This window comes from Miniopterus schreibersii, assembly GCF_964146895.1.
Source record: "Miniopterus schreibersii genome assembly, chromosome: X".
NCBI classification, from domain to species: Eukaryota; Metazoa; Chordata; class Mammalia; order Chiroptera; family Miniopteridae; genus Miniopterus; species Miniopterus schreibersii.
In genome coordinates, this window is record NC_138104.1 from 80,694,345 (window position 1) to 80,982,702 (window position 288,358).

General features: G+C 38.9%; 1 protein-coding gene and 2 pseudogenes across 10 annotated transcripts; 2 read left to right on the top strand and 1 right to left on the bottom strand.

The window, feature by feature from the left end:
- The first annotated feature begins 14,858 nt into the window (after positions 1-14,858).
- LOC308551036 (putative ribosome biogenesis protein RLP24 pseudogene) lies at positions 14,859-15,432 on the top strand (annotated as a pseudogene). Its single transcript has one exon. The product of its transcript is annotated as a putative ribosome biogenesis protein RLP24 pseudogene (transcript).
- Positions 15,433-39,275: 23,843 nt separating this feature from the next.
- Positions 39,276-156,552, bottom strand: USP9X (ubiquitin specific peptidase 9 X-linked). Of its 8 annotated transcripts, XM_081125134.1 has the most exons (47): positions 150,295-150,378; positions 149,974-150,100; positions 128,307-128,409; positions 124,614-124,861; positions 120,908-121,053; positions 118,731-118,810; positions 117,135-117,247; positions 115,846-116,064; positions 113,642-113,757; positions 113,193-113,444; positions 112,982-113,120; positions 110,560-110,712; positions 109,565-109,669; positions 106,799-107,005; positions 105,183-105,319; positions 103,350-103,498; positions 94,850-94,937; positions 91,630-91,972; positions 89,492-89,587; positions 88,773-88,984; positions 87,014-87,254; positions 86,516-86,665; positions 85,596-85,716; positions 78,783-78,913; positions 78,315-78,593; positions 76,463-76,588; positions 75,536-75,661; positions 73,995-74,161; positions 69,020-69,128; positions 68,643-68,789; positions 67,899-68,045; positions 67,122-67,344; positions 64,451-64,671; positions 61,720-61,910; positions 58,027-58,200; positions 55,599-55,740; positions 53,589-54,342; positions 53,157-53,280; positions 52,157-52,382; positions 51,567-51,696; positions 48,088-48,273; positions 47,638-47,858; positions 47,464-47,552; positions 43,302-43,458; positions 42,931-43,143; positions 42,446-42,541; positions 39,276-41,159 (listed from the first exon to the last, which is right to left on the bottom strand). In XM_081125134.1, the coding sequence occupies exons 4-47, from the start codon at positions 124,707-124,709 to the stop codon at positions 41,022-41,024; spliced, it is 7,680 nt and encodes a 2,559-aa protein (XP_080981260.1). In that variant the 5' UTR covers positions 124,710-124,861; positions 128,307-128,409; positions 149,974-150,100; positions 150,295-150,378; the 3' UTR covers positions 39,276-41,021. The 8 variants fall into 8 exon arrangements, with proteins under 8 accessions (XP_080981260.1, XP_080981261.1, XP_080981262.1 ...); XM_081125135.1 differs by lacking the exons at positions 149,974-150,100; positions 150,295-150,378 and adding an exon at positions 156,451-156,552; XM_081125136.1 differs by lacking the exon at positions 128,307-128,409.
- A 78,095-nt stretch (positions 156,553-234,647) lies between these two features.
- LOC308551037 (small ribosomal subunit protein eS1 pseudogene) lies at positions 234,648-235,378 on the top strand (annotated as a pseudogene). The gene has a single exon. The product of its transcript is annotated as a small ribosomal subunit protein eS1 pseudogene (transcript).
- Positions 235,379-288,358: the final 52,980 nt, after the last annotated feature.

Genomic DNA, 288,358 nt, shown 5'->3' on the forward strand with positions numbered 1-288,358 from the left:
GAATTTAGTTTTTTGGGGTTTTTTATTTTTATTTTTTAATTTTTTTTAAGTTTTTTTTATTTTAAAATATATCTTTATTGATTCAGAGAGAGGAAAGGAGAGGGAGAGAGAAAGAGAGATAGAAACATCAATGATGAAAGTTATTGATCAGCTGCCTCCTGCATGGCCCAGACTGGGGATTGAGCCCACAACCCGGGCATGTGCCCTGACCGGGAATCGAACCCTGATCGCCTGGATCCTAGGTCGACGCTCAACCGCTGAGCCACGCCCCGGCCAAGGGTTATTATTATTATTTTTTTTTTAGACGAACAAATAAATGTTTAATGTCAAGGAAAAAACAGGTTACAGAGTTTTATAAAGTAAAATATATATGTACATAGGGCATTTTTTAAAAGTAAACAATTATACCCAGAATGTTACAAATGGCTGGATCGGAATAGTGCAATTTGGGGTGGGTTTTTTCTTTTTGAGAGAATTTAGTTTTGACTTCAGAAATAATTTCACTAAGCCAACCAGTGACAACTTAAATTTCATTGAATTTCAGTTACTATCAACATCAATATTTAAGTTTTAAATAATTGTTTGATCTTGATCAATATTTTTCTAAATGAGCACAATTCTTTAAATCAGAAAATTCAGTGTAAAGTATGAAGTGGTGAAGCACTTCTGTTTTTTAAAGAGCTTTATTAAGACATAATTTACAGCCCGGCTGGGCGTGGCTCAGCGGTTAAGCATCAACCTAGGATCCAGGCGATCAGGGTTCGATTCCTGGTCAGGGCACATGCCCAGTTGCAGGCTTGATCAATGAATCTCTCCTCATTGATGTTTCTATCTCTCTCTCCCTCTCCTTTCCTCTCTCTGAAATCAATAAAGATATATTTAAAATTTAATAACCAAAAAAAGGCATAATTTACATACTATACAATTCACTCATTTAAAATGTACAATTCAATGGGTTTTAGTATAGTCACAAGTATGTGCAGCCATCACCACTTTGGGTTCTTTTCATTCTCATAAATTTGTTGAAAATTGGACACTTTAAATAATGTAATGTGACATCTCTGGAAATCAGAGTCTCGCCCATGCCAAGGTTGGTTGTTGCTGTTTATTCTCGTTGTTTGTTCCTGAACTAATTCTGCAAAGTATATTCTTTGTCATGAGTGGCCACTGAAGTCTCTGCTTGTTAGCTTAGTGGTCAGCTAATGAATGGACAGAGATTTCCTTAAGTGTCTGGAACCATTAAGTCTCTGTCATTACGAGGGGGCTCTGTGTATGTGTTGGGGCACACCTTCAACACTCAGCCAGGCAGTTCACAACTCTGCCTTAGCCTTCACTTCCTGCTTGCACAGAACCTCAAGGCCAGCCAGAGCTGAGAGATTAAAGCTTTCTCAGGTCTTTCCTGGGCATGTGCACAAACCTATGCATGCAGGTGGCCTTCTAGATTTTCAGGAATATATTGGAGCTTTTCAAAGCTCCCTGTGGATATCGCCTTTCTCAGCTCCTCCTCTTCCCGTTGCCTCTGTCTCTGTTGACAACATCTCCAGTGAAACTGGGACTTTGTAGGTTGTAGGAAACAGTTACTCTTCTGGGAAGTCAACGGTAGCTCCCATGTGGGACAATTAGGGAGACTGACCTCAGGGCTCATCAGGCCACAAGAGGCAGAAAGAAGCCCAAGCAGCAAGTGATTGAGACCCATCCAGGCCACCCTCTCATGGCATCTCCCCTGCCCCTGGGCAATCTGCTGTCTTCTCTCCCTGATGACCACATCTTTTCTGTTTCCTCATAACCTCTACTTACTCATGGCCTACCAATATCATCACCTTTTAGCTTCTGCTCCCATATTTAACTGATGAGTTCCCCAGTGTGTCCTAGTTTAAACCACCAACTGGGAGTAAATATTGTCTGAGCTCATCTTCTCTTGCAGGCCACCTCATAGAATGCCATTCAGCCTGCTGATTTCTTTGTTTCAGGTCAAGTGCTCACCCTGGTCCAATCAGCTTTTTCCAAGGGGTAGGGTGGAATCAAGTATATCATTATAAAAAAATTGTCCAGGAGCTGTGGATAGGACAATCTCACCCAGAAGGTGCTGAGGATTGGCAGACACCATGAATGACATCTCTAGGACTGTCACATGCTATGTCAGAGTACAGTGATTAAGAGCACAGTGTCTGAAGTTAAACTGCCTTGGTTTGTATCCCAGCTCCTCCACTTACCAGCTATGTGTCCCTGGGCAAGTTAACTTCTTGGGTCCCAGTTTCCTTTTCTGTAAAATGGGGATGATGATAATAACCATATTTACTGCATGGGAGATTAAATGAATTGTGCAGGTGAAGTACTTAGAACAATGTGAGGTATGTAATAAGTGCTCAATAAATGTTAGAAATCATTACCCAGCCACTGAAGGTAGAACATGCAGACTCACCATTTCCTTTCTTCTTTTTGTATCTTTCACTTCCAATGCCACTACATTCCATCAATTCTGTAAACAAAATCCCTTTAAAGGTACCATCTGGACTGCATCACTGTTTCTTTGAGAAAGTGGCAGGCACCTTCCAACTGGCGTCCTTGCTTTTGTGTCTCCCCACTCCAGTTCAATCTCCCCGCTGCCTCCAGAATCATTTTCGTAAAGTGCACATCTGGTCATGTCACTTTCCTTCTTGAGAAATCTCCAGCCCTAGCCGGTTTGGCTCAGTGGTTAGAGCGTTAGCCGGTGGACTGAAGGGTCCCGGGTTCGATTCCAGCGAAGGGCACATACCTCGGTTGCAGGTTCGATCCCTGGCCCGGGTCAGGGCACGTGTAGGAGGCAACCAATTGATGTTTCTTTCTTACATTGATGTTTCTCTCTCTCCCTCCCTTCCACTCTCTCTAAAAAAAATCAATGGAAAAAATATCCTCAGGTGAGGATTAAGAAGGAAGGGAAGGAGGGAGGAAGGAAGGAAGGAAGGAATCTCCAGTAGCTGCCAATGCCTACAGAATCAAGTTTAAGCTCCTTAGCATTCCCAGGTTAACAAGATAGTGTATTGACCTAGTATTGTATTCGTTCTCCAGTATTTTCTCCTCTGGGCAGGGCAGCCCAAGCCTGTGTAGTTCCTCGCCTGGGGTTGGGGTGGGGCTCATGAGGGCCCAAGCTGAGTTCCTCTGGGCAAGTCCTCATTCCAGTCTTCAGGGAAAGGGAAAGCCTGGGCTGACTGAAGCTGGGTGACTGGGAAGGAGCAGGGGAGGAGGGGCATCCCTTAGGGTGGATGGAAGGGAGCAGAGAATCCCAAGGACAGAGGGGGGGTAGAGGTGGGCAGCCCTGCAAGCAGTGGGGGTGCTCTCCTCTGTGGCAGTGCCCTGGGAAGGTGGCCAGACCCAAGAGAGCTGGCTGGCTGGCACACCTGAGGGGTTGGACTCCAGGCTCCAGGACTGCCAGCCCGAAAAGATTCCTAGAGCCTTCCCATCAATCCGAGCACTACAGTGGACTATCCAAAGTTCCCCCAACTGGTATGTAGGCTGGGTGCCACTGTAACCACAGAACCAGCTCAGACTGGCCCTATTCTGTTGCTTACAAGACACTGAGTTGCCTTTCAGAGACAACAGACCAAAACCACCAGTCATGCAGCAGAAGCATGAGCAGAGGAAAGAACTCTGACCTCCTTCTGCACCCAGGCCAAAGGCTCACCCCTCTCACGGAACCAAAGGACCGGGGCATGATGGGAACTTGGACATGGGAACACTTTCAGAAAGGAAGGGTCCAGTGTGCAGGAAGCTCTGTGAAGCCCCTTACCATAAATGGCCAAGCTCCAAAACTCTCCCATCCACACTTGCACCGCCAGTGCTTCCACATAGCAACCTATTCCCCTGCAACCCCTAACTCAAATGTTGCCTTTTAAAACCCTCGGCGGAACAAGCCAGTCACAGAAAGACAAGTATCACATGATCTCACTCATATGTGGAATCTAATGAACAAAATAAACTGACCAACAAAATAGATTCAGAGACATGGACGCGGGCAACAGACTGACGAATCTCAGAGGGAAGGGGAGGGTGCGGGAAGAGATTAACCGAAGAATTTATATGCACATATGCATAACCCATGGTCGCAGACAATAGTGTGGGGAAGGCCTGGGGTGTGGGGCGGGAATGGGGTGGAGAGAGTCAATGGGGGGGTGGAAAGGGAAACATCTATAATACTCTCAGCGATAAAGATAAAATTTTTTAAAGGCCATGGGGAGTTCGGGTTTTAAGTGATAGCTTTCCATTCTCCTTGCTTGGTGCCCTGCAAATAAAACCGCTTTCATTTCTCCGCTGCAAACCTCCATCGAGGGTTCAGTGTTTGGCTTTGCTACATATCATGCGGGGGACCCTCAGTTCAGCTGGGTAACATCACTATATTTACTTAAAGGACATGGCCCTTAATACTGAACATAAATTTACCTAGACCAGAAATATCCATGTTCACCATTGAGAAAAAGGAACCTGGAAGACCAAATTATTTTGTGGGAAGCTCGATTAGCAGAAGTGGTAGACATGCCTAACCAGTCCCCTTCTTCCCTTCCCATTGGGCAACAGCACCCCGATATTATTGGGGGTAGCAATGTGCCAGATAGAAAAGGACATTCCCAGCTTCCCTTGCTGGGAACTCCCTTCTTGGATGCACACTCATATTTCCCTGAAACTATCCTAGTGAACTTGGCTATGGCCCAAGTTCTCAACTGAAACTCAGACCATCATTTCTTGCGCAGGATGGAGGGTGGGGCTGGTTGCACTTGTGTGTCCAGGCCTCCCAGCCCACGTATCCCATTGTCTGCAGGATTAGCTCCACTTCTCAGGCCACACCACCCGGTTAGATAGCAGCCCCCGCTGAGGCTTGTTCTGGAACCTGAGGTAGCCCTGGGAGAGGAAAGCTTGCTGATCAGAAAAGGCCCGTAGCTATACTTCGCCTTCTCCGTAGCATCAATGGTTCTTATCATGAGTTTCTAGGAGCAGCAGCACCTGGGAACTGGTTAAAATGCAAAATCTCCCCTCACCCTAGACCTACTGAAAGAGAAACTCTGGGGGTGGGGCCCGGCACTTGGCGCTTTAATGAGCTCTCCAGGGGATTTTGCTGCAGCTCAAATGTGAGAACTTGCAAAGCTCTTTTAAGTCTTTCCGGGGATTTGATTAGAAAGCGGCCTCCTTCCTCACTAAATCACTCAGCAGGGGTAGTGCTGACCAGAGCATCCTCTGCAGTTCCGGAGCTAGGCTGGCGGGCCCTCTGGGATCTCAGGCCCCGTACATAACCCCGGAGCTCCTGAGGTTGGGGAGGATGTGGGGGTGGGGGTGGGGTCACTGATACCTTAAACCTGGGTAGATGGAGACAGACTTGTAAACACCGCAAAGAATTCAGTTCTGCAGATCACAAGTAGAGATTTCTGCATCGTTCATTTTTCTTCCTCTTTTTTAACCTTAGGTGCAGAGTGTCAAATGTTATTTCAAAATAATATTCCTCTGAAAAAAATAATATTCATCTGTTTACTCGCATATTAACAACGATCCACATAAGGCCTGTGGGGCGTAAGCACGCTTGTATGTGTATTTCATTTTTTCTTTGCTCCCCACTCCCACTCTCCTCCCCCATACGCAGTCATTTTAATGTATATCTTTTCCTTCACAGATGCTCTTGCAAAATCAGAATTGCTGTTTTTCATGAATGCTTTTGTTTCCATGTAAATTGTATAGCCGTGTAACATACATACAGAAGAAACATGCACACATCATAAATGCACAGCTGGATAGTTGCACAAAGTGAACACGCCTGTGTAACTAGCTCCCTGCTCAAGAAAGAGCGTGAACAGTGCTCTAGAAGCGCCCGGCCCCTTGCCTCATTTGAGTCACTCCCTCTCCAAAGGTAATTTGTATCCAGACTTCTAACAGCATAGTTAGGTTTCCTATTTCTGAAATTTAGCTAAATGGCACCTGTATACATATATTTTGTTTTTAGTTTTTAATTTAATTTATTTGATTGATTGATTGACTTTAGAGAGAGAAAGGGAAGGAGAGAGAGAGAGAGAAACATCCAGTTGTTGTCCCACTTACTTATGCATTCATTGGGTGATTCTAGTATGTGCCCTGACCTGGATCGAACCCACAACCTTGGCATATCTGGACGACGATCTGACCAACAGCTACCTGGCCAGGGCTGTATGCATATCTTTTGAATTTACATTAATGGTATTGGGTTGTATAGTTCATTCTATTTCTTACCTTTTTTTCCACTGCACTAAGTTTTTCCGATCCATTCCTGTTACTATGCTTCTAATTACTGCATGATATTCCAAGTGTGCCCCCACCCCACCGAACCATGTCCCCAGGACAGAGACCCAGATTGCCTGGGAGTCCCTGCCACCGCAAACAGAGCTGCAATGAACACCTCCCGAGTATCCCTCTCGGACCCACGCAAGCAGTCCTGTGGGATGGACATCGTGCAAAAAGGGGTTAACACGGCAGGCCTGACTGCTGAAGCTTAGAGAGGCCTGCGTCCCAGGTTGGCCCCTGGCTGGCGTCTGGGAACCTGGATTTCAGGAGGGTTCCCACCATTCCTTACCTGATAAGGGTGGCTGTTGGTGCTTAGACTTCTTCTGCAAATAATGTGGTTTGTGCTGAACTCCTGCTTTCCTTCTGGGAGTCTGGAACTTGGGTACATGCCAGGCAGAAGATACCTATGTGACCAGCCCACAGTAAAAACCCTGGGTGCTGAGTCTCTAACGAGCTTCCCTGGTTGGCAGCATTTCACGTGTGTTGTCACGACTCATTGCTGGGGGAATTAAGTGTATCATGTGTGTCCCCCTACAGGGAGGGGACTCTTGGAAGCTTGTGCCTGGTCTCCCTTGGACTTTACCCCATGTGCCTTTCCCTTTGCTGATTGAGCTTTGTGTCCTTTGACTGTAATAAATCACAGCCACGAGTACAGCTATTTGCTGAGTCCTGTGAGCCCTCCCAGTGAATTATGGAACCGGAACTGGGGTGGTCTTGGAGACCCCTGACATGCAAGCCCAGGAGGGATTTGCTGAGTCAGACAGAACGCACAGACGAAAGCTCACCAAGTCCTGTTCTGCCACCTCTTCTGCTCTCCCCTTCTCTCGCCTTCTTCCCTTCTGTCTTGCCAGCCTCTTACCTATGACTTTCTTTGCTCTCTTCATACATCAACTCTGTAAATCATTTATAGTTTACTTGTTTGTATCAGTGTCCCTGCCCTTACTCTGCCTGAAATGCCATTCTTTCCCTTTGTCACCAGAAATGGACTGGGACTGAGGCAGGTCTGAAATGTGTGGGTTCTTGACTTTGTGGTCTTCTTGCAGGAAAGATTTCATGACACAAGTCCAGGTGATTTTGAAAGCACGTTTTTATTTATTTATTTATTTATTTATTTATTTATTTATTTATTTATTTTAATCCTCACCCAAGGATATTTTTTCCATTGATTTTTAGAGAGAGTGAAAGGGAGGGAGGGATGGGAGAGGAGGGAGAGAGTAAAAAACATCAATGTGAGAAGACACATCAATTGGTTGCCTCCCGCACACACGCCGATGGACCGGGTCTGGGGATTGAATCTGCAACCCAGGTATGTGCCCTTGACTGGGAATCAAACCCTCAACCCTTCGGTGTACGTGGCCCATGCTCTAACCACTGAGCCACACCAGCCAGGGCTTGAGAGTATTTTATTAAAGCTGGAGACAGTGAAATAAGGGAAAGGCTTAAGATTGAAGAGGTAAGATCACAGTAACAGAAGTGAGCCACGCTGGGCTGTGTGGACCCAGGAAACAAGATGCAGAGGCAAAAGGAGGGCTCTTGGAGACAGGTTCAGGGGGTTGGTTACCCTGAGACGAGCTGCCGCTACCCACTGTTCCCCTGGTTGCAAGTCTTGTGGGGACCCTTAGAGCTTAGGAGAAAGAGAGCAAAAGTACATGCCTGAGGAAAGGGGGCAGGGGGCAGGAATGCTCAAGAGGGAGCGACTCTGACATCCTTTGTCCTAAGGGGTTTTCTCTGTTTTGGTGTTTTTTTTTTAAACATATCTTTATTGATTTCAGAGAGAGGAAAGGAGGGGGAGAGAGAGAGAGATAGAAACATCAATGATGAGAGAGGCATTGATCGGCTGCCTCGCCTGCAACCCGGGCATGTGCCCTGACAGGGAATCGAACCCCGATCTCCTGGATCTCCTGGATCCTAGGTCAGTGCTCAACTGCTGAGCCACGCCAGGCCGGGCTATCTGTCTTTTTAAAGGCCGGGCATTTTAGGAGGTTCTCAATAGAATATGCAACAGCTTTCCAGGTCCTTTGATATCCTGATGCATCAAAATGAGCGTACAGGGGAGTTTGGGATCATTCTCTAGTCAGCTTCACTGCTCTACTTTTATCTTGGGTCTGTCTGGCTCTAACTGGTTTTCTTTTTGTTATTTATTCCCTGGCTCCATCTGTCCTTGGTTTTGGCTGGCACTAATGGCACTAACCGGGTCTCTGTTCTCTCTCTTCTTGACCATGGTGATTTAAGCTACTCACTCCCTGGTTGGGGAGGAGAGGTGTAAGCCATCTGCTCCTAGTGTCCCTGGTTAGGGAAGATACGATCTTGTGGTTTGTTAGCAGGCTGTTAGTTGCTCCGCCTTGTTTAACTATGTCTCAGTTTCCCTCATTCCACTTGGCAAGGAAGTTTCCTAGCTTCTTCCTATCCTGCCTCATCTTCACTCACCTTTCTTCTAATCCTAGAGTCACTATTCACTTTTAGAAATTCTCACCGCCTTGAGGAAGTTTCTAAGGGAGCCAGTGGGATGTCACTTCTAAAGTGAAAGGCAAGTTGTAACACCTTGTACCACCTGCCATCCAGGAAGAGGCACAATGTTTGGTATCGCTTTGGATTTTAGAGGCAACACCCCCCCCCCATTCTAGCCAGCTGCTCTGACCCAATTGCCCAGGAACCCGGAGGCGGCCAGGTCTGAGGGGACCCAGAGCAGGTGACAGCTCTGCTGTGATGGAGGCTTCAGTACAAGCCATTCTCCCACTTGGGTCTGCGGTGCTCACAAAGTCTCTGGCAAGTTGAAATGCTGTATGGAACTCCTGGCGAGCCCAGATGACAGGCTCACACAGACGCCCAGGGTTCGAGGCAAGGTTGTGCCCTCTTCTCGTAGCTTCCTACTGGCCATCTGATCATGGGACATCCTCAAAAACTGGGTTCCCCACTTACTTTTAGGAAGCTTTCCATAGGTAACTACACTCTGTGACCTCAATTTTCTTGAACTGAAATTGTGTTTTATTAAACTGGACATGTAGCCATTTGCCTGGCTAAGTGATCCACCTGTGTTGACTTTGTGTCCCAACTAGTGTGATATTGAGCAAGTTCACCAACCTGTTGAAAATGAAAATAACAACACTACCTTGCAGTGTTGGTTTGAAATAAAGTGTGCAAAGGGCTGAGCACAGGGAACCAAAAACTGGTAGCATTTATTACTGCTAAAACTAGGTTGGTTCCTCAAAAAATTAAACATAAAACATACGATCCAGCAATTCCACTTCTGGGTAGACACCCAAAAGAGTTGAAAGCAGGAGCTCAAACAGAAATTTGCACACCCATGTTTATAGCAGCTCTGTTCACAGTAGCCAAAAGGTGGAGGCAACCCAGGTGTCCACTGATGGATGAGCGGATAAACAAAATGCGATACATACGCACAGTGGAATAGTATCCAGCCTTTAAAAAGAAGGAAATTCTGACAGGCCGAAACATGGATGAACCTTAAAGACATTATGCTAAGTGAAAGGACAAATACTGTAATTTTCCACTTGTAGCAGGTGCTTAGAGTAGTCAGATTTATAAAGAAAGAAGGAATTATGGTGGTTGCCAGGGGCTGCAGGAGTGAGAAATGAGAAGTGATTGTTTAATGGGCACAGGTTTTCAATTTGGGATAAAAGAAGTTCTGGAGATGGATGGTGGTGATAGTTGCACAGTGATGTGAATGTACTTAATGCCACCAAATGGTACACAGCTGTGGCTGCGACAGGCCCATGCAATTCATTCCTCTTCTTCCTTCCCTCCCTTTCCTCTCTCTCTCTCTTTCTCTCTCTCTGTCCCCCTCAGCACTCGCACTGGGGGGAGCCTTGTCCTGAGTAGCCCTACAGAAAGGCTCTCTTGGCGAAGAACTGAGGCCTCCAGCAAATAGCCACCTGAATGAACTTAGAAGCAGATTCTCTAGACCCAGTCAAGTCTTGGGAGAGTGTAGCCCTGGCCAATAGCTTGATTGCAGCCTTCCCCACAAGACCCCCCGAGCCAGAACACCCAGATTCCTGACCCTCAGAAACTGTGTGCAGTGATAACTGTCCATTGTTTTAAGCCGCTAAGTTATGGAGTAATTTGCTACACAGCAATATGTAATTAATATCTTCCCCATCACAGTGTAGTCGTGAACTGTTGAACTCTAGAACTACACTGTCTGGCCTCAAATCTTGGTTAGGCTACTTCCAAGCTGTGTGACCTTGAGCATGTAACTTAATTTTTCTGCGCCTCAGCTTCCTCAATTATAAAATGGGCGATACGCCTATTACCTACCTCATAAGGCTGTGAGGATTAAATAAATATATATAAAGTGCTTAGCAAGGTGCCTGGCACATAATTAATGATGTGTCAACTGCTATTGTTGTTGTTATTATGGCTGATGCAAGAATACTGCAGAGACAGTGTGGGGATTAAGTCAGGGAAACACCTACCAATAGCACAATGCTCATGACCTCCAGAGAAATAAGGGGGAAATGAATTTTTGCAGGTGCTCCAAAAACTGGCCCCCATGGTTTTGCCTCCATGCGGAGCATTGCTGGGCTCTTCTTACTTTATTTTTTTTTAAATATGTTTTTGTTGATTTCAGAGAGAGGAAGGGAGGAGAGAGAGAAAATCAATGTGAGAGTGAAACATCTATCTTGCCTCCCCCCCCCCAACTAGGAACAGAGCTTGAAACCTAGGCATGTGCCCTAACCACCAGGAATCGAACCAGGAACCCTCTGGTGCACAGGGTGGACACCCAACCAACTAAGCCACACTGGCCAGGGAAGGCTCTTCTTACTTTTTAGATGGGACCAAGTGGTGGTGGGGGGGGCAGAGATGGGGAGGGAGGCAGCTCTGGAAGATGATGGCAGAGAACAATTTAGACAGGTTGTACTGTGGCTGAAACTGGAGATGCTGGGATTTCTTGTTTCCAATGTTCAGTAAATGTTAGCTCCCCTTTTTCCCAAAGGAAAAACACTTGATTCCAATTTATTTGTAGGCCTGTAATAAGGCTTTCTTTCTTTAATTGGAGGTTATTATGTGCTGTGAACACTAAGAAAGAGAAGGGGTGGGAAAACATAAGCAGGAAACTTTTACCATGAAAGTAAAATGAATTACTAATCAAAAGAACCAATCTGAAAGGGCTACATATTGTATGATACCAACTATATGACATTCTGGAAAAGACAAAACTAGGGAAAGAGTAAAAGGATCAGCAGTTGATGGGAGGGGAGCAGGGAGGGAGGGATGAATAGGTGGAGCACAAAGGATTTTTAAGGCAGTGAAAGTACTCTGTATGATGCGTGTCATTTGTCCAAACCCACAGAATGTACACCACCGGGAATGAGTCCTAAGGTAAACTATGGACTCTGGCTGTTAATGCTGTGTCAGTGTAGGTGTATCAGTTGTAACAAATATTCCATTCTAGCGGGGGGATGCTGCTAGTGGGGGAGGCTGTGCATGTGCAGGGGCAGGGCTATGTGGGAAAACTCTGTACCTGCCTCTCAATTTTGCTGGGAACCTAACGCTACTCTAAAAAAATAAAATCTTTATTTTTTAAAGTAAAATGCGAAAGAAAGCTTTGATTTGAGTACAAATAACAGAAGCTTCAAGCTCACTGAACCTCAGAAGAAGATTATAGGTCATAGGTGTGCCTGGTGAACCAGAAGACCAGATTGTTTTACTCCAGAAGATGGGAGGATGCTACAGGGGGCCTCAGAAAGGTCTGGAAGGTGGCAGGAGCACAGAGGCAGAATTCCTGAGGCCAGCCCCTCTCTGTGCTATCATTCTTTCTCTCTCTCTCTCTCCCTTCCTCCCTCCTTCCCTCCCCCTGCCTCCTCAGGCCAACAGCCTCCCACAGCTCCCCTAGTTACACAGAATGGTCTCTGGCTCTTAATAGACAGTTTTCCCCTTTTCCATTCCAATCCTAAATTCCCGGGCAAGGGGACTGGTGGCCTTAGGACGGGTGTCTGCTCTCTGCCCCAGCAACTCTGACCATGGCTGGTGGTACAAAGGAAGCTGCCTGGAGCCCATCCCTGCAAGGAAGTGGGGTGGAGGATGGGGGGAGGGGGTGGCTAGGAGGTGTGTAGGACTGGTGGCTTTCAGCTGGGCCTAGTTCTGTGACCTGTGCCAGTCGTGCCCCAGAAGCAGGAACATCAGTGAGCTGCTGGTAGAACTCGACCCCACTTTCTGCGCTTTCCATTTTGATTCAAAGCCTTCTGGGGCCGTGATTTGGAGCAGGGACTCTCTCCCGCTAACTAGCCTTAATTCTTCCTTCTTATATAACCAAAGGGCCACTGAGATGATATTACGATTTTGCTTGCTTGCTTTTTTCCCCTCGTTGCAGTAGTTTACTTATTAATGAGTGTGCAAAAAAATAAAAAAATAAAAAGGAATAAAATAACCTTATGTTCTAGTCCGCGTGCTCTGTGTGCTCATTTGCAGGCCGGCGGGGGGTGGGGGTGGGGGTGGGGGTGGGGGTGGGGGTGGGAGGGAACCGCAGCGCTGGCCCGGGAAGGGGGCCGGATCAGGGTGTCAGCATCTTCCGCTGCGGCTGCGACGGGCCAATGTAATTCATTCCTCTTCTTCCCTCCCTCCCTTTCCTGTCTCTTCTCTCCCCCTCCCTCCCTGCCTCCCCAATCCCCACTCCCCCCCTTCCTCCCTCCCTCCCCGCTCCTCCCTCCGCGGGTATTGGGCGTCCTTGGAAGGAAAGAGGGCTTCCTGAGGGAGGCTTTCAGGCCTGAGACCCCGCATCGGTCATTCCAGCCGTCCTGAGGAAGGGGGGACGGGGTCAACAAGGAGGCTGAAGCTCGGGTTCTAGACCACTGAGAGGGGCGTCGCCGCCCGGCCCAAGCCGCGCCCCCCACCTCCCGGCCCAATGGGGGGGGGCCCCCCTCTGGGAACCGCGCTGGCCGCTGCCACTCAGTCCTCGGCGCGGCGCCCCGACTTGGATTCGACAATGCAGGGAGCCCGGGGTGTCGGGGTTCCCCGCTCCCCGGAACGCTAGAGCTCCAGGGCGTCGCGCCTGCCACTTGTCCCCTTACAAAGATAGAGGGGGGGGGGATCGAAGGAAGCCCCCTCGGTCAGAAAGAAGCTTCAGGCTCCACCCCGGATGGTTTGGAGGGGGGCCGAATCCAAGCTCCCGCCGGCAGCCAACGTCCGGCCCCTCCCCACCCCTCCCCTCCCCCACGCGGGGAGGCGGGAGCCCGGAGCCCGCACCGTCGTGGCAGGCGGGCCTGCGGCGGGAGGAAGGAAATGAGGGCCCAGCAGGCTGCCGGGAAGGCTCGGCTTCCTCACCCCCCCCCCCGCCCCCCGCCCTCCAGGCTGGCGGCGGGGGCTCCTGCCCTTTCGGAGCCCCGCCTAGCGTGGGGCGCAAGCTGCCTTTGGAGAGGTTTTTTTGGACGTGGTCAGGCCCGGCTCTTCATCTTTATTCCCCTCTTGTCGCACCCAGAAAACCGATACAACATCACGACATTCGGGGGGAAGTGGAGAGTGTTTGGAGAGTCAAAATGGGGCCCGTTGGGGGAAAAAAATATTTCACTTAACGCGTTATGCAATCATGCCAAGGAAATGAAATATAAACTATTGGAAAAGGTGTTCAATTGCAAGTACAGCTATGCGCCCTGTAACGCCCGCCGCATCCACCGCGGACCACGGGTCTCAGAGGATCACAATGGAGCTGAAAAAGCCCTGTCACCTGCTGGCCTCTAGCTGTTCCACGGTAGCACACACGTCACTCACGTGCTGGTGCCGATGCCGGTATTTACAAAGTCACTGTGCTGCCAGTCGTGTAAAAGTGTAGCACGCGCAATTACAGGAGTAGCAGGCTGGCCATCTAGGTGTAGTGCGCTGAGGTTCCCTGGGTGAAATCGCCTAAGGATGCATTTCTCAGAACACATTCCCATCTTTAAGCCCCGCGCGACTGTGCGTATGCATTGTTCTAATGAATTCTTTCCAACCCTCCTTTTGATTATTTTACTTTTTTTTGGTTTAAGTATATCTTTATTGATTTCAGAGAGAAGAAAGGAGAGGGAGAGAGAGAGAAACAGGAATGAGAGTCACTGATCGGCTGCCTCCTGCACACCCCCAACCAGGGATCAGCGTGCAACCCGGGCATGTGCCCTGATCGGGAATCGAACCCCGATCGCCTGGATCCTAGGTCGACACTCAACTGCTGAGCCACGCCTGGCCGGGCGATTTTTGTACTTTTTACTATGAAAAATGTTAAACATAGCCCCGGCCAGGAAGCTCAGTTGGTTAGAGCACCGGCCTGATGCACCAAGGTTTCGGGTTCGATCCTCAGTCAGGGCACATACAAGAATCAACCAATGAACGCATCGATGGGTGGAACGGCAGGCCAGTGTCTGCCTCCCCCCCAAAAAAAATTTTTTTAAAGAAAAATGTCAAACATACACAAAAATAGATGAGTAGATAATAAATCACCAGCTTCAACAATTATTAAGGTTGCACCAATTTTGTTTCATCTCTACTTCCACCCACTCCCCCCCCCATTACATCTTTTTGTTTTTTAATGATAAATTGAGCTTGTCTTCCTTTCAAGCTCAACGTTTGGGTGGTGGGTCCCCAGGCAGTTCAATATGTTTATCAAGAGGTGTTATTTCTGTTCGGGGCCCATACACCTGGGCCACGGCATGATGTTAGTCTGCAGTGATTGCAAAGTGTTCAGATTCTGTAAATCCAAGTGTGATAAAAACTTTAAAAACAAGCGCATTCCTCACAAGGTCAGGTGGACTAAAGCATTCTGTAGAACAGCTGGTAAAGAGCTTACAGTGGATAATTCCTTTGAATTTGAAGAACGTAGAAATGAATCTGTCAAATACCAGGGAGAGCTGTGGAATAAACCGACTGATGTAATGAAGAGAGTCAAAGAGGTCAAACACGGACGCCAAGCTAAATTTATAATGAACAGGTTGAAGAAAAATAAAGGACTATAGAAAGTCCAGGACATCAAAGAAGTGAAAGAAAACATTTGTCTCCTCCGGGGCCCCTTTTGTATGCAAAGGAAAGCAGCTGGCAAACAAAGTGGTTCAGAAATTACTACAGGGTATGGATGTGGATATGGAAGGTGTTTCTGAAAATCTTACTGTCTGTAGCCATTTCTATCAGTGCACTGGAAAATCTCCTTTAGAGACAGGACGTCTAAATTATTGATTTATTTTTTTACATACGGTGACTCAAATGAAAAAGGTGATTAAAAATACATCTCTTCTATGTTGCTATCTGCAAAACATCAGATATTATGGATGCTAGATTGCATCTCAATGTTAAACCTTCACTGAGAGATGTACTTATGTAAATCATGAAAATTCTGTAAAGAAAGAAATGAATTGTTGACATAAAATGGTCATGTCACTTGGGTAATGGCACTAGGGTAGCATTTATGTAATAATTAATGACAAAAACTCATGGCCAGTTATATATAAAATAAAATTTTCTTTGCAGTAAAAAAAAAAAAAAATGAGCTTTGTGTTTTAGTTAGCCTTTGCTGTGTAACAAGTCACCTTAAAGTGTAGTGCCCCAAAACAATAGTTTATGATTCCTCATGATTGTGGTGGTTGGCTGGGCACTTCCTCTGCAGGTTTTGACTGGACTCACTCAAGAGAGAGGGTCAGAGGGACTGGAAGATCCAAGATGGTCTCATTCACGTGTCTGGCTGCGGACTAGGACAGCTCAGGCTTCCTCTCCTCCGTGTATTCCTTGTATGGCAACCAAAACTTCCAAGAGAATCAAGGCGAACGCTTCAAGCTTTCTGACCAAATTTTGAGAGCCCCAAGTCACTTCTGCTCTCTTCTATCCATCAAAGCAGGTCACAAGGCCAGCCTAAACTCTGGGGCAGGGGTGGGGGTGGGGTGGAGAACTAGACCCATACTGGATGGGAGGAATGAAAGGCAGGGACCCATTGCAAAGTGAATATTAGCATGGGAGGGGTTGTGGAAGTAACCAATCCACCACAGTTTGCTTTCATCAACATAGCTTTTTATATGAGGTCTTGTGCTTGCATGGGCCACACACAATTCCTGATCTAGACTTTATATGATGAACACTTTGAATGCCTGATAGTCATCGTGGAGGAGAAACTTTCGGTAGCACGGGTGAGCAAGTGACATTTTTCTCATCCTTTTAAAATTGTGCAACAGTTGAAATTACATTTCAAGCATCTGGTGGCTCTTCCTCTGGTGGACAGATGATGTATTGAAATTTCTTATCATAATGGACAGATGATATATTTATTGAGATTTCTTATCATAACAGAAATGGGTTTTGAATCCAAATGTATCTTCCTGTCAGGCACTTGAAAATAAAGATGAGGTCTCATTTGTAGGAGGCATGTGCTTTATGACAGCAGCCTACCTGCAGTTGGCTTGGACACCATAAAATTTTGAATCGGCCACAAAAGGAACCAGGTATCGGATAACTGTGGACACTGGTGTTTCAGAGCTCGCGGTAGGGCCCTGCTCTCCCAGCCTCACAGAGCACTGCCAAAGCTGGGTCCGTGACGACCTCTGGTGGGGCAAGAGCAGACATAGCAACGAACTTCAAATTAGGGTCTCCAATTAGTTTTCTTTTAAAAAAAATATATATTGATTTCAGAGAGAGGAAAAGAGAGGGAGAGAGAGATAGAAATATCGATGAGAGAGTCATTGATCGGCTGCCTCCTGTACACCCCCCATTGGGGATCGAGCCCACAACCAGGGCATGTGTCCTGACCAGGAATCGAACCACGATCTCCTGGATCCTAGGTCGATGCTCAACCGCTGAGCCACACCGGCCGATCTTCAGTTAGTTTTCCAAGACGATTTTCAAAGTTGTAGTTACTTTTAGCAGGAATGTCGTAGTACTGAAGAGCTTTCTTTTGATAGAAGAGGATGAATTTTGTCAACTTTGCCCATTGGAGATGTTTCACATCAGCTTACCCTTGAACAACGCGGGTTTGAATGCACGGTTCCACTTATACACGGATTTTTTTATTGACCCTCAAAGTTCAAACCCCAGTTGTTCAAAGGTAAACTGGTGGTTGTGAATTTGCATATGCAAATTTGGGTTTCTGTCTGTGGGGGCAGCCGGTGACCCTAACCCCTCTACTGTTCAAGGGTCAACTGTACTTGTACCCTACCATATCTCTATGCCAGTCAGGCACCCCTTTTCAATGCACAGTAGCTCCCCCCATCAAGAGGGGTAGCCCTTGCCCTGGCCGGTGTGGCTTGGCTGGTTGGTGGTCGGTTCAATTCCCGGTAGGGTCACATGCCCAGGTTGCAGGTTTGATCCCCAGTCGGGGTGCATGCAGTGGGAGGCCCCTCTATGTTTCTCTCTCTCTTCCTTCCTCTTTCTGAAGTCAATAAAATCTTCATTTAAAAAAAAAAGAAAAAAGAGGTGTAGCCCTTGAATCTGGGCTGGTCTTGGGACTTGCTCTGACCAATCAACTACCAAATGTTGTGTCTGGTCGAGGCCTATCTCAAGAAGCTGTGGGTGTTTTCATCATTTCTGCTTACTCTCCTGCGACCCAGGCACCTCCCTATGAACAAACCCAGGCTGGCCTGTTGGGGGAAGCAAAGCCATGTGGAAGAAAGATGATCTGACTAGCCCAGGCCATCCTAGACCAGCTGTCCCCAGCCAACCTGGCAGTGGATATGGCAGACGCAGGCGTGAGCCAAGTGCGTCAGCAGAGTTTGGCCCAGATTGTCAGTCCGCAGAACAGAGAGCTAAATCAAGAGCCGGTGTCTTCAGGCACTGAGCTTTGTGGTGGATTTTTCTGCAGCAAAAGCTAACTGACTCAGAGTAAGGTGATGGAGGTAAATAAAGACTTTCTTGGTGAGGAGCCCAACCCTCTTGGATGCTGGTTTCCTTTAAGCTGGAGAATTTGAGGGACACTGGTTGCTAATGGTTTTGAGAAAACTTTTGGAGATAGCTGTTACCTTCATTGATGCTGAAGAAACCTAGAACTTCTTGGAGGTTAAGGTTCCAGCCTTATGGGTTCTTGGACATCAGAAGCCAATACTAAGGAGAGTGGGTGAGTCAGAGAGCGCCTGGCTGAGGACTTCTGGTGTGATGGTGGTAGGGTGTGGGGATAGGAAGGGAGTGGGGAGCCAAGCTGGCCCTCCAAGAAGTGAGGCCTAGGGCTCTTCCTTGGGTATCCAGGATCCTGGGTGGACAGCCCTGCAACAAGCCGCCCAGGCAGGCTGGTGGACCCACCCTGCTTCCTCCCGTGGGAACTCCAGACAGGCTAAGATTAATGCTAAATGTGGAGATTGTTACTCAGAGCTGGGTTTCACACCTTCTGGCATTCAATACTAGCCTAGTTTTAAATAACAACACTATTTTGGTGCCGTAAACCTATTTTTCACCATCTGGCATACCCTTATGCCTTTTATGTTTCTTCTTCTGACATGAAAGAAAGCCTGAGAGGAAAAAACCATCCTGGGACTAGAAGCTCCCTACAAGGATGAGATCATTGCACGTTCAAATAGGCCACCTCTCTGCAAGTTGCAGCCACTTAACTCTGAGCAACAGACTTTAAAAAACCTCTTTCTACAAATGTCAATAAAACAAAAAGAATGAAGTTTAGCTTCATAAAATACTAAGGTAAAAACGAAAGTTTGATTTTTTTTAATTTTTATTTTGCATAACAGATGATGACAATCTTAAAATATCCAAGAGACTAACAAGGAAGAAAACCCACCCCTTCTGTCTGGGGCAATGGTGAAATCATGGCGCAAAGCTGTTCTCTGCGATTTTTTGGGGGGGTGATACCAAAGGAATGGAAGGCATTGGTGGAACCAACAGAAAAATTAGCTTGATTAATAAAATTAGCTTAATTAGTAAACTTAGCTTATTAGTAAAAAGAATTCTCATTGGGTCTAGCTTTTAATAAATCTGTGGTAATTTTGTGAGTCCGAATTCTCTGGAGTAGAAGTCTGATGTTGGACTTACGTTCACTAGCACCTTTTTACTGATAAAAACAGCTACCCTAGCCCAGCTGGTGAGGCTCAGTGGATTGAGGGTCGCCCCATGTGCCAAGAGGTCACGGTTTGATTCCCAGTCAGGGCACATGCCCGGGTTGTGGGCTCGATCCCCAGTAGGGGGTGTGCAGCCAATCGATGTTTCTATCTCTCTCCCTCTCTCTCTCTCTAAAAAATCAATAGAAACATTTTTTTTTTTTTAAAGACCTACCCTAAAGATATCTCTAGGGAAGGGGTCTTGTATCTATTTTTATTCAGCAAGCCTGAGTTCTTAGTTCTCGTGTATATGAGATGCAAGGGTGCGCTTGGGCATGGGGTGTACATTGTGAGGTGGATTCGGATTTTGTGGGCTTTTTGAAGATTATGATTTTGGGGGGACCCTTAAGAAAAGAACAGAACATTATAAAGAAAGAAAGAGCCCTGGCTGAGTAGCTCAGTTGGTTAGAGCATCATCCGGATACACCAAGGTTGTGGGTTCAGTCCCCAGTCAGGGCCCACACAAGAACCAACCAATTGTTTCTCTCTCTCTCGCAATAAAAATTTTTAAAAAATGAAGACAGAAAAGAATGTTATTTAGAATCAGAAAGGAAATACAACACATAACATTTTAAAAGCTGAGAAATACCTCAAATCTCAAATAATACAGAAAACTGACATAAGGTTTTGTTAACTGCCTGAAAAACCTCAGAACACTTTTTTCCCCTACAGTTTTTGGCTGCACAACAATTTTGTAATATTTTCTAGCAAGAGGATAGAAAGATAACTCATTCTGTTTTTCTTCTAGTATGGTTCGTGGAAATTTGGTTTTAATTATTGATAGTTTAGAAAACTTTCACCTTTACAATTTGTTATTAGCAATGCGGTATACATTTTTAGGATGGTGTAAATTTTAGGGAAACCCTAATCAAGTTTCTTTCATATAAAAGCTGTATATTTTTAGGGCATATCAAGGTTTCGTGTTTAGGGACCAATCTTAAGTGCTCTGAACTCATCAGCCAACTGGACCTCAATGTCTTTTAGAGGTCTATAATGAGAATTATGTTATCTTTGTCAATATCAGGATTTTGGTCAAATCAGCAAGATATTTAAATTTTTTCCCAGTGTGTTCATATCCTTCACTTATTTATTTATTTATTCATTCATTCATTCATTCATTCATTCATTTATTTATTAGAGATAGAGGAAGGGAGAGGGAAAGAGATAGAAACATCGATGTGAGAGGTTTTGTCTTTGACCCCTGGGTCTTAGGGACAGGAGGGGACTCTACGAGACTGTCCAGAGCTCCCTTCCCATCTCTCGGTAGAAGGGGTGGGGTGAGGAGGCAGAAGGATTTAGGTGAGAAAAATCACTCTGATGAATATGAAAATCGTCAGTCCCCACAGCTCTCCTGGGATAGCTTTTTGTGGGTGAAGCCCATGTTTCCTATTGCTTTGTGGCCTAGTACAGTGCTCAGTTTAAACAGCAACTCTCTGCCGGGCCAGCGTGGCTCAGCGGTTGAGCATCGACCTAGGATCCAGGAGATCGTAGTTCGATTCCCGGTCAGGGCACATGCCCGGGTTGTGGGCTTGATCTCCAGTAGGGGGCGTGCAGGAGGCAGCCGATCAATGACTCTCTCATCACTGATGTTTCTATCTCTCCCTCCCTCTCCCTTCCTCTGTCTGAAAATAAAGATATATTTAAAATATACAAATAGCAACTCTAGCCCTGGTCTGGTAGGTCAGTTGGTTAGAACGTCATCCCCATGCCAAGGGTGCGGGTCCATCCCTGGCCAGGGCACATAGAAGAATCAACCAGTGAATGCATAAATAAATGGAACAACAAATCGATGTTTCTCTCTCTCTGTCCCCCTCTCTCTCCTCTCTCTAAAATCAATTTAAAAAAATTTTAAATACAACTCCTCCAGATAGAACCCAGAATTATTTTTATTAATAAAACCATCATTATATGTAATATAGTAGTCGTTATCATATATAATAATCCTATGTAGAAATTACATATTATATTAATAGAAATACTTCAGGTGTAGTGTAGATTAAACAGGTTCTATGGGTTAGCTTAGAAGTTAACCACCATTTACAACATTGATTCTATAGAAAAATATGTTCAGAGTCCCAGACAACCAACTTTTAGCTTCTGAAGGAGACGCATTTATATATTACGGACTGTCTGCATTCTCTGCTTGGTCACCATTTTGACTCCATGCTAGCCAGAAAAGTCTATGTGAGCATTGTTCCTCTGAACTGACCCAAATTAAATTTAAGAGGAAACTCCAGATAGTAATAAATTTTGAGCCTGACAAGCCAGGTAGTCCATGACACATAAGACTGGCCGTGGCTTTTTAAAAATATATCTATGTTTTTATTGATTTCAGAGAGGAAGAGAGAGGGAGAGAGATATAGAAACATCTATGATGAGAGAGAGTCACTGATCGGCTGCCTCCTGCACGCCTCCTACTGAAGATCGGGCCCGCAACCAGGCATGTGCCCTGACTGGGAATGGAACAGTGACCTCCTGGTTCATAGGTCAACACTCAACCACTGAGCCATGCCGACCTGGCTGGCCATGGCTTTGACCCAAAGCCTAGCCTGTCAATATAAACAGGACTATATAAAGATATTTTTAAAACACCAACACAAAATAAAACTCACGCACACAAAATTTTGCCATAAACTAACCCTGGTCTATTTTACAGGCTGTTGCAGTTCGTTTTCTGGCTGTTATTAGCATCTCTCCCAACTTGCTTAGGCATGTGCTTCTATCATCCACCCTCTTCAACCCACCTTGGTAGGTTATAGCTGCGCCCTTAAACACAGAGGCACAAAGCAACTAGACAGATTAGACAGCAAAAGAAGCAGTTTGTTGCTAGTTTGCAGTCAAACATCACGAGGCACATAGAGAGAGAGAACCCACAGAGTTCGGTTACCATTTCTATAGCCAGCACCACTGGGGTTAAATAGGTGGAAGAAAGGGTGGGCCAGTGCAGCCGGTGTGGCTCAGCGGTTGAGCATTGACCTAGGATCCAGGAGATCAGGGTTTGATTCCTGGTCAGGGCACAGGCCTGGGTTTCAGGCTTGATCCCCAGCAGAGGGCATGCAGGAGGCAGCCGATCAATGACTCATCACTGATGTTTCTTTCTCTCTCTTCTCCCTTCCTCTCTCTGAAATCAATAAAGACATATTTAAAAAAGAAAGGGTGGGCCAAACACAGAGGTACAGAAAGGTGTGCACAGAGCTGGTGTGTACCAGGCAGAGGGAGTCTGTGTGTGCGTGAGAGCTCCTTGTAAGCCGCATGCAGGGAGGCACCCAGGCACCCGTATTTTGTTATTGTGGTAAAATAAACATAAGGCGAAGTCACCATTTTAACCATTTTAAAGTGGACAATTCAGCAGCATGTAGTACCTTCCCAATGTTGTGCAACCATTAACATTATCTGGTTCCAAAAAGATTTTTATTATCTCAAAAGGGACCTGCTTCCCATTAGCAGTCACTCCTCACTGCTCCTCGCCTGGTCCCTGGCAACCACTAATTTACTTTCTGTCTCTATGGATTTGTGTGTTCTGAACATTTCACACAGATGAGTCATCCAGTATAAAGATGGACGTTTGCATTTTGAAAGATCCAAAGGTACCTAATGTCATAGGACAGTCTTTTAAATGAGACAAATTCAGTTTGATGAAAATCTTACTATGCTGTCCCGATTTGTCTTATTCTGGCTCATTTTGACCAGACAAATCCTCAGAGTATAAGGTCTGGGAGTCAGCCCAGTGTTCAGAAATCCCTCCTGGTGGCTCCACCAGGGCCCAGGGGAATGTCTCATCTGGTTATCTGGTTTTTCCCTTCTTCAGTTATTCTTCCCAGTTTTTAAACTTTATTGAGAAATAATTGACAAATATAATTGCATATATTTAAAGTGCACAATGCTGCCCAGCCAGCGTGGCTCAGCGGTTGAGCGTTGACCTATGAACCAGAAGGTCACAGTTTGATTCCTGGTCAGGGCACATGCCTGGGTTGTGGGCTCAGTTCCCAGCAGGGGCGTGCAGGAGGCAGCCGATCAATGACTTTCTCATCACTGATGTTTCTCTCTCTCTCTCTCCTTTCCTCTCTTGGAAATCAATAAAAACATATATATATATATATTTTTTAAACTAAAGTGTGCAATGCAATGATTTGATATACATGTACATTGTAGAATGATTACCAAAATCTAGATAATTAATACATCCATCACCTCGCATAGTTAACACAGTTACCTTTTTGTGTGTGTGTGTGTGTGTGTGTGTGTGTGTGTGTGTGGTAAGGCTGTTTAAGATTTACTCTCCCTAACTTTCTGTATACAGTACCGTGTTACCAACTATAGTTACCACGCTGTGCATTAGCTCCTCAGAACTTATTCTTGTAACTGAAAATTTGCAGTCTTTGACCTACATCACCTCATTTCCCTCTTTGGCTAATCAGAAATATTACTGCCCAAATCAGAACCTCTTGAAGCTTCTAGAAATCTATATTAGTGGTGAGCAACCTTTATTTCCCCCCACAAGAGCCAATTTATGGGGGAAAGGATGTTTATGAGCTGCATACATTTGCACTGCAAATGAAAATAGCTTTTTGTCCCGTGTGGGGGAGGGATGCATTTTCTTCCAGGGTAGAATGCCTGTGCAATCAAGTAGATTTATGCTAACGAGAAAATGATGTCACTTTCCAGTTACTAAAATGTTAATATCGGCATAGTTGAGAATTAGTCACATAAGCGGCAGCTCTCTAATTTTTTACCCTGAAATTAGCTGACAGGTTGAAGGTATAGCTAAATAGAAAAGCATAAAACTAATTACCAGCAGCAGGCTTCATTTCTCCTCCTTTAATTAATCAATTAGATTTGTTTTGCTCCATACACAGGAAACCAACTTGTTAAGAATTCTGCTTGTCCTACCTCAAAAAGCAAGACAATTTTTTAGTAAACTCCCTTAACCCTACAACTTAAAAAATTAGAAAGCTCTTCTGTGAGGCCTCCGGACCAGGGCTTTTGTTTGCTTTTTATTTTTTATTACTGCTTCGATTCTTCCTGATTCAGTTTCACATGATTAAGCAGATGCAGGGTGGAGGGGATCAATGGGGGATAAAGAGGGGATGTCTGTAACACTCTCAACAATAAAGATTTAAAAAAAGAATAAAAAATTCTGCCTGTCATTAATACATGGCAAATTGTATATTGCAGTCAGAATCCAGCTGGTTTCTAAGGTGTAGGTATAAAGGCCAGTCAGTGGTCAAAACAGCTGCTGTCCGCAGGTAGCAAGGTCCTCCTAAGAGGTCCTTAAGGGAGCCTAAAGCAAACCTACTGGAATTGCTCTTTGTGATTTTTTTATGTTTTTATTGATTTCAGAGAGAGGAAGGGAGAGGGAGAGAGATAAACATCAATGATGAGACAGAATCATGCATCCTCTGCCTCCTGCACGCCCCGCACTGGGGGATCCAGCCTAAACCGCAGGTGCCCTGACCAGGAATCGAACCATGTGACCTCCTGGTTCCTAGGTCGGTGCTCAGCTACTGAGTCACGCCAGCCGGGCTGGAATTGCTCTTTTTGGAGGCTTTAAAATATATAAGGTGTCCCCCAAAAGCTATACACACACTTTGAATAATTATGAAGGCAGCGTTTATTAAAATGCATTTCATTTTCAAAATTGAGTTATCAGCTGTTAAAGTGTGTATACATTTGGGGGGACACCCTGTATATCCCCAAAAATAAGTGCCTTTTGTGTTATCAGGCAGATTTTTACATGCAGATCGTAACCCGAATTACCGTGCGGTTGAAACATCCACTTACTAAATCAGTCAAGGCGGCCCCAGGTGCCCAAAGCTGGCAGACAAAGAATTTGGTCTGTGAGGCTGAGAGGCCCCGGGGTCAAACTGCCTGGGTTCGAATGCCCGCCAAAGCGCGGGAGCTAATTCAGCTCCCGCTGAGCTCTCTCCCAGGGCAGAGGGCGGGGCTTAGAGAGCGCATGCGCGGAGGGGACGGGCGGGAGCGCGGCGGTAGATCCGGGAACTTAGTGACGTGGCGGAGGAGGGGCAGGCGGCAGGCACCGAAATCGAAGAAATCACGTGATCTAGGAGATGCTTCAAAATTCATTTCCTTTTGCTTGCAGTTTCAGGCGAGAGCGTTGCTTCCCATAAAAAGACAATAGAATTGTCTGCCGGGCCTTAGCTCTCAAATGGGGTTTCATTGTTAAAAAATGATTTTAAAAAATCCCCAGAGTGGAGCCGGCTCGAAGCCGCGGCATCGCAGATCTGGACGATTATTAGAGGCCATTAAAGCCACACAAGTTGCCCTCATCTTGCGCGGTTCCAGTTTGAGGCGGTTTCATTCGATTATCTGCTTTGGGAGTAAATTTAGAAAGCAGAAGACAAAGGATCACATATTTTAAAATGCAACACCTGCTAGATTTTATTCACCGGTATCATCTAGTCATACCTTTAATCCCTGCAGCTCAGCTTTTTCAATGGAAATAGATTTGACGTCTAACATCGTGTACATTTCAAGCTCAATTTTCCCTTTGTTCCCTTTGAAAGATAGCGGAACGCGTTTTGGACAAAAACATCCTCCATATTCTCTCCTCTGGGTCTGTAGCAGTTCCCTCCTGGGGGTAGAATTGATTAACAAATAGTATCCGCACAGCTGTGAAATGCCAGTGATGTCTTCAAAGAAAGAAAAGCACATATTTTTGTCCCCAGTGCCGCAAGCGAAAGATCCCTTTATTAAACGCCGCCCGATCGCACACCGTCAGCGCCGCTCGTCACCCACGGAGTGCATTTGAAATGCCGCCTCCCGTTTGCTTTATTTATTTGACCAATACTTGAAGACAAAGAACCCAATCTCTCCCCCTGCTGAGCAGCCCCAGGAAAGCCGTTGTTGCTCTTGGAGCTGAATTTTTTTATTTTATTATGATTTTTTAAATTCTCACCCGAGGACACGATTTTTTCATTGATTCTAGAGCGAGAAGAAGGGAAAGGGAGAGAAAGAGAAACCGATCGATCGCTGCTTCCCGCACGCGCCCTGATCGGGGATCAAACCCCGAAACCTGGGCATGGGGAACGACCCTCCCACCAACCGAGCCACCCCGGCCAGGCTGAGCTTTATTCATGTGTGAGGTGTGGGGTATTTTACCCACCTCACAGGCTTCTCAGGATTAGGACTGTTCTACTGCTTGCTGAGAACCGAATAATCCAGTCTTCTCATGTAGTCTTATTTTATACAAAAGACGAAATAAATATAATGCTATCTTGTGGTATCATTTAGTGAACAGGAAAAAAATTTGCATAGGAATTTTCCAAAGCAAATCAACAAACAAAATAAAGCTAACCGCCATCCATGAAAATCATCCCCCAAGCATTCATTACCAAGAATCACTAGGGGGAACCAGTCAGGGCAGCCTTTCAGAAGATTCCTCCTAGTGCTAATTTGAGCAACAAAGCTGCATTTACACATAAAAACTCAGCGCCACAGTTGGGACACCTCCACATTTTCTTTGCTTTTTTCTTCAAAAAGCAGAAGTGCCCCAGTAATACCAAGCACAGCGCATGTGTTGCTCTAAAGCAAATCACACCTTACCAAACATCTTGGATAAAAATAAATTACATGTTTCTTTCCGAGATGGAAATTGCTTTTGGCTGCTCACCCAACCATGCTTTGTGCTAAACTCTGGATTTTGTTTTTGCTTTTTATTGAGGCAGGTTTATAAACACCAGAGGCAAAAAGCACCAACTTGAACAGATGGCTTAACGTGCTATTTCATTTGTCATTGTTTGTTCAGGGAACGCTGCGAAGTTGGGCTGCTGGGACTGCAGGTGTAAATCCAGGGGAATTGTCTTGGGCCGAAGCGAAGCCCCTCGTTGCAAAGCTGGGGCTCAGCACTGTCCTTTTCTAAAAAAACTGGACAGACACAGAAACCGTCTTCTTGCTCATGGCACTTGAACCCACAAGTGAGAAAAATCGGATGACTGCAAATCTCGTTTCACAGAGGGTGGGAGGCCGTCACGTTATATTCCACATCCCCGGAGGAAAGCACCATTCGAACCAGGACCCCGTCACCACTTCTGGACAAACACCAGCAATTCCTTTGGACCTTGACACCTTTGCCTAGAAAATACTATGCTATGTGGATTTGCTCACGCAGTCCATTACTGATGTTCCTGGAGTTACCAAATCTTTTTCTACTGTCTTGGGATTCTTTAAGTAAGATCATCCCAGTCCTTCTCTGGAAAAACACGGCTTCCAGGTTTCCCTGTGGAACACCCAGCCTACGCTGCGACATCGTGAAGTGGCCACCCGTCAGCAGCTGTGCCCGAAGGATGCGCACTGAATCACAACCGTGGTGGCTTCTGAAGCAGCAGGGAATGGGGGACACGGGGACTTTACTGTAGTACCCGATTTCTTTACGTGAAAATAACACTTGAAGCAAATATGTCATTCTAGGTCATAGGTACATGGGTGTTATATTTGCCTGTATACTTCTGTATAGTTTTAAAGTTTGGCAAGACCCCCCCCCCCCCGCCTGTTTTTAAGAAAGCAGTACATTATAGAAACGGTTTTCAAACCCGAGTGCATTACATGTGCAACTTTAAAAAAAAAAAAAAAAAGTGAGATTCCTGAGCAGGCCACAGTTATACTCAGTTTCCAGGAGTGGGACCCAGAATTTGGATTTTTAAAAAAGCTCCCAGATGTTCATCACTCAGCCTGTTCAGCACCAGCCCCTGGACCAGCTTTGAAGCACCACCGTCTTGCAAAAGCCATTCTATGTATTCTTGTAATTCATCCTGTTCAATGCCAAAAACCGTGTTAACTCACCTACTTAAAAAACTAGCAGTGTATCTGCATATGGAGATGCAATCCTTTTAATTTAGCATAAATAGTTACTATAACAAGAACAGGAAGGCCTTTAAAAAATAAAAAAGTCTATTTTTATTTTTTTAAATATGTTTTTATTGATTTCAAAGAGAGGAAGGGAGAGGGAGAGATGAAAACATCAATGATGAGAGAGTCATTCGGCAGCTGCCTCCTGCACGCCCCCTACTGGGGATCGAGCCCAAAACCCAGGCATGTACCCTGACCGGGAATCGAACCCTGATCTCCTGGTTCATGGGTCAACACTTAACCACTGAGCCACACCGGCTGGGCTAGTTTATTGATTTTGAGACAGAGAGGAAAGGAGAGGGAGAGAGAGAAATATCGATGTGATCGATTGGCTGCCTCCTGTATGGGATAGAGCTGCAGACTGGGCATGTGCCCTTGACTGGGAATCAAACTACAACCTCTTGGTGCATGGGACGACACCCAACCAACCGAGCTACACCGGCCAGGGCAAGAAGGTCTTTTTAAAACCTCTGTGTGGGAAAACTGGGTCAAAACTCATTTGACAACATATAGACTAGGATCCTCGTGCAGTTTTAAAGCTAAAGTTTTAAATGTTACTAGCTTAGGTTACAACACAATCTGTAAACGGCATTGCAGTCGAAATGGAATTTCCTTCTCAGACAATCTGGAGCTTTAATTCTGCCAGTCTTAGGGCAATCCAGCTGGACAGTAGCATCTTGTTTTGCAGTAGGATTGGATATTATAGAATTATACACAAAATTTTCTTCTGATTGTCCCCATTTTTAGCTTTAAAATTCTTGTCTCATGTCCACTCAAAATGAATTTTTAGCCCTAGCTGGTGTGGCTCAGTACTTTCAACGTCGCCCCGTGCATCCCAAGGTTGCCAGTTTCATTCCTGGTCAGGGCACATGCCCAGGTTGCAGGCTCAACCTCCGGTAGGGGGCGTGCAGGAGGCAACTAATCTATGCTTCACCCTCACATCAAGGTTTCTCTCTCGCTCGCTCTCGCTCTCCCTTTCTCTCTAAAAAGCAATACATTTTTTAAAAATGATGTTTTATGTTTTGTAGGTAATGATTTTTTCAACTGAATATACATATGATTTTATTACAGAAATTATGGAATGCAAGGAACCTCTCCACTGGCTATGATGTATAGTACCTAGCATGTGGTAGGTCTATGATCAATGCCAGAGAGATGATGGATTTTAAAGAGAAGGGGTAAGAGAGCAAGAGATTTGGTTTTTTAATATACATATATTTTTTTTACTAGCTTTTAGCATCTGTTGGTCTGGACATAGAAGACACAGTTAATAAAATGCTTGCCCGGCCGGGCGTGGCTCAGCGGTTGAGCGTCGACCTGGGATCCAGTCGATCAGGGTTCGATTCCCGGTCAGGGCACAAGCCCGGTTGTGGGCTTGATCGATGACTCTCTCATTGATGTTTCTATCTCTCTCTCCTTCTCCTTTCCTCTCTTTGAAATCAATAAAGATATATTAAAGAAAAAATTTTAAAAAATGCTTAACATTGAATAAAATGTTCATAATTTCATAGAAGAAATAAATTTGGTTCAGCCAGTTAATATTCTTTACTTCCCTGGTGTATTTGTGACTCGTTTTTGGTCAACTGGAAGTTCTTTCTGGCATGTTGACTTTAGCTAATCACAGCATAAGGACTGAGCCCAAGAAGGGAAAGGTTCCTAATATAATCGACCGGTCACCAAGCAAAGAAAAAGGTTAATAGGGAGGAAGAGAGAGAGGGAGAGAGAGAAACATGGGCTGCTTCCTGCACGCCCCCTACGGGGATCGGGATCGAGCCTGCAAATCCAACAAGTAACCCCTCCGTGCCCGGGACAATGCCCAACCAGCCATCTGAGCCACACTGGCCAGGGCCTCGCCTCGCCTCCTGTCTTTACAATAATTTCTTTTTTTTTTTTTTTAAATATATCTTCTTTATTGATTTCAGAGAGAGGAAGGGAGAGGGAGAGACAGAGAGAAACATCAATGATGAGAGAGTCATTGATCCATCCCGCAACCCGGGCTTGTGCCCTGACCGGGAATCGAACCCCGATCGCCTGGATCCTAGGTCAATGCTCAACCGCTGAGCCACGCCCGGCCGGGCTACATTAATTTATTTCTTCAGCACCCGGAGCATGTTTGCAGTATTGTTCCTGAGTGATTGTTAGAGCAAAATTAGCTTCTGATGAAAACTCATTTTAACAAAGACCGGAGTGAAATGCAAATGACTAAATTCCTGCCCTGAGGCCACCAGTGCGCGGTTTAAATTCAGATCATTTCAGAAAGCTTTGTAAGGAGAGGCATCTTTAATCCACATTACCGTGGCGAGATTCTAGGTATCGCTCTCTGACGGGGCAAGAACACAGAGCTCACAGGCCCGCTTCTGTTGGGGTGCGCTGTTGGGGTGCCACCCCCGCTCTAAGGCTGCTGAGGAAACCCCAGGGATCGGTGCTGGGCCAGGGGAGAGCCTGCTGTCACTTGAAAACCTGAGTTGCCCTTTTCTTTTCCCCCCGGGCCTGTTTTTTTTTTTTGAAAAACCCATTAGCAGTTTTTCTTCTCATTCCAAGTAGTGGCTACAAGAAACCCCTTGTCTGAGCTACCTTTTATTTATTTATTTTTTAATTAAAAAAAATATATATATATTTTAATATATCTTTATTGATTTCAGAGAGAGGAAAGGAGAGGGAGAGAGAGAGAGAAACATCAATGATGAGAGAGTCATTGATCGAGCCCGCAACCCGGGCATGTGCCCTGACCTGGAATTGAACCCCGATCGCCAGGATCCTAAGTCAATGCTCAACCGCTGAGCCACAGCCAGCTGGGCTATTTCTAATCTTCACTGGAGGATACTTTTTCCATTGCTTTTCAGAGGCAGTGGAAGGGAGAGAGAGAAGCATCGATGTGAGAGAGACACATCAATTGGTTGCCTCCCGCATGGGCCCCGACCGGGGCCGGGGATTGAGCCTACAACCCAGGTATGTGCCCTTGATCAAAATCGAACCCGGGACCCTTCGGTCCGAGGGTCAACACTAACCACTGAGCCAAACCGGCTAGAGCTGAGCTACTTTTCAATGTGCTTATTTTCAAATTGTAGCTAAGGAAAACTAAAGGGCCTATTTCAGTTTTCAGTGTGTGACTCCACATCAAATTCATCACAAAAGCTGTTCCTCAGTTGGAGCTCGCAGTAAATGCGTGGCAAAGAACTACTGCACTGGGTGTGCAGCATAATTTAAAATATGGGATCATATATTATTCTAGGCAGCTGGCTTTCTTCTTTTAATCTAGACACAAAAAGTAACACTACAGCCCTGGCCGGGTAGCTCAGTTGGTTAGAGTGTTATCCCCACAGCCCAAGGCTGTGGGTTTGATCCCCAGTCAGGGCACATACAAGAACCAATCAGTGAGTGCATAAGTAAGTGGAAAAACAAATCGATGTTTCTCTCTCTCTGTCTCTCTATAAAAAAAAGTAACACTATATTTCAGATTTAACATGGACATCTGTAAACAAATTTAGAACACAAAAATAAACCGTATTCAACTTTTTTCTCTCCTCACTTACTGGCCAACTTTAGAAGGCCAAGTTTTGTTTTGTTTTTAAATTTATCTTTATTATTGAAAGTATTACAGCTGTCCCCTTTTTACCCCATTGACCCCCTCTACCCCACATCCAACCCCGCCCCAGGCCTTCACCGCACTATTGTCTGTGTCCAAGGGCTATGCTTATATGCATATAAGTTCTTTGATTAATCTCTCCCACCCACCCCCACCTTCCCACTGAGATCCCTCAGTCTGATCCATGCTTCCACGTCATTGAATCTATCCTGTTCATCAGTTTATTAAGTTCTTTAGATTCCACATATGAGCGAGATCATGTGATGTTTGTCTTTCTCTGCCTGGCTTATTTCGCTTAGCATAATCTCCAGGTCCCTCCATGCTGTCCCAAAGGGTACGAGATCCTTCTTCTTTACAGCTGCGTAGTACTCCATGGTGTGAATGTCCCACAGCTTTTTTATCCACTCATCTACTGATGGGCACTTGGGCTGTTTCCAGATCTTAGCTATTGTAAACTGCGCTGCTATGAACGTAGGGGTGCATCTATTTTTTCTGATTAGTGTTTCAGGATTCTTAGGATATATTCCTAGGAGTGGAATCACTGGGTCAAAAGGCAGTTCCACTTTTAATTTTTGAGGAGCCTCCATACTGTTTTCCACAGTGGCTGCCCCAGTCTGCATTCCCACCAGCAGTGCACCAGGGTTCCCCTTTCTCCACACCCTCGCCAGCACTTGTCATTTCATGATTTGTTGATGGAGCCATTCTGACAGGTGTGAGGTGATACCTCATTGTCATGTTTTTTTGTTTTTCTTTAATGTTTTTATTTATTTCAGACAGAGGAAGGGAGAGGGAGAGAGATAAAAACATCAATGATGAGAGAGAGTCATTGATCGGCTGCCTCCTGCTGGGAATCGAGCTGGAAACCCGGGCATGTGCCCCGACCGGGAATTGAGCCTGGATCTCCTGGATCACACAGGTCAATGCTCAACCGCTGAGCCACGCCCAGCCCGGCCCTTTGCCCAATTTTTAACTGGATCGTTTGTCTCCCTTTTTTAAAGTTGTATGAGGTCCTTATATATTTTGGAAATTAACCCTTTGTCAGATGTGTCGTTGGCAAATATGTTCTCCCATACAGTGGGCTCCCTTTTCATTTTGTTGATGGTTTCCTTTGCTGTGCAGAAGCTTTTTATTTGGATGCACTCCCATTTGTTTATTTTCTCCTTAGTTTCTCTTGCCCTGGGAGATGTATCGGCAAACATATTGCTACGAGAGATGTCTGAGATTTTGCTGCCTATGGTTTCTTCTAGGATTTTTATGGTTTCACGACTTACATTTAAGACTTTTATCCATTTTGAGTTTATTCTTGTGTATGGTGTGAGTTGGTGATCTAGTTTCATTTTCCTGCATGTATCTGTCCAATTTTCCCAACACCATTTATTGAAGAGACTGTCTTTACTCCATTGTATGTTCTTGCCTCCTTTGTCAAATATTAATTGACCACAACGGCGTGGGTCAATTTCTGGGTTCTCTGTCCTGTTCCACTGATCTATATGTCTGTTCTTATGCCAGTATCAGGCTCTTTTGATGACAGTGGCTTTGTAGTATAACTTGGTATCTGGTATAGTGATCCCTCCAACTTTGTAGAAGGCCGAGTTTTAACAACTGCTTTTAAACCAACTTAACAGCAAACTTCAGTATTTAGTGGGAGATTCTGGTACATTATTTATGCCTTCCCTTGGTTCTAGCTTGTTATTTTCAGTTCATTCTTGACTTTAAAGGAAACATTTAATGTTAACATTCTAGCTTTAAATCGGCCTTCCTGTGATCTAAATGATTATTCCTCTTACTTTTTAGCCTCAAACTGATTTAATGACTGTCACACTTGGGCACAGTGGAATGCCAATTAAATGCTTAAATGTGAATTGCATATTGGTAAGTTATTACTGCTGAAAGCACCTGAAAAATATGTTGCTCTTGGTTACTTGGCAGTGTGTCTTTCTAGAAACAAATCGCGATGAGAGGGATAGCCGTAGCCATTTCGACCTTGTGACCAGTGGTAAGGTTTCTTTAACAGCCTGCACTCCTCGCACAACAGTGTCTCTCATTATTTCCCTATGGACTCTGCTCACGTCAGTGTAAGAAGCTTATTTCAAGTACTAAACAATAACCCAACATCCAATTTAGCACTTACTAGCGACAATCACTAAACCCAGCTTCAGTGGCTACTAGAAAGGCAAATGTTCATATTTTACTGCAAATCTGAATTTTTAAAAAATGTCTTTATTGATTTCAGTGAGAGGGAGGGAGAGGGGGAGAGAGAGAAACATCGATGATGAGAGTCATTGATGGGCTGCCTCCTGCACGCCCCCTGCTGGGGATCGAGCCTGCAACCCGGGCATGTGCCCTGACCGGGAATCGAACCAAGATCTCCTGGATCCCAGGTCAATGCTCAACTGCTGAGCCACCGGCCGGGCTGCAAATCTGAAATTTTGGGTTTTGCTTTTTAATTAAAAATCCCAACCCTGGGGCTATAGAGAATGCTAGCAACCAAAGAGCTTGGTACTTAAACGTTAGTACCTTTCGCTTTTAAATTTCTTTAGTACCTACATTCACGTTCTTAGTCTTTGTCAAACTTCCTAAGGAAAACAGGTTACACACAGCCTTTTGGGAATCTCCACAAGGCCAGTTTTGCTAAGAAAGGATTGATGCTAAATGCTTAAGACATCTGAAAGTAGATGGCTGAAAGGACTAATTACTAGTACTACTGATTAGTATTCTCAGTGAGAAGGTGCTCACCCAGTTTAAGCAATCGCCATCTAGATTTCTGATTTTAACCTCAGCTTGAAAAAGCTCTTTCTCCATTCATCCAACAGAACACACAAATGAAGAGCTCTGTCAGGGACACCGCCTGAAGGTGGACGCCTTAGGAAAATGGGTGACTAATGAAGGGCTTTTTCTCAACACCCGCTGAGCCCTAACTGCTGACTTATTTCCCTGCGCCGTGCAAATGCTTCCTCTTGCTCACAGCCATGGTTTAGGCAATATTTAGGCAGGTCCAAAGTGAAGATTCTGACCCCTCATGATGCAAATGCTTCCTTCTCTCTGGTCCCCCCGGAAACAGCAGATTTAAGACCCAAAATGATCTTTACTTCAAAGGTTTACCCAGTGTTTTAATGGGCGGGGAAGAATTAGATGAGAACTTGAGAGAACGGCACGTGACTTAGAGCAATTCTGTAAATTCCTCATGCAAGTGACGCATGGAAATATCTTCCAGGATCCAAAGCTTCCATTTTGAATATATGTGTGTGTATAAAATATATCTTTATTGATTTCAGAGAGAGGAAGGGAGAGGGAGAGATAGGAAACATCAATGATGAGTCATTGATCGGCTGCCTCCTGCACGCCCCCTGCTGGGGATCAAGCCTGCAACCCAGGCATGTGCCCTGACTGGGAATCGAACCCTGATCTGGATCCTAGGTCGATGCTCAACCGCTGAGCCACGCCCGGCCAGCCATTTACAATAATTTTATATCTCTATATTTGAAAAGAAGCAGAAAATGAATACAATTCACATTTTCAAGGTGACCTCACTTTACCTTTGGGGAGAGTAGTGGTGGGAAAGGGAAAGCGAGTTGCGATGTTCCTAATGTATGCTGGGCAAAAAGCCAGGGCAGCTCCATTTTCTGGTGGAGCCAAAGTCTACTTGGTGCCCTAACTATAATGTGAAAAGAAAACTGGAGGCCCGGCCGGTGTGGCTTAGCGGTTGAGCATCAACCCATGAACCAGAAGATTGTGGTTCGATTCCCGGTCAGGGCACACACCTGGATTTCGGGCTCGATCCCCAGCAGGGGGCAACAGAATTATCTCAAGAGGACCACTTAATATAGGGTACTCCATTAATAGTTTGAGGAGTCCTCAAAGGTCCATGTCCATCAAACACTTGCAAACTGGCCAGATTTATAATTACACATAAAAACACATTAATATAGGGTATCTGTATTCCACTAGGTTAATGAAAATATAAGCAATGTGAGAAAAGCCCACAATGAAAAATGCATATTTCAAGATATATATTTTTTAAAAATTTTAAAAAATATGTATCTTTATTGATTTCAGAGAAGGGGAGGGATAGAAACATCAATGATGATTCATTGATCGAGCGCACAACCTGGGCATGTGCCCTGATCGGGAATCGAACCCCGATGGCCTGGATCCTAGGTTGACGTTCAACCGCTGAGCCACTCCCGGCCGGGCTCAAGATATATTTTAAAAAGTATTTGCCATGACATGTATTACCAAATGGGATTCCATTTTAATATCCCTGAGAGCCAGCTGATTTTGCTTAGGGGTGCATCTTACAGATGGCATCTCTGAATTCTAACGTTGATGGAACACAAGATGACTTCGTTTTCAGATGACAGCTAAAATCATTTCCATTTTACTCTTTGGAGTTTCATACATTTAAGTAGAGTGCCTTTAAAGTAATCAACTGAGTTTTATATGGAGGACAGTTTCTTAGCGTGGTTTAAGAACACTTCCCTTGAGACTTTACATGCCTGAAGAAATGAGTTGTTCAAACCTTTCATGTAACCCCAACTTTGTGGTATACAGATATATAGAACTGCCGAACACTAATTAGTCTTCTGATTCTCTATGTGTGTGTATTTTAATATATCTTTATTGATTTCAGAGAGGAAAGGAGAAACATCAATGATGAGAGTCATTGATTGGCTGCCTCCTGCACGCCCCCGACCGGGGATGGAGCCCGCAACCCAGGCATGTTCCCCGACCAGGAATCGAACCCCGATCGCCTGGATCCTAGGCCGACGCTCAACCGCTGAGCCAAGCCCAGCGGGGCCGATTCTGTATTTTTTTTTTTTTTTTTAAATCTATTTGAGAGAGGAATAGAACCATTAATGTCATTGATCAGCGGCCTCCTGCATGCCCCCTACTGGGGATGGAGCCCACAACCCGGGCCATGTGCCCTGACCGGGAATCGAACAGTCACTTCCTGGTTCATGGGTCGAAGCTCAACCACTGAGCCACACCAGCCGGGCTGATTCTACTTCATAAAAATGCATAAAACCTGGGATGGTTTTCTTAAGCAGTAGTCCTTACGGCAACACTTTAGGGAAGCCCCCAAAAGTGTCTCTGAGTCACATTTCTTTAGAACGTGGCAACGATTAGTTTTCGAATACTAAATATCAGAGCAGATGGACTTTGCTAGAGAATTTACTAAATTTTCTCTTTAACTCCCACCAAAACATATGCCCTACTTTACTTCTATTTAAATAAACTTTGAAACACCAAAGTGCTTGCTGAATCTTGGTTTTTGAATGAACAGTTGTCAGCAATTAAATCACAACTCAATTTTTGAACCGCTTAGATGTGGATATGCTTTGAACAAACACGGTAGGGCAGAATTACCCTCCTTGTAAACATTTCTCTTAAAGTTCTGTTCAAATCTGTTCCACTTCTAACTTATCTTCCATTTAGAATTACTTTAAATAAATAAAAGGGAAAGCCGGAATTTAATTTATAAAGTTTTATTTTTGTATATGTGCTAAATCTTAGGAACTGTGGACAATCTTCAGTCAGTCTTGGCTTGTAAAAGGCTGAGAAATGTGTGATTGGGGTGGTGAAATTTCCTTTTGGGAATCTGGATTTCAAAATTAAAAAAATTTCACTTATTTCCAAGTTTAAAACATGATGTACCTTTCCCCCTTTTTCTTACACCTATAAATTTGGAGGAAAAGTGCTACATTTTGCAAACAAATGAATCGTCAGAAATACAATCGGCAGCAAGTTAATACATTTAGCACTTCCGTAGTGAATGATCACACCCAAAAAACTTAATTTTCAAACACTAAACACTCACATAGGTGCAGGACCAATTTCCGTTGAGCCCTACTGTGAAACCAGTACTGAATGGTTTTTTTCAGTAACACAAAAACTGGGGGGGGGGGGGGGGGGGGCGCGCGTTCTACTTGCTGGGCGGTATGTAGGTACCTTCAAACTAGAGACCAAAATCGGGCACTTATAATGAAAAGGCAATTTTCTTATCCAGTTATAATTCTAAATAAGGCAGGATATATCCACCAAATTAACCACAGAATTCAGCAAAGAGGTCATGGGAGAACATAAGCTGGAAAAATACTTAAAAAAACCAAACAAACAAAAAAACTGAAAGGAACTCTTGTGGGGTAGTCATCTGAATATTCAGACTGCTGCTTTCATTTACAAATGTAATTCAAATAAAAAAAGGATCCTCATCTTTTAAACCACTACAAGGATTAAATACTTAAGTTATTATTCACTAATAAAGGTTAATCATGAAAAAATATAAAACATTTTAGTAATTCTAAATTTGTATACATAAGAGCTTAAAAGACACAAGGTCGGGAAATTACTGAGAAAAATCAACGAAAGACAAAACCCACCAATGTATGTTCTTATTTTTGCCTCTACGATGCTGAACATGAAATTTTGGTTGGTGGAGGGCTTAGAAAGAGCAGCAATATGGTTTTTACCGAGTTGTGCACTAAAATACTCAGATCCAACAGGGCAAAGCCCTCGCTCACACAGAGTAACAATGAAAATAGCTTCAGTCTTTATGTTAACAGAGTCTACTGTCTTCTATAAAGCAATCATGCCCTTTAGAATTCTGGGGATACTTCTTTGAAAGGAAGACTAGCGATTCCGCCACAAACATTTAAAGTAGGAAATATATATATGGCTCAAGAAATCAGTTGAGGGATAAATAATCTTTAGGCACTTTGAAGACTTGAAGTTTAAAATGTGCCATTTATGTTCAGAAAAAGACCTCAAAACCACTATGTTGCTCTTACAATAACATGCATTTTAAAATTTCCGGTTATACATTAATGCTTGTTTAAGAGTTAAATATAGAAAATAATTTGCACAAACAAACAAAAATAACTCTCTGTTCACTTTCCCTTGATCCTGGTCACAACACAAATGGAGGGGAAGCTGATTCACAAGCCCTCACCTGGCACAAGGGGACTTGTAAAATGGAAAGCAACCAAGGTGGGACCTCCCTCCAAGGAAAAAAATTCAGACTTTTAAATCGTCAAGTCATCCAAGTTTCTAAATTAAGCACACTACATTTGTTAAGGAGTGGGAAACGCAAAAATCACCTAGGATGGCGAGATGGTGTATTTAATGATAGCAACTTGTCCAAATAATTAACCAATTTTGCTTATTTGTTAAGGAAGCTTGGAATTGAGGAACTTTTAAATTAAAATTACCAATTGGAATTGCACACAGCGTGTCCGACTTTCATTCAAACTTAACAAATTTGGATGTAATATACGTAAGGGGAACCCCCCCCCCCAAACAAAACAAAAACCAGGATCTATCTGGTGTCAAAATTTCCTAGTATTACCGGAAACCTGGCAGCACAGACTGACTCTAGCGTACTGCGAGTAAGACACCCAAGCTTTATCTGAAAGACCTGCCCCCTTTAATCACGAAATAAAGCAATTCTCAATTTTGTTTCTGCTTTTTCAATTCCAACTATAGCCTTTTCGACAAAACACTTCCTGTTAACCGAACTTTAAAAAAAATACAACCAAGCTTGTGCTCATTAAATATACATGTATATAAAAAACATACAAAAAGTACAAGATTGAGTATGTTAGGAAACTTTTACAGTGTCAACATCCTGTTTTCTCTAAATCTTTAGTAAAGGGCCCAAGGTCAAACCTTTCTGTGCATTGAAAACTCAACGTGACGAAACTCCCGGAATCAGCCACATGCCGAGGCATGCTATGCACAGAATTAATTTTAATATGAAATCCTTCCGGGGGAAAAAAAAACACAAAAAAGTAAGCAAAAAACCAAAACAAAAACACACCACAGGACAAAAAGTTCTTAAATCAAATTCTATTTGTGAAATCAGCAAAATAATTTCTATAAAATAAAACAGCAAAATATTTAAATAGAATAGGGTGGACTGTATCTGTTTGCAGGGGTATTTGGTTTTAGACAGGTTCCAAAAAATTACACACATTCAAGTTACCAATTCTCTTTTAAATACAGTATTAACTGATGAGTTCTTAAGTAAATGTTTATTCAGAAATTATGATGCCTCAATTATATGAACTAACCAGTAGTTTCTTTTTTAATTAGACCCTGCTTCAAATGTTAAAACTTTTTGGAATAATGGAAAAGGAGCTAGGATAATTCTTGCTTTCAAGTAAAACTGTGACTGAGCAGAAGCTCAGCCAGACATCTTGGTGCAGTGATACGCCAAGGACTGTGGGATTCTGAGGACTTCCACTTCACTGGGATCCAGCAGAAGGAAAGTTTTAGAAGATTCACCTAATAAGCTCTACCAAAGAAACAAAACAAGCACACCAAATACAGTCTTCTATTAGGCTCCAAGCATCCTGGCATAGCAAAGTTTTGCATATTTGTTTTAAATGTTTTAAAATTCCCATTACAGATACTTAAGTTTTTTTACCCCACCCAGAGGCTGAACTGTCAAACATTAGATGTAAGCAACATATGTGTAACTAACTGAAAACCGCCTGTTCGTCACATTTCTCCCCTTGTTTTTCTATTTTATATTCTAGGTGTAAGAAGGAAAAGCTGAGCAATACAGCTGTCACACGGGGACAGCTGCTGTCATTATGGTAATTTCCCCCTCATTGGCTACACTAACCTGGTGTGAAGCCATGCTAAATGTTACAGCATAACTATAGCTTCAAAATGATTAACCTAATGTCAGAATAAAAAGGCAATGAAAAAGATCTAGAAACAATGTTACATCACCAATTTTCCACATCAACCAAATAATTTAAAGGTTACCAGCCTTACATTGATCATAATAAAACTGACTCCAGTGGCAAAGAATTAACATGAAACTATTGGTGTGGTTGACATGGATGGGCTCTGTTTTGTTGCTGTTGATTTATTTTTTGTTTTTGTAAAGGAGTTGATCCAACTGCCACGAGGCAGGCAACACTGGCTGCAGAGTGCAATGGGTATAACAAGAAAATTAACTTTTGTAGTTTTTGTAGATCTGTGAGTCTCATCAAGAAAAAAGTTTCTTGCTTAAGAATTAACAGTCAAACATTAATATACTATATACACCTTTGCCATTTACACATTAGCATCAGGCCATTTATTACAAAACACTATACACTTTCCACTGCAGGCGGGTTATATATGGACAGCAAATCTCTGCAGATAAGACAGTGAATAAATTCTCCACTCCATGTTGATTAGGAATAGTTTTTTTTTTTAGTTTTAAATATTAGCCAGACACAGAAAAAGGTTGGACTGTAAGGCCTGGGTGCACAGTCTTGATGGAACCAGTTATTATGTGCATTTCACTGATCCTTCGTCTGCGGGGGGGATACTTCTTCACTGCCTTCGTAATTTTCTTGTGCTCGTTGGCCAGTTCTCTGAGGGTTGTTCATGTGATGTGCTGCTGGGCCTGTATATGGCTGTCCATGCACATGGTTATTCTGGGAGAGAAAAGACAGGAATGTTAACATTTTATATATTAACCTTAAACTTTATAATCATGGGATGATGTTTGTGGGAATGTAAACACATCCTTTATCCCTGGGACTTGGGGGGGTGGGGGGGAAGGTCTGAAATAGAAAGGCTAGCGTAACTGCAAACCCAAAAAGCCCCATATAAGAGCAGTGCCGGTCTGTATAAATCTGCGGCCAAAGTGATTTTTATTGTCAAAAATTATTTAGATCCAATTCCAACAAACAAGGGATCAAGTCCATTATTGTTCGTGGTCAAAGCATTCATGAAAAATTATTTGTGAGCCAGAACACATCTATTCTGACTCTTCTAAGCACTTTGAAACTTCCATATGCTAAATCTAATTGATTAATCATGAGATCTGCATGAGCGATCACTGAACACAAAACGATGCTAATGAAAACAAGACAATGTGAAAAAAACTAATGTTTTAACAAGGCATGATTAATACATGAGCTTTCTCAGGGCTGAGGAAAGTAACTTCTCTCTGTATGGATTTGGTTCCTTAACCTTTTAACTCCCGAACCCTCACTTTTCTGTACGTTCCCATCAGCCAAGCCAAGAAGATTTTTAAATTTACTTTCTATATCTATTCAACATGCTTCTATTTCCATCCTGATATATAAGAAAGAATGCCTTAAATAATAGTTCTGCAAGTATGGTTCCTAGACTTGCAGCAGCAACACCTGGGAACTTGTTAAAAGCTGAATCAGAAACTCTGGGTGGGTAGGGCCCCGCACTCGAAAGATCTGAATTAGTCACATTTGGGTTTTAGAAAGAGAAGCTCTCATTTAGAAAGTTTCTTCATCTTAATTTTATTTAGTTATTGATTTTACAGGAAATTTATGGAAAACTGTCAAATCCTTGATTTTTTAAAACAATTTTTACTGTCACTGAAGTCCTGATTAGGCTAAATAACCAAGGAATTCTTACTTTATTGTCATATTTTAATGGCTTTGGAATCCATTTGCAGATTAAGCCTAACAGGAAATGTTGACATGAATTATCACAGTTTTACCAACTTTCACTACTGGTAAAACAGAGGGACCTATCTGACCAGGGAACACCAGAGAGGCAAGTTCAAACGTGCCCGTCAAGACTCCACTCCAACCACTCTTCCTTTGATCATGCCCCCAAAGCTAGTCTAGATAACCCCTCTATTACCTTACAGTCACAATAAAAAATTTAGCCATCTTTTAAATATAGCATAAAAACTGGTTCAAGGGGATAAAAACACAAACTGATCCCCATCTACCTGTTGATATTGAGATCCAGGTGAATGTGGGTATAATGGGGCATCTTCAGGTGGAGGAGACTCATGCTCATCTGGGGCATCTTGGTCATCTGGCTCCTAATTTTAAATGTTTAAAGATAAAGAATTATGTAGGCAAATTCAAGTTTATTTTAAAATTTTTTCCTATTTGAAATAAATTTTTAAGAACCTATAAAACTGACCCACTAACAACTTTTCTTTTATTGCAGATAAACTAGTTAAAGCAATTGAAAAAAATCCTAACATGGGTTCTCTTAGAAACACATTTCAGGCAATTTTACAGAAACTTCTCTAGAAGAAGGCTCTCTCAATTACTTAAGAGCACATGTAATAAACATTAAAGCAAACAAAACATCAACATAATTTTTTTTTACATTATCATTAATACATAAACACTGGCCTACAAAGTAAAGAATTACTTTGCTTTCTTCCATTCCTATCTGCTGCACACTGGTGGCTTTTTTTACCTCCTCTGGACAGAGTTCACAAGCTTTTGCAAGTGTCATCCTAGCACTATGTGATCTCTCCAAGAAATAACCATTTGACGTTTCATTGCTCTGCACCGGAGGAGACCAATTGTTGTAAGTGTATTGAGGATTGCCAGTATATGGTCGTCTTTCAAGTTCATCTCCAAGCCACTCTACTGCCCAGGTCCACTTTCTTTTAAGATCTCCGTTGCCCTTTAAAAGAAAATAGAACTATATATGCAAAAGGTTTCAGAATACTTTTCAAAGTTAACTTAAAACAACAACTCCAAACTCCTGCAATTCTGTTGTTTTCAAACAGATTCCTTAATCCTGATCCAGATTTTTACAAAATTGTAAGAAAAAACCCTCACCTGCAAAATCTGGTAAGCAACGGGACAATTGCTAAAGAGAGCCACCATACATTTTATACATTGGTATGCCCTTTTCTGATAGTGATTCTTAGAGCGCTGGATTGTGTCAAACAACCCATCTCGGTCATCTGGGATTCCTTTAAGTGCATTATGAATTCTGAAAGAGAACCAGATAAAAAATAAAAATTTCTAAAATCAAATAGCAGCTAACATTTATTGAGTGCCTACTATGTGCCACTCAGTATCTTCGATGTAGTCATGTACTCTAATGCTAGACAGTAGGTAGCTATCCAATCCTTGAACAGATGAGAAAATGGGTACAGAGAGGTTAAATAGCTTGTCCAAGGTCATATAGCTGCCTAGCAGTTTGGCTCTTACCAACTTATTACCAACCCAAAATGATATTGCTATGTATGTAATTCAAATACATGATCAAAAGTGATACTAAGAATAATATAAACTTTAAAAATTAAAGTTAACAACTCAGTTTATGTCTGCTATACTTAAGAGTTTGCTTCAAGTCAGTTCCTTTTATAAAACTGCATTTCTGAAGGTTAAGTTACAATCCAGTGACTATGAAACAGTGATATAATTTGGAAGTACTGAATTAACTTGAATTCTAATAATGAGAATACATGGCAGGCAAAACTATTTTCACCAGCAATACTACAATTTGGCTGATTTGCCAAAGATGGATGATTTCATTTTAGCTCCTGCCAAATTACAACAAAATATGTAGTCAATGACTCCCCCCCCCCCCAAGCAATTTAAAAAATGATTGTGGGGCAAAAATGTGCCTTGTTTCTTTTGTGTTCAAAACATCACTGACAGCAAACAAAATGTGGTATATACAGACAGTAGAATATTATTCAGTCTTAAAAAGGAATAAAACTCTGAAACATGCTACATGGATGGGCCCTGAAGACATTAAGTGAAATAAGCCAGAAACAAAAGAATAAGTGTATGATTCCACTTATATGAGGTACTTAGAATAGGCCAAATCAGAGAAAGAATAGTGATTACTAGAGGGTGGGGCAAGAGGGGGATGGAGAGTTATTGTTTAATGGTTATAGAGCTTCAGTGTGGGACGATGAAAGTTTCAGATGTACACTGACGATAACACAACATTGTGAAATGTTCTTAATGCCACCAAACTATACCCTTAAAAATGGTTAAGATTTTGTTATATTTTACAACAAAACAAAACAAACAAACAAACAACACCTTTAAAAAGCCTCAATGTCCATCAAGAGATAATGGATCGCTTCTTGGCCTTTTGGCTAAGATCAAGTGTAGTAACTACGGACAGTGGATAAACCAAATACAGTACATCCACACAGTGGAGTATTATTCAGCCATAAAAAGGAATGAAGCATTGATTTGTGCTCTAACATAGATGAACTTGAAAACATTATGCTAGGGAGGTAAGCCAGTCATAGGACAATTGGATGATTCCATTTATATGAAGTATCCAGGGAAGTCTGGGACATTCTGTCTATGAATAGGTAAATCCATAGAGGCAGAAAGCAAATTAGAGGTTGGGGGGGGGCCGCCAGGGAATAGGGAGTGACTTGCTTAATTGGTATGGGGTTTCCTTTTGGGGTGATGAAAATGTTCTGGAATTAGACAGTGGTAATGGTTGTGCAACACTGTGAATGTACTAAAAGCTATTAAACTGTATACTTTAAAATGATTAAAATGGTGAATTTTATGTTAAGTGAATTTTACCTCAGAAAAGAAACACTACCTGTATAGCCTGTAATTAAAAAAAAAATCCCATGTAGATCATATACTTTAATTAACAGAATGTTCCAAATCAAAATGCAGGTATTTGTTTTTTGTATTACACACATTCATAAAATCTGTTTTGTTTGGAAATCATGACTTCAGCAATTTTGCAAAGCTTAATCATCTCAGACCAAATAATCAACCATGTATAGGCTTCTTGCTGTTTAATCTGAAACACTACAGTATATATCTTTGCCTGCCTTGTTTCCCATTGTCCAGCAGTGCTGGGGATATGGTGGATGCTTCACAAACATTTGAACACTACTTACTGATTGAACTTCAAGCTCACTATGAGAAAATTATTTTCAAGGTTGGGCCAGTGATTCCGAATAACCACACCTTACTAATCTCATTATACAAAGTCAATTTCCCAAGTTAAATTCAGCACGTGTGCCCTTACCATTACCACTTGTTTTAATGAAACAAGAGAGTTAAGATGTGACTAACTGGTTTATAGCTAAAAATGCTTACAATAATTTTAAATGAAAATAGTAAAAATTAGATTCCATTAAAACCAACTCTTAAGAAAAGTTTCAAATCCTTTGATCATATTGAGAAGGGTACCTGATAATGCTCAAAATAAATGGCTATAGCTTTGAAACTACTGAATTTTGTTATTTCATGAAAATTGATTCCAGTAATGCCTTTTTTATAACACTAATTTGACCGTTTGAAATCTATGATGGCAATTTTGGAGATAAATTGAAAATATGAATTAATAAATTCTGGTATTTGCAATCCCCATTAAGACTTAAGATTGTAATTTCTTTTTAAGCATTTTGCTGTTACAGAACCTGTTTTCAAGATTGTTTTAATTATTATATTGACATATGGAGGCAGTCTGTTTTATAGATTTTGAATTATTTCCCAAAAGAAGCCATTAGCTGTTGTCCATGTGGGTAGGAAATTTATAAAATTTGGCAGAGTTGTCAACTAATTGCATAGTTCATCATTATCGTATAACGCTTGGGATTAAAGATGATAAAGTAAGCTTTTAAGGTAAAAAAACCAAGAAGAAAAATTCTGGAGGAAGCTTGATGGACAGTTAAGCTGGATAACAGTTTTATTTTTTTCAATCCTCACCCAAGGATATTTTTTCCATTGCTTTTTGGGTGGGGAGAGGGAAGAAACATCATATGAGAGAGAAACCTTGACCAGGGCCAGGGATGGAGCCTGCAACCGAGGTACATGCCCTTGGCCGGAATTGAACCTGGGACCCCCCTTCAGTCTGTGGGGCGACGCTCTAACCACTGAGCAAACTGGCTAGGGCTGGTTAACAGTTCTTAACAAAACAGAAGTCCTCTAAACCTCTCACATACTGAAAAACTGAGTCGATGCTCACTACTCATGGATTCCATACTGGCAATTTTGCGTACTTACTAAACTTCGTAACAGCTAAGTAAATAAATAAATCAACTAATTAAAAAAAAGACAAAAAAAGATACTCATGGTGCTTCTGCTGTCACAAGTCATCCAACACACATTCCCAGCTGAAGCGGAACAAAGGGGCACTGCCTTGTATTAGCTCACAATGTAAACAAGTGTCCTTTTTGCTATCTAGTGATACCTTTTCCACATTTTTATTGATTTCACTGTTTAAATGGCCCCCAAATGTATAGTGAAGGCTGAAGTGCATTCTAGTGTTCCCAAGCCCAAGAAGACTTTGCAGAGAAAATACATGTGTTAGATAAGGTTTGTTCAGACATAAATTACTGTGAGTTCTATGTTAACAAATAAGCAATATATATTAAATAAGGTGTCTTTGAAGAGAAACACATTTTAAAAAGGTTATGTATTGACTGGTTGACAAAAATGTAACTAGAGGCTCACAGAAACCTAACCCTGTATTTTCCCTAGGAGCAATGCTTTTTTCTTTTCTTTAAATTTTTAAATTTTATTTTTGTTTAGGAGCAATGCTTTAGTAATTGCTCATTTGGGGGTTGGGGTCACTTTTATAAAACGTAACTACCATGAATAATGAGAACTGACTGTACTTACCTATTGACTATTTTCATTTTTTAATCCTCACCTGAGGATATGTTTATTGATTTCTAATCCTAAAATAAGCCTAGGGCATCACTGATAAAATATTTACCAAAAGCCTATGCTAGTTTTCCTTAATTAAGGGGGGGGGGGGGGGGGGGGGAGACAATTGAAAGAAAAAAGTTAGTATATTAAGTATGCAACTTGGGCAATGAAAGAATAAAAAAATGAAATAAAATTGTAAAAGAAGAGGGGAGCTTTTTATTCATTCTTGCCTTAAGTTTTTAAGATAAAACATTTATTAGATTTGAGGTGTAAAAAATTATGTGCTGACTAGCCAGTTCAGTTAGTCTAAAAGTTGGACGGGCAAGTAACAAACAAGGGTACTTACCTGTGAGTCTGCCAGGAGTCCTCAATCAGCAAGATTTGCAAAAGCAGATCCAAATAGGGCCGGAGTTCATAAGTGTAGGAATATGCAACCTAAGAACAGGTAAGACACAGTGAATAACTTAAAGGAATTAACAAATCAAATTATAGAGCTGGATGAACGCGTATTTTCTTTAACCTGCCACAGAAGTTCACTGAGGACAGTAGATGAGAACTGAGGATTCTCCCAGCAGCAAAAACGAAGCAGTTTGACGGTTTCCTCCGAGTTACTGCAATCCTCAATGATTTTCTTCACATAACTTGTTCTCACAAATAAAATGTCTGCCACATTCTGCTGAATTGGCATTATAGGCTGTGATAAATTAGGATCACCAAAAGGATTGGGAAGTGGAGGATTACCTAGAATACAGATTTGCCATCAATGAAAAACTAATAGGCTCCTTCACAATAATACACAGCTTCCAGTATACAAAACGGCTTATGGATTTTTAAATTTTATTTTAGAAAACCAACATAAACCTTCAGAGTCTTTTTATATTTAAACATCTTCAGAATTACTTTTAATCAGGCACTATATATGCCCAGCAGTATTTTGAAACCACTGCAAAGAACGGAGCATTTGACTTACCATTGATTGAAGACTGCATTCTTGACGAGACATTGCAACAGCGGATCAGCTGTGACACTACTGAGTATAACTTGCCTAATTCAGCATACTGATACTTGATTGGAGGACCTGGGCCTTCATCTAAAGACACAAGCATAAATGTGGCAGGTACACTCAATTTCAGAAGCTGTGTCTTCTCTGCCACACCTACAATGAGGAAGAGGGAAGAGAGGGAGACGGATTACATAAGAGGAATTCAGATGACATGAGTTTCATAATCAAGTAGCTATCTAAAGTATTTTTCTACCGTTTTTATGGTCAGAGAATTATTTACCAGAACAGAAAAATCTACTGAGTATTATTGAGTTTAAGTAGCAATAAAATGGTTAAACAGTGACCATAACATCCCAATCACACTGGGCATAAAGAAGATGAACCTTTTCTACGACCTGGAGAGTCTGGGGGACTAGCCTAGACAGCAATCCTCATCGTTAGGTCAGGTGATAAAAACTAATATATTTGTAACCATTTCCTCCATCTTGGATTCTCCTCTCATTTTCTTTCTACTTCTTCTCCTTGGTCTAATTTTGAGTCCTCCTTCACCTGTCTCTTAAAAAAAGTAAAATAAAATGAAATGAAATAAATCGACGCTCCTCAAAGTTCCCACGCCAGGCTATCTTCTCACACTGTATGCCTCCCCCCGAACAATCAAATCCACTCTAATGGCTTCAAGTTCCAGCTATTTTCATTCAGATGATTCCAAAATATTTCCAGACAAATTATCTTACTGTTCTACTGAGCACATCTATTTAGGTGTCATACAGGCTTAAACTCAAGGCCCAAACTGAACTCATCACCATGCTTCCCGTCCATGTTCTTCCTCCTGTGTTTCCCCTTTCAGTATATGGCACCACTACCTGCTCAGTTTGTCAAACTGGAATCCAGGCATCATTTTTTTTAAAAAATAGGTTTTTATTGATTTTTATAAAGAGAGAGGGAGAGAAAGAAGGAGAGAGGGAGAGAGAGATTGACTGGTTGCCTCCCGCATGCACCACTACCAGGGATACAGTTTGCAACCTGGGCATGTGCCCTTCCTGGGAATTGAACTGGCGACCTTTAGGTGCACAGGACCAACTGAGCCACACAGTCCTGGGCCAGGCACCATTCTTTACCTCTTTAATGTGTTCCCTCTCCTGAATATCCAACCACCAAATCCTACCTCAACTAAAAAATCAGAATCTGTCCCCTTGTGTCCCCCTCATTCCCAGTTCCCCAGCACAGGAGACAACAATCTCCTGCTTACAGATCATTTTAGCAATCTTTAGTCTTATTCCCCTGTAAGCCAGTCCACACTGTGGCCAGAGTCATCTTTCTAGAAAGTATATGTCTATTCAAAATTGCAATGGCTCATCAATGCCCTAAAGATAAAGTCCAGAATCCCTCACACAAGGCTTGTCTGATAGCATGACCAGAGAATACTGCCCACCACTCCTGCCATCCCCATCTTACATAAATTTTAGACTTAAATAACTTTCATTTTTTCTAACGAGCCACGCTGAGTTTATTCCAAGTCTTTGCATCAGTTGTTTGCTCTGAATGGAAAACTCAACCAACCAATTCTCACATTAACTTCTCCATTAAGTCCTTCATACTCCCAAAATCTGGTCAAGACACCCCTAGGATATACTTCCATAGCACTTTGTGTTCTCCCTATTGTAGTCATTAACATAAAATTTGGCAATTACTATTTTATTTGTTTCTATGCCCCATTAGGCAACAGACTCTTACTTATTGCCATATTCCAAGCAGTTTATTAAATACAGGTCTACAATCCCTTATCTAAAATCCTAATATTAAATACAAAGTGTCAAAATGTGTTTGGTGGGAAAAATCTGGTGTGAACTGACAAGACGCTATTGACAGTCTTTACTTATCCCCTTCCAGTGTGAATGTCCATGTTTACTGCAGAAATATTAATGTGTATGATTAAGGTGCTGTCTTGGCCGGCCCCTGTTATAGGAATGTTACATAATGCAGGCTATATGCACTGCTGTATCTTTCTTATATCCAAACAATTCAGAACCCCAAAGCATACCTGGTCTTAGGATTTCATATTAAACTTTATATATCTGTATTTATTTTTAGCAGGAAAATTTTAATTAGATTTACATTATGGATCAATAATGTACACTTTGTGAAAAGGCAATACCTAAAAAGGGAGTTAAGCCCTGGCTGGTTTGGCTCAATGGTTAGAGAGTTGGCCTGCGGACTGAAGGGTCCTGGGTTCAATTCTGGCCAAGGGCACGTACCTCGGTTGCAGGCTGGATCCCCAGCCCCGGTTGGAGGCAACCAACTGATGTGTCCCCCCCCCCCCCCTTTAAAAGCAATGGAGGGGGGAAACCGCCCCTCCAAAAACCACCACCACCACCACCCTTGGATGAAGATTAAAAAATAAATAATAAAAATAAAAAAGGAGTTATACAAAATAGGATTTTTGTGAATGCCTAAATTTGGTATTTCTAAGTTTGAAATACAGATTCCACTTATGCTTGTTTGTATTCTCTTCCTTCTTAACTACAAATAACCAAACATCTCCAGTATAAAAGGTAAGAGAAAATATGACAAACTACAGAAACAGGAAGTACAATGTTAAAAGGGCCACATAGCATTTGGTGATTAGTAAGTTTACACACAAAAAACTTAGAATGACAGGAATATTTGGGTATAGAACATAATTTTGGATATGACTGTATTTTCTATTTTTTAAAACTTTGTACTAACACCTGATATATCAAATGACAATGGAAGGCTTTTGGATGATATTCCAAACCACCCATCTATTTCACTCAACAAACATTTACCAAGTGCTACTGCACAAAGTTCTGATCTTTGCAATCTAGTCGGGGAGCAACACAAAAACTTAAACATGTAAGTATAAGACGGTAAAGCATAATTTCACGGCAAATATTATGGAATCACTGAAAGGAAATGAACACGTGATGTTAGAAAGAGGTTACTTTGAGCAGAGTGTCGTTATACAGAGGTAATAACATATAAATAACGGTAATTTAAGTGAATATTTATATTATTCTTAATTTTAAGTTATTTTACTTCAACAAATACTATGTACAAGTAAGTCCTTCACTAAAACTTGGTGAGTACATACAACCATCTATGGATCTTTTGAAAAAGTGGATTCCTTGTGCTAGCTTTGAGAATTCTGATTCAGTTGGTTGGGGTGGGGCCTAGGAATCAGTATTTTAAAAACACAGACACATCTGGCACCACCTCTTTAGGAGATAAAAATATGATTACGACAGAGATTCTGACCTGTGTCTACTGCAGAGGTAAGACAACATGTACGACTGTAAGTTTCAGATGAAATTCATAATAGGTTTTATGGAATATTGTTTCTATTTTAGACCAGGTTATATCTTATCACTTAATTTAAATGACTTCACCATTTAATACATTTAAACAGAATTATGAAAACTTCTTACCTAAATTGGCATACATTACAAACAGGTTGAAATACTGCTGTAAATGACGCCCATGCTCTGAAACTTCCCTTCTCAAGAGATTTAGTACTGCTCTTAGTAAGTGATCGCTCAGGCTTAAGTTGTCATAAGCCTGTAAAGGATAAAATATTAGCTATTTTTCAGGAACAAGATACAAGTATAATTCTATCCACATAAAAATGGGACATATACATATATATGTTGAATACAGGCAGGAAGTTTCTGGAAGGACTGATCACAGAGCCTTCATATTATTCTAATTTTTAAAAAGATAAGTCTATTTTAAAGAAATGTTAAAAAATAATCTATATAACAGTAAGTGTATAATTAAGCCACTGCATGTCAGTGATTCAACAGAGAAAATTCAAGTTTTTAAAGAGTAAATAATCACTATGTATTGCTGTGAAGTATTTTAAATGGAACCGATAGACATCAGATTGTGTGGTGTGTGTGCATGGGTATGTTTGTTACGTAAACATATAAAACAGAGGCACATATATTTGTGACTTCAAGTTCCAGGAAACAGAATTTGTAAACATTTAATCATTAGGAAAAAAAACCTGAGCGATTACCTGACTAGAAGGTCCAGGAGATGCAAAAGGTGAAGGACATGGCCCATCTTGCAAGGAAAAATGTGCAATAAAAACTATAAGTTTCGCAAATGCACCCCTCACTTCTGCACTAGGGCACTCCAAGAGGTATTCAGAGAAGCGATTTGAAACATTAAAAAGGACATTATGAGCAAACCAAAAACGTACATTCTTGCTGTGACGAAGGAGAATACACAATGCATCATACCTAAGATAAAAGGAAACAAAAAAATCTATGAGTATCAATTCAGTAACATGTTTCCTATAGTACAAGGGTGGGTATCTATGAACCAAATGAAAACCAAAAACCTTTTACTATAGGAGGTTGCTTGTAGTACTAATATATTTAATTAAAAAAAATTTTTTATTTTTGTTAAAAATATTACAGATCTAGTACTAATATTAAAATGACAGATGAATACTATACTTGGTCTATTCTCAGGGAGAGAGAAAACAGACAAAATCTTGTATACTTGACCTCTCTATAATCTATTACCATACTCCTCCCTAGGTTCAGCATCAAAACAATACCCCTTCCCTTAAACATCTTACCACTGGATAAGTAAAAATTGTTAAATCAAGGTTTTATAATGGCCTTTACACTTTCACAATTAGAAACATAGGAAACACATTTTAATTCTTTACCCTTTTAATCTAGGGCAGAATTTAATCTAGGAAAGCTAACATGCATTATTTCCTGACAAAATAGTTCAGACTTTTAACTATCATCCTGTAATCTTTCATACAGGGGATGTCAAAGATGATATAAAATAGTAGAAGCAGAATCCTGCTTTTGAATAAAAGGCCATGTTTAATCTAAATAATTATTTTAATAGGATTTCTCTCACTTTTGCTAAGAGTTTTTAATTCTGCATTCCAAATCTGAAACAAGCTTATTATGGTTTGGGAAAAAAAAAAGCAGTATATTAAAGAACCAAACTAAATGCTAGTATAATAGGAATGAAAATACAAAGCAATGTACCAGTCACTGGCAGAGCCACGGACTACTTTCTTGGTATGAAATCCTGTGGTAAAGAGGAACCTAGCAGCAAGTTGAATACTAATCATAGTGATTTCTTCTGCTTCAGGCAACAGGTGATCTTGCCCTATAAATAAAATGCAGATATAAAAAAATCAAACAAATTTCTATGTCCAAAGCCCATTTTCAGACAAGTCTACATTTCCACCAATTTTCAGAAGTCCTAGCTTTTTAAAAAAACCCTCTTAGGCTACTCAAGAAATAATTCTTAGTAGTTCTCTAAAGCACATGCCAAACTAATGCCTGAGTCAAAACCAAATTGTCATAATAAACAAAAGCTCCCATTTTCAAATACGAAACATGTTGATGCCTGCTAAGAAATCCTGTAAGTAAGTTATGCTTTATTATTAAGAAGCTAAATTTTTCGATACTTACCTGGAGGAGGATTTAAGTAAACACCATTACATGTAAGCAGTTTTTTCATGAACTGAAAATATTCCAAACTGTACTGCATTCGGTTATGCATGAATTGCACATTCTGTTTCCGTACACTTCTCTCAATGGCTGACGGCATAATAATCTGATGGGGTCTTGAGGTGACAGCAAGCTCGGAGATGTATCTTATCAACTCATCACCTTGGTCTATTGTGTCCAATCGCTCATAAAAAAGTATGTAAGCATTCCACCACCTTTTCTGGCGCCTATATGACATGCGCTTCATCATGTGATCAAATACTTCTCCCATGTACTCGCCACCAAAACACTGGTTTTTCATTTCTTCATCATCATCCATTTTACATTCTGTTACGTCTCCATCATCAAATTTATACCAGCGATTTCTCTCTCCATCTACACCATTCCTTTGAATGATATAAGAATAATAATGTCCACCACTTGCTTGGCCACTGTGTACAAGCACACCAACAAGCCTGTATTTCGTGCTTCCTGCTGCCTCACTTTCAGACTGCTCATTCTGTTGTATCAGCTGACTCTCTGGGTTTACATTATCTCCTTCCAGCTTTGCAACACCTGCAACTGTGTAAGGTTCCATGTCCAGCTCTCGAGGAAATTCAAAATAATCATTGAACTTGATTGCACACTCTCTTTCCCAATCATAGTCGAATCGTTTCAGTTGAATAGCAAGAACAGGAGGTAATTTTTTAATTAGCAAGCGTTTTACAGTATCAACCTAAAATAAACAGACCAAGTTACTAGATGCTCTCTTATAATCAATCTGCTGCAAAAAACAAACTTTAAAACTGTATCAAATTCTCTCTTTTTAAATTGAATTTACTGGGGTGACTCGTAAATTCTCTTAAAACTAATCTGAAATTGTAAGTGTAAACACATACATGACAAGGAACACAAGGTAATTCTGTCACAGTTGATATTTAAAAAAACATTAACTAAAACTAATATGGAAATAGCTGATGTCATTTATTATAAATTGCAAAAATTAGTAATATAGACATTCCTTGCTGCCTGGTTTTTATATTGTCATTGTTATCTAACCATTATTACTTGTTTGATATTTACTGCTGCTCTAATGAAGGTGTAGTTTTCTGCAAGCAAAATGAAGAAATACAATAATAGCAGCTGATATTTATTGGGTAATTAGATACCAAATAATATGCTAAGTACTGCCCAAGTAATAACATATTTAATCCACACTTAGGCAGGTACGACTGAATCTTAAGGATGAAGGTTAGGATAGCAGAAAGATTAAGTAACCTGCCTCAAGTCTCAAGAGCTGTGGGTGGCAGGCAGTATGGCTTTAAAACTCACCATATCTCAACCCCTAGACTTTAATACCTCTCTAAGTGGTGTGTAACGTAAAAACAAAACAAAACACAGGTGAGTTTGATCTGAGAGGGCTCAGGAACCCAGAAAGATACACATCATTGTATGTATGTATGTGTGAACTCTCTCTCCCAAAAAGATGTTAGTGCCCACAGATAAAAATTAACAGGTGGATCTAAAAATATGATCCAAGTGGTTTGAAGAAATCTTATGTAGCTAAATAAAGTAATTAACGGTTTTAGCAAACTTCTTGGTCTTGACAAGTAATTCTGGACATGAGAGAAGAAACAATAGGTTCTACAACTCTATAGCTTCGAGGATTTCAATAGCAGTTTTGTTGAGTAATGAAAAATGTTTGTGTAACTCAGACAAGACAATGTGATATTAAGCTGTTATGGATTCTAAAATGATTCACTCTCATCTTTCTTACCTGTTTTCCCTAGCCTTCTACTACTTTCTCTCAATCTTCTTTCCCTGACAAACATTTAAATCAGTTACCATCTCAACTGCCCCTCTGCTACCACTATAACAAAGTAGGGTAGGAATTTTGAGTAGGGTGAATTCTGAGGACAAAAAACAAAAAACTTCTTCCAAATCCATTAAATGTAATCATAGTTACTATAAACAAAAATGGACAATTCATACCTTTTTATTGCATTTTTCACAATGATATGCATTTGCACCTTCTAATAAATCTCCTTTGACATACTGTTCCAAAGAATCAAGAAGATTTTGGTGATTTCTAATGTCTACATTCAAGGTCGTAAAAGATTCTTCACACTCGTATCTAAAGATAGCATTTAAAAATGATCAAAAAGGATTTATTCCTTAGTCTTCTAAACATTTAGTTATGGACATCTGCAGTATTTATAACACAACACAAAATCCTTAAGTCACAGAATGTTACCAATAAATGACAATTAACATTTATTGGTCACTTACACTAGGTTCTTTGTCTTCATGACAAATCTGATAGAGAAATAGCACCATCTCTACTTCAGAGATGAGGGAAATAGGACACAGAATGGTTAATTTGGTCAAGATGACTAGACAAAATGGTGTTTTGAAGCCAGGTCTCTCTGGTTTCACAGCTTATACTCTTTATAGTCTACCATGATGCTTTCTTTCACCGTTGTCTGTTTAGAAAGCAATTCATGCCAAAGCATGAATAAACCTTACTAAAGCACAAGTTTAAACACACAAATGAACGGAATAAGCAACCTGAGTAGGAACCAGAATCACACCTTGTGGAAATTCTGTACTAAAGGAATTTTCAGATTTGTGATGAGACATTCATAAATTCAGAACATGGGATATGGAAAACACATTGTGGATCATCAAATTCATTCATTGAACAAATAAATTGAGAGCGCCTTCCAAGTGAAAAGCAGTGTGGGATAGTCGATGTTTAAGACAGTCCCTCATATTTAGGGCTTTTCAATTTTGTTAGGGAAAAAAGACAGGTACATAAATAAAAGGATTTATAAGTGACATGAATGGAACACAAAGTAAGTATTAAGCAAACTGCTACTATAACCAGGGAATAGCCCATAGAGAAGAAAAAAGTTAAATCTTATGACTTCAGTTAAAAAATAAGACGTTCTAAGTTGAGAAGTCAGTGAAATTTTCCTGTAAAAGGCCAGATAGTAAATATTGGGCTGTGAGGTCTCTGAGGTTGAGCATCGACCTAGGATCCAGGAGATTGGGGTTTGATTCCCAGTCAGGGCACATGCCCTGGTTGTGGGCTTGATCCCCAGCAGGGGGCGAGCAGGAGGCAGCCATCATTGATGTTTCTATCTCTCTCCTTTACCCTTCCTTCTCTCGGAAATCAATAAAAATATATTACATATATGTAAAAAAATTAAATCAAGGACTAACTCCTGGCTGGTGTGGCTAAATGGTTAGAGTATTGGCCTGCGCACCAAAGGGTCTCAGGTTCAACTCCTCGCCCCTAGTTGGGGCACGTGCAAGAGGCAACCAGTTGATGTGTCACTCTCACTCCCCCCCCCCCCCAAACAATGAAAAAAAATATCCTCAGGTAAGGATTAACAAAAAAGAGAGACGGGAAAAAAAAAGAACTAACAAGAATAGATGAGTAAGGAGTTGGCTATTTTATCAGCAATTAAAAACAAGAAGTAAAAATGAGAATTTTATTGTCCACCTAATGTAAAACGTCTTTAAAAAACACCAAAAGTTGTCCAGGCTATGTGAACAACTATATGCCCTTGATCTGAATGGTTTAACCTAATGGAAATTTCTCAGTCTTATAGTATTACTCTCCTCCAATCACATCCCTATGTTAAAAAATGAAGCACGCCCCACCTACCATATACACACACAACCAGTGACTACATATAATATTGTCTGGGCTCGTAGAAAACACCATCTTACTGTGACATTTTGGGGGGGAAAATTTCAAGCCAACATTAACTGATAATATACAAGAGAAATTCCAAACCAAAATTTCCATGTAATAAGTATAAACATTATCAGTAATGAACTTTTAATAGTTATTGAACTATTTTCAATAGTCCTGTAGAAAACAAACAAACAACAGGCCCCTAACACACACAAAAAACGCCATTTGTTTAGTCTTTTCCTATGTTTTGTGTGGAAAACATGCCTTAAGGATAATGACAATAATCAATGCTACTTTAAAAGTCACTATTTCATCTGGATAGGAAATAGAGTTCCATGCCTGTCATCTTCTAAAGTTATTCTATTTACAATAGTATAATTATTTTAATTCTAAAATAAAGGGCAAATTTATAAGTAATATCTATATTGGTATGGAAAATGCCATTTTATTTCCTCACAAGTAATCACACATAAAATAATGCAAGAGTATGAAATAGTAAGAGATTAGATGGAGTAAAAAAATACCAAATTATTTGACAAAAACAAACAAAACTCCCAAAGTAGTGAAGTATACACAGTACATAATTCACGCAGTCTCAGGTATTTAGTAATCAGTGGCATACTCCACTTTTATACATAACCAATAAAATCTTTACTTTGTTAGTAAATAAACAGTACAACATGAACTTTAAATAAATATATAATTAGCACTTACCTATGTGGGCAGCCTTGACAAATCTTCTGATCAGCAAAGGAACCTCCTAAAACTTTACTTAGCATAGCGGGATGTCCCAAGGCTTTCAAAGCTTCATCTAAACTATCCACCAAAGAATTAAAAAATTCTAAAGCATCGTGTTGTTCACGCAGATTAACAGGCTCACCCCAAAGCCTAAGAAATAAATGGAATAAAATATGTAATGTGTGATACTCCCAGAACAATGTATGCAATATATTTTTCAGAAAAACAAACAAAAAAACCCCAAACCAAACCAAAAAACAAACCCAATACAACTATAAATGACAGCATATAAACTGAGATTTTATTTCTCAACTAATGTGAGTTAAGGAGAAAGAAGTAAATGCTCTTTACATATCGAGTGCAGTGGGGGAGAAAGTGAGGCTCATAGGAAGAGTGGTAGTCAAATGGAGAAAGAATTAGCATGAAACTACTGGTATGGCGGATGGATAGTACGGCTCCAAGAAAAATAGTTTAAGGTAATATGGTATATGCATGCATTTTTAAGCCAACTAAAGATGCTACTAAAATGGGGTAGTGGATCTCACTCGTAAGTAGATATTATAATTATTCTTTTATTTCTTTGCCTAAATTTCGGGTTACAGATACAGTACAAGGATAATATTTACTCCTTCCCCCCCCTTTAAAAAATATATCTTTATTGACTTCAGAGAGAGGAAAGGAGAGGGGGAGAGAGAGAGATAGAAACATCAATGATGAGTCATTGATCGGCTGCCTCTTGCACGCCCCCTGCTGGGGATCGAGACCGCAACCCAGGCACGTGTCCTGACCTGGAATCAAACCCTGATCTCTTGGATCCTAGGTTGATGCTCAACTGCTGAGCCACGCTGGCCAGGCAATATCTATTTACTTTTAAGTTGATTTTTCCAAACGAAAAGAGAAAGGCTTTACTTATTTTAGAGCTGATCTCTTTTGAGTAATCTGAGGACTTAAGTTAGGCAAATTGACCCAGAACAAACTGTCAATTGTGTGTACCACAAAATGAGAACGGAGACGGCTAAAACAGAGGCACTGTTAGAAACGATCAATGACATCTAATTTTATATTTAGAGTCACACATACAGACAATATAAGTGAATTTGTGCTAAGTGAGAAATATGTTGAATGTATTTTAAATATGCTAGTGGAACTAATTGTCTTCTGATAAATTCTTTTGTAGCACTTTTTCTACATAACAAATACTCTCATTCCCATTATACTTTAGACTTTAAATTTGTATACAGTGATTTAGAATCAAATATCTCATGGAAATGACAGCAATCCATTCTATTTGCTCTCAAATTGCAGTCAACTCCCCATACTTTTAAATATGTAGTCAACTATAATTACAATAGGGAGAAGGTACCTGTATAATGGAGGGGTCTGTTAAGACACCATGAGATCAAAGCTAATATCACCAGTAATCAGAAAAATTGATACCATGGCCTCCCAATGCAATGAGAAGCATAGAATATCACCTACATAGTTTTCTTGCTAAGAAATATTTAACTTAAATCTAATCATGAGAAAATAATCACAAAAATCAAGAAAGTGAGGGACATTCTGCAAGACAACTGGCCTAGACTCTTCAAAACTTTCAGTGCCACAAAGTCATAACAACTTAGGGAGATTATTTTAAATATGACTAAAGAGGTTAACAAACTTTTTGATTCCTTTCAGGATACCAAACTGGGATTAAAAAGAAAAAAGGCATAAAAAGTATTCTGGGAAAATGAGAATACATCCTGATGAATATTAAACATTATTAAACCCATATTAAATTTCCAGGGTGTAATAATTGTATTATATGCAATAGAAAAATGTCCTTATTCTTAGAGGACACATGTTGAAGCATGTAGGGGGGTAAAGTTTGCAAACTGTTATCAACTAGTTTAGAAAAATCCAAACAAAACCCAAAGCCAAGTATACACCCATAAGCAAATAGGGCAAACTGTTAACAATTGGTCAGTCTGGGCAAAGAGTATAATATAAAGGTGATCATTATAGTACTTCTTTACCTTTTCTATTGGTTTGAAAATTTTTAAGCAAAAATTTAGGGGGTAGTGAATATATAAAGAGTATATCGCATGGCTAAAGTGTATATAATCTAAAAGCCTTATGGCTGAGATGGGACAAGCTAGGGGAAGAAAGAGAACAGGAACAGTCAAAGAGGAAGGTGAGGGGTATGCCAGGTGATGGGAGTGAAAGAACAAAAGCAGTCTGGCCAGTGTGGCTCAGTGGTTAAACGCCAACCCATGAACCAGCAAGTCACGGTTTGATTCCTGGCCCGGGGATGTGGGCTCGATCCCCAGTAAGGAGTGTGCAGGAGGCAGCCCATCAATGACTCTCACCACTGATGTTTCTATCTCTCTATCCCTCTCCCTTCCTGTCTCTGAAATCAATAAAAACATATTTAAAAACAAACAAAAAAACCAAAAAAATAAAAAAAGAACAAAGGCAGAGCTGGAAAGGAGGGTGGTACATGCAAGCCAATAGTATGAATTAAGTAGGGGGCCTAGTTAGGCTAATCAGAGGAATCTATATGGTGAGTCATGGGGTTTCAAAAGAAATCTAAGTAGTATCCTTGTAGGGAAAAGAGATGTTGCACTGACTAAAGCACGGAAGGTGGATCAGAATAGCAGCCATCAGGTGACCCTTTGCTTCCCCTGCTATCAGCAGGAGGGAAGATACCTTGAAAGGATTCTAAGGAGTATTTTAAAAACCCACCGTTACAAAGGGTTTGAGTCTTTTTTATATTCATTTTATAGAAAATGATTTTTTAAAAAAAGTCAATGAAACAAGATCAAGGTATCACTGAGGATTAAAAAAAAAAAAAATTAAAGTATTTATCCCACCTTTCCTATAAAACTGTACATCAGGACAGCCAAATACTTGGTATGGGAAAGTGTCCCTTTATAGATCTACTCTAGCTAATAAATGAAACTGACAAAATTGGAACATTGCCATTGTGTAGTCCTGATGAAATCCTGTATTTAGGCAATTATCACCATGACTGCTCTGAGAGGGATATACATTATATCCATTCACTGAGGCAGACATTACCACCTACGAAGCAACCTTGCCTATTCTATTTAAAACAACCAACCAAACAAAAAAACCACCAAAACCTCCTCAATCTGATCAAGCCTCTAGATCTCTCTAATACAGGGGACCGAGGAAAACAAACTACTAAAATTCCACAGGGATCCTATCCTATCAACAATATCGAGATGGTGGGAAAATTTACAAGATAAACTACTCTATTTTTCCCTTCAACAAATAATTGCAAGGGTAAAAAAATTAGAAGAGACTAGAGCCACAACAAAATTTTGGTATATAAACTTAATTTGTATCCTGATTTGGCCATGAGTTGATAACTGTTGAAGGAGGGATCATGCTTCTATAAATATGAAAAGTTTTCCAAACAAAAATAAAAAATTAACATCTTAGAAGACTAAAGAATGCTGCTTCTCCTTACCAGGACACTTTCTATCTCCTCCTTTGAGGACAATGAACAAAAAACCCGAACTAAGGTAAAGTTTGAATATTACGATTGCTTAAATATTAAACATAAAGATGCCTTCCAATATACATTTACAAGTTTAATCTAGTGTATTGAGATGTTCTCAAAGGTTTAAGCAGTATCCCTATTACTACCCACCCATAGTTTACCTGAACTGTTTCCAAAATCCTCTGGGCACATAGTACTGTAGCCGAGAAGCAGCTAAATGACCAAAGATGACCTGAAGGTGTCTTAGAACACCAATATTGTATTCTTTTCTATCTTCTGTTTTACTTAATGCAGGTTTGTCTTCAAATTGTTGAGGATATCCAAATACATCATCTCTGGGATCAACATTGCTCTAGAAACAAGAAAAAATTATCATTAATGAACCAATCTAACTTCAAAGTATAGTACAATGTGTTGAGATAAATGCCAAAGAGTTAGTGAACAAATGGCCCGTATGTCTATTTCTTATTTCCAAAGCCCTTAACTCTAAATTTGTAAATTTTAATTTATAGTAATAGTGTTTATCCCCAACATTTCACAAGAGTTGTTCTAAAAGAATAACCTTGACTACGTATCGGAGAAGTGGACAATACAGGTAATATAACAGAGTGTAGTGATTAACTTAGACTGAACTGGACACAAATGCAGCCTCTGTACTTACAAGCTAGGTAACTTTGTATAAGTAAGCTACTTAACATTCCTAAGCTCCAGTTTCCTCGTATGTAAGTAGGGACAACACATTCTTCATGCAGCTGTTGTGAGGATTATATGAAATAACTTTTGTGAAAGAAACTGGAACCTTTGTACACGGTTGGTGGGAATGTAAAATGGCGTAGCTATTGTGAAAAAGGATTCCTTTAAAAATTAAAAATAGAGCCCTGTCCGGGTGGCTCGGTTAGAACGTCATCCCATATACCAAAAGGTTGCAGGTTCGATCCCTGGTCAGGGTGCCTATGGGAGGCAACCAATCAATGTTTCTCTCACATCAATGTCTGCCTCTCTCCCCCTGCCCCTTCTCTCTCTCTCTCAAAAACAAAAAACACACACAAAAATCAATATCCCCCATTGTCTTGGCTGGTGTGGGCTTGATCCCCAGTAGGGGGCATGCAGGAGGCAGCTGATGGATGTGTAGCTCTCACATCAATATTTCTCTCTCTTGCTTTCTCCCTCTCCGTACTTTCTCTGTAAAAATCAATTAAAAAAAACAACTTTAAAACACATCCTTGGATGAGGATTAAAAATAAAAAATAGAAGCACCACATGATCCAGCAATTCTACTTCTGGGTACATACCCAAAAGAACCGAAAAGTCTCAAAGAAATATTTGTACATTCATGTTCGTAGGAGCATTATTCACAATAGCCAAAAGGTGGAGCAATCCAGATGTCCATTGATACAAATAAAATGTAGTATATCCATACAATGGGATATCATTCAGCCTTAAAAGGGAAAGAAATTGACACATGCTCTGACATGGATAAACCTCGAGGACAGTGTGTTAACTAAAATAAGCCAGTCACAAAAAGACAAATAAGGTACGATTCCAATTATGTGAGGTACCTACAACGATAAAATTCATAGAGACAGAAAGAGACTAGTGGCTGCAGAATTGTGCCTGAGACCTTTAATATAGAAATAGACAACTTCTAGCCCCTGCCCATAAGAAACTTACACTCTAGGGAAAAAACAAGCACACAGACCCCCCCCCCCCCCCCGTAGTGGGGTGCCAAGACAACATAAAGCAGAGGGCACACCTTATTTGAAGAGAACAAAGGTGGGACACCTTATTTGAAATTGTATCATATATTGTCTGCCTCATTTACTTGTTGTTGGCACAATTAGGTATCTGATTGTGCTTAACATCTCAGAGATGTGATAGGCTACAGAACTAGAATCTGAATTTAAATTTTCACTCAGAGCAGTGGTTCTTAACCAGGTATGGGTCTAACTATCTCCTATAAAGCTTTTTTAAAAGGTCAAGATGCTCAGACCCCACTCCCTGGATGATGTGGTTCAGCAGGTCTGGGGAAGAGTCAAGGCAAGTGTATGTTTCAGAAGCCCTGTAAGTAATAAGTATCCCAGAGCAAAGAGTTCTGGTGACTGAAGAGAGGGAACGAGGAAAGAACCACTCAACGTGTTTACTAAATTAGAATACACTCTCTTCAGTTCTCACCAACACTATGAACAGGAAAAGGTAAAATAAAAACATGGAAATACAGGGTAGATACAAACATTACCAGGAGTTAAGTTTTGCCATAGTCTCTTTTTAAAGAGCCATGCCACAGTCATGTCAACTTATCCACCAATACAACCTAACTTTTGTATAGCTTTACTGTGTATTAAATACTCAGTAGGTAGACAACATTTTTTTTACAAGACCATGTAACAGCCCAGCCAGTGTGGCTCAGTGGATCGAGCATTGTCCCATGCACCAAGAGGTTGCTGGTTCCATTAGGTCAGGGCACACGTCCTGGGATTCGGGCGTTATCCCCACTAGGGGGCGTGCAGGAGGTAGCCAATAGATGTTTCTCTCTCCCTCTCTCTAAAAATCAATAAAAACATTAAAAAAACCCCAAACCAAACCCATTAACATTTAAAGTAGAAGTTTGTTGCCTAAGCAAAAAGAACTATGATCTGGGACAAATGTAAAAAAGTAACCTAAAAGCAAGCATGGATAATGAAACTGGTATAGTATACACCTTGGCATTAAGTAATGGAGATACATAACTAAAAATATCAAGTGGCAAAGTGAAATATAACTTAAACTGTTATTAAAAATGAAGATTATCATGAGACAAACTCCAGATTAAACATGTTTCACAAAAAATTTGAGTACATTAATCGCTGCTTTAGAGACACAGAAACTCTTATGTAGACGCTAAATAAAATTTACCTCGTTGTCCTGCTTCTCATCCCCAGACATGTCATCATCTACATCACTACCTGTGCCCTCAATGGCAAGAATACCGTTCCTGATGGAGGGGATCATGTAGAGCTGCTGAATCACAGAATTCATGTAGCAGGTAGCACCAGCATTCTTCAGTCCCACAAATCCTTTAGGGGGGCGTGGTCCAACAGGTGGCAGATATTCCCACTCAGTAAGTGCTTCACAAGCTTAAAGAAGATAAGAGTCTTAGAGTCTGAACACAACCACTTTGTCCACTTTTAGCACTATTAAGCTAACAAATTAACATGAGCAACAATTTCACCATTCCTATAGCCACCTGAAGCGGAGCTCCAAGTTTGCATTTCAACAAACCGAGGATACACAGCAACATGTTATCACTATACAGATTCTTACCCCACCAGCTGTAAACCCGCCTCTTACCTGATGTTGCTTCTAATGGCAGTCTCAGTAGTCTTCAAGATAGTATGATGCTAACTTTACTTTTAGCTTTATAGTTTAGTCATTATGAACTTCCTACTTTCGTATGTTTTTAAAAGTGCCTTCAAAACTCATGTTTCCTTCCTAATAAATGTAGTAATAAAAATAAACTTGCTTTGCCTACAACCAAAATGTTACTTTGAGGAGCAAATGAGAGTGAATTTCAAAGTTCTGTGAGAATTGCAAAGCACCATATATATCCCTCCCTCCACCTAATACAAACCTGGAAATAACATAAATATCACTGTCTATGGGACCAGTAAAATAAACGATAATATACCGAACTGAAAAGTATATAGCCAATAAATGGAAATAGGTAAGTATTTATGTGTTGCTAGGGAACAATCACAGACATATTAAGGGGAAAACGAAGTGAAGAACATTGCTGTGTACTATATGCCAATACAGTTAAAAAACTAAACAAACAAACAAAAAACTTCCGTAAGTGGATTTTGCATGCACAGAGCTGCTGGGAGGGCAAACACAAACTGACCACAATGGTTATAGCTACCAAAGGGGACTGAGCAACTGGAATGGGCAGAAAACATACTTTTTAGTATACACCCTCTTCGGTACTTGAAATTGTTACCATGCAAAGAAACAAGTGACCTATCTCTTTCTGCCACCCTGGAGCAGGGGGGGCACGCTGGGAACAGGACTTCAAAAATGGCAAACACGCCTGGAAAGTTGTGCTCCAAAGCTATTTTTTGCTGGCTATGAGAGGAGTCTTCAGAAACTAGAAGAAGCACAAAGCTTCTCTTCTTAAAATTGATGGTGTTTATGCCCGAGATGAAAGTGAATTCTATTTTGGCAAGAGGTATGCTCATGTGTACAAAGTAAAGAACACAGCGACTCCTGGCAGCTAACTGAACAAAACCAGAAGAATCTGGGAAAAAGTAATTCATGTCCACGTGGTATGGTTTGTGCCAAATTCAAAAGCAACTTTCCTGCTAAGGCCATTAGACGCTGAATCTACATGATGCTGTATCCCTTGAGGGTTTAAACTTATTGGAAACTGAATAAATAAAAGTGAGGATTCGTTTTGAAAAATAAAAACAAAAACTACCTCTTTAAGTTAAAAAACAACAAAAACCCTCAAATAAACCCTGCCTCACTATACACAGATTTGGTAAAATAGCTAAAGGTCTCACCTTTAAAGCAGACAGTTTCATCAGAATCTCCTAAAGTGTTTTTTAAAATGTCCTTATATTCTGCCCGGCTGGTGTGGCCTAGTGGTTGAGGGTCGACCCATGAACTAAGAGGTCATCGGTTTGATTCCCAGCCATTTGGGCTCCATCCCCAGAAGGGGGCATGCAGGAGGCAGCCAATCGATGATGTTTCTCTCTCTCTGTCCCTCTCCCTTCCTCTCTCCTAAAAATCAATAAAAACATATTTAAAATGTCCTTAAAAATTTACTATAATCAATTATATTCTTAAACTTTGTAGATAAACAGCAGTTTTCTCTTAAAAACAAAACAACAGAAACCCCAGTTTCTGTGGTGTTTGATATCTTATTTCTGCTTTTTCGGTCATTTTATATTGCCCTCCTCCGTTTTGAGCTTCAGTTCCATAGCTGTGAGATCTGGAGTCTATTGTCTATTTCACAGGCTTCATGTGATCATTAACTGAAGACAGAAATATTATCTTCTCACAACCCGGGCATGTGCCCTAACTGGGAATCGAACCCCGATCTCCTGGATCCTAGGTTGACGCTCAACCGCTGAACCACGCCTGGCTGGGCTCACATTCTAATCTTTAAAACCAGATTTTCTTAGAGCTCTTATGAAAATAACTTTAAAGAGCTTCTAAGTGAGGGCCTAAAAGATTTCCAATGAATGAAATTTGCGTTTTAAGTTTGAACTCTGGCCTTTATTTTGACTATTTATTACTCTGGAATTTGGGTTTTATTCCAGATTTGACCAAGATGAAATTTATTTTGCTAAATAGTTACACCACATACAGGAAGACACTTAACAAACATTTGAAAACTTACATTAAGGCTCCTTGCTTGTAATGGTCTTAAATTATATATCCATTTGCTAAAAATGTTAAACTAAACTAGTTGCTGAAAGAAAAGCATGAGTTGAAGATGTTTACTAAAAAACAAACAAACAAACAAACCCAGGAAAAAAGAATTTAAATTAACTGTTATCACAACATTATATTTTAAAATACTTACTAGTTATTGCTGTGCCAATGTAATACATTTCAGTCAGGGAATCTACTATCTGTTTGAGATTCCTCACACAGCCAACAGCTAATGCTACAAGCAACTCAAAACCAGCATTAATGGTAGCTGGTGAACTACAGACTGGAATAGCCTGTTCAGCTGGCAGTTCTCCATTTCTCATATACTGTAGGTAAACATTGGATGCAGGGAAGATGAAATCATCAATTAATTCCTATTGCGATTTGGAAAAAAAAAAAAAAGATTATGTATTAGCAATGATATCAACATGTATTTCTAAGGAAAAAAAGGTCATTTAGAATCTTGGAAGGAAATAACATGAAATCATTTGTCAGAACTCAAGATCTCACTACATCTCAGAAAACTTACTTGGATTTTCTAATAAAAAGACCCCACTTTAAAATACTATGTACTACAATTAACAACCATAGCAATTTCTCAATTTAAATATTTTTAAAGTATCAAGAGCAAACTGACTATAGCACTTAACAAAAGTGAAAAATTTAATTAAGTTTATTCCTTTAAGGACATATATACCAAACATTCTGAATAAAAATAAAATTCACTGAAATGATTCATGTTTTTCCCTTGAATTACTGCATACAAGATGCAGTTTAGTTTGACAAAGTGAAAAATTCATAGTTTCTAAATAGAAAAATTAAATAGTGCTTACTTAACTTTATAAAATATATAATACAGAAATTTTATTTATATACAAAATTTAGAAGGCTATGATATCTGCTTTAGGATCAAGACAGCAGAACTTACTTTAATGAGGTTAGCACCTCCCTTTTCACAACCAATATGATACTTTTTCTCAGGGGTTTGAAAGGCCAGTAACTCTTTTGTTACCCCAAGGTGGCCTTCCAAGATTGTCTCTTCAACACCTGTTTCACCTGTTCTCTTAACATCATCCTGCCAGAGAAAAAAAATAAAATGAAGAAGAAAAAAAAATTACTACTAAAAAAAAAAAAAAAAAAAAAATCAAATGTCCAACTTATGAAAGCAAGGAAGGGAAGAACCAGAACAAGAGGGCTGGACGGACATGAGGAAATTCCTCCAAATCTTCCCATTCTAAGCAATCTCTCCTCAGAACTTTCTAGAAATAGACTTTACAAACCACTGAAGGCTAAAAGCTACAAAGCAAAAAATTCCCATACAATTCTAAGTAAAAAGTATCAGGTCTTAAGATCAAGAATTAAATTAAGTGCTAGTCTATCAAATTCACCAAGAATACTTTTTAAAAGATGAAAATTTGTAAAAAGGCCCCAAATTCTAAAGTGAAAAAAAAGGTGAAAATCAGTATACCAAGTCTCAAAGTAAAAGAAAGCATTTTACAGAACTAGTTATGCATTTATTCTGTGATTGAGTTACTAATATCCACTAATGCAGAGCATATTCATTGGTCCTTTTAATTACTCTTTGGTGTTTTTCATTTAATCAAAATGCTAAAAACTATAAACTATTAATAAACTACCCAACTTATTGATATGGTAAACACTGTCAACTTACCCTAATTCTTTTAAGCCAGTCAATTTCATTATTGAGAAGAACTTCAGCATTGGGTATGTTAATATTACTATTGTAAGCATAATTAAGAAGGTGCCTTAACAGAGTGAAGTAGTCATCCGAATGTTTAGCTCTCTCTCTGGCTGTGCTCTGAAACAAAGTAAAATAATATAAATTTACATGTCCACGCTCAGAATTCACTTTTGAAAAACTTGAAGTTAACTAGAGCAGATGACTAATATAGTATCAGAAATTACCAATATTAATTAAATAAATACAGACTGCTCTAAGTTGAATACAATCTAAAAGCATGACTTCCTGAATGCCCCCCCGTTTAAAAGAACCAATCACATTGAAAAGCGAATTAAAAAACATCTCACCCCCAAAACGGTAAAGAGCAGAGTAATGAAGAAAAGTAGAGGCCTGTGTCCCATGCAACATCTGGTGCACATTAAAAAGAACTGCTCCTGTGCCACCTGGCGAACAGTTCTGAAATAAAAACATTTCACATTTAACGTATTATTCTCATGAAAGGGCCAAAAAAAATAAAATAAAAAAAAGATTATAATCCTGGTCTCTCTTGGGTGGATGTGGAATAAGAGGTAGGTAAATTAAAAAGTAAAAATACAAGTATACAAGATAATAGTCCTTTAAACCAGCAACATACATACATGAATTAGGTTGTGTCAAGAACTATAATTGTCAATGAAGAGTTTGAGGGTACATTTTAACACTCCTTTCTTGGAAAAGGCAAGAAATGCTCCTCTAGATACAAGATGTTCTACAGTGAGCCTTATGCAGCTTTCTGACTTTCCACAGAATTTTTATTCAATTGTACTTTGGAACAAACAACTCTAAAAATTCTGTTGCAGTTACAATAAGGATATGACTGTAGATGTCCCTTGTACTAGTAGGTCCCAAAGCATGGCCTCCAAATCAGCAGCTGCTGGGAATTATTAGAGATGCAAATTCTCAGGTTCCATCCCAGACCTGGTGATTGAAAAGTACTGGAGGTGGGCCCAGCAACCCATGTTTCAACAAATCTTGCAAGTAATTCTAATGTGTGCTAAACATTGAGAATCACTGTATTATATAATATTCTATGATGGCTCATGAGAAAAACTTATTTCTGGTCTCAATACTGAGAATTTTCCCTGATCATTATGGATCTTAAAAAACACACACACAAAAACATACTATATAGATCTCACCAGAATAAATGCTCCAAGAGCGCAGAGACATCATCTGTTTAGCCTCCTGTGCCTCAAGAACCTACAATAGTGTCTAGCACATAGTAGGTGCCAAGAACCATTTACCAAATGTATAAATACTGTTTGTTTACAAAATGGTGTTTTGTCTCCATTAGAAAGGAAGTTCTTTCAGGCCAAGGCTTTGCATTGCCAATGTCAGTTTCTGGCACCTAAAACAAAGTCTGACATACGGATCTGCTAAGCACTTGTGTATCTTACAGACATTTACAAACTACCTTTTGTGGATTAACTATCAGCTTTCTATCTTTGTGCGAGCTGATAGAGAGCTTAAAACCAAATTTATAGTTCAATATAAAGAACCTGACAGCACACATTCTGTGTACTAACCTCCCTCCTGGATGCTTTTAGGTTTCTGAAACCCACACACGGTACTATAAATCAGAGAGATTTTAAACACTCTGTGGGTTGAGTTCAGTGGAACCCATGTTAACTGAAGTGAGGAGTACCAATTTTCTGGGGAGGATGTCCACAACTTTTATCAGGTTTTCAAAAGTGTGCCATTCACGCTGCCCTAGTTTATTTTTTAAATAGTTAGGTATGTTGCCCAAATAGAGTGTGTGTGGGTGTGTGTCTAAAGTTGGTGCCTCTCAGTTCCTAATGAAACCTCCCTCACTTCCGCAATGCTTCAAAAAAAACCCCTATCAACAAAATCTGTTGTATCTTCACAACATACTGAAAATTTGATTATTTCTTACCACTTCTACTATTGCCGTACTTCTAGTCCCTGTCACCTTTCATTTGGATTAATGAAAAAGTCTAACTCTTTTCCTGTTACTCTATAACTTATTCTCAACAAAGCAACCAGAATAAACTTAAAATGTTAACTCAGAGCACATCATAGGCTGTTTGTTACCTCTGACACCCCCTACCTGCTCCAACCACGTTGGTCTCCCTGCTGTTCTCTAACACAGCAGGCATGGTTCTGCCCCGTGACATTTACACCTGTTGTTCCTGTGCTTCACACACTTCCCCTCTATCATCTACATGGACCACCACCCTACTCTCTCAGAGCTTCGATTAATGGTCACCTTTTAAGAGAAGCCTTTTTTGAACGATCCTATATAGGCACACCTCAGAGATATTACAGGTTTGGCTCTAGACCATCATAATAAAGCGAGTCATAATATTTTTGCTGGTGGGTCTTGCCTTCCATTTGTAAAAGGACATCCGTGAAGCGCAATGAAGTACAATAAAATGAAGTCTGTGTGTATAAAACGGAACTCCGCCGAACTCCTTATCCCCTTTCCTGCTTTCTCTCCATAGCATTTATCACTATCTAACATACTATATATTTTCCCATATGTCTTCCCTTCTTAGCCCCTATCCTCTTTAGTATATTGACTCCAAGAAGGCTGACATTTTGTGTTTTGTTTACTGCCATTCCAGTAGCTAGAATAGTGGCTGGCTCATAACAGGTGCTTGTTGACATATTATTTACCAATGAGACTGAGTTCCGTGTAAAAATCTAACACTACTTGGATCTCTGCATTAAAGGCCTTCTGTAAAGTGACTCCTCCTAATCTCCTTTACAGTATTATCCTTTATTCGTCTTTCTACACATCAAATCAAACCACTCAGCTCTGCCCTGAAAGCACTATGCCAGGAGTGGCAAACTCAAATGCCTCCATGAATCAGAGAGGTAACATAAAGGAGTTCAATAGGCAGGGTGTAAAGCAACAGGTGCTGGGGAGGGCTGGAAAAACCGTATCTGCCTAAAGGAATTCAAATGCAATTGTGAGTGACTACAATAAAATAAGGTCAGTGTTAGGATATGGAAGCAGACCTCATGTAATGGGAACAGAGGTCTGGGAGAACTTCTGAGCCCAGGGATAAGGAAAACTTAGCAAATGTGGCACTGAAGTTAAAACTTCTGATTAAGTAGAAGCAAGGGCCAAATTGTAGAGTGCTATACACTGAATTTAAATACTCAGACTAAATTAAAAGGCAATAAGAAGACATGGAAAGATTTTAGCAGGAAAACAATATGATCATATTTTGTAAAGATCACAGAGTCTGCAGTGTGGCCAACAGATTAGAGTAACACCTTAGGGGAACAGCATTAGATGTAGAAAGATTAACGATACTGCAATTGTCCTTAGGCAATGGGTGTTGGTTGTTTAAAAGAGGGTAGAAACAGTATGGAGAGGTTGAAAGTGTATGGAGTCCAAAAATACAGGAAGTAAAAACAATTATTAAAGGGAGTGATAGTAAGAGGCAGAGCACCGCCAATGCCCAGCTTCCATTTTTACACATATAAATCTTAACTAAACAGCTCACGTGTTATATTGTGCACAGAACCTTCACTTCTGCTCCTCCTTCCAGGTAAAAAGTAACTGATTCCTCTTCTAATTCCCTAAGCACTTTGCCTTTTATGACTAACTTCTGTTTCAAAGTTCCCTGAGAGCAACAACTATCTTATTTGACTTTGGGCTCTTATTGACAAACACATAGTAGGGACTCACATAATTTGCTGGTGGATTAGAATTATGGAGAGAGAAACAATGTGGCAGAAATAAAGTTGGAACTCAAGAGAACCTTGTCATTTATCTCCAGTCTTATTCCCTCCATCAGCAAAGTCTACTTCTGAGAGTTGTTATAGAATTGAGGGGAAAAAAAAACCTATGTGGGGGAAAAAAGCTGTAAACAAGCTATACTGGTTAGTAATATGGTTCTTCGAGTATAAACTACCTAAAGGATAGACTACTCATGTATGCAGGTCTATAATCCCGTATCTGAAACCCTTGAGGCCAGATGTTTTTGTGGATTCAGATTTTAGAAAGGTAATGCCAACAAATAATGTTCAGGTTGGGTTTGCTGTCAAATTCTTACAAACTGGAAATAAAGTATTTTGAACCTGCAAGAGGTACTCAGATATTTATACAATGATTGAAAACTACAGGGCAGGGTGAATCAGTACTACAGAAGAAATTCGCTACCTCCAGGTTTGACTTCATTAAAACTTTCCTCCCTCCACCCAATGCATTATCAAGTGGAACTAGACTTTCTATTTATCTTTCTTAACATACAGAGTTGTCTAATGATGATCAAGCCTTCCCAAAGAGACAGCAAGCTCAACCTTATCTTGGGGGATCCTGCCAAAGGACTTTCTGAATAGGCTGGATTAGATGTCTTCAAGAACATTACACCAAGGAACTTCTAAAAGAGTAGACCCTTCCACTTGCGACCCTCTAAATCACTTCATAGCATCCTACTTAAATTAAATCATGCACACATTTAAGAAAAAAAAAAAAAGCTTTATTACTAGGCTTCATTTCAGCAAACTGCTTATTCTGATTTTATACTAACTGTTCATCAGTAATTTCTGTCATTGTTGAACGGCATGTGACAGAATAAACAAAATAAACGTTTTGTGTCTTTTTACAAAATGTGTGTAAGACAGATAATTACATACAACAGAGAACTAATTAGAGCTCGAGTTTAACAAATTACTCCAAGAAGGTCAGGGTTAGGCTGACATAAGAGGATGGAAACCAACATTTTCTACAAATCCAACTGACTCACACAAAAGAAGCCCAAAACAAAGTTAATGTCATTGATTAAATGCTCTTGAAATGTAAATGAGGGCTTTATAGTTGGTCTTTATTCTCAGTGTAAAATACAAAAGTTCTTACCATAACCCTGCCTTTTGAGTTTCATACTGAATTAACAATTTCACTTAAAACCAACCAACCAACCAACCAACCAACCAACCAACCAACCAACCAACCAACCAACCAACCAACCAACCTTGTAGCTAGGTATTCAAGATAGGAGGCTAATATCCTATTTAACTTAAAATCCTGTAAACTAGATTTTAAAAACGGGCTAAAATATGTACCTTTTAGGTAAAACTAAATTCTGAAATTAGAGAAAAATTAATTTTACTTTGGGAATGTTGACATTGTGCAGCCTAAAACCAAACAAATCTAGGTCTAAGCAAAACATGGCTAAGTAAAATTTTCCTAAATATTAACATTCTATAGAGACAATAAATTTTTTGAATTCTGGGATTAAACTTTGCCAGCAGAAATTATTTCTGCTTTACAAAAATAAGATGTTTCTTACAATTAAGAGAGATACTTACTTGCTGTGACAGTGCAATAGTAAGTCAATAATGAATGTCTGCCAAGCCTTTTCTTTACTAAGAGCATCTAAGGCTGTTGGAATCAAGGCAAAACATAAGGTCATCACTTCCAATGCTTCACAGCAAACCTGTTCATCTTCCAAGTCCAGCTCATTGCCTGCATTGGACTGTAAAATGACAGGGGTAAATTATCTAGAAATGCATTTAAGAAAAAGTTCATACAACCTCAAGCATGTGCAGAAAATGTACCTACTCAAACCACTTGGACTCAGCCTCTTTATGTGCAGCTCTTGAGGACCCTTGGAATAGTATGGAAATGACTATAACAGACAACAAAGTCTAATTCCCGTATTTTGCTACTTCCCAAGGAGAGCTTAAGAAGCACATGACCATGTATCACCACCTGCTTCTTTGTCCTTCAGGCTCCTAGAGCCTTCTGAGTTGTGTCCTCTTGCACCAACCATCACTCCTTTCTAGAGAACCGCTCTGGCGCTGCAGTTAGGTACTTCTGACTAGTTCCATCATGTAGCTTACCTGTAGTGTCATTTATTCTAAAGCAATTGTCTTAGACAATTTTTAGGGAAGGTTTTACAACCTAAAATATGCTTAGGTAGATAGTTAATAACTTCTAGTCTGACTTTATAAAAACTTGTAATTACAGTACATGCCTGGAAAGGAACGAGCACTCAAAATATTAGCTGAATGAATGCGCAGCAGCGTACCCGACAGAACTGCAGGACTGCAGGACACCAACACACATCCTGGGCAAATCAGGGGCATGCTGGCCATAAAAAGGAAGCTCTACAGAGCTAGAACAGTTCCTATAACTCAATTTCCCCTTCTAAATATGCAGCCCCAGCTGGCTGAGCATCATTCCACATAATAAAAGGTGGTGGGTTCAATCCCTGGTTGGGGGGTGTGTAAGGGAGGCAACTGATTGATGTTGCCTTTCTCTCACTTTCTCCTTCCCAAATAATAATAATAGTAATAAATAACAACAACAACAATACATAAATATGCAGAAGTGGCTATCAGGAACAGGTACATATGACAGAAAAATCAAAGAATCAGACACAGCCTTTCTGCTGTAAATAATTTGCTTAACCTAACGGAGGGTCAGAGATGACACCTCATTGGCAGACACTACTTCTGACCACCTTAGGAGAATGAAAAATACTTAAACGTGGTGATAACATAATTTACAGTTACCTAAACACAAATTTACACAGGACAGAAAGATGATGAAAAAAGAAGAGAGAATGAAAATAATCAAATTCAGTATAAGACAGTTATACCTGACCCCAGTTTGAACTAGAAAAAAGATAGCTTTGTATTAAAACATAAAAATCTGGCAAGATTCTGAAGCACTTTATTTTCAAAGTAATATTTTACTGTATTCTCACCTTAACTATAGCTACTAGTTAATTTTCAATCTATTGAGATGCAAGTCATTGGCTTTTTAAAGATAGAAGACATAGTTCAGCCTCATACAATTAAACAACATTTATTTATAAGAAATATATTTCTGTGATAATTCTTACCTTCTCATAAATTTTAGTGATTTCTTCATTTGGGCTAAATACTAGCTGTAATGCGCCACATCCTGATGCCCAAATAATTTTTTGTATAGCTCTAATGACACAAATATCAGGCATGTATCTTGAAGCCTGCAAGATAATGAGTAATTACAACTGTTGAAAGAGTATTAGAGTGGAATAATCACTAAAAAAGCAAAAATGCTTTTCCTTGTAAAGCAATAGGAATGGCTGTGCAGCAGTACCATCGTCTTCAGGCTCCCAAGTTGCCTTTGTCCCATTTTTTGTTTAACAGCAATACCACAAAGTATAAACTCCAAGTTATTATCTGGCCTTATACTACTTTCAGAAGAATCTTAAAAAGACTACAAAGGTGATCCAACCATTCCAGTCCTAGGTTGTTTTTTTACCCAAGGTATATAAAAACCTGTGCCCACACAAACACTTGTATAGAATGTTCACAGCAGCTTTATTCACGATCAAAAAAGGGAAACAATCCAAATGTCCTTCACCAAGTATATGGAAAAACACAGTGTGAAATATTCACCACGGGATACTACTCAGCAATAAAAAGAAATGGACTAATGGCTCACACAGTACAGACAATTTTCAGTCATTATGCTGAGTGAAAGAAGCCAGACATAAAAGAACAAATAGTTTGATGCCACGTGCATAAAATTCTAGAAAATGAAAACTAGTATATAGTGACAAAAGACTAGTGGCTACCTGGGGCAAGGGGTGGAGGAAAGAATAGACTGCAAAGGGGCACACACAAAGAGTGATGGAAACATTCTGTGTCTTGATTGTGGGGGTGGTTTCAAACATAGGCATTTGTCAAGATTCACTGAATTATAAACTTTAATAGAGGGTGGAAAGTAGGAAAAAAAACACAAACCTTCCAGGATATCAGAGCTTTAAAAGTTTAATACTAACCTCATCAGATATTTGCTGAGCAAGACGAATTGACACATTTCTAAGCATGCATTCAGATGAAGGATTAGGAATGCTCTGAAGGGCACTTTGTAGCACCACTGCTTGATCATGAGTAACTTGGTTGACCTGAAAAAAGGTAACCATTTTACTTGGAGTAAATAATTTATACTTAACCAGACCTAACCATTTGTTCCTCACCCATCGCCACTCCCTCAGGATTACCTCTTTCCACATATATACTACAGACCTGTGGTGACTTACACAAAAAGTACTTCACATTGCCAGCAATTGGGGCTTCCTCTTTTTCTTATGCATTAGAAACCCTCTGTAAACCCCCATTCCAGATCAACCCAACTCATGTCTCTATCTGGGCTCACCATTACTAATAAGGGCAAGCAATAAACTGAACCGACGGGTTGCAACCCTTATCTAGAGACTAGTAAATTACTCCACATCTTTTACATGCATGCTCCTGGGCAGACCCTGCTCCCACTCCTCCTGGTGATCAAATTCTTCTTTGAAAAGGAGAAAAATTAAGAAATATCAGTAACAGAAGTACAAGTGTATGAAATGTACCAGTATTTTACTTAATAGTATAATCAAGTTTTTAAATCCGTAAGAAAAACATTACTTTAAGTAGTTATTACCAGGCAATTCTGTCTTTCAAGTTGTAACTCCCCTTCTCTATACTTTAAGTACAGCTATTATGTACCTTTGTATCCTTAATAGTACATTTTCTGATTAAATTTTGGGGAAAAGTGCAAGAGGGAAATATGTAATTGTTTCCTGTGTACTTCATTAAGCACCTGTGCCAGGGATCATGATAAGGATGTGTTTTATCTGAAAAAGAACCACTTTTTTAATACTAACAAATGCAAGACTTAGGGGATGTAAGACTAATGAAAAATTTCTAAAATATACAAAAGTGGAGAAGAGTATGAAGAACTCCCATTGCCGGGCATCAAAAATTATGAAGAACCAAAATTGTTTCATGTAACCCCATCCCCCCCAGCTTTCTAGCCACTCCCCACCCCAGGATTATTTTGAGACAAATCCTGGATATATAATTTCATCTCTATTTCAGCAATTAATTTAAAAAAAAGGGGTGGTGGTGGTGATGGGAAATTATCCTTTTAAATTTAACCACACCTAAAACAATTTTAAGTGCTATTATCTCCATTACATGTGACATTACAGTATCACATATCTAATCAACACTCCAACCTCCCTGATTAAAACCTAAGCCATTTCTAAAAAAGAATATCTATATTCCTGAAGCTTTTATCTTCTATCAGTAACTTAGTAAATCATCACTTATGATGCCTATAACTCAAATTTTAGTCAGAATTAAATGCATAGTTAGACCTCTAATAAATAGGCATTAAATTCTGGCATGTCTTGAGAACTTCTAGTGGATTGAGGATGCCACCAAGGCCAAGACAGAGTCAGAGTAACCTCAGAACTGGAGGTTAAGACTGTCAAGATAGGAAGAGAAGTTGGCAACAGGTTAAATCAATTACAGCTTTTTATTACCACCTGTGCCTTTAATATATGCTAAATACAAGTTAATAAGAAATTCATATGGAGATCTTTTTATGTTTAAAATAACTGAAAGTCAAACAGGATCAAGGGGGCACAGAAGAACTATCCTCTCAAGGAAGAGTATTTCAGTGAAAAGCATTTGCATTTTTAATACAAATAAAATTTAATAGAAACCCCCTAAAATAACGCATCACTGGAAAGGAACCTGGAACAGTTTCACATTGAACTTTATAGTTGCTGTGAAGTTGAACTTTAAAAATTACCATCTATTATTATTATTATTAAAAGATTTTGTGAAAGTCTGTATTACCGATGTCATAGGATTCACGCCTTCTACACCTGGCTGAAAAGCTTCTGCCACAGCTCGAACGTGGCCATACCCAATGGCAGTCAGCAACAGTTTGGCTATTTTAAGAGCATTGAGGTAGGCACCCCTTCGAGTTTCCATGTCTGCATTTGGTAGGAAGTTATTTCTGGTTAGCATACTCAGGACTAGGGGTAGGCCACCACTTTTCAAGAAGTGAAACTGAAAATCAGAGGAGTCTTCAGCCAGAGGTGCACCAGCAGGCATTAACAAGGCATAGACTACCTGGAGAAAAGGGGAGAAGGGCTACATTAAAAGGTTTTTAAAAGATAACATCTATTTTCCCTATTATCATGGCTAAGAAATTCTTTTGACCATATCAAAAACATTTCATTAGGATGTTATGTTCTCCACATTACCATAAAACAGTCAAATTTAAAGAACATGGAATAAATTCAAAAGGAAAAAACAAACCTCTGTTAGGTATAGCACTTGTGAAGCGGAAGGACCAAAGAAAAGCGAGTCAAGAGATGGACTAAGGCTGCTTTCTCCAAGTTTGGCGTGGTCTAAACAAATAGCTCTCAATTTTTCTATTGTTGTGCTATCTGTAAAAAGAAGAGACAATTTAAGACAAAACATCATTCGTGCATTCAAAATATTTCACTTTTGATATTTTAAAGACCACTTAAGTTGAAGTAACAATTAATTCAGTTAAGTTATAGGCTCCAACTTCACAAGACATAACCAGATCTAGATTGATTAAAAACTAAGTAAGTAGCCCAGCCAGTGTGGCTCAGTGGTTGAGCGCTGACCCAAGAACCGGGAGGTCACAGTTGGATTCCTGAGGTCAGGGCACATGCCTGGATTCCGGGCCCCACCCCCAGATTCTGGGCTCTATTCCCAGTAGGGGGTGTGCAGGAGGCAACCGATCGATGTTTCTCTCCCATCATGGTTTCTATCTCTGTCCTTTCCTCTCTCTAAAATCAGTAAAATACATTTTTAAATAAATACATTTTTAAAAAAAGCTTTAAAAAACTAAGTAAACAGACAACCCAAACACTAGTAATAATAAGGAAGCAGTCTCCTCCTACTCAGACTTCAAACCAACATGCTCTCCCCGCCCCCTTCTCCAGCTACTGGAGACTGGAAAAATAGAATACACTTCAAAAGGAAGTAGTTTTTATTGAAAATAACAAAAAGGAAAAAATGAAAAGCTCTTCCCTCCACTTACTCTATTGTTAGCCTACCTGACACTATGCATTAACCAGTTTGTTTTAGTGAAAGAGGCTTAGTGGTATCCTAGAAACTGAACCTTAAAAAGCAAACATTAAAGGGGGGGAACCATGCCTAATGTTTACATCAAAGTAAGCACAAAAGATGCAAAAAAAAATAAAAAATAAATAAAAAAAATCCCAGGATACATTAAGTACTAGTGACCACTCAAATTTAAGAAGTGAATCTACTTTTAGAAAGTACTTGGATAATAGAATTATTTCCAACATAAATGTTCTATGATTAAAACACCACTTAATAAGATTTATTTTTTAATTTATTTATCTGTTTTGAAGAATAAAGATAAATGAAGATTACTATAACTTCCTTAGAATAAGTTACTTTTTACAGGCCTAGAAATAGCCTGGAAATGTTGTCAAAGAAATCTTCAATTTGTGTTAAATAGTAAGTTTTTCCTCTTCTAAAGACAATGACATAAGATATAATTAAAAGAAAATATTTGTATCTTCTCGGCATTAAATATTCACCCCCCTATATTATTATTAATTTAAAAAAAAGTCTTTATTGATTTCAGAGAGATTAAGGGAGAGGGACAGAGAGAGAAACATCTATGATGAGAGAGAGTCATGGATGGGCTGCCTCCCACACACCCCCTACTGGGGATTGAGCCCAAAACCTGGGCACGTGCCCTGACCAGGTATGGAACCAAGATCTCCTGGATCATAGGTTGATGCTCAACGGCTGAGCCACGCCGGCTGGGCCCCCATATTATTTTTAATTGATGTCTAAAATGACCTTGTTATTTTACCAGTATTATCTCTATTATTGGGCATTTAGGTTTTTTCCTCCCCCCTCCCTTTTTTTTACACACACTAAAGATCCCAGCAGTCAAAAGTTTGTAATTATTTCATCAAGAAAAAAATCCTACAGGCAGAAAAAACTGCAAGTTCCAAGACTTCTGACATATATCAGCAAATTACTCTCTAAAAACAAAGCAATTAATATCCAAGAATGTCTTGCTTGGCTTAAAAATACACTGAGGGGAGGATGGAAGCAAAAGGGAACAGAAGAAAAAAAGGAACAAGAGCTCTAAGAAAATGAAGCAGTGACTTCTAAGAAAATCACCCATAACCTCATAATCCAGGTGTAGTTAAGATTTTAGTTTATTCTTTTCTAGGCTTTTATTAAAAAGATACTTTAAACCTAATCAATTATATGGTTATAGTAACATATTATTAAAAAGGATAGCCCGGCTGGTGTGGCTCAGTGGTTGAGCACTGACCCATGAACCAGGTCACCGGTTTGATTCCCAGCCAGGGCACATGCCGGGGTTGTGGGCTTGATCCCCAGTAGTGGATGTGCAAGAGGCACCCTGTTGATGTTTCCCTCTCATCAATGTTTCTATCTCTCTATCCCTCTCCCTTCCTCTCTCTCTAAAATTAAGAAAAACATATTAAAAATAGTTATTAAAAAAAAAAGTATGTAAAATAATCAGCAGTAACAGGTTAACAGTACAAACTCTGGAGCCCAACCACATGCAATTGAATCATAGAGCTGCAGTTTAGGCAATGTGTCCTTGGTTAAGTAACTAAATCTCTGTGTCCATTTCTCCATCTTTAAAATACAGATGAAAATAGTAGACGTTGTGACATTTAAGTGAGTTAACAAACACAAAGTAATTGTAACAGACTTTGACATATTTTAAAATATATTATATAGTCCAAACTCTTAGGAAAAAGGAAGCACTGAAGAGGTAAAGCAGTATATATTTTAACTACTTGGTATCAAGCAAGAGTCTGTTTTCCTGATGCATATAAGATCACATAAACTCTGGAGTACAGTCTAGATTATAAGAGATTAAATTACCTACAGAAGACTGCAGAAGTTCTAAGTTTAGCAGCTAATCATAATGAAGGCACCTGACTTAAGGCAAAGATGCAGCATGAACAAACAAAGGTAAAGTCAATGACTAGAAAAAAAGCTACTAATTCCATCTTGGTTTCCTTCCCTTTACCTGTACAACACACGCGTGTGCCCAAACACTAAATGATTACCCAAATGTTACACAGCTAGAAAGAATTTTTAACAATTTCCTTTTCATAGAGCCCCTACTTCCTCCCCAGACCCCAGTATCTGTTTATTGCTTTGGGGGGGGCAGGGACGGACGGGACGACGACACACACACACATCAATGACGTGAGAGAGAGTCATTGATCATGCTCCCTATGGGGGATTGAGTCCGCAACCCGGACATGTGCCCTGACCAGGAATTAAACTGTGACCTCCTGGTCATAGGTCGATGCTCAACCAGTGAACCACGCCGGCCAGACCCTGCTTCCTTTCTTAAAGGGTGTGAGTATGCATGTGTGTAGCAATCATAGTGACAGAAAATAAGTTAACATTTATTGAATACTGATTAAATACCAGTCAATAGACTAGGGGTTTCCCCATATATCAAATACTTAAATATTAAGCTCAGTTTCACAGATCAGGATTTGAACTCAAGTCCGGCTGAGTCCACAGTCTCTGATTTAACTACTGTAATACAATCATTACTGGCCTTTTCAAAGTTGGCTATTTCAAATCTAGGTACTATTATACTTTGATTATATAAAATATGAAAGGAGCAGCCTGCCAAGAGCTCACTCTCGCCACCTGGTGGCATTATGATCAAACAACAAGATCAGGAATTCTGGAATCTCTGGTCAAAATTGTAAAGAGACCTGCATCAAGATGGCGGCTGGAGGGTATATTACAATGCTGCAGGATTCAATAAACAGGTTAATGCGAGACCATACAATACATGTGGATGACGATGTAAAAAGAAGCCATAAGAAGGCTTCTTGTGAACCTGTGTAATGACAGGGTGTTTCGCATTAAGCAAGCACTGGACCTGTCCACGAGGCAGCAGATCTTACCGAAAGAGCAGTGAACAAAATATGCGGACAGCCCGGCTGGGCGTGGCTCAGTGGTTGAGCATTGACCTAGGATCCAGGAGATCGGGGTTCGATTCCCAGTCAGGGCAAATATGTCCAGGTTTCGGGCTTAACCCCCAGCAGGGGGTGTGCAGGAGGCAGCCAATCAATTACAACTCTCTCATCATTAATGTTTCTATCTCTCTCTTGCCCTTCTTCTCTCTGAAAGGGTTATTTAAAGGGGAAAAGAGAAGATTGGGCAGAGAAATAATCATTTAATCGAAATCTGTGGATGCACCTGTCTTCAGTACTGCAATGTACAATTTAGAATCACCTGGGTTGCAAATATATTACTTTAAATAAATGTCTATTATAACATTTTTTTTTTTTTTTTGAAAAAAGATCAGAGATTCAGAGAAGGATTTGTTTTAAAATATGTTGTGGCCCTGGCCAGTGTGGCTCAGTTGGTTAGAGCATCATGCCATACACCAAAAGGTAGCAGGTTTGATGTTTCTCTCTCCCTTTCCCCCTTTCCAATCAATACAAAACATTAAACAAAAACAAAACAAAAACTCCAACTTATCAGGTGAGGATTTAAAAAATCTTTTTAAAAAATAAAATATGCCATGAAGGTTTAATCAGCATACATAAAGCAACTGTTACTCAAAGGTCAACATGGTGTTTACTTTAGACAAAAGAGATAATGGAAGTAGAAGATAGTTTTATTTTTTTAAACATATCTTTATTGATTTCAGAGAGAGGAAAGGAGGGTGAGAGAGAGAGATAGAAACGCCAATAATGAGAGAGTCATTGATCGACTGCCTAGCCCGAAACCCGGGCATGTGCCCTGACCGGAAATCGAACCCCAATCTCCTGGATCCTAGGTCGATGCTCAACCGCTGAGCCACACCTGGCTGGGCAAGACAGTTTTAAAAATTATCTGGGCTAATTACTGAACTGTAGATCAACAGCAGATCCACAAACCCCACTAAAAAAAAGAATATAAATACATAAACTCAACAGGACACACAAACAGGGGATGAAGAAGGAACACTAGAGAGATGTCAGGGGATTATTGAAGGTAAGGGGATGGAAGATAGCTGGCTTAGCTGGAACAAGCAGCACTAGAAGAACACTAAAACAATTGGCCGGTGATCTTCAAATGTGTCAAGGTGATTAAGGTCAAAGATAGAATGAGGAACTTTTCCAGAAGGAAACTAAAGGAGATATGTCTACTAAACACAATGTTAAGATTGTGAATTGAACCTTTTTGCTCTAAAGCAGATTATTACAGAACTCTTGAATGGGAACTACAAATATGGTAGAAGTAATGAATCAATGTTAATGTTCTGGTTTAGATGGTTTACTTTGGTTATATAAATTTCCTTGTTTGTTTGGGATACATAAGAAAGTATTTAAGGGTAATGGGACATTAGACCAGCAAATTAACCAGCAATTTACTCTCAAATGGTTCTCAAAAAAGTTCTTGAATTATACTTCTAACTTTTCTGTAAAGTTGTAAATGTTTCGAAATTTAAAAAAAAAATTTTCAAGTTGTATAGGATTGAATGATCTGCCCCAACTCCCTTTTATACCACAAGACCTGTTATTTTTAGTGCATAATTTTGCAAAGCATTAAGTTTTAGAGGAAAACACATACATTAGAGCAGAAACATTGAAATTTGTTAATGAAAAACAAAATCCTGTGGAAAAGGATCACCTGGAGAAAGGCTTTGAACATTTAATACTAGAATACTTGGGGACAAAAAAAATCAACAGAAGAGCTGAAAAAAGTTAAGGAAACGACCCCAAAGCTAAAATAAAATTAATGAAAGGAGAAAGAAAAAGTAAGGAAATCAGATTTACTAGACTGAACACCACAGTCACACATTTCAAAGACACACAAAAAGCAAAATGCGGACAAAAAAATTAGCAAAGAAAGAATACAAATCTCTCAGAAATTAGGAAATCTCCAAGTCCACTGAGTACCCACCATAAAACAGACCAAGGCATCTCCTAACCAAATTTCCAAACTCAATGATAAAACCAGAACTGCCAGAGACAAAGATCACATGGCAAAGGAACATTACTAGCTAGACAGTGAATTTTCAACCTAGAATTCTACACCCAAACTACTAATCAAATGTGAAGCTTTAGCTGCATTCAGCAGCAGAATGAGAGCACCTCAAGAAAGGCCTAAGACAGAAGCCAGTAAATAGGACTATAGGAAAGCTGAAGAAAGAAGTCCCAAAAGGGTAGACAACAACGAGGTGACAGGAGGAAGGGAAGTTCCAGGACAATGGTGTAGCTGACAGATTAGATAACACATAATAATAGAAATTTATTTTGAGGTTATTAGACAATATGTAGGAAGAAGCAATAGATTTATAGAAAATTCAAAATGAAAAGGAGAAAATTATTAAATGCAGGAAAAAAAGAAGTCCATAATCCAGGAAACTACTTTTCACTCCTGAAAACATAAATGCTGACTATGAACTTAAGCAAAAATTGGGAGAATGTTGAAGAGTTAAGTTTTCATGTACATAATAAAGAAATCATTAGATATCTGAAATTGACAAAGTTGTACCAAAAATTATTTACAGATATAATGGTATATACATATACAAAAATACAAGCTACAGATCGAAAGTGGTTGTTTTTAAGAAAGGTAAAATGAACAATGCTATCGATGAGACATAACCCAAAATACAGTCCAGGCCCCTGCAATTTTTTCTGTAAAAGGACAGATACTAAATATTTAAAGCATTGTGGGCCACGTGGTCTCTGCTACAACCACTGAGTTCTGCTGTGTTAAAACAAAAGCAGCCACAGACAGTATATAAATGAATAAGCATGTTTTTACACCAATAAAACTTTGTTTATGGACACCAAAATTTACATTTCATGTAACTTACATGAGTCGCAAAATAGCCTTTATTTCTTTACTATTTAAAAATGTAAAAACCACCCACTGCTGTTAGGATTTGCAAAATCAGGCAGTGGGCTGTAGATTTGCCAACTCCTGTTCTGGCCTATACCATAAGGCATTCCATCTACAAACAGAAGTTGCTAATATATCCTGTTATTGGCCAGTATGTTCTTTATCAACATTATTACTTTTTTTCAAAAAAATTCTTACCTGGTGGCATAAGTTTCATAAGTACTCTTGCTCCATCTCTAAGAGATGGCATATTTAGGCTGCTACCTAAGTCTGCAACTTGCCAAAGGAAAGAGATGTATCTGGGATGCAGTGACATTATCTAGAATACAAAATACACAAAATATTTACCTGTAAATTACACCTCCCCCCAAAAGCCCAATAAATTTGTTTGTTAACTGACACACTTTTGCTTATGTCATTTCTATTCTTTAAAATACTCTGCCTTTCCCTTCTTCCTACCTTTACAAATCCTGCATGATGCAGACTAATAAATACACTATCCAAGCCACCTCCAATAATTGCTGTCTGACAGTTCTTTTTACTATTTTGTTAAACTATTTCTCTCATACGTGCAAGTTAAGACTCTACATATAAAAGGGCGCCATGCCCACTAATAATTAAATTCCTAAGCCAATTGTAGGGAGCAAATCCTTCTTATACTGAAGTGGCTGTTATTGTAGCCATTAAAATTGTTGTGGGGAGGGGCAGAGGAGAGGATAAGGGAGGGAAGAGTCACTGGTTCTTTAGATAAAAGTTCTGTTACGGACAACCAAAAAGTGCAGATATTTTCCTATAGAAACAGTTCTGAAGGAAGGATTCACTATTGTAGTACAAATATAAAATACAGTAGTATATTTCTAAACTTATATTCAATAGTTATAATTAAGCTGTACAACAAATTAACTTTATCTATAGGGAAATGTTTTAAATATCAAACAAGTTACAATCACCTTTCAGATGGATCCACTCTGAAGTTGATGGTTAACTGTATAGTTAATTTGTTATTTTGCCACATTAACTTCCAAGCTCAAGGAAAAAAAAACATTCAATATACCTCTTTATTCTCAAAGAAGCTAGCACAATGCCTTGCATATAGTAACGCAGAACTATCTACTCACCACACCGGGCAAACAGCTTTCCACTTCTGGATTGGGACCATCACTGTAATGATTACCATGATTTCCAGGAGATCCGGTTGAGGAATCAGAAGAGCTATCAGGACTTGAAGGCATATTGGAACTTATTTGTGTAAGTTTGGCTGTAATTAACTGAAAATGATGTACTACGTTAGTATTAAAGACAAGGAAAAATACACAAAACAGCAGTAACACACCAACAAAAACAAAAACCCACAGGCTATACTTTTAGAAATACAACTTATGAGTATTGGCTAATGTAACCATTCAATTAGTTTTGTTTTTAGAAACCCTTTCCTCTACTATATTGTAGGTAACATTGATGCCTGTCAACTTAGTGTTACAATCCCAACACCTAATACAGAGCCTCATACATAACAGATGCTCAAATAACATTTATTGAATGAAATGTTGACTACTGAAAGAAAAATGGCCTCAGGTTTCATTTTCTTCAAAAGTCTGGTATTTAAGGATACTTACCGATTTATCTTTTAAGTTTAATTGTCCAATCAACTTTCTATCATCTGCAGGATCTATCAGTTCACCGCCCACAAAGAGCTCAATTTTTGTATGGGCTACATTGGCTTTAATACGATTGAGAATGCATCGTCGTACAGAACCGATTGTATCATTTGTATGAGACCATACATCCAAGTCATCAACTTGTCTGCCCTGGTTTGGAAAGCGAACTATAAAAGAGAGGTGTTTACCACGAAAAGCTCTGGGGGAACAAAAAAGAAAACATCATCACATTCAGCAGACTTTTAAATCTTCTTGCAAAGAAAATAAAGCTAAAAATCTAATATTGAATATTTTCTTATTAAACAGGACCAAGTAAGTTTAGGATCTTGAACATAAAAATGTACTGCTGCCCGGCTGGGCGTGGCTCAGCGGTTGAGCACTGACCTAGGATCCAGGAGATTGCCATTCGATCCCTGTTCAGGGCACATGCCCAGGTTGTGGGCTCGATCCCCAATCGGGGGCATGAAGGAGACAGCAGATGAATGACAACTCTGTCATCATTGATATTTCTTTCTCCCTCTCTCTCTCACCCCCCTTCCCTTCCTCTCTCTGAAATCAATAAATATATATTTCTTTTAAAATGTTTAAAAAAATGTATTGCTCCTTTGAACTACAAATATAATCTTCAAAACGCAATACATTCCATTATTGTTACTCTTTAGTACTGTTGCAGAAAATGAGGTCTCTAGTTTATAAGAAATTAACACAAAGAGACGAGTAACACTTCAATTATTTTAATGCTAATATCTTGAGAATATCAACAAAAATGCTAAGGTGTTCATTTTTTCTGAAAAATTCTTAATATCAAAATTCACGCCCCAAAATAATATTTATGTTGGTATAAATACTGTTGCAGATAAAGATACAAAAAAATGAAAATATTTAAAAGGAGCAATTTTAAATAATTTCATGATTAACAACTGTTTTACAAGGAGAAATCTTTTAAAATAAATACTGATGACACTCATTTTATAAACAGCTCTAACTTATAAATACTATTTGAATTACTAAATGGTAAGACCTTAAAAGAACTGTTAGCAGACCATTTGAAAATGTTTCTTGCTATCCTGGCTCTCTGTCAAAGCAGCTTTTAAAAGTTCTTTCCAATTACTCTCCAATCCTACTATGCTATTATTTTTAACAATGTAAATGAATGGCATCAAAACACTTCAACTGCAAGATATGCCTGCAACACTTACCAGGCAATAAGTCATTGGCAAAAACAAACAAAGAGGAAACGTGAAAAACAAACAAAGAGGAAACGCGACTTAATGAGAACGCTCTACCAAAAACCCTAAAACAAAACAAAAAACAGATCCTGGAAAACAAAAACAGGTCTATTAAAAAAAGATTCTAAAGATGCAAATAATGTTCACGGGCAAGACACCAACACTTTCAAAAATGAAAAATTCTCTCACTCTTTCTTTTGGTACATAATTAAAAAAGAAAAAAAAAGGTTTTATTGATTTTAGTTAGAGAAGGGAGAGGGAGGAACATTGATCGGTTAAGCTGCCTCCTGCATGCACCCTATCAGGGGACTGAATCCACAACCCAGGCATGTGCCCTGATGGGGAATGAACCGTTGACCTTTTGGTGCACGGACAACACTCAACCAACTTGGCCACACCGGCCAGGGCTGGTACATCGCTTTAAAAAAATCAAATGGCTAGGAAAATAGCAAGTAATTAAGAAATAGCACTAGTAGTTATTCACAAACCTTGACATAGGCAGAATTGTTCTTTCCTCATGATAATCGCTGTCACATTCATTTATATACTCCCTCAACACAGTTAATACTCGAACCATGCGAACAGCTTCTTGTCTTGCACAATTAATACTGTCTTTGTCACCATCCAAAACGCACAATGTGTCATAGGAAGCTTTCAAACGATCAAAGCAAGACTGGATAAAGTCTTCATGGATCACCACCTACAAATGGGCCAAATATGACAGTTCAAGTTGCTTTGAAATGTAAAAATTAAATGTATATATAAAACGTTACTTCAATTAAAGATGGCAACAACTAATTTAAAGGTAGCACTCAATTAATCATGATCATATTTAACCAAAGAGTCTATACTGATAATAAAATATACTATGTGTTGTCAAAGGAAGCTAGAGTTATATAAGTATAAACTAGATACTCAAAAAATAAACTTCAGGATTAGGTGTTAAAATAAAAAGAAATTTAGTCAAAAATCTCTTGCCATAATTATACTCAAAATCATCACTTTAAGATAATATTAGGATAAGATTCATTTAGACAGCATTTTGTACAAGAGAAATATGTACTAAGTATTTTAGGTATATTTATAATGAGAGTTGGAACAAAAGAATTCCTAGTTAATTCTGAATTAAAGAAAAATTCTTTAAAGCAAAAGAGTTCTTCAATCAGAGTTTTCATTTGTGTAAGTTTTAATGTATGTCAATCCTCACCTGATTGACCTGTAGCCTTGGACCAAGGTTTGTATATATCTCTTTAAGGAGATCTATAGCTCTGCTGGCAATATCATCATTACTCTGAATCACGACCTGGGTTAAAAAAGATTCAAACGTAAATACCTTCCAAGAAATATCTTAGTTGGCCATTTCAATTCAAAACACACCCTTAGTTATTTTTAATCTAGTAGTCAATATTTTCAGAATACATCTACTTTGAAAAATCAAGAAAACCAAGTAAAATTAAATGAGAAAACAGACCAAAAGAAATAATACAAAACTCAAGTCTTTGAATAAAGAAATTTGTTTAAGAATGGAGGACACACAAAGATATAATTCATTTTAATCAGTAGTATCATTTTTAATTAACATATACTATACTATTAGTTTCGGGTGTACATTATAGTGAGATCCATTATTTATATACATTACAAAATGACCCCCATAAGTCTAGTTACCATCTGTCACCAAAGTTATTACAATACTGACTATATTCCCTGTGCTGTATATTAAGTCCCTATGACTTATTTAAAACTGGAAGTTTGCGCCTCTTAATTCCCTCCCTTTACCTATTTCACCTGCCCCAACCCCTCCCCACTCTAGTAACCAGCAGTTTGTTTCCTGTTCCATAAGTCCGTTTCTAATATTATTTAACACTGCAACTCAACACATTAGTAATCAAGTTGTGAGACAATAAAGAAGGAATTCAAATTAGTTAAAAGGAAATAAAAGATTACTTGAAATAGGTTAACATAAAGGGCTACTGACCTAACTTCTACAGATCTTTATCACTCATCTAATTATATCACTGGTATGTAAATTATGCAGAACTCTAGGACTTCGAGGAAGTGTTTTAGGGCTGACCCCTATAAAGCTCGGGGAGGAGAAAGGTGGAGCAGCACAAGGAGGCTGAGTAGAAAAAGAGAACAGGCTTTCCGTTCTCACTTCAACTAGTTTCACATTTCGGAGTAGGTGTGTAAATTTTTAATTTAAAAAAGGGTTTCTGCTGTTCAAAAATGTTGAAAACTTAAGTCAATTGTAATTGAAAAAAATTATTTTAAAATGTTGAAAACCCCTTATTTAATTAAAAAGTCTGAACAATAAAATAGCACAGTAAAGATTTTAGGCTATTTACAGTTTGCAGAAAAATATTTCATATCCAAATATATATATATATAAACTTGTGAACAGGTCAGGTTTTTAAAGTCAGGAATAATAAATTAACACCACATTGTGACAACATGGACAAACCTTGAGGGTATTATGCTGAGTGAAATAAGTCAGTTGGAGAAAGACAAATGCCATGTTATGTCACTTATATGTGGAATCGAAAACAAACAAACAAACAAAACAAAAAAACACACTGAAAACCAAATCCACTAGATATAGAAAACAGATTGGTGGCTACCAGAGGTGGGTGAAAAGGGTGAAGGTTGTCAAAAGGTTTAAGTTTCCAGTTATAAAATAAGTAAGTCCTGGAGATAAAATGTACAGCGTGGTGACAATAGTTAATAATACTGTATTACATATTTGAAAGTTGCTAAGAAAGTAAGTCTTAAAGAGTTCTTACCACAAGAAAAAAAAAGTAACCATGTGTAGTGATGAATGTTAAATAGACTTAACGTGGTGATCATTTTGCAATATATACATATAGAATCATTATATTGTATACCTGAAACTAATATGTTATGTCAATTACATCAATGAAAAGTAAATATATAAATACTACAAAGGCGGAAAGATAACCTTAAATAGATAGTATTTTACTTCCTCAAATATTTAAAAACATCGTAAGTTAAACAGTGTCAGCAGATAAAGATCTACAACTGAACAAAAAAGGGAAGAACAGTAACTTCCTTGGGGTGGCATGAAAGGTTTGGTTAATGCACTTTCTACACACGTCTGGGACAGACAGATTCTAAGCCTAGACAAAAGGCAGGAGGGGAAAGAGAAGGGAAAGAGAGGAAAAACCCAGAGACAAATGACATGACAATAACATAAGGATGAACTATCACTGCCTCCTGGGACTGGCATCAAAGCAGCATACATATAATTTATATGCAAAACTGTGATTCCTTACCTATTTGAAAAACTATATCATATACAATGTTTATAAGTCCCTACTTTTCACTTACCCTCCAAAGGTAGTCTAAACCTATTAACTCCAAATCATCCATCATATATGCTCTCCTTTTTGCTACTAGTTTTCCTTCTCGACAATTCACAGCTTTGAAGAATCGCTCAAAACATTTCATCCCATTTTCAGTTAATAGGGAAGGATCCAGCTGAAGCACGTTACTTTCAAAGAAGTCCTTATTAATATCAGGATCCAAGTCTGGCTCATCCCCCATCAACTTGGAATACCACTTAAAACAGGCTTCACGATCACAAAGATAAACTGCATTCTCTGCTAAGCACTTCCATATTTGTTTTGCCTGAGGAGCACATAGCCACAGTTGGCCATCCTTCAATAAAAATCTTGGAAAAACATAAAAAATTAGAAATTAGATCCACATAGATTTTATTCTGAAATGCAATCTATCTGTATACATATGAAATCATCCACTTATCACAATTATTTATATATTTTTCAAATACATTTTTATTGATTTGAGAAAGGGAGAGAAACATTGAACATGGATCAGCTGCCTCCTGCACGGCCCCTACTGGGGATCAAGCCCGCAACCCGGGCATGTGCCCTGATTGGGCATGTAACCGGTGACCTCTTGGTACATGGGCCACACTCAACCCACTAAGCCTCACCTGCCAGGCTATCATAATTATATTTTAACTACAAGTGAAACAATGACAGATCTTACTGACATCTTAAAATAACACATTTCTCAACTTTTATCAGGTAATAGAAAAGAATAGATATTAATTCATTCATTTAACAAGAGCATACTGTGCACTTAACAATGTGTCAATAATTCTGCTAGGTGACTGAACCTAAACTGAATAAAAGATTTGTTAACTGAACTTTAAACAGCTTAGTATGTTTAACAGTTATTTGAGTTCTAGCATTCTGCTTATATGGCATCACCGGAGAATGAGGTTTTCTGCTAAGCTATTTTCATAGATAAACAACTCAATGACATTTAAGAGTTAACACTGCTTAAATTTTAACTTTCTGATGATATATACTTATCACTCAGTACCTGGCAACATTAAACAGAATAAACTAAATATGATTTAAATTCTGTATGTTAATATTCAACACTAGGTTTAGCAATTATTCAGGGATGTTTTCTAGGGTCTTTTGAGTTTTGTGACTATTGGTTTGGTCATTAAAAGAAGACAATGATGGCCCTAGCCAGTTTGGCTCAGTGGTTAGAGCGTCAGCCCCGGGACTGAAGGGTCCTGGGTTCAATTCTGGCCAAGGGCATGTACTTCAGTGGCAGATTCGATCCCCAGCCCGGTCCGTCAGGGAGTGTTTGGGAGGCAACCAGTCTGTGAGTCTCTCTCACATCTACCCCCACCCCTGCAATGGAAAAATATTCTCAGGTGAGAATTAAAAACAAACAAAAAAACTACTGAGCTTAAGAGGGCTTTTAGCACCTAGTCCTCCCTAACCCTGCTACCTCTAATTTACAGATACAAAAGTGAGATCCAATGTGATAAAATGCAGTTGCTTTCAAAGTTTTTGTTGTTGTTTTTAAAGACAGTAGAGAATGTTCTCCATTTGGAAGTCGGATGTATAAAATAAAAACAGAGCTGCTCTAGTTACTGGGAAGAGGAGCGAAGAAGAAATGGGGATAAAACATCCACTGTTGGTTCAGGAACCTTGGAGTAAGCTCCTCAGAAGCCCTAAGGCTCCAAGTTAGCTTTGAAAATCACCGGTCGAATAAAGAGCACAGACGTTGAAGTTACACCTAGTTGAATGTGCAACACCCTTACATACTGGCTGTGTGATTTCAAACAAGCTGGTTTAAGCCTTGTGAATCTTGGTTTTCTTACTAATTGAATGGGGATAATACCTGCCCCACTGCACTGCTATGAGGATTAATGGTAAAGTATTTAAAACAGGTCGAATATACAATGGGTAAAGTTAGGTTCCTTTCCCTTTAGAGTTGTTATAGTACATGTAGATAGGTATTGAGCAAGGACTAGAAGTGATTTCCTGATTCCAAACTTTAATATAGCAAAAGAGCTCATAACCACTCTTCTGTTCTAGGAAATCTAAGGGATACAACATACACCACTCAATAACAATGGCTCACTATGGCAGTGAGTCTCAACCTGGGGAGGCAGGTCTTTCTATCCAAATGGTTGAAAAACACACTTCATTTTTAAATGAATACTAAATTTCTTAAAATCTAGTGGCTAGAGTTTTCCCTCAAGTCAAAATCATTATGTAATTTATATAAATGTTTTCCAATGTGAGCACATAGTTCAATAAATGTAATTAACACAGCCCAGAAGAAAATTCCCTAGTATATCAAAATAATAAATGCAATAGCTTTTTCTGAAGCACTGATAATCTTGGCATTTCTCTTAGCACATTTATGATCTGAATAAGTTCTTTTGCTATATGATGTGGTCTCTGAAATCACAAGAAATCTCTCATCAAAAATTGTAACAATTTCAACCTAGCTGGTATGGCTCAGTGGTTGAGTGTCAACCCATGCCCAGGTTGCAGGCTCGATTCCCAGTAGGGGGTATGCAGGAGGCAGCTGATCTATGTTTCTATCTCTGTCTCCCTCTCAATAAAAACATTAAAAAAATTTTTGAACAATTTCAAACCTGTAAGTATACAGTCATTAAAAACTAATTATCACTGAGGAAATTCAGCCTTGTACTACATTTAGCTTTGGCTTAAGGAAATAATACCTCTTTACCTCAACTCCATCAGAACAATGCTCTTAAAACATGACCTAAGACTGCCTTTGTCAGCCACTGCTAGGATAAACAAGGCACCACAGGACTCAAACCATTCTTTTGGGGTGCTGGTCCAGCAGCCTTTTATCCCCATTTCCTTAGTGTCTATGGTACCATTAAAGTCACTATGGTTCTCTAACTGGTTGTATCAAAATATGAAAACTTGTTCTGTAACAATAAACCTTTTTCCAGCATAAACAACTATAACGAACAGAATTCTATACAAAAGTTTAAAATGTGTTCTCTTCAAATACTGCAAAGAAGGGAAGTTAAAACTCAGACAATAATTCTATGTTTTTAATAAATGAACACATAAGGAAATGTCCTGTGACTTTCAGGTAATGATTTCTGTGTGGGAAAATAAAATGTGGGAAGGCGGAAAGGGCACCTAAAAGACGACCTAAGAAATATATCATACTAAGTTGGCATTCTTTATCTATGTCTTAAATAGAGCAATAGTAATTGTTTAAAACAAACCTAAGGAAGTTAAGCCGTTCTTGGACTTCTTGAACATGACTATATCTACTTCCCAGCCTTACAGTTTGTGGGTCATAGTCTTCATGGTCTGCAAATTAAAAAGAAAATCATGCATTATATATCTGGATACCCACATCACTGGTGACTTTAACCAAAGAAAATTAAGTCACTTACAAAGTCATTAATTTTTTATCATTAAAAGACATCCTGAAGTTTGTAATTATTGGTGATTTCTACTCATCTATTTTCCCTACAAAAATAAATTTTCCTTTTACATAACCAAAAGAAAACGATCTGTTAAATGTGCTAAAAAAATAATTCATCATAATGCCTTCAGCCAATCTTCATAAACAATGAAGTAATTTCTGATTATAGCTTAAGATTAACTTGAGTGGTCAGTGAACGTGAACTAACCACCAAGACAACATTTTTTCTTCAATTTTCATCCTCTTATACTGAAAACACTCTTCATGGACAAAAAATAAATTATATTACTAATATCTACCTAGGAAGTTACAGTAATATAAGACGTTAATATAATGAAGTTAAAATAGTTATCACCATCAACATGTTATGAAAGATTAGTCTCAGTAATTCAAGAAAACTTAACCATTTATTTACAATAGTAACTCTGGGTAGGTCTTGGTTCCTAGGCCTACCTTAAATTGAAAATTCCTTTTAAAAAATAATTTAAAAATAAAACACAGCTAGGAAACCCTTTGGTTTTACTTTCATTACAGCATACGATGGGTGAAAAAGTCTGTGTTTGCAATGAAAGACCACACACACAAAAAAAATCTTAGAAAGCACCTACTGTCCTAAAAATATTATGGACAGTGGACTTTTTTGATTTAAATTTTTGTTTTTTATTGCATTGGAAAAAGCTGTATAACCTGAAAATGACCGAACTGATTTGTGGCTTGGAACAGAAAGTTGAAGCAAATGCTCTGACAAGTGCTGTTAATCACTGACTTTCCTTCCAGTAAGTTGTGTTAGTCAAGAGGAATAAGAAATTGCGCAATTTCCTTTTAGCATCAAATACTGGTATTTCCATACCAGATCCTGGACCTTATGGTACGTGTGTGCTAGTGCTGAAGAATTCTAACTGTGTGAGACCCTTTGGAAACAGTAAAGGTAATCAAAGTCTCCAGAAATAGTGAGGTTTCTTCTCTGAACAAACCTTGACATGCAATGATGGAACATGTACAATATTTAGAAACATCTCCTTTTGATGCTTTGGTGAAGAAAAATCCAATGATATTATGACTGCTTTCTACTTCCACATATTATTGTCATCTACTAAAAGTGTAAACACATATTGTGTACTTCCATGAAAGTCAATTTCATCAGGGCTCAGGAATGAAAGCACTACACTTTTAGTTTCTATAGAATACCAAAGTATCCTACTACGTAGAAATTTCCTTTTCAGAGCACTAGTCTTAAGTATCTGAACAAACAAAGGATACAGGGTCTTTTTCTTAAAAAAAAAAAGGTGTTTATGCACAGCTTTGTTTACTCAGCAGGTTCTTTTATAGGGGAAATTTTAATAACTTCAAACTTAAGTTTCAAAAATAATGTAAGAATTAACTCACTAATCTTCTTTATCCGTATTCTCCAGTTATTTACATTTTGCCCCATTTGCCTCATTGATTGCCACATAGGTGTATGTGTAATTTTTCTAAGTCATTTGAGATTTACTTGGAGATAGGACCCTTACCCTTAAAGACTTTGATGACTATTTCAAAGTAACAATAATATTCTCTTACATAACCCCAGTAGTTATCAAATTAAACAATGATAGGATACTATTATCTAACCCAGGGTTTCTCAAGAACCACTATAGACATTTTGGGCTGGATAATTCTTTGTTGTGTGGAACTGCCCTGTTCACTGTAGGATATGTAGCAGAATCCCAGGCCTCTACCCACTATGTTCTAGCAGCATCCTTGCCCAAAACCCCTCTCCAAGTTAAGATTACACACCGCATTTAGTTTATACATAAATACACATGCCTTTTTATTCTTTAACTTGGAAAATTCATCACCCTTCGTTTCTAGATCTTTTAGAAAACTGCTCCAATTTTGTTGCATATCGCGTAATTTGGGCTTCTCTGATGCTTCATGATTAGATTCATGATTAGGCTAGGCATTTTGGCAAATACCACAGAAGTGACCCTATGTTCTCAGTGTATCATAATCAGGAGGAACATCATGTCATTCAGTGGCAGTATTCATGTTAATTGATCATTTGGTCAAGGTGCTTTGACCAGGTTTCTCCACTGTAGAGTCATTATTTTTCTCTTTGTAATTAGTAATTTGTGGGGAGATACTTTAAGACTATGTAAATGTCTTATTTCTTATCAAACTTTTATCCACTAGTTTTAGCATCACCCCATTTTTTTATTCAGGTGACAGTGCTTTATCAGGAACTGGGACCCAAATGATCAAGAAAATCAAGAAATAAGATGCCTCTATGCTACATAGGAAGGGAGAGGCCCTACACTTTGTTACAAAAAAAGCTTCCGGGCTTTGAAAACAAAGATGGTTGGTGGTTTTCCTTGTAAACATTCAGCTCCAAACAAATACTGTGATTAGACAACAAATTAAGATTGAGCCACACTGGTGGGTCAGGGCAAGATGGCCCAGTTTTGACTCATGCTGCCTGGCTGTTCGATATCTCACTGAAAACAGGGAAAAGGAGATGAGACTAAATTAACTCAAGTGCCTCTGGCAAAGGCCAACATAAGCCGGTTCTTGTTATTATAGACTGCAAGTTCTCTAGCCTCCATTTCAGAACTCATCATGAGAAAATACACTTCTTAAAAAGCGTATGTAATTGATACATAATTCACATATCATAAAATCCACCCCCTTTTAAATGTATAACCCAATGGTTTTTAGTATAGTCAGAGCTGTCACAATCTACTCTCACATTCTACAAGATCTTCCATCATCTCAAAATAGAAACTCCACAGTCAGCCATTCCCCATTTTCCCTCACCCCCAGCCCTTAGTCTATTTTAGATATTTCATATAAATGGAACCTTACAACATGTGGTCTTTTGTGACTGGCTTTTTTCTACTTAGCCTAATGTTTTTCAGGGTTCATCCTTGTTGTAAAATTCTTTTATTGCTAAATAGTATTCCATTGTATACAATGTATTATTTATCCATTTATCAAATGATGGACATTTAGGTTATTTCCACTTTTCTGGCTGCTATGAACATTCACGTTCAAGGTTTTGCATGGATCTATGTTTTCATTTCACCTGGGTATATAACTAGGCATAAACTGGACGGTAAATTCTATGTTTATCATTTTGAGGAACTGCCAACCTGTTTATCAAGGTGGCTGCACCACTATACAATCACACAAGCAACATAAGAAAGCTCCGACTTCTCCACATTCTTGCCAACACTTGCTGTTGGTTTATTAATTTCTAGTAGGTGTAGTTTCTAACTGTGGTTTTAATGGGCATTTCCCTAATAACTAATGAAATAGGGCATCTTTTTATATGCCAACTGGTCATTGTTTATTTTTAAAGAAATGTCTATACAGATCCTCTGCCCATTTCTTAATTGGGTTGTCTTTTAACTGTTGAATTATAAGAGTTCTTATGTATTCTGGAAACAAGTCCCTTATCAAATATATAATTAGCAGATATCTTCTCCCATTCTTGGGTTATCACTTTACTTGATCCATGGCCATTTTGATTTAACTTTTTTTTTTAATCCTCACCTTGAAGATATTTTTTTTTTCCATTGCTTTTCAGAGAGTGAAGAGAGAGAGAAGAGACAGACAGAAAAACATCAACTGGTTGCCTCCCGCACACGCCCCGACCAGGGCTGGGGATTGAGCCTGCAACCGAAGTACGTGCCCTTGGCCAGAACTGAACCTGGGACCCTTTAGTCCATGGGCCGACGCTCTAACCACTGAGCAAAAACAGCCAGGGTATTTTGATTCAATTTTTGTGCATGGCTTATTTCTGTACTTTCAATTATATTCTACTGATGCATACATCTATCCTTATGTCAGCACCACACTGTCTTGATTGCTATTATTATGTAGTGACTTTTGAAATAAAAAAGTATGAGCTAGCCAACTGTGGTTTTTATCACCAAGACTGTTTTTGGCTATTAGGGCCACTTACATTTCCATGATTTTTAGGACGAGCTTGATAATTTCTGTAAAAAGGGATTGTGTTGAATCTGTAGCTCAACCAGCACAGTACTGCCATCTTAATATTCTATCTTCCATTCCAAAAACATGGGGTATCTTTCCATTTATTTGGATCTTTAATTTCCTTGGTATGTAGTTTTTAGTACCCCCGCCCCCCCGCAATTTATTCCAAAGCACTTTATATGCATAGCATTCCTGATCTCAAGGGTTGACTAATCACAGGAGAGTTCATCTTCACTGTCTCTTTATCTACATCTGTTACAATTCTGGTTGCTATGCTGCTTCACTTGTCAATGAGTACATGGAGCTCCAAGCACCCTCTCTTGTAATTGCTCTTCACCAAATTTCCACTGGTTTTAACAATGCCCTTAGGAATGTGGCATGCTCTGGTCCAAATAAAGTCAGTTTCTACAAGCCTGCCTGCTGAACTCCTCATCCTCACAGCTTATCTCCCTCTAAGCAGAACTTGTACACAACTGAGCCAGTGGCAACATAGCAGCCAGCTTCTTCCAGAGTGATATCCTGCTTTTACAGAGCAGTGTTGGTGGGTATGGGGGGCAGAGCCCCTGATTTTCTCAGTTTGCCCCTCGGCATGGAACTTCCACCCTACGAGCAAGCTGCGGCGGGTGCGTGACCCGGGCTCCAGTATTCCCAGCCTGCCATGCCTGGGGTAAAGCTTCCGTACTGAGTAGGCACTGAGTAGAATAAGGGAGTCTCAGTCCTCTCCGCCAGTGACCACCAAGAATAGAGCTTCTGTACCACAGGTCAGGGGAAGATAAAGAAAGAATAGCGTGCCCCTCCCGTGGTGGAACCATAGCTCTAGACTGGCAACTGTGGAAAGAGAAAGTGAGCTGTGGCTCAGATGCTATGGACTCTTGCTGGTCTTTCCGAGATTTGGTAGATTTTCTTAAATAAAGTTTTCCCGATTTTCTGTATCCCCTTAAACCAATTCCCAGATACTTTATTAATTATTATTATTTAAATATTTTTTTCTAGTTAAATGATTGTTTTGTTAAGATCTACTAAGTACCTTACTTCCACCAATCCAGAAGTTAAATCCCTCATCCCTTGGTTGTTGTTTTTTTATCAAGTTACATTTAGTAGTTGTGGTACTTTCTTTTCCTTCAGTATAGACGGAAAGGTTTGTTTTATTTAATGGTTTTAATTATTTTCATCATTTATTTTGCCCCAGTTCAGTCAGTGAGCACCAACTCCCATAGTTTTTTGACATGTCAACATGATTCTTTGAGCACTTTCTTACTTTCTGAAATGAGGTGTTCAACCTTGTAATTTCCCTCCAACAGTCCTAGAAATAGCCATTACTCCAGAGAACTGTAAACAGTTAATAATACTAGCTTATTTTTTTAAAAAAAAATTACAAAGAACCCACACAGACTTAACAGTACTTCATGGCTAATGTCTAGGAATTAGCTACAGCTACTGAGAAAGTCTAGCCAAGGATCCATATCCTAATACAAAGCACAATTTGTGAATAACACTCAAAAGAAATTCTTTTACAGGAAAAAAAAAAAAAAAGTTCCTAAAACTTCCAGTTTTGAGAGTCTGGGAAGAGGTAACTGAAAGTGGCTGTCCTAAGAAAACAGAATACAAAAATTCTGTGATCTACAACAAAGACAAGTTCTCCAACTCTATCCAGAAACCAGGGAAAATGGCAAATAAATCTTTCAATTAGTACAATGGCAATCCTACCAATAAATTAAAATGAGTGAAAACTGAAAGGTAGTTTTATGCTTTGCTGTATACAAATAAAAAAACTTTAGCCCAGCCGGGCATGGCTCAGCGGTTAAGCATCGACCTAGGATCCAGGCGATCAGGGTTCGATTTCCCGTCAGGGCACATGACCGGGTGTGGGCTGCAGCCGATCAATGACTCTCTCATCATTGATGTTTCTATCTCTCTCCCTCTCCTTTCCTCTCTCTGAAATCAATAAAGATATATTTAAAAAAAACCCACAAAAACAAACAAACAAAAAAAAAACTTTAAAAGAATGACTTGGTAAGCACCAGTGCCTGAAAGCACAAGAAAGAACTCATGAGTAAACGTTGAGAATTTTAATAAGTTCATAACTTTATCGAAATAATGTTAAAAGAAGAGGTAGAATCGGCTGACTATATTACTGAGGAAATGTTTTCTTCCAAAGATGAAGATACTAGTGATGAAATATGGGCGGGATAAATAATATTGGTGAAACACTGACCAGAAATTGAGAATATCAGTGAACTGTGGAAGCCTGATAATATCCCTCCTGAATATGTCTCATACTTAATGGGATCCATGCAACATTTTTATTATAGAGACAAAAACTGTAATTTACTTTAAAATTGCAAATTTTAAATTAGTGGTTGACGTTACCACAGAAGTGATTTAATGCTGTGAAGTTTATTTTAATAGGAAAGTTTTATTAGCTTAAAAATTCTTTCTCCCCATATTTAAATATCTGTAGACAGATCAGTATTAATAAAGAGTACTGTAACAGAGGAGGAAAAGTTATCAAAGTTAGGAGAAACAAAAGGTATGGTATCAACAAATTCAGGGGAACATATCAATAGCAACAAAAACTCAAGAGCTTACTATGTGCCAGGCATTTAGCTAATACATTTGGGTCATGTTTCAATAATCTAGGCAATATGACTATACTCATTCGCATCTCTTACTTTGCAGAGATACAATTATGAGGAGAAACTGAAGACTGAAAACATTTTTGTGACAACGAAATTGAGATGAAGCAATTACTAATGGGGATTTGACTAAAATAGAACAGAAAACGAGTGCATCTGAACTGCATGTGTACCATCTCCTGACTGCCCTAACAGCAGGGTTCTCAACCTCTGACAATGAAATTAAATGAAACACCACATGTAAAAGAAGCAAATAAAAATGTGCATTCACAGAACATATGATCTATATGGCTCCACTGTGGGGGAAGGACTGAAGTGGCATCTGTGAGGGCTGTGTACCAGCAAGAAGTGATCAGAAAGAAGAATCAGAGTTATGGTAAACTGAGCCCACATGCTAGAGTGCACTACATCAAATATCTTGTACCTCCCTCAGATTTTTATTGCATTTTATATAGAATATAACTCACACGGCCACATGCCTATGTTGACCTGATTGTTTTATCATGCTGCTTATGAAGGAACTTAGGACTAAAATGATAAAAGATCAATGCCTGATGCCTATCAGCTTCCTGATGCTTAGAATGCCTACCTAGCTCATCTACTGCCTAGGAAGATTCAGCCCAAAGAGGGTAAATGAAAGAACAAAGAGTCAACAAATTCAGTAGGGGGTATCTGAAGAACTGCTTCATCTTTCCATTATGTTTAGCTGAGTTTTAGGTTGGGATGTTAAGCAAAGACCTCATGGTTCATAAGCACCTTGGGATTTTATACAATGCTGAGTCTACCTACTCTACTCTTCAAACAATGAGCATTAAAAATATCCTCATTTTTAATATATACTATTGGCTTCTGCAGAGTCTACTATAAAATGTTAAGATTGTTATGTTCAGTAAGTATTATGTTCAAGTCTATCTCCAACACTGGTAATATACAGTTTCCTTTCTATGGCTATGGCAACGAAGTTGAGCTTACAAGACAATCGTGTGTGTGTGTGTGTGTGTTTTGGGGGGTGCTATGAATTTGGCATAAGAGAGAGGAATATGTACTAAGAATACATCTGTACTCTAGCCATACAGATGTAAATACAACTGTGAGAGGGCAAAAGAGGATTGAAATAGGGCTCCACATATGGCAGGCACTTAAAAACTGGCTGTTAAAAAAAAAAAAACCACCAGGAAACTTTACAGTAAAGTGACATATTTAAAGAAATTCACACTTTGAAAACAATGTAAACGCGGATTTTTGTAGCCTTGTATCTCTCTACTTGTGAATTTTTAATTCATAAATCGACATACTTATTTAACACAGAATTAGACAAAAAAGTTTTCTTGAAAAGATAATGGCAGTGGTAGTAAGGAAACAAAGGATGAAAATGAGTCCAGTACAGACCTAAGGCAGCAATAACTAATTGTAGTACAGGCAGGCACAGCCCCAGGTAGGGAAGGGAAAAACCAATTTAACAAGGAGAATGGGCAAGGCAAACACTAAAGGGCCTTGAAATGCTGGCCGGGAGTTTAGGAGTGTGTAAGAGTTAAGAGTAAAGTGAAAGTGGATCATAAGCTAAAAAAGGAACACAAAACACATTTGTTGTCATTTCTAAGGTAATTAATGCCCACCCCCCCCATGCCCCCAAAGCCGGGAAGTTATTATTTCCCATAATTCATGTTAGCTTATAATACATACCTCTCGCATAAAGTCTCATGCTTTCCATATAAGTTGCAAGATTTTCTGCTACCAAAGTAACTAGGGCATGATTGTGCTGAAGTTGATTGATTAAGTCATGACGATAAAACACATGGGGACTTCGCTGAGTTTGACTGAAACGAGAAGAACTTAACAATATAATTAGGCAATTAATTCTGTTGGAATCAAGAGAGTTTATTAATCTAAATTATTAGCTACTAATTTAAAAACTTAAAATGGGTTCTTTCATAACTGAAGAACACTTTTGGCCATTTACTTTAACGGCAAGGAATTTAAAAGGAAACCAATGTTTCAAAAATTAAGACATTCCATTATTACACAAAAAATATACATTAATATTCTCCAGTATCGCAATTTCTACTTCCATACTACAGTAGTACTAAAGTACTTGTTTAAGTTTACGTATTTCCAGAACTATAAAATACAAACACACTCCTTGAAGATTAGCACAACAAAGATTATGCTGTAATTACAGTAAAGAATTTAATAAAATGTTTTCAGCAAAGTTCTATTAGTCATTTAAGGTACATTCTGGAACAGCTGGTTTGAAGCCAAGTTTGCCCATAGGTATCACCAGAAAGACATCTACTTCCCTTCCAACCTTTTATTGAAACTAAAAGTCTCACAGCCATTACTATTCTAGTGGAGATGAAGCCACTGTTCCTTGAGAGAGTGTATAAACTACTGTGTCTATCTGAATCAGATGAATGAATTCATTTGAGAAAGGCCAAAAGGCATTATGTACAGTGGGCCAACAATCAAAATACATCCTTCAAATCAATATTACTGTTAATAAGATATATGTCTAAATTTTCCCCACTGTTTATCCTGATAGCTTTTCTAATTTCATATTATTTTTCTAGCCTTGAAAAAACAAAACAAAAAAACCAAACGGGTCAAAGTTCAATTGTTAAAAATCAACACATGTGGCCTTTTCTGTATTTGGCATAATCATAATAATCTAGAGTTGTCAAGCATCAGGGCAATCATTTCATTTTATACATATAATACATTGTTTTAGTTTAGAGAATCTTGACAAAATAACTGTTTAGACACAAGGGTTACAACCCACGAATCCTGACTCCAGCAATACACTTAGAAAATCCCCCCCACCACATTATTATTCCTTTTCATGTTATCAGTTCCAACTCTATAACCAAACAATACAAGGACAAATTATTCCAGTAACCAGAATTTGGCAAGGAAGATAATATATTTAAAACTATTTAACAGAAATTTAGTTAAATTAATCAGGAAATTTAACTATATCTTGTCATCTTTCATTAAAAATACAGTCTAATATTTGAAATTAACTAATAAAAAATCTTACTTTACTTTGAAAACTTCTGTAGTATAATATTTCAAAGTTAATAAATTATTAAATATTTCAGAGTGAAGCAACTAAGGAAACAATAAGGTCTGTAAGAAACATATATGGGATAAGGGTAGACACTGGGCAAAAAGGGACACAAAGCAGAGGAAGGAAAAACGGAAATGAGAAATGAGATTGATACAGCATATGCCATGAAACTGGCATACTTGCTGGAAAGAAGAGAATTCTGAACCTAGAATCTGAAAGCAATATTATTGTCTTGATAGTGATACACATCACTTAATTGTAGCTTACTTCCTCATCAATAAAATCAAGGAGGTGGTTATGATAAAGGAATCTTTTCTTCCAATTACACTCTTCTCTTGGCCTATCATCTCAGTCTGATTTTCTTATTTAAGTATGCTTTCACCAACTGATAATGCTGTTTCTTTACAAAATACATAAATAAAAATAATGAAATTTTCTGTTAAAAGCCTTACCTTAAATTTTGAGGTGCTTCACCAAACAAGCTACAAATTTCTCTAATTTGTTTCAGTGCAGGGATGACCCATTTGTCATTTGTACGAAGTTCTTCTATAAATCGATCTATCCACTGGATCTTCTGTGTGTCACGGTCCTTAAACAATTTCAATGTTTTATATAGGTCAATATTATTTTGAGAATTAGAAAATAGAGCTTCTCTTTTACAAACATTATGCTGTAACTGCAGTAAAGAGTTTAAGGGAAAACACTATTCTAAAAGCTCAATGACATGGACTCAGATATTGCTACACGAAGGTATAGATACTTAGCATTAAGCACACTGAAAGAAACGGATTTTAAACATTTGCCAGAAAGTAGGCATGTTTTTAGAGATTCTACCATATAAAAAAATTCAGCAATAATATATAACCCTGATTGTTACACTACACAGATTTTAGTACACTAAAGAACATTGAGAATTTATATTTTTAGCAAGAAAATAATTGTATAGCAATTAAGATTAAAAAAAAAAAAAATTCACCAAAAATAAAAATGACAGGTCCACATACGCACAAGGAGAGAAAGGGACAGAAATATGTATAAGGGCAGTTAAAAATTAATGTTATATGCCTGGCCGTCGTGGCTCAGCAGTTGAGCATGCCATGACCATGTTCCAGGAGGTCACAGTAAGATTCCAGGTCAGGGCACATGCCCGGGTTGTGGGCTCGACTGCCGGTAGGGGGCGTGCAGGAGGCAGCTGATCAATGACTCTCATTATTGATGTTTTTTTCTCTCTCTCTCCCTTCCTCTCTCTGAAATCAATAAAAAACATTTTTAAAAAAATTAGTTATAAAGTCAAACTTACTCCATGTATGATATTTTACTTCTCATATGTCATTTACTTTGCTCCTTCCCCTCAGTCAATAGTAATGAGAAATGCAGGTTTGTGTACTTAATTTTAAGTTTGAATTATTTTGTGTGTGTATCTCCATTTACTATAGTGAAAGGTCACAAACAAGTATATTCAAAAACTGAGTAGCATCTGAATGAATCACATATACCTATTCGAGCTTATTTCTTAGCTCTTAAATTTCAGTTTATCAGTATAGCAAATAGTTTTAATAAGTAAGAAATTATTCAGCAATGTTCATGCTTGAATTAAAAGAACACATACACTACAAGTTAGAATGCAGGGAAGCTGTTGTGTAATTTGTTCACAGGGAAGGCACTCAATGTTTTACTGTTTAGGAAATTTTATTAATTTTTCTTAACTTCCCTATAAGCAAAAAAAACTCCTAACTTCTCTTACCCTCTAAAGTCCCTACTCAGCTTTAATATCTTTCTCATTATCTATTTGAAACTGGTATTTTAGCACCATACACTTAACAATACTACCACTATATAACCTGTGTTGGTTATATTGCCTTTCTCCAAGGAGACTAAAATGCTTTTCAGATGACACATAAAACTTTGACATAGAGACCTAAGAGGAGGCAAGTTTACACAAAGAAAGTCAGCCAATCCTTGAAAATCGCTTCAAAAATAACGTTGGAATAACCTGGAATTATTCCGTATCTAAGCCAACCTAACTGAAGGAGGAGCACAAAAAGAGAGCAAAGCAGCACATGCTTACCTGGGAGCAGCTATAATCGAGTATTTTTATGTGGGCACTGAGAGCCAGGTCCATGATGTCTACAGGCACATCGTCGCTGTGGGCCAGATTCCACAGGAGGTTCAACACTTTGTGTGCCATCACGCCATCTTTATCATCTTCTGCAAGACGACGAATCAGCTCAAGTAGCTTCTCACGTTGCTTTTTACTTGCATTTGTCCAACTTGCCTAGAAAAATTTAAATGACATGAAAACAACACATATTTATTTCTCACTGCTTACACTATCCCCAGATTAACCATATATTCATCAGAAAAACAACATAGCAGAGCACAGAATTATTCAAAGTGACATCTGAGACATAAGGGAGAAATACCTTAGATCAGGGTTTCTCAACCTCAGTATTACTGACATTTTAAGGAGAAAAATTCTTTGTTGTATTGTTAAGATGTTTAGCAGCAGCATTGGCTTCTATTCAATTCTAGAAGCCAGTAGCAACTCCTCCTCCTCCTGCTGTGACAACCAAAAATGCCTCCAGGTATTGCTAAATATATTTGGAAGGCAGAGTTGCCCCTGTTGAAAACCACTGCCTTAGAATCAGCATGTTATTTGTAACTTTAAAATTAAATTAAAAGATGACAGACAACTTTATATATAAAAATTTTCATAAACGAAAAAAGCCAATTATAGAGCCATGTGCAGCACACATTTGAAAACAAACATCTATGACAAAGTCTGTTATTAACTAAGAAAAATAATTTCTAAAAGAAATGATACAATCCTATTTTAATTAAGACAGAGTACTCATTTAATAACTTTAAAATGGAAAAAGTCATTAAAATATTTTTTTAAAAGTCCAGCTTATACAATGGGGGTGGGAGTGGGGGGTTGCTGACGATATCTAATGGTTAGAGGCCAGGAAATGTTGCTAAACAATATGAAAAAAGTATGTATAAAGGTGCTAATCAGTATTTACTGAAAAATAAACTAATGACTAACAGTAGAAGGTTGATTAAGTAAATTACAAAAGAGCCTTTCAATGGAATTATTACAGACATTTACAATATGATAAATATGGAATGTTTTAGAAGATCACTACAAGGAAAGATGAAGATAAAGGAGGAAACTGTGGATTCAAAGAGACTGAAAAGATATGAATATTTTCTTCATATATTTATCTCTAAGGGACATATACTAAAATAATTCCATGTGAAAAGGAGAAATCAATTAATAACATCTACTCATCCAAAGCCACCACAAGGTGAGTCAAGGCAACCACAAACTGGCAGAAACTATTTGCCACACTTGAACTGGTAAGGACTAGCAATCAGTGTGTCAAAACTCCTAAAGTCAGTAAGAAAAAATACAAAAAACCCAATAGGGAAAAATTTGGCAAAAACCTTGAATAGCCAATTCACACACACACAAAGGAGAACAGAAACATTATGAAAAGATGTTCAACCTCATTAGTGAACAAGGATATAAAAAGCAATACTAAAATGAGGTAACATCTCACACCAAGCAGGTTACAAAAAAATCCAGAATTCTGACAAAGGCAAGTGCTGGAAAGGATGTGAAACTCTTCATGGCACTATAAACTGGTATGACCACTCTGAAGAACAAATACTTACTTAGAAATGAATTAAAAACTACAGTAAGCACGTACATAAGTAAAGTCCAAGCAACAAGTCTAAAATCATTTGGCGGCCACTTACAAAGAAGTACAAAGTGACCTGGGCTTTATGCTTCCTTTTAATCATCTTTAGTAGACGATTTAGACAATTATTGTATTTAGATCATCCTTAGAAGAAGAAGGTCCAGGGAGTGTAATAACCACCTCTTTCTTCTTCCCTTCTTCCATTATGGCAATCATTAGTCATGCACCACCAATTCAGAAGTCATCTCAAGATCAGAAATGGCCCTGGGCCCTAGCCGGTCTTGCTCAGTGGTTAGAGCATAGGCCTGCGGACTAAAGGGTTGCAGGTTTGATTCCGGCCAAGGGCATGTGCCCTGGTTGCAGGCTCGATCCCTGGCCCGGTTGGGGCGCATGCTGGAGGCAACCAGTCAATGACTCTCTCTCACATTGATGTTTCCTTCTCTCTCTAAAAAGCAATGGAGAAAATATCCTCGGGTGAGGATTAAAAGAGAAAAAAAGGCCCTCGACAGTTCAGCTCAGTTGGTTGAGCGCTGACCCGTGTCTCCCGTTTGATTCCCAGTGAGGGCACACGCCCAGGCTGCGGGCTGAATCCCTAGTAGGGGAGGCAGTCAACTGATGTTTCTTTCTTTTTCTCTCTCTCTCTAAAACCAATAAATCAATGAAAACATATTAAAAGGGGGGGAGCATGATGGCAGATATGACTGTAGGGGCCCCTGGTCTATCTTAGAAATGACATTTCCATTAAGTCTGTGACTTAATTTCTGATTTGCCTGTATATCAAACCTAGAATGCCAAGGTATTGGTAATCTCTTCCTGTCAAATCATTTTTCATCACAACCAATCATCCTTCCCTGCAGTCCTATAGTTCACTTGAACCTAATAATTGCTAGAGGAAAGGAATCCAAATGAACAACCTGAGTTTTGAGGGGTTGGGAGAAGATTCCTTATTTATAAGGCTCTTATTATAAAAAGAAACATCAGGTTGTCATTGGAAAAGGAAACAGTGGCCGATTACTATACACTAGAAATTATTCCTATTTAAGCATTTATGGGCTAAGAGCAACTCACAGATCTAATGAATTAAATCTATTAATAATGAAATGGTGCTACTTTATTATGTTAAATACTACCTTAAAGCAATCAAAAAGATGATCCAGTTGTTCAGGAGAAAAGTCCCATGCCAGCTTTGCCAGCAGGTCATGTACATTCTTCACAATGGCTTCATGCTTCCCAGCCTATTGAAAAAACAAAGAAAATCATTGCATGCTAGAATCTGAAGAGCAGGTAAATAGTGTATACTGCTTGCTGACAACTACTAATTAACAACATATTCCCGTCTCCATCTGTGTACAAAAATGGAAAAATTTGTAACATTTTAAATGCTTTAAAACTGCCATCTAAAACCTGACAACAAGTTTTTGATATTCATGGTTAAATTATGCTTTGGGAATTCGTGTGACCCTTTTATTATTGAATTTAGTGTGCCAATTTCAACACTGCAGGTAGGAGAAAAAGAAGGCACCCCAATGGTATTGTTTCAGAACTTAAACCTTAAGCACTTATAGGGAAAATGGAATGTTTTCTTGGTTTCTATTGACTCAAAAAACAAAGCTTTGTAATCTAGAATTCAATAATACTTCCCAACTAATCCGCGGATAGAACCTTGTCACCAAGATAATCAAAGGAATCATAGTTTCCAGCTCTGAAATCAAAAGGTTACTTCTCTTCTTCTTGTTGAAAAACTATAAATCCTTTGATATAAGATTTTTATAATCTAGTGATTTAACTCCTAACATTTTTTTCTTTGTATTAAGTTTATGAAGAATCCAATTATAGATGTCTTGTATTCTTTCAAAAGACATTCCCTATTATTTTACTGTTTGCCTCTTATTTAAAACCACCTACAAATTACCATACATCCTGTAGATAATGTAATATATTTTTACTTTAAAAATATTATTGGCTATTTCAAGAAGATTCCTGACAGGATTTCTGTAAACAAGTATTTAAACACATTAAAAGTCATATGATATAAGCTTTCATCCCATTTCATAACTACTATACTTCCTTAGTTTTTTAGCATCTTTCTTTAAAAACCAGATAGCCACTATTTTAAATTCCTTACCTGTGCTGCCCAGATATTATCAAGATCTTGTAAGGTCAGAGCTTTTTCTTTGATGACAAAACGAAGAATCTTCTCTAGCTTTTCTACATACTGCGGTTGATGAAGACTGTCTCTCAAGACTATGGATAAGATATTGTTCTGCTGTATCCATTCCTAAATATAAATCAGAAACTTGTTTCAAAGAAGAAAGTAAAACACAGAAGCTTTCAAAGAATACATGGAGTAGCATTCACATTTTTAAATATTAGTAGGAATTAAATACCAAAAAACATAATATATTAATGTAACATGCTTATGTGTTGTTTTAATGCAAAATTATAAAAAATAACAGTAATTTCAAGAAACTTCATTTTGTACACACAGAAATGCTTCCATGAATTAGAAATAGTGAAATCATTAAAAAGATTGTACTCCAACACTTACTAAGAAAAATGTTATTTAAGTACAGCAATCACCATGGTTTAGGTAGGGTGAGTATAGGACCCGTTTTAGAATCTTTGGATTCCTTATACCAGTTTTGATTGGGATGAAAAGGAACCCTCTTTATGCTTTGCTTTTATTTATCAACAAATTATACTATTATTCCCTATCCATTAGCTCTTTAATCTCCCAAACAATCCCAATGAGCGATATATTATTCTATTAGAGAAAAGTGAACAGGCTTAGAAGTGTCAGAACTGAACTATGAATCAAGACTGCATGCTTCCCATTGTGTTCTTACAACACTATGCATGTTGCCAGACCTCGAACCACACTAAATAGCTCTATGATGCTTGACACCCGACAAGGTAGGCAGACAAACAATACATACAAAACCTTGTCTACCACCTACGCAGCTTCTACATCCTTTTATCACATTCTAATCGTTCTCCCCAATTAGACTCAAGTGACCTTGAAAACAAGGACAGTTCCTGTACAGAAGTCTTGCCAGTACTCAGACAGTATGCACTAACGTTATTCAACCAATATTTTTACAGCGATATACTTCATTCTAAAACTACAATATAACAAAAGCAAAAATAAACAAGTGAGACTACATCAAACTAAAAAGCTTCTACAACAAAACTAAAAGGCAACCTACTGAACGGGAGAAAGTAACGGCAAATAGTGTATCTGTTAAGGAGTTAATATCCAAAATATGTAAAGAACTCATACAACTCAACAGAAAAAAACAATCCAATTTAAAAATAAGATCTGAATAGACATTTCCCCAAAGATGACATACAAATGCCCAACAGTACATGAAAAGATGCTCAACATCAGTCATCAGGGAAATGCAAAAAACCCCCACAATGAGATATTACCTCACACCTGTTAAAATGGTTATTATTGAAAAGACACAAATAACAAGTGTTGGAGAAGATATGAAAAAAAGGGAACCTATGTATACTGTTGGTGGCAATGTAAACCTGTGCCACCAGTATGGAAAACAGGATGGAGGTTCATTAAAAACAGAACTACCATATGATTCAGGAATCCCACTACAGGGTACATATTCAAAAGAAATGAAATCAGTCTCTCATAGAAATATGTGCACTCTCATGTTCATTGCACCATTATTTACAACAGCCAAGATATGGGAACAACCTAAGTGCCCATCAATAGATGAATGGGTAAAGAAACTGGTGCACACGCAGTGGAATATTATTCAGCCATAAAAAAGAATGAAATCTTGCCATTTGTGACAACATAAGATGGATCATGGGGTGTTATGTTAAGTAAAATAAGCCAGACAGGTAAATAAAATAAACAAACCAAAAAAAACTCTGTAGAGAATAGATGGGTGGCTGCAACAGGCAAGGGATAAGAGTAATGGGCGAACTGTTTACCCCCCCCTTTTTTTAGTTTAAATAAATTAAATTTTTAAAAAATTTAATTGCAGCATGGCCGGGTGTTGCTCAGCAGTTGAGCATCAATCTAGGATCCAGGAGACTGCAGTTCGATTCCCGGTCAGGGCACATGCCTGGGTTGTGGGCTCAATCCCCAGTGGGGGGAGTGCAGGAGGCAGCCGATCAATAATTCTCTCTCTCCCTCTCTCCCTCTCCCTTTCTCTCTCTGAAATCAATGAAGACATATTAAAAGAAAAAAATCCGTGGAATTGGTCCAGTACCAAATACTGACCAATCTATTCCCAAGATCATCTTTGTCTATTCAATTTCAACCAATCCTGCCCAACAAGCTAATACTTCAGAACACCTACATTCAGCAATAAATTTACCACAGATGTGCTAAGATACTCATATATCATTACCAAATAATAAACTATGTTATTACAAAAAGTTCTCAGGATTAACAGTCATAAATCAATCCAAGCACCTCACAATTTCAAGGTTTTCTTTAAAATGCTATCAGTAACTCTGAGTAGAGTTATTCTAATTTGTACCTTAGGTAGATTCATGAAAGGAAAAATCAAAGGACTTACTGCCATTCGTTCAGCTGTGAGCCACTCTTCCTCCTCAGGGTTACCGTGCCGATGAGTGTAGTATGATACACTAGATATCACCTTGTTAACTTCATTCAGTGCATTCATCTTTCCATTGAAAGAAGAAATTTGCAATAATCTGTAAAAGAAACTCGAGTGTTAAGTATGATTCTAAGCGTTCAATAATTATTTCAAGAGGTAAATATCTTACCTAAGTATCATTTTTAACCTAAATATTTCTAAATTTTTTACAGTTTCTTCTTGTCCTGGAACCCTTGATGCTAAATTCTTCAAAGATTTAATAATCATTGAAAGGGCATCATTTTTGGCTTCATTCTTTGCTTCTTTTTTCAGTTCTTCATCAGTTAAGTTTTCTAAAAACTGTGGAACCATTTCTATTACTGGCAGAAAGTATTTTTTCACCGTATGAAGAGTAAGAAATTCGTAGCTTTGTCCAAATGGTCTGAAATAAGAAAGGTAAGTATTATTCTCGTAATACATGATTTCTTACAGTCAACTCGGACTGAACTCAGACTATTTAATATTAACTTTAAAAATCTGTTACCAGTTAAAGAAACAACCATACTTGAAGAGAGAAACTCAATTTTTATCTAGTAATTTCTATAATGCACTGAAGATTTATTTTAAAACATAACTTACTTAATAAGAGCTGCAATTATTTGAACATTTAATGCTGATCCACTAATAAAACGATCATGCAAAATCTGGAACCCATTTAAAATGCCGAACTTGTTGAGGAGATCCACTAGCCAGCCCTGCAATACAGTTAATGAAGAAAGTTAACTTCCTGCTTTTAGGGGGAAAAAGTACTATCTGAAGTAATTTCTTGACTGAAACATATTAGAAATAGGAAATTCAATAAAAGAAAATTATGATGTAAAACTATCTTAAAAAACAAAAAAATACACAAAAACCCCCCACAACACAACAGAACAAAATACTGCTTATGCTCACAGTAACCACCTGAGAGACAGAAGCATAAGTAGCCAGATTACATCACTAAGGCACAGCTGTTTGTTCATACCAATATAGTTGGTGAACAGGAATTAGAAGCCGTACTTTTATTTCAGAGATCCCATCATATGAAAATACCCTTTTTAAATCTGAAAATGTATTTTTAAAAATCTAAGAGGATAAAAGATTCTTTTTAAAAAAAACCCACAAAAACTAAAAAGATATTCAGTAACTAAGATGTTTGAATTCATTTTTTGTTACAGTTAACTAATCCCTGGCAGCATATCTGTTTCTCCTAACTAGAACATGCAGGTTGATGCTTTTTGCTGACTCATGTGAATGAACCCTGTTCTCATCTTAGAGGTACCACAATGCAATATAGTCTTTTAACCGCTTCCCTAAGGAATAGCAGTAATTCTGGGAGAGGCAATAATTTGTGTAGTTAAAAGCATGCTTACATGTTAAAATTTAGAATTAAAATGTTATATACATATAAGAACCAAATGTATCTAAAAATTTATGTTTACCTTGCCTTCTTCTAAAAGGCCACATATTAGAAGCCATTGAGAGGAAAACAAGAGCCAGTTTCTCTACTAAACCTTAAGCAAAAATAATTTCTACAACTAATGAAAAACAAAGACATATCTAGCAAAAAGAAAAAATGCTAAGTAAAAGATAAGTGCTTTAATGAGACAATATGCTAGGGCTCGGGGTAGTTTTGATATGACTTTATAACAATCTAAATTAACTAAGTTCTCTAAGAAATCAACTACCATATTTCTATAAATTCAGTATTTTCCTACCTTTTTACTTGGTCTTAAAAGCTAATTCAAAACAATTAACTAATTCATTAGGTCCCTTTTGGCATCCAGCAATTCTAAGAAAGCATATACTTATGTATTTTTACCTCTCCAGACACTGGAATGAAACTATTAGGCTGATATAGTCTTCCCATGTTTTCAGCTGCAATGTATGTTTAAGCAGTAATTATTAATATTCAAGAAGAGCCAGGCTTGAAAGAGTGATAAAATATTCAACCAGAAACCATCTTAAATTAAGTTGTTCCCTGTGAGTCTCTTACAGATTATTATTGACCTATACAGGAAAAAATAAACTAAACTAAATAAATATAGGTATATTTTGGAGACTGCCATTATTTCAAAATTAAAAGTGGAAATCATCAAAAATGTGTTTAACAGAATAAACCACTATATGCATAAAGTGAAATTTTCCTGGTTTTTCCTTTTTATAAGGCCCACAATATTAAAACTTTCTCCCTAAATTCTAAAATATTGTTAATCATATAATATTTATATAAGAATTATAGTTAGGGATACATTTTAAAGTGTATACTGTTTACGCTGGTATAAAAAATTTACATTGGAGAACTTTTACATAATTACATTTAAGCATACAAATTTGTTTCATTGATATTTGTTTTACTATTTTGCTTTCATTTATAATTTCTGTAACTTTACTTTTGTGACACATTAGACACAGGATATACTTGATCTTGGAATCAAAATCTTGGAAAGGATTGTGGCCTTGGTCAAAGAAGTATCTCCTACTCTTATTTAATAGGAAAAACAGTCTGTTTTATACTAACCCAAATTATCACGATTTCCCAAGGGGCTGGGCAGAAGACAATGGGGACTAACTACACAGTGAAAGCTTTAAAAAAAAAGAAAAACAAAACAAAAAGAGAGAGAGAGAGAGTCCAAAACTATTTTGTCAATTATACCTCAAGAAAGCTGAAAAAGAAAACACAAAACACAAAATAATGCAGAATCTCTTTAAGAGCAGTAAGAAATTATTCTTCTCGATGTTAATAGGTTTGGATCATTTAAACAACTATAATATTTAATTTTGAAAATAACAAACCAACACACTTTTGGTGAACGAGGGTCTGGAGAACGAGCAAAGAGTTCATCTTCGGGCAACTGAACACTTGAGGAAACGGATTCACATGGGCGTGTGCCATTGTAGATATGGAATTTGCAATGAGGATTTAAGGCCATGGAGAGAAGTTCTAGAAGTGGAAACCAGTCTTGGGACAACTTGGCCACACATAGCTCCACAAGGCGATGAGTATTATTGATAATACACCTCTGTTATATACAAGGGGGAAAGGTGATTTATAAGATCAAATCATTGCAATTCTAAACAAATTAGTTTCGCATCTTAAATCATATTTTAATGATCTTTCCATTTTTCTAATTGATCAATTTGGACATTTCACTAATACTGGGATCAAACTGACATATCAAAAGACAATTTGCATCCACTTTTTAATTCACATAATACCTACTTTCAAAAGTCACTTGCAAAGGCTTACAAAATTAAGATAAAGCTCTATGTCCACAGACAAGATGCAAATTACCATTGTTTTCTCTTTATATACTAGAAGCAGCAATTCTAAAACCTAAACAATGTTATCAATTATCCAAGATGAAGTAGATTTGCTAAGCCTCAATGCAAAAGTCTGCCACCACTTCCAAAATTTACATTTCTATACTTATAGTATATTTTCCTAGTCTGAAAGTGTTCATAAAGGATTTGTTTGCTTCTACCAGTCACTTGGTGACACCTGAGAACACCTTAAATTCTCTATTTGAGAATTTTTTTTTTTTCTCAACTCAATTTGAATTCAGACTACAAATATATTTGAACAGTGGCTGGTGGTTTAAATTTTCTGTTTTTACCTCTACCACATGCCCACATTGAGGCATATAGGATTCTTTGCTGTCTCAGTATAGTAGGTTTATTTCTCTACATTAACCCTTTGTGCTCCAGACATTAGATTCCCTATCTTAGGTATTTTTCTTCCTCAGTGGTACATAAAATAAGTGAGTGGTGCATCTCACAATTGATAGCATCGTATTTTCAATGAAATGTGGTGACTTGCCTAAGGTCACAAGGCACTTGAGAACCCAGGAGACAGATTTAAACCAAAGTTTCCTCTCTAAATCTCACACTCATTCTAAATGATCATGCTTCCTTCTAAACAGAAATTTAATTTATAAAAAGTATTTTCAAAGTTTTGCATTTGCAGACCTTTTTAATCAAACAGATCATATAACCAAATATACATTGATATGTGTGCATATGAATGAGAAAGAAAACACAAGTATGACTATGTAGTAAATCTGAAATTTTAAAAATCAAATGCAAGACTCACATGAATTTCAAACTTCCAGCCACTCACTGCCTCATCTGTAAGGATTTTAGTGAATGATATTGTTAGCCCATCTCGAAAAAATCGCTGACATGCTTCACTTTTAACATCAAGGCCTAAGGAAAAGGGGAAAAATTAATGTAAACAAAATACCTCTGGTTGTCTTATAATGTTCAATTATACAATAAAAGGTAATAAATAATTATAAACTATTCACCGACAGCTAACAAATGCAGACTAGCTTTGGGATTTTAATGATATGGAAGAGATGACATTTAAACCCATATTTCAAAAAATATGAACCTTTGCCCAGCCAGGTGTGGCTCAGAGGTTGAGCACGGACCTAGGATCCAGGAGATCTCGGTTTGATTCCCGGTCTGGCTCCATCCCCAGTCGAGGGCATGCAGGAGGCAGCCAATCAATGACTCTCTCATCACTGATGTTTCAAAACTCTCTGTCTCCCTCTCCCTTCCTCTCTCTGAAATCAATAAAGATGTATTTAAAAATATATATATATTTATGAGAACCTTTCCTAAGATAGCCCATAGTCCCAGAAAAAATAGAGGTGGGGAAGAAACATTTCCAGTGCCACGTCAATGATATTTTACCATTAATTGTACAGTCAGGACCTAGACCATGCTAAGAACAGAAGCCTTTAAAAATTTGCTGAATTGATGAATAAATGTATAAATGAACAAAAGACATTTGAGCCCGGTCAGTGTGGCTAAGTGGTTGAGCAATGACCCATGAACCAGGAGGTCATGGTTCCATTCCCTGTGAGGGCACATGCCAGGGTTTTGAGCTTGATCCCCAGTAGGGGGCATGCAGGAGGCAGCCAATCAATGATTCTCATCATTGATGTTTCTCCCTCTCCCTCTCTCCTCTCTCCATCTCCTTTCTCTGAAATCAGTAAAAACATATTTAAAAAGAAATTTGAGCAGTGGAAAATAATCGTAATCTGATCATGCATTTTTATACTTTATTAGGTTATTTAAGCAAGGTACTAAAAACATTAATTTTTATAATGGTTTCAATTGTGAAATGTCTATTGTTAATTAGAACATATCCATGTCTACCCAATTTCAGGAACTGAAATGTTACTGACATTTATTTTAATCTTCAATTCCTGAAAAATGAAGAGAGAATACAACAGTAGTCCTTTTATACGGAGAATTCAAATGCACCAAAAGTACGCCAAAGTCATTGAAAAAATAATTCCAACATTAAGCGTTTACTTCTAGACAACAGAATAAAAAGACCAGATTCCTTTCTATTGGCTTATTGAAAAAATAAAAAACTGACTTTTTCTATGTATTAAAAAAAAAAAAAAGTAAGCTAGACAGTTTGCTTTAGATATGCATATACAAAGATTTTATGTATAACTTCAGAAGTTGACAAAAGCCCTTGAAGGCTGTCCAAAGGACGTAAACCCTTGCTCAGGTATACACCATAAGCCATGGCAAGAAATCTTTGTTAGATGTTCTAGCCTAGAAATATACATTAAATGTTCATAGAAGAGGAAAATAAAGTCTTCAGAGATGAAGTAAAGGATCTGTAGCAGAACACACTATAGAAAGGCACAACAACATTGAAACTTACCTTTTTTACTAAGATCAATAGCAGCTTCTAAAAGCACTTCTAATTCCCCTTTCGGCAAAACTGGAACCACCCATCGAGGCCTAAGAGTTTTAAAAATATAAAAAGACGTTTATTAGTGCACTAAAAGAGGCACTATAAATGAGTTACTAATTATAATACCTCATTGTGAAAATATTAATATTAAAATAATATTAACACAAGGTTGGCAGAATATCTGCTTTGTGAGATTGTGTTATTTTCTCTACAAATAACGTTTTTAAGGGACTATTAAACAAAAGACATAGCTATGAGGGGAATGAAATAAAATTATTTTAGTAGAATATAAAACTACTATAATAATCCAATGTCAATTATATGGATAAGCTCTTGTTAGAGTTCATAGGTTAGGAGACATTACGATGAACCATTCAGTTGTCTTAAATTTCCTCACAAAGAAAAAAAATTGGGGGGCAATGACTGATTTCTGCCTCAATTCACCATAGTTCGTCAACTTTCCCTGAAAATTAAGTGAGGAGTCTCCAAATCTCCTATGCCTTCACAGTTACCCAACCCGTTCCCCTCCCTCAAACAAGGAGGTAGCAAGCATCCCCAGTAGTGCTTTCTCTGGTTCCAGTGGAAGCCCAACCACCCAGGATCCTTTACCACCCCCTTCCTCTTCACTACCAGCCAAGTCACCCAAGGGTTCTAAATTCCTGTTCTGACAAAAAGTGCTCCATGACCATATAATCTATTAGAAACAAATGGATATCACCTTTGTCATTGTCTTTATTTACATAAAAAAAACACCAAAACTTGTATTTTTCTTCCCCTGAGGATTTGTGAATATATGACTTTGTCCTGAAGTCTGCATAACAAGTATACTTTACTAAGAATCACCAATCACCAGACAAATATTGAAAAGCCAACAATACAATCTTTTGCTATGATGTCAGGGACATGACAAACAACTATACAATTTTTATTTGACTATAATTCATTGTATACCATTACTATAGGCATCTGCCAGAATCACATTTAATGTGCTTTTTAAAATACACCACTAAAAACAATATGTTAAATATACATTATTAAAAGAAAAAATATCCAAGATGAAGTGAGGAAAACAAGTTACAAAATGATACTATAGTAAGAATCACATATTTATAGAAAAATCAATACGTATGATAGTAAATGCAAAGATAATCTGGACGAATATACTCCTGATAGTAATTTTTGGTTGGGATGTGTGTACATAAGGAAGAAATTACAGAACTTTATCAACATAATACTTCTATGGTTAACAATTCACAATTATATTACTTAATCAGAAATATTTTAAAATGCAAAGGGTTTTTATTACCCGTCATTCTATATGTAATAGTGCTAACTAATTTTTTGAAAGTGAAATGAACAAAAAACTGAGTAAGGCAAGTGCCTGTAAGTGTGTGTGTGTTTTCCTTCCTTTCTTTTTTGGGGGTTGAGAGAGGTATCACAACTCCCTAGCACTCACTTGTTGAGCTCAGCCTGGTGAAGATGACAGCCACATGTGGTTCCCCAATATGACCTTCCCTTATCTTTAAATCGTTTTCTGCCCTAGCACACAAGCTTAAACTTTCATTCTCTAAAAGTCTTCCTCCAAATAATCAGGGGGTTGGAGGGGCTATGTTGTACTACAAGTATGAAAACTTATACTCTGACCTGCCCACTGAGGTGAGGATCAAGAGAAACAAAGAGCTGAGACAGTTAAATGCCTCGGACTAGTCAAGTGTTCACAAGGGGCAGGCTCTGAGGAACTCAATCTCTTTATGACCTGGTTTACCTAAGGGCCATGCAAAAATTATTAAAGTCATCCAGCAACCCTAGCAACCAACATACCAGTAAGAAAAAAAATCTCCATAAACTCTCAAAAAGGGAAATCACACATACAGTTCTACTTCAGAAACATACCAGCTACGATTATCAGCAACCTGAAAACTATTGACATAACTCCCTTTCATTTTTAAAATCCATTAAGAACCACGTTCTAGGTACTTGACAATGACTAAGACGTTAAGGCTACTAAGGGAGCAATGTGGTTACTGTGATATTCCTGTCCACCCTTTCTCCTTTTCTTATCCACTACAAATTACTATGCTGAGAAACTTGGTTGCTTTTTCTGTGTATTATACACATTAAAAAACAAAACAAAGCCTACTCACCTATTGATCATGTCATCCAACTTTGCTAGGTCAGTATGAGGAAATGCAGGTTCCTCCTCTTCAAGAGGTGGTGGAGCGTCACCTTGACCTTGTTCATCTGGGGGAGTTGCCGGGGAATTTTCATTGGAAGAATCAGGCGATGAAGTCTTAATTAAAAATTTAAAATTCCAGATTTAGGTTTCTGTAACATATGTACAACATCTAGTAATTCAAACACCAACACAAATCAGGGGAAAATGATATCATGGTAAGTTTATCATGTTTCAGGCAGTCTCTGTGCCACTGTGCTTTAAAATAATTTCATTTAGCCTGGCTGGGCGTGGCTCAGTGGTTGAGCATCCACCTAGGATCCAGGAGACTGCGGTTTGATTATGGGTCAGGGAACAAGCCCAGGTTGTGGGCTCAATCCCAGTAGGGGGCGTGCAGGAGGCAGCTGACCAATGAATCTCTTATCATTGATGGTTCTCTCTCCCTTCCCCCCCTTCCTCTCTGAAATCGGTAGACATATTTAAAATAAAATAATTCCATTTAATTCTCAACAGCCTAAGGAAGTAGTCTGCCATTTAATGAAAAAACAAACTCCAACAATTAATTAGCCCAAGGTTACAAAACTCCAACTCTGTGGTCAGGATTTGAATCCAGATCTAATGCTAAAGTTTGTGTTCTTAATCCCAATGTATACTGCTTCTCTGCTTACATTTCCCATCATGACAGAAATTGTTACACAAACAGAAAACAAAACAGTTTACAGGTTTAAAAATTTCGGACTTATAACTTATTTTTTAAATTCAAGGAGAAAAAAAAATTTATTCTGTAATTTTCTTAGTTGCAAACCATTATCCAAACAATTATTAAAACTTCATGATAGTGGTTTCGAAATAAATCACGTCTTCTTTAACTAATATGGCTAATTTTATTCTTTTAGTTCATCTTTCTCTCCCCCCCTTCAGCTGTGCATATTTCCACAGCTAAAAAAATTTTAGGACTTTAATTCTTAAGTAGTATGGTTTATTTTTTTTTAAAGCCCCTTTCCCCATGATATGTATGTATTATATATATACATGCATAGAAAATTTAACAAATATCAATTAAACTACCTGTAATACCACATCAACAGAAAAGCACCAAAACATTTAAAATTATTTCCTTCCAATCTTTGCCCTAAGAGCCAAAAAAGCCTGACTCCATATATGTATAAATTTTCAATAAAATTAGGATACCCGCTTAAATCTGTGTTCTTTCCCATTTGATATCTGAGTATTTTCCTACATCACCAATCTTTTATAAAAAGTTGATTAATTGCCATATAGTATTAAATCAGTATTTTGCAAGTTTTATTGCTAAGATAAACAGCTGCAATGAATCTTTATATATATAAGTATATAAATCTTTGTGTTGAACTTCAATCTTTCCTTAGGATAGGATCCTGGACATATAATTACTACAACAGTATAAACTATTTATTTTTGGTGCTTCAGATATCTATATTGCCGAATTCCATTCTGGAAAGTTTATAGCATATCCCAGCAACAGTACCCAAGATTGCTGACCCACAGTGCCTTTGCCAAGGCTATTTCATTTATCATCGAGTATTACTACATGCCAGAGCCTAAAATTCTCCCTGTGGGAACAACCTTTTAAAAAATATTATATATGAAGTGAAAAAATCTCACTGATTTTAGAAATTCCTTTTACGTCAATATGTAAAAAGCATATCCCAAAAGAAAACTTTAATTTGGGAAGTGATTAATGCTATAGTTCCTTCTTGTTGGTCCAACAGTGTTAAATCTTGTGAAATAATTAAAATTCTAACATTAAAAAGTAGAGAAGAAGAGGGACTCTACAGATAGTTAAGAATGTAATTTATTTTGTCCCTTTGTTTAAATCACCAGTCACCTTCTGAATTATAAAGCTCTGAAAGAGAACATAACGTAGATGCATAATATTAAGTTGAATATCATGAGCTCTAAGAATGATCGAGAACACCTTAAATAAAAGTAAGGTTAGAGTAGAGGTTTCATTTTGTCTAAAGCCATGCAAGCCATAAACATTGCAGAAGACGTTATGAATTCATGCACAACGCAGTTAATAAAACTTGGAAAAAAGAGAGCAAAAGATACTCGAACTTTACTAGCTCCCAGTTTAAAAATAGAAATCTTTGGCATCTAACCTTAGACTATGTTTAAAGAAACCTGAATACTGGCTAACAAATTTATGACACCGGAAAGACTTAACTCTGTCCAAGACCTGTGACCATATACTTAAGTACTTTTGTGTTTTAAAAGTGGGAAATGCAGAGAAAAATAAATAAAGTTGACACATTTATTTGGCAAAAAATTAAAACCTGATTTGCTCACTTCTCTAAAATGGCAGAGGGAGAGGAAGAAAGAAAGGGAGGGAGCATGCGCAGCACTTCTCTATCATACTTGTAATACAGAGTGCCTAATCTACTACAGCTGGACAGCAAGAACTTATCCCCAAAGACAAATGTAAGTACATACCCAACGATAACAATACTTTTGCCTAAAGGCTTATCCATACACAATTCTACATAAACACACACCAGCTGTAAGCAGCATGTCTGTGAATCACATATATACCACAAGTTTTAGTGTTTCTCTTAATAATATATATATATGAAATATTTCCCAAGATAAAACCGTATACATTAGAAAAGGCAGAAAATCAGTTATTTAAACTTCCATTTCAAGAAATGAGAGAGAAAAAAACAGCAATCCATATCCAAAGGAAGTAAAAGGTTAAAAGCGTACAAGCAGGGAGAGGGAGAGAATTAAAGCCAAAAGTTGGTTTGGGGGAAGGTTTAATGAAACTGATTAATCCCTAGAAAAGAGTGATCAGGAGAGACAACACGAATTAGCAGTTATCAGAAATGAAAAAGGAGATGTCGTCACCACAGAGCCGAAGACAGTAGAAGATAAAAAGGAAATTATAAAATACTTTACTAGATGAAGTGGACAAATCCCTTGAAGAACACAATTACCGAAAGACAGACACACACACATACACACAATCAGAAAATTCTCCTGTTAAAGAAAAAGTTGGATCTGCAATCAAAACTTTTCCACATATAAACCCCCAGGTCAACCAGTAAAAATCCTCCAAACAATTAATGAAGAAATAATACACACATTCATTGGGAGAATATAAAAAGAGTATCACCCTGTAAGTTTACAGACCAGCATAAAATCTTGGTATCAAAATATATTTTAAGCTCTTTGCAAATATTACTGCACTCGATCCTCTTTGCACCCTACGAAGAAGTTACGTTTTTGTCATCTCCATTTTACAGAGGAAAAACTGAGGCTCTATATAATTTACCCAGAGTCATAAACCTTGTATGGCGCAAAGCTAAAATTTGAACACAAGCAGGATGATTTGAGTCTATGCCCTTAAGCATAGGCTACACTGGATGATTTGATGCTTTGCTCCAGAATTGGCACAGGGCTTTAAATACTTAATTTTAATGACTGACAGTGTAGGACACCAGAAAAAGGATTATATACTCAAGTGTCACCATCTATAACACTTGAGCTTTCTCATTACTTTGTAAGACAGTAACGTATTTATTTTTCTAAAATAATAGTTTTATGGTTGTTTCACAAATTATTCAGAACATGCTTCATTATTTAAGTATCCCATAGTAGACATGCCAATATAACTTTAATAAGTATCTTAAAAATCCTACCTGATTCTGTTGGAGGGGGGGCTGAGACTGTCCATCAGGAGCCTGGCCCTGGTTGTCATTCCCTCCAACTGGAGAGCCACGAGTCGTGGCTGTCATACTCGACACAGGGCAGATCTTTGCAATTTTGTCTGCTTATGTAGTTGTCTTGAGAAAAGAAATTATAGTCCACTTATAGAAGTACCAGCATTTGTCAGTCTTAGGAAGCTCCAATTCAAGAATAAACCATCTTGCACAGACCATCGCATAACCTATAAGCCGAAGAAAAAGAAGTACATTTGTTTTAGATAAAAAATAAATTAAGAAACTCAACATTACCAGTGAAATTAGTCAGGAGAAGGTGGTTATATAAATGAGGGCAAAGTGAAAAGCTAAAGTTTCATTAATATTATATTCAACTTAATAAACTGATAACAGTACATCAGCTGTTCTATCAAGGAAACAAAAGTATAGCCTTATGATAAAATATTTCAGTTTTCTCCTGGAATTCCAAAGACATTTTGATTCAATCATGGGATGGCAAACACTATCTTCAATTTACTAACGACTTAAATACACTGTAAAAATGTGTACATTCAAGACAAACAAGGTAATAAATGCTCATTTTTAAAAACTTTTCAAGAAGCACTGCACAACTAAACATTCATCACTGGTACCAAATGGCTTTTAAACAAGCTTACAAATGGTTTTAACAGAAACTTTAAAACTTTGGGGGATTTTTTTTCTTTGTAGAGGGTTCAAACTATATACTGTTACTCAAATACAACTGAATTTGTCAAGTGACCAACTATCAAGTGACCAAGACTCTCCACGTCTGGCAAGGTTTTGACCACAGGAACTCACTCCCACAGCACGACCAGGCTAGGACTATAGACCCCAACTGTACTACCTGACAGACAAAGGTGTCTAGCGGAATGCCATCAAACTCAGTTCTATAATCATTAGACCAATGGGTCTCATCCTTAGCTGCATAGTAAAATCATCTGTGGTGCTTTAAAAAACACTGATGTCCAAACCCTTCTCCAGATTGAATTATATGAGAATAAAGCCTAGGCATCAGTACTTTAAAAAACAAACAAACAAACAAACAAACAAACAAACCCCTATCCTAGTAGCCCTGGCTGGCCTTCCCACTGGTTAGAGCGCCAGCACAAGCACTGAAGGGTGTAGCAGGTTCAATTCCCATCAAGGGCATGTACCTCGGTTGCAGGTTCGAGATCCCTGGCCCTGTTTGGGGCCTGTGTGGCAGGCAACCAATCGATGTGTCTCTCTCACATTGATGTTTCTCTTTCTCCTCCCTCCCTCCTTTCCACTCTCTCTCAAAACAAACAAACAAAAAACTCAATGGAAAATATATCCTCAGGTGAGGATTAATAAAAAACCAAAACCAAAAAACAAACAAACAAAAAACTTACCCAAGTAATTGATTCTAATGTGCCAAGAGATTGAGAGCGTTAGCTGATTGGTTATAGGTATATAATTGGCTTTAAGTAAAGCAACCCATACTTCTCATTTACTCCAGAACAGTCTAACATTTACCTCAAACTTAAATATACTTAACCTAGAGATGGGGTTCTAACAATATTTTGTTTCACTTGTCAATAAGCATAACCAAAAAATAAATTTAATAAATCAGGACTGATTAAGTACTGATGAGGTTAAAACAGACAAAACTCTTTTATACATGAAGTAGAAAAACAAAAGATTACATGAGTTGAGCAGCCTCTTTCACTTTTGTTTTCCATTTTTATACATCCTACATTACAAAAAGTTATGTGAAGTAGACAATTTGAAAAACCTGAAGAAACTTGCCTATCTTTAGCTATTTTGGTCTGCTGGCAAATTATCGGAACAATTTTTTTCTTACCACTCCAAACACCAGCAGACCAATTTAACTTCATTCTTCTCTACTTCAAACGTGCTCCAGTCTCTTCCTTTTGTTCCCCAACCTGGACTCAAATTCGCACCGTATACTTACCCCACTGGGTGATGCTCCAATCATCCCCTTCATCTTTTCCTGGATGGCTTGTTCTTAGCCTATAAATATGCTTGAATCTTCCTTACTGAAAAATCAGTCTCTGCCCTTCCCTCTCTCCAAAAACCTTAAAAAGAAAGTCTGTCTCCCCTTTCACTTCTTCCATTCTCTCTCATTAACTGTTGTGTTTAACCTACCAAAATTGCCTTATGCCAGTTGTTCTTAACTGAAGTCTGTGGATGGTTTGAAGATTAACGCCCATGAAGTCACACGCAAAGTTTGTGAACATGTACATCTGGTGGGGGGAGAATGAGGTCTGATGCACAGATCATCAATGCTCTAGTAACTGACGAATCAAATGTCTGCTTCTTGCTGTTCATTCTCAGCATAAGACACACTGGCTGCCACTATCCCACCCTTCCCTTCTTGAACCTCTGAGCTTCCTTGGCTTATACCATCCCAGATGTCAGATTTTCTTTCCTTACTACTTTTTTAATTTAAAAGGGAGAGGGGAGGGGAGCCAGTAGTAGTGATGAGTAGTTTTAAACACTGAAACAGAGGTGAAAACATCCACTAGACAGTTGACTCTACAAGTCTAGAATTGAAGCAAAACTTGGGGGTCTTGAACATAGAGCTAATTATTCACAAAAGGGTGGAAATAAATGGATTCATTAGCATCATCTGGGAGCCCCTCCCAATAACACATCCTCCACCCCATACCATCTCCTTCTGAGAGTGGGGGGAGGGGGAGTCTACAACATTGGTGGTTGAGAAGCAGCAAAATATATTCCCAAGTGTAGGACAAGTCCAGAAGAGGGGACAAACCCTGAGGCATACTAAAATTAAAGTGGTATTTTTCTATAAATTAGAAAATCAATGATCTAAGTGATTTGACCAAAGCACAGGTAGAAAGTTAACAAGTCTAGAATTAATTCTATCACTGTGTCCACTAAACTAGTACTCTCTCAACAAAATGTGGTATATACATACAATGGAATATTATTTAGCATTAAAAAGGAAAGAAATTCGGACACATGCTATAACATGGATGAACCTTGAGGACATTATGCTAAGTAAAATAAGCTAGTCACAAAGGGACAAATATTCTATGATTCCACTTGCATGAGGTACCTATGCTCAGAGACAGAAAGTAGAAAGGTGGTTCTCAGGGGTTGGGGAATTACTAAGGGGCACAGGGTTCCAGTTTGGGAAGATGAAAAGGTTCTGGAGATGATTGGTGGTGATGGTTGCACAATGTGAGTGTACTTAATGCCACTGCACTGTACACTTAAAAATGGTTAAAATAGTAAATTATGTTGTCTATATTTCCCCACAATAAATTTTTACATATACAGCACTGACTGTTCTCTTGCTTTGCAGTCCTTTAACATTTGGAGATCATTTGAGTTAAAATATCTTAAAATTACATTTTCATGTTGTTTTGTTTATTATGCTCAACATCCTTCCATTTATATGTATCCCAATAATCCTTCACCTATAGACAAATCAAAAGACAAGGGACAAGTTATTCTACACAAAAGTATTCTGTGGATAACTTAGAGACTATCCCTTTAAACAAAATAAGGTAAATGATAAATGTGGTAGTATGTAACCCCTCCCCCAAATAAAAGACCTTCCTCTCAGACCACAAAATTAAATATTTTCCTATTCCACCAGCAAAGCCTCAAGTTTCATTCCATTCCTCTCTTATATAGTCTCACCTTAACGTCTCTCGGTTTCCCGGTTTCTTCTACCTCTGTCAAGTTCTCTACATTTCCAAATTTCCAGTACATCAGGTCTCAGCACAGCACACACTGCTCTATTCTATTTTTAAAAAATATTTTAAAAATTTATTTCAGAGAGAGGAAGGGAGAGGGAAAGAAAGAAACATCAATGATGAGAGAGTCATTGATCGGCTGCCTCCTGCATGCCCCCTATGGGGGATAGAGCCGGCAGCCCGGACATGTGCCCTGACCAGGAACTGAACTGTGATCTCCTGGTTCATGGGTTGACGTTCAACCACTGAGACCCGCTGGCTGGGCAATTTTGCTATTTTTAATAGCCATCTCTCTACTACCACATAAGAACTGAATACCTTTTTCCTCCATATGACAGGTTGAAAGATTTAGAGTAAGAAATTGGTATGAATCAATTAAAAATAACTTCTGGACTCAAACATAGCTCTTGTTTAAAATCCTACCTCTGTCCCTCCACAGGCTGCCTACCTTAAAGGCCAGTAACAACCACTCATAATTTTTCCAGGTCTTTAAAACTGAGATAATGCTATCCACAAAAATGTCATGAGAATTATTTTAATAAAGGTGTTTTGCAAATACCAAGCACACAGTAATTTTTTAAAAATGTAACTTTCTTTTCCCTATTTATAAGTACTGTGCAGGATTCTTGAATATTTGAATTTGGAAAGATTTGAATGGAAAAAAAATTATCAAAGATATGCTACAACTAAGTTATCCAAGAATAATACTGCTTCCTTTCTTAATAAATGCCATTTAATCCAAATGGAGGAAACACACTGGATTCCCAAGTGGGAATCACATTGCCTTAACTTGATTACAGGAGCTTGTTTTCTAAGCCAGAGAGATTTAGGAACACCTAGAGAGGCTAGTACAAGCTTTCTACCAAGTCAAAGCAGCAGTATACTACACAGAACTAAAGAAACTAAAAAATTATTCAAATCATGTAAAACTTGACACAATTAACAACCACTTCCTATAGAAACACTCAGATTCAACAAATGACAATGTGAAAATTTACTAAATGAAGTAGAATTTTAAGTTTTATATAAAGTTTTAAGTTTTACTTTTAGAAAAACAGTACTACAAGGGTCACCTGTCATCCCCCCCGCCCCCCGCCGTCACTCACATTTTACCAGAATGCATATAAGATTTTCTGCAATGCCAAAATGTAACCAAAATGGCAGTATCAGATTGCCTTTAGAATACACAGCATTTTTTTCATATTCAAATTTAGCATATCAACATCTCCAAGACTGGAAAAACATCACCATTCCCTGAATCAAGATTGGCATTATGATCATCACCCGAGGACATGTTTTTTATTGGGGGAGGGGGGGGTTGGAGAAAAACATCCACTGACTGCCTCCTGTACGGGCCGTGACCAGAAATTGAACCCAAAACCTTGTGGTGTAAGGGACGATGCTGCAACTGACCGAGCCACCAGGCCAGGGCTGGCATTACGTTCTTTAAAAAAACCTAGTATTCCATAAGCAGCAAACTACTTACTAGTTATTTTAAACTTTGCTGAACTTAATTTCTCTAGCAGCTTTCAATGGGAAGTCCTTCATACCAGAGAAACCCTTGGGACAAAGAATCCCTTTCTATACCCAGTCATTATTCTATCTCTGCTCAAACGTTCCTTACATTCTAGAATCTCTCTCTCCTCTTATATAGCACACTGAAACCCTCTACAACTCCATGTATATGATACTAGTACCCCAAAAGAGTTCCAAAACAAAGCTTAGTCATTCAAGAAATATGTGCTTAACACCTACAATGGGCCACATACTGTTTTAAATATAAGGGATTATTACAGTGCACAGCAGGCAAATCTCTCTGTTCTTGCAGAATAACATTACAGATCAAGGATAGAGACAATAAGCAACAGCAAATCCAACACTCCAACAAATTATTTCCTTTACTGGACATCAAAATGAGTTGAGTTTTTTAGAAAACATTTTGATAGACCATCCTTAAACTCATCCACGGAAATTATCTTAACTTGTGACTTTTACCTACTCTGGTTTTATGTACTAAAATCAAAGGGGAAATTACTCGATTATTTTACTTCCTTTTTAATGCCATGTTTGACATCCATAACTTCTTTTTCCCTTCTTAAAAGACTTGACTCATCAGAGGTGAGAGACACAACTGAAGGCTGTGCTTAGCCTTCACAAGACACTAGTCCTCACTACTTTTGCTCATGACTATACAGAATGAAAACTTGTATAACTATCTTAGACAAACTATTATTTTGTAATTAATACACTAGTTATAGAACACTTAAATTATGCAGATTTAAAATTTTAACATGAAATGTATAATTGTTCCACCTTTATTATAATCCAATATGAACCATCATTTTAAGTACTGCCTTTATTTCAAAATAACCACCATTTTGAAGAATGAAAATACTTATTTTTAAGCATACAGTCCTTAGACCATTTTAAATTTACACTTCTAATGCTATGACAGATTCACTATGATTAAAGACAAACTTTTTATGCCCTGTTGTTTGGAAGAAAATGTTCCCTATCCTACATGGTAGTTTTCCACCACAGCATGAGAAATGACACACACAAGGTATTACGGGTTTGATCCACCTCCACGGACACACAGAGAAATTGCCCAAACCCAAAAACAGTATGAAGCAAAACACAAAATAAAAATAACCAAAAATAGTATGTGCAGACAATCTGTGCAATAGCTGGACTTCTAGGTTTTTCTTTATCCCTTCTAAGGAAACATATTGAAATGTGAGTACAAAATAATTATTGGGGGGATAATCCTGACTCTAATTTTTAGATAACCTCATTTGTAAACATTGCTATTGTATTTAACTAATTATTATTTGTGACACATCTCACGATCAATTATATTCAGAAACTATATTCACTACTTTAGAAATATGAGCACATATATATAAGGCACAATAGTAGGTGAACTGTACAACCTCATTTGATCACCAGGATACCTATCCCATATGGTTATTAGTACAATTTAACAGACATAAACATAAGCTAAAAGAGTAAGTAACCTGAGCTTGTCCAAGATGCCAGTACCATCTGTTAGACTCCAAAGCCGTTGGCTCTTCCTTTACACCACGAAGGTTTGCTATAGCTCCCAAGATACTGATGTACTCTCTGAATTCGAAGGGGAAAAGTTAAGAGGGGAAAAAATGGGAACAAGGATAAGATATTGTTCTTTCTCTTAAAAGCAGTTACTGTCCAGCCTGCGTCCATCCTTACAATTATGTTTTATCTTTTTGCATTAGAAATGATCACTATGAGTCTTATTGAAAGGCAAACCACAGCATGTCATGGCCTGCTTAAAAATCTTCGAAGACCAGGATAAAGGCTAAAATACTTTTCTAATGGTATACAAAGCCCCTCAAACACTTAACTTCAGCCTTAACTTGCAACTCCTGACCCAAAGCTTGTTCTAACTCCAATTTAATTTGCCTTCTTCTTCAAAATATACTTCCCTCATGCTGCCACTGGGGCCTTTGTACAAGCAGCCTACTGTTTTGCCTATATTGATTCAATCAGCCCCAAACCCTGCTGACAGAACTCATCAAGTACAGTAGGTCCTCCAATAACTTCAACATTGTTTCTTTATAAAGTTGGTAAGACACAGAAGGAATTTTACTCGTTCGAATCAACTGCCTATGGTAAAACTGGGTTTAGTTATACATTGTTTAGCTTAAAGTCACAGAGCCTACCCTAACTGTATATACTCCTGAGGGTCTTTTCTTTCATGGTATCTGTGTGATGATCTCTCTCCCTACTAAAAAAATAAAAGTTCTACAAGGACAAAAGCTGTATGAACTTTGTTCACCACTGAATCCCAAGGATTCACTGGCACACAAGTAGATGCTCAAAAACTAAAAGGAAGGGGCCCTGGCCAGTTTGGCTCAGTGGTTAGAGTTGGCCTGCACGGACTGAAGGGTCCTGGGTTCGATTCCATTCAAGGGCAAGTACCTGGGTTGCAGGCTCGATCCCTGGCCACGGTCTGGGCACGTGAGGGAGGCAACCAATCGACGTGTCTCTCACATTGATGTTTTTCCCTCTCCCCCTCTCTTCAACTCTCTCTGAAAAGCAATGGGGAAAAAAATATCCTCAGGTAAGGATTTAAAAAGAAAACAAACTAAACTGAGGGGTTGGGGTGGGTAGTAAAAACAACAACAAAGTCAAACCCCTTCCCATTTCCATCAATTCCTCTTTTATGTGGTATCCAATGTTATCTTTTCCATTCCCACTCCTACCCATTCTAGGCTAGACTCCAATTTTAACAGTATCCTGGCTGGCCTCCACACTACCAATCTGTTTAGTACATTAATGCTAAACCAATCTCCCAAACATTTTCAATCTCTGAAACAGTTACTGGTCTCCTCCTCTCTACCTTTTAAGTAAGAACTATTATTCAAGATTATTCACAATCAGCCCTAACTTATTTTTCCAATATTGTCTCTCATTCCCCAGTTTCAATACCATCACACCCAGGCTGACATACTTCAAATTTTAAATAAAATTTTCCTTATTAAGAGTGATTATAATAGCTAACATGAGTGTTTACTTTGTGTCAGGCTCTATTCCAAGCAAGTTATATGTACAAATTTATTTAATCCTCAGAATAAGCCTATTATTAGCCCCATTTCAGGAATAAAGAAACTGGGACAGAGTAAACAATTCTAACCCAGACAGCACAAGCTCCAGGGGTTTACATTTTTAACTACCACACCATACATTAATAATGCTGGAAAATAAGAAAAAAACTACCATTAATCTCACCATTTGAAGATAAACTGTATCAAAATGTTTTTAATGCAGAAACATTTTATGAAACTGGATTTTTTTACTTTTTATAATTTTTCCATGTTAACTAGTCTTCTAAGTCATCATTAATGGCTACATACCACAGACTTTTCTTCTAAAACACAATAGCTGTATTCCTAGGAAATATGGCATATTCAAAAAACGTTACAGAAACTATTGTTCAATGGGGAGACGAGATTTCACATTTTGGACTTTGAAATGCAGCAAATTATTTTCAATAGCAGAGTCCACAGCTATAAACCTAAACATCCCTAAGCAATATTAAAATGTAGTCTTTGCTCGAGTTAAGGCCTGTCTTTTCCAAACTCCACCAGCACTGCCATTATCATTAGCACAGGACTCATCCTTCTTACCACACAATATTATAAATTACACAGAAAACCAGTCAAGGCAGCATATATTAAGCACAGTCCCCCTCCGCAGTGTGATGCTAGTTCATATCCAACCAGTAACTCATGCTAATGTGAATAAAGATGTGTAATTAATCTTTGTTAAATTCGAATGTATTACTTGAGCTAAATGCGCATATTCTGTTATCGCCATTATTAAACAGCCCCTCCAATTTTTGTCACTAAGTATAGCTACTGCTACTTCCTATGGATGGCTTCCTAGAAGTCATCACAACAGAACTGCATCCTGCATTCTAAATTCTTTGTGGCAGTTGAAATTTATTCATTTAGAAATGCATGGTAATTGACCAAATACTCAAAATTACCCCATACTAAGTGTCTCTCAAGTTGTATGTATACAATTAGGATACCGGAAGCTTTTATATATACGTAAGAGCTTCAATAAACTCCAGCAACCCTCCCAAGGCATTCTCAAACACTAATATATATATTTAAATATGTAAGATAATTTTATTTTATTGGGGTGACACTGGGTAACAAACTTATACAGGTTTCGAGTGCACAATTCCACAACACATCATCTGTACATTGTGTGTTCAGCACCCCAAGTTTCCTTCCATCACCATTTAACCCCCCTATACCCACCTCCACACCTCCCTCCACCTTCTCTCCCTCCAGCGATCCCCAAATTTATTTTTAAATGGCTATAGGCAATGAGTAATTTTAAACTAGAAATTGCTTCTGAAATGGTGGCACCAGAAGCTCTGTGGACACTCCAATTAAACAATAACTGGTGAAAATATTTTTTAAAAACAAACATTTAAAATCTTTAATTTAAAGCCTTTAAAAAACATTAAAAAAACAAAAACAAAACAAGAAAACACACATTCAAAAATATCTACAATATCTCAGTAAGAACAGAGTCTGTGGCACTTTCAGTCAGCTCAGCAGGACAGCCAATCCATTCCAGGTGGGTGCAACCAAGAATACAGGGCTCTCTGCCCCAAGCTCACACACAGTCAAGCTATCTCCCCAGAAGAGGAAGGCAGCTAGCATTTTTCATCATCCCCAAGGTTGAGTTGCAAAGGCTCTACCTCTACTGCAGGCAAAAGCAGCTGAGAGGTCTGGGGCTCTTCTATCCAGGTCACACTTGTGGAGCAGAAGCTGGACCCAAGTTCAGCAGGGAAGAATTATGTGGTCCTAATAACAGCCCCCACTCCATCTCACTCATAGGGCCAAGGTTCCACACCAGGAGACAAGCTGAAACCAGAGACAGCTGCTCCCACACAGTACTCTGCTCAAGAAGCAGTGTCACTCTGAGAGAAGGTGGCCATTCAATGGTGTAAAGATTTTGCCCAGCCGGAGAGGCAGGCCATAAGAGAACTCCTAAATTCTCTCAAAGTGAACTGACCTATTTGAAACAGAGTACAGGGAAGTTCAAGCCTAAGGGTGCACTAGAAAACAATGGAAACAGAAGGAATAAGCAATTAAGATGCTGGCTGTCCCAGGAGTGCTGGCAATAGCTTTAAGTAGTTTACTAAAAAGGACAGACAGAGAAGAGACAGCTAAGAGCCTCCCCTGGGTCAGAACAAACCTCAAAGATTACCCTCTGGAAAGTGGAAAAACTGAATTGAAACAAACTGAGAGGCAATGAAATCCCAGGGCATCACCTAAAACAATAGAGCAACCAGTCAACAATTAGTGGAGACTAATATTTGCATGTGATACCAACAAAGGGAGACGCTTAACAGTTATCAGAGAAAACACACAAAGAAAGTCTTGCTATAAAACCACTGTCATCCCAGGGTGACTGTGTGCATGTCTAAGGCTCTGCCCTTTGAAGAGAAATCACAGAGAAAATAGGCTTCATCAGAGTAGGTCAGCCAGTCACTAGACAAATAAGCAAGCAAATACAGTGGTACCTCGGTTTTCCAATGTAATCCGTTCCGGAGGACCATTCTAGTTCTGAAACGTTTGAAAACCAAGGGATCAACAGCCAACAGCTAGGCCTCAGGATCTTGCACTCAGCGGAAATCGTGTGGCACGTTTGACTTCCGAGGCGTATTTGAAAACCGAAGCATTTACTTATGGGTTCAGTGTTCGTAACCCGAAATGTTTGTCAAAAGAGACCTTCGAAAACTGAGGTACCACTGTAACAACAAGACCCTGGGGAGAATCAGTATTCAAAAAGTTGGTACATTATATTAAAGATCTGGTTTTAAAGCAGGCAAAAGAAACCAGCCTTGAGGGTCCACATGTCACTTAGCAAAGAGTTCAAAAGAGCTATTATGAGTATGTTCAAAAACTAAAGGTAACTGTGCTTAAAAGAAGGAAAATATGACAACAATGTTTAAACAGACTATCAATAAAAGATGTTAGAAATCAACAAAACAGAACCAAATGAAAATTTGAGTAAAAAAATTATAATACCACCATATACAAAATGAAGTCTCAGAAGAAAGGAACAGAAAAAGTATCAAATTACAGCCCAAACTCCCCAATTCAATGAAAAACACTAATCGACACATCCAAGAAGTTCAATGAACTCCAAGTAGGATAAATGCAAAAAGACCAGGCTGAAAAACAGCTTAAAAAAGTCAAGCCAAATACAAATAGAACCTTGAAAGCAGCAAGAAGAAAATCATCACATAAAAAGGTTTCTCCATAAAACTATAAACTGATTTATCGGAAAACATGGAAATCAGAGGCAGTAGGAAAGACATATTCAAAGTCCGGGGGGGGGGGGGGGGTGGCAGGGAAGACCACCCAAGTCTTTCAAAAATGAAGTCAGCTTGGCCAGTGTGGCTTAGTGGTTGAGCGTCACCCCATGAACCAGGAGGTCACTGTTCCATTCCTGGTCAGGGCACATGACCAGGTTGTGGGCTTAATCCTCGGTAGGGGGCGTGTAGGAGGCAACCAATCAATAATTTTCTCTCATCACTGATGTTTCTATCTCTCTCCCTCTCCCTTCCTATCTCTGAAATCAATAAAGATATATTAAAAAAAAAAAAAAAGCGGGATCAATAAACAGACAAAATGGACTTCCTCAAAATTAAAAACTTTTGTGTTTTAATGAGTGCTATCAAGACAATGAAATGACAACCTATAGAATGGGAGAAACAAATTATAAGTCATTAATCTAATAAGGCACTTGTAACTAAAACATACAAAAAACTCTTGCAACTCTTAATTAAAAGACAGCGCAATTTAAAAACAGGCAAAGGATCTGAAGAGGCATTTCTCCAAAGATATACAAATGGCCAGAAAGCACATGAAAAGATGCTCAAAATCATTAGTCTTCGGCGAAACACAAAAAAACTACAATGAGACACATAGTACACAAAGAGTTTGGTAAAATTGATGGTTTCAGGTATCTACTGGAGGTCTTTGAATGCATCCCCAATGGATAAAGAGGAGGAATACTGTATATCAATAATGACATTAAATGTGAGTGGATCATAATAAAACCCAATCAAAATTGAGATAGGCTGAATTTAAGAAGATCCAATCACATGCAGTCAATAGGAGACAGATTGCCCAGCCGGGCATGGCTCAGCGGTTGAGCGTCGACCTAGGATCCAGGCAATCGGTGTTCGATTCCTGGTAGGGGAACATGCCCGGGTTGTGGGCTCGATCCCCAGCAGGGGGCGTGCAGGAGGTGGCCGAGCAATGACTTTCTCATCACTGATGTTTCTATCTCTCTCTCTCCCTCTCCTTTCCTCTCTCCGAAATCAATAAAGATATATTTAAAAAAAGAAAAAAAAAAAAGAAAAACAGTATGGAAGTTTATGAAAAAATTCAAAATAAAGCTACCATATGATCCAGCAATTCCACTTCTGGGTATTTATCCAAAGGGAAAAACACTAATTCTAAAACATACATGGGGGGGGCAAAAGTAGGTTTATAGCTGTTGAGTACGCTAAACAGAGTTTATTCTAAAATACTTTTTAAATGTTTTTACTGATTTCAAAACATACTGAAATGTTCCTCTCAGAGTCTAAGGGAGAGAGAAACACCCATCAGCCACCTCCTGCACGACCCCTACTGGGGATCGAGCCCATAACTCAGGCATGTGCCCTGACCAGGAATCAAACTGGTAACCTTTCGGTTCACTGTACAATGCGCAACCAACTGCGCCACTCCAGCAGGGCTATTGTATTATTTTCCATACAAACAATTGTTACCTACTTTTGTCCCACCCTGTATGTACCCTCTTATTCACTGCAGCATTATTTACAATAGCCAAGATATTATGAATAACTAAATGTCCATCAACGGATGAATGGATAAAGAAAATGTGACACATATATAATGGAATATTATTCGGCTATAAAAAAACGAAAACCTTGCCAGTAAACTCCAGTTCCTAAACAAATCAACCTAATGAGCAAGTGTGAAATGCTGATTTAAAACATTAGACACAACCACATACATACCAGACGTCACAGAAGATATGCCTATTCATCAGTCTACTCCTTGGTTAAGTGACAGGTTAACAACAAATTATTTTTAACAGTTCTTGCCAATCTTTATAAGTAGTTAACTTATAGAAGTCACTAATCCAATCATGAAATGCTGATCCAATATGCTGAAAACAAAGACCTCATTTCATTTATTCAACATTTTAAGCAAAGCAGATATAATAGCAATAATCACCATTTTCAATGTGCATCCAGTGGTTACTCTTTTTACCTGATTCTCCAGTTAGATCAAGTCACAAATGTAAAGAATTTGAAAAGGAAACCAAGGAATCTGAAATTCCTTTTAGCCAATGAAATTATCCTCAGTATATTGTTACATACAATAATTTAAAAACAACAGCCTTGAGATATAATTCACATTTAATCACCCATACGATGGGTACAATTCATATGATTTTAGTTTATTCAGAACTGTACAGTTATCACAATCAATTTTAGAACATTTTCATCATCCCAAGATGAAACCCCACACCCATTAGTATCAATCACTCCCCAGTCCCTCCCCTTCCTCACCCCAGTCCTACTTTAATCTACTTTTTTTATCTTTATAGATTTACCTATTCTGGACATTTCATATTAATGTCATCATATAATATGAAATCTTTTGTGACTGGCTTCTTTCACCTAGAGTAACTGTTTGTAAGGTTCATTCAAGTTGTTGTATTTCTTTTTATTGTCAAAAAATATTCCATCGTATGGTACACATTTTATTTCTGCATTCATTAGTTGATGGACATTTGCATTGTTTCTGTAATATAGTTTTGCACATGTAGGTTCCATTAAGAGAGATCTTTTAAGTCTGTCTTTGTAACAGTTAACCCTCAAGGTGCAAAACAATACTCTGCAGTATACCACGAAGGCTAATACTCTTATCAAAAGAAAAATCCAAAGTGGAAGCTATACCAAGTTACCGCAAATGAAACTTTTAAGTAGGATGTGAAAGGGAAACTAAAACTCAACATTAAAATATTTTAATGTAGTGTACAAAATTTAAAAATAGAACATTCTAATTCAAGTATGACACCCCCCTTTATTATACTGAGACATTATTATTAAAAAAAGAGGCTAGAGATCATTAATTTTTTGGACAAATCACAAATGAAATGAAAAGTCTAAGAGCTAAAAAGGGAAGGGAACCTCATCTTTAAAGTGGGAAGGCTGCATGCTAAGGTCCCTTCTAGCTGTGTTTTATTCAAATAATGGCTGTAGGAAAAAATGAAAATGCTAGCAGAGCTCATTCATTCATGATATTATATAGCATAGTGGTTATGAGTACAGACTGTACATAAACTGCCTCAGTTTGAATACTTACTCTGCCACTAACCTAGGTGTCCAAGCCCAACAAGTTCCTTAACATCCGTGCCTTGGTTTCCTTATATATAAAATTGGGACGGTAGTATCTACCTTTTAGGACTGTTGTAAAAATATAAAGAATATATTGTGTATGTGGAGCAATTTCACAGTTCCTCACACACAGGTGCTAAGTATTAGCTACTGTTGTGAGAGTATCTAAGAACTACATTAAAAACCTGTAATTTAGCCCTGGCCAGTGTGGCTCAGTGGTTACAGCACCAGCATCGCCGCCGCCAGCGACAAGGGTCTCAGGTTATCTCGGGCTCGATTCCTGGTCAAAGACACGTACCTGGGTTGTGAGTTCACTCACCACACCCAGTGGGGGCACCTGCAGGAGTCAACCAGTGGATGTCTCTCTCTCCCATCAATGTTCTCTCCCCACCCCTCCCTTCCACTTTCTCTGAAAAGCAATGAGAAAAATATCCTTAGGTGAAGATTAACAACAACAAAAAACAAAGCCTGTAATTTAGCCCTCGCTCGTGCACCAAAAGGTCACTGGTTTGATTCCCATTAGGGCACATACCCAGGTTGAAGCTTCAGTCCCAGGTCAGGGTATGTACAGGAGGCAACAGATCGATGTTTCTCTCTCACACTGATGTTTCTCTCCCTCTCAAATTAAAAACAAAATAACATCAAAAAACCCTTATAATTTAAGATTAACTGCTCTCTGGGATTTGCTTCAAAATAGAGGGAGTAAATAAAAAGAGCCATGAAATAAAACTAGTTAATGGGAGTTTTATCTGTATCTGTATGCTTGATTTTTCCTTAATAAAAAGTTTGGAAAGGGGGAAAGTAAGTTAGACGAAGGTAGAGAATATCTACAAAACAGAACAACATTTGTGATGTATCATAGATCATGTAAGTGTGTACAGGGGTAAAGGAGAAAAGATGTAAGAAACAGGATACGATAGCCTTAATGCAGCCAATGTAACAGTAATTCAGAATCAGACCAGCACCAATCACCTCAAGTGTCACTGAGTGGCATGGGTAACTTTGTTTTTCCTATCTCTACCATTAGGCGTTAAATTTTAACTAGGAACATCTGGCCTATTCAAAAAGTTCACTGATGATTAAAGCATATGCAATCTCATCAAAACAAATCAGATATTGTTAAGGGTATTCAAGGGTGATTTATATCCTTGCCCATTCCTTAGAACATTTTTATATAGGTGAAATCTAATTAAATAATTAGCCTGGCCAGCGTGGCTCAGGATTGAGTCATCCCATGCACCAGGAGGTCGCCGGCTGGATTCCAGCTCAGGGCACATACCTGGGTGGCAGGCTCAATCCCCACTGGGGGGCGTGCAGGAGGCAGCCGATGCTTCTCTCCCCCCTTCCCTCTCTCTGAAATCAATAAAGACATATTTAAATAAATACAATTTACATTAACATGCAATGAGTTTTGTTATTTTTGAGGGCACACATACATTTTTTTAAAATGTCTGTTTTAATTTCTAATATAGTAAATATCACTGATATAACTCCACATAAAAGCTCTTTGGGATCCTTAATAAATATAAAGGGGTCCTGAGGCAGGTAAGTTTGAGAATAACTGGCCAAATGATATACAATAAAAATGATAAGCTTCTTTTGCTACTTCTCTTAGAGTGATGAAAAACGAGGTATCAACATTTTCTCAGAAACCATCTGTGCCAGACTAAATTACTGCTATCATACTTATGTTCATACTTTCATCCTCAATTCAGAAAAGACAATTTCCCCTGAACATTATTTTGCTTAGCAGGCTACAACACTTTTTAACAGCATTATGTTCTTAAAGCTTAAGCTAGACTTCAGATGAAAACTTAACCAAACTTTAAGCTGCTCTGCCAGCTAAGATATTATACCCCTGGCTAACAAATTCATTACTATACAAGCTGTTGGTCAAGCACAATTAACCCACAGGATTCTAAGTAAAATAATAAAGCTCTGCCCGGCTGGCGTGGCTCAGTGGTTGAGCATTGACCTATGATCCAGGAGATCTCTGTTCAATTCCTGGTCAGGGCACATTCCCAGGTTTCAGGCTTGATCACCAGTAGAGGGCATGCAGGAGGCAGCCAATCAATGACACTCTCATCATTGATGTTTATCTCTCCCTCCCCCTTACTCTCTCTGAAATCGATAAAGATATATTAAAATAATAACAATAAAAAAGTTCTTCAGTGACACACACACACACAGAGAGGAAACATTCAAATTATATAACCCTTCCTTTACTTGTTAATCCAACTACTCCTAAACCTATTAACCCTTTTTTAACCTTTCCTATTTTCCTTCAGTAGTTGACTTTATTTTTTTTAAAGTAGCTTAAAGTCACCTCTTACCCAAAACCTTGGTTTTACAGAGAAGTGAGCACCCAAGAGGTAAATGACTCACACAGAGAACGAGATAACTGGAACTAACAAAGTCCTGTACCCTTCCACTGACTATACCATTTCCACTTAAAAGATGAATGTTGTTTAAATAACAAACAAAGCCCTAGCCAGTTTTGCTCAGTGGTTAGAGTGTTGGCCTGCGGACTGAAGGGTCCGGGGTTCGATTCTGGCCAAGGGCACATACCTCAATTGCAGGCTCGATCCCCTGCCCCAGTCAAGGTGGGTGCAGGAGTTAACCAATCGATGTGTCCCTCATCCCCCCCCCCACTCTGAAAAGCAATGGAAAAAATATCCTCAGGCGAGGATAAAAAATTTTTAAAAAGTATTTTCAAAGTTTCACATTTTCAGACCTTAGATCAATGTGTCTGGTTCATTTAAGCTCCTTCACTGCCAAAACTGGGGGCAAGGGCTACTTCTGTTTCTCTGTCTTCTCTTTGACTGTGATGACCAAGGTATAAAGGTGTCTGCTGCATTGGACTTCAAACTTCACATTATCCTTATTTTTCTTGCTCTTGACAGATTTGGAGTCCTTTTGCCTGGCTGTAAACAGGGAACTTGATTTCCTCAATTTTGTGAGGCTACAAGGTGCGCAGGGCTCGCAACCAGCACAGCTTTTTAACAACAGAACATACTGACTTCATAATCAGATAAAAACTGTAAAAAGAAAGTATAGGAAGCTTTCCATCAAATAAACCGGTTTAAATATTTAAAAGTAAGCTTTAGTATGCTCTGAAAATTTTATTTATATAGAACATTATCCCTCAAGACATGAAATTAATAAAATATTTTGATAATGCATATCTTTCCAATTTAGCTTTCCTTTAACAAATATCAAACACCACAGTACTGTCTCAGACTCCGGTTCTATAGAGTTTGTGGAAACTGATTTTTAAACTCACTCTAACCAAACTTTATCAACAGAAAGCTTACCTAATATCCTCAATTTTGCCTTGGAGAGCAAAGCCCAAAATATTTATGATCCAGCCCTTTATAGTAAGTTTGATGATCCCTGCTCTGAACTTGGGAGATGTTATCAAGGAGAGCAACCAAGTCTTTCTGCACTACCTTAATCAGAAACAAATTATTATTAGGTAAAAGAACATGAGTCTAATGCCATATAGTAATTTCCATGCTCTCTGGGATGCAAGTTAATTGAGTACACTTACATAGAAATTCTAAGTAACTAGCTCAGAGAAAAGATGTACCAACAACCTAAACTTACAACTCTCATTAACTATCAAAGTCAATAGGAGGGAAATGGGAATAAATAGAATAGGATAGGAAAAGTAAGAGACTCCTTTTATTCTTCCTAAATTTTCTTCTTCCCATTACACAGGCTTTGTGGCTGAGGATGAGATCCAAAACTACCAATTCAAAATCATCCCAAGGAAAACAATTCCTTTGATAGTGGTTGGCCAATGAGTCTAAACTGATCAAAGCTTACGTGATTGATCAGTTACAGAAAGGATAAATTGAAAGGGGGCCATAATATGACGACACACCAATTTTGTACACGCAGTTCTAGGTTACTGGAGGTCAAATATTCCCCCCGATTTTGCCATTCAGGCAATCAAACAGTCATGTAAACAATACAGCACTACGTGCTCTCTATAATACACAAAGATAAAGGACAGAATCCATGACCTCATTATCCATTACCAACCAGGGAGAGATTTAAGTGTACATTTTATGAGAGTGACTACAAAGGTAATGGGATTCAGACTTCACTAGTTAATGTGACTCGTTACATATGGAAACAACTTCATGAAGCAGCACGCTTAGTCAAGTTAACTCTGAGCCACGTTCCTCACCTGAAAACCAAAGTTTGACTAGATCTAAGACTCCTTTCAGAACTGCACATCATAAAAGGATTATTAGGTCAAGTTAAGTAACTCCAAGCAATAAAGAGAATTGGGGGTGGGGGACAAAGAGAGAGAAATCAGACCCAAGAATATAATACGGTGAACTGACTACTCATCCAACAAATTATTGTCTATGTGCCAGGCACTTTCTAGGTGCTGGGGATGTATCAGTGGACTTAGGACCTTGAGTCTGACCAAATGGATGCCACCAACCTAAAAGAATTTGAAGGACAGAATTAATCATCTAAAAAATATATAAAACAAATAAAATGGCAGGAGGAAGGGATGACACCAGAGTATGTAATTTCAGGCAAAAATTAAAAGTATAGTAAGTACAATGACTCCTAAAGCCAATATGCAAAAATTCTAAAAGAATCCACTTCTACTGTACATGACATTTGGGTTCAACGGAGAACACTGGCGCTCAGAATGAAATTCTACTTAACTTATTTAAAGAAACTGAAAGGTAAAAGGAAAATCCCATTGGCTTATACCATAACTACATATAAGCCTAATACAGTAACTTAATTCAGTCTCCTATGAGGCACAATGAAAAATGACAAAATTAGAGTTAGGACAACTTTCAAGATCAGCTAGTCCACTGCCCCCATTTCATACAACGTAAGTTTCCAAACAACAGTTAATTTCTAGCCCAATAAGTATTTGTTGGATAAAAAAGAAACTAATGCCTTAACAGATATTAATGTCAGTGTTAGAGCTAGAACCATAACTCTAAGAAGGTGCTCAGTAAGAGATAATGAACAAATAGATTTTATATGTGTGTATGGACATAAAATTCTAAGTGAAATCCTGGTCTCTCCCCACTATTCATCCAGTGTCTGACCTTTTCACTATGTCTGTGTCTGGAACTTTTGGCCGTGTGACTGACAAAACTAACTCAAGCAAGAATATTACTGCCTAGTGGTAGGATACAAACTCAGAGAGTCTCACATCTCCCCTTTCCCTACAATGAATTGCAGAAATAGCAAAAAACCCTAACTGCATATCAGAATCATCTTTTGAGGATTTTAAAATGTTTTTATTGATTTTTTTTTTTTTTTAGAGAGAGAGAGGAAGGGAGGGGGGAGAGAGAAACATCAATTGGTTGCTTCCCACACGTGCCCGACTGAGGAGGGAACCCGAAACCCGGGTATGTGTCCTGACCGGGAATCGAACCTGAGCCCTCTGGTGCATGGGACAACGCTCCAACCGAGCCACACCCGGCAGGGCCAATGCTTTTTTTTTTTAAAGCTCTACAGGTCATTCTGATACAGTGAGGTTGAAAAATCATTGTTAGACATTGAATGAAAATAGAATTGGAAATTCATTTGCTGTGGAATCCAATGTATAGTGTATGTGTGTACATTGAAGCTCACAAGACAAGCACATTTAAAGAATAAATTTAAGTAAGATATGTCATTCTAACTGTATTTTCTCACACCTTATTCCTTAAGTGTATTACATTGGCAATTGTACTGAACAGCAATAACTGAATCATCAATTCCAATTCCAATATAGATAACAGTAGTTTCATGAAGTCTTTTTTCTTTATGATAGACTTGATAGCATAGAAAATACTACAGTAATCATTAATTTAACAAAAAGATCTGACAAATCTTGTGCCACATTAAGAATGCTCATAGATTCTACATTAGCAGGCTTTCCCCACCTCTCTCAATAGAGAATTTAGTGCAATAGACCAAGGGAATCAAGAGAAACAATAAAAGTGTTACCGCTATTTCACTCATTCCATAAAAATATCAATCAAAACTATAAAAATGCAAAATAAAACCCTTAGTTTAAAAAAGTTTTTGTAAAATTTACTCTTATATTAAACAAGGCTAAATTAGACTTCTCAAATTGAACTAATAGATGCTCTCACGATACTAAATGTTCACTTATGAGGTGATTTAAATAAACTAATGGGAGGCAATGCCCGGATTTTGATTCTTTTAAGAATGTCAAGTTGCCTAACATTATTTTAATAATCACACCCACCAACTAAACTATCAACCTGAACATGTTGGGAGACCCATGGAGGGGAAAGAACGTATTTGCTACGGAGCTTTAGCATCTCCCTTGGCCAACCAAGATAATTTCCCAAATTGCAGAATACTCTCATATTATATATTTTAATCTAAAGTTATTCTAGTATAGGAAACAACCCAAAAGTTTTACGTGTTTTTTAAAAAAATAGTAATCAGCGTTATTTCACTAACATGGCACAGTAGTTGAAGCACCACTGGTTGGGCCTGACAGACCTCAGTCCCTCATCTGTATAATGGAGATAATACTATCTACGTAAGGTAATAAATGGAAAATGTTTACCATAGTGCTGGCACATTTTAATGTTCAATAAATGACAATTATGCTGATAACTGAAAGCAGTTGGGGGAAGGGGAACTGACCTTATTTATCCACTTGGAAGTTCAGTAAGAACATGCTCACAGCAATAACGCAGTGGTTTTCAAGCCTGACTGCATATGAGAAATCACCCACTGTGCTTTAAAAATATACCTTTGCCCAGACCCCATATCAGAACAATTCATCGGTCTCTGGGAGTAGGACCGAGGCACTTGTATTTTTATTTATTTATTTTAACTCCCCCAAGTGATTCTAATGTGCAGCCAGGGTCAAGGACTAATGCTTTAACCCTTTCCCAAATACTAATGGTGGACTCCGTTAAAATAAGACAACTTAACAATAAATACAATAGCTTTTAAAGATATAGCTCCTAAGGAAACCAAATGGAAACTAAAACCATGTTTTTCAAATTTTGAGGGGGGAAGAGGGGAGAGTCAAGATTCAGAAAACATACCAGCAAGAGGGAATATAATGCAAGGTTATTATAAAGCATTACATTCTTTTAAAATTAAAAAAACAAACAAACAAAAAAACTACATAACCACAGAATTAGATCCCCCCCCCAGGTAATTGTCCAAAAGACTTACAGGAGAACTAATCCTTTACCACACACCCTTATATATTTCAAACAACTGTCTTTAACCTGATTTAAACAAAGATTGGTTTCAATTACTAAAATTCTGAAACTGAAGTATAAAAACTTTATTAGTCTTTAAATTGACCTTATGAAATAAAATAACCTAAAAGAATGCTTCCTTGTGCCCAACTAATCAAGAACAAATTCATGACAAATTCATGAAAAACATCAATTTTCAAAAACTGTAAGAGCATTATATTAATACCACATCAAAGAAAAATTATCTCTGAGGAGATATCCATGAAATCTCTCATATCTTGAGATGTTAGAAAATTTATTTCAAAATCCTGAAAGGGAAAAAGATCAAAGTAAATCCTACTTGAGCATTCCAGTGATAAAACAAGGGAACTATGGAACACCAACAAGAGTTCCCAATAATTTGGTGAAAGGTAAAATCTGCCCTTCAAAGTTACTTTCTGAAGAATTTAGATTCTCACATGTACTGTTCTTGCTGTTATTTAATCCCTCCAGAAATTTTCCTTCAAACTACCAAGGTCAGCAAACAAAAGAACGTTAAGATAATATGTTGAGAATTACAAGTTAAATATCCGTGCAAAAAAAATATTTAAAAATGAATAGGAATAAAAAACTAGTGTAAGTTCAAAAGTTTCATACTTTAATTAAAGAAAGCGATTCTTTCTCCTTGAGGTTTGTAAATTATGTTTGATATTTGAGGCAAAAATAATGACATTATCTTATGTGATACTAAATGTATGTAAAGGAAATATTTAAGATGATTATAAGTTGGAGAAAGAGGCACAAAAGAAAAAGAAAGCAAAATATGATTATCAAAAACATTTTGAATTCACCCTTGGTACACCAATTCGAAATACTTCTGGTTTTCACTGCACCCGAACACTGGAACAATAAAGCTTAAAGAGTTAAAGGTATTAAGTATGACAAAGCACCAGTTTTAAAATTGAGAAAACAAACATTGACACATTTGTATATTTGATACGTGAATCTTTAAGCACTTGGAAGGCATTTGCTGAAACCAAAATGGCAGCCCACTAAAATCAGCCGACCAGGGAGACGTAAAGGAGTTTGTAGTCTCTATTTTTATAAAGTTCAAGGGTACAGATTAAGAAAATCAACCTAGTCATAGTTAACCGGTCCTTACTCTATATAATCAGAGTAGTTAATGAGCTCCAAGAGCGGGTTAAGTACCTGCCGAAAAGTTTCCTAATCGATGCACTCCAGTTTTTTCCTCAAAAGTGAAGATTTTACAAACGTTATGTAGACTTAAGGGACTCAAGGGTTTCCAGGTGAAAGAATGCCACCGAATATTTCCCTCTCCCCAAAATAAAGCGTGAATATTTAACGTACATCTAACTCGCTCGGTTAAATTCAGACAACCTTTAAGAAATTACACACACCTGTGTAAACCGAACAGTGGAAAATCCAATTAACGTTTTAACTACGGAGCTTTCAAAAAATAATATGCTTCATTTTAAATAAGTTTTATGGGAAATATGAAAAATTCCGGGGTAGGTTCCAGTCGCCACAAAAATGCACACGAATATTACAAAACATGTATACACCTGCTCCATAACTCTTTAACTTATTATTTCACAATGAATGAAAAAAAAACCATTTATCAACCCTGAAGCCTCACATCACAAAAACCTGAAGGTTTTATCACTAACGAACTCGCACATGCTACTATTTTTGGCAGAAACGGTTAAAAATAGAAAGGTGGTGGGTCCAAGCGAGCTTGGAAGCGTTGTTTCTGCATCAAAACAGCGTTCGTGGCTTCGGCTCTCGCGAAGGTGGGGAAGGAGGTGGAGGCGGACGATAACCTGGCTCCCGCTCGGGGCCAAGGAGAAGCTGCGGGCTATCGCGGGAGGGTGGGGGGAGGCGGACAAGTCGTCGGGCCTCAAAGCCAGACGTAGCCGAGGCCTAGCTCTAGTGCTCCAAATCACTCCACCTCAATAATGGCGTTTGGTGTCAAGTGGAACAAGAATGGGGAGAGTGGCCGCCAGGCCGCCGAACTGCAAGCCCTGAGGCGGGGGGAGGGGGGCGGCCTCTAGCCCCCCAGCGCTGACCCGGCCCCCGGGTGCGGGTGCGGATGCGGAGGCTGCCCCGCAGGGCCGGGAGACTCCATCCTCCCACTCAGCCTCAGACTGGACGGGAAGGGGGAGGAGGGGGAGGGACGGAGCCGTCAGCCATTTTCCCTTACAGTCCAAAACACACAGACACGCTCCCGGGACGCCGGCTCCGCGGAGAGCCCAGCTCCGCGCGCCCGCCTCGCGAGCGCGCGCCCGCGCCCGCCCAGCCCGTGGCTCGAGGGTGGGGGGAGGCGGGGAAGCCCCCGGGCCGGCAGGCGGCCCCGGAGAAGGAACCGCGCGCGCGCACACACACACACACACACACACACACACACACACACCCCCTCGCCCTCCTCCCCTCAGCGAAGTCCAGCTGTTGGCCCGGGAAAAGCGTGTCTCCCCGGCGCGGCTGGCTACTCACCGCACAACACAGGCGTCTCCTCTTCAGAAGCAGGGCAACCGGAGGAGGCAGCACGACTCAGTCCCGGGACAAGGCTGACCCGGGTGCATCCCAGGCCCGGGGGGTGGGGGGGGGACACGAACGACTAAGTGTGTCGAGAGGCTGCAGCGAGCCTAAGGACCGGGGCACGGCACAGGAGCACCGGAATTCACTACTTGCAGCTCCCGCCCTGCAACGGCGGTGGCCGCTGCCGCCGCCGCCTCCTCCTCCTCCGCCGCCGGCGGGCCTCTTCCCCCTTTCTCTCCTAAGGCTGGGGCTCTCTCTGAGCTCAGACGAGCTCCGGGCGGTGCGTTTCTCCTGCGTCACCTCCTCCTGCTCCTCCTCCCGCAGTGGCCACTTCACTTTCCCCTGATCGCAGCCTCTGCCCCTGCTCCGGGGCCTGGTCGTTTGGCTGCGGCTTGCAGCTCGCTCCCGGCGCCGACTCGAGCACCGGTCGCTGAGGCCGCCGCCTCCCGGGAGAGGCGGCAGCAGCGGACTCCCGCGAGGCCTGTGAACTGAGAGGCGGGGAGGGGCTCAGAGCGGCAGAGGCCCGGACGCGCCGGGTACACGGAGGTTGCAGCTCCGGCGGCGGAGACTACCTTCCGCAGCCGCGGATGCCCGTCCTCGTCAATATGGCGGATCAACCAAACCAAACCAAAAAAAAACAAAAAAAAAACCGCTCGGCCAGTGGCAGCGGCGGTAGCGGTGGCAGGAGCAGGAGCAGCAGCGGCGGCGGCGAGAGCAGCAGCGGCGGCGGCGGCGCAGACTCCCACTAGCTTCAGAGCCGCCCAAAACCCCGAGGTCCCCGCCCCCGTGAAGCCCTACCCCCGCCAAGCCCCGCCCCTCAAGGGTCCGCCTCTCGGCCCCCCCCCCTCCCCTCCACCTACCCTCGCGATCAGCTGTTCTTGGCTCCCTCGACTCTTTCTGCTCCTCCTCCACCCGGGGCCGTGGAGCCTGGGAGAGTGGCGCACCGCCCTGGGAGCCAGGCCTGGCTAGACGCTTAGACCCGGAAAGCTGGGTGGGGGAGGGGAAGACAATGCGGTAAAGATTGTTCTCTCGAGAGCTTCCCTTCCGCCCCGCCTCTCCAGGGTCGCCCCACCACAGGGAACGGTGTTACACTGCCCCGGGCTCCCGGCGGTGTGAGGGCAGAGGTGGCGCGAGGACAGGCAGGAGTGGGGGGAAGGGAGGCCCGAAAGGATCCAGCATACCACGCGGGAGGAGCTGGAGGATCGGGACTGGCAGAGTGTATGGCCAGGACAGGGTTAAGCGCATGAGCCACAGCCGCGTCGCTCAGAGTTTGACTTGAGCCGTTTGTTTTTGTTCCATTGTGAACCGTGGCCCCGCCAACGAGTGCCCGGATGATGACGTCACCTGCACCCCCCCAGTTCCGGGATTGTGGGGGGAGGGGCGGCGGAAAGACGAGATCTGGAGACCACGCGCTGGGCGGTCGCACTGGTGGTGCCTGGGGGGGGTCCCAGCGGCGCAGCTGACCTGCGTCACAGGGCCCGCGAGGCGGCCAGGCCCACGAGGCGGCTACCCTGGGAGGGGCATTGGTGCGAGGTCCCTGGCCACCTGCTCCATACCGATAGGAGAAAGGTGTGGCTATCTCCCAAGGCTGGATGGGGGAGGGGGTTAGTTGCGAGTAGGGGCCTTCTCCCCCGCGCCCCCCCCCGCCCCCCCCCTCGAAGCAGGTGCTCTGAGGAACTCGTTCACTTGCTCTTGCAACATCAGTACCTGAAAGCACTTAGGCTTCCTCACAGCCTGACTGGCTCTGACCGATCACCCTTTGACCACGGTAGCCCTCAGAACAGCAAAGGAAAAAATTATAAAGTGCCACCGACAGCATAGCACTCACTAGGCAATACTAAACGTAGCAAGATTAGCCTCTCTTGCCAAACCATCAGCACAATTTAGTGCTAGAACCCAGAAGGGCCTTATGAACCCATCATATACACTATGCCATATACTATTTTCTATGTCGATTATCCAGGCCCTGGAAGGGTAGCTCAGTCGGTTAGAGCGTCCGCCCCATATGCCAAGGTTGCGGTTTGATCCCCGATCAGGGCACATATAAGAATCAACCAATGAATGCATAAGTAAGTGGAACAATAAATCGATATTTCTCTCTCCCTTCCTCACTCTAAAAAAAAAAAAAAAAAAATCAATTAAAAAAAAAAAAAGACTGTGCTATGTTGATGTTACAAAGTGAAGGTTATCAGGTTAATCTCAGATAAATGGAGTGCTTGGAACAAGTCTACACAGACTACCTTCAATGCCCAAATGAAGAGAAAAGAAATGCAGTTTTTAGTTCACCACAGCTTTTTTTACTTAAAAATGCTGTAGACAACAAATTGTATGCAAAAATGATAGCAAACGCCCATAAAACAAATCTTTATATTTTTGTATAGGACAGAGTTGGATTTAGTTATGCTATACTTATGCTAATTTATGATAAAGGGTTGGAATCCAAACTAACTGAGGGTGACACAGTCAGAGCACATTACAAGTATCCTAAATTTTAAAACCATTTGTTTATACATTATTAGACTATACAGTTTTCACCACAAAATAAGGTGTCCAAGACAAACTTCATAGCCCTAATAATTCTTAGTATATTTTATCTTGTTTTTAAAATTATTTCCATGAATGGATTGTCCACTAGCTTATGAGTTCCTAAAGAGTAGACACTACCATCCATGTACACTGTAGGTTTGCTAAGTGCATGATTGTTTTATTTAATCTTCAGAACCCTGTGAGGTAGCCAGTACATATACTGCTATCATTGATTTTAAATAAGGAAACATTAAGGGTCAGTGATTTGCCCATAATCACCAGACAAGATTGGTAAGTGTTGAACACAGTCCTTTTAGCACTATCAAAAGTGCACCTCTAACAAGGGTGTCTGCTCTTATCAATTATATTGTTGCTTTTGGGACCATGAAAAAGTTCTGGAAATGGAAAGCGGTGATGGTTGCACAACCCTGTTAATGTACTTAAAGCTAATGAATGGTACATTCAAAAATGGTTAAAATGGGCCCTGGCCAGGTGGCTCAGTTAGTTGGAGTGTCATCCCGTACACCAAAGGGTTGCAGGATCAATTCCAGGTCAGAGAACATACTAGGTTTCGGGTTCGATCCCCAGTTGGAGTGTAAGTAAGGGGCAACCAATCAACATCTCTCTCCCTTCCTGTCTCTGTAAATAAATTTTTAAAAGAACATATCCTCAGGTGAGGACTTTTAAAAAATGGTTAAAATGGTAAATTTTGTTATATACAGTTTACCACAATTTTTTTAAACTGGGAAAAATTCAATTTCATATGGTTTAGTCCATAAATTACACTCCCACTGGCAGTTGTAGAGGGACCTAGTTTATCAAGTCAAGGTTCTATTTTATACTTTTAATGTAAACCACCACAGTGCAACTCACTCCTTTCTATGCTTTGTGGAGCTGCCCAGTAGGCACCCCACAGTACTGCCCATTTTTGACACCTTCCTCCCAGTTAATGGGATAGGAAGTGAACAGTTCCAAGTTCAAAGAATAGGTTCAATGCCACAGTGCAGCTCCTTAAAGTCCATATAGTCCAGGCCTTTCTTTTTATTTCCTTTGTTTTGGTTTCTCTTTCCTTTCTCTTTCCTAACACCTGTGCTTTGGCTTTAAAACTAATTTTTTTCTTTTTTTTACTTCCTGGTCCCTCCTTGGTAGGGAAAAGCCTTATTATATTACATTTCCTCATAAAATGTCCCATTGCACTCTTATTCCCAGCCCCTGGCCCCCAAAATGCTTGATAAGATGCTCATTGTTTACTAGGACACTTAAAGAATACACAGAATTTCCTGGATAAGTTAATATTATTGAAAACTTTTGAGGCTATGAATTTCAAAGTTCTATAAACAAGACGGTAAATGCTCCACAAGAGGGTAAATGCTTCATACCTGTGGAAATGTCTTCTGGGTTAATAGCTAAGCTAATACAAAAGAGGAGGGAGCTTTGATAATATGTCCCCTAGAAAAGAGAAGGCTTTGTGATTTGAATGGAATGAGGAAAGTCCACAATGACTTATTTTTACTATAAAAACATGTTAACTAAGAATCTAAGTAGATGGTCCCATTTCATCTTCCTTCATGACAACAGGCACAGGACATAGCTAGAGAGAGAACATAGAGAGAACAAAGTGCAATATAAAGGATCACAGCTGATAATATATAATTTATTGCTTATGGATATTCAAGGACAGACAAGCTTAAACTAATCTGCCCGTCCTGCTCAGTGAAAACCCCTCTGAAACTGACCTGTTCCCAGCCAAGGACTTGGATGCAGAGTCCATGGTATTATTTCACTCCTTTTACTCTAGACTTTTTGGATCCCTTGGCTTTTATTTAAAATTTGAAGGATTCTATTTTATACTTTTAAAGTAAACCACCACAGTGCAAAATAATCTGAGCCTTTTCATTTGTTTTTACTAGCACAGCCTTGCTTATTTCATCAAGACCTAAGAAGTACATATTTTTCTAGTTGGAGAGGAACAACTTTGTTTCCTGAGAAGCCTGAATCTTCCTATCACCAGTTTGAGGCACAGGTTAATTGCCTGAGCAGGACATAGGGGTACTAATTATGCCTTACTCCTGACCCTAGGCTAGTTCTAATAAACCCAGAGCTCCTAAATAGTAGTATAGCTCAGCTCTGTCTATGTGTCTGTCCAAAAGAGTCGCAATTTTCCAGGTCTTACCTAGCTAAAACATAAGCCTCCTGATTTAAATGTGGACCTGCAAAGTCAACCTGATTTTCACAACCACTTCACAACCAAAGCTGCACTGAACTCACCCAGACTGACCACTTGGTAATTCAATTCAGACATCAAGTGAAATTCTCACTACATTCTCTCTACATGATTGCAGCCTGGTGAAGCTTCAGCTCCATCTTGCTTTCTGCTTTATCACACCCTCCTATTCTTCTTGGCCAGCCTGGAAATTGTCTAAAAAGGCAAAATTTCAACCAACTCTTTCTTTTGCCAGAATTTCTTCAAAGTCTACTCTAATTTGGACACATTACTGCTTACCCCAGAAAAAAGTAAGCACTTAATTAAGCTCTAAGATTCTGATCAACAATGGTGGGGGTGGGTCCTTTCCCAGCATCACCTACTAACGATTCTCCTATAGCACTGGGGTATCCTACCATTCAACTCAATTTTGACACTGTCCACCCAGATTCCACAGATTAAGGGCTCAGTCCCACGAGACTGCCCTTCACCTCAGATGCCAATTGCAAGTCCAAGTTGCTACCTGCACTTCTGACCAACCAGCTATAGACTGGAGGTTTCAACACCCCCATCCCCTTGGGTTATAGGTTAAGGGCTCAGTCCTGCAATACTGCCCCCCCCCCTCCCTTCAGACACCAACTGAAAATCTAGGATGTCACCTGTGCTTCTGACCAAATGGCTATAAATCAGAGGTTCCCATAATTCCTAAATCATTCTTAGTAATAAAAGTAGCTTCTCTCAGGAATCTGAAACCAGCATAGGAATGATCTGAGGGCTATATTTCACACAGAACTTTCTAGAATGAGTGAAAGGGTTAAAGAGGTGCCCTCCTTCCCCGTGACTCTACTACAGGCTACTAAAGTTTGAGATCACCTTCTTCAGGACTTCTAAGACAGAGTTTATCTGCTAAAATATATGTTAAATAAATACATAATAATATAGCCCGGCCAGTGTTGCTTAGTGGTTGAGTGTGGACTTATGAACTAAGAGGCCACTGCTTCAGTTCCCAGTAGGGCACATGCTGGGATTGCAGTCGCAATCCCCAGTAGTGGGTGTGCAGGAAGCAGCTGATTGATGATGTTCCTTTCTCATAGATGTTTCTCTCTATCCCTCTCCCTTCCTCTCTCTCTAAGAATCAATAAAAAAATTTTTTAAATACATAGTAATATGTAATATACATTATATATTAATATAAAATAATTATAAGTGTATAATTATATGTAATTATACTGTATATATTAATATATGTAATAAAGTGCTATTTCTCTAAATATATTCTGCAATTTAAACTTTTCACTAATATAAAAAGGCTTTCTTTCAGTCAAAACTGGTGAGATTTTTGGTTTATTTATTCCAAACATTGTATTTTTGACTGCTACCACAGCTATTCTTTCTTGTCTCTTAGGCATATTTTTTGCCTCATTCTTTGGGGTAAAATTTATTCTTTTGAAAAAAATGCAAACAATATGTCAACCAAACTGCATCAGTTGTCTCCCTTCTTTATATTTTTGGGCTCATTTCAGACATCTTGCTTCCTTTGGGGGTTGCCCTAGGTAGTGCAGAGGACCTCACAGCTCTGCTCTTAGGTTTGCAGACCGAAGTGGCTGTTTGCAAAAAGTGCAACTGTGCATAGCTGCACTGCTAGCTCTCAGTTGTCAAGGACTAGAGGAAAACTACACAGTTTCCAAATCAGCCAGTCTTTTATGCTTGGTCAAGTCCTTTAACATGGGATTGCATATCAAAATAGTGATTTATGATGGCTTTTAAATGTGTGCTAGAAATTATATTATAACAGGTGGTGCACCCAACAGAAGCAGGCCTGGTCCATTTTGCAAAAGGGTTTGCCTAACACGGACACTAGAAGTTTAAAACCTGCATTTATGTCACAAACAAAAAACACTGTAAATGTAATATGAAATTACAAAATCTCTGGCAAACGGGAGAAATTTTCCTTTCTTCCATCACCAAAACCAATGACCAGATTTCCTTCCAGATTTTTTTTTTGTATGAATAGTCCTTTAATCAAATTAAGGAAGTTTGCAAAATTGAGAGAAAAGTAAAAATAACTCTCAAATGCTAAAATGCAATTGTAATTTTGGAGTATTTTCTACTAATCTTTTAAAATTGCATTTCTTTATTTAGTTTGAAGAATAGGAGGTAGGTATATACATATCCTTTTTAAACACATTCACTCACTTCAAAGAACATTCAGCAAATGTTAGCATGCTATTTATTTTCTGCACCTTGCATGTTTTCACTTAAAATATCTTGCAGATCTTTCCATATCAGGACGTCTAGAGCTGACTTTTTTGACTTCATAGTACTTCATTGGGTACAAGCAGCATAATTTGGATAGCCAGTCCTTTACTGATGCACATTTGGCAGGTTTTTAAATCTTTTGCTATTATAAGAAAATGCTGACTTCCAGTTTCCGGTCCAACATGTTAGGAGCTTGGAAGTCATCACTTCCATCCTCGCAAGAAAAAAGTCAAACAGATTGAATATCAACAACTCCCCTTAGATCCATCAGAAAATTGAGGTCAGGGTGCTAACTAACCGCTGCCCCCCAAACTGGAGACACAGGCAAATACGAAGAATCACAGCTTACCAGCGCAGAAGCCTTGGAACAGAAGCCTGCATCTGGAGCCAATACCAGGGTAGAAAAACAAACTGTAGTTGATGAATTGCTGGAGGCTCAGTGTGGAAAGAGCTAGAGAGGTAAAAAAAAAATTAAAAAAAAAAAAAAAAACCCCAGAGGGCGGGGAGACAGTCTTAGGGGGGGCCTCCGTAATTTTGTAAGTTTTATCTCTTGCAAAACTCCAGCGGGAGCTCTACCAGGTTTTCAGGCTATAGGCGGGAGAAAAACCCCTCCCTGCTTCTCAGCAGAAAGAGGCAAAGTAACCTTTTTGAAACTGCCCAGAACATTCTGTTCTCCTTTACAAATATCTACCCTCAAGGGAAACTTTTTTATTCCCTACCACCACCTTGCATTTTACAAGAGATGGGGGAGGGGGGTTATCCCTCTAACCTTACACAAGAGGAAAGTAAAAGGCTCAATTCCAGCCCCCTCTAGCCATCCTGTCTCACCTAAAGGGAAGATGGAGAAGGGATGAGAAGCTCTTGGGACAGTCACCGCTGAGGGGCCCAAGCTCCTTAAGGGACCGAGACCTAATAGTCATAGGACTATAGAATGCTTTCCCTCCCCCACACAGTACCACATCACGAAAGGGCCATTTATCACAGCACCTTTCCCCCAGTATATCATGTCTGGCTTTCAACCCAAAATGACAAGGCACACCAAAAGATTAAAAAAATCATAGTTTGAAGAGACAGAGCAAGCATCAGAGCCAAACTCAAATATGGCAGAGATGTTAGAATTATCAACTAGGAATTTTTAAAAACTATGATTAATATGCTAATAGCTCTAGTGGGAAAAGTGGACAACAGGTAAGAACAAAGGAATAACTTAAGCAAAGAGTTGGAAACAGTAAGAATTAAAAGGAAATGCTAGAATAAAAAACACTGTGACAGAAATGAATAATGACTTTGATGGGTTCATCAGTAGACTCGATGTGCCCAAGAAAAGAATAAGCGAGCTCGAAAATGTGTTAACAGAAACTTCCAAAACTGAAATGCAAAAAGGAACAAAAAAAGAATTAAAGACAAAACAGAATATCCAAGAACTCTGGGGCAATTGCTAAAGGTTTGTTAACATACACATAACAGGAATAAAAGGAGAAGAGAAAAAAAGAACAGAAGAAATATTTGAAGTAATAATGGCTGAGAATTTTCCAATATTAATGACAGACACCAAACCACAGATCCAGGAAGCTCAGGGAATTCCAAGCGGCATAAATTCCACAAAAGCTACACCTAGACTTATCATATTCAAACTGTAGAAAGTCAAAGAGAAAGAAAATCTTGAAAGAAGCCAGAGAGAAGAAACACCTTACCTATAGAGGAGCAAAAATAAGAATTACATTGGATTTCTCTTCAGAAACCAAGCAAACAAGAGAGAAGAGTGGAGTAAAATATTTAAAGTGTTGATACAACCTAAAATTCGGTATCCAAATTATTTTTCAAAAGTGTAGGGGAAATAAAGACTTTCTCAAACAAAAAAAAAATTGAAGGGATTTGTTGCCAGTAGACATGTTTTTCAAGAAGTTGAAAGTGCTCCAGAAAGAAAAATAAAACGATATAGGTCAGAAACTTAGATCTACATAAAGAAAGGAAGAGCATGAGAGAAGGAATAAATGAAGGCAAAATAAAATATTTTATTTTTCTTATTCTTAATTCATCTAACAGATAAGTTGGTTCAAAATAATAATAGTGACATTAACAATAATAATAGCAACACTTGCCCTGGCCAGTGTTGGGCAAGTGATGCTATTATTATTATTGGTTGAGCACCAAAAGGTCACAGGTTCGATTCCAGGTGAGGGCACATGCCCAGGTTGTGGGTTTGGTCCCAGGTTCCAGTGCATGTGGGAGGCAACCAACCTACGTTTCTTTCTCACATTGATGTTTCTCTCTCTCTCTCTCTCTCTCTCTCTCACTCTCCCTTCCTCTCTCTGTGAAAATCAATAAAAACATATTGAAAAAAAATTATAGCAACACTTAATAAGTGTGGTAGCTTATGGATAAGTGAAATGAGTAACAACATTATAAGAAACAGAAGGGAGGAATTGGGAATACTGTTAAAAGGTACTTGCATACCCATGAAGTGGTATAGTGTTATTTGAAAGTGGGCTTGGGGGTGGCTCGGCGGTTGAGCATCCACCTAGGATCCAGGAGATCGCAATTCGATTCCCAGTCAGGGCACATGCCAGGGGTGCAGGAGGCACCGACCAGTGACGACTCTCTCATCATTGATGTTTTTATCTCTCTCCCTTCCTCTCTCTGAAATCAATAAAGATTAAAAAAAAAGAAAGTGGACTTGGATTACTTGTGAATATATATTGCACACTCTAGGGCAACCACTAGAAAAAGAAGTATAAATGACAAGCTAAGAGAGGAGAGAAAATGGAATCGTATAAAATAGTTAAAACCAGAGAAGACAGAAAAAAGGGTAGAAGACATAAATAAATAAATAAATAAATAAATAAATAAATAAATAAAATAAAACAAAGAACAAGGACAATGAATACAAAACACAAACAAATAAGGTGAATATTAATACAGGTGAATATCAATAATCACTTTAAACATCAATGGTCTAAATAACACAAATAAAAGACAAACCGTCAAAGTGGATTGAAAAAAAGACCAGCCTTGGCCGGTGTGGCTCAGTGGGTTGGAGCGTCATCCCACATACCAAGGGGTGGTGGGTCCGAGTCCCCGTCAAGCTGGGGCGCGTGTGGGAGGGAGGCAGCCAAGAGATGTTTCTCTCTTACATCGATGTTTCTCCCTCTCTCCCTTCCGCTCCCTAAAAAAAAAAAAAATCAATAAAATTTATGCTTTAAAAAAAGACCCAACTATTTTTGTCTATAAGAAACCCACCTGAAATATAAAGACACAGATAAATTAAAAGTAAAGGGCTGGAGAAAGATTGATCATGCTAACACTAATCAAAAGAAAGCCGGACAAAAATGCTTCAGTGATTATCACTCTACACTTACTTTTTTTTCCTATTTAGAAGACAGATGATCTCTTTTCTTCTAAACTTTTTTGTTTTGGTTTATTTTCCTTTTTTATTGAGGTATAAAAGTAATACAGTAATGTGGGTGAAGTGCATTAAAGAGTATATAGCTTGATGAATTTTTGAACACACATTTTTCAGTTTTAATAATGATGTTATCAAATAATTTGGCAGTGATCGTGTGCTTAAGCAAGGTTCTAAGCAATTCACATGTATACATTCCTTTCATCCTAATAATAAACCTGTAAGTTAGGTACAATTATCATCCCATTTTAGAACTGACGAAACTATGGCACAGACAGATGAAGCATTTGGCCAGGGTCATGTGTTTAATAAGCTCAGAGCCAGGATTCAGACCCAGTTAGGCCCCAGTGTCTGTGCTCTTAACATTCCTATACTGTAACTACATATAAAGATAACCATGGAAGGGGCTTAGCACAGTATCCGAAGCACAATATTAAGTGCTCAGTATTATCATCATTATTTTTACTACTATTATTACTGTTTCATTGACTTTGAGGTACCATTAATTGTAAGATACACCATTATTTTAAATTCTACTAACAAAGAAAGAAAACACTGTCAATCTTAATAATGAAGACTGTGTTGAGTGTTATAAGATTCATTCCAATTTCAAAGATATGAAGATGTAAAAAATGTACTTTGCAGAAAGAATGAATTCAGTATTATTGGATATGTAGTCCTGCAGTTAGTGTTGTCCAGTGGCTTTAAATACCATCTATGTTCCAAGGGCCCCAAAATTTGTATTTTCAATCCTGACCACTCTTTGAACTGTAAACATGCATATCCAATTGCTTATTTAATGTCTCCATGTGTGTGCTAACAGGCACCTCAAAAAACACACGCCAGAAAACAGAGTTCTTGGTCATCTTTACCATCTCAGTATACGACAAAGCTATTCTTCCAATGATTCAGGCTAAAAACCTCGGTGTCAACAAATTCCGATGCCTCAACCTTCAATATAAATCCTGAATTCAGCCTCTTCTCACACCACCTGCACTGCCAATACACTATGCCACAGCACCTAATCCAGGGTTTCCCTTTTGTCATGGGCACGCACTTCCCAGCCTCCCTTGCAGTTAGGTGTGGCCATACGATGAAATTATAAGCAATGGAATATGAGAACAAATTGCAAAGCCAAGTGCCTCCTGAGTCTATAGCTTTAGGGAGGGAGAACGGAAAGCAATGTCAGTAGTGTGTATTGATGGCTACTTGCTGCGTTTAACAAGGTATTGCAAGAGAAAGAAAAAGCTCGGGTCATAATTGGCTAGTAGAAAGCAGAAATGAAATTTGGGGACACATGGTTAGAAAAGCTGACTGCTTCTGGATCCCAAATAACAAAAGAGAAGACTGAAAAAGGCTTTGTGTAACAAAGTGTAAAAAAAAACACCTCAATTATGATATGCTGGTGACCTTGCACATCTCCATGTAGGCCACATAAGAAAGGCTTGTCTGTATTCCTCCCGACTCTTGGCAGAATGCTCTGTGATTCCTCCCAGAACAAAGGGAGATAAGGGCAGGGAGTGCTGCGAGGAAGTTTCTCATCGCTATCTTGTGGGAGACTGCCACAAGGCCATTTCTCATTCCTCTCCCCAGTTTTGGGGAGGAGGGCAACCCTTTCCAACTTCTCTGCTTCCCTGCTAGGGTGTAGCTGCTGGCTTCTGGGGCTGTAGAGGGACTTATTCTGGTGGTCTGTCATTTGCCTTCTCATGTTCAGTGTTATCCTGTGGGACTAGTATTCCACTGGGTTATAGGTTAAGGGCTCAGTCCTGCAATACTGGCCCCCCTCCCTTCTGACACCAATTGAAAATCTAGGATGTCACCTGTGCTTCTGACCAAATGGCTATAAATCAGAGGTTGCCATAATTCCATGGGGAGCTGACACCATGCTGATCTTGTGTATGTTGTCTCTAAGTATTATGCCACTTAAATTTATTTGGCCTCATTATTTCTTACCAGCCTAACAGCCACAATAGTGTCAGCCAACCATGTTGCTGCCTAGGGACTGTGTGACCACTTGACACAAAGGCACTTTAAGACTCCTCAGTTAAACCATCAACAAAATGAAAAGATAACCTACTGAATGGGAGAAGACATCCAATAAGGGGTTAATATCCAAACTATATAAAAAACTCATACAACTTAACACCAATAAAAACAATCTGATTAAAAAGTGATGTGAGGACCTGAATAGACACTTCTCCCAAGAGGATATACAGATGGCCAACAGACATAGGAAAATATGCTCAACCTCACTAATCATCAGAGAAATACAAATTAAAACTACAGTGAGTTATCATCACCTCACACCTGTCAGAATGGCTATCATCAATAAGTCAACAAAAAACAAGTGTTGGTGAGCATGTGGAGAAAAGGGAACCCTCATGCACTGTTGGTGGGAATGCAGATTGGTGCAGCCACTATGGAAAACAGTATGGAGGTTCCTCAAAAAAATTAAAAACAGAACTACCATATGACCTAGAAGAAGAAGCAATTTTACTTCTGAGTATTTATCCAAAGAAATCTAAAACACTAATTCAAAAGGATGCACACACCCCTATGTTCATTGGCAGCATTATTTACAATAGCCAAGCTATGTAAGCAACCTAAGTATCCATCGATATATGAATAGAAAAAGATGTGGTGCCTATATTACGGAGCCATAAAAAAGAATGAAATCTTCCCATTTGCAATAATATGGGTGGACTTAGAGGGTATTATGCTAAATGAAATAAGTCAGGCAGAGAAAGACAAATACCATCTGATTTCACTTATATGTGGAATCTAAAAGGTAAACAAACAGAACAGAAACTAACTCATGGATACAGAGAACAAGTTGGTGGTTGGCAGATGGGAGGAGGGTGGGAGTGGGTGAAAAAGATGAAGGGATTAAGAAGAACAAACTGACTTGAAATTAGTACACAATAATACTGAATATAAACTGTAATTAAAAAAAAAAGACACACTGCAAATAAATGGTGGAGTTGGAATTTGAACCCACCCAAAAAAGTACAAATTGGCAGTTATAATATTGTATGTCGATTGTAATTGAAAAATAAAAATAAATTGTAAAAATTAAAAGAGATTTTTAAGAGATTACTCCATTAAACAGAGGGGCTCCTCCCTGAAGCAAAAATCAGGTTGAGGGTGGCGGTGTCCTTCTCATGTATGCCTATTGTTTGAGATGGCATCAGGGTAGCCACCGTTAATTAGAAAAGGGAGAAACACAGGAAAAAGGAGGCAAATACATGAAGCAGACTTTACATCTGTATCTAGGAAAGAACTTTGAATGTTATTCTGGCACATGGAACCGCCTAGAAGTAAATAGAGCAGAGGCCCACTAAGGTTTTGAGGGAATTGAATTGCCAAAGAAACCAAGAGCCTGATCAGAAAAAGCTGCTAGGTTTAAAACAACCCTTAAGGGTGCCCTGGCCAGGTGGCTCCATTAGTTGGAGCACTGTCCCATACACCAAAAGGGTGCGGGTTCGATTCCCAGTCAGGGCACATACCTAGGTTGCGGGTTTGATTCCGGTCGGGGGTGTGTACCAGAGGCTACAGATCAATGATGTTTCTCCTCTCTTTCTCTCCCTTTGTCTCTCTCTAAAAATCAATAAATAAAGAAAACCAAACAATAAAACAACAAACATGTCCTTGGGTGGGGATTAAAAAAACAACCCTTGGGCAGGAAACGATCTGAGACAGTTAATTTAGCCTCCAATCCCCATCCTTATCTTTCTGACCTGTTTCCTACTGTCCCCCTCACTCTCTATTCCAACCAGCCTCCACCTCCTTACCATTCCTTCAACACATTAAGTACATTCTCACCTCAGATCCTTGGCCTTCGCCGTTTCCGTGCCTGGAAAAAAAAAAATTTTTTTCCAGATATTTACACTGCAAAATACCCCATGGATCCCAGCTCCAAGTATATTTAGGGGTAATCGAAAGAAACTGTCTAGCTTTCTTCCTGTACCTGTCACTCCTACAGACATCAGGACCACTTTTGGTGGCATAAAACAAAAGCTAGGTGTAGCCTAACTGGTCTGCCAGCTGGTTCATGCAAGGACCTTGAAGCCCCAGAAAATGCACCTAATTGTTTCCAGGAGTTGCTGGGGTTTGTCACCTTATGTTCAACAAGCCCACTCCAATAGTCCCTGTGAGGCTCTGCTCTCAGAGGGATACCAGACACTACTGCCACTCTGAAGGCTCCTGAGAATGTTGGTCTCCTGCTGAGTTACAGTGATTCTCCCCTGGGCCCCCTGGGGACAGTAGGCTGTGGAAGGCACTTGGTGGTTTGTGGGGTGGTTGGGGTGAATAGCTCTCTCTCCCCTGTGCTATCTTCTGCTAAAGGAGCACAGAGCAGTGCCAACTGGGAAATGCAGGCTAAGGCAGCTATAATGAGTCCTGTAGTAAAAAGGGCATTGGCACCCTCCTAGTACGCAGATCTTTTGGGGTTCTGAACTCCATTCAACTCAATTATGACACTATCTACCAGGAGAGAACATCAGATTCCACAGTTTAAGGGTTCAGCCCTATAAGACTGCCTGCCCTCTCTCCCCATCTCAGACGCCAATCACAAGCCCAGGCTATGACCTCTGCTTCTGACCAACCGGCTATAGATTGGAGGTTCCAATGAACCCCTCCTTGGGTTCGATTAATTTGCTAGAGCAGCTCACAGAACTCAGAGAAATATTTTACTTACTAGATTACCAGTTTATTATAAAGGGATATGACTCAGGAACAGCTAGATGGAAGAGATGCATAGGGCAAGGGGTGGGGAAGGGGAACAAAACTTCCATGCCCTCTCCAGAAGGGCCACACTCCCCAAATCTCGTGTTCACCAACCTAGCTCTCTGAACCCTGCCCTATTGGGATTTTATGAAGGCTTTATTACAGTCATGACTGATTAAATCATTGGCCATGAGTGATTGATTCAACCTCTAGCCCCTCTCCCCTGGAATGTGTGTGTCGGAAAGGTTGGGATGGGACTGAAAGTTCCAACCCCCAGAACCCAGCTTCCATCCTTGGGCCCAGTGCAAAGTCACCTTAACATAACAAAAGACACCTCTGTTGCTATCACTTGGGACATTCCAAGGGTTTTAGGAACTCTGGGCCAGAAAGAGGCATGAAAACCAAATATATATTTCTTATAAATCACAATATCACAGTCCACCTCCTGGTCTTGGAACACCGATCCCTAATAGCAAAACAATCACAAAAGTCAAAAGATACTGGCACATTACTAGAACCTCATTCGGTCATTAATAACTATCCAGTCCAGGATCATATCATCTAAAAATGTCTGCCAGGGTGAGGCCACTCAGGTTTTGGGGTTTCCATTTGATCTTGCCAAGTTCCAAGAACACAAGTGGTCTCAGTAATGTAGGGCTTACCCTTTTCAGGAATCTGGTATAATCGAGTTAAGAGACAATATTATCTCCAGCTCTGAGCCTCTTTTGAGATACTAATGTTGGATTTCTCCCATTACACACCCCATTTACTCATCCCTTACCCTCAGCTATTCGTTTTCCTTCTCTCCATTGATACCCAAACATTTCCACCTCTGGAAGGGACATTAGGTTTGGCCACTCTGCTGGCCTAGATCGCAGGCAGCAATACTAGTCTAGCAAGTGCCACCTCCTCAGTGCACTCTTGTTCCCGTAGAGGAAGGTTACACAGGTGCAGGCCAGTGAGTGGGCTGTCTTTAGCACCAGGCCACAGAGCTGTGTTCATGGTTAGCCCCAACTGGTCCAGATGGGGTGAAGGCACATCCTGCCCTATCAGGCCCTTAGGAATTCTGACATAAAGGTCAAAAACACAGTTACAGTTTCCTGCTTAGAAATCATCCCTGTTTCCAGCCCTTATATTTGCAGCCCCGGTTCTGCTACTACTACATCAAGCAGAAGGAATAAAGTTGATGTGATGTGGGGAAGGAAGAATACCAGCACCTTCCCCAACTCCTCTTCCCCAGATCCACCATACAACAAAACAAAACAAAACAAAACAAAACAAAACAAAACAAAACAAAACAAAACAAAACAAAAAACTGCCCTGGCCGGGTGGCTTGGTTGGAGCACATCCTGTACACCAAAAGGCGGCGGGTTCGATTCCCAGTCAGGGCACATACCTAGGATGCGGGTTCGATCCCCAGTCCGGGCGTGGACCAATTGATGTTTCTTCCTCCCTCCGTTGCTCTCTCTCTAAAAATAAAATAAACCATTTCCTCGGGTATTACAAAAAAAAAAAAGAAAGATCTATCCAGTAGGAACACTCCTTTAGCCCCACTCACGTTCATGTCGATTGTGAGCACACACTCATGAAAGTGTGTAAGCCAGGACTTCATGTTTTTATTTCCCAGTTTTAGACAACTCCTGTTTTATTTGCCCATTCCAATTCTCTATCAAACTATTACTCTGGGGAGGATAATTTTCAAATGGAAATTCTCTAATCCAAAGGACCAGTAGCCATAACTGGGAGGTACTCACAGGTTCTTGCCATAAACCCCAGTTTAAGCTCCACAAAGAGCTATTACTGTACAGAGAATCTGTCCTCACCACTGTTGGACATTATGGACTGCAAAGTGTATTCCTTGGTCACAAGAAATGATGGTGGGCCATCCAAATTGGTACAGTATCTTCTGTTCAGGTCTTTTATTGCCTCTCAGAGCACATGGATCTACCACCGGGCAAGCAGAGTCCAGTTTAGAGTTAGTGTCTATACCTGTCAGGACCTATTTGTAGCTCCCCAGGGTTACTAGCATCAGTCTGACTTGCCAGCTATGTTCAGGGTCTTACTCCCAGAGAATCTGCCACATAGCCATTTGTACTGTGTTTCTTTTGCTGACAAAGCAGTTCTTAATAACATTTTGTGCCTCAGAGGGTGCAAGAGGAATATGCATTGTTGCTCACCCCAGTATCTGCTATTTCATGGACCTAGGTGGCTCTCTCAAGGGAGCACCCGGGTATATGTGGTTGTGGATTCCAGTCACCTTCCAAACCTGGAAGGGAGTTCTTCTGATGGGCATCAACATGTTCTAGTTTAAAGCACCCCTCACATTCCCATAGGGCTGTGCCCTGCACTGACATCCCTTTAATAGGCCAGGTTTCCCTTACCCTCCTGCCTGACCATAGGGCCAGGCCATTGGCCACTGCCCAAGAGTCAGTAAAAAGCCAAACATAGGGGCTTTTACCACTGTTCAGGTCTTCCATAACTGCTGGAAAAAGCACGCAATTCAGACCATGCTGATCTGTTTTTATCTTCTTCAGAGTGGTGGCCTTCCAAACAGGATATTGCCCATTCACCTTGGAACTGCTGTCCATAAACCAAGCAGCTCTTTGTCAGTTGAAAGCCATTTATAGGGCACTGTCTAAGTGACAATAGAATCCAGCAGCTCCTCCCGCATTTGCAGTCAGTCCTAAGGGAAAAGAGCTCCCTGCTCGTGACTATCTCCTCCTTGCATTCCCCAGGGAGCATGATCCTGTATAAACCATTTCCACATTATTGCAGCACTCTTCTGGGCACTGCCATCCCCATTAGGGCATTTCTCCAACATCATTTTAGACATTAAGGCTATTTCAGGTTTTAAGATCACTTTATGTCCTTCAGTCATAGGCGTAGCTTCAATTAATAATGTCCAATAACAAGGTAATAAACGTTCCTCAAATGGAAATTCTCTAATCCAAAGGACCAGTAGTCATAACTGGGAGGTACTCACAGGCTCTTGCCATAAACCCCAGTTTAAGCTCCACAAAGGGCTATTATTACACAGAGAATCTGTTCCCATCAGCACCCCAGTTTCCATCCTACCCTGTTGGGCTCCAGCAATCTTACTGGTTCCCATTTAGCACGTCCAATTAATACTGCTTGAAGGGCAGGTTTTACAATAGTAGGTAAGGGAAACATTCCTCAGTCAGACACAAGCCCATCCCCATGATTCAATCAGATAAAGATGCATTTCCCAATACATACAAATGTTGAATCATTACGTTGTACACCTGAAATTAATATAATGTTCTGTGTCAATCATCCTTCAATTAAAAAAGAATAAGATACAGCCACTTCACATAAAGCCTGTTCAAACATCCCAATTCTCCTACAAACTTTTTACCTTATTTCCACCAACCCTCACATTCCTAGCTGTAGCCTCGCTTTAGGACTTCATCCAAGAGATGTTGATTTCACCAGACTAGGAATGGAAAGTATTCCTAAACTAGACATAATATCCATTCTCATGAAAATTTCAGAACATCGCCACAACTTCTTTACATCACACCTGCTTAGATTTTCCACAGTCCTGACAACCGTTACATTTTGTTACTTTCTCTCAATCTAGTTGCAGCCTAAGTACGGGCTTCACCAATGGGTTTTGCTGCCACAGTTTAGTGGGCCTCCCATGTCAAGGAGCCCTGGAAACATCTCTTCCCCACCCCCGATCATTTTATCCACTCTTGTGCAATTGCTTTAGGTCCTCAGTGAGGAGTCGGGCCAAAGGACCCTGGCCCTTTTGTCAATCTTTAGCTTGATTAATACACCTAACGGCTGTCCTAAGCAATTGCTACTCAGGTTTCTCATTGCAATTTTTTCCTTCCAACTTTTAAAATTTCTCCACATTGGGATAAATACAGCAGACTTAACTGGGGCCCTTTAACGTTGGAGGAACAACTGGGAGTCCCGGTGGCCCGCCCACCCTTACGTAGTGTATTAAAACCTTTGTTTTAGCATCAACATTCATTTCATTCATCCCATTTCTTCCTAACCATCTAAAGATTTCCACCCTGTTGGGACAAGTCCTGTGACCCTCTTTTCTGTTTCCTCTTTGCCTCTATCAGTCAATACTCGCTTTACTCACCTTTATTTCTTCCTAACCTTCAAAAATTTCCACCTAGCTGAGGCAGAGTCCCTAGACTCTCCCGGCAGCCTGGTCCCATTCTCTTGTTAATTAACCTAATGTTTCTATTAGCATCTGTAAGACCCACGAGGGGAAGCCGAGACAGCAAATTCCAAAAGGCTTCCCAAACTGTTCTCCGATTTTACAACATCAGGTTATATGTGTGCCCCGGGGAAAGGGGCCCTCTTCACCACAGCGTTTGCAATGACTTGAATAATAGGCCCATTCGGCCAGCGGCTGTGCCGCTTATCATAAAGCCAGTCCCACCCGCTTGCAGAGGGAGCATTATCAGCTGCTCCATCTGGGCTGTTCCACTTGGCATTTACAGGGGGAGCTGGGCAATCCCCCCTTCTCCAGGCAAACAGACCTTCCAGTGGCTTTTATCCAGTTCGCCACGCTGGCTGTGTACCCCAGGAAATAACCTCCTCCGTTTCTGAATCACATATAACTGTTAAATAGGAAGCTGTGGGTCCTGTATCCACCCCACACGCTCTCCCACTCTGCAGCATTCAAAACCAAAGAAAGCCCCCCAAATTAGTTACTCTCACAACCCATTTCAGTATGTAAAGGTTCCTCAGGAAGCTGTTGATACGGATCTACGACATGAACAACTCTCTCGAACCATACCCCCTGGTTTCCAGGTTTTTAGTTTGGCCCTTCCCCCACGGTGATTTTTACCTTGAGGGTGGCTTTGAGGCAAGTGGCCAAAACTCCTGACTCAAAATCTGAGCTTGGTCTAGCCTCAGAGTTCGACCGAGCATTCTCTTTACCTTTAGTTCAGCTATTACAGATAACAATAACCAGGGGGATAGAATATTTTGCCTTTTTCTTATTAGTTTGAATTTCCGTATGCATCCAGCGAACCAGCTCCCTGAGGGTTGGATCCCTCTACGGTAACTGACGGCAAAACAGCTGTCACCACGTGGCCACCCAGGAATCAAAGCTCTTCACCTGCCATCCTTTCATCCTTTCTCTTCCCAAACCACATGTTTTGGTGAGCCAGGGCCATTCTAGCAACTCCCATTTCACTGACACAAACTCTTGGATTCCAGGACCCAACTCCAAAGTCTGTGGGAGATCAGGAGGCTACCCACACAACACCAAGCAATAATCAGACACCAGCAGGATGTCTAAGAACTCAGCTCAACTCAATTCTGAACACTATCTACCTGGATATTGCATCAGATGCCACAGATTAAGGGTTCAGTCCTACCAGACTGCCCCTACACCCCCCAACTCTTACTTCAGACACAGTCACAAGCCTAGGCTGTTAACCATGCTTCTGACCAACAGGCTAGCGACCCCCTCCTTGGGGTCAATGAATTTGCTAGAGAGGCTCAGGGAAACATTTACTTACTGGATCACCGGTTTATTATAAAAGGATATAACTCAGGAACAGCCAGATGGAAGAGACGCATAGGACAAGATGTGGTAAAGGGGTGTGGAGCTTCCATGCCCACTCCAGGAGCCCTGCTCTCCACAAACCTCCACGTGTTCACCAACCTGGAAGCTCTCCGAACTCTGTCCTTTTTTGGGACTTTGTGGAGGCTTGATTAGCTAGGCATGATTGATCAACTCATTGGCCACTGGTGATTGATTCAACCTCCAGGCCCCTGCCCTCCCCAGAGGTCAGGGGGGTGGGGCTGAAAGTTCTAACCCTCTAATCACCTGGTTGGCTCCATTGCCTAGAAGCCCCCATCCTTAGGTTCTTTCCAAAAGTTGCCTCATTAACACAACAAAAGACACCTCTGTTGCTCTGTAAAAGGAAATTCCAAGGGTTTTAGGAGCTCCAGGCCAGAAACCAGAATGAAGACCAAATATATATTTCTTATAAATCACAGTATCGCAGCTTGTAAATTGGAACTACATTTTGGAGGACATATTTTTAACATCGAATGCAAGTTTTAAACTATGCATCCTCGAGGCCCCAGTAATCAGACAAGACAAAGAAATAAAAAGCATCCAAATTGGAAAGGAAGTAAAACTCTCATTTGCAGGCGACATGATACTATACATAGAAAACCTTAAAGACTCCACCAAAAAACTATTAGAACTAATAGAATGACTTCAGTAAAGTTGCAGGATGCAGAATCAATATGCGGACATCTATTGTATTTCTATATACCAATAACAAAATATCAGAAGAGAAAATTAAGAAAACAATCCCATTTACAATTGCATCAAAAAGTATAAGATACCTAGGGCCTGGCTGGGCATGGCTCAGCGGTTGAGCGTTGACCTAGGATCCAGGAGATCAGGGTTCGATTCCCAGTCAGGGCACATGCCCGGGTTGCGGGCTCGATCCCCATTCAGGGGCGTGCAGGAGGCAGCTGATCAATGACTCTCATCATTGATGTTTCTCTCTCTCTCCCTCTCCCTTCCTCTCTCTGAAATCAATAAAGATATATTAAAAAAAAAAAAAAAAAAGATACCTAGGAATAAATTTAACCACAGAAGTGAAAGACCTGTACTCTGAAAACTGTAAGACATTGAAAGAGGGGTGGGGAGGGTAGGAGAGGGTAAAGGGGGGATAAATGGTGATGAAAGGAGACTGGACTTGGGGTGGTGAACACACAATATAATATACAGATGATGTATTATAGAATTGTACACTCGAAAACTATATAATTTTATTAACCAATGTCATCCCAATAAATTCAATTTTAAGAAAGATATTGAAAAAATAATTTGAACAAGATACAAATAAATGGAAGGATATACTTTGCTCATGGATTACAAGGATTAATATTGTTAAAATGTCCTTACTACCTAAAGTAATACACAGATTCAGTGCAATCCCTATTAAATTACCTATGAGATTCTTCTCAGAATTAGAACTAATCCTACAATTTACATGCAACCACAAAAGACTCTGAATAGCCAAAGAAATATTGAGAAAGAAAAAAGTGAGAGGTATCGTGCTCCCTGAAATCAAACTATGATATAAAGCTACAATAATCAAAACACTATGGTACTGGCATTAAAACAGATATATAAATCAATGGAATAGAACAGAGAGCCCAGAAATAAATTCTCGCTTATATGGTCAATTAATACTTATCTGACAAAGAAGGCAAGGATATACAATGGGGCAAAGACAATCTCCAATAAATGGTGTTGGCAAAACTGGGCATATACATGCAATAAAATAAAATAAAATAAAATTGAGCCACTTTCTTACACCATCTACAAAAATAACCTCAAAATGGATTAAAGACTTAAATGTTAGACCTGAAACCATAAAATGCCCAGAAGAAAACAGGCAGTAAACTCTGACATCACTCTTAGCAATAACTTTTTTTATATAGTTCCTTGAGCAAGGGAAACAAAGAAATAATAAACAAATGGGACTACATAAAAATAAAAAGGTTTTGCACAGCAAAAAACACACACCCATAAACAAAATGAAAAGACAGCATACTGAATGGGAGAAGATATTCACAAATGATATATTCAATAGGGAGTTAATATCCAAACTAAGAACTCATACAACTTAATACCAAAAAACACAAATATTCTGATTAAAAAATGGGCAGAGGGTCTGAATAGACCAATAAACACATGAAAAGATGCTCGACGTCACTAATCAGGGAAATGCCAGTTAAAACCACAATGAGATGTCACCTCACACCTGTCAGAATGGCTATCATCAATAAATCCCCAAACAAGTGTTGGTGAGGGTGTGGAGAAAAGGGAACCCTCATGCACTGTTGGTGAAATTGTAAATTGGTGCAGTCACTATTACTGAAGAACAGTAATGGAGGTTCCTCAAAAAATTAAAAATAAAGCTGCTATGCTTTAATGATCCAGCAATTCCACTTCTGGGTATTTATCTGAAGAAAACAAAACCACTCATTCAAAAAGATATATGCACCCCCATGTTCACTGCAGCATTATTTACAACAGCCAAGGTATGGAAGCAACCTAGGGGTTCATTGATGGATGAGTGGATAAAGAAGATGTGGTGCATATACACAGTGGAATATTTACTCAGCCAGAGAAAAGAATAAAATCTTGCCATTTGTGACAACATGGATGGACCTAGAGGGTATCATGCTACGTGAAATAAATCAGACAGAGAAAGATAAATACCATATAATCTCACTTATATGTGGAATCTAAAAAACCAAAATAAATGAATATACAAAACAAGATAGAAACAGACTCATAGAGAACAAGCTGATGGCTACCAAAGGGGAGAGGGTGGGAGGCTAGGAATAAAAAATATATGTATTTTTATGTTTTTATTGATTTGAGAGAGAGAGAGGAAGGCAGAGGGGGAGAGAGAGAGAAACATTGATTGGTTTGGTTGCCTCCTGTACCCACCCTGACCAGGGATCGAACCCAAAACCTGATCATGTGCCCTAACTGGGAATGGAACCAGTGACCACTGGCCAGGGCAAAAAAATATATATTTTAAAAATCAAACATAACTTATTCATCCCAGTGACATATAAATCAATCAACCAGTCAATCAATACATATGCATTCTCTCGGAGTCAGCAAAGACGCAGGGCCATGGATCTTAATCAGGGAATTGGTTAACAGGGAACACAGGGCAACAGTGAAATGAGACGAGGCACACACACGCTAGGGAATATTATGCAGGAGTTTAAAAATGAGGTGGATCCAAGTGTCCTAATACGGAATGACCTCCAGGACAGATTGTTGTAGGCGGATGAAGCCAATTGCAAAAAGATATGTGCAAAGACCATATTAAACAAGAACAAAAAAATCGACGAAATAATGCCTTCTGTGTCTTAGTGAGCCTGTGTGTAGCACAGCACATGCACAGGGGCACTGATAACGCTTGTCACCTATGGGGAGGAAGGGACAGAAGGGAATCACCACTGGGGGTGGTGACTGAGAGGACCTTACCCTTACGCTTCACACCGAAGTGTCTTTCAAGGAGAATGACTGCTTGTGTCATTAGAAATGATTTTTTTCATAAAGGACATTTGGCTGCGTAGCAAACATTGTCATGCCAAGCCCCCCTCCTCGTCCCTGCTTCATTACTTTAGGGCACATAGTCCCCAAGTTCAAATGCTTGCCCACAGTTCTTGGCCTGAGGGCTTTCTCTTGCCCACCGGAGCCGGCTGTACAGTCGCAGTTGGCTTTGTCACCCTTGTGGCCACCGGAGTGAACCCCCCGAAGCAGCTCTCAACCGATGACTGGTGGGAGTGAGTGTGCTGCTCAGTCAGAGACCAGTCTGGAGGCAGAAGCCACATTAGCTATTGGAACAGACCTGATTTAATATAAAAACATGTTAAGTAGGTATAAAGTAGGCAACTCAAATGGTGACAAGAGAAATGAAGAGAGTAATTGCAAGAAGCTGCTACCACCCCCAGGGCTGGGGTACAAAGGAAAGAGAATAAAATTATTAGCAGCTTGGAGGAAGGGCTCCATGGGGGTTGGAACCCAGGCCTCAGAAGAGGGGGCGCTGCTCACCTGATACTGGTGTTTCTGATGGGGGTGCGAGGAGACCGGTTGTGTGAATGTTGGAAAACGCCAAACTGGGTTGAGGTGTAGACAGGGAAAGGCTCTGCTGGGGCGAGGGTGAAGAAATGCTCCTGAGGGGGTGGGATGCTGACAGAAGGGAGCTGCCAGGAAGGACCAAGAAGAAGTTTCAGCTCCTCACTCCTCCTGCAGCTGGGGAGTCTCCCTCTAGCGCCCCCTATAGACAGTCTCCTGCTCAGACTCAAAAGGCAGCGTATAGAAAGGTGTTTGGAGCTTAATATCTTTTTTTTTTTTTTTTTAACTTTAAAGATCAGATTTATTTGGAGAAAACAAAAAACTTACAACCCGAAGGATGGGATTCACATCTCAAGACATCTCCCAGGTAGTAAGTCTACAGGTTACAAATCATTTTCATAGAAGATATTTTTGTACAAATTTTACATGTATTGAGCAGTAGGACATTGGAGCTTAATATCTTAATAACATACACAAAAATAAAGAGAATAGTCACATGAGTCCCAGTTTATTTATCACTCAGCTTCAGCAGTTATGACTACTTTCGTTTTCTTGTTTCATGTATTCCTCTCCGTATCTTTCCCCTGGGGCATTTTAAAGCAAATCGCATCATTTCATCCAGAAATACTTAAGTCTTTTACCAGGATACAGACTTTAAGAACACAATACCATCATCACACCTAGTGAAGTTAATACTAATTCTTTAATATCATCTAATACCCAATTGGTGTTCAGATTTTGATTGTCTCAAACATGACTGTTAACAGTTGGTTTGCTTGAATAGAGACCCGAACAAAGTCGAGGTATTGTTCTGGTTATTATCCCTCTCTTAAGTCTCTTTTAATCTCTAACCCTTCCTTCCCCCTTCCTTTTCTCTTTTATATCATTAATTCATGGAAGAAACCATGCCATTTGTCCTGTAGAATGTGCCATATTCTATATTTGTCTGATTGTATCCTGTTGGTACCATTTAACACACTCCTCTGTGCCCTTTATTTTCTGTAAGCTGGTAGTTATATCTGGAGCCCTGGTTAGAGTCAGGTTCAATTTTTTGGCAAGGATATTTCACTGGAAGGCACAATGGTGATTTTTTAAAATTGAGGTATAATCTTTAAATTGAGGTATACTTTACTTACAATAAAATGAACAAAAATTAAGTGAACTGCCTGATGGATATTTATATATAATGCAACCACACAACTTCCACTTAGATCAGGGTATTAAAGCGTTTCTATAGCCCAGACCATTCCTTCATGAAATGGCGATTTTCCAATTCTGTCGTTCTTTCAGAGCTTGAATTCTTTTATAATGAAGAACTTTAATCAGTTCTGGATTCTCTGAATATAGTTAGGCAGGATAAATGTTTACTTTTTCCCTTTTCACTGTCAGTTTTATGATTAATAAGTTGGTGTCCTAGCAGCCTCCAAAAAGTGACCATTGAGGCTTTATTTTTTTAGTACCATTATGAACTCAGAGTTTTAAAATATTTGATGTATAAATATATATACTACTTTGCAGTTATTATGTTTTTTGATGCTCAAGTTGTCCAATCTTGGGCCAGCGGAATCCCCTTAAAAAGCTGGTTTTTTAACCCTGGCCAGTATGGCTCAGTTGGTTGAGCACTGTCCCATGCATTAAGGGGGCACTGGTTCAATTCCTGGTCAAGACACATGCCTGGGTTTCTGGCAGCCGGTTAATGTTTCTCTCTCCCTATCTCTCTCTCTAAAATCAATAAAAAAAATTCTTTCAAAAAAGGTTGGTTTCTTAGTCCTTTATTATAACTCTTGTAATTCTTAATTTCTAGTAAGACAGGATATTCCAGGTTCATCTTTTACATTTCCAGTCTCAGAACTGAAATTAGTCATTTCCCTAAGGAGTTCTGTATGTTTGTTTGTTTTAAATTATATTTAGTCACTACAATCTAGATGCTTAGTATTTATTGCCAGTGTGTTGTCATCTCTTTTAGGTCTTTTCAGTGCACAGAGCTGGGAAAGATATAATTTTTAGAAAAATAAAAATAAATTATGAATTCATACTGCTATGTCCAGTACAAATTACTTAATTTCTTTGATTTTGTGTTTATATCTCTTTTTCTCTCATGTATAAAATCTTGGTTCTTAATGATATTAACGTAATAATTTATTTGCTTTATGCTACTGTATAGCTAGAATAGTGTCAGGGTAACAATACCAATGTTATTGCTAACAATTAGATCACTAAATGCCATTTAAGATTTATTTGCATTTCTTTTTGTCCTTAGGATCCAGCCCACTAGGGATGTACAGTAAAAATACTGTCTTTTCAGGTCACTTGAAATAATTATTCTGTGTAGTTTTGCCACCAACTTGACATATAGTTATTTAGGTTCATTTGTTTCAGTTTTTCTTCAATTTTTAAGGAAGGCCTATTTTTTTCCTTATTATATTGTTTTTAAATTATTTTGAACAATTTTATGGTTCCAATGTGTATTAGTGATCTATTGCTGCATAAAAAAAAACAAATTTAGTGGTTTAAAATCACAAACATTTATTATCTCACAGCTTACAAGGGTCAGAAATCTGAACCGGCTTAGCTGCGTGGTAGTTTGAGCTCAGGGTCTCTCATGAAATGTACAGATGTCAGTTCGGGCTGCAACCATCTCAAGGCTTAACTGGGGCTGGATGATCTGCTCTCAAGATGGTTCACCCAAGTTCCTGCTGCCAGACTTCAGATCCTCACGACATGGGACTGCTCAATAGAGCAAGTGGCTTCCACCAAAACAAGTGATCCAAGAGAAAAAAGTAAAACCGAAGCCACATTGTCTTTTAAAAGCCTAATCTTGGAATTTACATACCACCGCTTCTGCCAAATCTTTTTGGTCACATAGACCAACTCTGGTACATTGTCAGAGGGAATTTCACAAAGATGGAAACACTAGGAGGTGGGAATCCCTGGGAGCCATCTTTTACACAAAGCAAAAAAAGAAAACAAACTGTATTCAGAGAAGTCTAGATTCCATTTCTGTGCTTTCCACATTCTCTCCCTCCCCCTTGAGGAAACCACTTCTATTAGTTTTTCCTTTACCTTTTCATCATTTTATTTTGAAAAATATCAGAAAATATGTACCTATATGTATATTTCCCACACATACTTCTTTCTGTACAACTTTTCTGCACCTTGCTTTTTGCAGTTAACACCATATCCTACAGATCACCCAACAGCAACACATACAGATCTTCCTTACTCTATTTTATAGCTTTATTAAAGTCCACTATATGGACATACTATAGTATGAATAAAATTTTAATGGCTCCATCATTTATTAATTCTTCTCCAATTTTTGGATATCTAAGTTGCTTGTAATTTTCATCATTATAAATAATGTTGTAACGACTATCTTTGTATATACAGGCTTTTCTGGATGTAGGATTATTTTAGATTACAAGACTCTCAGATACAAATTGAATTAAGTCAAAGGTGTGCATGCCCTAGCCAGTCTGGCTCAGTGATTAGAGCATTGGCCAGCAGACTGAAGGGTCTCAGCTTCAGTTCCCATCAAGGGCATGTACCTCAGTTGCAGGCAATGAATCAATGTGAGACACATCAATGTCTCTCTCTCTCTCTCTCTCTGTCTAAAAAGCAATGGAAAAAATATCTTCAGGTAAGGATTAAAAAAAAAGGTACGAATAATTTTCATGCTCTGTTTATGTATTGCTAAATCAGTTCACAAAAGAGCTATACTGCATTACATTTCCACCTACAATGTATAGAGTGCTCATTTTCTCTGCAGTCTTATCTGAATTGGTTAGTCTAATTTTTTTTTATTTTTGCTATTTTGATATACTTAAGTATATTCTTGCAGCAGCCATGTATTTTCACATCAGGCTTTTGCACTAAGGTAGTTTATTTTATTACTCTCTATTTAAAAGATAACATTAATTTAGGAACTATAAAATAGCAAATATTTTTGACTAAATTCATTTTTCTATATCTTTAAGCTTAAGTGCATGTGGACTTATAGAATATTTTTCTGAACTTGTAAGTATTTAGTACTTACATGTAAGAATTTAATATGTGCAAAAATTATAAAGTACAACAATGATTATACAAGTCATAAAATGCAATAAGAATTATTCCAGCCATTTTAGTAGAATATGTTCATATATTTAGACATAGTAAAATATTCAAGTTATTTTGTTGGATTTGTAGCATTATGATTGTTGTTACCATAATAATAGCTGTTAATCCCTTTTCACTAAGAAAACATAAACTGGAGTTAGAGATCTATTATTCATGAACTACAAATTTAGTAAATGTTTTAAAACCAGAACAGCCATGCTTCCCAGTAAGATAGCTATGGTATACGTTTCTAAATTCATGTCATCATTCTTCATTGAATTAATTAGCAAAATGATTTTTTTCTCCTTTTTCCTTTCTGAGTGATATTTTAAAAATAATTTTGGCACTTGTACAGAGTGCAGTTTATAGGCCATAAAAATATTTATATTATAAAGTCCTTTTGCATAGCTCTTCTGCTGCTACTGCAAATACTAATTATGAATATCCACTTGGGTATTAACACCCAGCCATTTGCCTGAAATGTAACCAAACTCAACGGCAGAGCCCTCTGGGGGCGCGGGTGGGGGTGAAGTAGGGGCTTTGCAACACCAAGGTCGCCTGTAAATCTTCAGTATCATTATCAGCAAACAATTTTAACAAACTGTGCTGAAAAGCCCTGAAATTCTTCCACCCATGCTTAAAAGGAAACATTATTAATCCCGCCCATGCTTAAAAGGAAACATTATTAACCCAGCCTGTGCTTTAAAGGAAACATTATTAACAGTATGTTTCAAGCTTTGGTCAGCAAAACCACTCAGGCTGTTGGAATTAACCTTCACTGCACAATAGTGAAACACTGATTCTATCTCAATACTTTCCAAAGCACATTTTTTTGGGACCTCAGTGCAAAAATTAGCAAATATGGCTGCAAATAAAAATCTATACAGAATGCAAATTAAAACGAGGTACTTTTTAAAGACTATAATACTGATGAAAATTAATGAAAAAGTTAATATCCAGTATCAGCAAGGCTAGGCCTTTTCCTTCACTGCTCAGGGAAAACAAATTTTTAGAGAACTTTTTAAGGTACATCCTGATACAATCTGTATCAAAATTTTTAAAAGATACATGCCCTCTGCCTAGCAATTGCACATGTAGCATTTCATCCTGAAGAAATATGGGCAGAGAAAAATTGCAAGAATATTTATTGCAGCACAGTGGATAATAGCAAAAAGCTGTAAACAGCCAAATGTGCAGCAATATGGGAACTGTTTCAGGAAGTTACATCCATATGCAGTAATTCAAAATAATTCTGTACAGGTCTATTTGTGGCCGGCCTTGTTAGTTCGCATGTCTAATATCCTTTCTCCTTTCCTTCTAAGCTAACGGATCCCAGAGATGGTTCAGGGTAGCAGTGTTCACTGCTCCAGACACAAAATCATGACAATCCTGTTCCCACTTTCCCAACTTCCTCTGCATCTAGGGATGGGCCTGTGATCCAGTTCTGGTCAGTTACATATAAGGGGAAGTGTACTGGGGACTTCTGGGAACATTTTTGCTTTAAAAGAAGGACAGATAATGTTGGTGCTGGCAATCTCCTACCGAAGACCTTTTGTTAAGTGAGACTGACCTTTTTTTAAAAAAAAAATTATTGATTTCAGAGAGAGAGAGAGAGAGAGAGAAACATTGATTTGTTGTTCCACTTATTTATGCATTCATTGGTTGATTCTTGTATGTGTCCTGACCAGGGATTGATCCCACAACCTTGGGGTACCCAGGTGATGTTCTAACCAACTGAGCTACCTAGCCAGGGACAAGACTGACTCTTATTTATTAAGTAAGGGTCAGTTGGGTTTTCTGCTATTAGGAGTCAAATGTCCTTAACTGCAGTGGATTCTTGGATGTGCTACTTAGATATGCCTTCAGAAGTCCCAGATATTGGGAGTGCTGCAGGCTGACAGCCTTCATCTGCCAGCTATCTCCAGGAATTGTACTCTGTTGAAGTCAGCTGCTTGGCCCAATGTCATGCCCCACTTCCCGGGGGGGGGGGGGGGGGGAGGGAGGGGGGCAGCCCACATCTAACAACATGGGATTGTAAAGGCCCAACCTTCTTTCTTCACTTTGGGTCACTGTTACAGGCCCCTCTAAGCTACAGAGTTGGAGCCCTTATTGCTTTTGCTCGGTTGCCTAGCCTGCCCTCTTGTCGAATCCTACTTTATTTCCTTCCCCCATACATTCGATCCTGAAAACATTACCTAATAAACTTCCTGCACACAAATCTCTGTCTGAGTCTGTTTCCTGGGAAACCCCACCCACAACACTACTGACACATTTATTCACGCGAAAAGATGTTCAAAATATATTGCTAAGTGACAAAACGACAGGTTATAAAACAGCGTGCATGACGTCATCCTGTTTTCTTATTCTACAGATTATATATTTGTAGAGAAAAATATCTGGAAAACTTTTCAGGAGATAATATAAGAGAATATATATTTAAAAGTATAGTTGGTATATAATATTCGTTTCCGATGTAAAATAGAAGAGAATGCGTTTAAGATCTTGTAATAGTGGAAATTTTCTTAAATAACACATAAGTGCAAATAGGAGAACATATTTGCTAACGACACATTGGATAAAGGGTTAATATCCAAAATATGTAAGGAACTCATACAACTTAACAAAAGGAAGACAAAATCCAATTAAAAAATGGGCAAAGGACCTAAATAGACACTTCTCCAAAGAGGACATAGAGATGGCCAAGAGACATATGAAAAAATGCTCAATGTCGTTAATCATCAGAGAGATGCAAATTAAAACCACAATGAGGTATCACCTCACACCTGTCAGAATGGCTCCATCAACAAGTCAACGAAGGACAAGTGCTGGGGAGGGTGTGGAGAAAGGGGAACCCTGGTACACTGCTGGTGGGAATGCAGACTGGGGCAGCCACTGTGGAAAGCAGTATGGAGTTTCCTCAAAAGATTAAAGATTGACCTGCCATTTGACCCAGTGATCCCACTTCTAGGAATATAGCTGAAGGAACCTGAAACGCCAATCACAAAGAACTTATCTACCCCTATGTTCACAGCAGTGCAATTTACAATAGCTAAGATCTGAAAAGAGCCCAAGTGCCCATCAGTAGAAGAGTGAATAAAAAAGCTGTGGCACATTTACACCGTGGGATACTCTGCAGCTGTAAAAAAGAAGAATCTTTTATCCTTTGGCACAGAGTGGAGGGAACTAGAAAGTATTATGCTAAGTGAAATAAGCCAGTCAGAGAAAGACAAGTACCACATGATCTCACTTATATGTGGAATGTAATAAACAAAATAAACTGATGAACAAAGTGGATCCAGAGACATAGAAGCACGGAACAGACTGAGGGATCTCAGAGGGAAGGTGAGGAGGGGGGAATGGATGGGGAGAGATTAATCGAAGACCTTATATGTTTATAAGCATAACCCATGGACATAAACATTGGTCTGGGGAAGGCCTGGGGGTGGGATGGATGTGGGGTGGAGGGGATCAGTGGGGATAAAAAGGGGACATCTGTAATATTTTCAACAATAAAGATAAAGAAACTTAAAAAAAAAGACATAAGTGCAAACCATAAAGAAATGCTTATATATTTGAATACACTTAAAACATATGTTAATCAAAAGAAACTATAAAGATAGCGAAACCATAAGCCACAAACTAGGAGACAATATTTTTATATTTTCAACATGATAACTGACAAAATATTGTATCCAGAATATATAATAAACTAGAAAAAGTCAAATCCAACAGAGAAGGGAGCAAAGAATATGAAAAGGCAATTCACAAAAGAAAAACCATAAGTGGCCAATAAAATATTAAGAGACTCACAACCTGAACAACTCTCAGGATAAACGAAAAACATTTTCACCCATTGGATAGAGAAAAAAATGAAAAAGACTGATAATATCCTGTGTTGGCAAGAGTGTGGGGGATCAGGTATTGATAGATAATATTTTTAAAAATCATCCTTTTTATAGGTAACCTGGACCAGGTTTTTGGGAGAGTAGTTTTAGTAGCAAAAAAGATTAAGCAACCTAAATTTCTACTGGGGAATGGATAAACTATGGCACACCCTATGGGATAGTAGGCAGCAGTTTAAAAGAAAGAAGCCCATGTATATGTGCCAGATCCTTTTTCAAAGTTGTACAGTTTTATATTCTCAGTAACAGGGGTTGAGAGTTCTAGTTGCTCTACATCCTCACCAACATTTGGGGTTGTCAGTGATTTTAATTTAGCCATTCTGATCGGTATATAGAGGTATTTCATTGGGCTTTAATTAGTATTTCTCTAATGACTAATGGACTTGATCACTTTTTCATGTGGATAATTGGCCAATTGTTTATTTTCTTTTCGGAAGTATCTGTTCAAATTTTTTTGCCCATTTTAAGTTGGGTTGTTTGCCTTTTTAGTATTGAGTTATAGAATTCTTAGCCATTTGTTAGATATGTGTGCTCTGAATATTTTTCCCAGTATGTAGGTTGCCTTTCAATATTCTTAATGTTGTCTTTTGATGAGCAGAGTTTTAAATTTTGATGAAATCTAATTTATCAATGTTTTCTTTCACGGTACTGCTTTCTGTGACCTGCTAAGCCAAATTTATCCCAAATCATGAAGATATTCTTCTAATGTTTCCTTTAAAAATATATATGGTTTTACCACTTACACGTAGGTATGTGATTCATGTCAGAATGATTTTTGTGTATGGTGTGAGGTAGAAGTTGACACTCATATTTTTCCATTTGGAGAGCCAGTTATTATGGCATCACTTGTTGCATAAACTTTCCTTCCCCTATTACATTGCTTTGGTGTTTTTGTAAAAAATCAAATGACTACATTTGTCAATTTATGTGCCATACATACTCTCATGACTAGTGTAGCTTTACAATATGCCTTGAAGTCAGATAGTGTAAGTTCACAAACTTTTGTTCTTCCCTTTCAGATTCTTTGGATATTCTAGGTCCTTTATATTTCCATATACACTTTAGAACTAGCTTTTCAATATCCACAAAAATAATTGCTGGTATTTGAATATGGGTGGCATTGATTCTATAGATCAATTTAGGGAGAATTGACAAATTAGCAATATTGAGTCTTCCAAGTCATGGACATGATCTATCTCTCCATTTAGTTTTTCTTTAACTTCTCTCAAGAATATTTTCTAGCACAAAGGTCTTGCATATGTTAAATTTATTCCTAAGTATTTTATGTTTTTGATGATATTATACATGAAATTAATTTTTAGTTTTATTTTGCAATAGTCTGCTAGTGGCAGATAAAAATACAATTGAGTTTTTAAAATTTAATTTTATATTCTGTGACTGAAAAATTAGGTGGTAGTTGTGTATATTTCTTAAGGTTTTAAAATAAACAATCATGTCATCTGTAAATAGAGACAGTTTTACTGCTTTCTTTCAGGTCTGTATGCCTTTTATTCTTTCCTTGCTTTGTTGCACTGGGTCAGGTTTCAAATACAATGTTGAAAGGAGTGGGGAGAATGGCATTCTTACCTTCTTCCTGCTTTTGAAGAGAAAATTTTCAATATTTCACCATTAACTATACTCTTAACTATAGGTTTTTTTGTAGGAGTCCTCTATGATTTTGGAGAAGAAAAAAATTAGTGAATTTGAAGACAGAGTAATAGAAACTATCCAAACTTAAACACATAGAAAAAAAGGAATTTTAATTAATTTATTTTTAAATATATATATATTTATTGATTTCAGAGAAAGGAAAGGAGAGGGAGAGATAGAAACATCAATGATGAGAGAGTCATTGATGGGCTGCTTCCTGCACTCCCCCTACTGGGGGTCAAGCCTGAAACCCATGCCCCGAAATCGAACTGAGATCTCCTGGATCATAGGTTGATGCTCAACCACTAAGCTATGCAGGGCAAGAAAAGAAATATTTATTTATTTATTCATCCTCACCTGAGGATATTTTTTCCATTGCTTTGCAGAGAGAGTGGAAGGGAGAGAGGGAGAGAGGGAGGGAGAGAAACATCGATGTGGAAGAGACACATCGATTGGTTGCCTCCCACACATGTCCCAACCAGGCCGGGGATGGAGCCTGCAACTGAGGTACATGCCCTTGGCCTAAATTGAACCCGGGACCCTTCAGTCCATGCGGCAGATGCTCTAACCACTGAGCAAAACCAGCTAGGGCAAGAAAAGGGAATTTTTAAAAATTAAAAGAGCATCAGTGAGATGTTTGACAAATTCAAGTGGTCTAGTGTATGGTAATCGGAGCCCCTGAAAGGGGGGAAGGACAGAAAAAAATATTTGAAGAAATAATGGACAAAATATTCCAAACTTCATGAAAATTATAAACCCACAGGTCCTAGAAACTCAACAAACACAAGAAAACTAGGATTTTATACCTGGGAAAAATATCCTTCATAAAGTAAAACAATATAAAGTCATTTTCAAGCTTATGGAAGCTGAAGAAATTTATCACCAGTACTTGTGCAGTAAAGAAATGTTAAAGGAAGTTCTTCAGGCAGAAGGAAAGTGATACCAGATGGAAATCTGGATCTGCACAAGAGAATGAAGAGCACCAGAAAAGGTAACTATCAGAGTAAATATATAAGATTTCTTTTTATTACATAAATCTCTTTAAAGGATAATTGACTGTTTAAACAAAGATGATCACAACATATTATGTGGTTTATAACATATATAAAAGTTAAGTGCATGGCAACAATAGCATAAAGACCAAGAGGAAAGAAATGGAAGTATACTATTGGAAGGTTTTTATACTATAAGTCAAGTGGTGTAATATCATTTAAAGGTAGACTAATAAGTTAAATATGTGTACTATAAACCCTAAGACAACCACTAAAATTAAAAAATATATATATCCGTAGTTATTTACTATTGCTATATAACAAATTACCTCAAATTTAGCAGCTTAAAACAACCCCCCTTTATTAGCTCATAGTCCTATAGGTCAGAAATCAGGCAAAGCGTGGCTCAGTTCTTTGCTCGGTTCAAGCTGAAATCAGGCTGTTGGCCAGGCAGCCTTCTTGTCTGGCAGTTCTGGGGGAAAATCCACTTCCAAGTTAATTGTTGTGTTTTTGTTTTTGTTTTTGTTTTTTTAATCCTCACCCAAGGATATTTTCCATTGCTTTTCAGAGAGAGTGGAAGGGAGGGGGGCATCGATGTGAAAGAGACACATTGACTGGTTGCCTACCAAAAGCTCCCCGACCAGGGCTGGGGATTGAGCCTGCAACGTGCCCTTGGCCAGAATCAAACCCAGGACCCTGCAGTCTGCAGGCTGAGGCTTTAACCACTGAGCCAAGCCAGCCAGGGCCCAAGTTAATTTTTGTTGACAGACTTCAGTTTTTTGTGCTTGTTGAACTGAGGTTTGCGTTTCCTGGCTAGCTATCCACTGGGGGCCACTCTCAGCTCCTAGAGGCTATCCACATCCCTTGACACATGGCTTCCTCCATTTTTCAGGCAGCAACAGCACAATCAATTCTTCTTGTGCTTTGAATCTCTAACTTCGTCTTCTGCTATTAGCCAACAATGGTGATAAAATAAAATCATACAAAATATTCAGTTAAGCCCTCCCCCCCCAAAAAAAGGGCAGAAAAAGAGGAAAAAGAGAACAAAGGGAAGCTGGGACAGAGAGAACAAATAGCAAGATGTTGGACTCAAACCTAACCATGTAAAAAATTACATTACATGTAAATGGTTCAAATACCTCAGGTACTCAGGAAAGTCTTGCTTCAGTAATGTGGAATAATTAGCCCTAGACTGATAATTGTTCCAGACCCACCTAAAAAATCATGAAAGCAATACCTAAAAGGATAAAAGCATGTCCAAATAGATAAACTGCATCCCAGAACAAAGCTTAAGAATATTTATAGGCATACAAAAATATCCAGCATCCAACCAAGTAAAATTCACAATATGTGGCATCCAATCAGAGATTACGAGGCATGCAATGAGACAGGAAAATGTGACTTGGGGTTAGGTAAAGATTTCTTAGATATAATACCAAAAGTATAATTCCTCCCCAAATGATAAATTGGACTTTATCAAAATTAAAAACTGTTGTCCTTTGAAAGACATAAGAGAATGAAAAGGCAAGCAACAGTCTGGGAAAAAATTATAAAACATACGTATTTTAAATTTTTTAACTTCAGCAAAGTACACATAACAAAATTTACCATGTTAACCATTTTTAGTGTACAGTTTAACAGTGTTAAGCACATTCATATAGTCTTACAACCAACCTCCAGAACTGTTTTCATTTTGCAAAATTGAAACTATACTCATTAAACAACTCCCCATTCTCCCCTCCCCCTGAACCCTGGAAATCACCATTCTACTTTCGGTTTCTGTAAATCTGACTACATCATATAAGTGGAATCATACAGTATTTGTCTTTTAGTGACTGGTTAATTTTACTTAGCATAATGTCCCCAAGATTCATCCTTGTTGTAGCATGTGTCAGAATTTCTTTCATTTTTAAGAAATGAAACCTGGCTGCATCTACCTTTTGGCAATCGTGAATAATGTTGCTATGAATATGGGTGTACAAATATCTCTTTGAGTCCCTGCTTTCAATCTTTTTTGGGGTCTATACCCAGAAGTGGAATTGCTGGATCCTATGGTAATTTTTATTTTTAATTACAAAGCATATATTTGGTAAGGGATTTGTGTCTAAGATATATAAAAATAAATTCTCAAAACTCAAAAATAAGAAAACAACAACACAGTAAAATTGGGGCAAATGATTTGAGCAAACACTTCACCAAAAAAGATATATGAATAGTAAAAAGCACTTGAAAAGATGCTTAATATTATCACTATCAATAGGGAAATGCAAATTAAAACCATGAGATACCACTACATACCTATTAGAAGGGCAAAAATTTAAAAAGACTGACTATACCAAATACTGGTGAGGATGCAAAGGAACTGGAACTCTCATACAGAGCTGGTGGAAGTGTAAAAGGGTGCGACCACTTTGTAAAGTATTTGTTTGTTTCTTAAAAGTTAAACATACACGTACCTTATGATCCAGCTATCTACTCCTATGTATTTACCCAAGAAAAAAGAAAGCATACAGCCATATGAAGACTTGTACCTGAATATACATAGCAGCTTTATCTGTAATAGCCCAAAATTGGAAACAACCCAATGTCCATCGACAGGTGAATAGATAAACAAATTGCGGTGCAAACAGACAATGGAACACTACTCAACATTAAAAGGGATGAACTACTGATACATGCAACAACATGGATGAATCACAAAATCTTTATGCTGAGTGAAAGAAGCCAGGCTATAATGAGTATATACTGTATGATTCCATTTATATAAAATTCTAAAAAGTGCAAAATAACCTTTAGTGACTGAAAGCAAATCAGTTGTTGCCTCGGACAGGGGTGAGGTGGGAGGGGAACTGAAGGGAGGAATGACAAAGGAACACCGGGAACATTTTCAGAGTGATAGACATGCTCACAATATAGTGAGCATAATATAAATTGTAGTGATGGTTTCACGGATATGAAATATAATAATATAAAATTACATATATTCTTATATTATATATAAAACTATATATACAGTTTTCAGATTATACACTTTAAATATGTGCAGATTTTTGTATATCAATTAACCTTGATAAAAGCATGCACAGAAACCCCCAGACTTGGGTTTGTCACCCCCAAACTGGATCTATGTTGTCTTACATAATATTGACAGCAGGGAGACAAAAAACTTTTGGCAGGGGCTTACCTTTTCAAGATTTTTTTTTTAATTCAGTAATTTATTTTCTGAGAATGTTCTCTACTCGGCCCTGGCCAGGTAGTTCAGTTGGTTAAGAACATCGTCCCAATGCGCCAAGGTTTTGGATTCGATCCCCAGTCAGGGCACATACAAGAATCAACCACTGAATGCATAACTAAGTGGAACAACAAATCTCTCTCTCCTTTCCTCTCTCTCTAAAATCAATAATAATAATAATAATAATAATAATAATAATAAAGAATGTTCCCCACTCACACAGGATCTTTTACAACAGAAAAGGCTAGCCAAACCCAAATAACAGAGCAGTGGAGCAATAATTTCCTGGCTGTTACTAAATATCAAAAGGGAAACTTTGGGACTTCCACTTTTGAGAAGATGGGAGTAAATGTACTTTCCCCTAGACTGCATATGTAAAATAAGCATAAGAAGACTCTGAAAAGTGGAGAGAAAAAAGCAAACCAGTTACGGGCCTCAGGACCTAAGCAACAGCATGGTGGTAAATTTCTAGAGTTTTCTTTTTGTCCCGCATCTCCCTGACCGGGTGCTGCAGAAGCCAGCAAGGATCAACCCAGAAATATCAACAGGCACAGGCCAAAAAAAAAGTTCCACAAAAAGCCCTCTCTTTCTAGCCCAAAAGACCAGGAAAGGATAGATGAACAAGACAGGAATCTTTTAGACAGTCATTGCTATACTCCAGCCAAACACCGCAGAAAAAGACTGTGGCTCCACTCTGCCATCAAAGGTCAACTGAAGAAGCTAGACCTCCCCCCTTGCCCGACGGTAAGGAAGTGCCCCACTTCCCCCTCCCCCCCCACTCAGGTGGTGTGAGAGAAGGCCATGCGGGAAAGCAAGACTTACATCCCTGCCGCGTAGTAAGGAATCCCCCACCCCTTGGTGCCAGCAGAAACCACATGGGGAGCCTGGGCTTCCACCCACACCAAGCAGTAACAAGGTGCCCCTCCTCCTCCTCCTCTCCGGGGTGGTGTCAGAGGAGACGTGGGGGGAGGATTGGGACTTTCACCAGGGCTCATTGGTTGTGAGGCCACTCCCACCAGGGTGTCAGCGAAGGCAGTAATGAAGCACCTTTAACCCTCCCAGCCAGGGGGTATCAGTGGAGGCCTAGCGAGGAACCTGAACTTCCCACCCCTTTCTGGCAGTGATGAGGAGCACACCTTCACACACATGTCAACAAAGGCCCTGTGGAGACCTGGACTTTCACCCCATCTGGCAGTGGCCTGGCAGTGTCCTCACCTCCCTTGCCTGAGCCGCTTCAGAGGGAGTCTGCTAAAACACAGGTTGAAATGATCCTTCGAATCTTAGAGCATCATGGCACAGACGTCTTGGTTTCCATAAAAAAAATCACTTGTCATACCAAGAACCAGGGAGATCTCCAGTTGAATGAGAAAAGACAACCAAATGACAGAATTGTTAGAACGACCTCACAAGGATTTTTAGAAGCAGCTGTCATAAAAGTGCTTCAGTAAACAAATTACAGACATGCTTGTAAAAAAATTTTTTTTAAAAGTCTCAGCAAAGAAATCCAAGATATAAGGAAGAACAAAATGGAAATTCTAGAATGAAAATCGCGGTAACTGAAATAAAAAATTAATGCGTAGAATCAGTAGCAGAATATGCAGGACGGAAGAATCAGAGAATTTGAGGCTAGAGCAGAAATTACCCAATCTGAACAACAGAGAACATAGACTGAAAAAAAAAAACGAAAGAAAAAAAAAAGAACACAGCTTCATGTCCAGTTGGCTTGGCTCAGAGGTTGAACATTGACCCATGATCCAGGTGATCGCGGTTCGATTCCCGGTCAGGGCACAGGCCCGGTTCTGGGCTTGATCCCCAGTCGGGAGCATGAAGGAAGCAGCCGATCAATGACTCTCTCTCATCATTGATGTTTCTATCTCTCTCTCTCCCTCTCCCTTCCTCTCTCTGAAATCAATAAAGATATATTAAAAAAAAAAAAAAAAAGAAATCCATGCCAAGGCTCATCATAGTCAAATTTCTGAAAATTTAATACAAAGAAAAAAATCTTGAAATCAACCAGACAGAAAGGACACTACCTATAGGGGGAAAAACAATTTAAGTGTTAGTGGATTTCTTCTCATCAGAAACCGTGGGCGCCAGAAGGAACTTGCTCAATATTTTTCAATACTGCTGAAAGAACTTTCAACACTGAATTGTATAATTAGCAAAATTATCCTTCAGGAATGAAGGGGAAATCAAGACATTTTTCTTTCTTTTTTAAAAAAATATATCTTTATATAGAAGTTCTTTATATAGAAAGAAAATGATAAAAGAAGAAATCTTGGCCCTGCCGGGCGTGGCTCAGCGGTTGAGCGTCGACCTGGGATCCAAGTGATCAGGGTTCGATTCCTGGTCAGGGCACATGCCCGGGTTGTGGGCTCGATTAATGCCTCTCTCATCATTGATGTTTCTATCTCTCTCTCTCCCTCTCCTTTCCTCTCTCGGAAATTAATAAAGATATATTAAAAAAAAAAAAAAGAAATCTTGGCCCATCAGAAAGAAAAAAATGACAGAGCAAAAATATGTATAAATAAAATAGACCTTCATTCTCTTCTTGAATTTTCTAGATTATGTTGGATGGTTGAAGCAAAAGTTATAACACTGGCTTATGTAGTTCTCAATGCCTGTAGAGGAAATATTTAAGATAATTATATTATAAAGGGGGGAGGGTAGAGTTGTGAAAGGAAGTAAGATTTCTACATTTCACCTGATTGGTAAAATGCTGACACCCATAGGTTGATAATTATGTATAGATTGTGCATAGATGCTCCTTAACTTACGATGGGGTACATCCTAATAAATCCATAGTAAGTTGAAAATATCGTTGAGTTGAAAATGCACTTAATACACCTAACCTGCTGAACATCGTAGCTTAGCCCAGCCTACCTTAAATGTGCTCAGAACACACTATCCAAAAAATGCTGGCAACACAGCACACTGTAGGGCATCGGTTGTTTAAGCTCATGACCGGGTGCCTAACTGGGAGCTGCGGTTTGCTCCCGCTGCCCCGCATCACAAGAGAGTATCTACCGCGTCTTGCTAGCCTAGGAAAAGATCAAAATTCGAAGTATGGTTTCTACTGGATATGTATTGCTTCTCATCAATGTATAGTCAAAAAATCATAAATATGAGGACTGTCTGTAACACTTAGAGCAACCACTAAAAAGGCTATATAAAGACATACACTATTGCTTCTCATCAATGTATAGTCCAAAAATCGTAAATATGGGGACTGTCTGTAATACTTGGAGCAACCACTAAAAATGCTATAGAAAGGGATACACCCGAAGAACACTATGGAAAAATAAAAACGGAATTCCAAGCAACTCACAGGAAGGCAGGGAAAAGGTTATTCTGGCGGTAAATGAGAGGCTGATGGGTGTGCGGGTGGGGGGGCTGGGGAGGGGGGGTGGTTTTTCCATCTCTATTCCAGGGTTATTGCAGAGCTAGCCTAGACTTTTTTTGCCCAGGAAGCGTAGTCAATCCCACCGCTTTGGGGTATATTGGGGGTGGGGACAGGGAGAGGAACCTGCCAAGCTCTTCCATGGAGCTCTGCCTTGGGGGTTAAGGTGGGCTGGTGAACCGTTTATACGGCTACTTAAGGAAGGCTCCTCTCCAGGCCGGCGGGCTGGCCTCCCCTGAGACTGGAGGGGGCTCCTTGCCAAGGCTTGGGCTTGCCTGACTTTCAGCACTAGAGGGGCTCCCTGCTGGAGCAGGATGGTACCTTTATGTTCTGATTAGAAAAGCCAAAGCACCTCTCCGTGGATGATGTACGGTGCTGGGAAAATGGAATTAAGATGGCTTGAGAAGGGCCTGATGCCACTTTGGCAAGCGCAGAAGCAAACTCGTTCTATTTGGAGCTGTGCCTTAAATACTTAAGCAATAGTTGGGTTCAAAATCAGAAAAGCTTGGCAAACTGTCCCTGATAGAATAGAAAGACCTATTTTAACAGGCATCTTTAGTTTTTGAACAATCAGGAAGAAAAGAAATACTGAGTTTTAGGGTAGTTCGAGTTCCCTTTCATTGTATCGGGGGAGGGAGTTCTGTATCCTTCCAGGTAGGTGGGAGGTTGAGTCCTGTAGTAGATCCCATCCCTAGGACCTGCTGGCCCTGTGTTTCTGGCCCCTCAAGCCTGAGTTTCCCAGAAGACTGTCCATTATAGTTGTTTGTAATTTCTATACTTTTCGGTTCCTTCTTTTTTAAAATATGTTTTTATTGATTTCAGAGAGAGGAAGGAAGAGGGAGGTAAAAACATCAATGATGAGAGTCATTGATCGGCTGCCTCCTGCACGCCCCCCACTGGGGATCGAACCCGCAACCCGGGCATGTGCCCTGACCGGGAATTGAACAGGGACCTCCTGGTTCATGGGTTGATGCTCAACCACTGAGCCACATGAGCCAGGCTATAGTTTCTATACTGTTGAAAAAGAAAAAAGGTGTTGGGGGCTATTTGTGTGTTACACAACATCTATTATTCCAAATGTCATTTTAAGCATTTCAACGTTAAAACATCTTAATATTCTCAATAATGGCACTGGTAACTTTAAATATTAAAACTGATATTAAGAAAAAAATTAAGCTAGCTAATCTACTCCTATAGACAACATATAGATGCTTATGTTTAGCTGATTTGTGGAAAATTGCTATTTTTGCAATCTTAAGTCTTCCAATGTAGGTTTCCATGGATTTCTATGAATAGTATTAATAATATTTTATAGCTTTCTCTGCAGATTTCTTGCACAACTGTGGTAGATTCATTTCACATACTTAGTGGTTTGGATGTTAATCTAAATAAATTATTTCGTTTAAAGTTGCAGTTTCTAATTATCATTGTTTTTAATTGAATTTATTGGGGTGACATTGGTTCGCAGAACCCTAATTGTTTCTTTGACGGCATGTAAAAATGCAACTGATTTTGTGTTTTGACATTTCATGCTGCTCCTTGCTGACTTCCCACATACGCAACTTTCCACATACACAGTCTGCTAACAAAATAGTGACGGTTTTATTTCTTCCGTGCTAGACGTGAGGATTTCTCATTTATTCTTTTTTGCCTTATTGTGCTGGCTACATTACAATGGCAATCAAAGAGTGAGGGTGGACATCCTTGTCTTGTTTCAGTTTCAAAGCCTTCAGTATTGGATCACTGAGTATAATGTCTTCTGCAGGTTTTTGTAGGTGGCACTTTAAAAAAGCCCGTTTCTATTTGGAGCTTTCTAAGAATTTTTATCACGAATAGATGTTATATTAAATGCTTTTAATGCATTTTGAGATACTCATAATTTTCTCCTTTATTCTGCTAACACAGTGAACACCATTTATTTTCAAATTGCACACCAATCCTGCATTTCTGAAATAAACATATCTCTTTTCATAAAAATAAAAGGCAGCCTTTGCCAGTTCTACCCAGACTGCATCACGATGACTCACAGGAGCAGCCCTCTAGAGCTTTAAATGTTTTTGATATTATGTGCTGAAATTTTGTGGAAAATTCATTCTCTGAGAGGTAATAACCTGAATGGGGAAAATCTATAAAAAGATTTACTGGTTGGTTCTTGCATGAGGGAGTGTGTGTGTGTGTGTGTGTGTGTGTGTGTGTGTGTTTGCTTTAAAACCAGACTCATAATTATCCATATTTTTCTTATTAATGCAGGTATTATCTGTTTTGGTTATGCATTGCTATATAACAAACCACACCAAACTTAGCAACATAAAACAATTTTATGTCGTGTTTTATTATAGCTCACACAGGAATTCCCAAAGGACAGCGTGGGGTAGGATTGTCTCTGTTCTAGGATGTTGGGGCCTCAACTGGGAGACTGAAATGTCTGGGGATGATCTGAACAGCCGGGGAAAAGAATCACCTGGAGGCTTTTCGCTTAGATGTCTGGTGCCTGGGATGGGATTCTTTAAAGTCTAGGCTCCGCTGGGATCGTCTGCCAGAGTGCCTACATCTGGTTCTCTTTGTGGCTTGGGCACCACAGCCTGGTGGCTTTAGGGTGGCCGGGCTTCTTACATGACAGCTCCGGGCTCAGAGAGACAGTATTCTAGTGAGCAAGGTGGAAACTGCATGGCATTCTATGGCTTAGCCCAAGGCACAGCAAATTGTCTCTGTAAAGGGTCAGAGAGTAAATAGTTCAGGTTTGCAGGCCATGAGATCTCTCTGGCAACTACCTAACTCTGCTGCTATAGCATGCAAGTGGCCGTATCCAACCCATAAACGAATAAACTTGCTTGTATTGAAATACAGAATAAACTGCATTCCATTAACAGTTTATTGACGGACACTGAGATCTGAATTCCATGTAGTGTGCACATTTTTCTTTTGAGTTTTTTCAACCATTTAAGAAAAATGTGAAAGACATTCTTAGCTCACTGACCGTCCAAAAATAGGCCGTGGGCCAGATACGGCCCTTGGGGGTGTAGTTTGCCAACCCTCTGATACAGAACATTTCTATCCCTTCTAAAAGTTCCCTTGTTCATTTTTTCAGTTAATGTCTACCTTCACCTCTGGCCTCAGGCAACCATTGGCCTGCTTTGTGTCACAGTGAAATAGTTTTGCTCATTCTGGAATTTGCTATGAATGGAATCGTACAGTGTGTCTGGCTTTTATTACTCATCATAATGTTTCTGAGATTCGTCTAGGTCATGTGTATAAATAGTTTGTTCTTTTTTTATTGCCGAATAGTAATCTATCCTATGGGTATTCCATGACTTTATCTATTTCTCTATTGATAGACTTTCATGTTGTTCTCAATTTTTGGCTACTATGAACAAAGTTGCTAAGCACAAGACTTCGTATGTTTTCATTTCTCTGGGGTAAATACTTAAGAGTGGATTGTTGGATTATATAGTAAGTATATGCTTAACTTTGAATCTGCAAAATTGTTCCCAAAGCAGCTGTACCATTTTTTATTCCCTATAATGAGGTATGAGAATTCTAGTTGCCTCACATCTTTGTCAACTCTTAGCATTGTTAGTCTTTTTAAATTTACCTATCCTAGTGGGTGTGTAATAGGACCTTGCTGTGGCTTTAATTTGCATTTTTCCTGTCAACTAATGATGTTGAGCATCTTTTCATGTATTTATAGGCCATTTGTATATCTTCTTTTCTAAAATATATGTTCAAATTATTTGCCTATATTTTGGGAGATTGTCTCATTGTTTTAAGAGCTCTGTATGCATTTTGTATATAAATCATTTGTCAGATCTATGTTTTGAGAATATTTTCTCTCTGTGACTTGCTTTTTCATTTTCTTATTAGTGATTTTCAATGGGCAGCAGTTTTAAATTTTTATTAGGTGCAATGTATTACTTTTTTCTTGTATAGTTCACATTTTCTTGTGTCTTATCTAAGAAATCTCTTCTTACTCCGAGATCACAAAAATTTTCTCCTATGTTTTCTTCTCTTCTTCTTTTTTTTAAATCCTCACCCGAGGATATTTTTTCCATTGCTTTTCAGAGAGGGTGGAAGGGGGAGGGAAAGAGAGGGAGAGAGAGGGAGAGAGAGAACATTGATGAGAGAGAGACACATCGATTGGTTGCCTCCCACACATGCCCCAACCAGGGCTGGGGACTGAGCCTGCAACCAAGGTACGTGCCCTTGACCGGAATCGAACCCGGGACCCTTCAGTCGTCAGGCCAATGCTCTAACCCCTGAGCCAAACCAGCTGGGACTTTCCTAAGTTTTCTTATAAAGGTTTTATATTTTAGGTTTTACATTTAGGTCTATGATCCATTTTGAGCGAATTTTTGTGTATTGTGTAAGGTAACATAAAACTGCATTTGTTTTCCATATGAGTATCTAGTGGTTTACTAAGTCTTAAAATCAGATCGTGTAAATCTTTCAACATTGTTCTTTTTCAAAACTGTTTAGGCTATTCTCGTTCCCTTGCGTTTCCGTGTAAAGTTTAGAAACAACTTGTCAATTTCTTTAAACAAGCTTGGTAGGATTTTTGTTTGGATTGCATAGACTATATAGATAAATTTGGGGAGAATTAGTTTCTTAACAATATTTAACCTTCCAATTCATGAATATGGTGTATCCATTTATGTCTTTAATTTTTTTGCAATGTTTTGAAGTTTTTGATGTATAAGTATTGAACATAATTTGTTAAATCTATTCCTATTTCATGCATTTGGATGCTATTATAAACAGTATTTTTAAAATTTCCATTTCCATTGTTTATTGCTTGCATATAGACATAATTGATTTTTGTATCTTGCGAACTTGCTAAGCTCACCTATTAGTTCTAGTAGCGTTTTTGTAGATTCCTTAGGATATTTTATTCATGCGATCATGGAATCTATAAATAAGTACAATATTACCTTTTACTTTCTTTTTAAAAATTTTTTCTTTAAGTATGTCTTTATTGATTTCAGAGAGAGGAAGGAAGAGGGAGAAAGACAGAGAGAGAAACATCAATGATGAAAGTCATTGATCGGCTGCCTCCTGCACGCCCCCTGCTGGGGATCGAGCCTGTATGTGCCCTGACCGGGAATCAAACCTCAATGTCCTGGATCATAGATCGATGCTCAACCACTGAGCCACAGTGGCCCGGCTACCTTTTACTTTCCAATCTGTATGCCATTTATTTTTGCCCCCTGGCTTACGGACTGGCTAACACTTACAGTACAATATTAAATAGAAGTGGTGAGACTGACATTTTGGTCCTGTTCCTGGTCTTATTGGGAAAACATACATTCTTTCACAATATGATATTAGCTGTAGATTTAACATAGATGTTCTTTATCAGGTTAAGGAAGTTATTTTTTATTTAACTTTCTGAGAGATTTTATCATGAATGAGCATTGAATATTGTCAAATGTGTGGGGGTTTTCTTTTGTATTGAGGTGATCACACAAATTTTTTTTAGTCTATTAATATGGCCAATTTTATTGATTAATTTTCAAATGGTAAACCAACCTATATGCCTTAGATAAATACCACTTGGTCATTTGTATTATCCTTTATATATATAGCTGGATTTGAGTTGTTAATATTTTATTAAGAATTTTTGTGTCTATGTTTATGAGGAATACTAGCCTGTAGTTTTATTTTCTTGTAATGTCTTTACTAGGTTTAGGTATCAGGATATTGCTGGCCTCCTGAAATGAGTTGGGAAGTGTTCCTTTCTCTTCTGTTTTCTGAAATTTTAATTTTTTGAGATGACTAATGGATTCTTGTTCATTAGGTGTCAACATAGTGTCATAAGATGCTAATATTTTTCTCTACAACACCTATTAATAGCATTGAATGAGTGTGTTGAAAGATAGGATTAGTATTATATCTTCCTTATGTGCTTGTTAGAATTCAGTGAAGCCATCTGGGCCTGGAATTTTCTTTCTGGAATGGCTGTTTGTGAATTCGGTTTTGTAATTGATATAGGGCTTTTCTTCTGTTCTATTTCTTGTTGAATCCATTTTCATAATTTTTGTCTCTCAAGGAATTTGTCCATTTCATCTAGTTGTTAAACTTATTGGTAATAAGTCACACACACACACACACACACACACACACACGGTCTTTTTTTTTTAATTTTAAATTTATTTTATTGTTGAAAGTATTACAGATGTTTCCCATTTTCCCCCCTTTATCCCCCAATGCCCCCATCTCCCACCCCTCCCCAGTTCTTTCCCTGTCTATTGTCTGTGTCCATGGGCTCTGCATATATGCTTATAAGTTCTTTGGTCAATCTCTCTCTGCCCTCCTTCTATATATAGTCTTTATGATCTATATGACATAATCTTTTATTCCTGATATTGACAATTTATGTATTTTTCTTTCTTCTTGATCAGTCTAGCTAGATAGAGGTTTATCAGTTTTACTGACATTTTCAAAGAACCAACTTTTGGTTTCATTGATTTTCTTTTTTCATTTCTTCTTTTATTGATTTCTGTCCCTACTTTTACTTTTCCCTTCTTTCTAATTACTTTGAGTCTAATATGTTCTTTTTCTAGCTTCTTATGGTGGTAGCTTAGATAATTGGTTTTAGATATCTCTTCTTTTCTAATGTATTTAAAATTATAAAATTTCCTTATGTGTTCTTCTTTGACTCGTGTTATTTAGAAATATGTTTTTAAATTTCCAAGCGTTTGGGCAATTTCCAGACATCTTTCTCTTATTGGTTTGTAATTTAATTCTGTTGTGGTCAAGGAGCATGTGCTATGTAATTATAATCCTTTTAAATTTATTAAGACTTGCTTTATGGCCCAGCATAAGGTCTGTTTTGGTGAATGCTCCATGTGCACTTGAAAAAGAATGTTTATTCTGTAGTTGGGCGGAACAGTTTTAAAATGTCAATTAGGTCAAATTGAATGGTTGTGTTGTGTTCTTTACGCCTATTGATTTTCTGTCTGCTCTTCTATCAATTACTATGGGAATTACGTTGAAATCTCCAATTATAATTTTGGCTTTATCTATTTCTTCTTTCACTTCTATCAGTTTTGCTTCTTGTAGACAACATCTAGCTGGGTCTTGCTTTTTATTTTTTTTAAACCCTGTCTGATAATTTCTGCCTTCTAATGGGAGAATTTAGGTTATTTATGTTTTTATTTATTATTTTTGTTAACCCTCACCTGAGGATATTTTTTCCATTGCTTTTTTGGAGAGAGTGGAAGGGAGGGAAGGAGGAAGGGAGAGAGGGAGGGAGGGGGAGAGAGAGAGAGAGAGACATCCATGTGAGAGAGACACAACCACTGGTTGCCTCCTGCAATGTGCCCCTACCAGGGCCAGGAGTGAACCCGCAACCCTCGGTGTGTGCGCCCACGTTCCCACCATGAGCCAGGGCTAGACCATTTACACTTAATGTATCAGTATGATTAGCTTTAAATCTAACATCCGCTCTTTGTTTTGTTATTCGTCTATCTGTCCCTTTTCTCTCTTTTCCTGTCTTCTTTTGGGTTGAGTACTTTTGTATTCCATGTTACCTCCACTATTGGCTTATTCTCTATATCTCTTTGTCTTGAGGTGGTTGCTCTAAGGTGTACAAAATTCATCTTTATCTTATCACAACTTGTTTTCAGATAACATTATACCACTTCACACATAGTGTAAGAAACTCACTACAGTGTACTTCCTTCCTTCCCTCTCTCCCTCTGGGCATTTTTGTTAATGTCTGCATATGTTATAAACCCCACAGGACATCACTGTTATTTTTGCTTTAAACAATTATCTTGTAAAAAAATTAAAAAATTAGAAAAATGACTTTTATATTTAACTCCGTATTTACCATTTCTGCACTCTTCATTCCTTTGTGTAGATCTGTTTCTTTCTGGCATCCTATCCCTCTGCCCGAAGAACTTTGAACATTCCTTGTAGCGCAGGTGCACTGGTGCCAAATCCTCGCAGTTTTCGTTTATCTGAACACCCCCTTTTAAAATCTTCATTGTTGAAGGATATATTTTCTGGGTAGAGAATTCTAAGTCAACATTTTTTTTCCCCCTTCCAGCCCTGCAAAGACCTGCTTTTATGCCTTTCATAGTTTCTGAAGAAAAGTTTACAGTGATTTTTACTTTTGTACGTCTGTATGTAATGTGCCTTTCTTCTCTGGCTGCTTTTAAGATTCTCTCTCTCTCTTTTTAGTTGATATAAACAAACACTTAACACTTCATGAAGTGGACAGTCTCCTTTAAGAGAAGTGCCAAGATTTTATCTTTCTCACTTTTTTTTTTTTTTTTTTCAAACAATTTGATTTTGATGTGTCTTGATGTGCTTTTCTTTGTGTTTATCATGTTTGGGTTTTGTTGTGCTATTTCGATTTGTGGGTTTATAGGATTAAAAAAAATGCTTAATTTTTTTTAGAGAGAAGTTTTAGGTTTCAATAAAATTGAGAGGAAGGGGCAGAGATTTTCTATATTCCCCTTGCCCCATGTATGCATAGCCTCTCTCATTATCAACATCCCTCACAAGAGTGGTACATTTTTAAAAAATATATATCTTTATTGATTTCAGAGAGGAAAAGAGAGGGATAGAAAGATAGAAACATCAATGATGAGTCATTGATCGGCTGCCTCCTGCACGCCCCCTACTGGGGATGGAGCCCACAACCCAGGCATGTGCCCTGACCGGGAATCGAACCCCGATCAGTCGACTCTCAACCGCTGAGCCACGCCAGGCCGGGCAAGAGTGGTATATTTTTTTACAAAAGATAAACCTACATTGATACATCATGATCACCCAAAGTCCATAGTTTACATTAGAGTTCACTCTTGGCTTTGTACATTCAATGGGTTTAGACAAATATATAATGACATGCATCCATCATTATAATATTACACGAAGTATTTTCGCTGCCCTAAAAATCCTCTGTGCTCTGCTTTTTATCTCCCCTGACTCTCACCCCTGCCTGGCAAACACTGATCTTTTCACTGTCTCGCAGTTGTTTTCTTTTCCAGAATGTCGTATAGTTAGAAGCACGCAGTATGTAGCAGCAGCCTCAGATTTCACTTAGCAATATACATTTAAGATTCCTCCATGGTTTTTCATGGCTTGATAACGCATTTCTTTTTAGCACTGAATAATAGTCTGTTGTCTGGATGTACTGCAGTTTACTTATTCATTCACCTACTGAGGTTTATTGGATTTTAAAAATCAATTTTGGAAAAAATTTGGCCCTTATTTTTTCAAATATTTCTGTGTTCCCTTCTTTCTCCTCTCCTGGGATTCCAATTGCACATATGTTAAACTGCTTGATATTTTCCTATAGCTCACTTAGGCTCTATGCATTATTTCTCAGCCATTTTTCTCTGTGTTACATTTTGAATAGTTTCTGTTGCTATGTCTTCGAGTTCTCTGGTCTTTTCTTCTGTGGTGTCTAATCTAATGTTAATCCTATCCAGTGAAATTGTAAACTGAAGTATTGTGTTTTTGATATCTACAATTTCCATTTGGCTCTTTTTCCCCATATCTTCCATTTTTATTTTCATTCTGCTCATATTTTCTTTGACTGTACTTCCTAGTTTTACTTTACTATATTGAGAATATGTATAACTGTTTTATGACCCTTGTCTGTTAACCCCATCATCCTGTAATTCCTGTGTCTGCTTCTATTGTTCTCCTATAGGTCATATTTTCTGTTTCTTTTCATGCTAGGTAATATGTGATTGGATGCCAGGCGTTATGAATTAATATAGGTGAGTCCTCGAATTTGCCGTATTACTTTAAATACTATTGGACTTTGTACTGGCAGGTTGTTATGTTACTTCTAGGTCAGCTTGATCCCTTTAAGACTTCCTCTTAAGGTTTTTGAGGGTGGGTCTAGAGTAGCCTTTCCTTTAGGCAGGACATTTCTGGGATCAAGGTCTCTCTACTCAGGCTGGTAAGAACTTGAAGATCCTTGGCTTATGTGAACTCTGGGAATTGATTAAATACAACTTCCTGGTAGTTTTTTCTACAGAAGTTGTTCTTTGCCCAGCCATATAGAGTTTCATTCTATGTATGCGTAGATTTCTGGAACTTCTAGAATTCTGCCTACCATATTATGGTACTGACCCACAAGTTTTATTTTGTAACTTGATGCCCTGAACAACATTGAGGGTGAAATTTCACAAATGTCCTAAATGATCTAATTTGGTAACTAGTATTATCATGGGAATCATTTCATACTCTATATAAATAGCAAATCACTATGATGTACACATGAAACTAATAAGACATTGTATGTCAATTATAAGTCAATAAAAATTATCTAATCTCTATTCCAATGGCCTATCCAGTAAATCATTCTGTTTGTTTTGCAATTTTATTTAGGTCTAATGTTCTAAGTATTACTAGACCAAATTATATAGTACGATGAAAATATAAACACAAATGTGTAATTGGTATCATAATAGACCACTTTACTGGGAAAATTATCTTGAATAATTTAGAATCTCCATTTCCCCAAAGAGCACAGTTGTTAATCTGTTATTGCTGCCCCCATTGTTGGAATGGAACAAAGCTCGCATGTGCACAGAGAGCCTACCTATATGGTTCACTGGTGTGTCAAGAGCATTTCCCAAAGCCTTCTAAGCTTGCTGGCTTTTCAGTCTAAAGGATTCCAAAGTCTTTGTTGGCAAGGTAAAGCTAAAGCGCTGTGGCTCTTCCTGTATGTAGCCTGAGATGACCTCTGAAAATGGTTCGCTATTCCCTTGACACAGAAACCCCCACAAAATCATGCAAATCAAGAGGTTCAAATCTTTATGTTCACTTTAAGAACACTCGTGAAACTGCCCAAGCCATCCAGGGCATGCATATTTGAAAAGCAACCAAGTATCTGAAGGATGCGTGAACCCTGAGAAAGAAGACACCTACTAAGAAGGGCTCCTGGTGGCAAACTAGGCTAAAATTTAAAACAAACAAACAAACAAACACCAGAGCCTGGCAGTTATTTCTACACAGGAGTCTCTCATGCAAACTGCGCTTCAGGGAGAAACTTGGACTAAGCTGCCTGCCTGCTCTGTGTTCTGCCAGCTGAGCCAGCCCTTGTAAAGGAGTTCCCGGAGTCTTATTTCAACCAATAGGACTGAGGCTTTCCCCTTGCAACTGGAGTTGTGCAGCTCTAACCAAACAGAGCTGCTCTATCCTGACCAATCAGGACAATGTCTTTTGGACCAATCAAACTTTGAGAATTTAGAGTCCTCATTTGCATGAGGACAGACCAATCAGGGGACCAGGGGCTGGGACTTCTGTCCATATAAGCCAACTCCCCTGTGGCTCTGAGAGTGTATTTTCCCTTTCCACTGAGGACTCAAGACATCACCAAAGATGTCTTGCTGGAGCAGTGTGGAGGAGATCAGTGCAGGCCAGAGCAGCACAAACCAGAGCAGAGCAGAACAGGCCAGTGCAGGGCAAAGCAGACGGGCCTGGAGCAGAGCAGACCATGCCATCAAGGAGCAAGCGATGCGGAGCTGTCTAGCTGGAGGGGAGCCTGGCCCCAGGGTTGCCTCACAGCCATGCTATTCTCACAGCTGTACTGTATCACAGATGAGCTGTTTTGCACTGAATAAAGTTTCCTTCTTCGCCACACCCCAAATTGGGGATTCCTGTTGGCCTTGAATTGGTGCCAACAGATGTCACTTTACAGAAGCAACGTGTGCCATTCCATCCTTGGTTGGTAGGTGTGCCCAGGCCAAGCAGTGGGGATGGACACAGGGTCAGTTGCCCAAAAGAAGCGCTGAATTTTTGCCACACATGCTTAACAATGCAGAGAGTAAAAAGCTGAACTTAAGGGTTTAGATGTAGATTCCCTGGTCATTGAGTACATCCAGGTGAGCAAAGCTCCAAGATGTGGCACAGAACTTACAGAGCTCATGGGAGGATGAGCCCATACATGAGATCTCCCTGCCACATTGAGGTGATTCTTATAGAAAAAAAGCAGAAGAGTTTGCACAGAAGAAAAAGATAGCCCAGAAGAAACTGAAGAAACAAAAACTTATAGCTCAGGAGTAAATTCAGCATAAAATAAATGCTAATAAAAGTAAAAGTAGAATGTTAGTTGTCATTAGTAAATATATTTCAAGAGTCCTAACAAGATGGATCAAATGAATTTTCTTCTGGTTAGAATTAGAAACATAGACTATTCTGTTAAAAATAGATAAAGCACTGTGGCAGAGGCAGATTAATAATTGGCAATTCTGAGCTACAAGGATGAGGAAGTCCGTTGGAGTTATGTATTTTAAAATATATAAATAAAGGATTTTCTTAAAACATAAGTGATACTTATATATTTTATGTTGTCTGTATGGATGACTCCTTTGATCACATATTAGCAAAATTTAGTGATATTTTACAGATTTTTTCCCTGCTTATATGAGAGCACCATAACTTTGGCACTTTTTTTTAGTGGAAGGAATTATAGTTTACTATTTTTAATCATGTAATCAATAGAGTAAGTACCCGGCTAGACACATGATTTTAAGGGTAAGGACAATTGCTGGTTTGTTTGCATTGCTTACTTTAAATTTTTCAAACGCATAAAGATTCCACTGTGAAAAATGCAGAAAAGGTACCAAGGAACATCTTAAGTTCAACAGAATCATTGCCAATAAAATTGTAGCTTTGCATTAAACTATTAAAAATTCAACTAGAAAATTTTTCATTATTTATTTTGCTGAGGGGAGCAGAGGCTTTTGTGAAGTGCATTTTTTATTAATTACTTTTTTAAAAAATTCCTCACCCGAGGATATTTTTTCCATTGCTTTTCAGAGAGAGTGAAAGGGCGAGAGGGGAGAGAGAGATCGATGTGAGAGAGACACATCGATTGGTTGCTTCTCACATGCACCCCGACTGGGGCCGGAGATCGAGCCTGCAACCAAGGTACTTGCTCTTGGCCGGAATCAAACCCGGGACCCTTCAGTCTGCAGGCCAGATGCTCTAACCACTGAGCCAAACAGACTAGGGCTATTAATTACATTTTTGACAATTACTATCCCTGTTTACTATATCAGATGCTCAATAAATATTTTTCTTCTATAAAGTGTTTTTTGTTTCTTTTAAAAAATATATCTTTATTGATTTCAGAGAGAGGAAGGGAGAGGGAGAGAGAGAGATAGAAACATCAATGATGAGAGAGTCACTGATAGGTTGCCTCCTGCACGCCCCTGACTGGGGATTGAGCCCCAACCTGGGCATGTGCCCTGACCGGGAATCAAACCCTGATTGCCTGGATCCTAGGTCGATGCTCAACCGCTGAGCCATGCCTGGCAGGGCAATATTTTTCTTATAAATTGAAAATATCTAAAACTCTGAGGAAACATGTTTAATGGTTAATAGCAGAGCACTTAGTAGAGAATGTCAGGCTGCTGAAAAGTAGGTGTTGCCAAAAAACCCAATACACTTAATAATGCTAAATCACAATCATTCTAAAATGATCTTGTTTTGCTTTAGATTTTAAGTTTATTTGTTTGTTTATTACCAGAAAGAATGCAATGATGTTGTGATGGTTCTGGAGTAAAAATTCTGGGTTTTCCACATTAGCTATGTGACTTTGGGCAAGTCACACAATCCATCTGCACCTCAGTTTTCTCATTCTACACCTGGACCAGCAGTATCAGCACTACCTGGGAACTTTTAAAAGTACAAATTCTTGGCCCCATTCCAGACATACCGAATCAGAATCTCTGGAAGTGGAGCCCAGAAACTCTTGTTTCAAGCCCTACCTCCTAATGCACATGACAATTCTGAGAACCACTGTTCTAAGCCACTGTAATACCTTCCATGGTTTCTGCTAATCTCTTGTGATGGTGAGTGATTACAGTTATTCGATTTATTGGTATTGTCTTTATTTTTTTAAATATGTCTTTATTGATTTCAGAGAGAGGAAGGGACAGGGGAGAGAGAGAGAGAAACATCAATGATGAGAAAGAGTCATTGACTGGCTGCCTCCTGCACGCTCCCTGCTGGGGATCGAGCCCGCAACCCCAGTACGTTCCCTGACAGGGAATCAAACCATGATCTCCTGGATCCTAGGTCGATGCTCAACTGTGGAGCCACGCCAGCTGGGGTCTTGGTATTTTCTTTAAAAGTTGAAATCTTAAACCTCCATCCAATGTATATGTTGCCAGTGAGTAACTGAGAGATTGTTTAAACAAAACTTCAAGCAGACCAAATTTTAGAGGAGGCACAGAAGACCATCCAATAACGGGTGTGCATTTAAAAAAAAATATATCTTTCTTGATTTCAGAGAGAGGAAGGGAGAGGGAGAGAGAGAGCTGAAATATCAATGATGAGAGAGTCATTGATCGGCTGCCTCCTGCATGCCCGCAACTAGGGAATCGAGTCTGCAACCCGGGCATGTGCCCTGCCCGGGAATCGAACCGCGATCTCCTGGATCTTAGGTCGATGCTCCACCACTGAGCCACACCAGCTGGGCTCCCACACATATTTTTTAAACCTACCTTTCTCCAAACCTAAAATCTAGGTTTAAAATTATATACTAAAATTTAAGAACTTTGCTTCAGAAATACCAGCAAAGTCAAAAGAGAACTAGAGCAAGAAATCATTTGTTAAATTTATACCAGCATGTTCCTCATGTCCACAGGCCCAGCTCAGTACTTCAAAGCCGTTAGTCTTCTCTCCATAGTGTTTGGAACTCTCAGTGGCTCTTGAATCCAAGCCCATGTATTAAAAATGAATGACAGCACCACATTATCATGGCTGATTCCTGCTTGAATCATCCCTGCAAACCCTTGTTGCATTCCAAGACGATGAAAAATGCAAAAAGCTGTTACAAGCAGCTGAGTCAAGATCTAATTCTCCAGTACGTTCATTCTTACTAAGGTCTACATAGCCTGTTGGCAAAGGAGATTGAATAACACATTCTGGCAGAAATGCAAATGACTGACAAACAGCTCCATGGTGCTAGGTGCAAAGGCATGACAAGGGTCTATGGAATCTTTTATCCACCCATTTATTTAGCGCAAGTCACGTGACCATCTCTGCAGCTTGTGGGAGAGGAATAGAATTTGCTTCTGCAGTGCTGCAAGCCTGAGAGAGGTTTATTTTTCCTCTGCAAAGTCCATGATCGTGAGAATCGTGAAAAGCAGGAGATAGTGCTATTCATTTGGAAAATAGCCAACGGCCACTTTTCACTAGTATATTGTCCACAGATGTTTCATAAAATGATGGATCAATAGGTAATCAAATAATCCTAGCACTGCAAAAGATGTATTTTTTAAAGACCATTTTAATAGAAGATTCCTATATCTGTATTTAATAATATTGGTTGTCTCAACAGTCTCCCATATAGCCTTGTGATGGTGTTGGCCTCATTTCTTCCTTTCTTTTCTTTAATGGCTGTGGATAAGAGCTCACCAATGACTTCCAACTAAGAACCATTCATCCGCCTCACCAGTTCTAGAAGGAAGTGAGTGAAATTCTCTACAATGGTGGTTCTCAAATATTAATGGGCAAATTAACTACTTAGAGGAGATCTTGTGAAAATGCAGTCTTGATTTAACAGGTGTGGGTGGGGCCGGAGAGTCTGCATTTCTTACAGAATGCAGGTGAGGGTCTGTTGCTGATCTGAGGGCCACACTTAGGTAGCAAGGATGCCTTATAATCTGGGAGAGGGTAACATTTTTACATCGATGACTCAAAATACAAAAAACCATAGGAAAAAAAAATGTGGCTACATTAAAATAACTGTTGTATGCAAAACCAAACAAACAGCCCAAAATACCTTATTTCGAATAAAACAATAAATGACAAAATGGGGAGAAACATGTGCAACTTGTATCACAGATAGAAGGTTACTATCCCTAATATATGATAAGTTTTTTAAAATAGCAAAGAAAAAGACAACATTTCTAGAAAACAGGCTAAAGATATGAACAACCAATTTAAGAGAAATAAATGCAAATGGCTCTTTACCATATGGAAAAGCTTGGTCTTGCTCTCTTGCTCCTAATAGAAATGCAAATTAAAACTACATTGAGGAAACCTTCTTCTCATACCAAGTTAGCAAAAATCCAAAAGTTTGACAATTTCTGTTGGAATCCTAACTTTTCGGAATCTATCCCAGGGGTACAGTACAAAAAGATGAAAGCATAAATATTTATTGCAGCATTAATTATAGTAGCAAAAGATTGGAAACAACACAAATGCCTATTGGGAGCCTACCTAAATAAATTGCTATGGCCACACAGAGAGTGTTAGTAAGCGTAAAGGGGAACAGAGAGTACCTCTCTATGCCCCTGTGAAGTAATATCCAGGATATAATGTAAGTTAAGAAAAAGCACGGATGAAAAAGAAAAGGACATAGTTCACTACAGTTTATCTAAGAAAGGGGGAAGGATACAAATACATTTGCATTCATATTTTAAAAAGACAATGTAAGAATAAACTATAAAATAAAATGGTACCTATGGAAGGAGGAAGGAAATAGAGTAGAGGGACAGAACCTAGATTTTCCTGAAGATACTTTGAGTTATAGATTTAACATTAGAACTATGTCAACATTTTACATAATTCTAAAGCAAAATTAAATTTAAAAAATTTAAAAAGCAATAACTAAAAAGCAAAAGCAAAATGAAACAAATGGATCTGTGTATTGAGTTAATGGCTTAATCACAGGGGAACAAATTATTTCAAGTGAACTTTAAAAGATAGTAATTTGACTCTAACTTTCCAATGGTATATACCTTAAGGATAAAAAGAAAATGCATTATTATTTTTAAAAAATATACCTTTATTGATTTCAGAGAGAGGAAGGAAGAGGGAGAGAGAGAGAGAGAAACAACAATGATGAGAGAGTCATTGATTGGCTGCCTCTTACACGCCCCCGACTGGGGATCGAGTCTACAACCTGGGAATCGAACCACGATCTCCTGGATCATAGGTTGATGCTCAACTGCTGAGCCATGTTTGGCTGGGCTATGTTTTCTCTTTAAAATAATTATTTCCTAAATATAGCCAATGGAAATGCTAGCAAAAATGACCAGCTCAGTAACACTGAACATTTGTATTAACCTGGGTCCAATAAGAGAGAAATTACTCAGTAATTTGAATAGGGAAAGCTTAATATAAATTAACTAAATTAATTTAAAAAGGAGATTAGAGTAACAAGGGACTGGCTAGTAAGAAAGAATAACTCTAAATATGGAAAAAGCAGACATAAAGTACAATAGTACAATCACTACCCGTAGGGTTGAGCTGAAGCCCTCCATGAAGAGTCCCCCTTTCACCCCCAGGCCTGAGATCCACACCGTGTCGGAGAGGCCACTGCCGTGGCTCACTGAATGGCAGAGATGCTGTGGTGCCCTATTAGTGCTATAAATCTAACTTCTGGAAATTTCTGGAAAACAGCCCTCTGGGGGGCTTGGGAAGGCCAATGATTACTGGGTCTGGCTGGCAGCTGCGCGTTGCAGGAGCTGAGCACTGAAGCTGCCTGCGCTGCCCGAGCCTGGTGCTGGGCAATGCCACCCTTGCTGCGGGTGTCTGCTGAGAGAGCCCACAGGAACCAGGAGGCAAAACCCTCTCTTCCTGCAATATCTCTGCAGCGCCCTCTACTGACAAATATTCTGTGCCAGCTGGCAAAAGAAAAAAGATTTGAAGGGCCCAGATTCATTTTCACAGAGCAGTCTAAAAGGACGAGTTGGGATCTGAGAATACACCGATAACTGGCACGGCATTTCCTAGCACTCAGGTTACTGTCTTTGAATGCCATTTCCAGGGCTCCTTAGGGAAATGGTTGATTCTAGGGCTGAGTCAGGAAAAGTACAGTATGAGCATGGAATATCTTGTCATACAAGAAGGTAAGGAAGCTATCAAAGATTACTGGGGTTATGTCAAAAAGACTCAGTAGCCAATGTGAAGAGGCTTCCATTAGCAAATAATGGGACAAGTTAAGTATCAATAAAAATAACTGTAGTGGATAGAAACACATCAAATACATTAAATGCATAAGTGCATAATGAGACGAACTAGTAAAAATTTCTCATTGATCACCTTTGGAAGATGCTAGAGAGCCAGTTTTTAAAATAAAAACTGATAAATAAATGGAAAAACCCCAAGAATTTAGCTTGTCTTTTTTCATACAAACTGACCTCAGGGTAACCAAATAGAGAATGAAGGAAAGTTTCTCTCTATGGAAGAGATGAAGAGGGAATGATAGAATTAGAACAGTGGTTCTCAAAGTGTGAGCCTCTGGATTCTTTCAACATCCGTGAAGTCAAAACTATTTTCATAATAACACTAAAATGTTATTTACCTTTTCACTAGGTTGACATTGCATTGATGGTGCAAAAGGATCGGTAGTTAAAACTGGTGGTGCCTTAGCATGAATTAAAGCAGCAGTACTGATAAATTAGTAGTCCCTGTATTCTTCACTGCCACATTTATAGTAAAAAAAATTGCAGGTTTCACACAAGAATCTCCTGGTTGAAGCACTAAAAATTATTAATTTTATTAAATCTCAACCCTTGAGTACATGTCTTTATAATATCCTGTATGAATATTATGAATGAGAAAAAATGAACAAATAGGACTACATCAAGCTAAAAAGTTTTTTCACAACAAGGGAAACCATCAACAAAATGAAAAGACAACCTACTGAATGACAGAAGATATTTGCCAACAAGGGGTTAATATCCAAAATTTATAAAGAACTCAGACAACTCAACACCAGAAAAACAAACAACCCAGTTAAAAAGTGGGCAGAAGACCTGAATAGACACTTCTCCAAAGAGGACATACAGATGGCCAACAGGCATATGAAAAAGTTGCTCAACATCACTAATCATCACAGAGATGCAAATTAAAACAATGAGATATCACCTCACACCTGTCAGAAAAGCTATCATCAATAAATCAACAAACAAGAGGTATCAGTGAGGGTGTGAAGAAAAGGGCACCTTAGTACACTCTTGGTGGGAATGCAGACTGGTGCAGCTGCTATCAAAAACAGTATGAAGGTTCTTTGAAAAATAAAAATGAAACTACCTTATGACCTAGTGATTCCACTTCTGGGTATATATCCAAAGAAACCCAAAACACTAGTTCAAAAGAATATATGCACCATGTTCATTGCAGCGCTATTTACAATAGCCAAGATATGGAAGCAACCCAAGTGCCCATCAACAGATGAGTGGATAAAAAAGCTGTGGGACATTTACACAATGGAATATTACTCGGCCATAAAAACGAATGAAATCTTACCACTTGTGACAGCATGGATGGCCCCAGAGGGTATCATGCTAAATGAAATAAGCCAGACAGAGAAAAACAAATCACATGATATTACTTATATTTGGAATCTAAAGAACAAAATAAATGAACAAATAAAAATAGAAACAGACTTATAAATTCAGAGAACAAACTGATAGAGGCCAGAGGGGAGAGGTATTGGGAGACAGGGTAAAAAAAGGTGAAGGGATTAAGAAGTGCTCATTGGTAGTTACAAAATAGTCATGGGGATGTAAGGTAAAGCAGAAGGAAATGTAGACAATAATATTGTAATAACTACATATGGTGCCAGATAGGCACTTGAATGATCAGAGAGGTGACTTTGTAACCTATAGGAATGTCTATCTACTGTGCTATACACTGAAAATAATACAAAACAAAGGTGTTGAGTGCAAACTGTAATCAAAAAATAAAATAAAAAACCTCTAAAAACTGATGCTATAATATTCTAGATGGTGGAATGAGAGATATGCATAAACACTTCTGCTACACACTGAAGTACAGTAGTTCCCCCTTTTCCATGGGGGAATATGTTCCAAGGCTCCCCATGGATGCCTGCAACCACGGATAGTGCCGAAACCTTTATACACTGTTTTTTCCTATACATACATACCTGTGATAAAGTTTAATTTATACATTAAGCACAGTAATAGATTAACAGTAATAACTAAGAATAAGATAGAATTGTAATAAAAGATGTGAATGTGGCCACTCTTTTCAGGGGCTTCCTTGCTGAAGTCTTTGTATAGGTGCAATGCTTTCTGGCGTAACACGTTTGCTGTTCATATTTTCCTCACACACATTTAATGCCTTTTCCATCTTAACTAAACATGTATCATGCACTGTGGTCGTAATTTGTGTAGTCTGAGGTGCTACAGCAAAATTAGCACAAATTTTGTTTTCCTTCTTACAATTTCACTGATAGAAGATTCGTTCTTATCATAGATCTCAGCAGCCTCAGCATACAAGCTTTTTCTTTCCATATTAAGTTGAGAACTTTCACCTTCTCTCCTAAAGGAAGCACTTTATGGCTTCTCTTTGGCATATCCAAGTTGTCAGCATCACTTGTCTTGTGCTGTGGAGCCATTAAGTAAAATAAGGGTTACTTGAACGCAAGCACCGCAATGCTGCTACTCAGAATAGTGTGCGACTTAAGACTTATGAGTTGTTTATTGAATTATTTAGTATGGAATTTTCCATTTAATATTTTGAACCATGGGTAACTGAAACTGTGGAAGTCGAAACCACAGATGGGGGAGCACTACTGTATGGTGATTGACTCAAGGAAAAGCAGTTGTACAATTATTTGAATGGGGAACTGAACTAGCCACTTTTTCGTGGAACAATATTTTTGCTTAAAAGAATCACTGACAGGCAAACTATGGTTATTCAGACAGCAGAATTTGGCAGACATTTTCTCGAAAATTAAGACGAGAGCCTTGTCACTTCAAGGAAAACAAATTGACAGTGTTTATTGCCAGTGATAAATTCAAGCTTTCAAGCGAAAATTGGAATTTTAGAAAACTTGTATCCACTACTGTGTGTTTAATATCATCTCAATATTTAAAGACTTTTCTGATGAGATTGGTGGTGATATTAACAAATGTGATTTTTTTGGATATTGTGTAATGAAATGTGTCAATGTTTGCAATATTTGCATAATTCAATGAACTGATATTTTTAAAATAACTAATGCATGAAGTTACAAAATCATGGGAGGGTAAAAGACCCATTTGAAGTCCAACATAGATTTGAAGGAAACAGAGTATAAAGTACATTGATGTGGTTTCAGATTTCACATCAAAATTCACCCTTACCCTTTAAGAAACTACCACTTCTTTCTAAAAAGAATATTCACATGATCTGTAGAGGCTATTAAAATGCTCCTCCCTTTTCTAATTACATGCCTTGTGTGAGGCTGGATATTCTTCATACACATCAACCAAAGCAACATATTACAACACACTGAACATAGAAGACATGAGAATCCAGCAGTCTTCTGTTAAGCCAGACATTAAAGAGATTTACTCAAATGTACAGTGCCACCTTTCTTACTAATTGGTTTGGAAAATATGGTTATTTTTCATAAAATATGTTATTTATGTTATACTTATTATTGTTACTTTAAAATGAACTAATATATATTCTGAAATTTCTCAGTTTTAATATTTCATATAGTAAATATCAATAGAAATAACCTACATAAACAAAACTCTTTGGGATACTCAATAACTGTTAAGAATTTTGAATCCAAAAAGTTTGAGAACTTTTGAATTAGAATATCATTGGTTTCTAAATAGTTACTGAAGCCATGAACCTGGGCTTTGATCATCAGTGGCCACTATGTCACAAAAAAGAAGATATTATGCACCTGCTGATGGAGATTTACATCACTTATGAAGTATTCTTGCTAAAAATCAAACCTGACTCTGACAAAGCTTCTAGGTTCCACTACTAGTTTATATGAAATATAAGGGCAAGATGAACCTGTTAAAGACACTCTAGGGATGCAATAAGCAAAACCCAGCATAGCAGGTCACTGTACAGCAGAAATGATTCCATTTCTTCAATGACTAAATTGCAAGGAAAAAAATGATGGAGGAGCAACCCATGGACTTCTATTCCCATTGTTTGGAATGCTTTACCCTGCTTTTCCATTTGGTGAATTCTTACTCATTTTTCAAATTCAAATTCAAATGTTACCTCCTCAGATAAGCTTTTCCTGCCTTCCTCAGGCAGAACCCAGTACTCCCTCTTTTGTGCTCCAATGGCATTTTGTACAAATCTCTAGTTTGGTGCTCACCATGCTTTATTAAATGTCTGCTTACATGTTTATTCTCTGCTTAAGTGCCAGCACCGTCTTCTCTATGCTTACATATTTCCCAAGGCTCAACACCATAATTTTGGTTTATAGCACGTACTCAACAAACGTTTGTTAAATGAATGAATGTGATGGTGGTTGAGTCCATGTTCAAAGTCCACGAATCTACCTTTCATTCCTTTTCTAATAAATTCCACTACAGAGATGAACTAAATTGTGTCCTTTCACCCCAAATTCATATGTTGAAGCCCTAACCCACAATGTGATGGTGTTTGGAGGTGGGGCCTTTGGGAGGTGCTTAGGGATCATGAGGGTGGGGCCCTCAGGATGGGATTACTGTCCTTATAAGAAAAGACACCAGAGAGCAAGTTCCTTCTCTCTCTCCCCCCACCCCTCTCTTTCTCTCTCTCTCTTTCCCTCTACCATGTGTGGACATACTGAGAAAGCAGTCACCTACAGGCCAGGAAGAGAACCCTCCTGAGAACCTGGTCATGATGGCACACTGACATCAGACTTCCAGCCTCCAGAACTGTGAGAAAATAGCTTTCTGTTGTGTAAGTTACTCAGTATTTTGTTATGGCAGCCCGAGTTGAGTAATACAACTACCGTTGCTCCTCCTACATCTTCAGGTTCTTCACCATTTTCTTTTATCTAGGAAACCAGTCTTGACACAATGTCCTAAGATTCTGATCAGGACTAATCTCGACAGGAGGCAAGCTTAACAATAAGCACAAGTAGTTATTGAGTGCCCACTCTGTGGCACACACTGCTTTGGGTGCAGGATGGTCTGAGAGTTAAGAAATCAGGAGCCTGCTGTCTTGAGCTTTTTTGCTACTTGGGAGATGGCCAATGATTAAGAGAATCCATAAAAATAATTCTAGCTGTGGTAAGTGCTGTGAAGAAAAGAAACAGAACATTGTGATAAAGAATCAGGGCATGTGGAGGGAGGGAGTGGAAGGAACTCTGGCTTGGGTAGTAAGGGAAGAGATGACAGTTAAGCTGAGATACAAAGGAGTCAGCCATGTATGAAAATGGGGAAGAACTTGACTCACAGGCTTGGAGATCAGTAAATACAAAGGACCTGAGGCAGGGAAGAGCTTGTTGTGTTCTAATTGTTGGAAGGTGAAAGGGAGCAGAATTTGCCATCCCCAAATATACCTTTTTGGCATAAGGATTATCTTGAACTGATTTTTCTTAAGAAACAGAAGACATTAGAAAGCTCTGACAACCTACTAGAAGTTACCCTTTTGTAAGAGACATTTACATTTGTAAGGGAAATCCCCATTTGTAAGGTGTCTCCCTCTCTGTACCAGGAAGGTGATGACGACTAAATCTCTAGAAACTCTTATCAATGGAGAAAACGGTGACTTAAATCAGCATAACAACCATACCTATACTTTGACTGATAACCTGCCTAACTGGCACCTTCCCCTGCCCCCTTCCCCAACATCTTCTTTTGTCTTTAGCTGGAATTGGTATTTAAGGTGGTGGCGTGGGCCATTTTAGAGATTTATTCAATTTTCCTGGGTCTCTCCCAAGAATACAGGAGGTATACATGTTATTTAATTTCCATTTGGTTTTCTCCTGTTAATTTGTCTTTTATTACAGGGGGGATCTCAACCAAGAACCTAAAAGGGTAGAGAGAAAATTATTTTCCTCTTCTACAAAGGCTAAGGTGACTGGAGAGTAGCAAGTGCAGATGAGAGACTATGAGATGAGGGCAGAGTGGTACAAAAGCTCTCAGTGCCCTGCACACCAGGGTAAGGGCTTTAGGTTTTATTCAAAGAGCAATGGGAACTCTTCGAAGGGCTTCATGCAGGTAAATGACACAGTCTGATTCAAGTTTCTGGTTGTTGAGTGGAGAAATGAATTGTAGTGTGGGCAAGAGAGGAGCAGGGAGAACAGTTAGTAGGCTCTTACAAGAGTCCAGGCAGAAGATGATGGTGGCAGCAGAGAATGAGAGAAGTGGACCTATTGGAAATCTATTTGGAGGGTCAACAGAACTTGCTGATGGATTGGGTGGCAGTGGTATCTCCAAATACTGCAATGTTACTGCACCTTTGCAGCCCAGGGCTCCTAACCTGGGATCCACATGTCCCAGGAGATTCATGAATACCCCTTAGGGAGTCCATAACCCCCTGAAAAGGCACAATTGTGTCTAAGCATTGTCTTGGTGGGGGGTGTGGGTGGGGGGTGAAGGTCCATGGGTTTTGAAGACCCACTCTCTTTTCTTTTCCACTCTGTTCTCAATCCTGCTGGCTTCTGCTTGGGTTTGGCCAATGGGGAGCCCCAGCAAGATGGAAGGGGGTAGAGTGAAGCCAAGGATCAATTTCCTTGATTTTCTCTCTGGAGGCTCACCTCAGTCTGGCTGTGTTCCTTGACAGAAGGTCACAGATCTTCTCAAGGCAGCCCCTCTGTATGGGAATTTTCCCTTTGGGGTTCCGATTATCACTTTGTCTCCTTGATCTTTGGACCTAGGAGTGATAGCAGCTTTAGTGTACAGCACTGACCCTAGTAGGCATAGCTGGAAGCTTCGAGAGTGACCTCCTTCTTGGTTGGCTCCTTACTTCTCATAGGCTTGGGCCTTTAGGGCCTCTCTCCTCACAAGGATTTGAGGAAATAATTCAATGAAATACTGCCTAGAGTACTTTGCTCACAATAAAACATTGTATGACTATAAGGGTTTTATTACACTATGAGCTAACTGAGCCCTAGCAGGTGAAAAACTGACTACAAGAGTCATGTAGGAAAATCATCTGGTAACCTGTGATATTTACCTTAGGCCTCTCCTCTTATTTAGGAATTTGGATTATAATTTCAAAACACAATATATCAAAATGGCTGCACAGCTCTCTCTGAGGACTTGAAAAAGGAATGGTTTTTGGCATCTGTGTTTTAGGCAATGGGCCCCTGTGGTGGTCTCTCATCTTTTCTACCACATGACTTGAGGAATTAAATGTCTCCTCTTTAGGCTACAGCCACACGGTCTCATTTAAGATTCCACCTTCTTGTTCTGAGAGCTGGTGGGTAGAAACATCTCACCCCTTTTGGCACTGGCTGCAGGCCAGAATTACACTTTTTGGCAGCCCTGTCCTCAAAGCTAGCAGCTTCTCTGAATTGCATATTCAGATATCTCTCAACAAACATTTCTCTATACCTTTCAAGTGATATCAGTGTTTCTGCAGTCTTCTCTCTTAACTAAATCCCACCCACCCCTTCTTGACCATCTTGGCCAACTTCCTTGCAATTTGTATTAATAAATGTCTCCTCCGGTTCTGACTTTTCTAAGACTCAATGTCCTCCCCTTCTCTTCTTTCAAATATCATTCTCAGGGACATGCTCCTACCTTGTTGTCCAGAAGCCTCTCAGTCAGTATATGTCATTGTTACCTTTACATCTCAACTCATCTTAGTTATGATGGAGGCATAATAACAATTCACATAATGGAGGGAAAGTCCATCACACTGTGGGAAAATCAAATTACCTTGTGTTTGAAGCCACATTTTGGCTGAATAAACTAGAAGTGTTATACATGTGTAGGAGGTAAGGACCCTTCTTAAGGCCAGTTTTGATTATTCACCCATGTTTTACCCAATCAGTTCAATTTAATTGCCTACTGAGAATTGTTTCTTGATTTAGGTCGAGTCGTACTGGACAGAACATCAGGAGAGAGAAATTCCAACATTTTCTCTAATTGACACCCCAGGGTGACCTCTTCTTCTCTGAACATAATTACCTTTCATTATAGCCTGTGTTGTCGGCCTCCATGCCTGTGATTCCAAGATACTGTCAATAAATGTGCTTTAAAAGAAACAAGGTAACAAGTTAACTTGCTAACATGGTCATTGTGACCCCTGGCTGTCCATGGACAGTTATGCTTAGACAGAGAGAGCTGGAATGATCCAGAAACCTGAAGGATATAAGTGAATGACAGAATGCTGAAACCAGTGCCTTGCTGTGGTGACATCCTAAACACTCAAGAACAGGGTCAGGGATTCAGCTGGACCCTTAAGGTAGCAAAACCATCTGGTTTGACACATTCAAAGTCTTGTTAGACTCAGCACCAGAGATAGGTGCAATAAGCTGCCTTTTAAAGGAAACGGAAGCACATTGGCTTAAAAATACTTTTTATTGAAGTGAAACTTATGCACAGAAAAGTGCACAAATCTTAAGTGCGAGTTCACCGAATTTTCACAAGCAGAGTGCCCATGTAGCCAGCACCTAGATCAAGAAACAAAAAATGACCAGTGACCCTCAAAAGTTCCTCTTTTGGTTCCTTCCAGTCACTACCCAACCCTTCTTCCCTGCTCAGCACTTCTATCTCGCATACATTGTATTTCAGTTATTTATCTTATTTATAATCTCTCTCCCTCACCAGAATGTAAGCTTCATGAGAGCAGAGATTTATGTTCTGATTTGTCAAGTGCCAAATCCCTACCTCCTTGAACTGTGCTTAGCACATAATATTGTTTAGTAAATATTTATGAAAAGAATGGATGAAAAGCTGCAATAAGAAATGCTAAAAAATAAACCCAACCACCAACAGATGAATGGATAAAGAAAATGTGGTATATCCATACAATGAAATATTATTCAGCCGTAAAAAGGAATGAAGTACTGATACATGCTCTAACATGGATGAACCTTGGAAATGTTTTGCCAAGTGAAAGAGGCCAGACATAAAAGACCACATATTGTATGATTCCATTTATATGTAATAGGCAAATCTATAAAAACAGAAAGTAAATTAGTGGCTGGTGGAGGGAGGGAATGGAATGACTGCTTAATGGGTGGGGGTTTTCTTTTGGAGTAATGAGAATGTTTTGGAACTAGACAGAGGTGATGGCTGTACAACATTGTGAAAGTACTAAATGCCACCGAATTGCACACTTAAGGATGGTTCATTTTATGTTAGGCGAATTTCACCTCAATAAACCAAATTTAAAAAAAAATCCTAAAAGGGAAAAAACTTGTTGAACACCTTTCCCTTCACCATCAGAAAGAGTGAATTCTGGTAACTGGACAAAATCCTTTATATGGGGAGGGGCATAAATCTGTAGTAACTGGGCTGGGCTAAATTGCTCTGTGTACCAAGGAGAGAGAGGATTTCTAGTCATAGGAACTGGAAGACTGGAGCCAGCACAGTTGAGTGAAGGTAGATGAGGAAGGAGAAAAAGATACACAGACTGCAGAGCTGAGAGAAGAAAATTGGGACAAACCACTTAACGGGATTCTTGAGTGAACTGCAACTCTTTGCCATGTTAAGGATCATTTCTGAATACAGTAGGCAGTGTTAATGAGTTTGGCACCATGGAGACAGGTTTTTAAACCTCTTAAAAAGAATGAGTCCTGAATCCAGGAAGATAAGGCCTTGTAGTGGGTTGAATGGTGGCCCCCAAAAGATGTGTCCATGTCGTAACCCTTGGGCCCTGTGAATGTACCTTATTTGGCCAAAAGGTCTTTGCAGATGCAATTAAGTTAGGGATCTCAAGATGCTGAGATTACCCTGGATTATCTGGGTGAACCTATAATTCCAATGGCAAATGTCCTTAGAAGAGAAAGGCAGAGAGAGATTCAAGACAGACAGAAAAGGAGAAGACAAAGACACACAGGATTGAAGGTGTTAGGATGAAGGGAGAAATTGGAGTGGAGTGATGTGGCCACAAGCCAAGGAACACCAAGGAATTCCAGTAACCACCAGAAACTTGAAGCTGTATGGTCTTGTGGACACCTTGATTTTGGATTTCGGGCCTCCAGACTGTGAGAGCATAAACTGCTGTTGTTTGAAGCCATCAAGTTTTTGGTCATTTGTTACAGTAGCTCCAGGAAACTAGTACAAACCTCCAGCTGTAAACCCAACAAATTGGAGGTGAAACCACATGCAGAGACAAGAGTTTGGGTTCTTGGGGATCCAAGGAGTGAAGAAGATGCCTTCTTTGTGTCCATGAGCTGAGCTGTTGGCTTTCTGGCTTGTACGGTGGCCCCTGTGTGTGCTTATATGATGGAGGGCAGTGAGGGAAGCCATGAGCTTACTGGCTCCCAGAATTTCACACCCTTTGGCTACTATCAGCCTTAGTGCTGAAGGAATGTGTGGATGCTCTGGACACAAGTGAGAGTGAGACGACTTTTAAACAGCAGCCAAAGAGAAGGCAATCTATATTTGCTTGGTGAAAATAAAATTTTACTGCTATGTGAGCCAAGCTTATTAATTGAGAGTAGGGAAGGGATATTGGCAAACTCTGCCACCTTTTATTTGATAAAGTGACCAGCCCAGCTACCTGAGGTGGCCATGTTTTAAAAACACTGGGTGAAAATGCTCACTAAGTGAGGATGGAAGGAGGGGGATGAACAAGTTTGATTCTGAAAGAACGATGCCACAGAATGTTTATTGTACATACATGCAATCTCCTAGGAAAAGAATGTTGAATTTCAAAATTCTTATGATTTCAAATCCATTTGTTTACGACTTAAGTGAAGCTGCTTTAATCTACTTGTTTATGACAAAGGGGGAAAAATGTTGCTTTGATATAAGAATGAAGTCAGTCATGCCAGGATGTCATCATTCTACATCTGCTGTAGTTGATAAGCACTCAGCAGTCCAGCTGCTGAGAGGCCCCGCTAGGGGCTTACTGATAAGAACATGTGAAGAAAAAACTATGGCAAGGGAACATTTACACAATAAATACTGACAGGTCGTGAGGGCTATCTGAGAGTTTGGGTTAGGGCGAGGTGACTCTTCACTAACCTAAAAACTCTCCGAAGGCCGTTGAGACATTTGCTCCTACCATGGTGAAGGTGACTCTTTGTTCGGTAGTGGTGTTAAATTGTGCAGCGGTCTCCAGAGTGATAACCCTCGGAGCAGCTCAGTCTGTCCGCTAACACTGGTGTCTTTGTTCCCTAGCAACAGATCTAGCAACAGAGGACTATTACTTTTGCTCTGGCAGTTGGAAATCAGCTCTAGGTTAGTTGCCAACTCTCCCTATTGCCTCCTCGTGTAAAAAGGTACATCTCCATGTGTTTGCTATTGTAAATAATGGTGCAATGAACATAGGAAAACATATCTTTTCAAATATTTCAGGTAGATATCCAGAAGAGAGATTGCTGGGCCATATGGTAGTTCTATTCTTAACTTTTTTTTTTTTTAATCCTCACCTGAGGATATTTTTTCCATTGCTTTTTGGAGAGAGTGGAAGGGGGAGAGAGAGGAGAGAGAGATAGAGATAGAGAGAAAGAGAGAGTGAGAGAGAGAGAGAAAAAAACATCGACGTGAAAGAGACACATCGATCGGTTGCTTCCTGCACGTGCCCTGACCAGGGCTGGGACCAAGCCTGCAACCGAGGTACGTGCCCTTGGCCGGAATCGAACCCAGGACCCTTCAGTCCACGGGCCAGTGCTCTAACCACTGAGCCAAAACAGCTAGGGCTATTAAGTTTTTTAGGAACTTCCATACTGTTTTCCACAGTGACTGCACCAAATTACATTTTCACCAACAGTGTATGAATGTTTCCTTTTCTCCACATCCTCACCAACACATGTTATTTCTTGTCTTATTGATAATAGCCATTCCAACAGGTGAGAGGTGGTATCTCATGGTTTTGATTTGCATTTCCCTTATAACTAATGATGTTGAGCATCTTTTCCATCTGTATGTCTTCCTTGGAAAAATGTCTATTCAGGTCCTCTGCTCATTTTTTAATTGTATTGTTTGTTTTTTTGTTGTTGAGTTGTGTGAGTTCTTTATATAATTTGTATATTAACCCTTAAAGAAGATGTGGTACATATATATAATGAAATCTACTCAGCCACAAAAAAATGAGATATTGCCATTTGCAACTACATGGACCGATCTTGAGAGTATTGTGTTAAGTGAAATAAGTCAGACGGAAAAGGACAAGAACCATATGATTTCACTCATATGTGGGACATAAAACAAAAAGTAACAAATGAACAAACAAAAACAAACAAACTCATAGATAGCAGAATGGTGGTTACCAGAGGAGAAGAGGGAGCAGGAGGAGGATGAAGAGGGTAAAGGGGGTGAAATATATGGTGACTAGACTTTGGGTAGTGAGCATATAATAGAATACACAGATGTAGTATTATGAAGTTGTGTACCTGAAATTTATATGTTATTAGCCAATGTTACCCCAGTAAGTTTAGTTAAATAATAGTAAAAAAAAGGGACTTTATTCCTTTCATCTCTCCTTGTCTGGAAAAATATTGTAATTAATCTGTCATTTGACTGGAGTATGCTATTTCTTTATTTGGCTATTCAGAGAGATCCTGTAGTCCTAGCCAGTTTGGCTCAGTGGTTAGAGCATCGGCCTGAGGACTAAAAGGCCACAGGGTTAGATTCTGGTCAAGGGCGCGTTGCAGGCTGAATCCCTGGCCTCGGTCAGGGCACATGCTGGAGGCAACCAATCGATGTGTCTCTCTTACTTGTTTCTCTCTCTCTGTCTCTCCCCCTCCCTCCCACTATCTCTAAAAAATCAATACAAAAAATATCAAGTGAGGATTAATAAAACAAACAAACCAAAAAGAGATATCCTGTATACTATTGGCTTGTGAAATAATTATAATTCCCACAGAAAACCTGTGCTAAATAAATTGCTGGCAAAGACAGACTCATTTTCTGAGCATAACTTTGCTGCCTCCCTAAGCAAAACAAAAACAACTGTTTTAAAACTTCCTTTCTCCGGTTGTTGCAAAGAGGGAAGCTAATATAGGAAGGAGAAAGGAGATGATCTTTGACATAGTTGTTTATTTAGCATTAAAGCCTTGACTATACACTTCAGCAATACCAGGTGGATGTTACCCTTTTGGGTTTTATAACATTTAAGAATCCTTGGAAATTGTTTTTGTTCCTGTTCACATGTAATTGTACACTTTATACTAAAAAAAACCCCACAAAAACCCCTGCATTTCCTAGTTAAGACTCACTCCCTTCTCTTTCAATTCACAGGATAGTTACTTAGAGGATATAGACTTGGTTGATTATTTCTTTCACTATATCCTAGAGAATTACGGTAAAACTTAATTGAAAATTTCCAGACTACAAAAATAACTTCACTTCCATTTCCTTCTCCTTTTCTATCTATTTCATAAAAACAAAATAAAGTTATATCTTCTCAGTTCTTCCTTTCTCATCCCCTTTCCCACTTTGGTCTATACGTAAGGCATACATTACTCATCCAGTAGTTCCTTTAATAATCCCCTCCCCCCACACCCACCATCTATAAATCAAACATCTAGGATATACAAACTTTAAAGAGAAGGTGAAATTCTTCCTTACAATCTGGGACATTTCTTATGTTATTTTTCATTTAAAGTGAAGCAAAATATGTAAGTATTGTCAGTCAGGATTTAGACAGGAAAGCAGAGCCACTATAAGTATTCTGGGAATGAAACCTTTCACAGATGTAGGAAGAACTTGGGAAGTGAATCTCTGGAAGGGGGAGTCAAAGGATCAGAGAGTCACTGGCCACTACCGGAAGCATTGGTGCAGTTGGACAAATCAGAGCTTTCGGGAAAGTTCAAGAAGCCAAGTGAATCCAGCTGCCCAAGTGGGGTGGTGAAGGGGGAGTTCATGGAGAGGTTTATGGAAAGCTGTGGCCTCTGCATAACTCTTGCCTATGTGGGTCCACGGCCATGCCCTGGTGGTGGGCCTGAGGCAGTTGTTGGCTAGTAGAGCCAACAGTAGAAAATGTGAGCTGGAGGTGGAGCAGGAGAGAGCTGGATAAGCTAGGATCTGCAGGGCACTCGTGTTTCTGTCCGTCACTATTATTGATGGGAAATCTACCAAGGGCAGTGACTGCTGCTTGCCTTCTGTGCTACAATTCTCACACAAGTTCTTCTTTTGGCCAGCTCCAATCTAGAATCATACAAGGGAGTGGCTTCTAGAAAACATAGTTCCCTGCCTTAATCAAGTTTCCATAGCACAATTCAGTACAGCACCCACCATGATAAATGAAGTGGCATCACAAACAAATGCCATTTTAAAATTACTCTTCCATTCTAATGTCCCTCAGCTCAGAATTCAGAATTCATAAGTATGTCATCTTTTCATGATGGCCAAATAAACCTGCTTTTGTTGGTGTTGGATTTCACAGGATATTGTTGTATGAAGGGGGTGGCATCTGCTGAGAAGCTCATAGGATTCCTAGTTGTGGCTCTGACTCATATGTAATGTGTACTTATATAGAATATGTAACCCTGGGCAAATCTCTCCCCACTGTGCCTCTTGTTTCCTCAACTATAAAATGGGCAGCACTGTACCCAGTTGGCTTTTGTATAGTCCAAATGAAATAAAGGAAGTGAAAGCACCTTGTAAACTGCTAAATTATTTCAACAATATTTCAAGAAATATTCTTCAGCTTGGCAAATGTTTAGAGATTAAGGACAAAATAGATGCTCAAAAGTAATTTTGGAGTGAATCAGTTAATGAATGAACATGATTTAGCATTAAGGTGTTCGTGAGGACATAATCTCAGATATGAAAGCTCCCGAGAATACCTTTACTCCTAAAAGTCAGCATACTCCATGGACCCTCATCAGTGGCATGATAACCCAATTTCCCTGCCCCTACAGAGATCTGTTTATTTTCTAGTTAACAAAGAGTAAGGGTGATATCATTGGCGGCTTCAACATCATCATTATCTGCCTGAAGGCCCAGAAGACACAAGAACAGAGCACTACTGATGGAAGAGGGATTAGTGTTGGGCTCTCTGGAGGGTAATTTGGAAGTTTGACTCATGACCTAGTAATTCCACTTTTGTGAGTTTATCTAAAGGAAGTGTTCTAATATGTATAAGTGTGTCACTGCTGGGCTCGTGTATTCTGAAGGTGAGCAAACTTCATCTTAGAGGTGGCTGTGCCTTGCATTGGAGAAAGCACCCATAGGAACCTTGATGGGACACTCTACCTGGGGAGCATTTGGATGGACATAAGGTAAACTAAGAGAGTTAACAAGAATGTGTGGAGCTCCTCCTTTGTGTCAGTCCCTCATCCAGATTATGGAAATATAGCAATAAACAAAACAGGCCAAGTTCTGCCCCCATGGGGGTGAGAGGCAACACAAAAATGGACAATGTAATCAAATGTCAAATTAAGTGCCTGAGGAAAAATAAAGCAGTGTCAAAGACTAGAGAATGATGTAGGTGCCCTTTTTAGATAGGGTGGTCAAGGAGGACCTCTTTGAAGAGGTTCCATTTACTCAGACATGAATGAATGGAGCTAGGAAGCTATGCTAATATGTGGGGGCAGAAAATTTCAGGAAGGGAAACAAGTGCATAGGTCTCAAGATGAGAAAGTACTTTTTAAAAATTTATTTATCTTTATTGTTGAAAGTATTACAGGTGTCTCATTTTCCCCCCCAATTGACCTCCTCCACCTCACTCCCACCCCCTCCCCAGACCTTCACCCCATTATTGTCTGTGTCCATGGGTTATGTATAAATGCATATAACTTCTTTGGTTAATCTCTTCCCTCCCTCTGTCCCCCCTCCCTCTTCCCTCTGAAATATGATCATTTGTTGCGTGCATCAATGTCTCTGGATCCATTTAGTTCGTTAGATTCTTTTGTTCATTAGCTTCTTCTTAAAGAAGACACTTCAACATTTCATGTAGTGCTGGTCTGGTGGTGATGAACTCCTTTAGCTTTTTCTTATCTGTGAAGCTCTTTATCTGACCTTCAGTTCTAAATGATAGCTTTGCTGGGTAGAGCAATCTTGGCTGTAGGTTCTTGTTTTTCATCATTTTGAATATTTCTTGCCACTCCCTTCTGGCCTGCAAAGTTTCTGTTGAGAAATCAGCTGAGAGTCGTATGGGTGCTCCCTTGTAGGTAACTAATTGCTTTTCTCTTGCTACTTTTAAGATTCTCTTTGTCTTTAACCTTTGGCATTTTCATTATGATGTGCCTTGCTGTGGTCCATTTTGGGTTCCTCTTGTTTGGGACCCTCTGTGCTTCCTGGACTTGTAAGTCTGTTTCTTTCCCCAGGTAGGGAAAGTTTTCCGTAATTAATTTTTTCAAATAGGTTTTCAATTTCTTGCTCTCTTTCTTCTCCTTCTGGCACCTCAATAATACAAATGTTGGGCCGCTTGAAGTTGTCCCAGAGACTCCTTACATTATGTTCATATTTCTGGATTCCTTCTTTTTGCTCTTCCAGTTGGGTGTTTTTTGTTTCCTCATATTCCAAATTGCTGACTTGATCCTCAGCATCCTCTACTCTACTGCTGATTCCCTGTAAATTATTCTTCATTTCAGTTTGTGTAGCCTTCATTTCTGATTGGTACTTTATTAGGTCATCGATGGTCTCACTTGTTTTCTTAATAGTCTTACTAATATCCTTGAACATCTTTATAATCATAAGTCTGAACTCTGTATCTGTTAGCTTGCTTGGTTCTATTTCATTTAGTTCCTTTTCTGGAGATTTCTTTTGTTCTTTCCTTTGTGACATGTTTCTTTGCCTCCACATTTTGGCTGCTTCCAGGTGTTTGTTTCTATGTATTAGGTAGAGCTGCTGTGTCTCATGGAATTTGTAGAGTGGCTTTGTGCAGTAGGTGTCCTGTAGGGTCCAGTGGCTCAGCCTCCCCAGTCACCTGAGCTGGATCTTCTAGGTGCTCCCCTGTGTGGGCTGTGTGCACTGTCCTTTTGTAGTTGAGCCTCGGTTGCTGTTGGCATCACTGGGAGGAACTGACCCCCAGGCCAATCGGCTGTGAGGACCAGCTGCAACTACAGCCAAAGAGCTGCTGTGCAGGAGACACCCCTGTGGAGCAGGGTTTACTTCAGTGAAGCTTTGGTGTTCACCGAGTCTGCCCCTTGAGTGTGTCACTCGTGGATGTGGTAGGGTTGTAATCCAGTGTAGTCGAATCTGATCACCAGGTGCACTGTCTCTGGGGCCTCCTGGGAGGTGCAAAGTCAGCCTCTGCCTGTGCCTTGTCGGCCACCCAGCATGAGCTACACAGCAAACCTTGGCTGCTACTTGTGCTGGGCTTGGAGGTGTCCAGGAGAGGCCAAACTATGAACCAATGCAGGCTGCCACTAGTGCCAGGCCTGGGGCCACTTATCAAGCTGTATGGGGAACGCCGAGGCCAGCTGCTGCTTGTTTGAGAGATTTTAGGAAAGTCCTAAGCATAAGGCTTGAGAGGCCACTTGAATAGAAAAGCCACTGGAAATGGCCTGGATGAGCTTGCAGGGAGGGGAGGGGCCTCCAGGAATCACCAGGGCAGGGCCAAAGGTGTGAGTCAGGTGCTGACGATCCAAATATGGCGCCTGCCTGCGAATTCCGTGGGGCAGGGATCACCAAAGGAGCCATGGCCTCTGCCAGCTGTTCTGCCTGGGAGAAAGCTGCCCCTCCACCTCTCGCTCCAATTTCAGGCAGGTTAGTTCCTCCCCAAATGTCCCAGGTCCTTTCAAGCTGCTGCCTGGCACTGGGCTCAGAGGGAGCGCGTCCAAGTGAGTCTGTGCGCCGGCCCTTTAAGAGGAAAGCCTGGGACTCCAGCAGCCTCTGTATCCCTCAGCGACAGTCCCCACTGGATTTTACAGCCTGAAGTGGTGGGGACTTCTTTTCCTGGCCCTGGAGCCCTGGGCTGGGGGACCTGATGTGGGGCTGGGACTCCTCCTTCCTCCAGGAAAGCTCCACTGCCGAGATTCCCTCCCGGGTTTACCCTGAGGCACTGGGTGTGGGCCCGTGGCTGCGTCTCCAGGATTCAGCCCCGATCCGCCCGCTTCTCTGCCCCTCCTACTGGTCTTGGTGCTTCTTCAGTTCCCTAGTTGTAGGGCTTCTGTTTGGCTAGATTTCAGGAGGTTCTGAGTGATGGTTGTTCTGTATTTTAGTTATAATTTTTATGTGGTTGTGAGAGGTGGGGGGTGCAGCTGTTACCTATGCCACCATCTTGTTTCTCCGAGAAAGTACTTCTTTATTCCAGAGACAATTGGGAGACCAGTGTGGCTGCACCACAGAGAGCAAGGAGGGTAACAGCTGAGGTAGGAGGCAGGATGTCAGGGTCCATGAAGGAATATCATAAAGGAGAAATCCCCATGTGGTGAAGAATGGCTAGCAACTTTCTAGAAGATCAGTGCAATCCCTATCAAAATTCTAATGGCATTTTCTCACAGAAATAGAAAAAAACACACCTAAAATTTGTATGGAGCCACAAAAGACCCTGAATAGCCAAAGCAATCCTGAGAAAGAAGAACAAAGTTGAAGGCATCACACTTCCTGATTTCAAATGGTACTACAAAGCTCTAGTAATCAAGACAGCGTGATACTGGCATAAAAAGACACATAGATCAATGGAACAGAATAAAGAGCACAGAATTAACTTTCACATATACAGTCAACTAATATTTAACAAAGGAGCCAAGTATATTCAATGGGGAAAGGATAGTGTCTTCAATAAATGGTGCTGGGAAAACTGGATAACCACATGCAGAAGAATGAAATTGGACCACTATCTTACACCACTCACAAAGATTAACTAGAAATAGATTAAAGACTTAACCATAAGACCTGAAACTGTAAAACTCCTAGAAGAAAACATAGGAAAAAACTGCTTGACATTGGTTTTGACAGAGATTTCCTGGATATGACACCAAAAGTGCAAGCAACAAAATAAACAATAAACAAGTGGGACTAGAGCAACCTAAACCCTTCTACACAGCAAAAGAAACAACAAAATGAAAAGGCAACCTATGGAATAGGAGAAAATATTTGTGAATTATATATCTGAGGGGGTTAATATCCAATGTATATAAAAAACTCATACAGCCCTACTGGGCGTGGCTCAGCGGTTGAGCATTGACCTATGATCCAGGAGATTGCGGTTTGATTCCCCGTCAGGGCACATGCTCGGGTTGTGGGCTTGATCCACAGTGGGGGGCGTGCAGGAGGCAGCTGATCAATGACTCTCTCATCAATGATGTTTCTGTTTCTCTCTCTCCCTCTCCCTTCCTCTCTCTGAAATTGGTAAAGATATATTAAAAAAAACAACAAAAAATTCACACAACTCAATAGCAAAAAAATAACAATAATCCAATCAAAACCAGGCAAAGGAATCATGCTGTTTTCCATAGTGGCTACACTAAAAGATGTCTCTGTCTCTCTCTCTCTCTCTCTCTCACACACACACACACACACACACCAGAACTAAAATAAAAGGAAAATATTAATTTAAAAGCTGGATGGGTAATTCAACCAAGTTCTACTTATAAAACATGTTAGACATTTCATACTCTAACTCAGGATACTTTCTGGGCACAGGAGAGGTGCAAACAGTAGATAATTTTCTCCCTCTCCTATAGCACAATGAAGTAGGATCTAGAATTAATCAGTGTCAGTAGATAAAAATGGTAATCAATTTTTTAAAAAAACAAGTGCAGTAGGTAATATGAAGAAAAGATTTGATCAGTGTTTACTTTCATCATCCATTTAATAATTCCTATGTGAAGAATTAATTTCCTGTTACCAACACAAAAATAATACAATGCATCATGATACAGAGTAAGAACTGCTATGTGAATCCAGTCACCCTCAGATTTATGAAGAAAATAAAGTATTGTATTTGTTAGGTCACCATATTGGGCTGGTTTGTTACACATCAATTGATAACCGGAACATGCTCCAAGCCCCTCAACCAGAGGAACCTCTAGGGAGGAAGGCAACTTCTCTCTACGGATTCTTCCATTTCTCTAAGTGGCTTCACCATCCTCCTAGGTCTGAAACTTACAAAGTCATTTTGTGTATACTTTTTTCCTCATCCCCCAGGACAGGTCAGTTGCCAAGTCTTGTCACTTCCATGCTGCTTGTCTCTGTTTCCTCCCCTCCAGGCTCCCTGGTATTACCCTGCTTTCCCTCATGCCTGGATAATCACAGTAGTCTCCCTCATTCCAACCCCCTGGCCTCTAAATCTTCATTGGTTTTCCAAGCCTAAACATTAGCATTCAAATTCTTTCCTTACCCTTACCTTCCTGTATGTGTCAACTTTGCTGGGCTACAGGGTGCCAAGATATTTGGTCAAACATTATTCTGGGTGTGTCTTTATCATCTATCATCTATCTATCTATCTATCTATCTATCTATCTATCTATCTATCTATCTATCTATCATCATCTATCATCATCATCTATCTATCATCTATCTATCATCTATCTATCTATCATCTATCTATCTATCAATCATCTATCATCATCTATCATCTATCTATCATCTATCTCTATCTATCTATCTCTATCTATTATCTATCTATCTATCTATCTATCTATCTATCTATCTATCATCTATCTATCTATCTATCTATCTATATCTATCTATCATCTATCATCTATCTATCTACCTACCTATCTATCATCTATCTATCTATCTATCTATCTATCTATCTATCATCTATCTATCATCTATCTATCTATCTCTATCATCTATCTATCTATCTATCTATCTATCTATCTATCTATCTATCATCTATCTATCTATCTATCATCTATCTATCTATCTATCTATCTATCTATCTATCTATCTATCATCTATCTATTATCTATCTATTATCTATCTATCATCTATCTATCTATCTATCATCTATCTATCATCTATCTCTATCTATCATCTATCTATCTATCATCATCTATCTATCTCTATCTCTCATCTATCTATCTATCTATCTATCTATCTATCTATCTATCTATCTATCATCTATCTATCTATCATCTATCACCATCTATCTATCTATCTATCAACTATCTATCATCTATCTATCTATCTATCTATCTATCTATCTATCATCTATCTATCTATCTATCTATCATCATCATCTATCATCATCAATCTATCTAATCTATCATCTATCAATCATCTATCTATATCATCTATCTATCTATCTATCTATCTATCTATCTATCTATCTATCTATCTATCTCTATCTATCTATCTATGTATCTATCTATCTATCTATCTATCTATCTATCTATCTATCTATCTATGTATCTATCTATCTATCTATCTATCTATCATCTATCTATCTATCTATCTATCATCTATCTATCTATCTATCATCTATCATCTATCTATCTATCTATCTATCATCTATCTATCTATCTATCATCTATCTATCTATCATCTATCTATCTATCTATCTATCTATCTATCTATCTATCTATCTATCTATCTATCTATCTATCTATCTATCATCTATCATCTATCTATCTATCTATCTATCTATCATCTATCTATCTATCTATCTATCTATCTATCTATCTATCTATCATCTATCTATCTATCATCTATCTATCATCTATCTATCTATCTATCTATCTATCTATCTATCTATCTATCTATCTATCTATCTATCTATCATCTATCTATCTATCTATCTATCTATCTATCATCATCTATCTATCTATCTATCATCTGTCTATCATCTATATCTATCTAATCTATCATCGCTATCATCTATCTATATGCTTTTATTGATTTTAGAGAGAGGGGGAGGGAGACTGATAGAGAGACAGAAAGATCAATGAGAGAGAAACATCCATCTGCTGCCTCCTGCATGCCCCTCAATGGAGATCGAGCTGGCAACCCAGGTATGTGCCCAGACCAGGAATGGAACTGTGACCTCTTGGTTCATGGGTTGATGCTCAACCACTGAGTCACTCCAGCTGGGCTATTCTGGGTGTTTCTGTGAGGGTGTTTTTGGGTGAGATTAACATAAAAGTTGATAGACTTTGAGTAAAGCAGATTGTCCTGTAAATATGGGTGGGCCTCATCCAATTAGTTGAAAGCCTTAATAGAACAAAAAAATCAGCCTCCCTTGAGCAAAAGAGAATTCTCGAGCAGACTGCTTTCAGACTTCATCTGTGACATTGGCCGTACAGTAGATGGCCTTTCAGACTAGAACTGCACCATTGGCTTTCCTGGATCTCTGTAGACACACAGGGTGGGGCAAAAGTAGGTTTATAGTTGTTCATATGGAAAATAATATAATAATAAATAATAATACAATAATAAACTGTGTTTCATGTGCTCACAACTGTAAACCTACTTTTGCCTCACCCTATATATATATATATATATCCTACTGATTCTGTTTCCCTGGAGAACTCTGACTGAAATACTTCGTAACCTTGTGTCCCACTAAGCCCCTTTGCACACCTGACCCTAAATTAGAGAATACATGTAGTAAGCAAAAAATATTTTTAATAAGTAAATTCTAGAGTCTTTTAGAAGGTGAGAGGTATACAGAAAAAGTAAGAAAGGCGGATAAAAAGGAGCGGGAGTTGGAGAGTGTGGATTACAATTTATAATAGGGTGGTGAGGGTGAGCCTCCCTGATGGGGTGACATTTGAACAAAGACTTAAAGGTGAGAGTTAGTTTTGCAGATATGTGGGGGACAAGAGGTCCAGGCAGCATTATTTGTTTTACAATGAGCATTTATTAAAATGAGCCTTCTTCTCCAAAGGTAATCATTATTTTGACTTCTATCACAATCTATTAGTTGTTTTTTTTTTAAATATATCTTTATTGATTTCAGAGAGAGGAAAGGAAAGGGGGAGAGAGAGAGACATAGAAACATCAATGATGAGAAAGTCATTGATCGAGCCTGCAACCTGGGCATGTGCCCTGACCGGGAATCAAACCCCGATCGCCTGGATCCTAGGTCCACGCTCAACTGCTGAGCCACGCCCGGCTGGGCTCTATTAGTTTTTTTAAAAAAAACTGTTAGTTTTATTGATTTCAGAGAGAAGAAGGGAAAGGGAGGGAGAGAGAGAGAGAAACATCAATGATGAGAGTCATTGATTGGCTGCCTCCTGCAGGCCCCCAACTGGGGATGGAGCCCACAACCCGGGCATGTGCCCTGACTGGGAATCGAACTGCAATCTCCTGGATCCTAGGTCAATGCTCAACTGCTGAGCACAATCTATTAGTTTTGCCTGTTCATGAACTTGATATAAATGGAATCACACAGCCTGGCTGGTGTGGCTCAGTGGTTGAGCATCGACCCAGGAGCCAAGAGGTCATGTGGTTGGATTTCTGGTCAGGGCTCATGCAGGGGTTGCCAACTTGATCCCCAGTAGGGGGCGTGCAGGAGGCAGCCAATGGATGATATTTCTCATGGATGTTTCTATCTCTCTAGCCCTTTCCCTTCCTCTCTCTCTACAAATCAATAAATGGAATCACAGTCTATACTCTTTTGTGTCTGGCTTCTTTCACTCATCATAATATGTGATATTTATCTACATTATTGTGTGTCTCAGAAATTTGTTCTTTTTTGTGGCTGTGTGTTATTCTGTTGTAAGAATATAACACCAATTATCTATCCATTCTCCTGTTGATGGACATTTGGGTTGTTTCCAAGGTTGACTAGTGTGAATAGTGCTGCTATGAATATTCTTACACATGTATTTCTCTTGGGTATTACTGGGTCTTAAGATAGGCATATGTTTAACTTTACTAGATACTATAAAACTCTTCCAAAGTGGTTGCATTAATTTATACTCCCACTAGTGATGTATGAGAGTGCCAGTTGCAGTATATCTTTTGGTTATCAGAATATATAGAATATATATAACACATATTATATATACATATATTTAAGGTGTATAACGTATAGATATGATACACTTATATTGCAATATGATTGCCATTGTAGCGTTAGCTAACACCTCTATTGCATAACATTATTATTATTTATTCTAGTGTTGGGAACAATTAAGATATAATCTTTTAGCAAGTTTAGTGTTTATAATACAATTTTGTTGTCTATAATTACAATCCAGGTACATGCCCTTGACTGGGAATCAAACCCACAACCCATCAGTGCAAGGGCTGATGCTCTAACCACTGAGCAACACTGGCCAGGGCCAGATTGTGGAGATTTAAACTTAATTTGATCAGTTGTTTTTTGCATATTTCTAAAAATCAAGATAATGTTTATTTAGTTTTACATAAACACTAGGGGCCTTTCCTGCATCTTAATTCAATTCTCCGAATCCTTATTAGGCTTTAAATTGGATTCATGGATACAATGTTCGGAGAATTTTTTTGCACTGACTTTTGGTATATTACTTGTTCCTGACCCATGTGATTTCCAGGTGTCTGAAATATAAAAACCATTTACTGTCCAAATGATGATCTGATACTACCCTGCATCTCAAAATGTTCTGCACTTTTGTATGCACAGGTGCTCAGTTACAAAGTTCAGGTTGATCTTTACATACCAGTGTAATAGTCCAAGGCTACCCCCTTTCTCTTCCTCTTTCTTGCTGGCTGGAAGAGGGTTGTGCTAATGAGCCATCTTGGAACATGTTGTCTACCCAGGCATAGCAGTTCCATAAGACAGAGGAACCTGGGAATCACCATGGTGCTGACAGAGTAGCCCTGGACTACATATGCCCAGATGTTAACATGAGGGAAAAATGAACTGCTTTCTGTCATGTAAGTCATTATTATTTTGGCTGTCTGAGACAACAGCTAAAACTATATTCTAATGAAAAACCCCAACACTTAAGAAGAATTATAGGAAATTTTGATTAAAAGACTAAGAAAATAACGAATAAAAGTCTCCATTTTCCATTTGCAGTTGAGGGTTGGAAAAGGCATCGATGGATTTTTCTTGATATATGGTCATAGACATTTCTTGACTAGATGCTTGAAGAAAGGTCCTTGTAAGTCTGAGGCTAATGGTCCTTTTGCCTCCTCTTAAGACTGCACCAGTGAATGATTCAACACTCAGAAGTAAATCAGGAAGGGTCTCAAATACATCGCAAAAGATCTTAAATACACTAAAAAGTGTTGCAAATATATCATGAAGGGTCTCAAAGAAGTCAGGAAGGGTCTCACTGTCATCAGAAAGAGTCTCAAACAAAACAGAAAGGGTCTTAAAGATGTCAGGAAAAGCCTCAATGTCCTTACATATATAGGGTATCCAAAAAAATGTATACACACACTTTGAGTAATTATAAAGGCAGTGTTTATTAAAATACATTTTATTTTTTGCCCAGCTGGCATGGCTTAGTGGTTGAGCATTGATCTAGGATTCAGGAGATCATGATTCGATTCACAGTCAAGGCACATGCCCAGGTTGTTGGCTCGATCCCCAGTGGGGGGCGTACAGGAGGCAATGGATCAATGACTCTCATCATTGATGTTTCTATCTCTTTCTCTCTCTCCCTCTCCCTTCCTCTCTCTGAAATCAATAAAGATATATTAAAAAAATACGTTTCATTTTAAAAATTGAGCTATCAGATATTAAAGCATGTATACATTTTTTTGAGATACCCTGTATAAGGATGGGTTTCAAATAGGTTAGGAAGACACACATTTGTCAGTAAGTGTGTCAAACAAGTCAGGAAGAATCTCAAATAGGTAGGGAAGGGTCACAAACATGTCAGGATGGAGAAGTCAAAAAGAATCTCAAAAAACTAGGAAAGGCTCTGAGAAGCACAATGGAGATCGGCAAGAACAAGTGTCTTACAAAAGGCAGCAAAAAGAGAACCAAGAAGGAAGTGGTTTATCCAATTTCTAAGAAAGATTGGTGTGATGTGAAAGCACCAGCTATGTTCAGTATTAGAAATCTTGGAAAACCACTAACTCAAGGAGCCAAAATTGCACCTGGTGGCTTCAAGGGTCATGTTTTTGAAGTAAGCATTGCTGATCTGCAGAATGATGTTGTATTTAGAAAATATAAGCTAATTACTGAGAATGTTAAGGGCAAAAACTGCCTTACTAACTTCCATGGCATGGATCATACCCTGTGACAAAATGTGCTCCATGGTCAAAAAATGGCAGCCCATGATTGAAGCTCATGTCAATGTTAAGACTACTGAAAGTTATTTGCTTTGTCTACTCTGCATTGGTTTAACTAAAAAAATCGATAATCAGATTTGGAAGAACTCTTACATTCAGCACCAAGAGGTCTGCCAAATCTGGAAAAAGATAATGGGAGTCATGAATAGAGGTGCCGACAAATGACTTGAAAGAAGTGGTCAATAAAATGATTCCAGACAGCATTGGAAAAGACATAGAAAAGCCTCGGCAATCTATTTATCTGCTCCATGATGTTTTTGTTAGTAAAGTAAAAATGCTGACAAAGCCCAAGTTTGAATTGAGAAAACTCATGGAGCTTCATGATGAAGGCAGTAGTTCCCATACAAATCCTAGGCTACAAGCCTGTTGAGCATGTTACTGTATTGAATACTGTAGGCAACTGCAACACAATGGTAAGTAGTGTATTTGTGTCATGCATTGTGCTGCAAAGTTAGGATGGCTATGAAGTCATTAGGAGATAGGAATTTTCAGCTCCGTTACAATCTTAAGGGGCCATCATTGTATATGCAGTCTGTCCTTGACTGAAACGTCATTATCCGGTAGCATGACTACCCCAGAATGGGTCACACACACACACAGAAAGTCTCTAATATGTCAGGAAAGGTCTCAAAAAATCAGGAAGGATTAAAAATTCTTCAGGAATGGTGCAAAACATGTCAAAAATTGTTCATTGCATGTGAATAAAAAAATAAAAATTTTAAAACTATGTTTTTATTGATTTTAGAGAGAAAGGGAGAGGGATAGAAAGATAGAAACATTGAGGAGAGAAAAACATTGATCGGCTGCATGCCCCCTACTGGGATCGAGCCTGAAGCCCGGGCATGTGCCCTGACCAGGAATTGAACTTATAACCTCTTGGTTCATGGGTCGATGCTCAACCACTGAGTCACACCAGTTGGGCTAAAACTAATTTTTGTATATAGATTTTGCATTCTGCAACCCTGATGAACTCATTTATTAGTTCTAATAGTTTTTTTTAGTGAACTCCTTAGGACTTTGTATATTTAAGATCATGTCTTGCCCGGCCGGGCGTGGCTCAGCGGTTGAGCGTCGACCTAGGATCCAGGTGATCTGGGTTCGATTCCTGGTCAGGGCATATGCCTGAGTTGCAGGCTCACAACCGATCAATGACTCTCTCATCATTGATGTTTCTATCCCTTTCTGTCCCTCTCCCTTCATCTCTCTGAAATCAATAAAGATATATTTAAAAAAAAAAAAAAAAGATCATGTCTTCTGTGAAGACAGATAGTTGTACTTCCTCCTTTCCAATCTGGATGCCTTTTATTTCTTTTTCTTACCTAATTGCCCTAGCTAGAACCTTCAGTACAATATTGAATAGAAGTGGCAAGAACAAACATACTTGTATTTTTCCTCACCTTAGCAAGAAAGCATCCAGTCTTTCACCATTATGTGTAAAGAGACCTGTGGGTTTTTAATTGATGCTTTTTATCAGGTTGAGGAAGTTGTCTTGTTATTCTTAATTTGTTGAGTGTTATTATCATGAAAGAGTGTTGGATTTTGTCAAATGCTTTTTCTGTGTCTAGGTAATCCCGTGGTTTTTGTTTCTCATTCTATTGATATGTTATATTACAATACTTTATTTTCAGATGTAAACAAACTTTGAATTCCTGGGATAAATCCCACTTGGTCATGATGCATAATACTTTTTATAAACTTCTGGATTCAGTTTACTAGTAATTTGTTGATTTTTTATGGGGGTCTATATTCATAAGGGATATTGATATGCAGTATCCTTTTCTTGTGGTGTTTTTGTCTAGTTTTTTTGTCAGAGTAATATTGCCCTCATAGAGTGAGCTGGGAAGTGTTCCCTCCTCTTCTAATTTTTGGAAGAGTTGATGAAGAATTGGTATTAATTATTCTTTAAATGTTTGATAGAATTCACCAGTAAAGCCACCTGGGCCTGGGCTTCTCTTTATGGACAGTTCTTTGATTACTAATTTATATCTTTATTTGTTATAATTCTATTAATATTTTCTATTTCTTCTTAAGTTAATTTGAGTAGTTTGTGTCCTTCTAGGAATTTGTCCATTTCATCTAAGTTATCTAATTTGTTGACATATAATTATTCATAGTATTCCTTAACAATCTTTTTTATTTTGTAAGGTCAAAGTAATGTTCCCCCTTTAATTTCTGATTTTAGTAATTTGAGTCTTTTCTCTTCACTTCTTGGTAAATATAGATAAAAGTTTATCAATTTTGTTGATCTCTTCAAAGAACCAACTTTTGGCTTTGTTGATTTTCTCTATTGTTTTTCTATTCTCTATTTTATTTTTATGCTCTAATCTTTATTATTGACTTCCTTCTTCATGTTTTAGGTTTAGTTTTTAATTTTATTTACAATGTCTCAAAGTGGAAGGTTATGTTATTGACTGATTTGAAATCTTTCTTCTTTTATAACATAGGCATTTACAGCTTTTAATTTCCCTCTGTGCCTTGCTTTAGCTGCATCTGGTAAGTTCTGGTAGGTTATACTTTCATTTTCATTCAACTCAAAGTATTTTTTAATTTACTTTTTCATTTATTTTTTGATACATTAGTTATTTAGGAGCATGTTGTTTAATTTTCTTTTATTTGTGAGTTTTCCAAATTTCTTTCACTTTTTGATTTCTAATATTATTCTATTGTGGTTAGAGAACATACTTTCTATTATTTAAATCCTTTTTTAAAAAAATATTTCAATCATTTTATTTATTTATTTTTATTATTTTTAATCTTCACCTGAGGATATTTTTTTCTATTGCTTTTCAGAGAGAGTGGAAGGGGGAGAGAAAGAGAGGGAGATAGAAACATTGATGTGAGAGAGACACATCAATTGGTTGCCTCCTGCTCTTGTGCCAACCGGGGCCAGGGACTGAGCCTGCAACTGAGGTACATGCTCTTGGCCGGAATCGAGCCTGGGATCCTTCAGTCCTCTGGCCAATGCTCTAACCACTGAGCAAAACCAGCTAGGGCATTTTCAATCCTCTTAAATTGAGGTGTTTTTTTTTATGGCCTAACATATGGTGTAATTTGGAGAATGTTTCATGTGCACTTGAGAAGAATTTATATTCTGCTATTTTTGGGTGGAGTGTTCTATGGGTATCTGTTTAGTCTCACTGGTTTATAGTGCAGTTCAAATCTTTTATTTCCTAGTTGATCATCTTTTTTTCTTTTATTATTATTATTTTAAATATATTTTTATTGATTTCAGAGAGGAAGGGAGAGGGAGAGATAGAAACATCAATGATGGGAGTCATTGATTGGCTGTCTCCTGCATGCCCCCTACTGGGGATTGAGCCCACAACCCGGGCATGTGCCCTGAAAAGGAATCAACTGAGATCTCCTGGTTCATGGGGTGACACTCAACCACTGAGCCACACCGGCCATGCCCCAGTTTATCATCTGCCAGTTATACCTTGTGCCTAATTATTTTATCCATTATTGAATGGGGGCTATTGAAGTCTTCAACTATTATTGTTGACTTGTCTATTTCTTCCTTAATGTTTGTCAATTTTTGCTTCATATATTTTGGGCTGTTTAGGTGCATATAAATTAACAATTGTTATATATTCAAGATGTATTAACCCTTTTATCACTATAAAATATACCTTTTTATTTCTAATTAGTTTTTTTGTTTTAAAGCCTATTTTGTTTGATATGACTCACCATTCCTCCCCCCAGCCAATGTCAATGACTAATTTACTTTCTGTCTCTATGGATTTTCCTATTCTGATATTTCATATAAATGGAATCATATAACATGTGGCCTTTTTGTCTGGTTTCTTTCCCTTAGTACAATGTTTTAAAGATCCATCCATCCTGTAGTATTTGTCAGTAATTCATTCCTTTTTATGGTTGAATAATATTCCATTGTAAGGGTATAACACATTGTATTTACCCATTCACCAGTTGATGAACATTTGGGTTGTTTCAACATTTTGGCTATTATAAATAATGCCGCTATGAACATTTGAGCACAAGTTTTGTGTGAACAGTTTTTATTTCTCTTGGAGTGTATACCTAGGAGTGATATAGCTGGTTCATATGACAAGGAAGATTTTAATTCCTCAGGAAGGTCATAGATAAAATGAGAAGGGTCTCAATCATGTAGGAAGGGTTCAAATACATCAGGAAGGGTGGCAAACATATTATGAATGCTCTTAAAGAGAGAGGAAGTGCCTCAAATACATCAGAAACAACCTCAAACAAGTCAGTAATGATCCTGACATAGAAAGATTTCAAAATATGTTAGTGAGGGCTCCAAACTGAGGCGAACATCTTCAATATATCACAAAGGGTTTCAAACCTAAAGGAAGGGTATCAAATAATCAGGAAAGGTCTCAAACCTGTTAAAAAAAAAGAGTCTCAAAAAGTGAGTAAATACATAGGTAAGTTTCTCAAATACATTAGGAAAGTCTCCAATACATTAAGAGGAGTCTCAAAGACAATAGGAAAAGACTGGAGCTTGTCAGGAAATATCCAGAACAGGGAGGAAGAGTTCATATACATGAGAAATCATCACAAACAGATCTGGAAGTTTCTAAAAGTAGTAAAGAAAGATTATAAATAAGTCATTAGAGTTGGGAAGGGTCTCAACTAAGTTAGAAAAGATCTCATAAATGTCAGAAAGAATTCCAAAAATGTTCTGAAGAATATAAAATATGTCAGGAAGAATCTCAAATAGGAAAGGAAGTTTCTCAAATCTGGCAGGAATGATTATAAAGACAAAGGAAGAGTCTCGAATATGTCGTGAATGGTCTCAAACACTCAGGAAATGTCTCGAAGTTACATCAGGAAGATTATTAAATATATCAGAAAGAATAGCACATGTGTCATATTTGAGAACCTTTCTGTCTCAGAGAAAAAGAGATCTAAATATCTCTGGAAGGGTCTCAAACTTGTCAGAAAAGGTTTCAAGTAAATTGAGAAGGGTCTCAAGCAAGTAAAAAAAAAGTTCCTAATATGTTAGGAAGAGTCACAAAGAAGTCATGGATGCTCCAAAACATTTCAGGAAGGGGTTTAAATATGTCTGGAAGGTTCTCAAAAATGTGAGGAAGAGTCTCAAACATGACAGTATGGGTCTTAAACTTCTCAGGAATGGTCCAGAACAGAGAGGAAGAGTCTCAGATTGGACCACAAGGATTCAAAGTAGTCAGAAAGAGCTTCAATTTTGTCAGTAAGGATAGCAAACAAAAAGGAAGGGTTTCAAATACATCTAGAAGGGTCTCAAAGATTTCAATAAGGGTCTCAAGTAGAGAAGTGTCCTAAGCATGTCAGAGAAAGTCTCAAATATGTCATGAAGACTCAAACTTTTCAGGAAGAGTCTTAAATACACAAGGAAGGTTCTTAAGCACAGTGTGAAGGGTCTCAAATATATAAGAATGAGTCTTTAACTTGTCAGGAAGTGTTTGCAATGGAGAGAGAGTCTCAAATAAATGAGGAAATATTTCAAACAAGTCAGGAAGGTTCTCAAAGTAGTTAAGAAGAGTAATTAATAAGTTAGTAAGGGTCTTAAATTAGAAAAGAAGTGTCTCAGATACAAGAGAGTATCACCATGTTAGGAAGGGTCTCAAAAGTCAATAAGTGTATCGAATACAACAGGAAGAATCCCAACTACATCAGGAGTGGAAAACATGTTAAGAAGGGACTCAAACATGACAAAAAGTGTCACAGAGAGGAAGAGTCTCAAATATATCAAGAGTCTTCTCAAACAATTCTAGAAGTGTCTCAAAGTTGTTAGGAAGAGCTTTAAAGACATCAATGAGGGTTTCAACAGAGATATAGGGTCTCAAATTCCTTAGGTACAGTTTAAAATACATATGGGAGGGTCTGGACAATGTCCAAAAGAATTTCAGAGAAGTCAGGATGGGTCTCAGATACATCAGGAAGGGTGTCAAGTAAATAAAGGAGTCTCTTAAGACGTTAGGAAGAGTCAAATAGGACAGAAGAGTCTCAAACACAGTCTCCAAGTTGTCAGGCAGTTTTAAATATGTCTGGAAGGCTATTTCCTTCCATATAGACAGGAAGAGTCTCAAACATGTTAGGAAGCATGTCCAAGTCCTCAGGACTAATCTCAAATACGTCAGGAAGGGTTTCGAATACATCAGGATGGGTCTCAAGTACCTCAGGAAGTATCCCAATCAAGTCAGGAACTGTCTCAAACATGTCAAAAGGGTCTCAAACAAGTCAGGAAGGTTTCCATACAAGCCAGGAAGGGTATCTGATTCCTCAATGTCTAAAAGTAGTGAGGAAGGGCTTAGGTAAGTCAGAAAGAGTCTCAAACAAGTCAGAAATCTTCTCAAGTATGTCAGTAAAGGTCTTAGCTTAGACAATAACAGTTCATTTCTAAGGAAATGCTTTCAACCATTCTTTCATCACCATGATGATCCTGAGTCTCTAGTTATATACTCTGATATGCTCAGAATTTCAGGAAGGGCCAGAAACATGTGGCTGTTTCATCTCCACTAGACCCACCCCCCACTCCCATATTTGCTTTATGGCCAATTGATAGAATGCCAGACTCTTCTGACATAATTTTCAGGTCAGTGTCAGAAAGCCAGTGTTTATTTCCTTCTCCATGCATTTATATCACAGCTGTCAGCTGGGATCTTTTCAACAGCAAAATGAATCCAAGCTTAGAAGCATCTAAGGTTTTTCTAGAAGACTTTTTTTTTAGGTGTTTTTTTTTGTAACCTATGTTATAAACGTTACTAGCACTTAAGAATTCCATACAAAGAAATTTAGTGAGCTGAACTGCTATCATTTTTTAAAATGGAAAACCAGGAGGGGGTCTTGTGTAGAAATTAAACCATGTCATGACTGTGATTAGCAGTTTACACCCTCTTTCAGTGGAAAATAAACAGTGTTTAGTATAGCTGGGCTCTCCACTTCCTTGTTTATAGATGTGACTGAGTGTCTTTATCAATCGCTTATTTACTGTAAATGCTCCAATTAGAAGCAAATTTCTGCCCTTATGTAAAACTTACATTGCCCAAGCCTGTCACTAACTTTGTGCTTTTTAGCTTTAGGAAAAATACCCAATTCTCCTAGACTGTGTTTTAGATAATGCCAGAAAAAATGTGAGAGTCAATAATTGTTGGTTAAAGGGCAAGAGAAGAAACTATGTGGAAAGATGTTATGCCTTAGAAGTAAAGAATTAAGGAAATAGTACCTTAAGAATACTAATAGTTTCTCAAGTCTCAAGAATTATTGCTTGTGAGAACAGTATTGTATTATAACTTGTCAAATTAATAATCATAATAATTAAAAATAGATGATCTAATATGGTCTCATAAATTATTTTTGAGAACCACTGATTCATACCAAGGAGTTTCTCCAGTGAAGACTTAGTCCTGCTCTGGTTTCTCCTCCCATCCAGCCTCAGGGCGGGAGGCTAGGCTCGGATTCCCCAGGCCCTGGCTTAGTCAGGAGGGGTGGCCCAAGGAGATCACTTTCCAGAGACATATACTGAATACTTTTTTGGTGTGTGTCTTTGAAATCTCTATCTTTATCTATGGACTATGTACTGGGGAAACAGGGACACTTAATGTGGTAGATTAAAGATGGCTACAAATTCTTTGCCACTCTCCTCATTAAGAGGTGGAGTTTATTTCCCTTCCTGCTGTATTTGGGCAGGTTTCATTATTCTTTAACCAATAGAATGTGGCAGAAGTGACACTGTGTCAGGTGCCCTGAGAACTGACAGCTTCTGGTTTGCTCTTGTGGCACTTCCTCTCAGAAGTCAGTTACCATGTAGTGATAAGCCCAAGTATCATGGAGAGGCCATGTGTAGGTACTGTGGACAACAGCCCTAGCTGAGCTCCTAGCAAACAGTCGGCATCAACTGCTTGCCATACGTGTGATCTATCTTGGTTGTTTGAGCCCAATTCAATGACCAAATGACTATAGTCCCAGGTGATAGCAGATAGAGTAAAAGAAGCTCCCAGTTGAGCCTAGTCAACCAGCAATAGATAGCTAAAACAATCAAGAATTAGCTGCCCCTAATAGTTATAGAGCACTGCCAGGCACTGTGCTAAGTGCTTTGTATTCTTTTTCTGATTTAATCCTCCAAACAATCCAGGAGAGAGGAGCTACTGTGTTATGTTGTTTGACCAATGAAGAAAATGAGCTTCATAAAGTTTAAGTATCTGACAAAGTGAGTAAATAGTGGTGCCAGAACTCAAACCCAAGCCTGATTTCCAAGCATGCCTCTTTCTCCTCCAAGTGATATGCTTGAGTCAGACTAGCTAAAGGTAATTCTCATACACTTTGCTGGGTAAAAAACACTGATTTATATTAAAAAACATACTCGGGGCTCAATGAAATGTTCCAAAGAACATTTAAAAAAACACCTTTTTACTCTGGAACATTTCCAAACATATATACTAGTAGTACAGTGTATGAACCACCATGTACCTGCCACCTGGTTTCAATAATTATAAACAGATGGCCAATCTTATTTCCTTTGTATTCCAAGCTACTTCTCTCACCCCACCATTAGATTATCTTAAAGCAAATCCCAGACATTTTTCATCTGGAAATATTTAAGTATGTGTCTCTAAAAAGAAAAACTTTTTTTTTCAAATATAACCACTATCACAACTACAAAATATAGACAATTTTTTACTATCATTTATATCCAGTGTTCAAAATCTTTCACATTATCTCATAATTATTATTATTATTTTTTATCCTCACCAGAGGATACTTTTTCCATTGCTTTTTCAGAGAGAGTGGAAGGGAGAGAGAGAGAGAAACATCGATGTGAGAGAGGCACATCGATTGGTTGCCTCCCACATGTACCCCAACCAGGGCCGGGGATCGAGTCTGCAACTGAGGTACTTGCCCTTGGCCGTAATCGAACCCTGGACCCTTCAGTCTGCGGGCCGACACTTTAACCACTGAGCAAAACTGGCTAGGGCTGTAATTGTTTTTTATAGTTGGTTTTGTTAAAAAAAAATTCAATCGAGTAAATTTGATCTAATTGTTTTTATTATGGGATATGTGAATTGGACAGCATCCCATTTAGCAACCGGAAGGGGGCTTTGAGGCGTTGTACAAAATGGAAGGCTTTTATAGGGAGAAGGGTGGGGCAAGGGAGCTATTAACCAAAGATGAGAAAGGATTATTTTTGTTTCTGGACATATTTCCTTTGGGGAAAGAGAACGATAAAGGTTTTCATCGTGCAGATTGCCTCTTGTTTCTATGGGGGATAAAGAGGGCCCATGTGACAGATTAACTTACTTCGCCAGAAAATTCTAGACTGGTTGATTAAGATTATGTTTCTGGGAGAGGTTGAAACTGCAATTAGATCAGGTATTAAATCTTGGTTTACTATTATGGACTTTTAGCATGAGTGACGCCATTTTGGGCCTGTGGGTTTCTCTTTAACAATTTCTTCAAACTAGGAACCAGACAAGGTCCTTTATTGCATGTGGTTGATATGTCTCTTAAGTCTTTTAATTTTTATTTATTTATTTATTTACTTTAAAAATATATCTACTGATTTCAGAGAGAGGAAGGGAAAGGGAGAGAGAGAGATAGAAACATCCATGATGAGAGAGTCATTGATCGGCTGCCTTCTGCATGCCCCCTGACTGGGGATCGAGCTCACAACCCAGGCCTGTGCCCTGACTGGGAATCGAACCTCGATCTCCTGGATCCTAGGTCGATGCTCAACCGCTGAGCCACGCCCAACCGGGCTCTTGTCTTTTTAATAGGTTACCCTTTCCTCTTATATTCTTTCTATTTGTTAGCTGAAAAAAATTGACCCATTTGCCCTGAAAAATTTCCCACAGTCAGTATTTGGCTGATTGCATTCATCTCTCTAGTGTAGTTTAACATATTTCTTTAAATGCTGTATTTCCTATAAATTGATAGTTAGATTTAGAGGCTTGATCAAATTCGGATTTGATTTTATTGGCAAGAATACCTTGTAAGTGCCCTGGCCAGTGTGGCTCAGTTGGTTGAGCATATCCTATGCACCAAAAGGTCCCTGGTTCGATTCCCAGTCAGAGCACAAACCCAGGTTACAGGTTCCATCTCGGTTGGGATGCATATGGGAGGCAACTAATCAATGTCTCTTTCTCCCGCTCTCCCTCTCCCTTCCTCTCTCTCTAAAATCAATAAAAACATTAAAAAAAAAAGAATACCTTGTAAGTGGTACTGTGTACTTCCTATTACATCACATCAGGAGGCCTGTAATATCTGGCTGTCCCATTTTTAATGATGCTAAGATTAATCATTGGATTCAGATGTTATTAATCCCCCTTTTAAAGTTCCCATCAAGCAGTAAGAGAAAAGCAGTTAGTTACCAACAAGGTAGCTCCCATAAGACTCTCAGGTAACTTCTCAACAGAAACTTTACAGGCCAGAAGGGAGTGACAAGAAATATTCAGTGATGAAAAACAAGGACCTACAACCAGGATTACTCTACCCAGCAAGGCTATCATTTAGGATCAAAGGAGAGATAAAGAGCTTCCTAGACAAGAATAAGCTGAAGGAGTTCATCACCACCAAACCAGTTACAAGAAATGTAAAAGGGACTTCTTTAACAAGAAGAAAAAAATTAAAAATATGAATAAGAAAATATCTCAAAGAAAAAAATCTCGCTGACAAAGGTAAACACATAATAAAAGCAGTGGATCAACCAACACTAAAGCTAGTACAAAGGTTAAAAGGAAAAAGTAGGAAGCCATGTGTAATTACAACAGTAAATTTCGGGACACACACACACACACAAGAAGTAAAAAATAATGACAAAAACATAAATGTGGGGGGAGGGTGAGTAAAAATGGTAGTGATTTTAGCATGTGTTCAAACTCAAGCAGACATCAACTTAAAATAGACTGCTATAAACATAGCTTGGTATATATGAAACACATGGTAACCACAAACCTAAAATCTACAAGAGATATACAAGAAATAAAGAGAAAGGAATCCAAACACAACACTGCAGAAAGTTATAAACATACAAGAGAAGAGAGCAAGAGAATCAGAAAGGGACAGAGAACTACAAAAATAATCAGAAAACAATTAATGAAATGGCAATAACTACATACCTATCAACAATTACTTTAAATGTAAATGGACTAAGTACTCCAATCAAAAGACAAATGGATAAAGAAGTTTTGGTACATATATACAATGGAATATTACCCAGCCACAAAAATTGAAATCTTACCATTTGGGACAACATGGATGGACCTAGAGGGTATTATATTATGTGAAATAAGTCAGTCAGAGAAAGATAAATACCATATGATTTCACTTATATGTGGAATCTAAAAAACAAAGCAAACAAACAAAACAGCAACAAACTCATAGATACAGGAACAAACTGATGGTTGCCAGGTGAGAGGGGGTGTTGGGTGGTTGGGTGAAAAAGGTGAAGGGATTAACAAGTACAAATTGGCAGTTACAAAATAATCACGGGGATGTAAAGTACAGAACAGGGAATATAGTCAATAATATTACAATATTATAATTACTATATATTGTGTCAGGTGGGTATGAGACTTATCGAGGAGAACACTTCATAAGTTATATAAGTGTCTAACTATTATGCTGTACACTTGAAACTAATATAATACTATATGTCAACTGTAATTGAAAAATTAAAAAAATATTTTTAAGTTCCCATCAGTCTTTCACCTAATAGAAACATTGCCTTGATCCATTATTTCATTAAGTCTTACAAATTTGTGAGATTCTAATTCTGTCATTTCTTCTACTTTATTAGCAAGAACTTTTCCATAATAAACAATTTTCTCTTATCAACTATTTGGGCACCCTGAGCTACAGTTTATATAGGAAAGGCAGAATAAGCACTTGACTCCTTATCTTATTGTTTACTTTATTGTTTAAAGGTTACCTAAGATTAAAAAAAAACCTCACTATGAGCCTATGGATTTTAGCATATTTGATGTATTTCAATCCATTACATTCATTATTTACTTTTTAATTCCTCACTTTTAACAGTTTCATGGAGACATAATTCACATACCACATAATTCACCCATTTAAAGTGCATAGTTCAATAGTTTTTAGTATATTCATAGACTTATGCAATTATTACCATATTATAATTTTAGAACATTTTCATCATGCCAAAAAAAACACCCCTATACCTATTAACAGTTACTCCACATTCCTCCTAAGATTCTTACAACCTAGGCAACCACAGATCTATTTTCTCTTTCTATGGATTTTCCTATTCTGAACATTTCATATAAATGGAATTGCACTACATGTGGCCTTTGTCTGGCTCCTTTCCCTTAGTTCACTGTTTTCAAGCTTCATCCATCCTTAGGTGTTTTCCAAGTCACCTTCACTAACATAAACCCAGTTGTGGTGGAAAGGGGCTTGTTATGAATAACAAGACACCCATTTCACCCTCACGGCTCTGGTGTGGGTTTTTTTTTCCAGAAACTGAGGACAGGAACAAAAGATGCTCCCATTGCTCTTAATGCTCAGGAAATTCCAAGAGTTTGGGGAGCTGTGAGCTAGGAACTATGAATGAAGACCAAGTATATATGAGAAATATATTTCGCTAATCTGAATAACCAAATATATATATGTTTATAAATCACAAGTATCACAGAAACCAACATCAAATCCAAGCTCTTCAGGATGGTCTCTGTGCTCTACCACCAAAGCCACAGCATGGCAAAGAAACAGCTGCAGATAACCCAGCACCACCAGTTTGCTCACCTGGAAATTTCCTTTGCCAAAAGATACAATCATTGGCTGAGTTAAAGTTCCTTTTTTCAGTATATATCAGGCAATAATTTCAGATTTAAGTGGCTTAATCATTACCTTAGGAAACCTAACATTTCCAGTGTTTTTCTTTAGGGTAGTTCATAAATGAAGTTAAAAATTTCCCACAAATATTATACTTCATTTTTGATCCTTGGTCAACATATCAGTTAGGATTAGGTTCTACAGCATGTAAATTATAGTGCCTTAAACATGACAGGGGTTTATTTTTTCTTCCATAAAAGGAGTTTAGGGGTAGGTATCTAGGGCTGATATGACAGCTCTACATGTATCTAGGACCCAGGCTCCTTTTTTCTGAATCCCATCATCAAGATTGCTTCACAGTCCATGAAGGCTGCTCCAGTTCAGCCATTATTTCACATTCTAAGTGGTAGGTGGGAGGAAAGGGCAAGAGCAAAAGGTTAAATCACTCAAATTAGTCATTTCCCTTTACAAAATTTCTTAGATGCCTCACACAATGACTTTTGCTTTTACCTTATTGGCCACCAAGATCTGCAGGGAAGGTTGGAAAAGCACTGTTTTAAAGCTGAGCATAGTGTCAACCCCCAAAATATTGGGTTTCCGTTAGTAATGAGGAAGGGGAGAATGAACAGTAGGTAGGCAACTAGCCATCTGTGCTACAATCTATAAATCTCAATAATCGTCATTTTGTGGTTTGTAACACTCTAAACACTGTGACTTTAAGACAACAAAGGTCATCCTGAGGGGTAAAGGTGGAGTATCTTCCATAGGATTCCCTGGCGCAAGACGGCTATATCCACAGCACTTTGTCCAAGGCCATCCAGGATGCTTCCTAATTCCTGCTACCTTGCTTCTTGCCAGCACTGTGACCTCCACTGCCTCTCACACACCAGTTCTCTTGCTTGGGTTTGGTAACTCCTCAGTCTGTTTCCACGCTAGGTTCCCACTTGTGCCACTCAGCTTGGTAACCTACCCACATCCCCTCCCGTCTGATCTTAACTCCTATCCCATTTCCAACTTTACCATTCCCAGGTAGTCCCTGACCCACTGAAAGGGTCCAGCCTTCCATAAGGAATAAATTCCAGTCCTGATGGCTGACAGTTATCATCTTAATCTATGTGTTTATCTATTAAATTATAGCCCCAAATGTTGTGGACTTTTTAATAACTAAGAGTAAAATTGCTTAAGTGGAAAGGGCACCAAACCAGCAGGCCGAAAATATGGGTTATACACCTTCATTCTTTATTCTTTTTTTTTTTAAGAATTCTTCATCTTGCCCAGCCGGTGTGGCTCAGTGGTTGAGCATCGACCTATGTACGAACCAGGAGGTCATGGTTCAATTGCCAGTCAGGGCACATATCTTTGTTTTGAGCTCGATCCCCAACAGGGTGTGTGCAGGAGATGGCCAATCAGTGATTCTCTCTTATCATTGATGTTTCTATCTCTCTCTCCCTCTCCCTTTCTCTTTCTAAAATCAGTAATAACATATATATATAAAGAACTCTGCATCTTTCTTTTTTAAAAGTATGCTTTTATTGATTTTTGAGAGAGGAAGGGAGAGGGAGATAGATAGAAACATAATGAGAGATGAGAGAGAAAAATCAATCGGCTGCCTCCTACACACCCCCTACTGGGGGTTGAGCCTGAAACCCGGGCATGTGCCCTGACTGGGAATTGAACCGGTGACCTCTTGGTTCATGGGACAATGGTCAACCACTGAGCCACACAGGCCAGGCTTCATTCTTTATTCTTCTTTATTCATTCTTTATGCGTCTTTATTCTTCAACCAGTAGTTTATTGAGCACTTACTTTGTGTGAGTCAATCAATGGCCCAGCTAGGCTACTAAGTAGCTGTGGGATCTGGGGTATGTCACTTCACTTCTTGCACATTTTCCCCCCTTCACTAAGTGAGCTTGAAAGCTATTTTATTTGTGTTCTAGGAACAGACCCTGAGATAGGAATTTGAATAAGTAGTTTATTTGGGAGGTGAAGAAACACAGAAAAGAATGGGGAGGTGAAGGCAGCCAATAAAGGGTGTGCTATCAAGTAAATAACCACTGTGGGCAACTGGGGGTTAGTCCTGTTGGGGCTCTACAGCGGGCAGTGTGGACACACACCAGAGTTATTCCACCTTAGGGACAGGGAGCTTCCATACTGAAACACCACCTCCAGCCAGTCATTGTTTAGGGCTGTTGGGTGTAGGGGTCCAGAACGAGTCAACCCAAGATGTGACTCTGTGTTATGAGGATTATTTTTTAGCTAAATGCAACTGAAACCCTGTGGGCTCAAGAGAATCTTTCCCCTCACCCCTTAACTACCTAGAAGAATTTAAAGAATTTAAATTAAGGGCCTTGCCCATCATAAGAGATTTTCAGAGATAGACTTTTTGACCGGTCTATAGGGTATGGCAAACATCTAATTACTCAACATCTGCTTTCTTATCATCCCCAAGGCACCTTACCTTACCCTTAGCTCCAAATGCCAGATATACCTCATTTTCCATTTCTGTGTCTGAACCTTTCATGTATGTGGGGTCTCTAACTTTCTTATGTATGTGGGGTTCTCATTCATATATATGTAATTAAATTTGGTTATTTTCTCCTGTTAATCTGTATCATGTAGATTTAACATTAGATCAGCAGGAAGAACCTTTAAGGGTAGAGGAAAAGTGTCTTCCTTCCCCACATGGGGCAAGGGGGGTTAATTTTCTGGTATTTCCACCTGCCTCTTGGCTAGCAAAGGAGGCTCTGGAGGCCAGAGAAAGCCCTCAGGAAAGAAATACATGAGATGGAAGTTGAAAGTCAGGCCCGTGCACATTGATGTGGTAAGGGCCAGGGAATAAGAGCAGGGCATCCACAGTGTCTGTTATAAGAGCCTTCCTAGCTCTGACATTCTAAGATATGAATTTATTTTGCAGATGAAGAAAACTGTGACATTGAATGAGTTTCTCTTTAAAAACATAAAGAGCTTCATGGGCAAGTCTGCTTATAACACTTTCTGTAGCATAGGGGGAATTATTTGAGTCATTAAAATGAAAACGCCCATCATTTCATTAAAGAAAAATCACTTAGCAAACCTATAGGATATTTAGAGTCCACGTATTCCTATTAGGCTTTAAGCTCCTTGAGGGCTGAGATAAATTTGAACTTACATAAGGGGTCCCTTACAAATGCCAACAAAGTTGCTGATATGAAACAGGTGCTCAGTAAATACTTGAATTAATTAATCATTATTGATTAATAAATTAATCACTTAACCTCCAAAGTATATAATACAATCTTTATTTTACAACTTAAATAAACTTTTTTATTTTAGAATAGTTTTAGTTTTACAGAAAAGTTGTGAAGATAGCCCGGCCGGGGGTGGCTCAGCGGTTGAGCATTGACCTAGGATCCAGGCGATCAGGGTTCGATTCCCGGTCAGGGCACATGCCAGAAGGTAAGGAAGTGATACACACACACACACACACACACACACACACACCCCACCCACATACACACAGAGTAAAGGCTATGTCAAAAGGACACAGGAGTCAACTGAATGAGCTCCCCAGAGGCCAAATCTGGAACAATTAGATAAAGTAAGTAAATAAAATAGTATTAGATTATAACCTAAATATCCATGAAGCCATACTGATATACATGATTGAGTAAATAAATACATAGGGAAGGAGAAACAAATGATCCCATGCAGAAGAATTCCAAATAATTTATGTATATACTCTGCCCTCAAGGAGGTGGAGTATAACTCCCTGCTCCTTAAGTGTTGGCTGTGCACAGTAACGTCCTTCCAAAGAGGACAGTATGGAAAGGGGGGAAAGGAGTAGCTTTAGAGTGGACAAACCTAACAAACATTAGCTCAGCCAGGTGATCAAGATCAACATCATTGGTGATAAGTCATGTTGATTCTATGTACCCTTCATATGATCTGATGAGAATGGCACTTTACCTCTGTGGCTTTCCTCCCAAAAACATATAAAGCCATTGCAATTGGAGAAAAACACCAAACAGATTCCAGTTGAAGGATATTTTGCAAATTACCTGACCAGTACTCCTCAAAACTGTCAAGGTCATCAAAAGCAAGGGAAGTCTGAGAAAAGTCCTGTCACAGCCAAGAGGAGCCTCAGGAGATATGACTATTAAATGTAATGTGGGATCCTGGATATATCCTTGGACAAAAAATGGACATAGGGAAAAACTAAGAAAATATGAATAAAGTATGGACTTTAGTTAATAATAAAGAATAAAGAATTAATAATAATAATAATAAAGAATTAATGGTTCATTAATTATGACTAATGTACCATTGCAATGTAAGGTGTTAACAATGGGGGAAACTATGCAGGGTATATGGGAACCTTTTGTACTATCTTCACAACTTTTTTTTTTTTAATATATCTTTATTGATTTCAGAGAGAGGAAAGGAGAGGGAGAGAGAGAGATAGAAACATCAATGATGAGAGAGTCATTGATCGGCTGCAGCCCGCAACCCGGGCCTGTGCCCTGACCGGGAATCGAACCCTGATCGCCTGGATCCTAGGTCAATGCTCAACCGCTGAGCCACCCCCGGCCGGGCTATCTTCACAACTTTTCTGTAAAACTAAAACTATTCTAAAATAAAAAAGTTTATTTAAGTTGTAAAATAAAGATTGTATTATATACTTTGGAGGTTAAGTGATTAATTTATTAATCAATAATGATTAATTAATTCAAGTATTTACTGAGCACCTGTTTCATATCAGCAACTTTGTTGGCATTTGTAAGGGACCCCTTATGTAAGTTCAAATTTATCTCAGCCCTCAAGGAGCTTAAAGCCTAATAGGAATACGTGGACTCTAAATATCCTATAGGTTTGCTAAGTGATTTTTCTTTAATGAAATGATGGGCGTTTTCATTTTAATGACTCAAATAATTCCCCCTATGCTACAGAAAGTGTTATAAGCAGACTTGCCCATGAAGCTCTTTATGTTTTTAAAGAGAAACTCATTCAATGTCACAGTTTTCTTCATCTGCAAAATAAATTCATATCTTAGAATGTCAGAGCCAGGAAGGCTCTTATAACAGACACTGTGGATGCCCTGCTCTTATTCCCTGGCCCTTACCACATCCTCTTTAGCAATTGGTATTGTCAGATTTGCAGATTTTAGGATTCCAATAGGTGCTTATTGGTATTACATTGTTAAGTATGGTCTTTGGTAGAACATACTGTTTCTTCTGCTCTGATATTTTATGCTGCCTTCCCCTTGGGGACTTACATCTGGAGTTTTTGGTATCATTTATGAAATAAGCTCTTCACCTTTTCCAGATTTTTTGGTGGACAAAGAGCTGCCTTGGGTACATTTTTAAGTGCACTGTGCCCTGCTGATAAGAATACTATAGGGTTTCTCTGTAATGAAATGTGGTCCCTAAAGGCAATACTTCCTCACTCACAGCCCTCAAAAAGCACAGAATTGATGGTACAATTCCATGTTTTTGCTGGCAACTGGCTGGTCTGAGCTATGATGCCCAAAGAACTAAATTGCTCCAGGAACTGAAATATGGTTTGGTCAAAACAACTTCTGAGCCCTTTCCCATCCATTTCTGCCAGGAATTCAAAACTCTGTCTTGGCCCAAAGTCATAATACAATGAGTTGCTATGCGCCCACAAGTAGCTGGGCAAATTCTTGGCCCTTAGGTGGCCTCTGGGGGCTCACCAGTTCTCTCATCATCTTTCTTTCTAACTAGCTGGCCATGTCCACATGGCAGTCCTAGGTGACTCATACTACTACAGTTTATTCTGGATGTCCCACTTAAATATATTTTTATAATAAAATAAAACACAGAAAATTACACGAATCTATAGAACAGTGAATTATTATAAGGCCACATCTTCATAACTACCATCTAACTGAAAAAGTAGTACTTTGCCAGCCACTCCCAAAGTTCCTCCATGTCCACAATCCTGATTTTTATAGTAATAATTTCCTTATACTTCTTTATGGCTTTATTACATAAGTGTGCACTCTTAGACACTTTAGCTGAGTCTTGCTCATTAAAAAATTGACTCATCTTTTAAATTCATTTTTATCTACAGTTTCCCTCTTCATCCCTTTCTTTTCCTTATAATTTACCTGTTGAAGAGCATGTACAATTTGACCAATAGAGTTTCCTATAATTTGAATTTTGCTGATGGCACACACATACTGCCTTTTACATGTAGTCTGTCCCAGCTTTTCTTGAAAATAGTCAGCTGGATTCAGACAGAGGTTTGACTAGACTTAGGTTGAATTTCTTTTGCAAGACTATAAACTGTGTTGAGTTTTGTCAGGAGACGCATGTCTGGTTTTTTCTCTTTTTGCAATATTAGCAGCTGTTGATTCTCATTGCCTAGATCAATTAATTTATTGAGCATTGCAAAATAGCGAAAATCTAATTCTATTGTATTGTATTTCCATTTACTAGTTGGGATAATGTTATAGAGATGCTTTCCTGATATACTAGTTGGTTACCTAGAGATATCATTTATGTAGGAAAAGCAGGATATATGTTTGATTCTTTCCCTCTATTTGTTTTCAGATGATGAATTGGTTGCCTTACATCCTCCAAGGTGGCTAGTTTTAAAACCTCACTATGAATTTAAAAATTTAAACATACTTTATGGGTTTAAATCCATTGTATTTTTTATTGTGGCAAAATATACATAGCATAAAGTTTACCATTTTAACCAGTTTTAAGTGTACAGTTCTGTGGCATTAAGTATCCACTACATTTTCATACTTATTGAACTTAAATTGTCTCCTGTGTTCCATTTTTAAAAATCTTTAAATATTTATTAATCCAGAGCCTTTTTAAAAAAATCCTCACCCAAGGATACCTTTTTGTTGATTTTAGAGAGACAGGAAGGAAGAGAGAGAGAGAAACATTGATTGGTTGTCTCCTGGACACATCCCGACCAGGGATCAAACCCAAAACCTAGTATATGCCCTGTATGTGCCCTGACTAGGAATCGAACCTGCAACCCTTTGGTGCACTGGACAATGCTCCAACCAACTGAGCTACTGGCCAGGGCAGCCCAGAGCCTGTTGAATGAAATTAGGAGAACCCTATTCCCACATTTGCTTTCTTCTTATGTCCCTACTTTCCAATCAGCACAAGCAAACATGAGCCAAAGTGAGAAGTGAAACGCCCCACCTCACAGATGCTGTCTACAATGTCACAAGTTATGACTCACATTTAGCCCAGAGATTGTCGCCAGAGTCAGCAGGAGGAGACAGGCTCTATAAGTGTGCCAGGGCTGAGATTTTAAAATTAATACAGTTTAAACATTGATGATGTTTAAATCTGTGCCCAATTTCTTTTATCCTGCATATATGCTTTATTAAAATTCATCACTGGATTTTTAAAGTATGAAAATATTTGAGTTTTGAATACTTGAACATTTTTTTAAATTGAAAAATATGTGCACGTAGAACTTTCCCTTTTGAACTTTAACCCAGACTTCATCAGCTGAGCAGACAGCTGCAGAAAACTTGCACAATACAGTTGAATGGACAAGTTGTCCTAACCTTTATTCATGTCTCTCCTTTTGAATAAGTTGATTCCCTATTTTTATTTCCCCCATCTTCCTTCTGGGCTTACCCATTCATTTGGACAAGTAGTTGGGAATCCAGCCAACAAGTGCACAGGGAAGCATTACAAGATTCTTTTATAAAGTCTAAAGGAAAATCTTTCATAAGGAAACCAAAGCTTATATGTACTGAATTTCAGAAAAGTGGAAACAACATACAAAAGAGATCATGTATAACTGTGTTAGATATTAAGAAGCCCTGCACCATCCCAGAAGTTCTTTAAAAATTATCATACATCCTGCCCGGCCAAGCATGGCTCAGCAGTTGAGTGTCGGCCTAGGATCCAGGAGGTCACAGTTCAATTCCCGGTCAGGGCACATGCCGGGTTGCTGGCTTGATCCCCAGTTGGGGACATGCAGGAGGCAATCAATCAATGACTCTTTCATCACTGATGTTTCTATCTCTCTCCCTCCCTCTTCCTTCCTCTCTCTGAAATCAATAAAGATATATTAAAAAAATTATCATATACTCAAGTACTCTAATATTGTGATACCACTACTTAGCAAGTACTGGAGGGAAAAGCTTACTTGTAGTAACTGACAAGAGATTGATGACCATGTAAAGTAAAATGCTGTTTTCAGTCTATTTATTGAAAGTTAAGAGTAAATAAAAGTGATTAATTTATTCATTTCACAAATATACCTGAATTTCCAATAAAATACAAGTCCTGTGCCCAGCACTGGGAATATGGCTATGAAAGGTCCTCCGGGATCCAACGGCTGAGAGGAAGAAGAGACTAATGTCAAGAACTATGAAGGGTCTGTATATGTATACAATGAAATACTATTCAGCCATAAAAAGAAGGAAAGCCTGCTATTTGTGATAACATGGATGGACCTTGAGGGCATTATGCTAAGTGAAAGAAGTCAGACAGAGAAAGACAAATACTCTATGATATCACTTATATGTGGAACTTAAAAACAACAACAAAAACCAAACTCATAGAAAGAGGTCAGATTTGTGGTTATCAGAGGGTGGGTAGTAATTAGATGAAGGTGGTCAAAAGGTACACATTTTTAGTTATAAAATAAATAAGTACTGGGGCTGTAATATACAACATGATGACTATAACACTGCTGTATGGTATATTTAAAATGTTGCTAAGACAGTCAATCCTAAAAGTTCTTATTACAAGGAAAAAATATGTTTTGTAACTATACGAGGTGATAGATGTTAATTAAACTTAGTGTGGTAATCATTTCACAATATATGTATGTCAAGTTATTATGTTGTACACCTTAAACGTATACAGTTTAAGTATGTCAGTTATATCTCAATAAAACTGAAAAATTTAAAAAAAAGTCTTTATTGCTTTCAGAGAGAGGAAGGGAGAGGGAGAGAGAGAGAGAGAGAGAGAGAAACACCGATGATGAGAGAGTCATTGGTCGGCTGCCTCCTGCATGGCCCCTGCTGGGGATTGAGTCCGAAACCCCGGGCATGTGCCCTGATTGGGAATCAAACCACAATCTCCTGGATCATAGGTCGATGTTCAACTGCTGGGCAAAACTGAAAAATTTTAAAAATAACTGTGAAAGGTCTAAGATTTTTACCCCATTAACTTGCCAGTTTCCTGGATGCTGATAGGAGACATGTGATTTCTGGGTCAAAGGCAAAGGATTTTAATACTCATGGCACAGCAAGCAGCATGAGCATGAGTGTATTTGCCTCAGTTCCCCTTGCCCCCCAAGTCTGATGAGGGTGATGTGGATAGGTTCAGATGGATGCCTACACACACAGTGGATGGCATTATAGGAGAAAAATTCTAAGGTTAGGGAACTCGAATCTTTTATAATAGATGGTTAGGATGCTTGCCTTTTGCTCTGGAGGGAGATATCATCTCTATTTTCCAAGTCTGTTAGCTGTACAAACACCCATGAAGACAGATCGAAACAAGCCCAGGCCAGTCTAGATCAGCCAATAGGTAACCACTCCCAGATGTGTGAATGAGCCTCAGCAAGACCAGCAGGGTTGCCTAGCTGGCCTCCAGCTAACCCCAGGAATGTGAACAGTAAGCTCTGTTGTATACCACTGAGGTTCTTTGGTTCTTTGTTACACAGCATTAATGAAGTAATAAACAACTGATACCATCACCAATGGCACCTTAATTCCAAAACCTCATTTATCTTTCCATTGTAACCAGAGCTCTCCTCCTGAAATACAGATCTTATCAGAACACTTTCCTATCTAAAAGCCGTCAACTACAGATGGCAATCCAGAGTGGAATCCAAAGCCTTTGCTAGTCTTATTCCCATTTTTATTTTCAACTTCACCTTTCACTTCTCTTCCCTCCCACCCTGTTTCTTGCTCTTGCTTCTGGCATTCCACTTACATAGACCACACAAATTTTTCTGCACTAATACAAAGAAAACAAATTCTTTAGAGTACTATTTGAGATTATAAAGTTACTCATTTTAGTAAATCTGGGAAGTACAGAAAAGTACAAAGTGGCTCACCCAGGGCAATCTTCCCCCAGATCTTTTTGCATATATGGTGTATACTAATGTTAGATACTTTTAAGAAATTATCTGTAGGTGTGAAGGTATTTTCTATTTAGAAAACTTGGAGAAATAAAAAACCCCAACACCACCAATAATAATATTAAAAGATAAACGAGCACTTAATAAAAGTAATTACAGTATCTATGATAGACAAAGGGTTAAAATCTTTACCACAAAATAGGTCAGACAAATTAATTAAAAAGTATATATGCATTAATAAAAAGGCAAAGAACAGGAGCAGGCAGTTTCTGAATAACTACAAATGGCCACAAACCAAACCAAAAAATATAAGAAACGTACAACTCTATAGCAAAAAAAACCTGATTAAAAATTGGGTAAAGGACCTGAATAGACATTTTTCCAAAGAAGGTACATGAATAGCCAACAGTTACATGAAAAGGTGCTCAACATCACTAATCATCAGGGAAATGCAAATCAAAACCACAGTGAAATATCACCTCATACCTATTAGAATGACTATGATCAAAAAGACAAGAGATAAGTGTTTTAGAGGATATGGAAAAAAGGGAACCCTTGTACACTGTTGTTGGGAATGTAAATTGGTGCAACCACTATGGAAATATAAACAAAGAAAAACCAAACATAATCCCACCACCCAGAGATATCCCACCATTCACACTATCTTGTTATATTTAAAGAAATATTGTATAGATATTCACTTAGATATATCCAGGTATATATAGTATCTATATAACATATAGAACTACCATATGTTACAGTAATCCCACTACTGGGTATATATCCAAAGGAAATGAAGTCGGCATCTCATAGAGATATCTGCACTCCAATGTTCATTGCAGCATTATTCATAATACCCAAGATATGGAAACAAATTAAGTGCCTATTGATGGGTGAATGGAATATCATTCAGCCTTTAAAAAGGAGATCCTGCCATTTGTGATAAGGATGAACCTGGAAGACATCATGCTAAGTGAAATAAGCCAGACACTGAAAGGAAAATACTTCATGACCTTACTTATATGTGGAATCTAAAAAAGTTGAATTCATAGAAGCAGAGAGCAAAACGGTGGTTACCAGGTGAGTGATATGAGGAGATGTTGGTCAAAGGGTACAAAGTTGCAGTTTTGTAGGATGAATAAGTTCTAGAGATCTAATGTCCAGCATGATGAGTATAGTTAATAATACTGTATCACATACTGGAAATTTGCTAAGAGAGTAGATTTCAGGTTCTATTACCACACACACACACAGAAATTATATGAGGAGATGGATATGTTAATTGGCTTGGCTGTAGTAATCATTTCACTATGTATATCAAAACAACATGTTGTACATCTTAAATATATACAATATTTATTTCAGAAGACATCAAATAGAAATGGAAAAATTCTCAGTAATAGGAAATTGACTAAATTAATTATGGTATATTCAATCAATGGGTTATTATATGACCATTAAAAAAGTAAAGTAGACCTATATTTATTGACATGAAAAGATGCACAGATATATTGTTAAGTGAGAAAAGTGGGATACAGAACTGAATGTTTTGTATGGTCTCCCCTGGATATATCTAGGTGAATATCTATACAATATTTCTTTAAATATAACAAGATAGTGTGAATGGTGGGATATCTCTGGGTGGTGGGATTATGTTTGGTTTTTCTTTGTTTATACTTTTAAATTTGTCTAAAATGAAATATGGATTACTTGTATATTTAATTAGAAAACCATGAAGGATTGATTGGTGTTTTCTCTGAATTATTTCTTATTATATTTTCTTACATATATTGTATGTGCTTGTAGCCAACAGAACAGAAATAAGTTCAGAAGATTGTTGGCTGTGCTTTTGATGGGCTCCAGACACCATGCCACTTCAAAATTACTCTCAAGTTGAAAATCTTTAGCCCTTCCTTCACACAGTCCTTGGTGGCAGCCTGGGTCACTGAGCCCTGGATCTCTGTGAGGGGTTTTCAAGACTCCCAAGTATGGCACCTGCTCAGAGATTCCCATTTTGAATTTGATCAAGCATAGTTCACTTGACAAGATTTTGGAACGATGAATTTACTTGCTAAAGGGGGAAGGAAGAAGGTGAAGGGATTAGCCAGAGAACATATATACATAATCCATGGACACAGACAATAGTGTGGTGATGGCCAGAGGGAAGAGGGATAGGGGCTGGGTGAAGGGGAGCAAAGGGCAGGGGGAATGGGGACATCTGTAACAGTGTCAACAATAAAAATAGAGAAAAATAAATAAATATAAAGTGGTATGGATGCCAAAAGCTCAAATAGGATTTCCCATGAGGAAATTCTGATGCTCTTCTTTTCTAGAAACCATACTCTTTACCTTCGTATAGCCTTTCTGTACTGTTTTATTACTGCATAACACATTATTCTAAAACTTAGTGACTTAAAAGAACAATACTCATTTATTATCTCTTATGGTTTCTGTGGGTCAGGGATTCAGGCAGGGGACAGAAGAGACAACTTGTTTCTGCTCCACAGTGTCTGGGCCTCAGCTGGGAAGACTCAATGATTGGAACCTAGAAGCATCTAAAGTCTCACTCACTCACATAGCTAGTGGCTGATGATGGCTATTAGCCAGAACACCTACATATCACCTCCTCATATGGCCCATATAGCACGGCGGCTGAATTTCCAGAGCAAGTTCAGAGAGAGAGGGAGAGGGAGAAAGAGAAGAGAGAGGGGAGAGTAGAAGCTGTGTTCTTTTTATGACCTAGGCTTGGAAGTCACATTATCATCATTTCCACCGTGCCATTGGTCGCATCAGTCATGAGCCTCCACCCAGATTCCAGGGGAGGGAACACAGTGGGAAGGATTTTGATGTCACATTGAAAGAAGAGCGTGTGGGATGGAATACAGTGGAACCTCCATTCTTGAACTTAATTCATTCAGGAAGGCTGTTTGAGAAGTGATTTGTTCAAAAACGGAATCATTTTTCCCCATTAGAAATAATGTAAATTGAATTAATCTATTCCAGACCCCCAAATGATTCCCCGTTTTAACCTTTCTTATACACAGTCTAATGTACTGTTTAATCTAGAAATAAACACTTCTTTTCTTAAATTTATTGAACCACCCCCTTCTTACTAGCCTTAAAGGAGTCACTTTCAGCACTTGGTCCAGAGGTGTCTTTCAGGTCAGCATGCAGCATCTTTGCTTGTTCATATATCACTTCATCCCAAATGCAGTCATGGGCTGCTTTTTGTTTATCAAAATCAACAACAGTTTTTCTATCTCTTCAATTGCCTGTGATCATTGTTTCTGTCACACCCTTAGCAACATTAGCATTTTGTTGTTGTTGTTAATCCTTACCGGAGGATATTTTTTCCATTGATCTTTACAGTGCGTAGGCTGATGCTCTACCACTAGGCCACACTGGCCAGGGCAAGATTAGCATTCTTGATGGCCTCTTTATGTTTTAAAACTGTGCTAATCATTGATTTTGCAAAGCAACAAAAGCATTCTCTCCTTTGTTTGTTGCCTGAGAGATGCTTTTTGTCATGCTGAGGTATCAGTGTGAAAGGACAGTCAGGTTGAAAACCAAAGTTTGGTTGGACAACCAAGACTTTTTTTTTTTTTTTGCGTGAACAACTTCATCAAGAACTGAATTGTCCGAGATGGGAGATGTTTGAGAAACAAGGTTTGACTGTACATATATCGATGCAGCCATTTTGGGAAAATACAATGTCACACTTTCCAAATTACTACAGGAACTCTCTTGGATCTTGTATCTATATTTATAAAATAAAAATAAAAAACTCAGAGGACTTTCTTCTCTTACTTCTTTCCCTCCACTTTTACATCTTGTCCTTCTTTCAGTTATAAACAGCACAACCATCAGTGAGTTATTGTTTCACGGTGTGAAATCTCACCAGCCGGGTCATTTTTGATGGTCTGCCTGGCACTCCCTAAATAATTTTATTTTTGCTACGTTAAATTTTATTTTCAACATCGGTGCATGAAGGCTGTCTTTCCAAACAGTCTTTTGTCATATTTTACCCAATTATTTTCAAGAAAGATTTTGTAACATAAAAAAAAATCAGAATTGGGACAATTTATTATTTAACATGCTCACCATGTGCCAGACACTGTTCCAAGCAGGCCCTTTACAAATGTTAACTTGCTTAATATCTATAACATTATTCTCAATTTGTAGATGAGGAAATTGAGGCACCGAGAAGTTAAGTAACTTGCCTGAGGTCACAAAGCTACCACATGGCAGAGCCAAGTATCAAACCCAGGGCATCTGTATTCTTAACCACTATGTTATACTGCCTATCATTGTTCTAATCCATCAGCCCCTTATTAACTTGAGCAATAAGGAATGTATAGTCTCTGAAAAAATATGAACTCTCAGATATCCAAAATAATGGGAAGTTAGGGAAATATGCCTGGATGGCTGGGACAGGCCTAGGAGGGGGGTTTGTAGGAGCCCCAATCCTGCCCCTGCCCCTCTCCTCTCCAAACAGGTCAACAAGGAACGGTATCCTTTCCCGCCCAGGCTGCCCTCTTGCTAGCCTTACCACTCCTAACAGTTCTCTGCCTAAGAGTGACTAAGACAGGGGACGGTAATTTGCTAGATCTAATGTGGTGAAATATATAAGAAGTTCAAAGCATTTTGTTAATATTTTATAATATTTTTCTCTATAATATTTATAATATTTTTCTGTAATGGGGTATTGCAGTTGGAGAGAAACAAAGAGATTTAAAGTGACTCCCCCACTTCTCACAAAGGACTTCTGAGAAGTGAACAGTTTTGCAGACATCAGGCCTCTGACTTTTACCGCTGCAAAATAATCTCCCCTGAACAGCCTCTCCCAACAATATCAGGTTTCTTCCGTCGAGTATTTGGGAGGCTGCTGGTGAGTCTAATCAGCTGGGACATCTTAATAACTGAAGTCACATTTGATGGAAAAACTCATAAAGAAGCTGCGGGTGATTGAGGGCATCTTGTCAGGAGTCTGGCTCCAAATACACGCGATGCCTCATAGTTGGGATTCTGTGATGAGAATGCAGAAATATTTCAATAAAAGTATCAGAGAGGTTTATCTGATTCTTTCAATACAGTGTTTTCTATGGAAAAACAAGTGTTTTCAAAGGAGAAACAAGTTTTCCATTAGCTGAAATGCACCATTTATTCAAAACAATAATATGAGTATTTGTTGGTATAAACAAAGATATAAAATGGATCCTTGAGGCAGACTTTCAGGAAGCCAGGGGCAAAGGGGAGAAAGGACAGAAGAACTAAAAGAAAGAGAAATCTTAGAAAAATATGCAGTTCTGTCTTGAACATTTGCCAGGGAAAGCTGGCTAATGAAGAATGAAAAACTAAACAGAGGAAACAAGGACAAGGGAAGTGCTACAAGGAATAAATTGCTGGCGATGTGGTCAATATAAATGAAAATATCCAAATCTTGTGGGTGGAGGTGGGGGCTTGGGGACAGCCTGCTGGGGTCAAATTCAGGGTAAAAAAAAAAAAAAACAGCAGAGAAATGGGCAGAAAGGAAAAGATGAATAAAAAGTGAGAGCAGAAAGAGGAAAGGAAGCACATTGAACAGGAAACCAACCAAAACAGACATGTGCAGTGTCACCTGAAGGGAAAGGGGGAGAAGGGGCCATTAACAGTATGCAAGCAGTGGAATTTGAGGAGAGATTATTTTAATTATTAAAAAATAAAGGATTTTCAAATTACCTGCAAATTCTATCTCTGTGAATGATAGAGGACAGACACTCTGAGTGTTGTCACAGGAATGACTGGCTCCAATGATTTTCCATCCCAGAAGCCAGCCTCCTGGCAAAGCCAGTGGGTAGGACCCTGATAACCATTTTTTATTGATTGATCGATGGGTTGATTGAGAGAGAGAGAGAGAGAGAGAGAGATTTGTTTTTACACTTATTTATGAATTCATTGGTTGATTCTTGTGTGTGCCCTGACTGGGGATTGATCCTGCAATCTTGGGGTATCGGGACGGTGCTCTAACCAACTGAGCTACCCAGCCAGGGCCAGATTGCCATTTTTTAAATGCTCCAAAGGCTTAGGGTGATGGTCAGTGAAGCTGGGAGAGGAGGGAATGTGTGAAGCCATGAAGAAGGCATTGGGATGGATGAGTAGGTTGGTTGACAAGAGCCCCTGACCACCTGGCTACAGGTGTCAGAGTAGGGGGACAGGCCTTGCCTGACTCCTGGTCTCAGATAACTTCATCCCCTACTGCTAGGGCTGCTTGATGTCCATCTGTGGGTACAGCTTTCCCCAAACTCAAGGACAAATTCTGGCCTTAGGCTGGACTGTCTCAGGAACCCTAGCTCCATATGCTGGGATCCAGAAACAGGGCATCATTGCTAATTATGCCATCTTGACCTTGGGCTTTTTGTTTCTCTAACTGGAAGCCACAGTTCTACTTTTGATTCTCTTCTGGTGGATTTGTTCTCTGTGTTTAAGGTTCTGCTTTGGGTACCTGTCTTGTTCTTAAAAACTCTCTAAGGTTGGGGGCCCTGACTAAGTCTTGGTAGGCTCCTTCACAGAATCCAGAGTTGTGCACAAACCCCTTCCCAGTGACTAGCCCAAATTACTGGAGACAGATGACTCTGTCACCAGCTGTGCATCTGTCCTTTCGGCTCTCTAGGCATCACCCATGCCTGAATTCTTATCATGTGCTCTGAGCACCTTTAGGAACACTTTGTTTACCCAAGTTTGGCCATCCTAATGCTGCTGAGATCACACGGTCAGCTGTGCTTTGCCACAGCTGTCAGATGCCATGGGCTGTCTGCTATATTGGACTGCTCTCATCTTAGAAGTTGGGTCTGTGCCTCATGTCCCTACAGCTGAGTCTGTCCCACAAGCATCTGTGCCATTCCAGGGAATGAGGGGACAGTTTAAAGTCTGCCCCCTATTACTCTATCGAACCTGGTCATTTCAGGTGGCTTCTTGGACCGAATATGTATATAGCTTATTTCAGAATCCTCAAAAATATTTTACTAATAGAGCTGTACAGGGGTGGGCAAAAGTAGGTTAATGATAATAGTAACTAATACTATAATAAATAAATAAATAATAATACAAGAATAAATTCTGTGCTTTGCATACTCACAACTGTAAACTTACTTTTGCCAACCCCTGTATATTTAACTACACTAGAGTCAAGAAGAGACTAGAGTTTAGAATTCAGAGATGTGGCAGAGACACTGTGAGTGTCCCACTCACAGCCCCTTTGCACTCACTCTTCTAAGTCTAAGGCTTCCTCTGGCAAGCACCTGTGACTCAGCCTGCGCACTTTCTCTGAGCTGTAGGGCAGGCAGGAAATGCCAGAGAGTTAACACCCTTAGGAGTAGCATAGGAGTTTAAGATAAATACCTTAGCTTCCTTTCTTCATTGTGAAGAGGTAACTGGACAATCCCAAGGTGTGTTCTACACTATCTCCTAGAGTTTGCCAGTGGGATTGAGTCTCTGTTGCCCGTAACTATAACCTGCTCAATAACTCACTTTTGGCTTCCTTCTTTCCCCATTTCACCTTTCCACTCCCCTTCTGATGTTTCCTGAGATCGCCTTCCCCTACCCCCAAAATATGTGCTCAAATTCTTGTCTTGGAGTCTGCTTCTGGAAGAGTCCAAACAAAGTCAAGAGGTCTTATATTTAAGGTTACGGATTTGTTCTCCTGAGAAGGCACACCTGCTTTGAGCACTAGCATAATAATATACTTTCTATAATATAATATATTATGAGAGCAAAAAATACCGAAGTCCTCTGTGAATAGCACTTCCTACTTGGGTTGTGTAGACTCTACTGGCCTTTGAACTGTTAATAGGTGTTATGATATTTGAGGGTCAAATATGCTTAGGCTAAACAAAAGTAAGCAGATTTCTTCACTTTAGTACTCCTGTAGTCATTAGGAAATTAATAGGCCTTGTTAATTTCCAGAAGTGCAGGCTATAGGCTTCCTAAATTCAATTGACCTTAGAATACCTTTTCATCAAGAAGCCCTGTTAACAACTTGGAGACTGGCATCTCGGGGAATACAGTTTAGGAAAGGCCTTGGTGTCTGAACTACAGAATTAAGACATACTATTCAGAAGTACATGAGGCAAATTTTTCTGTTGGTGAGAATGCTGCATTTCAGGGCATCCCATATTTTCTTTCATGTCTCAGCCAACTAGAGGGACAGTCACCTATGGGCTGAGCTCAAATGTTAATATTTATTTTACACAGAAGACCAGTTATTTAATATGCTTGATATGAATGTCTATTGAGAAGGAAGGCAGAGAAGCTCCTTCCTCAAAGTGTGGTCTGTAGACCAGCATCATCAGCATCATCTAGAAGCTTGTAGGAATGCTGAATCTCATGTGCTATCCCAGACCTACTGAATCAGAATTTGAATTTTAACAAGAACTCCAGGTGAATACTAGGTACATGAATATATGAGAAGCACTGGCATAGAGGTCAACTTATTGAAACTTCCACATGATGGAGGAATTTCCTCCAGTGTAACCTTGGAGACTGATTTGTCACCCAACTTCTGCTTGAATATTCCCAGTGGCTAAAAACTCACCACCTCATTGAATTGTTAGAAAACAGATCCTTCTGTTGACCAAAACCTGCTACTCTGTACTTTCTACTTCAGGTTCTTGCTCTATCTTTGTTAGGGAATGCCAAAAAACAAATTGAGCCCTTTTTCTATAAAACAACCTCTTGGATATATGAAGTCAACTATTGGGTCACCTCCAAGTTTTGTCTTTTCCTGGTTAAATGTTAATTCTATTTTCAAATATTGATAGACCATCAATTATGTGCCAGACACTTTTAAGAGCTGAGGATACAGCAATGAACAAGGTAGGAATGATCCTTGCTAACGTGAAGCTCATTGTCCACAAAGGGAAACAAAATACATAAAAATTTATTTATTTTGACTTCTGCTTCTGGAAAAAATAGAGTAGAAGTACTTTTCCTTATCCTTTCCACTAAGTACAGCTAAAACCCCTGGGTGTTATATATAAAATGAACAGAAGAAGATTCTGAAAGGTAGAGAAAAGACAGACTGTCTAGGCACCTGGGACATGAGGAATGACTTGGCAGTGAGTTCCCTGGGTTTTCTTTTTTGCTTCATCTATCCTTCTGGATACTGGAGAAGCTGGTAACCCAGAAGTGCCATCCTTCACCAGGCCATAAGGAGGGGCTCCAAGCCTCCACCAGTGGGTATCAGAAAAGGCGAAGTGGGGACGCAGGACTTTCATCACTAGTGGGTGGTAACAAGGCTCCCCTCTCTGGTGTCAATGGAGATCCTTTGGGAGATTCTGGATGTCCACCTCCACTCACCAGTAATGAAAAGCCCTTTCTCCTCCTTGCTGAGGTGGTATCAAAGGAGGCCTGCTGGACTTTAACCATGGCTCAGTGGTGGTAATGAGGCCATTCTGTACTGGTGCCAACAGAGGCAAAGTGGGAAGCAGTACTGAGGTTCTCTTCTATTTCCCAGCCAGAACTGTATTAGCAGAGGCCTAATGGGGAGCCTCAACTTCCACCCATACCCAGAAGTAACAAGGAGCTCATCCTCCCCACCTCTCCAGTGTCAACACAGACTGAGTGAAGAATGTGAGCATTTAGGCCTACTCAGAAGTAATGAGGTAACATTCCCTCTCTCTGGCAAGACTGGTGCCAGAGGAGGCCTGTTAAAACACACAATTTATTTTATTATTATTTTAAAAATATATCTTTATTGATTTCAGAGAGAGGAAAGGAGAGGGAGAGAGAGAGACAGAAACATCAATGATGAGGCAGTCATTGATCGTGCCCACAACCCAGGCGTGTGCCCTGACAGGGAATCGAACCCCAATCGCCTGGATCATAGGTCTATACTCAACCGCTGAGCCACGCCCAGCTGGGCTAAAACACACAATTTAAATGAAATCCTGAGTCTTATAACATATGCTTCAATAGAAAACCACTCATGATGCCAAGAACCACAAAGATCTCAATTTGAAAAATACAATCAATAGATGCCACCACTGAGGTGACAAAAATATTAGAATAATCTGACAAGGATTTTAAAGTAGCCATCATAAAAATGCTTTAATAAGTAATTATGAACATGCTTAAAACAAGTGAAAAGATAGAAAGTCTCATCAAAGAAACAGGAAGTCTTATCAAATAAATACAATATATAAAGAATAATCAAATGGAATTTTTAGAACTGAAATAAAAAATACAATGAAGAGTTTCTTTCAGACCCTGAAGTGGCTAGTGCAGAAGAAAGGTAACCTGGCATCTGAGATTTTTGGTCTTTCTCATTTAAACCTGAGCATTTCTGTCCACAATCCTACACATGTGAAGCCTGGGGGTTGAGACAGACTTTGAAATCCCCAAACTCGTGCTTCTAATAGCAGGATACTGAACTGTAATTCCCCCACCATGACCCAATGCTCCCGGATATACAGTCCTGCTGCTGCAACGTGGCGTACCTGACCCTGGAAGACTGGACCCGCTAAAATGGGGGTGACAAACAAACAACCCCCAAATGAAAGAAAAGGAGGAATTATCATAAAAGGAACTAAATTAAATGGAGGCAATAGATATAGAATTCAAAGTAACGGTTATAAGGATGCTCAAACAACTTAGTGAGAACTACAATCAACTTAATAAGAACTATAAGGAACTTAGTGGGAACTTCATAAGCATGAAAAAAGATGTAGAAATCATGAATAAGAATCAGTGGGAGATGAAGAATGATGTAGCTGAAATTAAGAATACCCTGGAAGGAATCAATAGTAGATTAGAAGAAGCTGAGGACTGAATCAGTGAATTAGAAGACAAGGTAGGAAAAAACACTCATTTGGTGCAGCAATTAGAAAAAAAAAATTAAAAAGCAGGAGGATAATTTAAGGGAGCTTTGGACAACATGAAATGTAACAACTTCTGCATCATAGGGGTAACAGAAAGAGAAGAATCTGAGCAAGGAATAGAAAACTTGTTTGAAGAAATAATTACAGAAAACTTCCCTAACCTGGTGAAGGAAAAAGCAACTCAAGTTCAGGAAGCACAGAGTCCCAATCAAGATGAACCCCAAAAGACTCACACCTAGACACATCATAATTAAAATGGCAAACATTAAAGACAAAGAAAGAATCTTAAAGGCAGCAAGAGAGAGACGGAAAGTGACCTACAAGGAAGCTCCCATTAGACTGTCAGCTGATTTCTCAATAGAAACACTTCGGGCCAGAAGGGAATGGCATGATGTATACAAAGTAATGAAAAGCAAGGGATTCAATCCAAGATTACTCTATCCAGCAAGGTTTTCATTCAAACTTTAAGGTGAAGTAAAGAGCTTCACAGACAAAAAAAGGCTAAAGAAGTTTATTAACATCAAACCAGCACTGCCAGAAATGCTAAAGGGACTGATGTAAGAAGAAGAAATAGAGAGAGAGAGAGGAACACAGGCATAAAGAATAAAAATGGCAATAAATAAGTACCTATCAATAATAATCTTAAATGTAAATGGCTTAAATGCTCCAATCAAAAGACATAAGGTAGGCGAATGGATAAGAAAACACGACCCATATATATGTTGTCTATAAGAGTCCCACCTCAGAACAAAAGACTCACACAGGATGAAAGTGAAGGTATGGAAAAATATTTTCCATGCAAATAAAATTAAAAAAAAAAAAGCTGGGGTAGCCATACCCATATCTGACAAAATAGACTTCAAAATGAAGGCCATAATAAGAAACAATGAGGTCACTGCATAATACTAAAAGGATCAATACAACAAGAAGATATGATCCTGGTAAACATATACGTACCCAATATAGGAGCACCCAAATATGTAAAAAAAAACTTCTGGAAGACTTTAAGGGAGAGATCGGCAGCAATACAATCGTAGTAGGGGACTTTAACACCCCACTGACTTCAATGGATAGATCTTACAGACAAAAAAAATCAACAAGGAAACAGCTATCTTAAATAATACACTAGATCAGATGGAATTAATTGACATTTACAGAACATTTCACCCCAAAGCTACAGAATATACATTCTTCTCAAGTGCACATGGGTCATTCTCAAAGACAGACCACATGTTAGGACACAAACTTAGTCTCTACAAGTTCAAGAAGATTGAAATCTTCTCGGATCACGGTGGCATGAAACTAAAAATCAATTACAATAAAAACACTCAAAAACATTCAAACACATGAAGGCTAAATAGTGTTATTAAATAATGAATGGGTTACCAATGAGATCAAGGAAGAAATAAAAAAAATTCCTGGAAACAAGTGAAAATGAACACACAACAAACCCAAATCTATGGGACACAATGAAAGCAGTCCTGAGAGGGAAGTTCATAGCACTATAGGCCTACCTCAAAAAATGAGAAAAACTTCTAATAAACTATCTAACCCTACAATTTAAAGAATTAGAAAGAGAATAACAAGAAAACCCAGAGTAAGTAGAAGGAAGGAAATAATAAAGGTCAGAGAGAAAATAAATGACATCGAGACCAAAAAAACAATACAAAAGATCAATGAAACCAAGAGCTGGTTCTTTGAAAAGATAAACAAGATTGATGAACCTTTAGTCAGACTCATCAAGAAACAAGAGAGAGGACCCCAATAAATAAAATCAGAAATGAAAGAGGTGAAGTAACAACGAACACCACAGTAATACAAAGGATTGTAAGAAAATACTATGAACAAATATATGCCAACAAACTGGACAACCTGGATGAAATGGACAAATTCCTAGAAAAATACTATCTTTCAAAATTGAATCAGGAAGAATCAGAAAACCTGAATAGGTTGATAATAACTGATAAAATCAAAACAGTAATAAAAAACTCCCAGCAAACAAAAGCCCTGGTCTGGACGACTTCACAGGGGAGTTATACCAAGCATTCAAAGAAGAACTAACACCTATCCTTCTCAAACTATTCCAAATATTCCAAGGGGGAGGAACACTTCCAAGCTCTTTTTATAAGGCCAGCATTATCCTAATTCCAAAACCAGATAAAGACACTTCAAAGAAATTGAATTGCAAGTCAGCAGCTTTTTTATTTCATTTATATGATTTGTTAAATTAGTGAGCTGTGTGCTACAAAGATATTCCTCTCAAATCCCTTTTCTCCATTCTCTGAAAATGTTGAAGGATGAACACAAAAATTTGTTCCAACAGAGCTCATCTATTCATGGTGAAGTAGTTTGATCAATATATTTCCAGTTAACATTTTTCTTTCTGTTTTCTTTTCAGTTTTCAGTGTTCATCATTTTATATATTTTAAATAATTCATTGTGAATTCCTGGGAAAGATGAAGGAAATGCTTGCGTCTCTATAATTGACCTTGGGCCAGACAATTCTATGGCAGAAGAATGATTATCAGTGTCTTTTGGACAGGTCAGGAAATTGAGGCAGATGTGTGAAAGGCTCAGATGCTGGAAGCAGAAGGCCCAGACTCAAGTCAAATCTTTGCTTTGTGACTCATATAGACTGTGTGCCTTTGGCAAATTATTTACCTCTCTGTGCCTTGGATTCAGCCTCTGTGAAATGGGATAATAATGGCTTCAAAAAACAAACAAAACCCCCACAGCCTTAGCCGGTTTGGCTCAGTGATTAGAGCATTGGCCTGTGGACGGAACGGTCTTGGATTTGATTCTGGTCAAGGGCACATACCTCCATTGCAGGCTCAATCCCCAGCCCCAGTGGGGGCACTTCCGAGAGATAACCAATCAATATGTCTCTCACATTGAAATTTGTCTCTCTCTCTCTCCCTCTCTCCCTTCCACTCCACTCTGTCTGAAAAGCAATGGAAAAAGTATCCTCAGGTGAAGATTAAAACACACACACACACACACACACACACAGAGAGAGAGAGAGAGAGAGAGAGGAACTGCCTTTGATCCAGCAATCCCACTTCTGGGAATAAGAATCCTAAGAATCCCAAAACACCAATCAGAAAGAATCTATGCATCCCTGCGTTCATAGCAACATTATTTACAATAACCAAGCTCTGGAAACAGCCCAAGTGCCCAAACACAGATGAGTGGATAAAAAAGCTGTGGGACATTTACACCAAGGAATGCTATGCAGCCGTAAAAGAAGGACATCTTACCACTTGGCACAGCATGGATGGACCTGGAGAGTATTATGCTAAGAGAAATAAGCCAGTTAGAGAAAGACAAACACCATATGATTTCACTAATATGTGGAATCTAATGAACAAAATAAAATGATGAACGAAATAGAACTGGAAGCATGGATACATGAAACAGACTGGCCAGTGCCTGAGGGGAGGGGTGGGATGACTGGATAAAGAAGGTGAAGGAATTAGCTGAAGAACATATATGCATACCCTGTGGACACGGACAACAGTTTGGTGAAGGCCAAACGGGGTGGGGGGGTGGGGGGTGGGGGGGAGGAGGTGGGAGTGGATAGAGGTGGGCAAAGGAGGGGGGGAGTTGCAATAATGTCAACTTAAAAGTTTTTCAATTAAAACCCCCCACAATGAATGGGCTTACTGCAGATATAAAATAGAAATTACACTATCTGAACAACTGAGAGAAAACAGACCGAATAAAAGAGAATAAAGCTTCAGAGATACATAGGACTATAACAAAATGTCTAATTCTTGTCGTTAGAGTCTCAAAAGGAGAGGAAAAAAGTACTCAAAGAAAGAATGACTTAAAATTTCTCAATTTAGGCAAAAGGTCTACAGATTTAAAAGGTGGGTGAACTTCAACTAGGATAAATCTCAAGACATCCACATCAAGACATGACATAGTCAAACATCTGAAAACTAAAAGCAAAGAAAAATTCTTGAAGCAGCTAGAGAGAAATAACACATTATCTATAGTGGAAAAACTATTAGAATTACAGTAGATTTTTCATCAGAAATTGTGGAGGCCAGAAAGAAGTGGCACTGCATTTTTAAGGCTGAAGGGAAAAACCTATCAATCCTGACTTCTATATGCAATGAAAATATATTTAAGGAGTGAAGGGGAAAAACAAGACAATCTCAAATGAAGGAAAACCAAGAGAATTTGTTGCCAGCAGATCAACCCTAAAGAATGGCTGAAAGAAGTTCCCTAAGCACAAAGTGAATGATAAAAGAAGGAATCTTGGAATATCAGGAAGGAAGAAAGAACACAGGAAAGAGCAAAGATATGAGTAAATACAAGATTTTCTTTCTCCTTTTGCGGTTTATAAATTATGTTTGATATTTGAAGCAAAAATTATGATATTACCTTATATGGTTCTAAATATATGTAAAGAAAATATTTAAGACAATTATAAGTTGGAGAAAGTAAAGAGACACAAAAGATATAAGGTTTCTACTGGTAAAATGATGATACTGATAGACCGTGTGTGTGTGTGTGTGATCTAGAAGAACCAATAAGAAAACTATACAAGGAGATACACTCAAAACACTATAGAGAGAAAACAAGATGGCGGCGTAGATAACATCTGCACCCGCCGCCTCCCGCAACCACATCAAAATTACAACTAAAATACAGAACCACCAGCACTCAGAGCCTCCTGAGATCCGGCTGCACAGAAGCCCCACAGCCAGGGAGCTGAAGAAGCACCGAGACGGTAGGAGGGGCGGGGACGCGGGCGGGTGGGGCTGAATTGGAGATTCGCCGCGGGCCCACGCCCGGTGCCGCGGTTTAAACTCAGGAGGGAATCTTGGCGGCGGAGGTTTCCCGGAGGAGGGAGGGTCCCAGCCCCACAGCAGGCCCCAGCCCAGGGCTCCAGGGCCAGAAACAGACGTCCCCACAACTCTGGGCTGTGAAAACAACGGGACTGTGGCTGAGGGTTGCTGAGGCTGCGGGAGCCCCAGCAGCTCCTCTAAAGGGCCGCGAGCGGACTCACTCGGACGCTCCCTCTGAGCCCAGCGCCGGGCAGCGGCCTGAAGGGACCTGGGACACTCGGGGGGGGGGGGGGGGGGGAACTAACCTGCCTGAGATCCCGGCGAGAGGTGGAGGGCGGCTTCCTCCCAGGCAGAAGGATTGCTGAAGGTCATTGCTCCTTTGGCGAGTCCTCCCCGAACACGTCCCGCAGGCAGGCGCCATATTTGAATCGCCAGCACCTGACTCACGCCTTTGGCCCCGCCCCGTGATTCCCGGAGGCCCCGCCCCTCCCCACCTGCAGCTCATCCAGGCCATTTCCAGGGGCTTTTCTGTGCAACTGGCCTCTCGAGCCTCATGCTTAGGACTTTCCTAAAATCTCTCAAACAAGCAGCAGCGGGCTCCATAGGGCTTGATAAGGGGCCCCAGGCCTGGCACTAGCGGCAGCTGCACTGGCTCATAGCTTGGCCTCTCCTGGACAACGCAAAGCCCAGCACAAGTAGCAGCCACCTACAGTTTGCTGTGTGGCTCATGCTGGGTGGCCCTGAGCAAGGCACTGGCACAGGCTGACTTTGCACCTCCCCGGAGGTCCCAGAGACAGTGCACCTGGTGGTCAGACTCGACCACGTTGGATTACAACCCTACCAAATCCACGAGTGACACTCAAGGGGTGCACGTGGTGAACACCAAAGCTCTACTGAAGTAAATCCTGCTCCATAGGGGTGTCTCCAGCACAGCAGCTCTTTGGCTGTAGCTGCAGCTGGTCCTCACAGCTGATTGGCCTGGGGGTCAATTCCTTCCAGGGACGCCAACAGCAACTGAGGCTCAACTACAACAGGACAGTGCACACAGCCCACACAGGGGAGCTCCTAGAAGGGCCAGCTCAGGTGACTGGGGAGGCTGAACCACTGGACCCTACAGAACACCTACTGCACAAAGCCACTCTACAAATTCCAGGAGACATAGCAGCTCTACCTAATACATAGAAACAAACACCTGGAAGCAGCCAAAATGTGGAGGCAAACAAACATGTCAGAAAGGAAAGAACAGAAGAAACCTCTAGAAAAGGAACTAAATGAAATAGATCCAAGCAAGCTAACAGATACAGAGTTCAGAATTTTGTTTATAAGGATGTTTAAGCAGACTATTAGGGAAATAACTGAGAAAACCAATAACATAATAAAGTACCAATTTGAAATGAAGGCTATACGAACTGAAATGAAGAATAATTTACATGGAATCAACAGTAGCGGATGCTGAGAATCAAATAAGCAATTTGGAACATAAAGAAACAAAAAACACCCAACCAGAAGAGCAAAAAGAAAAAAGAACCCAGAAATATGAATATAGTATAAGGAGCCTCTGGGAAAACTTCAAGAGGCCCAACATTCGACTTATTGGGGTGCTAGAAGGGGAAGAAACAGACCAAGAAATTGAAAACCTATTTGAAAAAATAATCACAGAAAACTTCCCCTACCTGGAGAAAGAAATAGACTTACAAGTCCAGGAAGCACAGAGGGTCCCAAAGAAGAGGAACCCAAAGAGGCCCACAGCAAGATGCATCATAATTAAAATGCCAAAGGTTAAAGACAAAGAGAGAATCTTAACATCAGCAAGAGAAAAGCAATTAGTTACCTACAAGGGAGTACCCATATGACTGTCAGCTGATTTCTCAACAGAAACTTTGCAGGCCAGAAGGGAGTGGCAAGAAATATTCAAAGTGATGAAAAACATGGAACTACAACCAAGATTGCTCTACCCAGCAAAGCTATCATTTAGACTTGAGCTTCACAGATAAAGAGCTTCACAGATAAGAAAAAGCTAAAGGAGTTCATCACCACCAGACCAGCACTACAGGAAAAGTTGAAGAGTCTTCTTTAAGAAGAAGCTAATGAACAAAAGCATCTGATGAACTAAATAGATCCAGGGACATTGAGGCATGCGACAGACGATCATACTTCAGAGGAAAGAGGGAAGGGGGGTGGAGGGTTGGAAGAGATTAACCAAAGAAGTTATATGCATATATGCATAACCCATGGACACAGTTAATAATGGGGTGAAGGCCTGGGGAGGGGGTGGGAGTGAAGTGGAGGGGGTCAGTTGGGGGGGGGAAATGGGACACCTGTAATTCTCTCAACAATAAAGATAAATTAAAAAAAAACACCAAAAAACAAAAAAAACACTATAGATAAATCAAAATGCAATCCTAAAAAATATTCTAGTAACCCAGAGGAAGGCAAGAAAAAAACCAGAGAAATGAAAAGCAGAAAATAAACAGAAAACAAAACAACAACAACAAAAAAATAAAAAGGCAGCTTTAAAATTTGACCCATTATCAATTACATTAAATTTAAATGAGGTAAATACACCAATTACTAGACTGGTGGCAGAATGGATTAAATAAAAAAACATGGCCCAATTATATGTTGTTTTTTAAAAAATACATTTCAAATATGATATGGGTGAGTTGAAAGTAAAAAGATGGGAAAGCTATATAATTCAAACAATCAAAAGAAAGCAGGAGCCCAGCTGGGCGTGGCTCAGTGGTTGAGCGTCGACCTAGGATCCAGGCGATCAGGGTTCAGGGCACTTGCCTGGGTTGTAGGCTCGATCGATGACTCTCTCATCGTTGATGTTTCTGTCTCTCTCTCCCTCTCCTTTCCTCTCTCTGAAATCAATAAAGATATATTAAAAAAGAAAAAAGCAGGAGTGCCTATATTAATATGAGATAAAGTAGGCTGCAGAGAAAAGAAAATGACCAGAAACGGAGAGTGACATTACATAATGATGACAGGGTCAGTACACCAAGAAGACAGTATTCCTAAATGTGTACACACCAAACAACAGAGCAGCTAAATATGTGACTCAAAAATTGATAGAACTGAAAGAGGAAAAAGGCAAACACACAATTATGGTTGGAGACTTCAACACTTCCTCTCTCAACAATTAATTAATTGGGGGACAGAAAATCAACAAGAATATAAAAGGACAAACACTATACCATCAACGAGAATCTAGTCAACATTTATAGAGCACTCTACCTAACACATTCTTTTTTTTTTGTATAAGAATATATATATTTATTTCACACTTTCCCAAATTAGATGATAACACTGGAAGCAGGGGTCATGTGTTTTGATTTTGGAACTCCATGTTTATCAGAAGTATGGAAACAAAATTGACTGCTTAATAGCTCGTTTTTGCTACAGTGAAACAGATACATGTGCATATGTGTGTGTGTGTGTGTATAATGGGTTACTCCCTTCTGGTAATATCTATAATACATTCTTTACTAATTTTCTTATTTAATAAATGTGGAGAATATACATTCTTGTCAAGTGCGCATTGAACATACACCAAGATAGAACATATCCTGCGCCATAAAACAAACCTCAACAAATTTAGAACTGAAATCAGAATGTTTTCTAACCATGATGTAATCAAACTAGAAATCAATTTCAGAAAGATAACATGAAAATCTTCAAATACTTGAAAACTAAACAAAACACTTCCAAATAATCCTTGTGTCAAAGAGGAAGTTTCAAGTGAAATTTTAAAAATACATTGAACTGAATTAAAATTAAAACACTTTTTCAAAATTTGTGAGCTACAGCTAAAAATGTTGAGTAGAACAGGAAGGTGCAGTAGCTATGAAGGTATGCTGCTCTGATATTCAAGAAGGAATTTACCATTCATCTACATGGAATGCAGTTAACTGATAGCCTTCACTGTTAATGCATTCCTGCTCTGCCTGGACTTTGTTTTATTGTGGTAAAAAGCCATGTAATATGAGATTTACCCTCTTAACGATTCTTTAAGTGTAAAGTACAGTATTGTTAACTATAAGCATATGTAGAGCAGATCTCTAGGACTTTTTCATCTTGCATGACTGAAACGTTATACCATTGGACAGTAACTCCCCCTGCCCCCTCCTCCAGCCTGTAGCAATCACCAATCTACTTTCTGCTTCCATGGATTCAACTACTTCAAATACCACAATAAGTGGAATATCATGCAGTATTTGTCCTTCTGTGACTGGCACATTTCCTTAGCATAATGTCTTCAAGGTTCATCCATGTTGTAGTATATGGCAGTACTTCCTTCTTTTTAAGTGATTGAATAATATTCCATTCTGTGTGTGTGTGTGTAATTTTTTCTTTGTATATTCATCTGTTGAAGGACGTTTAGTTTTTTTCCACCTCTTGGATATTGTGAATAATGCTGCAATGAACATGGGAATGCAGATATTTCTTTGCAATTCTGATGTCAATTCTTTTGGATGGATACCCAGAGTGGATTGCTGGATCATATGTAACTATTTTTAATTTTTTGAGGAACAGTCATACTGTTTTTCATAGTGGCTACACCATTTTTTCCCAACTACAGTGCACAAGTCTTCCAATTACTCCACATCTTTGCTAACTCTTGTTATTTTCTTTCTTTTTTAAATAATGGCCATCCTAATAGGTGTAAGGTGATATCTCATTGCAGTTTTGATTTACATTTCTTTAATGATTAGTGATATTCAGCATCTTTTCATATACCTGTTGGTCATTTGTATGTCTTCTTTGGAGAAATGCCTATTCAAGACCTTTGCCCATTTAAAAATCAGATTTGTTTTGCTATTGAGTTATGAGTTGCTTATATATTTTAGATATTAACCCCTTATCAGACACTGTATATGGTTTGCAAATATTTTCTCCCACCCCATAGGCTGACTTTTTACTCTGTTCCTTGTTTCCTTTTCTGTGAAGGAGCTTTTTAGTTTGATATAGTTCCACTTTTTTTGTAGTCTATTTTTGCTTTTGTTGCCTGTGCTTTTTATATCATATCCAAGATATCACTGCTAAGACCAATGTCACAAAGATCTCCACCTATATTTTCTTCTAGAAATTTTACAGTTTCATATTTTATGTTTAAGTCTTTAATCCATTTGGGGTTGATTTTTGTATATAAGGGTACTGTTTCATTCTTTTGCATGTGGATATCCAGTTTTCCCAGCAGCATTTATTGAAGGGGCTGTCATTTCTTCTCTGTATATTCTTGGCACCCTTGTTAAAGATAAGTTGACCATATATGCATGGGTTTATTTCTGGACTCTTGATTCTGTTCCATTGATCTATGTGTCTGTTTTTAATGTCAGTACTCTACTGTTTTGATTACTGTAGCTTTGTAATATGTTTCAAAATTGGGACATGTGAGGTCTCCAGATTTGCTCTTATTTCTCAAGGTTGCTTTGGCTATTTGGGTTCCTTTGTTGTTCCATATGAATTTTAGGATTGTTTTACTTTGTTTCTGTAAAATTTGCAGAGACTGTATAGGTGGTTTTGGGTATAATGGACACTTTAACAATATTAATTCTTTCAATCCATGAACTCAACTCAGGATATCTTTTCATTTATTTGTGTCTTCTTCAATTTCTTTCATCATGTTTTATAGTTTTCAGTGTACAGATCTGTCACCTCCTTGGTTAAAGTTATTCCTAATTTTTTATTCTTTTTGATGCTATTTTAAGTGGGATATTTTTCTTAATTTCTTTTTCAGAAAGTTCATTCTTACTTTATAGACATGCAACTGAATTTCGTACATTGATTTTGAATTCTGCAAATTTCGTTGACCAATTCTAAGTTTTTGTGTGTGTAATGCTTATGTGTGCGTTTTTTTTTAAACATATAAGATCATGTGAACAGAAATAATTTTACTTTGGCTAGGACTTCCAGTACTATATTAAATAGAAGTGGTGAGGGTGGGCATCCTTGCCTTGTTCCCCATCTTAAAATATAAAAGCTTTCAGCTTTTCACCATTGAGTATGATGTTAGCTGTGTACTTGTCATATATGGCCTTTATTATGTTGAGATACATTGATTCTATACCTAATTTGTTGTTTTTATTATGAAAGGATGCTGAAGTTTATCAAATGCTTTTTCTGCTTCTACTGATATGATCATATAATTTTTATCCTTCATTCTGTTAATGTGGTATATCACATTAATTTTTTTAATCTTTTTTTAAAAAAATATATCTTTATTGATTTCAGAGAGAGGAAAGGAGAGGGAGAGAGAGAGCTAGAAACATCAATGATGAGAGAGTCATTGATCAGCTGCCTAGCCTGCAACCCAGGCATGTGCCCTGACCGGGAATCAAACCCCAATTGCCTGGACCCTAGGTTGATGCTCAACTGCTGAGCTACACCTGGCCAGGCTCACATTAATTGATTTGCATATGTTGAACCATCTTTGCATCCCAGGGATAAATCCCACTTGATCATGGTGTATTATCCTTTTAATGTGCTGCTGAATTCAGTTTGCTAGTACTTTGTTGAGGATTTTTACATGTATGTTCATCAGGGATATTGGCCTGTATTTTTCTTGTCTTGTAGTTTTCTTATGTGGCTTTGGTATCAAGGATATTCCTGGCCTCATAAAATGAGTTTGGAAATGTCCCCTCCTCTTCAATTTTTTGAAAGAGTTTAAGAAGGATTGGAACTAGTTCTTTAAATATGTGGTAGGATTCACCAGTGAAGCCATCTGGTCCTGGGCTTTTCTTTGTTGGGAGATTTCTGATTACTGATTCAATCTCCTTATTTATTATTGGTCTGTTCAGATTTTCTATTCATGACTCAGTGTCATTAGGCTGCATGTTCCAGAAATGTATCCATTTCTTCTAGGTTATCTAATTTGTTGCTATATAATTGTTCATAGAATCTCTTATAATCCTTTTTATTTCTGTGGCATTAGTTGTAATGTCTTCACTTTAATTTTTTATTTTATTTGAGTCTTCTCTCTTTTTTTCTTAGTATAGTAAAAAGTTTGTTGATTATGTTTATGTTTTCAAAAAACAACTTTTAGTTCATTGATATTTTTCTATCATTTTCCTTTCTTTTTTTAAAAAATATCTTAATTGATTTCAGAGAGAGGAAGGGAGATGGAGAGAGATAGAAACATCAGTGATGAGCGAGTCATTGGTCAGCTGCCTCCTGCATGCCCCTGACTGGGGATCAAGCCCGCAACCTGGGCATGTGCCCTGACTGGGAATTGAACCCAATCTCCTGGATCCTAGGTTGATGCTCAACCACTGAGCCACACCCAGCTGGGCTTCTATAATTTTTCTATTATCTATTTTGTTTATTTTTACTCTAATTATTTCCTTTTTTCTGCTAACTTTGGGCTTAGTTTGTGCTTCCTTTTCAGGTTCTTTGAGGCATAGAGTTAGGTTATTTATTTGAGATCTTTCTTCTTTTTTAATGTAGGTGTTTATTGCTGTAACATTCTCTCTTCATACTGTTTTTGCTACATCCTGATAAGTTTTTGTATATTGTACTTTGGTTTTTATCTTTCTCAAGATATTTCTGATTTCCCTTTTGATTTCTTCTTTGATTCATTGATTGTTAAGGACTATGTTGTTTAATTTCCACATACTATTTGTGAATTCTCCAGTTTTCCCTCTGCTATTGATTTATAGATTCATTCCATTGTAGTCAGAAAAGATACTTTATATGATTTCAACCTTTTAAAAATTTTGGAGACGTGTTTTGTTGACCTACCATATGATCTATCCTGGAGAATGTTCCCTGTGCACTTGAGAAGAATGTGTATTCTGCTGTTGCTGGGTAGAATGTTCTGTACATGATCACGAAGTCAATTTGATGTATACTATTGTTCGAATCCTGTTTCCTTGTTAATTTTCTGTCTGGGTGTTCTATCCGTTACTGAAAGTGAGTCATTAAAATCTCCTACTATTTTCATGTTGCCATCAATTTCTCTCTTCAGTTCTGTCAATGTTTGCTTCATATATTTAGGTGCTCTGATTTGGATGCATGCATATTTATAATTGCTATATCTTCCTGGTGAGTTGACCCTTTTATTATAATATAATATCCTTTTTCATCACTTGTGACGGTTTTTTACATAAGAAAAATATATCTTTACTGATTTTGTCTAAGTGTAGCCACCCCTCCTATTTTTTGATTACCTTTTGCAAGGAATATTTTTTCCCATAGTTTCATTTTCAGCCTATGTGTATCCTTAAATCTAAAGTGAGTCCTGTAAAACAGACAACAAACCCAAATCTATGGGACACAGCAAAAGCAGTCCTGAGAGGAAAATTCATAGTATTACAGGCATACCTCAAGAAATAAGAAAAAGCTCTACTAAACCCTATAACACAACAACTAAAAGAATTAGAAAGAGAACAGCAAGAAAAGCCCCGAGGAAGTAGAAGGAAGGAAACAATAAAGATCAGAGCGGAAATTAATGACATAGCGACTAAAAGAACAATACAAAAAATCAATGAAACCAAGAGCTGGTTCTTTGAAAAGATAAATATGATTGATGAAGTTCTAGCCAGACTCACCAAGAAACAAAGAGAGAGGACCCAAATAAACAAAATCAGAGATGAAAGAGGCAATATAACAACTGACCCAACAGAAATACAAAGGATCATAAGAAAATACTATGAGCAACCACACTGGACAATTTGGGTGAAATTTTCAGAAACATAAAATCTTCCAAAACCGAATCAGGAAGAATCAGAAAACCTGAATAGGCTGATAACAACTAATGAAATTGAAGCAGTAATCAAAAAACTCCCAGCAAACAAAAGTCCTGGACCAGATGAATTTACAGGTGAGTTTTACCAAACATTCAAAGAAGAATTAACACCTATCCTCCTCAAACTATTCCAGAAAATAAAACAGGAGGGAAAACTCCCAAGCTCTTTTAATGAGGCCAGCATCATCCTAATCCCAAAACCAGATAAAGACACTACAAAGAAAGGAAATTACAGGCCAATATCTCTGATGAACATAGATGCTAAATTCCTCGACAAAATACCAGGAAACCAGATCCAGCAATACATTGAAAAGATCATACACCACGACCAAGTAGGATTTATTCCAGGGATGCAAGGCTGGTATAATATTCACAAATCAATAAATGTGATACATCACATAAACAAAATGAAGGAAAAGAATCATATGATCATATCAATAGATGCAGAAAAAGCATTCAACAAAATCCAGCACCCATTTCTGATAAAAACTCTCAGCAAAGTGGGAACAGAGGGAACATACCTTAACATAATAAAGGCCATGTACGACAAACTTAGAGCCAATGTCATATTCAATGGTCAAAAACTAAAACCATTTCCCTTAAAAACAGGAACAAGACAGGGTCGTCTCTTGGACATCTGTATGTCCTCTTTGGAGAAGTGTCTATTCAGGTCCTTTGCCCATTTCTTTTTCTTTTTTAATTTAATTTTTATTTTTGTTTAAAGTATTACAGATGTCTCTTTTTCTCCCCAATGACCCATTCCACCCCGTTCCTTCCCCCTCCCTAGTCACTCTCTCCACCATTGTCCATGTCATTGGGTTGTGCATATATGCATATAAATTCTTTGGTTACTCTCTCCCCCTCCACCCCCCCGCCCCCCTCCATCCCTCTGACATTTCGTCAGTCTCAACTATGCTTCCATGTCATTGAATCTATTCCGCTCATCAGTTTATTAAGTTCTTTAGATCCCACGTATAAGCGAGATCATGTGATGTTTTTCTTTCGCTGCCTGGCTTATTTCACTTAGCATAATATTCTCCAGGACCATCCATACTGTCCCAAAGGGTACGAGATTCTTCTTCTTTACAGCTGCGTAGTATTCCATGGTGTATATGTCCCACATCTTTTTTATCCACTCATCTACTGATGGGCACTTGGGCTGTTTCCAGATCTTAGCTGTTGTAAATTGTGCTGCTATGAACATAGGGGTGCATATATTCTTTCTGATTAGTGTTTCAGGATTCTTACTATATATTCCTAGAAGTGGGATCACTGGGTCAAAAGGCAGTTCTATTTTTAATTTTTTGAGGAACCTCCATACAGTTTTTCATAGTGGTTGCACCAGTCTGCATTCCCACCACCAGTGTACTAGGGTTCCCCTTTCTCCCTATCCTCGCCAGCAGGTGTCATTTGTTGATTTGTTGATGGTAGCCATTCTGACAGGTATGAAGTGATACCTCATTGTGGTTTTAATTTGAATCTCTCTGATGATTAGTGACGTTGAGCATTTTCTCATATGTCTCTTGGCCATCCGTATGTCCTCTTTGGAGAAGTGTCTATTCAGATCCTTTGCCCACTTCTTAATTGGGTTGTTTAACTTCCTCTTGCTGAGTAGTATGAGTTCTTTGTACATTTGGAAATTAGCCCCTTATCAGATACATCCTTGGCAAATATGTTTTCCCAGACCATGGGGTTCCTTTGTATTTTGAGGCTGTTTTCTTTTGCTGTGCAAAAGCTTTTTAGTTTGATATAGTCCCATATGTTTATTTTTCCTTTTGTTTCTCTTGCCCTAGGAGATGTATCAGTGAAAATTCCACTATGTGGGATGCCTGTGACTTTACTTCCTATCTTTTCTTCCAGGATTTTTATGGTTTAATGACTTACATTTAAGTTTTTTATCCATTTTGAGTTTATTTTTGTGTATGCTGAAAGTTGGTGGTCTAGTTTCATTTTTTTGCATGTAGCTGTCCAATTTTCCCAGCACCACTTATTGAGGAGACTGTCTTACTCCAATGTATGCTCTTGCCTCCTTTGTGAAATATTAACTGACCATAATGGCATGAGTCTATTTCTGGGGACTCTGTTCTGTTCCATTGATCTATATGTTTGTTGTTGTACCAATACCAGGCCATTTTGATTACAATGGCTTTGTAGTACAGTTTGATGTCCGGCAATGTGATTCCTCCCTCTCTGTTCTTTTTTCTCAAAATGGCTGCAGCTATTCGGGGTCTTTTTTGGTTCCATATAAATTTTTGAAATGTTTGTTCTAGATCTGTGAAATATGCTGTTGGTATTTTAATAGGAATTGCATGGAACTTATAAATTGCTTTGGATAGTATGGACATTTTAATATTAATTCTTCCAATCCACGAGCATGGTATATTTTTCCACTTGTTTATATCTTCCTCTATTTCTTTTTTCAGTGTCCTGTAGTTTTCTGAGTACAGGTCTTTTACATCCTTGGTTAAGTTTATTCCTAGGTATTTTATTTTTTTAGTTGCAATGGTAAATGGTATTGTTTTTTTAGTTTCTCTCTCTGAAAGTTCATTGTTGATGTATAAGAATGCCATTGATTTCCGGATGTTGATTTTCTATCCAGCTACCTTGCCAATTTCGTTTATCAAATCTAGTAGTACTTTGGTGGAGTCTTTAGAGTTTTCTATGTACAATATCATGTCATCTGCAAATAATGACAGTTTTACTTCCTCCTTTTCAACTTGGATACCTCTGATGTTTTCTTCCTGTCTGATGGCTGTGGCTAGGACTTCCAGTTCTATGTTGAATATGAGCGGTGAAAGTGGAAATTCCTGTTTTGTTCCTGTTTGTAATGGAAATGGCTTTAGTTTTTACCCATTGAGTATGATGTTGGCTGTAGGTCTGTCATATATGGCCTTTATTATGTTGAGGTATGATCCCTCTATTCCCACTTTGCTGAGAGATTTTATCAGAAATGGGTGCTGGATTTTGTCAAATGCCTTTTCTGCATCTATGGATATGATCATATGATTTTTGTCCTTCATTTTGTTTATGTGGTGTATCACATTTATTGATTTGTGGATGTTGTACCAGCCTTGCACCCCTGGAATAAATCCCACTTGGTCGTGGTGTATGATCTTTTTAGTGTTTTGCTGGATCTGGTTTGCTAGTATTTTAGTGAGGATTTTAGCATCTGTGTTCATCAGGGATATTGGCCTGTAATTTCCTTTCTTTGTAGTGTCTTTATCTGGTTTTGGGATTAGGATGATGCTGGCCTCATAAAAAGAGTTTGGGAGTTTTCCCTCCTCTTGAATTTTTTGGAATAGTTTGAATACAGTAGGTGTTAATTCTTCTTTGAATGTTTGGTAAAATTTGCCTGTAAATCCATCTGGTGCAGGACTTTTGTTTGCTGGGAGTTTTTTTTTTATTACTGCTTCAATTCCATTAGTTGTTATTGGCCTAGTCAGGTTTTCTGCCTCTTCTTGATTCAGTTTTGGAAGGTTGTATGCTTCTAGGAATTTGTCCATTTCCCCCATGTTGTCCAGTTTGTTGGCATATAGTTGCTCATAGTATTATCTTACAATCTTTTGTACTTCTGTTGGGACAGTTGTTATATCGCCTCTTTCATTTCTGATTTTATTTATTTGGGTCCTCTCTTTTTGTTTCTTGGTGAGTCTGGCTAAAGGTGCATCAATCTTATTTATCTTTTGAAAGAATCAGCTCTTGGTTTCATTGATTTTTTTTTATTGTTTTTTTAGTCTCTGTCATTAATTATTGCTCTGATCTTTATTATTTTCTTCCTTCTACTTCCTTGGGGCTTTTCTTGTTGTTCTTGTTCTAGTTCTTTTAGTTGTTGTGTTAGATGGTTCATTAGATCTTTTCTTGTTTCTTGAGATAGGCTGTAAAGCTATGGATTTTCCTCTCAGGACTGCTTTTGCTGTGTCCCATAGATTTTGGGTTGTTGTCTGGTCATTTTCATTCTTTTCCATGAAGTGTTTTATTTCTTCCTTGATCTCATTGGTAACCCATTCATTGTTTAATAACATGCTATTTAGCTTCCATGTGTTTGAATATATATATATATATTTTATAGTGGTTGATTTCTAGTTTCATGGCATTGTGATCTGAGAAGATGCTTGATATGATTTCAGTCTTCTTGTATTTGTAGAGATTTGCCTTGTGCCCTAACATGTGATCTATTTTTGAGAATGTTCCATGTGCACTTGAGAAGAATGTGTATTCTGCTGCTTTGAGATGAAATGTTCTGTAAATGTTAATTAAATCCATTAGGTCTAGTGAGTCACTTAAGGTCTGTGTTTCCCTGTTGATTTTTTGTCTTGATGATCTGTCCATTGCTGACAGTGGGGTGTTTAAGTCCGCCACTATGATTGTGTTGCTGTCAATCTCCCCCTTAAAGTCCACCAAGAAATTTTTTATATATTTAGGTGCTCCTATATTGGGTGCATAAATGTTTATAAGGGTTATTTCCTCCTGTTGGATGGATCCCTTTAGTATTATGTAGTGACCATCTTTGTCTCTTGTTATGGCCTTTATTTTGAAGTCTATTTTGTCAGAAATAAGATTTGCTACTCCAGCTTTCTTTTCCTTTCCATTTGCACGGAATATTTTATTCCATCCCTTCCCTTTTAGCCTGTGTGAGTCTTTTGCTCTCAGGTGGGTCTCTTGTAGACAGTATATATTTGGGTCCTGTTTTCTTATCCATTCAGCTACTCTATGTCCCTTGATTCGACCATTTATTCCATTTACATTTAATGTTACTATTGATATCAACTTATTTAATGCCATTTTCCTTCTTTATGCTGATGTACCTTTCTCTCACTATTCTTTCTTTTGCTTAGAGCAGTCCTTTTAGCATTTCTTGCAATGCTGGCTTGGTGGTACTGAATTCCTGTAGCCTTTTTTTGTCTGGGAAGCTCTTTATTTCACCTTCAATTTAAATGACAGCCTTGCTGGATAAAGCAATCTTGGTTGCATGTTCTTGCTTTTCATTATTTTGGGAACTTCATGCCACTCCCTTCTGGCCTGAAGAGTCTCTGTTGAGAAATCAGCTGTCAGCCTTATGGGGGTTCCCTTGTAGGTCACCGCTTGTCTCTGTCTTGCAGCCCTTAATATTTTCTCTTTGTCCTTGACATTTGCCATTTTAATTATGATGTGTCTTGGAGTGGGTCTCTTTGGGTCCCTCTTGTTTGGAACCCTCTGTTCTTCCTGAACTTGTGTGGCTTTCTCCCTCTCTAGCATAGGGAAGTTTTCTGTCATTATTTCCTCCACCAGGTTCTCTATCCCTTGCTCTCTTTCTTCCCCCTCTGGCTTTCCTATAATGCGCATGTTGTTTCCCTTTATGTTGTCCCAAAGTACCTTTAGACTGTCCTCATGCTTTTTAAGTGTTTTTTCTTTTTGCTGCTCTGATTGATTTTTCTACCTTGTCTTCTAAGTCACTTATTCTATCCTCTGCTTCATTGAGCCTGCTTTTAATTCCTTCCAGTGCATTCTTGATATCAGATACAGCATTGTTTATGTCTGTCTGAGTTTTGTTTATGTTATGTATCTCTTTTTGCATGTTTTCACTAAGGTCCTCGATCTTATCATCTAGTGTCTTAAGTTCCTTGAACATCTTCATAATCAATACTCTTAACTCTGTTTCTGATAACTTGCTTAACTCCATCTCATTAAAGTCTTTTTCTGGAGATGTTTCCTTTCCTTTAATTTGGGGGTTGTTTCTTTGTCTACCCATTTTGATAGGTCTTAGTGTTTGTATCCATATATTGGATATATTTGCTGTCTCCCAGTCTTGTGGGAAGGGATTTTGTACTGTGAGACCAGTGGAGCCCAGAGGTGTGTTTTCCTTATACTTCTGAGCTCTTTGCTCTAGGCGTGTCCCTTTGGTGGGTACCCCTTTTGTGGGTTCTTTAGGTTCTCGTGTTGTGGTTCGGTCTAGAGTGTTGTTGACCAGTCCTTGGGAGGACTCTCCTCTTCGGTTGGCTAACTGTGTGTCTCAGCCTCAACCTCATCATGTAAGCAGTTGTATGGGTGCTGGCAAGGCAGGACAATACCCAACTAAACTTCCAGGAAACAAGGGGTATCTTAAAAAATATCTTGACAGTCACAGTGAAGACAAC

Bases quoted from the DNA above. Each gene is read 5' to 3' on its own strand.
- USP9X (XM_081125137.1), bottom strand. From the start codon at position 124,709: ATGACAGCCACGACTCGTGGCTCTCCAGTTGGAGGGAATGACAACCAG. The intron at 105,320-106,798 runs GTAAGCATGTGC...AAATTGTTTAAG, and splicing joins TCGATTATAGCTGCTCCCAG to GACCGTGACACACAGAAGAT. The intron at 85,717-86,515 runs GTGAGTAGATAG...TTTGTATTCTAG, and splicing joins AAAGCTGTTTGCCCGGTGTG to ATAATGTCACTGCATCCCAG.